This window comes from Peromyscus leucopus, chromosome 9, assembly GCF_004664715.2.
Source record: "Peromyscus leucopus breed LL Stock chromosome 9, UCI_PerLeu_2.1, whole genome shotgun sequence".
NCBI lineage: Eukaryota > Metazoa > Chordata > Mammalia > Rodentia > Cricetidae > Peromyscus > Peromyscus leucopus.
The window spans coordinates 61,950,859-62,236,699 of NC_051070.1; the positions used below are offsets into that span (position 1 = coordinate 61,950,859).

The following is a 285,841-nucleotide window of genomic DNA, read 5'->3' on the forward strand; positions in this document are numbered from 1 at the left end:
TGTGGAGCCCAGTCTTAATCGATAACATCGATGAAACACTCCTGTACCTAAGGCTCAGGGAACATGTGGAAGAGGGAACAGAAGGATTGAAAGAGTCAGAAGATGAGGGGAGATTGCTGTGAGTTTGTGTCCCCTAGTAATGTCAGAAGCTACCCCCCCTACACACACATTCTTACCAGCGTGACAGCCTAAACATGAGCTGAACAAGGACAACAGTAGACAGGCTAATACGTACACAAAGAACTACAGGCAACTAAGGATTGCTGAGAGCGGGAGACACAGCCTTCCCCAGGACAGAGCATGCCAATGGGTTATCCAATACCCAATGGTCAGCCCTGCAAACATACACACAAGCAACACTATACAGAGTGAGCAGGTCGCTTTTCTGTTTTCAGGAATATATATGTCTGTACATATACATACATGTATATAACAACAGTTAATGAAAAGGAGGTCAGGAATCGGAAAGAGAGCAAACAGGGTTATGGGAAGGTTTGGAGGGATGAAAAGGAAGGGGGAAATGATGTAATTAAATTATAATTTCAAAAAGTTAAGGAAATAATTAAAAGATGAATAAAGTTAATTTAAGAAAAGAAATTAGTAGATTAAATTAAAGCCTGTTAAAACACAGACAGATTGCTTCCATCTAAAATTACTTTTTCACTGCCCATAGCCATGTCCTTCTGGTGTGTTTGATTTTCAGGGCACCCTGGAACTTTCTCTGTGGAGGAAGGGAAGACGCCAGGGGAAGGGTCAAACTGAGCAGCAAGAGCCTCAAGCTCTCTGTGCATCCGTTTCCCAGGGGATCCTGCACCACCAAGGAAATTTCTCTCCTGTAACTCTGAGTTTAGAGAGAGGACTCTAAGAACTGGAGTTTCTATCTGGCAATGCTGCCTGGGGTCTGGAAATCGAGCCTCCTCTGCAAGAACAACAAACGTCCTAAACCACTGAGACATCTCTAGCTGGGTCTGAATTTGCAGGAAAGTTTGTTTTTTCTTTCTCCTGCTAGCTTTTATTGATTTTTAAATTTTATTTTATTTTATTTTATTTATTTATTTTACTATTTTCCTGGACATCGAATGCAAGGCTCATGTCATGCCAGGTAAGTGCTGTGGCTACTCTCTGCTTTGGTTGTTGTTTTCTACAAGGACTTGTTTTCTTTTGGATCCTGGGTATAATCTTTAAGTACCTTTCCTAGAAGACCATGTGTTTCTTGAGAGTGAATTTCCCAAAAGTTACCACAGTCTTGTGATAGGAAAACTGTATTCTGACTTTGCCAGTTAGGAGGTGTGTAGCATGAATCTTAAAAAGTTCTTATTAATAAGATCAAACCCGGACCAGGTATTGGGGTGAATTCTGGAAGATCAGAGAGACAGAACAAGCCACAGCTATCTCACCTTGCCAGTTCCTCAGCTGGTCTTGTTTCCTCAGACTGGAAGCCTCTGAGTCCTCATCCAGAATGAATCTCAGCTGAACTGCTGCTCGAAAGCCTGAAAGCTTAATCAGCCAAATGCTTAAACAGTCAAAAGCTTCTAGTTTCTGGTCTTCACACCTTATATACCTTTCTGCTTTCTACCACCACTTCCTGGGATTAAAGGCTCCCTTTCTGGAATTAAAGGCATGAGTCACCATGCCTGGCCATTTCCAATGTGGCCTTGGACTCACAGAGATCCAGAGGGATTTCTACCTCTGGAGTGCTAGGATTAAAGGTGTGAGTGCCACCATTTCCTAGCCTTTGTATCTAGTGGATGTTCTGTCTCTGACCCTAGATAAGTTTATTAGGGTGCACAATATTTTGGGGAACACAATACCACCACAGAGGTGAGAAACCCCAGACAAGTTGTTGAACCTCTCAGATCTTTATATGTACACCTGACAAACTTACGAACTGGGGCTTGGGACATAGTCCAGTTATTAAAGCGCTTGCTGCTTAAGTATGTGAGCCTGAGTTTGATACCCAGCACCCACTTCAAAGCAAGGCATGGCAGTATACATTTGTGTCTTTGGCACTTGAGAGGAAGAAACAGAAGGACCCCTGGAGATCATTGGCTGGCCAGCCTAGCCGAATCAACAAGTTCAAGGTTCATTGAGAAATTCTGTCTAAAAAAATAATAGGGTAGACATTACCAGATAGTAAGACCCTATTGCTAAAGCCACATTTTGGTTCCTGGACATAAAGAACTCAACCTGGAACTTCCCTGAAAACTTTTTGTCTGCTGGCCAGCTTCCGTGGTGTCAGAAGGTGTTACGCAGTCTGCTGGGGGAGAAAAGTTATCAATGTGTTACCCACAGTGGACCCTACACACCACAGTGCTAACTCACCAAGTGAGAGATGTCACTGGGGCAATAATGGCATTACTATTATAGGAGTAACCAACCACTTTCTGCTTGGACTTGAGGCCTGCTCTACAGGATGAAATTCATGCCTTGAACTTAGTGAAAAGCCCATGGCTGGGGTGGTCCTAACCCCAAGGGTGGGGAAATCTACTGTTGTTGTTGTGTTATCATGATCATAGCACTAAGCTATTTTCTAAATGTTTGTGTTTATAGACGTAGATGAGTGCAGCTCTCAATTTACGTCAGAAGAGCTTCCTTTTGTAGCAGCATAGTTAGTTCAGAGACTCATAACTGGTCAGAGTGCTAAAAATAAATGACTATGAGTCCTCATGCCTAAATAAGATATTTATATCGACCTTCCCCCCTCCAAAGGTTTAGAGAACATCAAAGAAGAGGGGTCAGAGAGGACAGATGAGATGTCAAGTGGGGAGGGTGCTGTCTGTGCAGCGTGTCTTCTGGATGTGATTTGACGGTCACGCTCCTGAACTCACGGCAGCTGTGCTTATCTAAAGAAGGCCAACCAGTCAAAATCCAACACTAGGTGACTGGGATGGGGGGCGGGGATCTCACAGGGCTCCTCTCCCAGCCGAGGAGCTATTGGCAGGTGACTGCCACTGTGGGAGGAAGAGTCATTTTTCTTTTGGACTGTGGCCATAAGTAGGTTGCCCATGCTCCCTTGGATGGCCCCACACCCAAGTGCATATGAACTGTACAAATTGAACACTGGGTTACAGGAAGAAGAAAAAAAAGAGGACATAAATTTGGACCATAAAGTTGGGGGAGGGTTAAGGGAAGGCAGAGGAGGAATTGGCGGTGAATATGATCAAATACTTTGTATACACATGAAATTCTTAAAGAATAACTACAAAATGTTAAATTAAAAGTGACGACGACAACGATGATGATGATGATGATGATGATGGTAATGATGATGATGTGGAGAGAAATTAAGGAAGTTACTTGATGTCATATACCACACAAACAGTTGCATATGCCACACACGTATGCACAAATGTATGTGTGGAGGAAGACTTAGAAGTAAAAAGAAGGTGCTGAGACTATCTCAGTTGCTAGAGGGTTTGCCTATCCTGTACCAATGCCTGGAGTCTATCTGCAGTATTGCATGCATTGGGTGTGATGGTGTATCCCTGTGATCTCAGTACTTAGGAGGCAGCGGCAGAAGAACCAGCAGCTCTGGATCATGATCAGATCCTCTGATCACAGTGCACTTGAGAACAGCCTGGCCTGTCTGAGATCTGATCTAAAAGATAATAAGGGTCGGGGAGATGGTTCAGTGGGCAAAGGCACTTGCTGCCATGCCATGTCACCTGGGTTTGATCCCCAGAATCACGTGACGGAAGGAAAGAACTGATTCTCAGAAGCTGTCCACTGGGTCCACCTGAGCACTGGCAGTGTGGTACACAAACGCCCACACGCACAATAAGTAAAATTAAAAATAATAAAATTAGGGTGGAGAGATGGCTCAGTGGATAGGAGCACTCCCTGTGAAAGCCAGAGAACCTGAGTTTAAATCCCCAACACCCACACAAAAAAAGGCCATGGTCATGGGTGCTTATAACCCCAGCATTGGGAAACAGAGACAGGAGAGTCCCTGAGGCTTGCTAATCAAGCAGTCTAGTTCAAATACAGAGTTTCAAGTTCAGTCAGATACCTTGTTTCAAAAAGTGAGGCAGTGGCTGGGCATGATAGTATCATGTACTCTGGAGGCAGAGGCAGGTGGATCTCTATGAGTTCAAGGTCAGCCTGATCTATACAATGAGTTTCCGGATAGCCAGGGTTTTGTAGAGAGATCCTGTCTAGAAAGCAATAAAACAAAATAAGTTGGAGAACAATGGAAGAAGATGCCTGATATATACTTCTGGCCTCTGCACATGTTCCAGTAGGTGTGTGGTAGCATACTCACACACAATTTAATAATAATGAGAAGAAGAAGGAGAATTAAAATAGAAAAAAAGACCCCTCTAGCTCACATGGTAAATGTAAGCTTTAAATTCGATAATATATGTAAACTACTATATTATCTGAGATAACATACATAAAACCATATACAACCATTGCTTCATAAAACAGGCTCAAAATTAAAAAAAAATACTGAAAGTGACATTTAAAATTGTCAATTTTTTTTCCTGCAAACCATCTTGAGAGGCCTTCCAGGGCCCTTCCCCTTTCCCTTAAGCTGCCTTATCTGATGGAGCTTCTGAATTCCTCCTACCTCTTTCCTCATGACTCAGGTTCTTGTTTTGAACCTGGGTGACTGCACTGTCCATGAACCCAGGATGACCTAATGCGGGGCTTTCCTGACATCTAGCCTCTTGTCCCTCTGCCCACTAGCATGCCCACAACCTCTGGTCACATGCCCATAATAGCACTTAACACATTGAAGCCAAGATATTTATCAAGCTCCTTTACCTGGCCCCCTTGGCCTGGCAGGACCAGGTTCCCGAGAATCTGCTGCAGAGTGACACTGTCTGGGTCCTACATGATGGCTGTGTAACCAGCACTTGGCATTTTATGCTTATTCATTCAGACAGACACGGGCATGTGTCCCCAGCTGAGTGCTAAAAGTGCTGATCTATTTTAGCTTTCCAAGACAGCCAAGGACAGAAACTGCATTCCTCCTTAGACCCGAGGATGAGTTTTAGTTACTGCAAGGTCAGGAAAGTATCCCCTTCCTGATGCAGTTTCAGCCCATTCTCTTTTCTTTTGGCCATTGATAGGGTTGTTCAGTTTGCTTTGATAGCAGAGTCATTGAGGCCAGGCAGCCTGTGTACAAGTACTTATCTACAACTTAATTGTACTGTGTATGTGTGTTTGCAGATGTGTGTGCACAAACATGTGGAGGCCAGATGTTGACACAACATGTCTCTTCTTAAATCACTCTCCACTTTATTTTTTTGAGACAGATTCTCTTACTGAACTTGGAGCTTGTCCATTCTAGTAGACTAGCTGTCCATCAAGCCCCAGGATCCCCTTTTTACCCCCTCAGTTCTGGGATTCCAGGTACATCACTGTGCCAGGCTTCTTTTTTTTAATTGCTTAATGTGGATTTTTGGGGGGGGGATCAAATTTGGGTCCAGCTGCTCAGAGTGTGTTAATGTCTTTTGTTTGTTTGTTTTTGTTTCTGTTTTTTAAAGACATGGTCTATGTAGCTTTGGCTGGCCTGGAAGTCTCTATGTAGATCAGGCTGGCCTCAACTCACAGAGATCCACCTTCCTTTTCTTCCTGAGTGCTGTGATTAAAGTCATGCACCACCATAGCCAGGCCTCCTCAGTATTTTAACACTGGGAAAGTCATTTCAAGTACTTCTGCCAGAAAAGTCTTGTGTCTGTGCTGCGATAATTCTCCACCTGATGGAATGTTCTAGTTCATCTCTGTTGCTATGATTAAAAAAAAAAATCTTGACAAGAAACCACATAAAGGAGGAAGGTTGCCTTGGCCATTTCATTGTTCTATTGCTGTGAAGAGACATCATGACCACAGCAACTCTTATAAAAGAAAGTATTTAATTGGGAGCCTGCTTACTTTCAAAGGGTGAGTCCACGATCATCATATCAGGGAGCACATGATCATCATGGTGGGGAGCATGGTGACACACAGGCTGGGGTGTTGCTGGAGAAGTAGCTGAGAGCTAGATCCTGATGCACTGGCAGCAGGCAGAGAGAGAGAGAGAGAGAGAGAGAGAGAGAGAGAGAGAGAGAGAGAGAGAGAGAGAAGGCCTGGCTAGGCCTTTGAACACAAAGCCACAGTTCCTAAGCCTTCCCAGACAGCTTACCAACTGGAGACCAAGCATACAAATATGGGAGCCTCTGGAGGCCAACCTCACACAAACCACCCCAGAGGGCTTATATGGCTCAAAATAACGCCTCCATTATTTTGGAGGCATTAAGGAAGGAACTTAAAGCCCCAGTCACATCACATCCATAGTCAACAGCAAAGCTAGAATAAATGCATCTTTTCTTGCTTGCTCTCAGCTGTCTTTATCATTTTTATATGGTTCAGGACCTCTGTCTATGGAATGGTACTACCCACTACCCACAATGGGTTGGGCCTTCCAACATCAATTATCAATCAAGACAATCTCCCCATAGACATGCCCATGGGCTAACCTGATCTAGACAATTCCTCATTAAGACTCTCTTCCCAGGTGACTCTAGGTTGTGTCAAGTTGACAGTTAAAACTCAGCAGCACACAGGCTGTGTGTGTGTGGAAATGGCAGTAAGGGCATCTCTGGGACTCCTCTTAGGAAGGAATGCTGGTATCCTCTGCTTTGATCTCACAGGGATGGGTGGCAGTGGCACACACCTTTAATCCCAGCACTCAAGAGGCAGAGTCAGGCAGATCACCATGAGTTCGAGGCCAGCCTGGTCTACAGGGTGAGATCCAGGACAGGCACCAAAACAATATAGAGAAACCTTGTCTCGAAAAAACCAAAAGGGGGGAAAATCTGCTTGATCTAACAGGGAGTACCTTCCTGAATAATACTTTTGGTTGCTATTGACCTAACCCCAAAGAGCATTTCTGAGTGGCATATGAACTTTTTTCTTGCAGAGTATAGAAGTGTGTAGCTGCTCCATGTGGTACAGACTGGAAGTTCATATTTATGTCTTGAATGTGGGTACCAAGATGGGGGTACTATCTTGGGGGAGTTATGAAAACTCTAGGATGTGGTCCCTAGCTGGCAGATATTTGCCACAAGGTGAAGTATAGTTGGTTATTTTTTACTCTTTGGTCTTTTGGGGGCCGGCCACCCTGCTCCCAAATAATCACACAGAGTCTTATTCTTTCTTACGAATGCCTGGCCTTAACTTTGCTTGTTTCTATCCAGCTTTTCTTAATTTAAATGATCCCATCTACCTTTTGCCTCTGGACTTTTACCTTTCTTTAGTTCTTACTCCATGGCTTGCTGTGTAGCTGGGTGGCTGTTCCCTGACATCCTCCTCTCCTCTTGCTCCCTGATCTCTCCTTCCCAGATTTCTCCTATTTATTCTCTCTGCCTGCCAGCCCTGCCTGTTTCTCTCTCCTGCCTTGTTATTGGCCACTCATTATTAGACCAATCAGGCATTTTAGACAGGCAAAGTAACACAGCTTTCCAGAGTTAAACAAATGCAACATAAAAGAATGCAACACATCTTTGCATCATTAAACAAATGTTCCACAGCATAAACGAATGTAACACATCTTCAACTAATATTCCACAACAGGGAAGGCTTTGGAAGGTTATACTTAGCCCCTGGATGTTATCTTGCTCTCTGCTTCCTGATGTACAGATATGTGAAGAGCTTCTGCCATAGACTCCCTCTGCTATGAACTAGGCTGCACCACCATGCCTTCTCTGCCAAGGTCAACTAAAACTCGTGAAACTGTGATCTCAAATCAGTCTTCTATCACACATTTGGTCACAGCGAGCAAAAGGGTCTAATATTATTCCCTTTCCAGTGGTCATCCTCTCTTCAACTTTCATCCTTGTGGCCAGGACCCAGAACTCTAGAACTGAAAAATGCCTTTATTACTATTATGGTATGAGCATGCAACTCAACCCTACTCAGCCCCAGCTGATGAATTTATATGTATAACTTTTACAATGTTCCTGGGAAAAGTTTTTCTTTCTGATGTTGGGAGAGGGAATAAGGAGACATGTTCCTTTTCCTACCATTAGATGTAGGTATATGTGGATGTAATTCTCACAGCTATGGCAATCTTATTGTGACTATGAGGGACAACTCTAAGGATAAGAACCAACTGGCTGGAGATGTACTTTTTTTTTTCCATCAGCTTGGCACAAGCTACAGTCATCTAGGAAGAAGGAATCTCAACTGAGGAATCAACTCCATCAATTGGCCCATAGGCAAGTCTGAGGCATTTTCTTAAGACTGATGTAGTAGACATAGGCCACCGATTCCTGCCTTGAGTTCCTGCCCTGACTTCCTTTCATGATAGATTAGGACCTGAGAGTTGTAAGCTGAAATAAACTCTTCCCTCCCAAGTTTTTGAATGTATATAAGTATGTGAATGCATGAGTGTGAGTGTGACTGGGTATATGTGAGTATGTATATGAGTGTGTGTGAGTGTATGAGTATGTGTATGAGTGTGAATATGTATATGAGTGTGTGAGAGTGTGTGAATATGTGTGAGTGTGTTAGTGTGTGTGTGTGTCTGTGAATGTGTATAGGAGTGTGTGTGTGTGTGATTGTATATGTGTGTGTGTTTCCAGAGCTGATTAGTTTTGACCTAATGAATGAATGAATGTTCTGACCTAATGAATGAATTTATCCTTTGATGAGTTTAGAGTATGATAGCATTATTGAGAGGTAGTGACAAGTAAGAGATTCTAGGGGTCAGAGGAAGCACATTCCCAGGGGCTGTACTTTGCCTTGTTACCTTCTTTCAGTCTTCCTTCCTTTCCTTCCTTCATTCCTCCCTCCCTCCTTCCCTTCCTCCCTCCTTCCTTCCTTCCTTCCTTCCTTCCTTCCTTCCTTCCTTCCTTCCTTCCTTCCTTTCTTCTGTCACTGAGAATCCTTGCTACCACACACCAATGCCATGATGTTATACCCAAGAACATGGGGCCAAGTGATCATGGACTGAGTCCTCTGACACTCTGAGCCAAATAATTCTTGGTCGGAGTCAGGTATTTTGTCCACAATGATGAGGAAGGTAACTAACACTCTTAATAAGTTTTTGGGGCTCACGAATTGTTTGGGGGACTAGAAAGTCTGACATTAACCAAACCTGGTGCCTGATGGAAAGAGAGAGCACCTGGGAACGCCTGCGCTTTGAGGTATGTAAGGATGAGAGTTATAGGCAGGGAAGTCGTGATGGTACTGTCTCATCACCATGACCATAGCTTCTGGTTCATAGCTGGACAAGAAGCGGAGTGAGTGTTCATGGTGGGACTGAACATGATGAGCCAGACCCAGTAGCTGGCTTTGAAGAGAAGACTGCGGATCCAGACTTAAAGAGGTGGAAATAATCAGACACTGACAGCAGCCTTAGCAGATGAGTGGTCGGTGTCTCCAGGGACAGGACATGAGGGTGGGTCTCCACCACTAGAGTGGAGGGTAAGTCTAGAGCTAGAATAGGCTCAACAGAACTCTGAGCTGCAGAGTGGATGCCTGAGCTCTGACTAGAAAAGGACTGGGCCAGATCCCAGGCTGGAACTGACTATCAACCTTGATCAGAAGGAAGTTGTGCTAAGATGGTATATTCATGTGTGAGAGTAATGTGTGCCTACATAGTAAATTCTCTCTGCCTCTGTTTCTAACTTTCTTTCTGTGCTGGCTAGTTTTATGTCAACTGGACACAAGCTAGAATTATCTAAAAGGAGGGAACCTCAAGTGAGAAAATGCCTCCTTAAGATCTGGCATTTTCTTAATTAGTAATTGATGGGAGAGGGCCCAGTCCATTTCTGGTGGTGCCATCCTTCGGCTGGTGGTCCTGGGTTCAATAAGAAAGAAGGCTGAGCAAGCCATAAGCAAGCCAGTAAGCAGCACCCCTCCATGGCCTCTGCATTCAGTCCTGCCTCTAGGTTCCTGCCCTGTTGGAATTCCTGTCTTGGTTTCCTTCAGTGATGGAGTACAAAGCAGAGATGCAAGACAAATAAACCCTCTCCACCCCAACTTGCGCTGGTCATGGTGTTTCATCACAGCAATGGTGACCCTAACTAAGACATTCTCTTTATGTGTGCACGTCTTGGTCCAGTCTTTGTTGCTGTAAGAAAATCCTTGAAGTCAGCATGGTGGCACACAACTTTAATCCCAGTGCTTGGGAGGCATTTCTTCAGTTGAGGTATCTTCTTCTGTGGCAAGTTGGCCATAAAAACTCACCTGGATGGTATGTGTCCACCTGCTGCTCTTTTGATCTTTCTACCATAAGGATTTTGTGTCCCGGATTTGGGGAGGAAATCCCCTTGTAGCCGCCTTGACTATGAAGACACACAGAAATAGAAGCAGTGCCCTCACTCCTCATTCGGGGATGGCAGACTGCCCAAGTGTGACTTTAATGGTTCCACGAGCTTCATATTATAGCTGTAGGCACGTTCCCTGTTTGTTTGTTGGAGGGTGGGGGCTATCCTGAGGGTTGATGAGAGCATCTGGACTTCTTTGTGAGCTGGCTGCTGGCATTCCTAACTAGAGTGTGCCTTCTTCAGGGGCTGCTCTCTGAGCACTTGGTCTAAAAGGCTCTACCCCTCCCTCTCAGCTTTTGATGCTGATCTAAAGGAATGGAGAAGCTGAGGTGTAACTTATATAGTTTTATTTCCAAGAGAAACTGGGGGACGGTGGCATGAGATTTTGTCTCAGGACTCTGAAAATCAAACCTAGACAGCTAACAGATTTCCTCTTTTGTGAGTACAGACATTTGTTAAACATGTTCCAGAATTAAATGTCAGGAATGATTTGGGAATCAAGAATCTTCTGGGTCAATTAATGGGCTTAAGCTTGAGAGCTAGTTTCTCTGAGACAATTCATTTTTCTCTGATAAAAGGAAGAAACAAAAACAAAACATGCAGATATTCTATTATCATTCAATTAGTCAACTTTTTAATTGTTTTAAAAGCAGTCTTGGTGTAGCCTGGCTCCAAACCCACGATCCTTCTGCCTCCCCACCAGAGTGCTAGGATGCAGGCATGTACCACCATGCTCAATTTGTATGACATTTTAAGTGTAGTTTAGTGTGTGTATGTCCAGCAGGGTTTACTGAGCACTGAGGGTCTCAAGGTAAAGTTCAGGTCTAATTTGAATCTCCAAAGTTTTAAATAGAATCCCTTTTATTTATTTATTTTAACAACTTCAAACATATAAACAATGTATCTTTATTGTAGCAACCTCCAACTCTCCCCTGGTAGTCCCTGCAGACACCTCCAACGCGTCCCTCATCCTGCCTCAAGTATTCTCTCTCTGTGTCTCTCTTTCCTTTCTTCCCTCTCTTTTAAAAACCCATTTAATCCTGCTAGTGTTTCCCTTTGGAATGGTGGCTCAATCTTGTGCAGGTCCCCACAGCTGAGGTGAGTTCATGGGGGTGACAGCTGTGTCACATCCAACAGACACACTGCACAGCCTTTCTCAACTTCTACTCACTCATTTCTGCTCCTGTATTGTCAGCATCCCATTTAGGCAGGAACACTCAACAGCCTCTTCTTCTTCATACTACTTGCTGAGCACTGGCAGCTTCTCTGGCCAAGGCTGAGGGCAGCCACTAATCTATGTGTATACACATACATATTTAGAAGGCAGCTGGACAACATGTTCATTTAGAGAGTCAACACTAGTAGTCTTCCCTCTAGGAAAGCCTTTGACCAGACTTACAGTACCAGGCACGGATTCTTTCCTCTGTAGCAGACCTCAAGTCCAATTCAAAGGTGGTTGGTTAGCCACCCCTAATATAACAGCCAGGCCACTATTGCCCCAGTGAACACACCTTTCCTGGCAGGTTGGCACTGTACCATGCAGGGCTCACCACTGGGTAAGACTACTGATGTTTTCTCTCTCCCGTTTTCCTGTGTAGCACCTTCTGGCACTATGAAAGCTAGCCAGTGAGGATGAAGTGTTCAGGACAGTTCCAGCTTGATTTTTTCCATGTCCTATAAACAGTGTGCTGTGCCTTCAGCAATAGGGTGTAATCATTTAATTCTGGGGGTAACCATGAGCAATGGAAATAGCCCATGTTGTTTTGAGGGCCCTTGGAAAAGTTTGAATTTCTGACCACTATTCATTAATACTTTATTAAGCAATTAAAAATGTGTTGGGCAATTATGCCAAACACTTCATGAATATTTGTATTTTTTTTTTTTTTTGCATTCTCCATGTTTATTTCCATCAGTATCATCTACTTCCAAAGAATAGCAAGGGGGGCAACAAGACGAGTCATCAGGGAGCGGGGCCTGCCACTGAGTCTGACAACCTGAGCTTAGTCCCTGGTACCCACATGGTGGAAAGAGAACAAATTCCCACACGCTGTCTTCTGAACTCCCAGACATGTGTATGGCATGTTTTCCCATCCCCCACACAATAAATATGTGTAATTTAAAAAAAAGCAAGAAACAATTCTACTTGCCCAGCCTAGTCTGTGGTCAGGGCTTCAGGTGAAATGAGAGGATCTCAGGAATACAGTGGCACTTGACCCACTCCACATCTGTCTGCTGCCTGCCATGCCCTGGGTGCCAGAAGGCTATCCATCTGGTCCATGCCCAGGAAGAACCAACCAAAGGCTGACAGGCCTGTTTAGGAACAGTCCCGTGACCCAGCTGTAGAAAACCCTGCAAGAGACTTGAGAAAGCACATCACAATCTCAGGGGTCTCTTAGCCATCAGTGAGTTTTCTGACAGCAGTCTAGAAATGTAAATGAAAAGAAGTTGCTTTCGTTAGCATTGAAAACTTACATTTAATAAAAGACTCACTTTGTATGAGGGATTTAGAATTCATAGAAACTCTGATTTGCAACCTTGAATTTTAAGTACAGACTTTACTGATCTAAGAGCACAGAACACTGACATTTCAACATCAAGGTATCTGCCACCATTTGGTATGGGATGCGGCCTATATCTCATTGTGTCCACAGCACTTGGAATGAAGAGGCAGGGGTGAGTCAGGGTGAGCAAGGGCTGAGGTAAGCTTGCACAGCAGCGGTGGGTGGAGGAGGGCAGTTTCAGTAGCAGGAAAGGAGGAAAAGTGCACAGGAGGGCTAGCTGAGGGGGACAGGAGACCGAGTCCCCAGCCCTCTGCAGACCACCCTGCTTCCATTAGGGAGCCTGCTTCCCAGTCTGGATGGAAAACTGGCAGAGTGGCAGAGTTAGAGATGCAGACCTGGAGGCAGAAGGGGAACAGCAGAGCCAGGGATTCCCTCTCCTAGACTGTCCTCTTCCCAATAAAGTATCTCTTCACTACACTGGGTCCCTGTACCTGAGGATGAAGCCTACTTGAAGCAGAATCATTGAAAAGCAAGAGGAACGCAAAGAAGAGCTGCATTCGACCATTCACAACGACAGAATTTATAGGCAGAAATGTAGGACTTAGTTCTGTTCAGTTGTTGTTTGTGGTAGACCTTATACTTTCTACGTAGGACAAGTACTCAGCAATAATCACTTCTTCATCCTCCAGAGTAGAGTCCAGGTAGTCTTCCTCATGCTCCGGAATGTCCTCCAGGATTTCGTTGACGGCCTCTGTCTCCATGTCTTCATCTGTTGAGGCACTAGAGGTCCCTGCAGAGTCTGATGGGGATGTGGACGGTGTGGAGGAGGAGGAGTCCTCTCCTGAGAACTGCAGGTCTGGAGGAAGGCTTCCTCCATGGTGCGCAAGGGTCTGAGTTGCCAGCTGGACATTGCCTCCAAACACCCTTAGCGCGGCTTCAGCCACCACTGTGTCGAATCCCATGTACACCAGTTGGTCGATGCTCTCTTGGGAAGGACTTGTTTGACGGCTGTTGTTTTCAGGGTCTAAATCCTGTAGCCACTCATGTGGTGGCTACAGGATTTAGACCCTGTATTTCTTTTTTATAGTTTGATTGAAACTTGGCAAGAGGGTCCATTGTTGAAAGTCTCAAGAAAATATGAAGGGGGGACTGAAGAGATGAAGTTCTTTTTGTCCTTATACCTGTGTTCTTTCTAGGGCAACCACAGAGCTTCTGTGAGAATGTTCAACACCTCTCTGCTGCCCAATATGGCAGATATAATATGGAGGCTAGTGAGCACTTGAAATGAAACTCATATCTTTGAGAAGATAATTTAATTTAAATTAATATAAATGTAACTAGCCATAGGTGGGTACTAGCTGCCATAGTGAACTGCACAGAACATGCCATTGCCGGGGTCATAAGTGATCTGACTATGGAGATCTTACTTGAGGCGCATCTTCTGAACAAAGAAGAACAGCGGGGGGGGGGGTAACATTTCATCCATGTCAAAGTCACTTAAACTGCATAATTTAAAGGGAGAGAGATCTCAAAGTTAGATGTCAGGTTGGCAAAACCTCTTCAGAAAAACCTTGATTGTCCATTTCACTCCGAGATTACCAATATGTTGGCAATATTGACTGCAGAGGCAGAGGACAGTGTTTGGAATAACAAAGTAAAGTGTGTACAGAACCTCACTGTTGGTGCCAGTTTTAGTTCTTTAGGAGGCCTCCCACCTGGGGGATTGTCAGTTCCCTCAAATAGTACAAAGGAAAAGAACATGTATATAACGAAGCTAGTCAAGCATCCTTTTTTATTTTCATATTTGAAATAAGCTAAGAAAACAAATACAGAGTAAAGAAACCGTGGGGGGCCCAAAGCAGCTTGACCACACAACTGCCATGACACATTTACTGGCAGGTACCACTTGGTTCCCAGAAAAAGTCGTAAGCTGACCCCACCCAGCATCTAAAGGGAAATACCCAACATTCCAAATGTTCTGTTCCAACCATTATAAGGTATCACCAGGTGTCCTTTAGCCCAAGTACATGCCATTTCCCTTTTACCCCTAGCCAATCAAGGTCCTGAACCCTAGAAATCCCCTCACCCCAACCTCTACTATGATAAAAAACCCCACCCTGCCTGGCTAGGGGCTCTCTGCTCTGACCTCTCACCGCTGTATCAGACAGAAGGAGAGTACAAGCTTGGGCTTGAATAAAGGTTCTCTGATTTTACACACAGGATTTGGTCTCCGTGGTGGCCTCCGTGAGGGTCTCCATGATTTGCACATAATGGAAATGTCATCAGGAGCTGTTTCAGGACAGTGAGGCAGGAGAGCAAAGGGGTCGTTAACAGTGAGAAACCCCACAACTGAGGCCATGGAAGTGGTTATTTTCCAGAGCTGAAGGATTCCAGACCTGTTAAGGGCTAGATGAAGTAAAAATCTGATGAAGTTAGGATGATGTGGGATACTGGAACCAGGGTACATAATGTGTGGATGCTGAAGTCACCAAGGATAATGACAAAGAGTGAAAATGAACAAGTTAAACCTGAGCAAGGAGGGACTCTGCTTCGGAATCTGCTTTTCTGTGACATTTGGTAGCAGCTCTCCCCATGGGCAAAGGAATTATATGGCACTAGATCAATCTTTGGCTTACCAGGGCCCTAGAATTCCATGCTCAAATAGTCCACCCTGTTCTTAGTTCTTAGTCTCTCTGGACAAGCCCTCACAGACACACTCGGAGGTGTGCCTCACCAATCTCCTAGGTGACTCTAACTCTAGGCTAGCTGACAAGATAAAATGCCCACAGGAAACACTATTTTCGAGCTGTTGACTGGGCCAGCATCCAGATCTACTGCAGTGGCATTCTGAAACAGAATATCAAGAAGTCAGGAAACTTAAACTCAGATTCTTAGATCATCATAAGGAGACACAATTGTCAGTTTCTGGAGTTATATTTTTATTTAAGTTTGTTAGCTTGCTTCATAGCTTTGAAGCATGTAAACATGGCTGCCACTTGCTAACTTGCTTGGAGACCCACACACATGAAGAGCCTGAGGAATCAGAGTGTTAGAAAGGTCACTTTCTGTGTGCCTTGAGCTCCTTTCTCAATGCCTGCCACCCTTCTGATGTCATCACTTGTTTTAGCATCTGTCTTTTCTGGCAAAGCGGAAGTGGGATGGAGGCAGTAAACATGCTACTTACCTGGGGATTCTAGCGTTAGTGCAACATCTGGCCCTTAGAAAGCATGCACTAAGCATGTCCTAGCTGTGTGACGCTAGGTAAAGAGAGATAGCAGAGAGGATAGAGTGATCTCACAAAGGAATACCTGGAAAATTATAAAGGAAACTGAGCTACAGTGAACATTTTTCTTCCAGTCAATTAAGAGTGGCAAACAAAAGTTTTACTACTGAAGATTGAGCCATTATTATTATTATTATTTTCCCCCCAGAGGCAGGGATTCTCTGTGTTGCTGTGGAACCTGTCCTGGAACTCACTTTGCAGACCAGGCTGGCTTGTAACTCAGAGACTCACCTGGCTCTGCCTCCCAAATGCTGGGATTAAAGGCGCGCACCACCATGCCTGGCTGGGCCATTATCTTTATGTTAAGTGATAGGTAAGTTTTTTCCCCCCTTTCTTTGTTTTGTTTTGTTTGTCTCCTTCAAATGAGTGGTCTGACCAGGCCCAAAGGCGACACATTGAGGGCTTGAAGTCCAGTGAAAAATGTGAATTAATTTATTTAAAAAAAGAGAGGGAAAAAGAAGGTGGGGTATAAGGGGGTGGGGGTACAATTAAAATAGTTTTTAAAAAACCCCAAAAATAGAGAAAAAAGGTGCAGCTTTTTGTTTTCCCTGAGAAAGCACTTCCGCATCAGTAGACCATACCCAGTGTAAGACCTTAACATGGGGTTGTAGTTATCAACTGACCACAACCAGCCACTCACAGAACAAATGCAGGTGACAGCTTGGCCACCAAAGGCCTTTCATTTCCCAACTCTTAGACCTCAGGTTCTCTCGGGTTCCTTTTCTTTTGAAGATTGCCTTAACTGAATTCTTTATGGTACATTTCTACATACTGACCTGCCTCATTTTGATCATATGTAGTATAACACTGCATAAGAGCTTATATCTGCAGAAAACTCTGAAACGTAATATTCTTATATATAAACTAAGTCCACCTGCTGAAAAAAAAAGCTGCTATTGTTTCAAATTTCTCTTTATTTCTTCCATGATGCTAAAGAGAGAAGGCACGCTGGAGTCTGCTGCCCCAGGGCCTGCTAACAGCCTAAAGGCTAGATTGTGTGTTGAGGAGGAAGAGGCTGGGGGCACAGGAAGGTAGAGCTGCCAAAGTAAAGATTGCCCAAGAATGCTTGGGAGAGATCAGGGGATGCTAGAACACCATTTTTTTCTTTTTTCCGATAAGAACTTGCTAGGTACTGTTTTGACCGTTCAGATTCTTGAGACCAACAAAGTCTCTGCTCTCACTGAGCTTAATAACGGTGCAGGAAGGGAAGCAAGGTATCACAAGCATAAACACACACACATCACACTCACATGTATCTGTGGAGGGGAAACAAGCATGCTATTTATAAAACCGAGGCAGAGCAAGAGAACAGGGTTTGAGGGTGGCTGCTATTTGAGGAGACCCCAAAGAAGCCAAAAGCGCAGAGCACGCGTGGCCGTTCTTTTTCTAATTTTCCAAGCAGTAGGGAGCAAGGTGCGCCCCCAGGAGTCCCGCCCCTCGTCCCCGATAGGCCGCAAGGTGCCATCTCCAGAGAAGCCCCGCCCACCGTCCCGCCCAGAGGTGGGGCTTCGAGCCCGCGCTCGGAAAGCGCCGCGCCGAAAGCGCGCGCACAGCCCTCCCGGCATGCTTCTCGTCCTCTCACGGCGTGGCTCAGGCCAGCGCCTGGCATGCTGGGAACTGTAGTTTCCGCCCGCCGCCCCGCGTCAGGGGTGGCGGCAAAAGCTGCTAGGTCGGGCTCCATTTCTAGCACATGACCAGCGGCGGTGGGGAGGCCCGGCGGTGGGGTGAGGGCAGGGTCACCGCGACAGCCAGCAGACCAGCGCCCCGGCCTCTCCCGGCGCGCGCCGCTCCTCAGCGCCGCCCCCGCGCCGCGGCCACCTCGCGCTCCGGGCGTCACGGAGCGCGCGCTCCTCCCCCTCCGTCCCCTCCCGCTCGACTCGCCGCCGCCGCTGCCGCCGCCGCCGCCGCCGCCGCAGGAGCAGCCGCTGCCGGAGCCGCGCGCAGTCATGGCCGAAAACCCCGGCTTGGAGAACCACCGCATCAAGAGCTTCAAGAACAAGGGCCGCGATGTGGAGGCGAGTGTGCTCCGCGTCTGGCCGGGCCGGGCGGCCGGAGGGGAGGGGCGGGGGCCCGTGGCCGCTGGCTCTCGCCGGCTGGCGGTCAGTCGGAGTTGGCCGCCGCCTCGGGGCGCCGCGGCCCGGGCTGCAGCCGCCTTCTGAGCGGCCAGCGGCGGGCACCGGGGACCGCTGGGCGCTCGGCCCCGCCGCGCGGGCGCGGCCTGCTGTCGGAGGGAAAAGGGATGTGGAGCCGAGGCGGGGTCCGCGGGCCGCGCGGAGGACGGACCGGGATGCTGCCGCCCCGCGTGCCGGCCACACCGCCGGGGCCCGGCCGCCGTTCGCGGCCGCAGCCGGTGCAGCCTCCCGCCCCGCCGCACATGGAGCCTTCGTCCCCGCGCCTACCTTGTGCGAGCCGGGCCCAGGCGGGCGGTGGCAGCCCTCAGAGGGGGGTGGGGACCAGCCGGGTAACTGACTTGTTTGAGGGTGGTGGATGGGGGAGGGTAGGATGCGCCAAGACCATTTTCTTATATTCCAGTGCTGTCCTTTGGACCAGTCTTCCCGAGCTGTTGCAGCTCATGCCCCTGTGACTGCTGGCATTTGGAGCGAGCTAAAGGTGGACAATAGTTTACCATCCATTGTGTTGAAGCTTTGGGAAGGAGGTTATGTAGACCTCTGATCCTGGGTTCCTTTTTTTTTTTTTCCCCCCTTTTTTTTTTAAAGCTCATCTTGGAGTGGGAGCGTGAACAGTAGGAAAATAATTTCTTTGACCTGTTTTGCCCAAATAAATTGGATATATGGATTCTTACGTCCTTGTGTATACCACATGCCACCAGGCTGGTAGATTTTCCAAGTGGTTGCAAAACTGTAAACATTCATTGTGGTCACTCAGTTCGCTGCTACTCAGCATGTTGCCATTGTCTCATTAAGGTGACATTAGCAGCTACTATTTGCAAACTCCGCTTATTGAGGTAGCGCTAGAGGTCTCTCTGCTCCTACTAAAACCAATGAAGTGTAATAGCACAAACTTCACTGGGACTGGACCTCTGGGTTTGATGGGGGAAATAGTTTTAAGCCCATACCCTCTTCTCTATTCTAATAGTAAGTAATGTGATTTGTGGAGTCCTGTAATTTTTGGTATGAGGCTAGTAAATACAGGGTTTGGTTTAGCAGAGAAGCAAATGAAGCTGGGGCGAAAATTTCTCAGAGCTACAAAATTAATTATGAATTGGGAAAAACCTGGGGGAATATCTGTGGAATTCCCATTTGAGTGAGAAGACTGCAGGTTCTCTATCTCTGTCCTGATCACGTTTAAGTTTCCTTTTTGAAAAAGACCTACTTCCAAACAAAAGTGAAACATAGCAACTGGAACAGCCGTCAGTCTCTCTCTCTCTCTCTCTCTCTCTCTTTTTTCGAGACAAGGTTTCTCTGTGTAGTTTTGGTGCCTGTCCTGGATCTCACTCTGTAGACCAGGCTGGACTCAAACTCACAGAGATCCTCCTGTCTCTGCCTCCCGAGTGCTGGGATTAAAGGCATGCACCACCACTGCCCGGCCAGTCTCTTATTTTTTAATGAGGCTTAGTTTTTATATTTTCCACCAGTAATTTCTCTCTGTGTGTGTATGTATGGTATGTTCCACTAGTGTTTTCTCTCGCTTTGTTGTTTGTTTTCTTTTTGAGACAGAGCCTCATTGCAGGGCAGGCTGGTCAAACACACAAAATAATCCTCCTGCCTCAGGCTTCCAAGGCTGGGATTGTAGGCATAGGCCACCATACCCAGTCCCACCAGTAATTTTTCTTGAAGCTGTCTTTTATTACTGTAAGCAAAACTTGCATAGGTTGTGTGGATGCTCATATTGCTTGAACATCCTTTCCTCTTCTGGATGTTGGTGTAAGTTTTGTCACCATTCATTTCTAGTATGGTGTCCTGTTTGTTTACTGATACCTAGTAAGGACTTTTGCATGGACTAGATCCACAGGAGAAACCTGCTGCTCATCAGAAGGTAACCAGTGGCTTGTGGATGCCTGAAAAAGGCAGTATAGTTGCCAAGCCATTCTGTCTGATTTTGTTTACAACAGTACATTTCCAAGGATATGTTAGTGAAACATGAAATAGCAGACATTCAAATGGTACTTTGGTGTTAGACGCTGTGCTATACCAAGAGCTTGATACCTCATTTAATCCTTGTAAGTTAGGTGTGACATTGTCCTTACTTGACTAGAGAAAGAATTACTTTGACACAGAATATCAGCATTTGTGTAATGTGCTGGTCATGTCTGAGCATTCGTTTGCTAAATGACTGTTAGGTGTCTGTAACGCTAGGCCTTGCTCATACAAAAGACCTGAGGTTCAGCCTGTGCCTTGAGCCCACAGTTAGTGCATGAGAAAACCTACACTGGGTCAGGGGAGTATGCTTCCAAACAGCGACGAGATCTGGCTGACTTCCTAACTGGTAAATGGGAATGAACTGACCCTGAAGAGTCAGAGAAGTCTAGGTGCACATGCAGTAATCCAGCTCTTGGGACTGGGAGTTCAAGGTCATCCTGGGCTACATGACACCCTACCTCAAAAAATAAGTGAATAAATGAAGTGAAAGGGGTTTACTATGGAATGGGAAGGGCAGGAGAAGGTAGAGGCATTTAGAATTTTAGAAGTACTAATTGAAAAGTCCCAGTTTATGCAGTCTACTGGTAAACAAGGAAAATAAGAAGGTAGCATTATGTGAGGGTTTATGAGTGAATGGACAGGGCTGTAGAGAGAAACCATATTGCAGACATTCCATCAAGAGTGACTTCGTAAGTGATTTGGAAAGAGAAAATGACAGGAAATATGTATCAAACTTGAGATGGGCAGATGAGAAATTAGTGAATAAAATCACCAGGTGAAAAAGAGATGTGATTACGTTAGGGCATGAACCTGAGAATTCTATATGGCCTCTGTTGGTCTGAGAATACATATGCCAGGTGTGTCCCTTGGAAGGTTTTGCTTAGTAGGGAGATTTAAGAAGTTTATTCAGCTCAAAGAGAGATGGTGCCCACCATGAGAGCAATGGAAAAAGATATTAACAACAATATGTAGAATTAGTCTGGTGGAATAGTGTTATAATCATGTCTGTAAGAAGAGATTTTCCAAAAATTGAGACTGGACATATGATTGGTTATACCTGAAATGAGATCTTGATCCTTGTTTTTTTTTTCTCTCCCTCTTAATCTTTCTCCTCTTCCTCATCCTTTTTTCATGTACAGTTCAGAGAAGAGGATAAGTGAGCCTGAGTGCACAGGTGGAGGTAGGGGAGGGCCTAATTATCGTTTGTTTTTTTTTAGTGACTTGAAGCTTGGCTGAGGGAGTCACATTTTTATAGCCAACCTAGAAAGGCAGTGAAGAGGAAATGGGTCTGAATTTCAGTACTAAACATTTTCATATATGGCATTGACCCTTAAGGTTTTTTGTTTGTTTTTTTATTTTTTAAGTTGTTTTTCCTTTTCAAATATAGAAAGGTGTGCAAAATAATTTTTTTCTGCTTAGTGAATGCTTCTAAAACAGACAACTGGAACTCAAGTTAACCTTGTCTTGTTAATGCACACCTCAGGGATATGACTTTTTGTTTATTCATCTATTTTTTTGTGCATGTGCCACAGCAAGCATACTTGTGGAAGTTAGAGGACAGCTTGAAGTAGTTAGTTCTTTTCTTCCATGGGTAAGGATCAGACTTAGGTTGCCAGGCTTGGTGGCAAGTGTCTTTACCCACTGAGCTGTTTGGATGGCATGAATATGACATTTTTGTCAGTAATAATAACAAATTAAGGAACTGGTGGTTTGAATGAGGCTCATGTTTGAATGGTTGGTCCCCAGTTAGTGGAACTGTTTAGGAAGGATTAGGAGGTGTGGCTTGTTGGAGGAGTGCCACTGGAGGGGGGCTTTGAGGTTTCTAAAGCCCACACCATACCTTGCTGCACTTTGTTCTTTCTGCCTGCAACTTGGGAATCGAATGTGAGCTCTAGCTATTGTTACAGTGTCCTGCCTGCCTCTGCACTCTGGGCCATGGTGATCATGGTTTAACCCCCAGAAACTGTAAGCAAGCCCCCAATTAAACGCTTTCTTTTATAAATTACTTTGCTCATGATATCTCCTCACAGCAATAGAACAGTAACTGAGTCATAAACCTTAATATTTACTGTGTGTTTCTGATGGTAAGTAATTCATATGGATCACTTATTTGGTCATGCCCATCCTATGAAGTAGGCAGTATTACAGTTCCTTTTGCTGGGGAGAAAACTTGAGGCCTGCAACTTTTCAGCAGCCCTAAGTCACAGCATGGTAAGGGACTGAGCCTGGACTGTGTTGGAGCACTGTGACTCTAAATCGGAAAGAAATTTTGCTTACTCTGCTGTCCTCCATTGGTGGGAACTACAGCTTGACATGAGTGAAGCATGCTTGAAGGTTATTAAGCCAGGAAAGTAGTGAAGAAGTGTTGACTCTATCATAAAATTCCTATTTTGATGTTTTAAACTTTGCTAATAAATCATATACAGTTTGTCATTGAATTTGTTTGCTTTTTTTCCCCTTCACTTTTGCAAGGTTTCATTCTTATTAGCAGGGAGTTTGTTTTACTAAGGAAATGATAACCCACATTCTTGGGTTAAACACTTGAACATTTATACTTTAGATTTAGTACCAAGGATAAAACACATTTTTAATTTGCAAATTCAATTAGCAATTCCAAGATTGTTTGTTTCTCTGTAGACATTCTATTGCTAAGTAATTCTCTGTGACTTCGTGCATGCAATTCTATTATATACTACCACTGGCTGTCTTTTGAGTTGGACTTGCTCTTGTAAGCTCTTCACTCAGACTCCTTCATCTACCTCTAGAATCAATAAGATTGAACAGACCCTTCAGAAGGTCCCCATAAAGTCTTTTGCTTACTGACATGTATCTGTACTATTGTTTGCTATTTTCTAGTGCTTTCCTAAGTACATTTCTTTTCACGTGTTTGGGATAGAGTGCTATGATGTTCAACAATCCCATCGAAGTGTACACAGTTTGAAAGTATGTGAGCTCTATCAAGATGCCTAGTGGGGTAGAGACCTTGCAGTGCCACTGGTCAGCTAGTGTTTGGTGGGTAAAGTGTCATACACAATGTTCGAGAAAAGGAACCAGATAGTATACTTTTTAAAACTTTGTATTTGGGGTGAAAGATACAATATTATAGTAAGATCTGTTATTAAAAGAGTTTTTAAAAAAATTAAAAAGATGGTATATATGCATGAGTGTGTATGTCTATGGCTATATGCACATAAGAATCCATAAGAGGGCATTGGATGCCCTGGAGTTAAGAGTTACAGGTACTTGTAGCTAGCTGCCTCCCATGGGTGCTGGAAACTGAACTCTCAGCCTCTGCCAGAACAGTAAGTGCTCTTACTTAAAGGAAGCAGACTCTTACTATAGGATACTAATACTTTCTTTTGGATCAAACTTAAATCTGTTCTGCTCTTGTAAGGTGAACAAAGTCATACTTGAATGTGAACTAGAAGAAAGACTAGTACAAAATTTGTACTAGTTCATAATTTATTTTTACTGGCACATTAATATTTAGCTTTCCTAAATAATAGCAATTGAACAGAGTGTTTTTGGTATTCACTCATTCTCCTTTTTAGCTCTGTTTAACCACATTCAATGCCTTGGAGGTGCTTAATTGCTCCAGCCTTTCTGATATTTCTTTCTCCTTTACTAAATTTGCAGCATGTGATGTTTTTCAGGAATCTGCCGTATGTCAGGGACCAATTTTCCTGAATTTCCTCTTGGAGAGTATGCTTTTCCTAGTCCCTCACTCTTGGATCCGTTTTGGCTTTGCCAGCCTCACTGCCTATCCATTGAGTGTGGGTATGTGCTGGGGTCTGCCTGTGAGTCTTCCTCTCGGAACAAGTTTTCTTGTTCACACCAGCAGTGCATTTAGTGTTAACCATCACTTCTCTAGGGTAGGGAGGGGGATGGCAAGAGCAGGAGGGAAATCTATTTTAGCCATCTGCTGGAGGGGTTCACACGGACACCTCAGCAGCTTCTCATGCTCCACGAGTGTAAATCTGTGTTCTGCCTTTGTGTTCTTATTGCCTTAGCTGTGACTGAGTTTGAAACCTGAGAGCCTTCTTGGACTCCTTCCTCAACTTCATCTTCAGTCAGATGCCAGTCAGTGTAGCTTCAATCTCTGGTGTCTGGATTTTAGCCTTGCCTATTTATCCTAACTCTGTTTTCCTGTACATGAGGCCTATTGCCTGTTACCTGGCAGTATAAAAATTTCTCAAAGTGGTGCCCTTCCTCTAGTTCACTGGGATCTGTCAGCAGCCGGATGCTTTTTCCCTCCCCACTACCCCTCCTCTCCCCCACCCCTTTAAGCTCTATAACACTGAACTTCTTATACGCTTATACATAATCTGGAATCCCATCCTCCCCTCTTTGCCAGGGCTGTTTCTATTCTCAGGGCTATTTTGCTGACTAAGATATCCTCCTCTGCCTCCTTGCTGATTGGCTAATTCCTACCTCTTAAATACTTTAGATCAAGGTACTTTTCTTTGCTCCTGAGAGAATTTGCATGTATCTTTGTTATTGTAGTAGTAGTAATATATTGAGTTGTGTTTTGTCTGTTCTCCCAATTGGATTGTGAGGTTTTTGAGGGTACCCACTCTAGATTTTCATTGTCTACTACATAATATGGTTGGCACAAAGCAAGTACTAAAACAATAATGAATACAACCATTCTAGATACCACTGGCACAGTCATTTCCCCAAAGTGTGTGTATGTATATATATTTAATTAATCTTTTGCATATGGGTGTTTTTCTTTTGTGTTGTCTGTGTACCAAGTGCATGCCTGGTGCTCAGGAGAGGGTGTTGGATCCCCTGAAACTGGAGTTTACAGACTTGTAGACTGCCATGTGGGTGCTGGATGTGAAACACAGGTCCTCTGCAAGAGGTCTTGCTCTTGACCACTGAGCAGTCTCAACAGCTCTGCAAAATATATGTGTGTATTTGTATGGTCTTCAGTTTTTTGGATTTTTTTTTTTTTAAATGTACAAAGACCAGCATGATCCCTTAGTGCATAGATGGTCTTAAATAATCCATTCCAGAAAGGTCACTTCGTAAAACCTAATGAAGCTTGTCATTTGTATGCTGATAGAACCAACCACTGCTGGCACATGTTCAGCCCTTATTTCCTTATCAGACCCTGGTGGGTTTGAGGAGACCTTAAGAATGAGAACCCTGGCGGAGCTCCCATGGGTGACTCTAGAGCTGCTAGTGACCATCTTGTCTTCAGATTGCCAACAAGGGGAAAAACACAGTATGTTTTTGAACTGAGACTTTTAATCCTATACCGTCTTTCCCTTCTACTTCAAAAATAAAATTTAAACATTTTAGTATGACAAATAAAGTGTTAGGAGATTAAAGCATGTACTTATTAAATTAAGGATTCAGACACAAGCCTTTGGATAATGGCTTATTTTCACTTTGCATAATGTTTTCCAGGTTCATCCATATTGTAGCATGTATAAAAATTTCCTTCCTTTATCATTCCATTGTATGTGTATACTGCATTTTTGCCTATCCCAGTGGTTCTCATCTTGGGGCTTGAACAACCTTTTCACAGGCATTACCTAAGGCCGTCAAAAAATGCAGATATTTACATTACAATTTTCAAGAGTAGCAAAATTACAGTTATGAGGTGGCAGTGAAAATAAATTTTATGTTTGGGGGGTCAAAGTTCTTTCTCAGCATTAGGAAAGTTGAGACCCATTGGTCTGTTCATTCTGTCAGTGAATACTTGGGTTACTTCGTACATTTTGGCTGTTGTCTGCTCACCATTTTGTTTATTTTGGCCTTTTTTGTTTTAGGTAGGGTCCTCCTGTATCTATCCAGGCTGGCCTTAATCATGTATACCCAAGGATGACCTTAACTCCTGATACTCCTGCATATACTACTATGTCCAGTTTATTTAGTGCTGGGGATCAAACCCAGGGCTTCCAGCATACTGGGCAAGTACTCTGCTGACTGTGCCACATCCTCAGCCTTACTGTTTTTGTTTTTTTTTGTTTGTTTGTTTTTTTCTTTTTGAGACAAAGCTTTGCTGCGTAGCCCAGGCTGGCCTAGAACTTTTACTGATGCTCCTGCCTCCTGGTAGTGGTGGATCCTTGTGTTTTCCACCATTTAAAAGTGTCATTAATTTGTTGGAAAAAGAAAAAAGGTCAAGTGTTCTTACATTGTGTTGCACCATGGGAAATTGTTTTATATGGCTGAGCCTAACAGAAGGTTTTTCTTTTTCTCGTGGTGTTTCTCCTTCTGCACCATCCTCAGGATTTTCTGTAAGCTGGAAGTTAAAGGGGTGGTCCCCTTCAGATGGTTTGTGACACTGTGTAGCTAAGGTTGGCCTTGAACTTCGATCCTCCTGTGCTTTCCTGAGTAGGATTGCAGGTGTTTTATTTATGCTAAAAATGTTTTTTTAAGCATTTTTTTAGTTAAAAAATTTAATTGATGCTATCTATGTGTTTTAGAATATATGGTGATAATATTTGATCAGAGGATTTTTATAATGAAGAATAGTTTAATGTCACAAATATGAAAGTTACTGTATTTGCTGAAATGAAATTTTTGTTATTTTGGTGAGTTGTGACGTTCTGGACAACACTTGAAGGAGAGACAAGTAACATGAACTTTTGCTATCAAGTGAAGAGGTTACAACGTGTATTCCAGAAAGCCTGGCTTCTGAGTCAGTGGTACTGTCTGTGTAAGCGGCACCATTCCTAAAGCGGCTTGATTTTGCTAGAACAAGGTTTGGCTGTAGCATCACTTCCAAGTCTGTTCTTCTATCCGGAAGGGAAGGGACAGTAAAACTGGAAGGCAAATGGTTTTGCCATAGCCTCTCCATGTCGATTATGATATGGAATTGTTCTGAAAGAATGATTTCAAAAATGAAAAAATGATTTTTTTCTGATCTAGTGAGTTTCAGTCAGGGATACTGATGCTGATCAGGGGTTTAGTGCACAGCTTTCCAGGCTCTAACAGTGGTCATTTGTTAAGTTCTGCCGGAGGAAGGAAAGGTAGTGAGTGGCTATCCAGACTTCTGGGCTCTAGAGTTCTTTACTTACCAATTTTTCTTTTCATTAGAATGCCATGTTTCTAAAAATGTCTTACACTGCTCTCTGTCCTTAGATAGCTGTTATGCATATGGACATTAAGGTTTCCTTTTTATAGATAATGCCTTCAGCTTCTTAGATAAGTTAAAATTGGATGTTTTTATTCTTACACCCGTGAAGTTTTTGTTCATCACATTTGAGGGGTTGAATCTACTATTTCTGATATTTTTGTAACTAGAGTTTTTCCTGCCTTGCCCACAGTCAGGACAAATCTTTGTCACCCGCCAGTCCCACAGCCGCTCAGACCCAACCAAGTAAACGCAGAGACTTATTTTGCTTACAAACTGTATGGCCGTGGCAGGCTTCTTGCTAACTGTTCTTATAGCTTAAATTAATCCATTTCCATAAATCTATACCTTGCCACGTGGCTCGTGGCTTACCAGCATCTTCACATGCTGTTTGTCCTGGCGGTGGCTGGCAGTGACTCCTTCCACCTTCCTGTTCTCTCAATTCTCTCTGTTAGTCCTGCCTATACTTCCTGCCTAGCCACTGGCCAGTGTTTTATTTATTGACCAATCAGAGTAATTTGACATACAGACCATTCCCCAGCACTATTGTCAGTATGTTTTCCTGTAGTAGCCTTCTCTTCCCATTTGATTTGATTCACAGACCCTCGTGATTATAAAACAGATTCAATAGCATTTGGTGTTTTCCTGTGTTCCAAGCAGAGTTTGGACATAAAGTTTATAAATAGGCGCGACTGGAGAGATGGCCAATAGTAAGGAGCACTGGCTGCCTTTCCAGAGGACCAGGATGTGATTCTCTGCACCTGGGGGACTGCTCACTGCCTTATATTTGTAACTTCAGTTCTAGGGAATTCAGTGCCCTCTTCTGGTCTCTGCAGGTACTGCATGCATGTGGTGCTCAGACATACATGTAGGAAAAACACTCGTACACATAAAATAAAAATGAGTTTTTTAGAAAGATTCCATGAAATATTTTTTCTGATGTAGGGAGTTTTAAGGGGAGACTCTTCCCTACCCTTATGTATAATAATTCAGTGTCGTGCCGGGCGGTGGTGGCACACGTCTTTAATCCCAGCAGAGCCAGGCAGATCTCTGTGAGTTCGAGGCCAGCCTGGTCTACAGAGCAAGGTCCAGGACAGGCACCAACACTACACAGAGAAACCCTGTCTCAAAAACAAATAAAAAATTCAGTGTCATGTGCTAAATTACCTGTAATTTGTAGCCTGCTGGTAGAGTGTAGACAAAGGCTGTGCTTGACCTACCTGAGGAAGTGGAGTGGGTCACAGGAAGACTGTACTTGAAGCAGCTCTGGAAGGACAGCCTTCAGGCCTGTCATTTGCAAGCAATGATGGTATATCTATTGAGCCATTTCAGTAACAGTGCTTTGATTTGGCCTTTGGAGGCTACTTTCCTGTCATTGGATACCTTGGATTTCTGTTTTGTGTTTTGAGAAGAAGGTCTTAGGTAGCTTTGGCTAAGCTTGAACTTCTGATCCTCTTGCCTGCACCTCCCACATGCTGGGATTATATGTGTTTACCACCATGACCAGTTTGCGTGGTGGGTTTTTTTCAATCTGAGTGCGCCTATCTCTTTTGCTTAAAGTGCCTCACCTTTTTCTGGCTAATACAAATTAGACCAATAACATTCTGTTCCCGGTGTTTTTTCTTTTTAAGAAAATTGAAAAGCTTTATTCAAGATAATGTGTTTATTTGCACACCATATGTTGAAAATACTGCACTGTAATCAATGCATTGTGTACACCTGACCTAGTGAATACCACTGGGCAGCAGTAAGGCACATGGAAAGACAGTTTGTAGGACTCTGTTCTCTTTTCACCACAGAGGGTCCTGGGATTGATCTTAGGTTGCCAGGCTTGGTGGCAAGTGTTTTTACCCACTGAACCACCTGGCTGGCTCTAGGCATTTACATCTTGAGTGGGACCTCCCTTGGAGGTCTCCTTAAGGAAGCTGTTCTTTAGATCCTGCCGTCTACATTTGTGGAAATTGCTTTCATCCCTGTGTTTTAATAGGAGTCTTCAGAGTATCTTAGTTTCTCTCTGTCTTTCTAGCATATTCCTGGCCTCCAATCCTTCCTCACGTCAGTGATATTGGTAACATAATTCTTAGGTGATGAACTGTCTGGGTTTGTGTGGATTTGAAGGACTTCCTAGGACACAGGACTGACTGTTTAGGAGGGTTTTAGGCAAACCTTAACAAGTCATTCCAGCTGAAACAGCTGAGTCTAAAGACAGTGAGTTCTGGAATCCAAATGTTCATATAGAAGTCTCAGAAGCTGAAAAGAATGTGTGCTGAAGAAGCTTCTTGTAGTTCTTCCATTTAGCAGTTAGCTATTTGAATTCTGAACTGAGTTTGAGGGATAAGACATTGGAGATAACAATAACCAGTAATTGTGGGGCACTTAACTGTGAGCAAAACACTTGGCTTTTAAAAATACTCTTAATTGTCACAAGTGTTCTGACGTGGATAGAGAGAGTGAGTTAGGTAAATTGATTAAAAACATGCAACTAGGAAGGGGCAAGACCCAGATTTCCAACTTTACAGCTCCACCCTTTAGTAATCTACCCACTCTGCCTCAGCGTTCTTCCTTGAAGAATGAGATTAGTACAGGAGCCATGGAAAGCAAAGAAATACTTTAATGGTAATGTGTTCTTAGTACAGTGGGTCCCTTAGGAAGTGGCCTAGGAGAGTCAGGGAAGGCTTTGTGAAGATGATTTTGCTTAAGTTCAAGGTAGGTAAACATGTAGGTGTATCAGTTGGTAGTAGTGTTGGGTGGGCCAGGAAGAGGCAACATGGTGTATTTAGGGAACTAAAATAATGGAGAATTTCTTAAATGTGGAGTGGTTAGAAAGTTGAGTAGGATAGCTAGATTGTGGAGACCCTCTCCTCCCAGGTGGTAAGTGGGGTGATTTGTGCATAGAGAACTGTTCTTTGTTCTTTGGTTGCAATGTAAGAGTGTGTTGGGGAGAGCAAAAAAACAAGTTGGGAGTAATATACTTAGAAATCTCATAGATGGTCTGAAATAGCATTGGCATTGGGACTTATAAGCAGGAAAAATTATTACAACTATTTATTTGGTGTATTTTACATTGTAGAACAGGTTGACAAGCTTTTCCTGTAAACAGTCATAATCTTTGAAGCCCAAATAATTTACATTTTGAAGAGCTATATTTCATCCATTGTGGCTACTCATCTCTGCCTTGAGCACAAAAGGAACAGTAGGCATGCTTATAAAATCAGGTGGTTATCAGATTTGGCTTTCAGGCTCTGTGGTCAGTAGTGAAACTTCAGAAATAGTTAAAGCAATAAGGAAAATGATTAGGATGTACAGTGGTTCTCAATCTGTGGGTTGTGACCTCTTTGGGGGCCACATGTCAGATTATTGTGTATTAGATATTTATATTAATTCATAACAGTAGCAAAATTAAGTTATGAAGTATCAACAAAATAATGTTAAGGTTGGGAGTCACCACAGCAGGAGGAACTGTATTGGGAAGATTGAGAACCACTGGCTTAACAGGTAAAAGCGTTATTGCTAACCCTGAAGACCTGAGTTCAGTTACCAGGGCCTCTATGGTAAATACATGGATGTAATTTTTTAAAAAGATGATAATGTTGATGAAGCCTTTAGTAATAATGAAGGAAAAGGAGCCAGGAAAGGAAAGAACCCTTAGGATATACCAATTGGAGGATTAAGGGAAAAATGTAGTTGAAGAATGGGTCTGTTGGAAACTTAGCTGTAATTCAGAGATTCAGAACATTAGGGGAAAGATACCCTGTAAGGGAGTAGTTGGAAGGCCACACTGCCTTGGAGAAGTCTGATGGTCATAAGAAATCGGAGCCGTTTGTTTGGCACTTACAGACCAGGGAGAAATGGAGAGCTGGGAGAGTGACCGTGGCTGGATGCTGCCATGCTGGGTAAGGAGTGAGCTAGAGTTGAGGAAGCTGAGCTCGTTTAGTTTGACCTTGATCTAAATAGTTGGTAGTAATGGAAAGGAACAGCTACAGTCAAGAGAGATGGAGAGTTTTCTTCTCGTTTGTTCAGAATGGCAGGCTAAACGGAAGAAATAAGCACAGAAAAGCAAGGACCTGGCTAGAAAAGGAATGAAAGAATCCTGTGGTCAGGAGCAGTTGTGAGCGGGACTTGAAGGGCTCAGATCCTAAAGGGGCCTCAGGTAGAAAGGATCTGGACAAATAAAGACATGAACACGCTCTGCAGCAGGGGAGCTAACAGGCTACTGAATCTGACGGCTTGCTTTTAGTTTCTGTCTTTGACAGTTATTTCTGGAGCAGGGCTTGTAAACTTTTCCTACACTGGATGTGTAGGTATATAAAATAGGTATACAAATAAAACATTTACTGATAGTCATAAAGAAATTTATTTTAAATCAGTTCTTTGGTATACATGTAATTTTACCGTATGTTAAAGACAAAGCAATTTTGCATAGTAATGAGGTGGATCATCAGTGCTGAGAATTATACTTCACATAAATATGTAGCATAAAATGGTGGAAGAATATTTAAAGCTATTCAGAAATTGTTGGAAATTCTGTACTAATCCCAAGCCCCAAATCATTTGATGGCTTTTTATGAAACTCAGATCAGTGGCTCATTCTGCAATTTAATTTAAAAAGTTTACATTTATTTAATTTGTGTGTGTGTGTATGTAGGTCAGAGGACAGCTTCCAGAAGTCAGTCCTGTCTTTCCATCGTGTGGGTCCTGGGATTGGACTGAGTGCTCAGGCTTGGCAGGAAATATCTTTACCTAGTGAGCTGTCTTACTGGCCCGGAGACACAAAGAGTTTTTCTTCTGGATTTCATTTTTTTTAAAGTGCTAAATACTCTTTATTTGATATTATACACAGACTACAAAAAGCACTTTTCAGTGGTAAAAGGCAGCTTTCTTTGACTTAAGGAATTGTAACTAAAATGACATCAAGTCAAGAGTAGACAGTTGCTGACTGACGTGTGGCCGTTGCCTGTAACAGGCCAGTGAATATAAACTGGATCACAGGTGAGTCTTCTCTTTCCTGAGATGACGGTAGATTTTCCCAGTGTTTAAACATATTCATATTCCCAGTTACACATTTAAGTATACAACCATTCAGTAGGTTTGAGGTGACAACCCTATCTCTGTGGAAAGTAGAATTAAGTCCATTCCTGTCTTGAGAAAGGGAGAGCAGTGATAGTATTTATGTGACTGAAATTGTTATTTAAAAATATATATATATATTCACTTTACAAGTCAGTTTTACTTAAATCAGGACTGTTCAATAAAAAACAGTTAGCCATTCATGATCTAAATTTTGGTGTATGAATTAAATTATGGTACACATTAAAAGCTATGAGACATTTGTTTTGTAATAAATAAGGCAGTGGAATTACTCATAAGTAGCCTTTTTAAGATAAGCTATTAGGTCTGCCCTTTCTCCCTTCTTCTTAATTCCAGTGAAGATCATTTTTGTTCCAGGAATATACTTTTTGGGATTCTCCAAATATTCCATCAGGGTGTTCTTTCCCCAGGTGATGCCTTTGTTCTTGCTGGCATCTGTGTACAAGCATCCAGCAGTCTGACCTGTCTTCCTCCCAAGCAGACCATGGAGATTTGGTCCAGTCTTATGCTTGCTTCCTTTTCCCACAGTGTGGCACTGGGCACACTTCTGAACAAAGATCTTCTTGCCTTTTTCAACATCACCCATTTTTATTTCGCTCCTGGGTGATCAGTCCCATTAAAAACTACGACCTGAAGATGAATGTCCTGGATGCTCTCTAGCCTGGATTTAACTTTTAATTCAAAAAAATTTTTATGGGTATAAATGTTTTGCCTGCATGTATGTTTGTGCACCATGTGTGTAGAGGCAAGAAGAGGGCATTGGACGCTTGGGACTGGAGTAATACATGATTGTGAGCTGCCATGTGGGTACTGGGTCCTCTGCAAGAGCAACAAGTGCTCTTAACCACTGATCCATTCCCTCAGCCCCCCATTATGTTTCTCTAGAAGAGCAGAAGACATGTATGAAGCTCTAAGTTTATAACATGTAATAGTCTAGAATCAGAGCCAGAGGTGTTTCAGGCATGTAATGGAGTGCAGTGCAAAGTGCACACATAATAGAACTTAGGCTGTAATAAACTCATGATTTGGCATGGCTGAGTAAGCCTAGAAACACCTTGGGCTTAGTAAAACATTTGTGGTTAATTTTTTTATTGTTGGACATTTGAAAATTTTTTATTATTGCTGTATTTCTTGTTACCCAAGAGAAATTCAGCTACAAGACCTCATATAGGGTCCTAGCCCACAGTGTAAGAAGCTAGGCTACATGTAGAGAATGTTTTAAAGGGGGTGATATTCGAAGAAAAGGTGCTTTGGGGAATACAGCATAGGACCTTTCCAGGAATGAGGGATTAGCTGAAGGAAACACAGATGTTCCTTGACTTGGATATTTCAGTTTTCTGATTTGTAGGTTTTCAACTTTCCCATGATTCGAAAATGATACATAGTTCAAATTTTAATCTTACCAACTGGTATGTGGCTGCCCTGCCATATGTACTGCCCTGGATTAGCTGTACTTAATGTATACTTGCACTGAGCTACTGTCACACATGATGGGTTTGCCCAGGTAACTGCAGTAGTTTGAGGAGCATTTGGACTGCTGTGTTATTTTGCTATATTTTTAGTTATGACAGTTATAGTTTATTTCACTTAGTTGTATCAGATTTAGCTAAAATATATTTTCTAGCATATAATTAGAATTGGTAAACTAAATTCAAAGTGTAGACTTCATATTTAGTTGAATTTTTTAAATGGATCTAGCAGAACATTGGTAGTTTAATGATTCCAATCTCTTCCTTTTGTCACAGAGGTGAAAACAGTTCTGACATACAAAGTTGTCACCCACTCACAGTTGGCAGTACTGTTCCTAGTTGCACAAAAGCAGAAGTCAGTTTTGTTTTTGAACTTTCAAAGAAATATAACGTAGAGAATAACAAGTTGAGCTTCTACGTACATTTAAAAACAATGATAGTTTATAAACTGTCTTATTTATAACTGTACCTACCTCATACACATCTCCCTGGGTGTTTCTGGGGCACCTTTAGCCTCTATTGCTGTGTATATCTAAAAGATATGAAAGCATGCATAAATAGTAGCAGTATCACAATTCAAAGTGCCCCTGAAGAATGAGTAACTAGAGTGTAGTGACCTGTGCAGTGGAACAGTGCATGTCAAGTGCTGTTGCAACATAGAGGAATTCCACAGTTACCAGGCTAGGCATGAGGAGATGGCTGTGCAGGCGTGAATGCCTGAGTTTGGATCCCCAGGACTCATGTGAGAAGCTAGGCTTACAGAATTGTGGAGACAGGCAGATCCTGAAACTCACTGGCTAGTCAGCCTAGCCAAGTTGGTAAACTAGAGTTTGAGTGAAAGACCTTGTCTCATACAGCAAATGCAGAGGTTAGTGAGTTGACTCAATGGTTACAGCGCTTGCCATTGCAAGTGTGGCAGCCTGAAACTATGTTCAGGTAGATGGAGACAACCTACTCCAAAGAGTTGTCCTCTGACCTCTACATATGTCCCCTCATTATACATACATGCACACACAACACTAACAAATGTTTAAAAATACTGAGTTTGTTATCTTATTGTTCTTTAAAAGGTTGAATTTTATGTTATATATTACATGTGAATAAAATTAGTTACTATGAAAAGGAAAAAGATAGTTAGGCCTAGTCGTACATACCTGGGATCTCAGTGCTCAGGAGGAAGCAGGAACGTGGGGAATTCAAGACCAGCCTGGACAACACAGATGTGCTGTCTAGTTTTATGTCAACTTGACACAAGTTAGAATCATCAGAGATGGAGGAGCCTCTACTGAGAAAATGCCTCCATAAGATGGAGCTGTAGGCAAGCCCCTATAGAGCACTTTCTTAATTAATGATTGAGGCGAAGGGCCCAGCCCATGGTGGGTGTTGCCATCCCTGGGCTGTGGTCCTGAGTTCTATAAAAAGGTGGCTGGGCAAGCCATGAGAAGCAAGCTAGTAAAGCAGCTCCCCTCCATGGCCTCTGCATCAGCTCCTGCTTCTAGGTTCTTGTCCTGTGGAAGATCCTGTCCTGATTTCCTTCAATGATGGAATGCAACGCAGAGGTGTAAGACAAATAAACCCTTTCCTCTCCAACTTGCTTTTTGGTCACCGTGTCACAGCAGTAGTAACCCTAACTGTAACAACAGATAATGAAGGCATTTCAGTTTCTGTAGTCAAAGTAGCATGTGGAGTTCTGAGTCAGTGATTATATAGTGCCTAAAGTTTCCATCCCTCATATAATAAGACTTGGATAAAATATATTTATTTAAAACATTTTAAAGCACTGGAGCATTAAAAAGCATGTTTAACCTTGAGTGGGTCCTATTCTTAAAAAATAAACAGCTATTTGGTGAAATTATAAGTTGGTGGGGTTTTGTCTAGGTATTCCTTAATTAATAATCCTTCTGCTTGGGGCAGAGTACATAGTATTACTGGCTTGAACTGTAAAAGTAGTTCTAGAGAGAGAACAGTGGAGATCCTGGAAAAGAGGTGCTGGAAAGGGAGCAAGTCCAGACATTTATGTATAAAATTTGACAAGTCCTGTCACTCTGTAGTACTGTGCGTGCAGTGGTATTGGGTAAGCGCGTGTGTACACAGCATGAATGCCAGGGCCTTTAGTGGTAGAATATTCCAAGTAGATTGAGTTGCAGATGGCAATCTTTAATGAGGAAACCTAATATGAAAAGCCAGCATAGGCACTTAGTGACTACTTCAGATATTTGATATATTTGATTACCCTAAAAGAAGACAAACAATAGAACATAAAAAATGCACAGCAGAATGTCTGTTTGGGCTGTGATTACTTTTCATATAACGAAGACAGGTGGTCAGACTATAAGAAGCAAATAAGAGCAGCACTTCTTAGTGCTGGGGTCTGAACCTAGGGCCTCATGCATGCAGGGCCAACCACTAACAATTAAGCTCTCTCTCCAGCCAAAGTCAGCATTTTTTTTTGTTTTTTATTTCTTTGCCTCTTTTGAGGCACAGTCTCACTGTATACTCTGGCTGACCTGGAAGGCACTTTGTAGACCAGGCTAGTTTTGAATTTTTAGAGATTCACCTGCCTATACCTCCTGAATGCTGGGATTAAAGGCATGTGCCACCACACCAGGCCCTCAGCATTTTCAATATAAGATGAAAGAGGTCTGAAAGTTGAAACAAATTAATTGTGGTGCACATTCTGGACCTTACTTCAGGTTTTTGCATGTAAGATACATATATTTGATGTTGGTATTCATGTTGTAATTGAGTAGAAGGATAATCAACAGTTGAATGGTCTGTATAGATACACCTAACTGTACAGTAAATAACAATTTTTTACAAGATGTTTACTTATTAAAGAGCTATTGGGAGGCTGGAGAGATGGCTCAACAGTCAAAAGAGTACTTAACTGCTCTTAGAGAAAGAAGACCAGGGCTTGGTTCCTGATACCCACATGGTGGCTCACAACTGCCTATAATTCTAGTTTCAGGGAATCCAGTGCCCTTTTCTGGGCTCTGCAGGCTTCTGCACACACATTGTACATATACATATACAATAAATGCTAATAAGAAGAGCTGTTAGGACAAGTACTTTACTGGCTCAAAGATAATGATTGTAGTATCCTTGTTTCTTAACTGAGTACTCTGGTCTAAGGTCACATAGCTATAGAGTGGTAGACCTACTCATGTCTTTTCACGTTGCATTGATCACCCTTGATATTAGCCACATTAAATATGTTAGTACTTAGAGCTGTATGTGGTCCACAGTGGAAGTTGAGCTAGGTCTGACTATGAAGACATTTGTCACATTTCAAATTCACCCCCCCCCAAAAAAAAAGACAGTATAAGTCTAGATTTAGTCCTAAACACCACCAGATTATAGCACTGGAAGCAACAGATACTGAGCCAGCAACAATTTTCAGACAAACTGGAGCAAAAGGCATTACTCTGCTGAACCTGGTATTGAACACCTGTAATCCAAGTTTGAGAGGCTGAGACAGGGAGGGTCACAGCATTTGAGGCCAGCCCAGGCTACATAGTGAGACCTTGCCTCAAAAACTGTACTCAGACCCCAAAGGAAAGTGCTTTCTTCTTGATACATTCTCAAACTTTTTACAAAAGGCTCAACTTGACAGTCATCAGGAGTCTATAAAAGTCTATGGATTCAAAGAAAGCATCACAGCAGACAGCTCTCATGATTTCCTGAGAGCTTTGGGTTTTAAAGGTACAGTTAGTAAATTCATTCATTACTTGAACACTCAGCTAAAGAATGATGTCACAAAGAATTGGTTAAGTCAGGAAGTCTCCAGAAATATACTATGGGTTACAGAAGGCCTTTGTGGCCTATTTTAGTGAGAATTTGCACCACTTATGCTCCTCACACCAGTCACCCGACTGTCACCATCTTCCTGCCCAGCTATGTCATTTGTCTACTGTCAGACTTCGATTCCTAAGAAAGTATATAGGTGTATATGAAACGTAATCCTAATTAGTCTTAATAAAAACCCGGAGTCAGATACCAGAGTAAAGCTGAAAGATCAGAGGAGCAGAGCAGGAGCCACTAGAGACTTCTATGAATCCTCAGACTGAATGAGCCCAAGATGCTGTCTCCACCCTCCGTATATTCCTGTCTTTACCTCCCAATTGTGCTTGGATTAACGGTGTGAGCCTCCCAAGTGCTGAGATTAAAGTTGTGAGCCACCACCGCCTGGTCTCTATGGTTAAGTAGTGGCTAACTGCAACCTCTGATCTCTAGGCACACTTTATTTGTCAGAACATAAACAAAATATCACACAGCATAGATATCCTAGTTAGAGTTTCTATTGCTGTGATGAAACAACATCACTAAAAGCAAAGTTGGGGAGGAGGAGTTTATTTGGCTTAAACTTCCACATCATAATCTGTCATTGAAGGAAGTCAAGATAGAAACTCAAACAGGGCAGGAACCTGGAGGCAAGAGCTGATGCAGAGACCACGGAGGGGAGCTGCTTACTGGCTTGCTTCTCATGGCTTGCTCAACCTGCTTTCTTATAGAACCCAGGACCACCAGACTAGTGGTAGCACCACCTACCATGGGCTGGGCCCTCCCCCATCAATCACTAATTAAGAAAATGCCTTACAGCAGGATCTTATGGAGGGAGGCATTTTCTTAACTGAGGTTCCCTCCTTTCAGACAACTCTTGCTTTTGTCAAGTTTACATGAAATTAGCCTGCACAGTATTTCACTAAGCTTCATTTTCAAGTAGCTTTATTGAAGGATAATTAACATAATGATAAACTGCATGTTGATAAACTGCATGTTTTGTCATCTGTGTACGTCATGAAACTGTCACCAAATCAAGATGACAAGAATAATCATAATTCCTTAATTTTTGTGTGTGGCAGGGGGAACGGTGGGTAGAGGGAGGCCAGAAATGGGAGTTAGATTTCATCCCTCATCTGAGGTTCAGGCAATTGTGAGCTACCTGATGTGGGTGCTGAGACTTGAACTCAAGTCCTCTGTGAGAACAGCAGGTGCTTTTATCACTGAGTCATCTCTGCACTTCCAATAATCACACTTTGTACTTGTTCTTTTGCTAATTTGATTAGCATTCTTCTTGAATTAAATTATTCTACAATGCTGCTCTAAGATTTTTAAATTCTTGAGACACAGAGTCCTGTATGAGACACAGACTGCCTGGTGCCCAAGTAGTTTAAAAAAGGTTGTCACATGCCCTGGGACTGGAGTTGCTGGTATGAGATGCCATGTTCTTAACTGATGAGACATTTCCCCACCCCTCAGATCTTTCTTATTAAAGGAATTCTATGCTCTCTCTCCCCCCCCTCCCTTCCTCTCTCTCTTTCTCTCTTGGTTCTCAGCTTTAGTTAGTTTCTAAGTAGTGATGCAGTGGAGTTATAGTAGATTGCAAATTTAAATAGTTTCAGGTTTCTGATGTGATATTATTAACTATTCATCACTGCTACATTTTTTATCTATAACAAATGGACCAAGGGACTTGATGGGAAAGGAGGCTTGAAGGCTCCTATTTGCTTCTTAATTTCTCATACTAGACAATACTTTTTGGATCAAAGTGATGCTTCTTTTCCAGAGATGACACTGTAATACCATTTTCTTTGAAAAAGGATAATGTTTAGTGTTGAGGAAGCACTAAATGCATGGAAGAGGATGACAGCTAATTGTTTTTCTCATTTTAACTGTGTGTGGTGGATAAGTGCATACAAATATTGTCCTAGTTAGGGTTACTATTCCTGTGATGAAACATGACCAAAAGCAAATTGGGGTGGGAAGGATTTACTTAGCTTACACTTCTACATTGTAATCTATCACTGAAAGAAGTCAGGACAGGAACTCAGACAGGGCTGGAAGCTGGAGGAAGGAGCTGATGGCAGAGGCCATGGGGTGTGTGTGTGTGTGTGTGTGTTGCTTACTGGCTTGCTTCTCATGGCTTTCTCAGCCTGCTTTCTTATACATCTCCGGTGGCCCCACTAACAATGGGCTGGGCCATCCCCCATCAATCACTGAATAAGAAAATGTTCTTCAGGGTTGCCCACAGCATGATCTTATGGAGGCATTTTCCAAATTGAGGTTCCCTCCTCTCCAGTGACTCCAGCTTGTGTCAGTTGGACATAAAACTAGCCAGCACAGGTATATTCAATAGTGAAAGTGTAGAATCCACTGTGTAGTTTCCACAGTTTCAGATTGGCTGTTCTAACTGTATGGAAGTAGATGAATAGACTGGTTGTGGCTGGTCACTTCATGATGTTTGTTTATTGTTTATTTGCAAGTTCTTTACAATAAAGTTTTAATAATAAAAACAATGACGACAATTTAGCATAATTAAGTTTAATGTATATACTGAATATCCAGTTGTGTTGCTTAACTGTAGGAACATGTTCTGAGAAATGCATTGGTAATATTGTCATTCTGTGAGCTAGATGGTGTGGCCAGTCACACAGTATGGCTTCTTGATGAGGTCAAGAAAGAGCTAGTAAACATGAAGTGTATGAGGCTGCTGCTGTTATGTAGAGCACACTCTGTTATAGTTGTTTTAGTCCGGGTTCTCTGCAGGAACAGAACCAAGGGGATTTATTTATGAAGTCGGCTTTAATGACAATAGAGAATCACACAGGAGAGGTTGAGAATCTGGTGGTTTCTCAGTCCATGAAGCTGGTGCCTCAGCCATCCCAGTCTGGCTTCTGAAGCTGGAAGGTTCTTAGAGAGCCACTAGTCCATGGTGAAAGCTTGGAAATGCCGGTGGGAGAGCAGGGAAGGGATCAGGGTGGGCCTTCCCGCAATCAGTCAAGGCGATCTGGATAGTTTTCGGGTGAGGAGTGAAAGTGTAAATAAAAGTACACTTAAAAAAAAGTATAGTAAAATAAAGTCATAGACTGGTAATGTACTTGTTTGCCATCACCAGTAAGTATCAGTGTACTTCACATAGTTGTATATACTATACTTTATCCACCTGGCAGGGTGCTAGGTTTATTTACACCAGCTAGCATCACTACAACCAAGTGAGTATACATTACATTGTGTCTTAGTTATGTTTACTGTTGCAGTGATAAAACACAGTGACCAAAAGCAACTTGGGGAGGAAAGGCTTCTACATCATAGATCATCATTAAAGTCAGGGCAGGAACTCAACCAGGGCAGGATCCCGGAGGCAGGAGCTAATGCAGGCAGAGGCCATGGAGGAGTGCTACCTACTAGCTTTCTCCTCATGGCTTGCTCAGTCTTTCTTAATGCAACCCAGGACCACCATCTCTGAGGTGGCACCAGCCACAATGGTCTAGGCCCTCCACATTAACCACTAATTACAAATATACCCAGTAGGCTTGCCTACAGCCAGATCTTAGTGAAGACATTTTCTCAACTGAGATTTCCTCCTCTCAACATGACTCTAGCTTGTGTTAAGGTGAAATAAAAACTAGTCAGCACCCACTGTGACATTAACATCACAGTAGCGACCTTGGCAGTAGATGATAGGAATTTTTTGTTTCCCCTATGTTATGGAGTGAACACCAGATATGTGATGTGTTGTATGGTGTATGATTATGTATCCAGATTATTAATGTATTTCGGTATTTAGGTTCTACATCATTTGCCTTTTGCTCTAATTACTATTAGAGGCTAAATGTTTCAAATTTTGTATAGTCTCACTAGCACAAGCAGAGAACACAGACGATTCCAAGCTCAAGTGTTGCACGAATCCTAAATGGTCTTTTTTTTTTTTTTTTTTTTTAATCTTGGTGTGATCGGACACTGGACGGCCTGGGAATTGAACCTGGGTCCTCTGGAACATCAGTCAGTGCTCTTAACCTCTGAGCCATCTCTCTCCTCTCAGGAGAGAGAGGGGTCATGTGTTTCCTTCTTCCTTTTTCCCACCCTCCCTAAATGGTCTTATAATAAAAACCAGGAGCCAGTTATCAGGGTGAAAGCTGAAAGGTCAGAAGCATAGCAAATCATAGCCACCACCTCTTACCTCACCAACTCCTCAGCCTGCAAGAGCCAGTTCCTATCTCCTCCCATCTGGTGAGGAGTTAGTGAGGTAAGAGGTGGTGGCTGTGGCTTGCTCTGCTTCTATGATCTTTCTGCTTTTACCCTAATATCTGGTTCCCGGTTTTTATTATAAGACCAATTAGGGTTTGTGCAACATGCAAGGAAATAAATATAAGTAGTATTCAGACACTGAAACTGAAATAGATCAGGCAGGTTTGCTAAAAAATAAAAATAAAACCACTAAGATTAAAAGCTTAATGGGCAAAAGAAATGGGGTCTAAAATTGGAAATCCAAGTTGCAGTCTGTGAAGAACAAAAAGGGAGTAAAAAGCATTGGTAATTACCTACTTTGTAAAAGTGGCAGGAGCTCTTATTAATGTTTAGCATTTCTCAGAAACACTTTTTAGGTAGTTTAACATCCCACTTTTGTTACAGATAGGGCAAAATAGATGAGATGAGAGGAAAATGTTGAGTTCGGTTTGGAATATCATGGGATTTGTGGTCATTTCTGGGTGGTGATCCAGAAGATACTGTAGCTCAGGTGAGAACTATTGGCCTAAATTCCTCAAGGTTGTTGGACTTGTGGAATACTCCCAAATCAACATAAATACAGCAGTTTACTTAAAGGAAGCTGCACTTGAAGGGGTGATTCAGGTCTGGATTTCAGGAGATCTGAAATCTTCTGTTCATATTCACCACCTAGAAAGTATGTGTGTGTGTGTGTGTGTGTGTGTGTGTGTGTGTGTGTGTGTGTGTGTGTGTATATATATATATATATATAAATAAAACTGCACAATTCAGAATTCATGAGGAAACACCCAGAATGTCCGTGGTTATTGAGATTGAAGGCATATATGATAACCTGGAATGGATTTTTAGGGCCTATGGGCTTTTGATAAACTTAGGGAAGAGAAACCTGGATGGATGGAGGAGGACGACCAAATGGGAAGAAAGTCAGGTACATGGTGTTATGGAAGTTAGGGAAATGAAATTAATGAGTGAATGATTTGAACAGAGCACTGCAGACATGCAACCCAAATAAGGATTGAGATCCTCAGTTGCAAGATTGCTGATGATCTTGGCAAGAATAGTGTTAATGGAATTTTGGATAGAGTGAAAGTGAAGGTAGTGTAGATGGCTTTATAAAGAATTTTGACTAAGGAGGACAGTGATCAGTAGAAAATTGGAGAGTAATTATGTTTTTAATGAAAGGAACTTGGGTATACTTATGATGTGGCTCTAGGTTAACAACAAAATACATAATACAATCATCACCAAATTACAGAGCATCAAAATCCTACTATTAGATAGTTATAGTTAGTTAAAGATTAAATAGTTATAATTATAGTTTTCCTTGTTAAGAATTTCAGAAAAGAAGCTCACTAAAGAGGTGTAAGTGTATAAATTTGAAAAACATTATAAGATAGTTCTGTTAGTAATATAAGTTAGAATAGAAAGTGAATCAGGTACATTTTGGACTTACCAAAATAGGATAATGGAATATTTTCTCTGAGTTTGTCAAATGCAAATGGACTAGACATTGTTTAAGTATTTATTGCTTGTATATATTGTATATAGTTATTGTACTTATTGTATATAGTTTTTCTTATTAGTTATAACTTTTTTCCTTTTTTCTTTTTATTAGAATAGAAGGGGGAAATATGGTGATATTTTATTTGTGCTGAAATGTGATTTTATTTGTATGTTAATAAATAAAGTTGCCTGGGGATCAGAGCTAAAAGCAAGCCATTTAGCAGAAGTCCAGCAGTGGTGGTACACGCCCTTAATCACATGGCAGGCAGAGTTTCTGTGTGTTCAAGGATACAGCCAAGTGGTGACCCGAACCTTTAATCCCAGTACCAACCATAGAGACCTGGAGGTCTGTATAGACAGGCAGTGACAAGGAAATCATGTGGTTGGGTTTAGAGCCAATGAGAAGGTATAACAGAAAGGCAATAAAAAGACAGGTCACACAGGAAAAGGCTTCTCTCTCGGGGAAGAGACGGCAGTGACTGGTAAGCTAAAGGTAGTCTTGGACTTCGCTAGTGCTCTGATCTTTAGGCTTTAACTCTGTATTTGGCTCTGCGTTTCTTATTTTACTAAGACTGTTTAGAATTTCATCTACATCTACTGAACAATTTTTCTCTAAGATAATTATAAACCAAATGAACTATTCAACATAGACTAAGTTTGTATGTACAAGACAAATACATTAGTGTACTGCCCTATGATGACATGTCTGCTCTGGAGTCAGTCTGGAGCTGTATCATTGATCCCCACATGTACAAGCTTTGATGTTTGGGGAATGCTCCTGGGGTGTCTCTGTCTCTCTATCTCTCCCTCTGTGTGTGTGTGTGTGTCCATCTGTCTATTTCTCTCTCCTCTCCCCGTTTCTTTTCTTTATGAGAGTACCTCATAAGGTTCCTAAGACCAATCAATCAAATTATAGCAAATGTTTCTAAATAGGAGCAGTGCCTGTGGCATGCTGAGGGCTCCCAATAAATATTAACTATAGTCATCACTGTAGTGGCCACAACTCAGGCTCCCAACATCATTCCAGCTGTGATGGCCAATGTCTCATCTATCTCCGTACACTTCAACACTATCTACCAACATCTTGTGTTCATTCTCATTTCTGATACCATTATATTCACTAAGGACTGGCAAGTGGCTCAGCTTAGTTTTCCTTTCCAATCAAAATCCTGATTGTATTACTGGTATCTTCAACAACTATTCAAACAGCCTGTTCAAAAGGCTGGCCAGACACAGACTTCTACTCTTCACCTTTAAGTTTTAATTTCTCCATAACTCAAGAGTCTGTGGCAACTTTTTCCCTCAAGAACCAACTACAGACTGGGCATGGTGGTGCGCGTGATATATTGTATACCCTAATAAACTTGCCTGAGGATCAGAGGACAGAGCCAGCCACTAGATTAGACATAGAAGTCAAGCAGTGGTGGCACATACCTTTAATCTTATTACTCGAGAGGCAGAGATCATTTGGATCTCTGAGTTCAAGGCCACATGGGGCTACATGAGATTGATCCAGTATAGAAGAGAAACAGCTAGCCAGTGGTGGTACACCTTTAATCACACACTTGAGATCTTATGCCTTTGCTTGGGAAGCACACCTGCCTTTAATCCCAGGAAATAATATGGCAGGGCAGAGAAAGGTATATAAGGTGTGAGGAAACAGGAACTCACTCTCTTTAGACTGAGGATTTCATAGAGGTAAGAACTAGTGGCTGGCTGTTCTGCTTCTCTGATCTTTCAGCTTTCACCCTGATATCTGGCTCTGTTTTGTTTTTTGTTTTTAAATTAAAAGACCATCTAAGATTCAAACAGCACTCCTTAGTTAGCAATATCAGTATCTTTAATTGAGATAGGTTTTTAAAAAAATTTTATTATTTTAAAATTTCATGAACTTTTTGATTAAAAATAAAAAACCTTGCAGATAAATAAAAACATCACATGGAAATTAACCAGACCAAAGTATGTACAACCCAGTGAACAATTAGAAAAGGCATTTATTTGCAGTGGAAACTGTGGAGTGTCACATTAAATTTTATACTTTCGGTATTGGATATATTTTATGTACTTATCTACTTGTTTTGGTTTGGTGTTGGTACTGAGATCTTTTTAAAACATAATGTTTTTATACTGCCCCAGACTTGGTGCTTGAGAAACACTCTGGATTGGAGCCAGTAGTCTGTTTTAATAAACTGTAGGATTCTGGGATACTAAAGTTTGAGAATCACTAATCCAAGCCAGGTGTAGCGTAGGAAGATGATGCCAGAGAAGTGTTAGTATTATCAGTGGGGGGTTTGTTGTTGTTATTTGTTTTTTTGTTGTTGTTGTTTATTTAGGCCTACACTCTGAATTGAATTATAATGGGTACCTATTACTATTACTTTGTATTTTGATGGCTGTAGCTTGTTGGTGTCACTGGACAAAAGCATCAATGGATCACAGTTTTTTATGCATCTTTTGAAGATCTTTTGGGTACTGGGTGTTGAACCTAGGGCAATTGCATGTGCTAAGTAAGTGCTCTCTCACTGAGCTTTTCCTCCAGCCTAGAGAACAAGTTTAATACAAGATGCATGGTAGTGTATTAGTAATGCTATTTCCCCTTAAACTCTTAAAAGCAATGTGATATTCCATATACAAAAATTGATCTCATAGACAGTAATTCTTGAAGCAATAATAAAATAGATTTCCATGAATCCAACACTTAATTTCAGGACTAGAACAAGTGAGCTAGCTCTATTTTTCTGTTACTATGACTACTAATTATTAAGTTGTGTCTCTAGATTTATCATATATACTTCTATACTGAAATATAATATTAATTTTTTTCATAAGCTAATGTGAAGAAAAGGTTCATTAATTTTTGTTAAATAATTGTATCACAGTTAATTAAATTCTGTTTTTATGTTTTGCTATTACATACCAGTGATGCCCTCAAACTGTTTATATATGTCTTGTGGCATATGTAGCAAGAGTTTAAATAGAGTAGACTGTCTTTTAGGCTGATTTTTAGTGTTACCAAATTTTACCAGCTTGTTGCTGGAAAGTGGTTGTACAGACAAATTTATCAGTTGCTCCACATCTTCGTGAATATTTGTAGATACTATACTTACTTGTTGATGTCTAATTCATACCGTATTAGTTTATAGAGTTTTAATTCACATACCGTTCAGTTCACTCATTGATTGTCTGCTGTTCAGTGGCTTTTGATGTATTCCAAGAGTTGTGAAAATGTCACAACTGAAGTTAAAATATTTTCACCATCACGGCAGATGGTGAAATCTTTTAGCCCTCACTGCTGTTTTCTGTCTCTCCTCCCTCATCCCCCACTCCCTATATCTAAGAAATATTCATCTTTCTGCCTGTAGATTGCCAGTTCTGGATATTTATAGAGATGGGATTATAGTATGGGGCTCAAAGTTCTTGGAGGTTAACTAGTGTGTATTGTATTCCTTTTTGTTGCTACATAGTTAATGAATAGAGTACAGTGTATTTGTTGATCAGTTTTACTTCCTCCTAGCCCTTTTATTTATTTATTTATTTATTTATTTATTTATTTATTTATTAATTTATTATTTATTTATTTATTTATTTGGTTTTTCGAGACAGGGTTTCTCTGTGTAGCTTTGCGCCTTTCCTGGAACTCGCTTTGTAGACCAGGCTGGCCTCGAACTCACAGAGATCCGCCTGCCTCTGCCTCCCGAGTGCTGGGATTAAAGGCGTGCGCCACCACCGCCCGGCTCTCCTAGCCCTTTTAATACATACCTGCTTTTTTTCTTTTTGTACTAGATAGCAAACACAGGACTGTGCACATGTTAGGCAAGTACTCTACCACTGAGCTGCAACACTGGATCTCCTTTTAAAAATTTAGCATCTCAGGTGATTTTCATGTGCATTTCTCTGATATGTTTACTGGTCATTGTCTCCCTTCTTTGGAGAAATGACTAGTTAGCAAATCTGGTGTGTTTTAATAGTGTCACTTGTCTTATTATATTACTAAGTGTTAGCTGTAAAGATCCATTGTTCTTCTATTAAATTTATACAGTCTAGGGGTGTGGGATGTACTTCTGTTGTGAGGTATATTGTGTCAGATTCTGTTTGTGATGTTAGAAATTACTGATAATCATTGCCTGGACCCATGAATTTATTTAATTGTGATGACATCTGAGTTCCGTCATTCCTTCACAATTCTGAGTTTGAAGGTAACATGTTCTTTTAGGAGGTTGATGTCTCATTGCTCTGTGGGTTTTATTGCTTTACTAGAAGTAGCTTTGTCATGAATACCATGAAACAAGAATGCTTACTTGGTGGCAGTCCTTAAAGGGTATCAGTACAAGATAACAGAGCAATCATTTTCTACGTGTCACTACTGGAGAAGGTAGTTTTGTATCCTTATACAGTCTGCAAAACCAGATTGAACCTGGAAATTATTTTGTCTTTCACCTTCCTTTCCTCAAGTAGAATTTAAACACTCCAGTTGCAATTCTTGGGAAACAGTTGATAGGACAAGGAACAAGTATAATGTGGCTGTTTATGTTTATTAAGGTACAGGTTTTATTCATACAACTCATGGATTGTAGTATGTAGGGTTTAATTTTGTTTTGCTTACAGGTATGTTATTCCTGCTCTGATCTGTACTTTTCTGAACTGGTTGATTTATTGTCAGTGTAGATTTTTAGGCTGGATTTGTCATCTGAGAGTCTATGCTAACAGTATGTTTTTAAGCTGATACTTTTTTTCTTTTTTTAGCCACTTTCTGTTAAGGGCTATTGTTTTTTAAAAGGTAAAATTTTTAATACACTAGTCCAATAAAATACAAAATTTATAAAGCCCACTTACAAGCAAATAAAATGACTGCTTTTTTGGATATAGTTTGTTTCACCCTGGCTCCTTTTAGGGTCCTTAACCTCTTGGTGCACTGCAGCCCGATGCTCTACCCATGTGCGTTTGGTTTTGTTTTTGCATTTGGAGTTTGTCAACTTTTTTTTGAATGCTTATCTTTTTGATTTTTCCAGACAGGGTTTCTCTGTGTAGCTTTGGCTGTCCTATAACTCACTCTGTAGACCAGGATGGCCTTGAACTCATAGAGATCTACCTGCATCTCCCTCCTGAGGGCTAGGATATTGACTTCTTGAATGTGGCTTTCTTTTTTCTTCTCTTCAGTTCTAAATTCTTAGTTGTTGTCTCTTTAAATGTTGCTTTTGTTCATTGCCTTTATCTCTTTGGATCTTGAGTAAACAGGATATTGTAACTTATTGGACCTGCTATTTCTTTCTTTTCTATATTTATCACTGTTTCTTTTATATTTACTAGTTGTTGCTCCCTTGTGAAGGCTCACAGAAGTTGTGGAGGCCCACAGAGGTTTCCTAGTGAGATCTGAACTTGCTCTACCCAGCAGGGCTGCATTAGAGGATTGCCTGACCACATGTGTGGTTACTAGGTGATTGGAAGGGTCTGTACTTGGCTGTGCTGGGGAGGTCTTTTGCTCCACCCCTTGGCGTTCCTATAAAAGGCCCTTAGAAGAGACAGAAGTGGCCGGTGGATAATGATCCAGGCCCTCCTGAGGCTATCCTGTGTTTCTATCTTTTTCTCTCCTCTCTGTCTTTCTATCTAAATATTTCTCCCTCCTCCCTCCTCAAGGGTACCCTTGTGAAAAAGTGGGAGTGGGCCACCCACAGAGAAATGGGTAGCCCCCCCACACTCCCTCCTTTCTTTCTCTTCTTTTCTCTTTCTGTTTATTCATTCTCTCTAATCTCCCTTCTCTTTTTTTCTCTCTCCTACCCCTCCCCACAGAACCTCAGTATATAACTCACATTGCACTTGAGTTTAGGATCCTCCTAATGCAGCTATCAGAGTCCTTGCATTACAGGCATGCTTCACTACATCAAACCCCTAATTGTTCCTTCTAACTTACTATTTTTTTTTTACTTTTATTTATTTTGTTTCAATGTAATCGCACCTTAAGCTTTATTGTGCACACAGGATTGTGTTACACAAGGAAACTTTCCCCTAAACTGTACTGTACTTAAATACTTAAATATGCCTAAGATAAACTGCCCAGTGTCAGACTCCAAAAGTTTGAACCAACACCAGCTACTAAGTAATGTTGAACCAGACTCATGTGGATCAATGCACTGCTGGCTATGGTGTTTGCTGAGACCCCTCACAAAGACTCACATGGAAGGAGAGAACCAACAACTCTCGAACAGTCTTCACCACACACACACACACACACACACACACACACACACACACACACACACACACAAATTATTAAGACAGTTTTACTTAAACTATAAGGTTTCTTAAAACTCCTTGCAGTGGCAGTGCCACACTTCCTTTTCTCCACACAGCCCCCTAAACCCTAACAGTTGTTCCTCTAGACTCTCATCTAGGCAGTGTGTGCTCAGGTTTCACTTGTCTAAAATGCCGTGTTTTCTAAGTTTGGAGAGTTTCCAAATGAGGTATATTGTAGTGTCTCTAGAGAGGCAGAACTGACAGAGATAAAGGTGAATACAACTGGGAGCAGATACACTAAGCTCATTGGCTTCATTTTGGAGGCCGAATAGTTCCACAGTGGCTGTTTGCAGGGTAGAGAATCAGGGAAGACTGAAGCTGTAGACCCATGAGAGGTGTGGCAAGGGAAAGGTAAGCATACTACTGTGAGTCCAGAGGATAGGGAGTGTGTTCAAAGGCAGAGACAAAGACACCCCAGACCCATGCTAAAAACTTGCCCATCCTTTCTGTTCTATGTGGACACCCAGTTTATTGGCTGGTGTCCACCTGTGTTGATGACAGACTTTTTAACTCAGCTTACCAACATAGATATACCACTGTCCTTTGACATCCTTACAGACATACCCTAGACAGCTGAGTTGAAGTATAAATGCTAAGAATGAACTCAGTGCCTACTGAAGCACTGAGAATAATTAGTGCTTTACCAGCTCCCTGACCCTGGCCATACCTTAGTCTAATAAATTGACAGCCAGATTTCACATCACAAGGATTGTACATGAGATTAATTGATAAGAGTTTAAAGTCTGTTTTTAAATCAGCTTTCCTATACCATGACAAAGTATATCAGATAATCAATTTCCAGGAGGAAAGGGTTATTTATTTAGCTTATGGTTTCAGAATTGGAATTCATGATCAGTTGGGCCTGTGGCCACACAGTACATTATGTTGGGAGTGTATGGTGGAGGAAGGTCTCTTTGTTCTTGGCAGCAGATAAGCAAAGAGTTGTTAGGGAGAGGCTACACCCCTAATGTCTTATTTTTCTCCCACTAGATTCTGCTTCTTAAAGACTTCTAACTTCCTAGTAATACCGTAGGCTAGGGTCCTTTGGGGGATATTTACCTAAATCATACCATTAGCCTGAAGCCCTTTAATCTCACTATCTGACTTTCTTATGTACTTGTTACTGACTTAGAACAATGTTCCACAGTATATAAATGTCACAGTTAAAGCGTGGAAAATACTTGGTTTGTTGTTGCTTTGTTGGTTTGGCTACTAGGAGTAAAGCTGTTGTAAACATAGAGTATAGGTTTCTTAGGAAAATAAGCTTCTTTCTACTGGAATAAATGCTTAGAAGTTCAGTGTCTGGGTCCTATGGTAGTTGCATGTTGAGTTTATGAATGTCAAATTGTTTTTGAATTATTGTTCTGTTTTATATTCCCCAACAATGTACAAAACTTCTTCATCTTGTCATCTGGTGTCATCACAAACTTTTCTGTCTGTCTGGCCATAGCACAATCTCAGGGATTTTTACCAGCTCCCTGGCCATACCTTAATCCAATAAATTGACAGCCAGATTTCATATCACAAGGATTGTACATGAGACTAATTGATAAGAGTTTGAAGTCTGTTTTTAAATTGTTCATCAACTTTTCTATACCATGACAAAGTGCTTTAGATATCAACTTCCAGGAAGAAAGGGTTATTTAGCTTATGGTTTTATAAACTTGTATTAGTATGGGAAGAATGGACTGTTTCACCAAGTTGTATCTACTAATATACATGAACATTATGTGCTTTTCTATTTATTTATATAATCATTGGCTTCATTTTAAAATTAAAAAAATTGGTGTGTATGTGGTGTGTGTGTGTGCGTGCTTGCGTGCTTGCATGTGTGCGTGCGTGCGTGCGTGCGTGCGTGTGTGTGTGTGTGTGTGTGTGTGTGTGTGTGTGTGTGTGATAGAGCAGGGGAGGGGGAAGGAATTTGCACAGGTTTGGAGGTCAGAGGACAACCTTGGGTATTGATCCTCACCTTCTACCTTGTTTGAGACAGTCCCTTTTTCTTCCTGATACATGTTCAGAATTCTGGGGATGCTCCTGTCTCTGCCTTCTGTTTTGCATAGGAGTGCTAGGATTACAGATGTGTACCTTACCTACCTAGGCTTTATGTAGATTCAAAGGTCCTGAACTCAGGTATGCCTGCTAACATGGTAAACACTATCCACCAAGCCATTTCCCCAGCTCCATTGACTTCTTTTATCAGTGTTGTGTAATTTCTTCATACAAGTCTTGTTTGTGTGCTGTTATATTATAGAAATCCGGCTTGATTTGACTACAGCCATCTTGCTAACTGCCCTCTTTCCCACCTTGTGGTCCTGTACCCCACTGGATGGAACAAAGGGAAGATAATAATCTGAGGTGCTTGGGAGATGGCTCATTTGGTGTACATGTAGGGTTTGTGTGTGTGCATGTGTATGTTTGTGTGCATGTGGGTAACTGTTCTAATGGAGGAGGAATGATTCTCTGCTATAGTTATTTGCAATATCCCTGTCTGTCACTGAACTTGGTAGATGCAGATTTTCAACTAGGCTGCTAGCTAGCAGGTGCCAAGGATCTTCCTGTCTTTACCACCCAACCCCCCAATGCTGAGGTTACAGATGGAGGGAGCCACTCCTGGCTTTATATGTGGGGGCTTCCTGCTACACAGCATACACTTGTATCTACTCAGGAATCTCCTCAGCATCTCTTTGGTTTTTCTTAACTAACATTGCACATGTATTTTTTTCTTTTCTTTTCTTTTTTCTTTTCTTTTTTTTTTTTTTTTTTTTTTTTTTGAGAAAGGTGCATGCCTGGTGTCTATGGCTCAACTTTGTCAGGCTTAGCATGTAAACATCTACCTTTGGATGCAGAAATCTATTTTTTTTATTGCCACTTAAAATGTGCTTCTGTCTGTGAGTCTTCAGTAAATTGTAGCTTGTATAACATTGGATATGTAAATTTTTCAAAGGTTAAAACTATTTTAAATTTCACTGTGTTTTCTTTGCTAATGTAGAGGTACAATTTTGTGTTTTAATTTTTTGTTTTATGACCTCATTGAACTTACTAGTTAGATCCAGGATTTTTTGTAGGTTCTTTGGGGTTTCCTGTATTGACAATCGTGATGTTGCAAATAAGGACTGTTGTGTTTGTTTTTTGTTTTGTTGTTGCATTCTGATCTATGTATGTTTACGTCCTTTTCTTACCTTATTTTACTGCCAAGAACTCCTGGCATTATAGTATTGAATAAGAACTGTGAAAGTAAAATCTTTGTCTTGTTCTCATTCTTTGGAAGAAAATATTCAGACTTGTGCTCTCAGGTATGTTAATAATAGTTTATGGGTTTTTTGTTTTTGTTTTTTGTAGTTCTTTGGTTTGTTTTGAATTTCCTCTTTTGCTATTTTTTTTTGAAGATTTTATTATGAATGGGTTTACTTTTTGTTGTTGTTTTATTTTGTTTGTTTTTTAGGCAGTGTTTTGGTATGTAGTCGTGGCTGGCCTGGAACTCCCAGAGAGCAGCCTGCCTCTGATCCTCTGAGTGTTGGGATTGAAGGTGTGTGCTACTATGCCCAGCTGGGTATAGAATTTTGTCAAATATTTTACTTTTTTGTTTGTTTGTTAATATGTTTCCGCACTGATTAGATTTCAAATACAGAACCAGTCTTGGATTCTGGAATAAAGTTCACTTTGTTATGGTGTATATTCTTTTTGTACAGTATGCATTATGTGTTCCCACTCCTCCCCAGTATCCTCAAGAACTATGTTCTAAGACCTTTACTGGTGCCTGAAACTATGGTATGGATAGTATTACACCTTGTATATAACTTACTTTCTCCCATATATAAAAATACTGATGATCTGAGTTTAAATGAAGAAATTAGGAACAGTAAGAGATTAACAGTAGTTAAACAGCTATAACAATATATTGTAATAACATTTACATGGTTTATCTCTCACCCAACATACTGTATCATATTGTATTTACTCCTGTGATGGTGATTTGAGGTGGTTCACTTCCTACATGATGAGATTAGGTGAAGTGAGGTGAAGTGAATGAAGGCAATTGGGCATTTTGATATAGCATTGGAATGCCACGTAAGGGTTACCTGAACACAATACAGTGCCACACAGTTAATGCGATAGCTAACATGGTGTTAAGTGATGACCAGACAGAACAAAGGGATGATTTTTGTATGATGGGCAAGAAGGTGACTTTTTATCATGCAACTCAGAATGTACAGAATAGTTTATTTTTGTAATTTTTCCATTGAATTTATGTGCATTATATGCATTTATGTACATATGTGTGTGCTTATTGGCCTATGAGCAGGAGCTAGAGGAGGACTTCTTAACATGTTCTGCTTTGTCACTGCCTGCTTTATTCCCTTGAAACAGAGTCTCTTATGGAACCTGTAACTGGTCATTTCAGTTAGGCTGGCTGTTGAGTTGCTGGGGCTACAGTACAGGCATCCATGGCCATGCCTAGGGTGTGTGTGTCTGTGTGTCAGGAGTGAGATCTGGTGTTTTCATTTCAAGTCCGCATGCTTGCGCAACCAACACTGACCCATCACCGCAGCCACTTAACACCACGTTAGCTATCGCATTACCCACTGACCCATCACCACAGCCCCTTTTAGTATTTTTAGACTGCAGTTGACAATGGGTAAAAACTTGGAAAGTAAAACTCCTGGTATGGAAAAACTACTACATATTGAATTTTATTTGGTAATTTTTTGCTTAAGAGTTTCCACATCTATATCCATAGGGAATATTGGCTTGCAGTATTCTTGTTAGTACCTTGTCATATTTTTGGAAAGAGGTGATGTTCTGATTTTTTTTTCCTCCAGACATTAGAAGATTTCTCCATTTAAGTCTTCTGAGCCTTGATAGGAACACATTTAAATTATGAATTTCATTATTGCCAGCTTCTTCTGTTGGTTAAGACGTAGTAGTTTGTTTTTCAGAAGCTCATCCAGTTCATCTAAATTAACAAATTTGCGTGTTTTCAGTTTATTCCTTATTCTTGTGATGTTACAGACTGTGTATCACTGCTATTTTGATTCCCAGTATAAGTAGTTTGTGTACTCCTTTCTTTTTACTTCTCTGGGTTTATTTTTTTTCCTATGTTTTGTCAGTTATACTGATTTTGCTTTCAGAGAGAGCTTCATTTCATTGTTCTGCTTTTTCTTTTTTTTTCAGTTTTATCAATTTTTATTTTTTGAAATTGTTTTTCATTTTATGTATGAGTGTTTTACCTGTATGTCTGTCTGTGTTCCACATGTGCACAGCGCCAACAGACGCCAGAAGAAGGCATTGGATCCACTGGGACTGGAGTTACAGACAGTTGTGAGCCCCCATTATGGGTGCTGGGAATCAAATCTGGGTCCTTTGCAAGAGCAACAAGTACTCCTAACCACTGAGCCATATCTCCGGCCCTTATAAATTTCTTTGCTTTGTTACTTCCTTTTTTTTTTTTTTTTTTTTTGGTCTGGTCCCCAACCCCTAGTCTAGCAGCTCTTGTTTTAAAATAAAAAAGTATTTTAAAACTCATCTTTGTCTTTAAATCCGAAGGAGTCATTCTGCCAACTTCTGACTTGTTTGGAAAGTTAAATAGTGACAAACTGAATTTAGAGTCACATAAGATTTAGGGGACATTTCATACTCAAGCCATAATATTCTGCTACTGGCTTCTCATAGACTTATGGTCAAATGCATTCAGCCCAACTTTGAAAGCCCCTATAGTCTACAGTTTAAGCTTTGTTAAAAAATCCAGCCTTTTCTGAGACTCAAGGTAATCAATCTCTTAACTGTGAGTCCCGGTAGAATTAAAAAGAAATTAATTTTCAGTCTACAGTGACACAGAATAAACACTCCTATTCCAAAGGGAGGAATGGAGAGCTACAATGGAAAGACCAAAAAAACTGAATCCAGAGGGTGAATGCCAAGCCCAGCAGCCCGTGTCTGGCATCTGAGCCTTTATATGAGTCCCACTGTGTGGGCTTTGGGTTGCCTCACTCTACAGCTCTACTCCTTGCACACATGGCCTCTTTTTTGGACCAGTTTCACTCAGTCGTTACAGTTTTCCTCTGTAGACATCCTGTAGTCCTGACATGTCTAGCATGCTGGGGTCATCATTGCAGTTTAGGCTTTACCTTAGCTTTACACAGTAGCCTCACAGGTTCTCCTTGCAGTGAATCTGACCCTGCCACACATTGCCTGATCTTTTCTGAAACATTGTCATAAGTCTTCATGACCCTTGAACTCTTATATTTTTCATGCCTGCAAAATTGGACACCGAGTTCTGCTGTGGCTGTAGTGGCTGCATGTCTTCATAGTTTAACCCAGGCAATATACTTCTCTAGGCAGCCATTTTTTGAGCAGAGAACTCTTACAGAGTTCTTGTTTTTTCAGGCACTCCACTGTCAGATAAAGTTTTTCAAAAAGATTTTCAGTTTTACAGTGCTGAGCCTTTGATGCAAGGGATATTGCTGTTAGGGCACCATAGATGTGTAATGTCTTCAGAAACCAGAAGAGGGTATTGTATTTCTTGGAGCTGGAGTTACAGGTGATTATGAACTGCCCAGTATGTGTGCTAGGAACCAAATTTTCATCCTCTCAAAAATTAGCAAACACTCTTAATCCATGAGCCAAGTGTTAAACCTGACAACCCATTTTTAGTGTGTGAGTACAGTGTGCAGTCTCTTCTTCACTATTCTGACCTCCTGAACATCTGTAGCAGCTCTGGCAAAGCTCTGTCACCACTTTTAAGGTTAACACTTCTCTCCTCATCAAACTGCACATTTTTACATTTTTCTGTTCAGAATTCTTGATATAAACCAGGCTAAAGGCATTGAGTGCCATCCATGCAATAGCCTTAATGCTAAGATGCCAGGACACAGGCAGAATGGAGCCAGATTCCCTCCAAATAACCTTTGGCCCAGTTCCTGTAGAAACTTGTTCCCTTATGGAGCTTCATGAACATAGTGTTTACTGTCTGTATTTCTAATTTCCCAGGCTCCTAACAGAATGGTTTCTCTGCATAGCCCTGGCTATCCTGGAACTCACTTTGTAGACTAGGCTGGCCTTGAACTCACAGATATCCACCTATCTCTGTGCGCCACCACTGCCTGGCATAAAGTCAGTTTTTTTGCTAATTACAATTCATGTTCAAAAAGAACTGGTCAAGTAGGTGCAGTGGCACATGCTTACTGTCTTGAGCTTGGAAGGAAGGCGAAGTAGGAGTTTGAATTCAAGACCAGCCTGGGCTATGTAGTGAGATCCCATATGAATAAACAAACAGATTAAATAAATAAATACATGGATTAGTTTTTAATTTTTAAGATTAAATTGGGGGGCTGAAGAGATGGCTCAGGTAAGAGCATTAACTGCTCTTCCAGAGGATCCAGGTTTAATTCCTGGCACCCACATGGTGGCTCACACCCTTTTGTAGTCCTAGGAAATCAGGGCTTTCTTCGTGCCTCTATAGGCACTGCATACATTCATATAAAATAAATAAACCCTCAAAAAATGGTTGAAAGAAGCTTAAGTTGGTTCTAAAAAGAGACACCAATTTGCATATTAGCAGTACTAATATTTTGATACTAATGTAATCTTTATTTTTCTTTTTAGACAATGCGAAGACACAGAAATGAAGTGACAGTTGAACTCCGGAAGGTAAGGAGGGGAGTGTGCATCTAAAGAAACCAGTTCAGAGACTGTTCTGGCTGGGCTATGACACTACTCCTGTGATCTCAACACTGGGAGGTAGAGGCAGGAAGACTGAGGGCAAGGGTCATCTACTACATATCAGATTTAAGGCCAGGGTAGGCTACATGAGACCCTGTCTCAAAAAACTGGTGCACAGAGCAAGGGGTGTTTTTTGTTTGTTTGTTTTTTCTGTGTTAAAATTGTGTGAGACTTGAATTATGAAAATACAGTGGTCAAACAGTTATCCCTAAAACCACCCAACATACGCCACACCAGGGTTACCAAGATGGCTTAATGTGTAGAGGCACTCTCTGTACAAGCTTTACAACTTGTGTTTGATCCTGAGAACCTAGGTAGGGTGGAAGGAGAACCCATACCACAAGTTGTCCTCTGATTTTCACACATGCTCCATTGTACACGTTCCCACACACGTCCATATACATACACAAGCATACAGTAATAATAGTAAATAAAAACTCATGATTAAATAGTTATAATTGTGTACAGTCACAATTATAGTATCCATTTTACTAAGGGTGCTAGGTATTTTGAGAAACACTTTGCCATCATTAAAATTCCACAACATTTTAGGAAATTACTATTTTCTTAATCCTCTCTTGTCTATGTGTGGTAGGTACCCTCCCTATTCCCATGTCTGCAATAGGAGAAACCTTATTTATTAATTACTAACTGAATGCAAGTGGTGTCAAGATTATTTTCTTTTATTTAATTTGAAAGAATTTAGAGTCACTTTGATGGTTTGAATAAGAATGGCCCCCATAGACTCATATTTTAATAGGGAGTGTCATTAGGAGGTGTAGCCTTGGTGGAGGAAATGTGTCACTGGGAGTGGGCTTTGGGGTTTCAAATGCCCAAGCCAGGCCCAGTGGCTCTCTCTTCCTGTTGCCTGCTGATCCAGATGTAGAACTCTCAGCTACCTCTCCAGCACCATGTCTGCCATGCTTCCTGCCATGATGATAATGAACTAAACCTCCAAACTGTAGGTTAGCCCCAGTTAAATGTTTTCCTTTGTAAGAGTTTCTTTGGTCATGGTGTCTCTTCACAGTAATAGAACTTTGACTAAGACACTTACCTTCATCAGAGTGTATTTTCATGTGAACTTATTTTATAGGAAACAAATAATTTAAATTGCCAATCAAGAAAATAAATACATTTGGAATTTACTTCAAATCTTGATATCTTGAATTATCCTTCTTCTGGTTTAACTCCTTTCTCTATTAAATTGCCATGGTGAAGCTTTTCAGTCTTAAAGAGAAAATGTGTCTATATGTACTGTTACCTGACCTCTAGCTTCTCTTATATGTGTAGATGTAACCAACCATCTTATTAAATAAGAAACACAGAACCAATGTAAAAGAGAAAGCTGAGAGGTCAGAGCTCAGAGCTAAAATCTCACCCCTCCTCCTGCGTGCTCCTAGCTTCCTGAAAGAGAGCTACTTCCTGTGTGTAGGTCTTTTCATAGTATTTTTGTTCTGCCTTCTCATTGGTTGTAAACCCAAACACGTGACTGCCTCGTCACTGTCTGTATGTACAGCCCTCTAGGTCTTAAAGGCATATGTCTCCAATGCTGGCTGTATCCCTGAACACACAGAGATCTATGGGATTAAAGGTGTGCGCCACTCCCGCCATACTCTATCTATGGCTCTAATAGCTCTGACCCCCGGGCAACTTTATTTATTAACATACAATTAAAATCACATTTCAGTACAATTAGAATACCACCACATTTCCCCTTTTCTATTTTAATAAAAAGAAAAAAAAGCAAAAGGTTATAACTAACATAAGAAAAGCTATATACAAAAGTACAATAGCTATATACAATATATACAAGTAATAAATACCTAAACAGGTATTTGACAAATCAGAGAAAATAATTCCATTATCTATCCTATTTTGGTAAATCCAAGATGTATCTAATGCACTTTCTATCCTAATTAATTTTCAACTACAACTAACTAATCTTCAACAATAACTAACTAATCTTCAACTCCCTCAGAGACCCAAGAAGGAAATATTAGCTAACAAAAATAAAACAGATTCCCGAAAGTTGCTTGCATCCATCTACCATTTCTTAGATACCATTATGTTCCTTCTCAGGTCTTTGATGTGGTTAAAGACTAGATAGTTGTAATTTTCTCAGTTATGATAAAAGATAAGTTAGATATAAAACCTTAAACTCACAAATATAAGATAGATAGGACATCTTTTTAAATATTGTAACTGTAATTCTTGCTCGATAATTGTTTTGTTATATGTAATTTTACCATGTTAAAGTTAAAACCTTCCTTTTTAAAAAAAAGAAGAAAAGGGGAAGTGCTGTGGATATCGCTCTATATAAAGAAAACACTGATGGCCAGTGACCAGACAGGAAGTATAGGCAGGACAAGGAGAGAGGAGAATTGGGGAAACAGGAAGAAGGAGGGAGAGACACTGCAGCCACCGCCAGGACAAGCAGCATGTAAAGACGCCGGTAAGCCACCAGCCAGGTGGCAAGGTATAGATTTATAGAAATGGGTTAATTTAAGATATAAGAACAGTTAGCAATAAACCTGCCATGGCCATACAGTTTGTAAGTAATCTAAGCGTCTGAGTTATTATTTTATATGATTGTGGGACTATGGGGCTTGGTGGAACCAGGAGAGAAGCCCTCCAGCAACATATATGAACCCTTGTTTCTATTTTATCTCTTTACTCTCTTCCTTCTCTATTAAGTCTGTGTGTAGATATTGTGCTAATGATCCTCAGACATCTGTACTTCTGGTTTCTGTCATATTGTGGACAGAGCTATATAGGAATTAAGTATTTCATCTAAAGTCACTAGCTGACAAATGACAAAGTTTTCAACCATTGTGCTGTAGTATATCTTAGTGTAAGTGTTCAAGGAATAATGCTTTATAAGTTGAGAATCAGTTTAAAGCTTGTTACTGGCTGGGGCTGGAGAGATGGCTCAGAGGTTAAGAGCACTGGCTGTTCTTCCAGAGGTCATGAGTTCAATTCCCAGCAACCATGTGGTGGCTTACAACCATCCATAATGAGATCTGGTGCCCTCTTCTGACCTGCAGGTGTATATGCAGACAGAACACTGTATACATAATAAATAAATAAATCTTTAAAAAAAAAAAAAAGCTTGTTATTGGTATTCCCTACTCCGACACATTAAATTAAACTTATAATGTTTGATCAGTCAGGTAAACTAAAAGTGAAACATGTTAAGGTCATTTGGCTGATCAGATTCAGTATTTATTTCAGTTTGTTGTTTGACTTTAAAATTTTTTTTTTTTTTTTTAAATACTCCCATGTTGTGGGCCAGTGAGGTGGCTCAGCAGGTAAGGGAACTTGCCACCAAACTTGACAACCTGAGTTTGATCCCCAGAACCCGTATGTGGAAGGAGAGAACTAGCTCTCTCAACCTGTCCTTTGACTTCCACCTGAGCACCATGGCATGCACACATACAAAATATTACATATTGTGTGTCCTCTACAAACAAAATATTACATATTGAACTGGGTGTGGTCGCTCACACCTATAATCCCAGTTGGGATTGGAAGGTGGGACAGAATTGCCATAAATTCAAGATAGCCTGAGTTTGTGGGACATCTGTCTTAGAAAACCCCTGAACAGAATAAAACAACTATCTTAGTCGGTGTTCTATTGTGAAGAGACATCATGACTGAGCATTTAATTGGGGCATGCTTACAGTTTCAGACATTTAGTACACTGTCAGAAATGTGACAAGAAGTCACATGACAAGAAGTGTGGGTGCACGCAGGCAGACATGGTGCTGGAGAGGCCAAAGAATGAAGTAGGAAGAAGAGAGTACCACTGGGTCTGGCTTGGGCTTCTGAAACCTCAAAGCCCACCCCCAGTGACACATTTCCTTCACCAAGACCACACCTACTCTAACAAGGCGGTATCTCCTAATCTTTTCAAATAGTGCCACTCCATAAGCATTAAAATATATGAGCCTATGTGGGACATTTTTATTTAAACCACCTCAACAACCTTACCCTGACCTTTCTCTATATTAGCAAAGTATACAAGAAAAACCATAAGGTTATATTAGTTTGGGCAAAGCATTTTACAAAATCTAATGCCCATTCCTGGTTAAATGACCAAACACATCAGGATTGAGAGGAGTTACCACATTTGATGAAGAACAACCACAAACTTTGTACTTAATGATAAAAGACTGAAAGCTTTCCCCCAAGATTTGGAGACAAGTCAAGAGGACCCATTCTCACTGTTGTTAACTGCTGGAAGTTCTACGGTGCCAAAAGAGAAGGAAGGATGGAGAAGGAAGGAAAAGATAGCTTTGCATATGACAGGACTGTCTGTGTGGAATATTCACTTTAAGGCTTCTGGGACTGAGAATGTAAATGAGTTGGTAGTAGAGTGCTTACTAGCATGTAAGAAGCCCCATGTTCTATCCCAGCACTACATAAACCAGTCATAGTGCATACCAGTAATCCTAGCACTTGTAGACAGGAGGATCAGGAATTCAAAGCCATCTTCAGCTACATAGCAAGTTTAAGGGTCAGCCTGGGAATATATGAGACCCTATCTGTAACTGGTCTTTTTTTGTACTGACAGCTCCTGAATAATGACACAGAAACTTTATGAAGTATGAAAGCTTGGCCTTAGCTTAGGCTTGTTCTCAACTATCTCTTAAAATTTAAATTAACCTATTTATATTAGTTTACATCTTGCCATGTGGCTAGTAACTTTCATCAGCACTGTGCATCTCACTTCCTCCGAATCTCACTGGTGAATCCCTGCCTCTCAGATTCTTTCTCAGAGTTCCTGTCTCTTCTCGGATGTCCCGCCTATCCTCTCCTGCATAGCTATTGGTAATTCAGTTCTTTACTAAATCAGTCAAAAGGTGCCTTAGGCAGGTGAAGTTAAACAGACACATCCGTAACACGGTGTACAAAAAGATTATCCCAACACAGATCTCAGAAAAAAAAAAGATACTAGAAGATCTAGACTGTAAATGAATTTGGTAAGCATAAAGTTCAGTTCATAAAAATCAAAATCATATATATTAGCAACATGCAGAAGCAGGATTTAAAAAAATACCATTTATAGTTACCCCAAAGAAAAGAAAATACTGAAAATATGGAAGATGGCAAGGCGTTTGTTGGCAAGTCTGAGGACCCAAGTTTGATTTTTCAGGACACACATGGTGAAAGGAGAGCACCAACTTCTGTGAATTATCCTCTGACCTCAATACCACACACACACACACACACACACACACTAAAAACATGTGCAAGTTCTGTATACTGAAAATTATGACATGCTAATGAAAGGAAGGAAGAGTTGTGTAAACAGTTAAATATACTGTGTTCATAGATTGGAAACCTCAACATAGTAAAGATGCCATCCCATATTGATCTATTGGTTTAATATATTATCTGTTAAAAAATCTTTGCAAGAATTCTTATAGACATAGAAAAGCTTATTTTAAAATGTACTCCTGGATAACTAACACAGTCTAGGCCAAAAACAAAAACAAAAAACAAACAAAAACACAGAAAAGAAAAGGAAAGAAGGAATTGGTTTGCTCAATATGGAAGCTTATAGTATATAGTGAATAGTAACCAATACTTTACTGTAGCTAGAGTTTTCCTGCCTTGCCCACAGTTAGGACAAATCTCTGTCACCCGCCAGTCCTACAGCTGCTCAGGCCCAACCAAGTAAATACAGAGACTTATATTGCTTACAAATTGTATGGCCGTGGCAGGCTTCTTGCTAACTGTTCTTATATCTTAAATTAATCCATTTCCATAAATCTATACCTTGCCACGTGGCTTGTGGCTTACCGGTGTCTTCACATGCTGCTGGTCATGGCGGCGGCTGGCAGTGTCTCTCTGCCTCAGCCTTCTGCTTCCCAGAATTCTCTCTCCTTGTCCCACCTACTTCCTGCCTGGCCACTGGCCAATCAATGTTTTATTTATTGACCACTGGCCAATCAATGTTTTATTTATTGACCAATCAGAGCAATTTGACATACAGACCATCCCACAGCACTTTACTGCTATCAGGACAGGTACACAGATCCATGGAATAGAGGTAAAACTCTGAAATATACCTAAATCCATTAGCAGGTCCCCAATAGATTGCTTGCTTGCTTATTTATGTATTTAATAGTTCTATGAATTAAACCTAGGTAGCACATGTTAAGTCTCTACCACCAAGCTATAACCTTAGTCCCCAGCTGATTTTTGGTAACAGTACAAAACCATTTCAGTGGACGAAGGATAACCTTCTCATCCAGGGGTTCCATGAACATCCATACAGCACTGCAGGAAGTTGGAGAGATGGTTCAGTGGTTAAGAGCACTGGCTGCTCTTAATAGAGGATCTTGAGTCTCAGCACCCACATTGTGGATCACAGCCATCTGTAACTCCACCCCCAGGGCATCAGATGGCCTCTGGGAACCAGGCACATACATGGTGCACAAACATACATGCAAGAAAAACATCTAAACACATAGTAATAATAAAATTTTAAAAACAACAAAAAAATATACCTCAACCCAGACATCACACTATATGCAAAAATTCAGACTCAGATAATATATTTAAATATGAAAGACAAGTATAAAACTTCTAGAAAAAAACATGAAGGAAATGTTAAGAATCTAGGGCCAGACTTAAGAATGGGGTATAGAAAACATAATCCTTAAAGAGATAAGCTGTGGGTGAGTCTCTCTGGCCTTTTCCATCCAGACCTTTCCCCTAACCCAACAGATCTAGCCCATTTCCCACATCCAGTATCCTAGCCTAGTCTGGCCACCCCAACTGTGCCTGAAGCACTTTCTAGGCTTCCAACTAAACATGTCCTACCTGCTACCACCCTCAAGTCCCTTCTGCACCAAATCCAACCACTTTACCTAGCCAGAACTCTTTTATTTCCTTTTCTAGGGTCTAGCCAATTGAGTCTCTCTGACCTCACGTGCCTGTGCCACACTGAACTCTAGGCTTCTTCCAGGACCCTCCCTAACTATTCCCTAACCCAATTCGGCCCTTTTCATACCACACCCAACCTTGCCGCCCACACTCTAGGCATGGACCAGGAAGCACATCTTGTACACCAACACAGGCCCCTCTGTCCATTTAACTTCATTCTACCTAAGCCATTTCTGACCTCAAAGCCAAACCTGCCCACACATCCTCTTTTCTGCCCCAACCTGCTCTTGTCCACGTTAGACTCAGAACAAACAAAAAAGGTCCACATGCCTATATCTCATTGCAAAAATACCAACAATATGACAGATCAATCCAATATTGTCTTTCCAGAACTTAACTAGTCACATAGAAATGTTTGCCAATGAGTATTACCTAGATGAACCCAGAACACAGACTTTAAAATTTATTAAAGAATTTGAGGAGTTTAAAAAATAATCAAAGAAATGGCTCAGTGAAATTAAGGCGAAAGAACTTAAGAAAAATAAATGACTGGTGCCCAAGAAAACACAAATTCAAGGCTGGTAGAAATGATAAAAACAATTCAGGACTGGAAAATGGAATTCAGTAAGGAGATAGAAATATTAAAGGTTCTCAAGCTGCGATGATGATGGAATTGAACAATGTAATAACTCTACTAGATAACTCAAGGAAAGACTTTTAAGTAAAATGAATCAAGTAGAAGAAAGAATATCAGGACCTGTAGAAGATAGAATACCAAGAATGGAAGATAAAGTAGAGGGTCCAGATCAAATAAGCAAGAAATTTGAAAAAAAATTTAAAAGAACAAAGGAAATGTTGGAACAGACAGGAAATGTAGGACAGTGTGGAAAACATTAAATCTTTGAATTAGAGTCATAGATGAAGGAGAAGAATCAATTCAAGGTCAGTGACAAAGAACAGAACTTCAACAAAATCATGGAAGAAAACTTCTCCAAACAAAGGAAAGACCCATCCATACCGACACCAAAAGCACACAGCACCCCAAGTAGATAAGATCAGCAATGAAAATCACTCTGGCATATCATACATATCATAGTTAAAACACTAAATTTGCAGAACAAAGAAAGTATATTGAAAGCTGAAAGAGAAAAACACACAAATCATACACAGTGAAAAACCCATCAGAATAATATAGCTGGTCTCTCAGTGGAACTTGGAAAATCGGAAGAGCCTGGAGCAGTGTATTTCAAGTCCAAAAAACTATGTTGACATCCCAGACTATTATAGGCAGCAAAACTATCTGCCATAGTTGAAGGCAAAAAATTTTTCCCATAATATAATCACCTAAAAACATTATATCCAACTAAATAAACCCAAGAAAATACAGGAAACAGTATTTGGGGCTGAAGAGAGGAATGAGCATAGCAGAGAGACTTGGAAAGATACAGAACCATATTATTAAAGCACAAAGTACTACTGAGAACAGAAACAAGTTATCAAAAATCAGCAACACAATGACTACAATTAACATACACATATTAATAATAACTTTACGTATTAATGGCCTCAAGTCTCTCATCAAAAGACATGGGCTGACTGGATAAAGAAACAGAATCCACCCATCTGTTTTTATACATCATAGCCTTAAAGATAGGCATCACCGTAGATTGAAAGGATGGACAAAAGTACTCTAATTAGATATGACCGGTAAGCAGGCAGATGTATCCTAATATCTGACAAAATAGACTTCAAATTAAAACTAATGAGGATATCAGGGATACTTAATTATAATTAAACAGTTAACCAAGAAGACATTATTATCCTTAACATATGTGCCAAACTCTGGTGAATTTTTTTCATTAAAAAAATCTATTGACAGCACACATTAAATGGACTTAACAGGTATCTACAGAATACTTCACACAAACAACAAGAATATGCATTCTGTTCAGCAGTGCACAGATGGTTTTTTTAGAGTAGACCACATCATGGAACAAGCAACAAATTTTACAAATTCAAAAAGATTGAAACTATCTGACCACAATGCAATAAAACTTGAAATACCTAGCAAACAGATCTCTGGTAAATGCACAGACTTACAGAGATTAAACAACTCATTATTGAATGATGAATGAATCAAAGAAGGAATCAAGGAAGAACTAATTTTTCATAACTAAATAGAAATGAAAACACAACACAAAAACCTCTGGGACAAATTGAAAGCAGTCCTAAGTTTCTACATTTAAAAATCAGAAAAAGCACAAATAAATGACATAATGATACAACTCAGATATGTGGAAAACAAGAACAAACCAAATCCAAAACTAGTCTGAAAATCAGCCAAAATTAATATATGTAATAGAAACAAAACAAAACAATCAATAAATCTAAGTTATTCTTTGAGAAGATGACAAGATTGACAGGCCCTTAGCTCAATTAACCAAAAGAATTCTTTTAATTGGCCCAGATTAACAGAATCAGAAAGGAACAAGGAAATACAACAGACACCAAAGAAATTCAGATTATAGTGAAATACCTGTATTTCATTAAGCTTGAAAACCTAAAAGACATGGTTAAATTTCAATTTCTAGATTCACCCGAACCACCAAAATTAAACCAAGAAGTCATCGATCTAAACAAACCCAAAAGAAATGAGATCGAAATAATAAAAAAACCTTCCAGGTTTAAAAAAAAAAAAGTCCAGGGCCAGATGGATTCACAGCTAACTTGATGTCAGTCTTACAAAGAATAATATCTCCAGCCAGTCTTTCTTAAGCCATTCAAAAGATTAGAAACAAAAGGAGCATTCCCAAACTCCTCAGAAGCCAATATCACTCTAATACTCATCCAAGTAAAGGCACAGCAAAAAAAGGAAACAACAGGCCAGTGTCCCTGGTCAACATAGGTTCAAAAATGTTGAACTCCGCTTTCCCATTCCATTCCCTGGGGACTCCTCAGATACTCATTCTGAGCTCTCCATTACCCCATCCCTTTGTGCAACCTCCAGTACTCACAGGCATCTTTGTCATGTTTTGTTTTTGTTTTTTGGGACAGGATTTCTCTGTGTTGCCCTGGCTTTGTTGGGACTCTCTCTAGACCAGGCTGGCCTTGAACTCACAGAGATCCGCCTGCCTCTGCCTCCTGAGTGCTGGGACTAAAGGCGTGCTGACCACTACCCTGCCCCAGAGGCATTCTTTATCTGGGAATCCTCTGGCCATACTGGCCTAGGAATCAGGTATGCAGTCTTCATTCTCCTTCCTATCTCCACTTTCCAACCCCCCAGTCTTATCCTCAGCCTTGTAGCAGACCATTTCCAGGGTCTTATGTTCCCCTGACTCCATTCCCTGGGGACTCTGTAGAACTCAACAGGAGACTCAGCTTTCTTCCCTCATCCTGTTCCTCTGTGTGAACCACCACTATCCAGAGGCTCTACCTGGGAACATGATGGCTATGTTGGCCTGTTGTGGGAATTTGTTTACTTTGTGAAGATATATTGCTGTGATTGGTTTAATAAAGAGCTGAATGGCCAAGAGCTAGGCAGGAAGAGGTATAGGCTGGACTTCCAGGCAGAGAGAGAACAACTCTGGGAAGAAGAAAGGTGGAGTTGCCAGCCAGACAAGGAGATTCGGAAGCAGGAGGTACAAGATGGAAGAGAGGTAACGCCACATGACAGAATGTAGATTAATATAAATGGGTTAATTTGTTATAAGAGCTAGTTCAAACAAACCTGAGCTAAGACTAAGACTTCATAATTATTAAGTCTCTGTGTCGTTATTTATGAGCTGGCCACCGACAGAGAAGCTTGCTATACTGGCCTGTAGATAGGGTGATATGCACTCCCCTTCTATCCATTGAAAAATTTTCAGTCTCATCCCCTAACACTATAGTAGATGGCTTGCAAGGGTGATTCCTCCCTCCTTGACTCCACTCCTACAGGACTCTACCAAACCTCGTGGCAGACCCAGCTTTCCTCCTCCAGGTGGACCCATTCCGCTCTCCTTCTGTCCCATCTTCATTCCTTCATTTCAGCTCCTAATCCCTAGAAGCAAGTTCTACCCAGGACCCCCAGTGGCCACCCCTGGCAGGGACTTTTATACTCCTTATCAGGCCACCACATGGTTCTAAGATCTAGAGAAGGAACCAATAATGGAACACCCACCCAACAAAGACAAGAACAGTTATAAACACCTGGAATCACAGTCATCCCGAACTCAGATGCCTAGACACCAGTGCAGAAACTCTAACATTAGTGGCCAAGAAAATATGCCTCCTCCAGAACACAGTAACTCTGTTACAGTAGGCCTTAAGAAATGCAATGTAACTGAAGCACAACACAAGGACTTCAAAATAACAATTAAGAACATGTTCAAGGATGTTAAAGAGGTGACTAAATTAATCAGTGAACTCTGTGAAAGCACAAACAGTGGAATGAAATAGTGAAAACAATTCGAGACATGAAAGTAGAAATGGAAACAATAAAGAAAAGTAAGGTAAAACCGGAAATGAAAAACTTAGGAAGCAAACAAAAACCTCAGAGGTAAGTCCCACCAATAGAGTGCAAGGCATGGAAGAGAGACTCTTAGGCATTGGAGATAGAAGAAATGACTACCTCAGTTGAAAAAAAATGTTAATTCTAAAAGCCTCCAAGAAATTTGGGACATCATAAACAGACCAAACCTACATGACAAAACAATAGTCATTTTATCCGTTGTGTGGCTTGAGAGTAGTTGGTTGCCTCTGGGCTCCCTTTCTCTTGGGTTAGTAATTAATGATCTAGCATCGTCTGTGTGTCAGTGTTGGCTGAGACCATGTTCTCCACATAGCCTCATCCTCCACTGTTCAGTGCTCACATAGTGGTTTCAGAGATAACAGCAGGAGAGGACAGTCTCCAACATCTAAGTATTTTCAAGCTTTCTTGTTTAATGTCCCATTGCCAAGGCAAGTTGCACAGCTTGGCCTCTGGTCAGCCCAGACACAGACCTGGAAATGGGAAGGGAGATTTTGTAGTTTAACAACTAACTGCTTACACTTCGGTGAAATAGAAGTTTGAGTGTGGATTACCCCTCCTGATTCAGAAAAATAAGAAAAATCTGATAAGGTCTAAAAACAAATTAATCAGTAGCTAAAAACTGTCATTTTTCCCATCTTTTATTTTTTCCAAAACAAAAGTAGTATTATAGGTGAGCACCAACAGACATTCAAAGAAACAGGTAATTCCAGTTTGTTAAATGGTTTCAGATTAAGAAAGAGGACTCCCAGCTCCTTTTATGAAACAAGAAAAACTATCACCTGAGCACCAATGAGAAAGTTCCAGAAAATATGCTTGTTAGCCAGTTCCACTTGGTAGAGGAAGAATAATTCTAAATGAAATCTTAATAAACTGAGTCCTAGATTTAAAAGGGTAGTCTAACATTGAAAAATGGACTATTTCACATTTGCAGAGGAAAAGGGGAAATTGATACAAAAGTAACATGATTTAATGAAATTAAATATCCATTCATAATTGAAAAGAAAGGTAACACTTTAGGTATAAAAGATTCTTTCTGTCCAGTGTGGTGGTGTACACCTTTATTCTAGCATTTGGAAGGCAGAAGAAGTCATATCTCTCTGAGTCTGAGGCCAGTTTGATAGGGATAGCAAGTTCCAGGCCAGTCCGGGCTGACTAGCAAGATACTGTCCCCCCAAACAGGAAAATATCAGGAAGGTTCTTCCTATCTAGATACGGGTACACCTACCAAAGCAGACACATTGTTATCTATAATGACAAGTGCTGTCCCAAAAATGAGGAATCTATGTGTAGACCTGAAAGAGTAGGAGTGATGGATGGATTCCCAAAAGGCTTTGGGAGCTTAACTTTTCAGGTGATGAGAAGCTGGAGTAACCAGGATGGAAATAGAAGGGATCAGAGTTGAAATAGTTTGGGGAATAGAAATTTCTTAATGTTTCTAAACACCATGACCAAAGCAACTTTGGGGAAAGAGGGTCCATTTCAGCTTCTAGTCTGTAGAGGGTCATGTAGGGAAATAGGCAGGAACTGAAGCAGAGGCCATGGAGGAGTGCTGCTTACTTACTGGCTTGCCCCTCATGGCTCGTTCATCCTGTTTTCTTAGAGCACCCAGGACCACCAGCCCAGGGGTAGCATTGCTAGCAGTGATCTGGACTCTCCTAAATCAACCATCAATGAAGACAATGCCCCACAGACTTGCCTCCAGATAAATCTTATGGGAGTATTTTCTTAACTGAGAGTTTTTCCAGCTTATGTCAAGTTGACAAAAAACTAGCCAGGGTGATAGTTGTGCTGGAAATTAATTTGTTTAAACTTTTAAGTGGAATTAATTTTCGTTGTTAACTTGTGGAAAACAAATTTCAGATTTGTAGTTTGAAACTTAAAATTGCAAGAATAATTAAAAAAAACCACTCTACACCCTGTGGCACCTAGCTTCCTTGGATTATTAGCACTTTTCCATATTTGCTTTATTTTTTCTTTAATTATATATTAGACATACATTTTTTCTTTGAACCAGCTGCAAATAATAGCAAGATTTCCTATTACCTTTAGTATATCTGCTCATATTCCATAGAAAGAGACTTTTCTATGTGACAGTACATTTATCAGATTAACATAGGATTACATTATCTAATCAATAGAGTCAATTCAGAATTTGCAAATTGTAAGTCAAAAAGCCTATCCAAGATCAGGCACAGCATTTTGTTGTGGGACTGGTCCCCAGTCTCTCTCATCTTTAGTGACTGAATCTTTGAAGCATATAGGCTTTTTTTATTCAATGATAGATTAGGGTTTGTCTGATTTTTCACAAATTGTTTAGTTTGATCAGGAATAATGCCAAAGGGATATTGTTTCTTTTCCCTGCACCAGACCAGAGAGCACACAAGAGTTAATTTGTCCTTTACGGCTGGTAGCACATTTTGTCACCTGGCCAAGAATGCCATCTAGGGCTACATGTATGGCTTAGTGGTGGAGTGCTTGGCTAACATGTGTAAAGCCCTGGGTTCAGTCCCTAGTAACCGCCTCACACAAAACAAAACAAAACAAAAACCAAAGGGCACCATCTACTATTGTTTCACTATATGTTAATATATATTGTGTGAAGCCACTTGAGATGTATAAATATCAGTGGCTTTGTCATCTGTGAGGTACTGTAGCTTAAGAGATAACTAATATTGGTTATTTGTGTAGTTACTAAGGAAGAATGATGTTATAAAAGTGGGATTGAGCTAGTGACTATATAGATACCATTGTGTTTAAATGTGCTGGCTTGTACACAGAACAAAAGTTGGTGTTATGTGCATGTATGTAGTTTTCATTTTCTGTTCGATTTTTGCCATGAATACTAACGCTTTTTAAATAACTTTCTGTTGTAATCAAATACATACAAAAATATAGGGCACCTGGCATATATTCAAATTTTAAGTTGAAAATTTTGTCACTGTTAAATTAATTATTGAAATAGTGTAGTTAACATTCTAAACAATTAACCAGGCAGTGGTGGCACACACCTTTAATCCCAGCTCTCGGGAGGCAGAGGCAGACGAATCTCTGTGAGTTTGAGGCCACAGAGTGAGTTCCATGAAAGGCACCAAAGCTACACGGAGAAACCCTATCTCAAAAACCAAAAAAAAAAAAAAAAAATATCCAAACAATTTACATGCCATAAAATGTAGGATGGGATTCTTTCTCATTTGTAAAATTCAGGTAGCAAGCGTTTAATCTGGGCTGGTAAGATGGCCAGTCAGTAAAAGTATTGGCGGCACAAGCCTGATCACCTTCATTCAATTCTTGGATTCCAAAAGAGGAGAAGAGAGAACCGAATCCCAAGTGTTCTCTTATTTCTTCGATACATGCACTGTGGCTCATGCCCCTAGTAATAATGATTCTAATGATAGTAGAAGTAGTAATAGATAGTAAAAGTTTAGTCTGAACTGGTGCTAATTCATGTGACATTTAATAAATTCCTATTCCTTTTAATATTTATTCTTAAGATCTTGTCTTTTTAATAAATTGCTTCAGGCAGCTGTTAGCAGTAGGTAGAGGAAAACTGATACATAGTACTGTACCCCAAGTCCTTTCACAGTGTTGGTCAGAACACTTGATGCTTCATGAACTGGGGGTAGGGATGATACACAAGCAGTGGGATTAAACCAGTTCCTTGTTATTCTGGCACCAAAGACAGTTTCATTCACAGCAGCCTCCATGGACTCTTAAACACTTATTTATTACCTTTCAGAACAAAAGAGACGAGCACTTACTGAAAAAGAGAAATGTTCCCCAAGAAGAAAGCTTAGAAGATTCAGATGTTGATGCTGATTTTAAAGCAGTAAGTTACCCTCGTTTTTATAATGTGCCTGTAAATATTTTTGTCATAGCCAGGGGACATTATTTTAAATTTAAGAAAAATTAGATAATGATAATTACAAGGCATATTAATTCATAACCAGGTAGACTAATAAATAATTTTGTTAATATTCTCTGCTGAACTATCTTTCTTTCTTTTTAAGCAAAATGTAACACTAGAAGCTATATTGCAGGTATGTTATTAATTTAATACTACCATCCTGAAGTGATTTAAAATAGTTTTTTTTTTTTTTTTTTTTAATCTCTGAAATACACACTTGTTGTTGCAGAATGCCACAAGTGATAACCCTGTAGTCCAGTTGAGTGCTGTCCAGGCGGCAAGGTAAGAGCTGGTCCGTACTTTCCTCCCTCGGCTGTTGTAGCTGACCATGCACAAGTGGGGTGGCATAGTATATTTATGTTCACAGTTTGAGAGCCACAGCAATTAATTTCTTATATTTATTTTTATAGGAAACTGTTATCCAGTGACAGAAATCCACCAATTGATGACCTAATAAAATCTGGGATTTTACCGATTCTAGTCAAATGTCTAGAAAGGGATGATAAGTAAGTCTGAATCCGTCTACTCACTTTTTTCAGTTAACTTAAAATTTAAAATTGCTATTTTACCGAAGGGTTCAGTGGTGATTTGTTTTCACTAAGCTTGGATTTACTTTTATTTTGAGGTACTATAGACAAAATTAAGGCCTTGATCATTTAAAGCAGGTACTCTGCCACTGAGCTGTATCCTAGCCCTATGTTTTTTAAATTGTCATACATTTCCATGTAATTTTCTTACTCTCTGATGGTATTTAAACATCACAAATAGTATTTGAGTCACCGTTTGCTTATGAGTCTATATATAGATTAGCCTCATGACTAGTCAGCATGAATGGTTTCCAGAACCATGTGGCTGTTCTTTACTCTGGGAACAGTCTCACTGATCACTGATCCTCTGAGTAATCTTTAATACCACTCCAGCCATGGTTAGTTGTCCTGTATCATGGGAGGGCACTCTTCTTACCCAGAAGAGAAGGGAGAGTAGTCCTTGGCATCTTAGAAACTTCTGTCCCCATTTCCATTTGTGTATAGACATTTCTCAGGGATGTGCATTAAACGCCATCAGTTTGAATTAACTTGGTTTGAACTCCAGAATTCTTTAAAACAAATACTATTTTTGCCTCTAGAACATACGGCCTAAAACAAAGATATTTTGCTAAATGTCCAAAAAATTTTTAGTTGATTCAATAAAAATAGTGATATATAAGTGCTGCCACTAAGGGCTTTTTGTATGTAAGAACACCTTGTGTTTCCACAGTAGCTGCCCTACTCCCTCTACCTCTAGGACCTTAACTGTGTCTGTTAATGCATTTGAGATAACCTCGGTAAACACTAAAATGCATTGATGGTGCAAGAAGGAGTGAAAAACATAGCCACTTCCTTTTAAATTAATTTGACAAAGAGTAAGCCCAAATTTGAATTTTCATTATTCTCCTTGTGTCTTCCATCTGTATGTACACTGTGGTTACTGGCCTATCTGTAATCTGTCTGTTGTATGGGTCTGAATCTGCTCCTGTCCTTGTGTCTGTCCCTAACAAAGGGCTTTTACTCTATATTGGTCAGCACAGTAAACATGGCATTGGGAAAGGGATGAGGAATTCAACAGACCCAGGCAAACAGTACTGCAAACACATGATCAAGCTGTATTCACAGGTTGTTTTTAACATTTATGATGAATATTTGTGTGTGTAAGGTTGGTTGCTTCTAACCTCGTCAATATTTTCAGCAAGTGATTACCACCACCACACACACACACACACACTCAAATTCTGGGTCAGGAGTGTGGAAGAGTACATAACTTAAGATTAAAGCTTTACATTAGCTTAGGTTCTAAAAGCTGATTGCATGAACAATCCAAGGCATTGTAAGGTTGGTTACATCATTCTCTTAAAGGCAAATTAAATTTAAAGAGGCAAAACTCCTAGGGGCTAGCAGGCTAAGTACACGTCTCAAGTGATCTCAAGGGGAATTATCAGTGGAGCTGTGAGGTCTGGAAAGTCTCAGTCTCTTTGGGGTCAAGGGATACTTTGATTAAGATGTGTCCTATACTTATCACCTTAAAAAATTGCTATGTGTTTTCCAGAGCAGAGTTTGAAGAAAGATTAATTTTATTCCAGCTGTTTAAAAAATGAAATTCCATCTTACATCTACCACTTAGGCTCCTTTTTGTTCTTGGTTCCCAGCTCTGGGCCTCCCACTCGTGTCTGTTAGTTCCAGCCTTTGGCATAGGTTTGTGTGGGTATGTCTAGGAAACAAACAGGAAAATAGGACAAAATGTAAACAACCTAATGAATAATTGCAGAGCCATCGCCCAAGGTATGAATAGAAAATCGTCAGTGCTTTAGGTAATGACTTTATGGTTTCTCATGGAAAGCTGTGTTACCGTGTAAAAGATCATGGTAGACTTCAGAGTCATATAGACCCTGGTCTAAATCTAGATTTGGTGTTGAACCCAACCAGAACTTCAGGCATCCCATATGTAAAAATTAGGTGGTTGTGAAGAAATGTACATAATTTATACAAAATATTCTGCATTGTTTACTTGCTTCATTCAGCTGTTTCTATATCATTATCTCTTTTTTTTCACAGACCCTTTAGAAGTCTTTCCTTGGCCTTGCAATTTTATTTTTTGTATCTTCCCATTTTCCCATTCATGGTCCCCATTTCCAGCGTTTTCTTAGGAGTCCTTAACAGCTCTTTTCACTTCCAGTTTGGAGTAGTAGTATTATTTGTTGCTTCCTGTCTCATTGTCCTGTTAACGTTCCCTAACTCTCAGTCTGCCTTTCATACGTTCTCATCCCCTGCCTTCTGTCAGAATTGATCATGTTAGCTCTTGTCCATTCCATTTTCTATTTGCTCCTTCTGACATACAGTATTTTCCCCCTGCACTGCTGCTATATCTGATCATTTGTTTTCCTTACTTCATCAGTGTTTGTATAGAGATTTTTCTTTTCATTCCCTAGTGTTTGGCTCATTTGGGTTTTTTTTTTCTTTTCTTTTTTTTTTGTCTATATGCCTGCCCACTCCAGTGTTTTTTTTCTGACATTATATTCTTCTGTCCATCTGTGTTATTTCTTTTTAATAGATCTCTCCTATACCAGCCTTTAACCTCTTTTATCCATTTTAAATGCTGTTGACTCTGACTCTAACCCCCACCCTCCCACCCCTCTACTGGATCCTCATACAGGGCAGGCAGTACTCCACCATTGGACTATATCTCCGGCCATTGCTTCTCTTTTAGCTTTTTGTTCATTGACCTGGGTGGGCCACTTTGAATTGGCTCTGTAGGCCAGGCAATCTGTAACTTATCATCATTCTCTTCCCCCCACTTGCTTCTATCTAAAATCGCAGGCCTGTACCTGGCTTTACTCCCCTGCCCCCTTTCTTTCCCATTACCTTACCCTTTCTTCTGTCTATCTCCTCGCTCCTCTCTTTTTGAGACAGGGTCTTCACTGTGTAGCCCTGGCTAGCTTGGAACTCACTATGTAGACCAGGCTAGCCTCCAATTCACAAAGATGCACTTGCCTCCCAAATGCTGGGATAAAGATGTGTGTGACTATGCCTGTTTTTACTTCTTTTCTCAGTAGAATAAATTCCAAGTTCTGAAGCCTAAAATTTGAGGTACAGACCGTACTTCTTTCCCCCAGCATTCACATATACACAGTTTCATTTTTGTGCATCCTTAACTTTAGCTTTCTTGATCTGTTTCTTATCATCCGTACATATTAACACCCCACCTTTTTAGTGTCAATTGTCAGTGCCTGCTGTTTAAAATCCAATTTAGGAGAGTGAATTTGAGTTTTGCTTTTTTTGTTGGGTCTTCCTTGACTGTCTCGGTTATAATACTTTAACTGCAGAATTATGCAGGCTTATAAATAGCTGTAGTTGGTAATGTAACCCAAATGGTATAGTGTACTCAGGTGGGGGTCCCAGATTTAAGACTAGTCTGGAGGCTACAGCTGTACTGAAGTGATGTGAAAACTTTGGCTCATACAGTGATCATGGGTTTCTCTGTCTATACAAGGAATATTCGAGAGGTAAAGTTGTCATGGCCCATTCATTAGATGTTTTTGAGAAAGGAGGAGTCAAGAGACATAATTGGCTAAGTGCTGCAACTATTGGTGGACATAAAGAAGGCAGATGTGTAGTGACTGTTTGAGAAGCAGTCAGATGCTTAGGTAGATAGAGATGGGCAGCTGGTGATGAATGTAACAACGTGAAATTGAAAGACCACATAAGATGGTTGTGTAGATTTGAGGCTTGTAAGTTAAGGTGGTAGTTCCATGTCTAAAAGGATTATTTTTATTTTATTTTTAACAGTCCTTCATTACAGTTTGAAGCTGCTTGGGCACTAACTAATATAGCATCAGGAACTTCGGCACAGACTCAAGCTGTTGTACAGTCTAGTAAGTCAAATCTTTCTTTTTAATGGTGACAGTGGGTTTTATACTAATGACTGAATTTCATCTTAGAATATTTTAAAGTTACAGTATACGTTTTTAATGTTACTTTAATGATTTTTTTTTTATCTTTTCCATAAGTATTATTAAACTGTCATAATTGTTGTTTTGGACCGAGAAAGAGAGTAGACTTTCAGGGTAGAGACCATCCCCTAATAACAGGATTGAAATGTCTTATTTTTAATACCTTCTAAGTATGCTGAATAGCTTAGGCCTTTCATGTTACAGCATATACTTGTTTTGGGGTGTGGGGCAGGGCGGGGCAGGGCAGGGTCTTGGTGTGTAGCTGGGTCTGTCTTTGAGCTTTTTGTGTAGTTCCCACCTGATCTTAAATTCAGGGTCCTCCTGCTTCAGCGTTCTGAGTGCTAGGATTACAGGTGTCACACCTGGCTCACATACCCTGGTTCATTTTTCTTTTTTTAATTGTGAGACAGGTCCTCACTGTGTATCCCTGGCTGACCTGAAACTTGAAACTCACAGAAATCAGCCTGCCTCTGCCTCCTAAGTCCTGGGATTAGAGGTGTGTGCCACCATATGTGGTGCATTGGTAAACTTGCAAACTACTGTGATTTTTGTGGCTGAAATTAACATAACTTAGAAACTTTTCTAATTTGATGCTAGTTGTCGTGAGTAAGTTTTTAATAGAAACTAGGAGGTAAGGTTAACTACAGAGTTTAACTTTGATTATAAACTGAATTTATCAGTGGTGGAAATATAAATGCTTTGAATATTAGGGTTTTTTTTTTCTTACAAAAAGCTACTCATGGAGTTTGCCGTGTGTCCCCAGTTCTTCACCTAGATGAAATGAGGAGAGAAAGCTTGCATACAGTGACTTGTACACACATGTTCACAGCAGCATCAGTCATAGTTACTCAGAAATCCACTATTAATGGATCAGTAAAATATATGCAACAGGATATTATTTAACAGTCTAGAGGAATAAAGCATTGGTACCTGTGACATCATAGGTGAACTGCAAAGTCACGGAGTGAGAGAAATCAAACATAAAAATGTGATTTCTTTGAAATGTCCAGAATTGACAACTGAGTAAATAGAAAAGGCAGCTGTTTAATGAGTGCCCGGTTCTAGGTGCTGACTACTAGAAGAGTAAGTAGTTAGTGGTTGCTAGTGATAGGAGAGCTCTTTGAGGAGTGACGGACCTGTAGTTCTGCAGAAGTGCTAGTAATTAGCATATACTTACAGTGGTACATTCTTCTAAAGTATAAGTTATTTTTAATCAAAAGGCCAAGGACATTATCTAAGTAGTGTAGAAGTAAAGCTAAATATCCTAGAGCTAGCACAAGAGTAGAAAGTTTAAGAAAAAGTGAACTTATTTTGAGGTTGGTTATAATTATAATGTGTAGGGTATAATAGAGTAAGAAATTTAGGGAGTAGAGAGATTTCTCCACAGTTAAGAACACTGACTACTTTCCCAGGGGATTCAGGTTCCATTCCCAGCGCGTGTACATGCACGCATGTACACACACACACACACACACACACACACACACACACACACACACACACACCAGCTTACAGCCATCTGTAACTCCAGTTCTAGAGGCACCCTCCTCTGGCTCCACAGACACTTGTAGTGCACAGATACACATGTAGGCCAAACACCCATACATATAAAAAATAAAGATAGATAGCTGGGCGGTGGTGGCGCACGCCTTTAATCCTAGCACTCGGGAGGCAGAGCCAGGCGGATCTCTGTGAGTTCGAGGCCAGCCTGGGCTACCAAGTGAGTTCCAGGAAAGGCGCAAAGCTACACAGAGAAACCCTGTCTCGGAAAACCAAAAATAAATAAATAAATAAATAAATAAATAAAGAAAGAAAGAAAGAAAGAAAGAAAGAAAGAAAGAAAGAAAGAATAAGAAATGTGAGTATTTTAAATTATTTGGTAAATATGGTTAATAGGTTTTGATTAATCATATATTAGGCATTAGAATTATATTGAAAATAAGTATGATTTCAGGATACTTGTTTGGGATGGGATCTTTTAAAAATTGTAAGATTTCGTGTATTTTTTTTAGTTTGATGGCATAGTAGCATGCTTTGGGCTCTGTTGGGTGCTTTATTGCTCAAGTATTAGCAGGTTAAAAGTACTGAAATTAGTTATTTTTTTGTATCCTTGCCACATTTGTGCACCAAACTGTGAATATTTTATTAAGCTACTTGGGTTGGAATCTGTGAACACAGTAGATAACCCAGTTTTTCTTATGTACAGATGCAGTGCCACTTTTTCTGCGACTCCTCCACTCCCCACATCAGAATGTTTGTGAACAAGCGGTGTGGGCTTTGGGAAACATTATAGGTAAGCTGAATTTAGGTTTGAAAAGGCTTGACTTGAGAATCTTAAATTAACTTTTTTCCTACATTGGCATAGCCATTATACACTATGTTTCCTCTGAATTTCGTGTGAGTTGACTGTATTCATAAACATTTGTAAGGTGTAAAAGGAATATGTAATTTGTGTCAGTAGTGGTTAAATTTGTGTTCCTCAAATCAAAATCGTGGAAAGCAACGCTTGATGTCTGACTAATGGTGAGGAAACATAGAGCATCAGTGTCCCAACATGAGCCATTGCACACATTTCAGACTTCTCATCCTGACTGTAATTTTTTTTTAAATACAATTTTCATTTCTGTAGGTGATGGTCCTCAATGTAGAGATTATGTCATATCACTGGGAGTTGTCAAACCTCTTCTGTCCTTCATCAACCCCTCCATTCCCATCACCTTCCTTCGGAACGTCACATGGGTCATTGTCAATCTCTGCAGGAATAAGGACCCCCCACCGCCTATGGAGACAGTTCAGGAGGTAAATGCAGAATTGTAAAGGCGAGATGGTTTATTTCCCTGTTTAAGCTTTATTCATACACAGGGACTATAATGAGCATATGCTGATTTCATTGAAAGCATGAAGGTTCTTTTGTTTTTAAGTATAACATACCGTATGTCAGGTTGAGTGTTGCACAAAAACAAAAAGAATGTCAGTCCATTTTAATGCATATTTTTTCATGAAGAGAAAACATTAATTCAGTGGGGGAGGGGGGAAGCCAATTTTGCTGTATTGCCTTATGGATGTAATGCTAAGAAATATGCAAATAATTTGAGTGAATTTGCATTTAATCCATTGATTTCTGACAAAATTGATGTTCTTAGAAATGTGGTCTACTTTAAATTTTAAAAATCCTATAAAACCTTTAATCTAGCTCGACTGTATAGAGAGTTGGTGACTCTGTATCTTTATAGTCTGTGTCTGTACCATTTGTTAAGACACTGTTCTTAGCGTGAGTCCCTAGCAGCCATTTTCAGTTGCTCTAGACCTGTAAAAGAGCTCTTAGACTCAGGTCAGCAAACAGACTTTCTATCTTGTACCGGTTGTCATTTTCTTGACGAAAGCTATTGTTCTACTCAAGCAGCTTATTGAATAAAAATTGAGACGATAACTGTGGAAAGTAATTTCTCTTGACTATTACTGTATACTAACATCTCCATTCTTCTCACCTGACATTTTATGTCATAAATAAGGTCTCTGGAAATAATAGACTTTCTTTTAAAGGAGTATTAATCTTGATCAGATTTATTTGGATCTTTTAATTAGACATTTGAAATATGCTTTTGTATTTTTCAGATTGAATTTATTAAAATAGATATTCAAACAAATTTCACATTGTTTTTAAGTAGTTACTGCTTTTTGTGTCACAGTTTGTTTTTATAAAGACATGTCCATCAACTAGTGTTACTATTTATCTTCTTTCCTCAGATTTTGCCAGCTTTGTGTGTCCTCATATACCATACGGACATAAATGTGAGTAAAGTGGTGTTGTCAGTGTGGGATTTGTCTCTTGATGGGACCAAAAGCGGTTTTTAAATGAGTGCTAGAGGATAGTCTGTCTGTCCGTGTGTCCGTGTGTGTGTGTGTGTGTGCCTGTCTGTTTGTCTGTCTGTCTCTCTCTCTCTGTGGTTTTGGAGAATGAGAGTAAGTTTAAATCAGACTGATAAAATTTTTGTTTTTAATCTTTCTGTCAGCAAATGTGCTGATTTGTTGATCTGTGAAGTGATTAAAGACAGAGGTCTCTCATTCTGTGTGTTCACTTTCCAAAGTTTCAGTCTTAAAATGTTAAATGAAAAACTTCAGAATAAATTATTAACATATTTTAATAATTTAATAATTTTATAGTATATGGCTATCATTGCTCTATTTTATCATGAATTGTTAATTTCTTTATCTGCCTCATTTGCTAATTAAACTATCTGATATGTATGTATAAGAAAACACATACACATCTATCTATGTATATGTATAGATACGCTGTGCTGTCTCGGGCATCCATGTAGGGTATTATAACTTGTCCCCACAAATTGGGGGGGGGCTGCTATAGTATTTCTTTTAAAGTACAAATATTTATAAAATGGTAAAATTTTATGAACCACTATGGTCATACAAAACTAATTGCCATGACCTCAGAAGTAAAGCCAGATCCATGGCCTATACCATGATCTCACAAACATGCAACGTGATGTAAAAACAAACAAGAAAGTATAATAGAGAAATAACCAAAGTGCTGACTATGGAAGTCCATTTAATTTTATTTGGCAAATTCAAAAATAACACCAAGGAAGTAACATTTAAATGAATATTATAAGAGCCAGATGTGATGGTATATACCTATAATCCTAGCACTTGGGAGGCAGAGGAGAAGGATCAGGAGTTCAAAGCCACCCTGAGTTACATGAGATCTTGTCAAAAGAAAACAAAACAAAGTACTTATAGCATTATAAATACAAGGAAACTGTGGCAAGAATGGTCACCATGACATCTATCTTTGGTTTAAAATGTGTGGATCACTGTTTTATACACTCGCCATATGTCAATCCGTTTAGTTTATAAAAAGTCCTGTGACACGATATTTCTGTCTGAAGTCATAGAGTTAGCTTGAGTAGTTTGTTGTTTTTGTTTGTTTGTTGTTGTTTTGTCAGTTTGAGCCTTGTTTCAGGAACACAGGAAGTGAATACACTGAGGTTTTAGAGAGTACAATAGACAGTGAGTGACTCAAGCTTGAAGTGGAGTTCATCTGCAATCTTGAGTCCTATGTTAAAAAACTTTGGGCTTTGCTTTGTAATGAGTGAGGCCTGTAGAAGGTTTTCTGATAGATAAGTGAAACATTTATATGTGTAACAGCCAGCTGAGAAAACGTATGATTTTTAGCAGGGAAATTTTACGAAGGCAGAGTTACTTACTTATAATAATTTGAAGTTGATGAAAGCGTGAACAGTAGTAGTAATAGGCACAGCTAAGGAAAGTGACCAGAATCATAGAACTTTTTCTGTGAGAGTATTTTCTAGCATAGATTGAAGATTGCAGATTATGAGGGACTGATGAAAACATGGGCATTGAGTAAGATTTCATAGGTGAGGCTGTATTTTACAAAGTGCTAAAATTCAGCCTGAAGGAGTTCCTTGTGTTTGAAGTTTTGAAGCAAGGAAGGAGAACTGACAAAGCAGTGTAAGTGTAACAGATGTTAAGATCACAGACCCTGTGGCCCGTGCTCTCCCCCCCCCCCAAAATCAGGTCACATCCCTCTGCTGTCCACCCCTTAGAACAAAGGACTGAAGGACTGACAGACATCTGCTGTGTCTCAGGCTAGGCAGGAAAGCAAGTCCTCTACACCCCCTATCCACTACCCCAGGGGAAAAGTTGGTAAGAAAGCAATCTGCTGTGGCCTTAGCACCCCTCACTAGCAGCTGCAAGAGAAGCTTATGGTCCTACCTAGTGCCTGCCTCTGTGCACAGGCCCCACCAAACTGGGTCATATGATAGGAAGTCTGCCTTGCCCCTCTGGCAACCTATAAGAATCAGAAACTCCCTTTGTTCTGAGGATTTTCTAAGGCTCTTTGCTTTGGTACCCTTGTCATACTTTTTATGTCCTTTAACTCTCCTGCTGAGACTCCTTTGGGAATTGAAGGTTTGGGAATTGAAGGGGAGGCTGTCGTTGTTCAAGGTCCCATCATGATTGCCCATGCTCTGTCTCTTCTAATATATTCCCACTTCAAGGCCCGGGCATGCACACACCCCACCCCCATTTGTTGTTGTGAGGCTTTCTTGTTCTTTCCTAATTAGTGAAACTCATTCTGAAAGGTAGTCTTATGTTGACTCCTTTCATGAACCCATTATTTCTTTTTTTCCTTTTAAGTCAGAGCAATAGATATATAAGATTTGAATTGGGTAAGGCAGTGATCAAACAGATTGTAGATCATACAGGGTCTTGGATAAAATAATAAAGCTCACATAGCCTTTTTATATTGGTGATAGCAAAGTTAGGAATAAGTGGTTGAAATTATATTCTGTATTCCTAACTCATACTTTGTAAGGAAAGTAGATTTTAGGGGGGATGATAAAGTTAATAAGGCAGATTGGTAGTACATTTTTGGTAGACACAGGAGAAAATTAGCCAGTGCTAGAGCTAAGGATTAGGAAATAAGAAAGTGTGGACGACTTTAGATATGCTTAGGTTGAAAGTTTGCTGGATTTGACATGCCTTTCATCCCAGCACTCGGGAGGTAGAAGCAGGCGGATCTCTGAGTTCGAGGCCAGCCTGGACTACAGAGAGAGTTCTAGGACATCCACAGTGGTTAGACAGAAAACCCTGTCTTTAGAAGCAAAACAAAAAACAAAAAAAAACAAAAAACAAAACAAAAAAAAAAAACAAATAAACAAAGCAGGACCAGAACAAACCTCTCCTGCTGTTAGTTTTTTGAGATATTTTTCTTGTATATTATCTATTTTATAATGGCAATTGCAGTGTTATTTGGTGACTAGATGTTTGTAACTATTGCATCTTCATTAATTTAATGTCATAAAGTGTCTTTTGCATTTGTTTTCAGCTAAATTCTACTGTTCTCTTAAGAGAATTGCAACCTCTACTTTCTTTTTCTTGTTTATTTGGTGGTTTAAAAACTATTTTAGATATACCTTGTATAGATTGTAGTTAGTTTTCATTTAAAAAGCTAATTGAGGGCTCTACGCAGGATGTCGTTGCACAGTGGTAAAGTGCTTGCTTTGTATATACAAGGCTCTGTTTAACCCCAACACAACAAAGAAGAGTTTAATTTTATATAATTTATGCTTTGTTCTAGTAGCCATCTGTATACTTCCTTCTTTTTAAACACCTTTGCTTTGTACTCCTTTACCTGTGCAGTGATTGTTGGGCTTATTCTCTTTGCTTCATCTCCGTCTTTGCATCTGTAGACTGCAGTCATTTGCATGTTTGGGGGTATTTTCCACCATTATGCATGTTTTTCTTCAATTCTACTCTTTTTTAATAAGTAGCTTAAGTATTTTATTTGTCTGCAACTAAGTTGTTAACCCTTTATTAATGAAAATATACAAAGAATAGTGTTGCAGTTTTGGGTTAGATTTAAGTCAGACATTCATTAATAAGGAATCTTCAAATGTGAATACCCCAGAAATGTTTGTAAGCCATCTGGTCTCAATAACTGTCTCTGAATATCACTTTACTTTGGAAGGTTTGGCAAACATTTGAATTAAAACTCAAGAGTTTTCCAAAATAAAGCCATAATTAATAAAACTATTCTATATTAAACTAAAACAATTTTAATTAAACTGCCTTTTCAAAACAATAGTAAAGGAAACAAGGCATTTTGTAAATGTGGTGCTGAACAAGTCACAGTAAAAATAAATGTGTACTTAACTTCTACCTCCTCAACAGAGGCTGCTCTCTGCTCACAGCCTCGGAACCAAGGCAAACAACAGCCAATAATACCAGGCAGGGTGGTGCCAAAATCAGGCTCTCACAGTTGAACACCTTAGTATAGTTTGGGGGAACTTGGTCAAAGGATCCAGATTCTTTGTTGCAATGGATGAGAAGGTAAAGTGGCTCCTCCCAAGGAGCAGTGCTGCAAGGCCCGGCCCAGCCCTGCTCTCCCTGTGTTCACCCTGATGTTCAGATCCATTCCAGGGGGAACTTTTCCCTGTAGAAGCTCACTGTCGAGGGAGCTCCAAGACTGTATGAATGAGGTGAGCACAGACTCCACAGGGCATTTTAAGGCTGTATTTTTTAGCACAGCTAGGCAGAGTCTGTGTGTTGATGGCCCGTCTCCAGTTTGTTCTAATCTCTCACCATGTATTAGCAGCTTCAGGACTGCAGACCTTCCCTACATCATCATCATCATCATGTCTACTGTCCATCCTAACTTATGATTCAATTTCTCTGTCTGGAAACAATCCCTGTATTTAACAATAATACCTACACATAAAACAGTCTACTGTTACAACTTATATGGTCGTCAAACATTAATGATCTTCCGTAGACCAAGAAAATGTTTCTCACTGTAATAGTTGTGCATCATATTTGCACTCAGACTCCCCAAGATCAAAAAGTTTTGCTCAATACAAATAATAACTTCACACACAGACACGCTTGCACACACACTCTTCTCACAGAGCTGTGCTTTAGTAAACTCCACGTGTTGAATGCCACTGAAGGCATTCTTTACTGAACTGCTGCTCCAGGTACTTTTGTTTGGAAGACCTATCACCATGCGGCACAACTGTTTTCAACTTGACTTATTCCTGGGACTCTGGATGACACAGTTGTCAGCTGTGTTGTTCTGCTGCAAGTTCCTAGGCTTTGTTCCTTTCAGTCTTTTTATTGTTATTGTTATTCAATGTCTTAGTCATTGTTCTACTGCTGTGAAGAGACACCACAACCATAGCAACTCTTACAAAGGAAAACATTTAATTGGGGTTACTTACAGTTTCAAAGGTTCAGTCCATTGTCAGCATGCTGGGAGCATGGTGGCATGCAGGCAGACATGGTGCTGGAGAAGTAGCTGAGAGTTCTACATCCCCGAATCCTCAGTAGCAGTATAAGAGAGATACTGAGCCTGGCTTAGGCTTTTGAAACCCCAAAGCCCACCCTCAGTGACATGGTTCCTCCAGTAAGGCCACACCCACTCCAACAGGTCCATACTATCTAAGCCTTGGAAACTATTGCCACTCCCTGATGACTAAGCATTCAAATATATGAGCTTATTGGAGGGGAGGGCATTCTTATTCAAACCATCACAGTCCACTCTCTGGCTCCCATAGGCTTATAGCCATATCATAATGTGAAAATGCGTTCAATCCAGCTTCAAAAGTCCCATAGTTTATAACAATCTCAACACTGTTTAAAAGTCAAAAGTTCAGATATGCAGTGATGGTGCACGCCTTTAATCCCAGCACTCGGGAGGCAGAGGCAGGTGGAGCTCTGAGTTCGAAGCTAGCTTGGTCTACAGAGCTAGTTCCAGGACAGCCAGGGCAACACAACACAGAGAAACCCTGTCTTGAAAACCAAAAAAAAAGGGGGGGGGGTGTCGAGGGGGTGCAGATCCCATACTTACAACATGCAATGGCACAGAATATACATTACTTTTCCAAAAGGGAGGAAAGGGAGCCTAGTGAAGAAATACTGTACCAAAATAAGAATGAAAACCAGCAGAGCAAACTCCAAATTCTGCATTTCTGTGTCTGATGTCAAAGTGCTCTTCAGATCTCCAACTCCTTCCAGCTTTGTTGACTATAACATTCTTTCTTTCCCTTGGGCTGGTTCCACACCCAGTCCGCAGCTTTCCTTGGCATGTATCCCATGGCTCTGACATCTCCAACATCTCGGTCTCCAAGGTAAACCAGGCTTCACCTTCATAGCTTCACACAATGGCCTCCATGCAGGAATACCTTTGACACACACTTGGCTTTAGCAGCTTTCCTTAGTCAGGGAGGGAGATTCCACAACCCATCTTTTGCATCCTTAAAGCCAGAACCACATGGCCAAAGCTGCCAAGTTCTGCTGCTTGTTGGGGCTGAAGCTTGGCCCCCTTGTCCAGTTACATTTGCATCAGCTTTCTGTTTTCAGTGGTTTCCTTCACTTCTTAAGGTTTTCTTTAATTCCTTGTACAAGTTGGAAGCTTAGCTGGATAGTGTCTTGCCCCATTCCCTTTATGTCATTTAGAATCGGACTTTGAACTTTTTATCTCCTTGAGCACAGGACTTAGCTCCATTACATTTCCTTGTTTCTCTTTTTTCTTCAAATTGCACATTTTTTATTTCTCCTTGTTAAGTTTGCTTGTTCATCATAGATCTGCATAAGAATGACCACTAATAACCACACAACACAATCAATACTAGCCTGTCTTGAAAATACCTCTGCTAATGCCATTAATAGAAAACTCATCAGTTCACTGTCAGGCAGATTGGGGGAAGGGTAGCAAGAGCAGGAAACAGCCACATTCTACAGGAAGACAGAGAAGTAGTAAAAGATTCTGATATTAACTTCATTGAATGATAGTTTCTTGGACGACCTTTTAACATTTTAACATGCACATATATTCTACGTAGTTATGTGTGAATATGCATACACGTCAAAATATCACAAGAATGGTCTCAAGGCCGCTTACTAATATTCTTCTCTTCTGAAACCTCTTGAGCCAGGCTGTCATAATCTACATTGCTTTTAATACCACTGTCTTTCATGATCTTACTAGTTTGGCCTATTAAGCCCCGCTTAAAGTATTCAATTGCTTTCCTAACCCAAAGTCCACATTCTGCCAACAAGCTGCATGTCTGGCCTGTCACAGCAATACCCCAGTTCCTGGTACTAATTTCTGTGTTAATCACTGTTCCATTGCTGTGAAGAGACGCCTTGAGCACAGAAACTCTTATAAAAGAAAGCATTTAATTAGGGCTTGCTTACAGTTTTGAGGTTTAGTCCATTGTCAGCATGGTGGGAGCATGGTGTTGTGCAGGCAGACATGGTACTGGAGAAGTAGCTGAGAGCTTGTATCTTGATCCACATACATGAGACAAAGAGAAGAGAGAGACACAGGGCCTGGCTTGGGCTTTTGAAACTTCAGCACCCACCCCCAAAGACATACTTCTTCCAGCAAGGTCACACCTACTCCAACAAAGCCGTACCTCCTAATCTTTCTAAAGTAGTGTCACTCCCTGATGAGTAAACATTCAAATACATAAACCAATGAGGGGTCATTCTATTTCAATAACCACACTTAGATTGCATCGTTTCTTTTGATATAGCTCTTGAGTTCCTTCTGATTTTCATCTCTGTAATGCCTTCCCTGACAGTTTTCTATTTCAAACATGTACATAATAGCTCCCCTCTTCTCCCCTCTCACTCTTTCCTCTTTTCATCTCATACAGGCTTGGAATAAGTGCAGATCCAAATTAGTATTGAAGTGTTTTCTTCTTATAGGTAATTTGAAATTGTGTTCTCATGATTCTTAGTAATGCTAAAGGTATAGATTATGTGTGGTTTTATCTGCTCCTCTGACTTGTATGTATGCCTTCTTGAAGGATATGTGAATTCAGGTAGCTGCTTTTAAAAACTTAAGGCAACAAGATGTCTTTAATTGAGACCCTTAGTAGAAAGGCCTCTGGAAGAGCGGCGCTTTGGCTACTGTGAAGACACCAGGGAGAACCACACACTAGCTCTGTGTCCTGAATCAGTTCACCAGATCTCGGAGGCCGTTACCTTGTTTGGTTTTGTTCTCGTAGTTGAAAACTTCAGATGGATGAGGATGTGGCTTCATTTGGGTTTTGGGGTCTGGTGCAGCCTAGGCTGCTCACACTCCCTGTATAGCTGAGGGTGGCTTTTCCTCCTGTTCCATTTCTCAAGTATTGCCATCACAGCCGTGTGCCGTTACAGTCTTCAATTGTGCTTCAAGCTTTTCATCTGAGGACCTGCGTCAAGGTTCAAGTGCTTGAATCATTCCTTAACCTGTTCACTTTAGTAGTCTGAAAGATGGTATTGCTGAACATACTTAAAAACCAGTAAAATGGATATATGATTATTTTGAGGTTCTTCTAGACTTGAAGCAACACTGTGTTTTGGCCTTATACTTGTACATGAATAATAGATCACAATTATTTTTGGACTCAGGGAGAATTTTCTGCTTGTCTAACAATTTTTATGTGTTTTATGTCTATGTGTTATGTGTATGTATGAGCGCTGCACCTGTGTGGAGGTCAACTTTGTCTACTTGGTTCTCTCCTTCCACCTTTATGTGGCTTTCAGGGATCAAACTCAGGTCACCAGGCTAGCTTGCAAGCTCTTTGCTTGCTAAGTTTTCTTGCAAGTTTTCTATTTTTATCTATCTGATACATAAAGTCAGAAACTGGAAAACAAGCATCCTAGACTTCTATCTTGTGTTTATGAAGGGTGATCACAGGTAAGCCCTGAGAAAAAGATCAAATTTGTACCTGTCATTTACAAGGGCCTTTGCCACCAAGATAAAATAGAAAAGTCTTTATTTTTCTATTACAACTCCTGGAATACCTTTTTCCTGTTTGTACTTCTTGTAGATCCTTGTAGACACTGTTTGGGCTCTATCATACTTGACAGATGGAGGAAATGAGCAGATACAGATGGTTATCGATTCAGGGGTTGTACCCTTCCTTGTGCCCCTTCTGAGCCACCAGGAAGTGAAAGTTCAAGTAAGTATTTTCATTTTTTTTTCTCATAAGATTTTTCTTTTTATGACCAACCTTTCTACAACCAACCTTCAGTTAAGTCCAACAGCATGCACCTCAAGATTGCCCTAGCTCATTTTCTGAACCCAAATTTGTTCATTTGCTTAATTTTTCAGGTTTTCAGTTACATACGCCATTAAACATAGATCTGCATGCATTCCATTGTCCTTTCCACCAGATAGAAATGAAACTGCTGGTCTCCACAAATTGCTTTTCTTCTAATGTACTGTTGGGAGACAGCATGGTACTTGTCTGATGCCTACATTCTCCTTCATCCCCTGTGTTGAATCCCTGGGTTCTCATCTCCTTTTGGATGCTTAGGCTCTTCCTTCATCCACTTCTGTCACAGGATGTTTTTCTTCTCACTTAAGCTTTCACTCTGCCTCTCCTTAACTCTTCTGTCTCTGGGATGGTTTCAGTAGCCTTTCAACTGCATTCCCTCTGACTCTGCTCTGATGAGGGGTAGGTGTTGTTAAGTCTGCTCACCTGCTTCTCTGCCAAAGTGATTTTCTAACTACAAATACATACTGACCCAGGAAAACATTAAATATAGGAAAAACAGGACTGTATTAAGTGATAAACACAAATGTGTGCTGATTCAGGACCATATTAAAATCTGTGGTGCCAGTTTGATAAGAATAACTGTTTTAAAAATAGGACTTTATGATTTTTTATTGTTTTATTTTTGTGTGTTTTGGGGGAAGGGAATTGGGGTTTTTTCTTGTTTTGTTTTTGTTTTATTTTGTTTTTTGAGAAAGGGTTTCCTCTGTGTAGTCCTGGCTGTTTTTGAACTTGCTCTGTAGCCCAGGCTGGTCTCCAAATCACAGAGATCAGCTGCCTCTGCTTCCCAAGTGCTGGGATTAAAGGTGTGTGCCACTACTGCAAGGCCTAAAAAGCTTTTTTCTAACCAATTTTCACCTAATTTTTCTGTGGAGTTCCTATTTCCACAAGAGATGGTTTAGATGTCATTGCTTAGCTTAGTTATGGCTTTGTTGTAGGGATGAAATAAATGTTAATCATTTGCTCCTCACATTCCTCAGAGTTATGAAAAATAGAGAAATGGCAATTTCATTATAAACGTACTTGAAACATTTTGTCCCTACTCTAGACTGCAGCCCTCAGAGCAGTGGGGAACATAGTGACTGGCACTGACGAGCAGACCCAGGTGGTGCTCAACTGCGATGTCCTGTCCCACTTCCCCAACCTCTTGTCACACCCGAAAGAGAAAATCAATAAGGTAAAGGACACACTGTTCCTCCTGCTGTCGGTGACAGTTTCCTTGTTGCTGTTACCATGTGTTTTCTCATTGAGAGAATGGTTGTAAGTGAATCTTAATCTTTATAATTGTTTTAGATTCTGTTTCCTTTAGTCCTACTATCATCACAGAATAAAAAATATTTTGGACTGTTTACGTGTTTTATAGGTTGAGCAGTATCATTAAATTAGTAACCAGTATGCAAAAAAAAAAAAAAAACCCATAAAATCTCCAACTAAATTAACTGGCATTAAAAAACAAAAAACAGATAATTTACTCCCTTACAGAATTGGAATAGACTTTAGGGTGTCATACCTTCTTTCATAGATCATAAAAATTTGTTCTCTTAAGAGTTTTAAATTTATTTAAATTTATTTTTAATTGTATAGCAGATAATCAAGTATTTAAGTAGTTTTTATGGCTTGTTTCACATAGCACGTTTTTTAAGTTCATTTAATAGACTGTATTAGAGCTGTGTGTATATCCAAAGTCAACATCAGGTATCTTCCTCAGTTACTTTCTACATGTAGTTTTAAAAATTACTTTTATTATTTTTATTTCTGTGTCTTTCTCTTGTGTGTGGGTGGGTGGGCATGTGCATGAGGTCAGGGGCCAGGGGAGGCCAAAGGCATCAGCTCTCCCTGGAGCTGGAGGCCCCCAGTATGGTTACTAGGAGCTGAGTTCTGCTTCTGGAGAAGAGCAGTCCACGCTCTTTACATGGAGCTCACCCTCCAACTCTCCCACCTTGCATTTTGAAGCACGGTCTCTCGTTGGACCTGAGCCCTACAGATCCTTTTGTCTCTGCCTCACCAGTGCTTCAGGTACAGCGAGATGCCACGTGCCATGCACCCAGCTTTTACCTGGCTGTGGAGAGCGAGTCAGGGGCTTGTGCTTGCACAGCAAGCATTTTACCAACCCAGCCACCTCCCAGCCCCTGACTTGATTTGCTTCCATGCCTGAATAAGTCATTCCCTTGTATGTATAGACCACATTTTTCTCATTTGCTATTGATTGACACTGAGGTGGTTTTCACCTCGTGGCTCTTATGAAGAATGCTGCAGAAAACACTGACACATCAGTGACTGTTTAAGTCCTTGATTGAATTTCCTTTCTGACATAGCTAGAAGTTGCTGAGTCATGGTAATTATGTGGTAGCTTTTTGAGGACCCTTCACACTATTTTCATTAATGGCTGTACTTGACAGTATATAGAGTTTTGCTTTCTCTGCAGCTGTGTGTACAGATGCTTGTCACCATGCATCTCAACATAGGTACTGAGCACCAGTATCTAGGTCCTCATGCCTTCTCCCCCACCTCATGCTTTAAATAAAGGAAAGCTTAGTAGAAGTAGTTTTGACAAGTATTGGAAATTCCATTTTTCAGGCCTGCCTTTCAAAAGGAGCTAACGTACCTCCATGGAGAAAGGCTCAAGTCTGTTTTATTTGCTGCTGTATCACCACTGCTATGGTAGCTTATAGTAGGCTTACAGATATTAAATAAATACTGGGTTAAGTGGACACAGTATTAGAGATGGAAGCTTCCTCTTTAAATGTGAGGTTTGAACTGGCTAAGTCACAGGTAAAAATTCTTGCCATGTGAACCTGACAGCCTGAATTGGATCTCTGGAACCACATGATGGAGGGAGAGAACCAAATCTCCAAAGTTTGAAGTTTTCTGACCTGCACATGGGTACCATGGCATGCATGTGCACATTTGTTTACTTGTATACAAACACCAGAGTTTTTTTTTTTTTAAAGGGAGGTCTTAACACAACTTGTCACGTTTTAGACACAGTTACTTTAACACTACTCAAGAGATTTTTGTTATCAAGTATTTAAAACGTTAAAGAGGAAAAAACATTAAAGGTAGTTTTTCCAATAAAGTGGCCCATATTTTGCTCATTACAGGAAGCAGTGTGGTTCCTTTCCAATATAACCGCAGGCAATCAGCAGCAAGTTCAGGCTGTGATAGATGCTGGGTTAATCCCCATGATTATTCATCAGCTCGCGAAGGTCAGTCATATCATGAATTCATTATTTATCATAATTTGTTACAACCAATACTTTTGGATAAAGAATTTACTTTGTGAATCTGTTTTTACTCTTAAGGGGGACTTCGGAACACAAAAGGAAGCTGCTTGGGCAATTAGCAACTTAACGATAAGTGGCAGAAAAGATCAAGTGAGTTTGAAAATTTAACTGGTCACTATTACTTATTCCAGCAAGGGCACGTCTTTCTTATTTTTAAAAGTTACTGAATGTTTTCTTCTCTGTACTGCAGTTTTTAGAGGGAAAAGAGAATTACATTCATAAAATCTTTCTTTTGTGTTATCTAGGTTGAGTACCTTGTACAGCAGAATGTAATCCCACCCTTCTGTAACTTACTGTCAGTAAAAGACTCTCAAGTGGTTCAGGTGGTTCTGGATGGTCTAAAGAACATCCTGATAATGGCTGGTGATGAAGCAAGCACAATAGCCGAAATAATAGAAGAGTGTGGAGGTAAGCAGTTGAACATCGGAGTTCTAAAATACTAGTTCCTCCAAGCTTAGTATATTAAAAATTACTGAAAGCACATTGTTACTAAGTGAGCACTATTTTGCTGGTCTTATTCACCATATTAGCATTACTAAAATATTTTCACAAAAATACAGTAGTGAGAAATACTGGTTGGGAAGTCACCTTTCCTGGAGATTGATGGATTTTTAGGAAATATATACTGGTTTGTTTTCCACTGCCATATCAAAGATATCTGAGATTGAGTGCTTATTTAAAAAAAGATGTATTTAGCTCGGGACTTTGGAAAGTGAAAGTGTAAGACAGAATGGTTGTTCCAATTTGTGTATAATGTATGAGTGCTCATGCCTCTAGCAAAGTCCTCAGGACTGGGGGCAACAGGACAGAACACGTGGGAGAGAATAAAAGAGAGATCGGGGACAGATTCAGTGTTTTGCAATAACTTACTACTGTAAGATGAAACTAAGGATGGTTTTGCAAAAGCTTTACTAACTCGTCTAAGGGCCAGATCCCAGCACTGAACCTTCAGTAGGCCCCATCTCTTAATGGTTCTTAAAGTCCTCCCAACAACTCAATACTGAGGACCAAACCACAGCATTCCTCTTGAAGTCACAGTGTATAGAAGCATGTTAAAAACCTGGTGGACCACTCAAGTAGGTAAAAGCTTTGTTTAATCCATTTCTCAAACTCTAGACAAAGTAAACACGTTTTTATGTTATACATATTATCATGTGTCTGGGTGGACCCTTCTTTGGGAAATGATTGCCCAATTGTGTGTCTTGTTCAAATTCTGTAAGTTAGAGAGGCTTTTAGGATTGTTAGAAAAGTGTGTTGAAGTTAATAGGACTGAAGTCATTAAGTATTGTCATTTCTGGTAAGGACATAGTGAAACATGTATTTAAAAATTCTGTTCTTAAAAGGTGCCTGTTCATTATGTACTAAAATATGCAGACATTAAAAAGTTTCTTTACTGTAGTTTAATGATTTGTTTGTTTACATTTTTGTTAACTATAATGGATAGTATACCCAGCTTATGATTTAGAGAAAATAAATAAAATAGCATCATAGGTCAGTGAAAACAAAAGGGTGTGTGAGAGTTTTGTCCCAGATTATATAAATAGTATTGATGTGGAGGTCATCTAACTAGTCATGCTCATGCTTGTCGTAAGATGTTTTATTTTTAAGATAAAAATTATCTTCATAGTCAATTTCATAACCAGGAAAGTTTGAATAACTTAGAGAATTCTATTTAGTGTTAAAGCTGTATTTGTTTTTATTTGAGTACTAATCACAATATAGAATGTAGTCTCATAAAGCCTTTTTCATTTACTACTGTCGACACCCTTTCTCCATTTTCTGTATATTATGTTTTAAAAGTAAACTATTTCAATGTGTTTAAAAAAAAAAAAGGTTCTCCAGGATGAATACTAAGGTTTTAAATTTATAAACTCGTGCATCTGGTACATGAAGTCTATGCATGGTACACTGGAAATAGAAAAGATATTCTCAATTAAGTAGGTGTGCACACCTATGTGCAGCACTTGATAGAACCAGAGGATCTCAGGTTCAAGTCCAGACTTTACTACTCATAAAACCTGGAAAGGAGATCAGTGCTTAGTGTTCTGAAAACTTCCTTTTTCTGTTTCTTATACCCGTAGAACATAACCTATTCCCTCCTTTTTTTTTCTGAGACAAGGTTTCTCCATATAGCCCTGGCTCTGTGCTAGAACTCACTCTGCAGACCAGACTGGCCTCAAACTCACAAAGATCAGCCTGTCTCTGCCTCACGAGTGCTGGCATTAAAGGCGTGCGCCACCACTGCCCTTAGTCACTTTTTAAAATGCAGTGTTTTTGATGTAAAACTTCCACCAATTAAGTTCTAAAAACTTAAATTCAAAAAACAGTGGAAGACAAAAGATGTTATAGGAGATATCATGATTATACTGAAACATTTTGGGAGATTTTTCAGATCTTGTATTAGCATTAACTTGCCACGGAACCATAAACAAACTCCCATCACATCTTTGTCAGATGCAATGTTTTGGTGGTTTTTTTTTTATTATTTATTTATTTATTTATTTATTTATTTATTTATTTATTTATTTATTTATTTATTTTATTTTTTCCCCCAAATGGGTGCCTCAGAGACCAGGGAATCTCAAATATTTTTAAGGAGAAAGGGATTAATGGGCTGATGGTTAAGTTCTTGCTTGTTATTTTAGACTGTTTTAAGATTTATTTTATGTATCTGCATGCACACCTCTATTCCAGAAGAGGTCATCAGATGGCACTATAGATGGTTGTGCACACCATGTGGTTGCTGGGAATTGAACCCAGGTCCTCTAAAACAACAGCCAGCGCTCTTAACTGCTGAACCATCCATCATCTCTCCAGCCCCTAGACTGTCATCTTTGAGTGGTGATAAGGCATATTCTGAGGTTCATAGTGTTTTTCTATAGAGTATGCAGATTAGCATGACTTTAATTATTTATATATTCTTTTCCAGGTTTGGAGAAAATTGAAGTTTTGCAGCAACATGAAAATGAAGACATATATAAATTAGCATTTGAAATCATAGATCAATATTTCTCTGGTGATGATGTAAGTATATATTAAAATACAGATGTGTGCATGTAGATTGAAATTTTTATATATAATGGCCATTTACTTAGAATTTTTCTCTTATTAATGTACATAAAATTTGTGATGTTTTCTGTTAGATACTCACTCCATTAATCACTTAAATACTTTATCCAAAACTTCACTATAAGGTAACATTAAAAAAGCATTTCTTGTTACAGTTTATCTGTTAACTGGAAATAATTCTAGAAATAACATTCAGATAAGTGAAGTACATCTGCAGATACAAGAACTTAAGCCAGGCACTTTTGAAAAATGCATATTCAATTATATTTGTTTAATTTCTTAATAAAATTGTTACTAATTTACCTTGGTATTTTTAGGCAGTTAAAATATTCATTTGGCGTTTCTGCTTTATTTTTATAGATTGATGAAGATCCTAGCCTCATTCCTGAAGCAACACAAGGAGGTACTTACAACTTTGACCCAACAGCCAACCTTCAAACAAAAGAATTTAATTTCTAAGGTCAATTAAGTGCAGCATCTTTCATTCAATACAAAACACCACCAGAAGGCCACCAAGCGATAAGACAGCGAGCAGCAGAAGGCTCCCAGCACTCTTGCCTCTTCGTTTTGATGCTTCTAAAGCAAGCCATGTCTCAGTCACTTTGCAGTTGCCAAAAGTCACTCTCACATGGACTGTAAATGCATATGCATGATTTCCTAAACTGTTTTAGAATTCTCCCTAACAATCTCAACTACCCTGTTTTTCCATGTCCCCTGGTGCCACATGCTGACAACTGCGGTCTCCAGTTAGAATATTCCATAGTGGTGGTGTATCAGCTGCCGGCTGATGCTCCTTTGGAAAAAGGTGCGCTGTGGATCAAGACACTTTGGTATGATGCATATTCATGTTGGAAGACTACAGAGGTGCAGTGATCTGAGCCTCCATCATTGTCCTCCACAACATATTTTCATATTCTTATGTGAAGAATTAAAGTACAAGCCAAATGATTTTCATTGGTGGAACTGACACACAAAAAAGTAATAACTTCAAAACAAGAAACTTGGTTATTGATTAAAAAGATAAGTTTTTTAAAACTGTACTTCACCTACCATTAATTGATGTGTTTATTATCTGCCTCAGAAGCCAGGGTTGGAGCAAGAGCTTTAGATATCAGTGGTAATGCTTTCGCCATTATACCTAATTGTTGAGAACAGCAAACCCTATTTGACCACTCTCTTCAGCCTGTGTGTTCCTGCTGTTTTGAATAATCAAATGCTGTGCATGGTCTCTACCTGAGCTGCAACCTGTTACAGACTTGAACTTCTGTTAAGTTGAAAGCAAGAGTCCCTGACTACAAAAAATACGTAAATAAATAAATAAGTCAAAACAAGAATGGAAAAGGTCTAAAATATTCATTGGTGATGTTTTAAGATAGTCTTGCTTTCAGCTTCCAGGAGTTAATTTTTTTTTGATTTAATTTGATAATTGGATATGGTTGATTTATATTGGGTTTAAACTGTGGAGCTTTCATGTTTACTGTAATTTAGTCTTAAAACATTTTTTACTTAGTAACCAGTACTTTTGATAATGTGGTGGCAACAAACCAGCAACTATTTAGAAGTGTTACAAGACTTCATTTTTGAGTATTGGGGAGCTCATTCCGATCCCACTCAAAGCATCCGCACATGTTAAAGAGAAACCAAGGATCTGTGTAGAGGACTGATCTGCAGTTATTTAACTCAGCCTGATTTGCAGTGATCTTTAACTCTGCAAAGTCTGGTATTACTATGTAAAGTCATTGCTTTTGGTAAATTGTCTGACCCAGTTATTAATGAATGAATATGGATTTGAAATTTTTTAAACTAAATAATTTGTGCTGTCACAGAAATGGTTTTGTTGCTCTTGTTCACTGGGTATAATTTCCCAATGCATTGATGTGAAGGGATAGAAATCTAAACTAAGTTAGTTTTCAGATGGGGGGGTGTGTTTACTGTGATGAAGAGGAGACGGATGCCATCAGAGCTTTGTGAATCAGCTGGGGTGTTTTCACTGATAAACAACACATAGCAGGTGTGCTTCATTACAAATATATGTATCTGCCAAGGTGGAGCCACTTTAAAGAGTTTTGTCTTGTATCTAAAATGGATACAAGCGTATGTTTAAACTGCAAGATTTTTACTTGCTAGAGAATCTGTTTTAATATAGTGGTTTGGCCTCTGATTATTTATAGGTTTTATAAATTTTAGAATCAATTTCTCTTTAAGGTGGCTCAGATTTTTCAACTCTTGTGCACATAAAATTGAGTTGAAGTTCATTGTGCCTTTTTTCTTTACCCAAATTTTGAGTTAAAGCTTCATATGGTAACTGCATCCTGTTCAAACACTTGTCTAAATTTTGAAACTGTATAGTGTTCACAAAAGTAGGAATAACAAAGTCAGAGTGAATTAAGGTCACAAACTTTGGTGAAACCCTTAAAGTCCAAATCTTCTTGGTATTGTGAGTTTTCCCTTCCAGTTGAGTTTCTTCTGGACTCTCCCTACTGAACTGACAGTTACCTTTTCAGATTTGCACACATTGAGATGAATTAAAATCGGGCCTCTACTGTGATGATTCCTATTTCCTCTCGCGTCTTAAGTGCAAACTAACCTTGAAGTAACATTAGCATCAAGTAGTGCAGACTTGTGTGCTCTGCTTGATTCCGTTTGCTGTGACCTTACCAGTTTTGAATTGGAATCACACCATTTCGTAGATAAAGGAAACTGAGTGTATTGCTGCACTTTTAAGTTTTCAAAACAGTGTTTTAAAATTGCATTGTTTTTATTTTTTTTTAAACTCAGTTTAAAAACGACTAAAATGTTCTTTCAAAAGAGGCATCTAAACGTGTTCCTAATTTTGTATATGGGCTTAGGTTTTGTAACCAATAAAAAAGCTGCTATCAAATATGATAAACATTGAAAGATTTATTTCTGAAAATAATTGTTTAGCTTTGTTTTCTGTGTGGTTAAATTTAAATTTGGGATTATCTTCAAGTGCCAGCCACAGTAATGGTAAAGCATGAGTAACTGTCATATTGATGTCTCCTTTCTACCATAACAGTGACCAATCAATAGCTACTCTAGAGAATATTTTGTAACACATTTGTAACACATCAGAAGTACTAACATGTGTATAATTTCCTAAGCTGTGAAAACACAGAACCAGCGAACCAGGGGCTTCAAACCACAGGAGGTGGTGCAGTTCTGGCGTCGAGAAGTCGAGTCGAGGTGCTGTCTGTGCCGGGCTCTCTTCCACTCTGAGCCTGCAAAGAGTTCCTTCCTGGCTTCTGGTGGTGACTGGCAATCCTTGGATCATAGGTTCATCACTCCATTTGCCGCCAATCTGTGTGTATGGAAACACTGTAATTTGGGGGTGGGGGGGGCCTAATTATTTGAAAAGATGGTGTGGTTATGATTTTGGTGAAACGAACCAACCATTCAGACTAAGTCTGCCTAACCTTTGAAGGCATGTAATTGTAAAGAGTAGTAATTGAAGTAACCCTGAAAAGCATTCCCTTTCGAGGTAGAAGGGTAGCTCTGAATGGAATCTTAGATTAATTAGAAGAACAAAGGAGCAGCCAGACTTTGGGGAATAGAAATATTCTTCTGTATACTGCCATTTCGAACTACTTTTAAAAGAAGTCAGTGTTTAAGTAAATCAGTGTGATACTGTGATCTTTCCATCATTTCCTTCAGAGGTGCATCCTTTTTAGGACATTCATTATTACTGGTACACCAACAACACTTGGCTTTCAGATAGTTTTTCTGTGATAATTTTTTAACACTCTTTTTGACCTATGGTTTTTAAACCCCCTGGAAAACTTAATTAACTCTTAGGGGGGTGTAATTTCTATTTGTTAAGCTGATTCTTAAGTCAGCTGACCCAAAGAGTACTCATGGACACACCTTGAAGCTTAAAAGGAAACTTTTCATGTAAGAGCAAAAGGCTGGGACAGGAAGACTCTCAGAAATGTATATAGAGACCAGTTATCCAGAAGGGGTGTTCAGGGCCTGGCGGTGGTGGCGCATGTCTTTGATCCTAGCACTTGGGAGGCAGAGGCAGGTGGATTTCTGAGTTCAAGGCCAGCCTGGTCTACAAAGTGAGTTCTTGGATAGCCAGTGGTATTACACAGAGAAACTCTGTCTTGAAAAACCAAAAAAAAAAAAAAAAAAAAAGGAGGGGGGTGTTTGGGGAAATGGGTGCTTGGCTCAACAGATACCTCAGCTCATTTCAGTCCATTTTAAGGTGTTGAGTAATTGATGGTTCTGAAGACGTTTCCTGTCCACTATGAGATGATTGTAGTCTGAATTCTACTCACTAGGTTGCAGTAGCACTTCATCCTCTTCCAGTACAGACCGCTGAACATAGACATTACTAAATGTCTCCAGGGGCCCAAACATCCATCCTTGTACACTGTTGGTCAAAGTCAACTCCTGTAGAAAAGGCCCAGCTGAAACAGTGCATAGCTGTCTGTGTTGTATGAACAATAGGCTTTTCTCAGTGGTGGTCAGCAATTTTAGTGTGTTGGCCCCAGAAGTCAGCATAGTTTGAAAACAATGTTTCATGTTCATCACTTCCTAAGGCATCAAGAAATTCGTTCCCTCAGGAAGCTTACAAGTTTATTAAGTAATGCAGGGGAGAAGGAGAGAGCTTGAGTGGCATGCTCTAGGTCCTGAGTACAAATCCCAGAACCATTAAACAAGTAAAACTGGGGTACCATGACTAAGAAATGGTATCGAGAAGTCCCTGCAGGGAATTTCTTTTGCAGTGCCCCCGCCTTACCAGAAACATGACCATCTCTACCTCTCGAAAGACTGGTTCCTTTCCAGTGATGGTGTCCAAAGACAAGACCTAATTAAAGCTGTAAGATAAATAACAATGTCTTCATAGAGTAGCACTTTTACCAGTCTTCTGTAATGTAAACCTTGCTGCGTGTTACAGAGCATACACTTCCATGCACTTACATTTATGTGATAGCTTAGAGATAAAAATCAGATTTTTGAGGCAGCCATTTAATGAGATAGGATTGAGAAGTAATGACTCACTGCAATGGAGCTTAGTCTGCATGTTGGCTGCTGTTGCTGTGGAGCTCCCTTCCATCCCTAACAAACGCACTTCTCTTAAATGTCCATCATTACAAGTGGGATTGGAACTACATGTTTGATTTTTCCAGAGAGCAGAGGGGACTGGGCTGTTCTTACAAGAGCCCCCCTCCCACCCAAGAGCACCCATGCGTTGGCCCCCTCCTGGTTGTAAAGGCCTTATTGAGCCTGGTTCCTGTCAACCTAAACAGGCCATGGACCCCAGTATTGAGTAGTGTGACTAGTTTCTGGTTATAGTGGAATGACAGCATTCCATCCTCCTGATGCTTAATTCAAATGTTGGAAGAGAGTTTCAATTATTTCCAGCTCTATCTTACACTTGGAATTAACAGCCTAAACTTTCTTTATCCTATCACATAGGCATCTGTCTGTCTGAGATTAAAATTTCATGCTATCTCGGTTCAATTTTTCTTAACGATATTATTTTAACTCTTACCTGTGCCTTGTCAGTGTCCTTGTTTTTTCTTTTTTCTTTTTGAATGAATGGTTTTGACTAAGCCTTTAGAAACATTAAAGTATTAATTGAGTATCTTCTGCCATGCCAGGTACTGTGCTAGGGCATAGGAGAAACATGTTAGGAATAGGCCTGGTCCCAAAGGTCGTAGCTGGTGTGTTTCCTACAGGTCAGCTGTGCTTTTGATTCAGTGCAGTCCTCTTGACCTGGGGCAGAAGAAGCTCAATTCAGTGGTATTTCTCCAAACTGTGAAGCTGATTGTGCTGCAAAAGCAGGGGTTGATCGGGCAGGTTGTCCGAAAAATCTGGAGGTGGGAAAAGTGTACACAGGCATGTGGGAAGCATAAGAGGGCGTGAAAGATTGTGATCAACGACCAATAGAAGGATTTATAGGGCCTGGGAGAGGCTGATAGCTTGGGGCGGACAGCACAGCCTGGTGGTCATCTGTAGGATTTCAGCACTGAGCAGTGGGGATTTGGCACTAGAGGAATGGACAAGAGAAGATGGTGTGTGGGGCTACAGAGAGGGCTCGGTAGTTATGAGCACTTGTTGCTCTTACAGGAGATCCGGGTTTAGCTGCCAGCACTTGCATGGCAGTTTACGGCTGTCTGTAACTCCCATGTCCAGTGTGTCCAGTGCCCTCTTCTGGCCTCCATGAGTGGCAGACACAGATACCTAACCCTAACCCACTTTCATAGCAAAAAGATGAATGTTTCATGAGGACGGCTAGTTGGTAACAGTCTTGTGTCTAGTGATTTTGAGATGATTGGTCACATTAGTGAGGGTGAAAGCAGGTAGAAGATGAAGTGCATGGGTCAGAAGGGGCCTGGCAGCTATATACACTGGGGTGGTGATGCCTGGGATGTGCAGTCTGGGTAGAGGAAGTGCCAGGATGATTCTTGATTTCTGGATGGTTCTAGATCTGAGGGGATGGAATTAACTTGAGACACAGAAAAGAATCAGACCTTGATATGCAGAGTGAACTAAGTTGATTTGAAACTTTGCAAGGTCTGATCAGGAAGTTACCGTTCAGAGGGAGCTGTTGCAGTGTGGTAGTGAAGACAGAAACCACTAAGATTGAAGAGCAGGCGTGGACTATGACGACTCTTAAGTCAAGCTTTTACAATTTTCATGTTTCTTAAGCTATGTGTACATGTATATGTGAGTGCTATGCTGCAGAGCCCAGAAGAGGTCGTTGGATCCCCTGGAGCAGGAGTTACAGGTAGTTGATGAGGTGGGAACTGAACTCAGACTGAAAGGGCAGGAGCCATCGTCTCCAGCCCCTTAATCTAAGCATTTCCACCTAGTGGAAGACCGGTTAGTTACCAGGTGTATTGCTTTTCTTGCTGCTGTGATAGAAATATACGGACAGGAGCAATCTAGAGAAAAGGGGTTTACTTTGGCCCCCTGTCTGTGGGTACAGTCCATCACGGCAGGGAAATCATGGTGCAGGAGCTAGAGGCAGCTAATGACGTGTATCCACAGGAGGCAGCATGAAGCATGCCAGTGCCTTGCTTCTCTTTGCTCAGTTCAGAAGCCACCCTGTGGACTAGTGTCTTCCCACCATCACTAACCTAACCTAGAGAATTTTTCATAGGCATGCTAATCTCCCAGTTGATCTTAGAGCCTGTCAAATTCATAACTAAACATCACAAAAAGAATGTGAGAAAATTGATGGGAAATGTGGTTGGGAAATTGACCATACCAAAGAATGATTAGTTTTCTGTTACTGGACTGGCAGGATGGGCTCTGTACCCTCCGTCAGCAGTTCTTGGATTGGACAGCTGGTGTAAGTATCCCACACCAGACAGGCGAGTCACAGCCCCTGCTCTTACGGAGTTCGTGTTGTAGTGCAAGGGAGTAGTAATAAGGAGCGAAGGGATCGCTTCTGCAGATGTTATCTGTCACAGCACGTGACTGGGGCGGGGGTGAGGGTGGGGGGGTTTCTTGAACTTGTCCCAGCAATCTTTTCCATAGTGGTAAGGTGTACCTAACAAAATTCACCCTCCAAGCTCAGCAGTGCTCAGTGTGTCCACACAGCTGTGTAGGCAACCTGCAGAAGTGTCCTCTGTTGCAAAGTTGAGATCAATTCCATTACACAACTGCCTGCCCCTTTCCCAGAATCTACCCCCACCCCCGAAACCTAGGAATCTTGTGGGCGCTAGGCAAATGCTATATTGCTGAGGACGTCCCCAGAGGAGGCATACAGCATTTGACTTTTGAGGGTTAAATATTAGAAATAGGGTCAGTCAATTAATTGCATAGGATTTAAAAGCCCTGAGGAGTGCGGGGCAGGGGAGGGGGAGGGGCGGCATGGTGATGCCCACCTGTGGTCACTGCTCTCAGGAGGTCAAGGCAGGGGGATAACCTCGAGTTCCACCAGCCTGGGCTGCTGCATACTGATTTCCATTTTAACCTGAGCTACGTAGCTAGACTGTCTCAAACACAAACGAAACTATGCTTCAAAGGCCGATAATAACTGAAAAGATCTTTGCTTGGGCCTCTGGCAAGACTTGCTAGGCCTCTTCAGAACCTTTTGTCTCAAGATTTACAGTCTCCGGGCAAAATCCCCACTGTCTGGACTTCACTTTGTGACTTAACCTTTTGAACCCTGTTAGACGTCAGACTTCGTATATCTTGTGGAGGCGGTTTAGCATGTAAAGCATGAGCCTGGGTCCAGGAACTATCAGGACAGAATTGGGCTGCACGGGAGGGCCAAGCTGGCTTTTCAGGCCAGGTCCCTCGGAGGCCCGGAGGCCCGTCCACGAGAAGCTCCGCCTGCAGGAGCCCGCCCACGAAAGCCCCGCCCACGGGCGTCTAGCTCACCCGCTCCCAGGCTCACCCTGCGTTCGGGAAGTGCTGCGGACCCATGGGTGAGGACTGGGTGCTGGGCCCGGCGGCGGGCTCCTCCTTGCTGCTGTGCTCGGTGTTGCTGGCCGCGGGGTGCGCTCTGGGCCTGCGCCTGGGCCACGGGCGGAGCGCGGTGGAGCGTGGGGTGCTGGCCTGGCTCTGCTATGATGCCCTGGTGCACTTCGTGCTGGTAAGCGTCGCTTTGTCGCCACCGGCCTCGGGTTCCGCCCGGGGAAGGAGGGCTGGGAACATGCGGGCTGGATTTCCCGGGAAGCTGGAGGGCGCCCCCTTTGCCGAGGCTGATTCTCCGGTTCAAACCATGCCCTACTTACCAGGTGCTGCCTGGTCTCCTATCAAACGTATCCCCCTGGGACTTGCTAGAGAAATTTCTCCCCCCACCCTCACCCCTCATCTTGGTTTATCTTTTGAGGGTCAGATATATCTAGAAATCCATTTCTTGTAGCTTACCTAATTTTGTAGAATATAGGTTTTTAAAGTATGTCCATACGAATTTCTGAATTTCTCTGATGTCTGTTAAGGTATCTTCCTTTTCATCCCTAATTTTATTAATTTAGGTCTTCTGTCTTTTGGTTAGTTTGCCTAAGGGTTTGTCAATCTTGTTAATCTTTTCAAAGAATCAGCTTTCTGTTTTATTGATTTTTTAAAAAAATTTTTGCTCTTTTTCATTTTATTAATTTCTGCCCTGGTTTTAATTATTTCTCCCAATCTACTGTTTTGGAGTTTGATTTTTTTCCTGTTTTTCAAACTCTTGAGGTGCATCATTAAGTTATTTATTCGAACTTTCTGTTTTTTGTTTTTTTTTTTAAATGTAGGCACTAAGAACTATAACTTTCCTTCTTAGGACTGCTTTTATTTCATTCCACAAGCTTTGAGTATTTTATATTTTCATTTTTATTTAATTCTGAGATCATTTTTAAAAAATTTCCTTCTTGACTTCCTTCAACTACTCACTCATCATTCAGTAATCTGTTGTTTAATCTTTTGTGTGTGCATTTCTGGTCTAATGTACTCAAGACACAGCCAGGAAGCATTCCGATTCCATGTCAGGATGAACGACCTCTAGCTAGGTTTCCTGTAGAGGCCTTATTCCCCTCTGGTCTCTCATAAGCCAGGTTTCCACTGTCCTCCTACCTCTCAGTAGTCTGGTCTTCCAAACTTTTGCCGGACTGGCCTGTTACACTTTGCTTAGAGCATTCTACGGCTTTTCTAGCTCAAACTTTCAAACCGTTCACATTCTTCGTACAGTTCAGTTCCTAAGGCCTGAGAACCACATGGTCAGGTGGACCAAGTTTCTGTATGAGTTACTTGGGTTACTCCTGACAAGGGCCATGTAAGGGGGTGAGGGTTAGTTCTGACTCACAGGTAGGGGCTGTCGTCCACTGTGGCGGGGACAGTGGCAAGCGCAGGAGGCAGCTGTGCACATAGGTCCACAGCCCACGGCCCCAGCTGACGGAATGCTACCATCCACATGTGCAGTGGGTCTTGTCATCTCACTTAACCTAGTATAGATAATCCCTGACAGGGACTTGTTTCCATGGTGATTCCAGATCCCATCAAGATGACAGGTAACTGTCAAGATTAACCATAATGTGGCCTTAAAATTCACCTAAAATAAAATGAATAATTTTATTTTATTCATGTATTTTTTGGATGGGGGCAGGGCATGCACCTGGCATAGCATTGCATATAGAGAGCATTGGGCAACTTGAAAAAAATCAGTTCTGTCTTTCCCACTACTGGGTTTTGGGGGTCAAACTCAGGGTCCCAAAGTTGGCTGAAGGGCCTTTATCCATTGAGCCATCTCCCAGGTCCCTTACCCCACTTTATAAATAGCCAGTGGGACTGTACATAGGCACTTCTACTGGAGTCTACTCCCTCCCCAAGTTTTTAAAATATAATCTTAAATACCTTTTTTAAAAAAAATAAAATCAAATAAAATCTGACCTACCCTTAAGCTAATGTGAAGCTAAAGTCTTGAAATAAAAAGAAAACATCGTGTTTGGCAATGGTTTATGTCTGTGGGTATTGCCAGTTAAATGTGCCAATGCCAGATGTTTGCACAAAGGCGAAATTCCTTCTTTGCCAATAATTTCCTAATAATTATGTGTAGAGACTAGAGCAAGGTTCTTTCCTGCAAAGCCTTTGTTTAAAGAATCGATTTTAAGCTACACAATCTCCCAGAGAAGAAGAGTAGTAAAATAGGTCCAGTGTGTGCATCTGTCCCCCCAGCGCTTGGGAGGGAGGCAGAAAGATGAGAAATTCAAAGTCCTCTTTGGTTCCACAGTAAGTTCAAGGCCAACTTGGACTACCTGAGATCCTGTCTCAAAAACAAACAAAACAAAAAAACCAGGTCCCACTTAAAGGGAAATACATAGCTATAACATAACATTCCAGCAATATAAAAAGGTGTAAAGAGTCTCAAAAAAAATGTATTTGTATGTCCACCACTCAGTTTAAGTTGACTTTTCAAGCACAGATTCAGGTAACATGGCACCTGCCTCCATTCATGGTACTTCGAGGTCTGGTCTGATGTGTGGAATTGGTCTGTTCCCCCTGCTCCAGATATAAAGGAAATGCCCCCTAAAGAGCCTTTGATGGCTTGCTGTGAAGGACTCCTTTGTGATTGCCCTGCCTTAGTTTTTCCCACCTAAGGTATTCTTTCCTCCACCTAGGGAAGTGACCCCGACAAACACCATAAGCCATTTGGTTGAGATTGAGACACAGCTTACAAAGTCTAATAAGCCCACATTATCGGACATTCTGCAGTTGCCAACAGTGCTTTCACCAGTGTCTTTGAACACCAACCTCGGAGAGCAGTGGAATTAGCAGTGAGGCCAATAAGGAATGTACTTGCCTGGATTAGCTTTGGTTAACAGTTTGCTGCAAGGGCATCCAAAAATACGGGATGAGTTGATACTACAAAGTAGAGCCTTGAGAACCGAAAGCCCCGCCCCCTCGGTGCTTGAGCTGCCTTCATTACCTCTTAAACCTCCCAAAACCAAACTCAGAGCTTGCCTCTGGGACAGAGGTTCAAGCCATGCATCCCACAGGCAGTTCACCTCAAGCATCCAACCAGAGTGTACTGAGTAATCATGACCATCAACCTGCTGGGTTCAGAAGTACCTGAAGCCGAGTAGGGCTCACCTCTGTAAGGGAGCTGGGATGACAGGTAATAAGCATGGCTATTAAGTAGTAGGAAGGATTTGAACAAGGACACAGGTGACTGATATTACAACATAGCATGTTTGGGGTTTGGCCATTTTTTCAGGTTTATAACTCCCATGGCTCTTACTATTTCCTAATAACTGGAGCAGTCAGGTCCATTTGGGCTTTTGCTTTGTTCCCAGAGCAGCTTGGGGACAGCTTCAGAGCAATAAAGATAAAGATGACCGAGCAGAGAAATTATCATAGTGTCTCTCTGACCTTCTGCTCTCCTTTCACAGACTTCTTTTTCTCTCCAAGGCAGGCTGTAGCAACTGAAAAATTCTCCTCTCCAAGGTGGGTCACAGAAGCAGAATGAGCATGCATGCCCTTGCTCTGTCTGTCTGTCTCTGTCTTGAGAGGACTATAAAGCACAGGTCTGGCCTCCAAGGAGGGAGCAAGAGAGTTCAGGAGGAATCTGCAGACAGGCCTTGCTGGGTGTCCCCCACTGCTGTCACAGGTGTCCGGGCTTCATTGTCACCTGTGCAATGATATCCTCATGAACCAGAGACTCTGTTCGTAGAGTGCTTGCCTATCATGCGTGAAGCCTTGAGTTCATCCCCATACCACATGCAAACCAGATGTGTTAGTGTATGCCTGGAATCCCAGCACTGGGGAGCCGGAGGCAGGATGATTGCAACAAGTTTAAGGCCAGACTCTTCTACATAGTGAGTTCTAGGCCAGTCTAGGTACAGAGACTCTGTTCGTGTGAATGTCCCCCTTCACAAAACCTAGAATCACAGGGGAGAGGGACCTCTGGCCATGAATGTAAGGAATTGTCTTGATTGCACAGATTGCTGTAGGGAGTTTGATGTGGACAGACAGGTCTTACCTGTGGGCATGACCTGGGCTGTATAAGTGCTGAGGGTAGGATTGAATGGTGAGGTAGGATTGAGGGGTGTCTTAGTTAGGGTTGCTGTTGCTATGAGGAGACACCAATACCATGGCAACACTTATATGGAAGGAAAACATTTAATTGAGGCAGTGGCTTATAGCGTCAGAGGTTCAGTCCATCATCATCCTGGCAGGGGCATGGTAGTGTGCAGGCAGACGTCATGCTGGCTACATCTTAATCAGAAAGCAGCAGGAAGTTGACTGAGATAATGGGTGGTATCCTGAGCATAGGAAACCTCAAAGCCTGCCCCCACAGTGACACACTACCTCTAACAGGGCCATACTTATTCCAAAAAGGTACAGCTGCTAATAGTGCCACTCCCTTGGGGGGCATTTTCTTTCAAACTACTACAAGGGGTAAGGTGAAATTGAGGCATGAGGTGGGGTTGAGGCATGAGGTGGAATTGAGGAGTGTCTTAGTTATGGTTTTAATTGCTGTGAAGAGATACCATGACCACAGCAACTTTTATCAAGAAAAGCATTTAACTGGGGTTACTTACAGTTTCAGAGGTTTAGTCCGTTATCATCATGGTGGGAAACATGGTGTCATGCAGGCAGACGTGGTGCTGGAGAAGGAACTGAGAGTTCTACATCTTGATCCACAGGCAACAGGAAGTGAACTGTGACAGTGGGTGTAGCTTGAGTATAGGAGAACTCAAAGCCCACCTCCACAGTGACACTCTTCCTCTAATGTGGTATACCAGCCCCCACACTTATTTACCCCAGGAACTCTTGAGGATTGAGGGTTAAGAGACTTAGTTAGAAATAGGAGAGAGAAACAGAGAGAAAACACGGGATAGACTCGGGTGGGCCTGAATCCTTATCTACCAGCCCAGAACTTTATTCCAGAGTCTATTTTTAACAATGTCAAGGGGTGGAGCAAAAGACCTCCCCCTTGCTAGTTACAGTCACCTGGTACCCAGGCCCGTGGTCCAATCAACCTCTTATGCAGTCCTGCTGGGCGCAGCCACTAGGAAACCTAGTGGGCTCCAACACTCCCACAAGGCCAACCCACTCCAACAAGGCCGCATCTCCTAAGAGTGCCACTCCCTTTGGGGGCCTTTGCCTTTCAACCACCACAAGGGGTGAGGTGGGACTGTGGGGTGAGGTAGAATTGAGGGGTGACAGTGGGATTGAGTCACCAGTGAGGTGGGATTGAGGGGTGAGGGTGAGAGGCAGCAGAAGCAAAAGCAGGCTGGTGGGGAGAAGAGCAGCAGAGTGTGGGAGGAGGAGGAGAGGGAGGGCGAGCAGTGAGCGAGAAGCCTGTTCAGACAGAAGGCGGCGGAGTTTTGTGAAGTTGGGAGGTGTGAGCAGGAAGGTCAGGGAGGGATGGGAAAAGTGCACAGTGGGAACAATCGTGCTGGGTGCTGGGTGCCCGGCCACCCTGGGGACTAACTCGAATCTGATGTCTTGGCCTTTGATCAGCCTCCTTGGTGTTTCTTATTAGTATACGTGTTCCTGCGAGCGCTCTGTTTAGACTTGTTACTCAGGATCAAGGGCAGTTGTCCCGGGGAGCCTGGGTTTCATTTGCAGTGTGCGTGCTCCTTAAACTCCGGGTGTGTCTGTGTTTAGGTGTTACCGATTTCCAGTTACCATCACCAGCTGCCCCTCCACCATCCACCGCTGTTCCCCACCGCTGCTAGAACGTTAGGTAGTCTCTGACTCTCGGGACTAAAAGTTCTTCCTCTACCCACTGATAAATCATTGGCTTCTTAAGTTGCCTTTTGACTCATTCTGCCACGGGCCTCTGTCTTCCCTGTCATTTTCTGGTTCCGCCACCTTCGCCACCTTTGATAACAAGGTCTAGTAAATGCATGTTTGCCTCATGGGATGGGGCAGCCTGGTGAGTGCAGGGCTTTGGCTGTAAAGCCCGGCTGCTAAGTTGTCGGTCCTGAGGAAAGCGTTCAGTGGTTCATGTTGCTGGAGGGCTTCTCTCCAGGTTCCCCAAGCCCCGCAGTCCCACAATCCACTTATAAAATAATCACTCAGACGCTTATATCACTTATAAACTGTATGGCCGTGGCAGGCTTCTTGCTAACTGCTCTTTTATCTTAAATTAACCCATTTCTATAAATCTATACCTTGCCACGTGGCTGGTGGCTTACCAGAGTCTCTACATGATGCTTGTCCTGGCGGTGGCTGCAGTCTCACCCCTCCTTCTTCCTGTTTCCCCAATTCTCCTCTCTCTTTGTCCCGCCTATACTTCCTGCCTGGTCACTGGCCATCAGTGTTTATTTATATAGAGTGATATCCACAGCACTTCCCCTTTCTTCTTTTTTTAAAAAGGAAGGTTTTAACTTTAACATGGTAAAATTACATATAACAAAACAATTACCGAGCAAGAATTATAGTTACAATATTAAAGAAGATGTCCTATCTATCTTATATTTGTGAGTTTAAGGTTTTATAGCTAACTTATCTTTTATCATAACTGAGGAAATTACGACTATCTAGTCTTCAACCACGTCAAAGACCTGAGAAGGAACATAATGGTACCTGAGAAATGGTAGATGGATGCAAGCAACTTTCGGGAATCTTGCAAGAGTAGACCAAGACAGCTGGCAGCCTGGACAGTCACTTAATGTTTCTCAGCATTGTTGGTGCATTCAAATTGGCTACAGGCCTAGAGTATCTGACAGACCATTTTCAGAAGCAGAATTTTTAAGAGACCATCTTACCCTGTCTTGGCAGAGTACAGTGGTCGCTTTTCTTGTGTCCCGCTTGTCCAGAAAGGACAGCATTGCATTTGTACTGTCAGCCATCAAGGCAATGGCAGTTCTTTGCCCAGTAGGCCATTTTGTGCCAAAAAGACAAACTTCCAAATGGAAATGTCTTAGAAGCCCAACATTCTCTCGGGATCAAATTGGTGCAGCCAGGAGCAATTGTGTCTCACGTCAACAGAATTCTAAGTTATTTAAATGCCATATTCTCCAGGTCTGTGAAGTGTTTGAAGATTACCTATCTATCTGAAATATATCTATGCATATCTAGAAGACTTAACTAACATGGCTACAGATATGATTATCATAGATGACTAATTATTAATCTATTTTTTAATTATCCATTACAATTTTAAATGAGTTATATAAACATAATACCTCAAACAAGAATAGAAATATATATATATAGAGAGAGTATAACAAAATTAACTTCAAGTTTGTATCAATGAACTAAAATTTATACCAATGTAAAACATTTTAAACATAAACTAAAATCTATACCAATGTAAAACATTTTAAACAAGTTATTCTTTAAAAGTAGGTTCATTAATCTACCCTTTTATCTTATCATCTCCATATCCTCCTATATATCATATCCCCTTTTCTTTTTTAGAAAGAGATCACATTTATAATCAACCTGTTTTAAATAAAAATATTGGTTTTTCTCTGTCCCACACCAGAGGGCTCTTCTGATTTGGGACACAAGAATCCCTTAACCATTTTTTTTTTTTAAAGCAATATGTCTGGGTTTAGAGGGGGAGTGAGCCAATTCCACCTCTAAAGCCAGCTTGGTATATTTGGGAATTTGGGCGTAGCATGTCTTACTACTTCCTGCTGGAGGGGGGCGCTGTATCTTATGGGGATGCAAAGAAAATTTTAGACCTATGGGGTAGTCCATGAGGCTGTATTGTTTGAACCAGTTGCCTTGAAACTGCTCTGGATGTTGGATCATCTGGGCCACGGTGTCATCGGAGACCTTTCAGGGGGTCTTGGCTGGTGAAACCTGATGTATCTTAATCTGGAACAAATCCATAGCCTCTGGCTTTCTGTGGAAACAAAAGCAGAACCTCTTTTCCAAAGCAACATATCCTTAAATCCAAATTTTGAAGTCAAGTTACCTTTAAAATATACATATTGGTTTAATTCAACATCTTTTTTGATCAAATGTTTTTTTGCAGTTAAAAATCCCAAAGACAACACAATCCAGATTGTCTGTGTAATATTCATCTTTACGTGTCTTTTTACATTAATTTTTTGTCTCTTTCAAGCCTACGTATATTTTACACACATTGTAAACGATGTTATCTGAATCAGTCTTTTTGTGAGCCTATTGCTTTAAACTGCATCCTTCTAAGCCTGAAACAGCGCTGTGGCTGCTGGCTCCGCCCACTTCAGCTTCCCAACATGGCAGTGGTACGTTTTCCGCCAGCTCTGGGAGTCATCAAGTCTCAGAAATAGTGGGTCTAAGCTTTTATCAAAGCAGCATGTAGCCCAGAAACCTTTTTTTAAAAAAAATACTAGTAAAGACTAAATCTACTACACACCATAATGTGCCTCTGGCAGACCCCTCATTCCTGCCATACTGCCTGTCAAACGCACTCGCCAGGAACCCGCCAGTGTTCAAACCTGCGTTTTGCGGCGTCTAGCTGCTCGAATGAGATAAGAAGCAGGAACCTGGTTTTGGCTCTGTTTAGAATTGGTTATTAAATATTCTCAGGTTTAAGGTGGAAACTCGAGCCGTTGGGCGCCATTTGTTGCTGGAGGGCTTCTCTCCAGGTTCCCCAAGCCCCGCAGTCCCACAATCCACTTATAAAATAATCACTCAGACGCTTATATCACTTATAAACTGTATGGCCGTGGCGGGCTTCTTGCTAACTGCTCTTTTATCTTAAATTAACCCATTTCTATAAATCTATACCTTGCCACGTGGCTGGTGGCTTACCAGAGTCTCTACATGATGCTTGTCCTGGCGGTGGCTGCAGTCTTACCCCTCCTTCTTCCTGTTTCCCCAATTCTCCTCTCTCTTTGTCCCGCCTATACTTCCTGCCTGGTCACTGGCCATCAGTGTTTATTTATATAGAGTGATATCCACAGCAGGTTCAGTCCATTTTTATTGTCTAGATGGGCAGCCTTTTGGCTAACCAGAATTAAGTTGTCTCTAATGTCATGAACAAGACCGTGTCACCCAGCAGGAGCAATGGCTGTCTGCAGCTGAGTGTCAGGATGCTGTCCTTTTCCGTGCACACATATTTGAAAGGCACTTTGGATGCCACATGCTGTCCTAGGCAGGCACAGTGTGTGGCCCTTGTCCTCTTAGAGCTTGTGGAGTGGAAGTCAGAGGACAGTTGGCAAGCGCTGGTTCTCCTCTTCTACCATGGAAGTCCTGGGGAGCAAGCTAGTCAGGCTTGGCAGCAAACGCCTTTATCCACTGAGCCACCTTCCTGGAGTCCCATGACTTCTTCCCTCTCTCAGTCTGTACCACAGAGGGTGAAGATGTCATTGACTAGCTAATCCTTACAGGGGACTGCTTCCCGACAGCAGCCAGTCAGGGAGTTACCTCCTCTAGAGGTATCCTCATCTCGGGTTCAGTCACCTGTAGTCAGAGTGTGGCTTCTCATCGCTGTTATGGTGGTTTGGATGAGAATGCCCTCCATAGGCTCATGGCCTGGAGTATTTGGTTCACAGTTGGTGGAACTGTTTGGGAAGGATGAGGAGATTTATTAAGAGATACGGCCTTGTTGGAGGTGTGTCACTGGAGTCTTTGAGGTTTCAAGAGCCCACATCAGTACCAGTTAGCTCTCCAATTTGCCTTATGCCTATGGATCCATATGTAATCTCTCAGCTACGGCTCCATGCCTACCTGCTGCCATGCTTCCCATGATGGTGGACATGGACTAACCCTCTGGAACCCTGAGTCCTCAAATTCAGTTTCTCTTATAAGTTGCCTTGGTTGTGGTGTCTGTCATGGCAATAGAACAGTAACTAATAAGGATGTCGTTCTGCAAGCTGGGTGGGCCCAGGTCAGGCACAGCACACACCACATAGATGTGTCCTAGGAGCACCAGGTGCTGGGACAGACGGTGAGAGCAGAGGGGTGGCGAGATGTCTTAGCTGGTAAAGACACTTTTCCACCAAGCTTGAAGAACCAAGTTAATTCCCAGAAACCACGTGCTAGAGGAAGAAAACAGACTTCCACAGATTGTCCTCTGACCTCCATCCACATGTGTCCTGTGTCACAATTCCACACAAGAAATAAGATGTGATAAGTGTTGTAAGTAATAAATGAATGTAATGAAGGAAGGCGGCAGCGGCTGGTATAAAGAATATAGTCTCCAGTTCCTAGTGGTCCCATTGGGCCCAGGACCAGGATCTTCCTGACACACCATATGGGCACAGGGTCCCCTCCGTTTATTTGAGACCTTTTAGTCAGCACCACCTCCCCTAGCTGGAACACCACCTCTCCTAGCTGGAGCACCACCTCTCCTAGCTGGAGCACACCTCCCCTAGCTGGAGCACACCTCCCCTAGCTGGAGCACCACCTCCCCTAGCTGGAGCACCACCTCCCCTAGCTGGAGCACCACCTCCCCTAGCTAGAGCACCCTTCCCCTAGCTGGAGCACACCTCCCCTAGCTGGAGCACCCTCCCCTAGCTGGAGCACCACTTCCCCTAGCTGGAGCACCACCTCCCCTAGCTAGAGCACCCTTCCCCTAGCTGGAGCACCACTTCCCCTAGCTGGAGCACCCTCCCCTAGCTGGAGCACCACCTCCCCTAGCTGGAGCACCACCTCCCCTAGCTGGAGCACCACCTCCCCTAGCTGGAGCATCACCTCCCCTAGCTGGAGCACTTCCCCTAGCTGGAGCACCACCTCTCCTAGCTGGAGCACCACTTCCCCTAGCTGGAGCACTTCCCCTAGCTGGAGCACCACCTCCCCTAGCTGGAGCACTTCCCCTAGCTGGAGCACCACCTCTCCTAGCTGGAGCACCCTCCCCTAGCTGGAGCACTTCCCCTAGCTGGAGCACCACCTCCCCTAGCTGGAGCACCACCTCCCCTAGCTGGAGCATCACCTCCCCTAGCTGGAGCACTTCCCCTAGCTGGAGCACACCTCCCCTAGCTGGAGCACCACTTCCCCTAGCTGGAGCAGCCCTGTTTACAGAAGTCCTTCTGATGTGCAGTTGAAATTGGCCTCTGATGGCTTCTCTTCACCAGGTCCAGCCTAGCATGCGTTTATAATAAAGGGTAGTGAGGTCCTGTTCCCACAGGTTGCTCCCCCATTCCTTCAGGTTCCTCCTTAAACAAAGGGTCAGGTGGGTATAGTGGCGCACACCTTTAGTTCCAGCACTCGGGAGGCAGAGGCAGGCGGATCTCTGTGAGTTCAAGGCCAGGCTGGGCTACAGAGTGAGTTCCAGGACAGCCAGGACTATATAGTGAGATGCTGTCTTGAAAAAAAAAAAAAAAAAAAAAAAAAAAAAAAGGAGTAAGATAAACCCAGGGTCAGTTACTAACTATTCTTTGACTGTTTGGTTGGGCAGGCTCTGGGGGTGGAGGGAAGAATATGAGATGTGGGGTACAACCGATGTGCACTTGAGCCCACTGTCCTCTGTCTGGGAAGGCACCGGCAGGACCCTCCCACAGGAAGCTCCTCCAGTAATGAGGAAGAGAAGGGAGGGAACATGGGAACGCCCCTTCTCAGTTTCCTTACCCATCAACCTCGTTTGCTTTCTGTTGCGGTGACACTCTGACCGGAAGCAGAGGGGAGGGAAGGTTTCATTCACCTTCTGCCTCCAGTCCATGACTGAGGGAAGTCAGGCAGGAACTCAAGCTAGGAGCCATGGCGGAAGGCTGCTGTGCTAGCTCACATGCTGGAACGTGGTCAGCTAGCTTTCTTATACATCCCCTCGCCAGCCTGGCAGGATGGTGCCTTCTGCGGTAAGCTGGGCTTTCCCACATCAGTCATCAAGACGATCCCTTACAGGCATGGCCAGAGGCCAGTCTGGTCTGGGCAGGCAGTTCCTCTACTGAAGCGCCTTCAGAGGACTATGGGTTTTGTCATCCTGGCAGCTGAAGCTGACGAGCACATCCTTCAACCATGGAAACAAATGTTCTCTCCAAAGGGTTGCTGTAAACCCAGGAGGTGTGCCTCACTCTCAAGATCTCAGTGCTTGACTGAGACAAGAGGATTTGGAGATGGAGGCTGGCCCAAGCCACAAATTGAGACCCTGCCTCAAAACAAACAAACAAAAAACCTGTTGTAAGGATTAAATACCATTGTGATTTCAAGCAGTGTTTCTCCAACTTGATCGTGTACACAAGTCACCCTGGGATTGGCTGAGATTCTGCAACTGGTACAAACTTGCAGATGATTCCAAGATCTGGGATTCTTGGACCAGGGCTGCAAGAACATAGACACTTCCCCAACCTCGAAGGTCGCAGTTCCCTCTGCCTGCGTCCCTCAGCGATTCCCCTCTGCCCACTTCATCCTGTTCGTGTGTGCCAGACAGCCATAATCCCCATGTCCAGTCACAGTGAGCCTCAAGGCTTCCCGTCTGGTCCTTAACATCAGAACAGCTGTCTCAGCAGAAATGGGGATTCCCTCGAGAGGACAGATGTTCTCATGTCCTAAATCCAACACTAAGCCCAGTATCATGGATGCAGCAGAACTAGTGTGCCCGGCCCCAAGGTTCCACAGGCACCATCACTGTCCACTGGTAATGTCAGGTGTCAGCTGTCTGCTGGGTCTGGGAGAGACTACATCAGAGGAGAGCAGTCATTTCAGTGGGAGGATGGCAGCTGGCCGTGGACATATCTAAAGTCAGTAAAGCCTGGGACGGGAGCTGCTGCAGCTGGTCCTCCTGTGCATGAATGGTGATGAAGGCTGTTGCCATGACAACCCCAGTGTGATTAGGCTGAGACCCTTGGTCAGATCTGAAAGTCCTAATGTGTGTCAACAGGGCTCACGTGGGTACCACTCTCTACCTCATGCTCCCCTCTTAATGCTGAGTGCTACATTGATTTCTGAGTCTTCATTCAAACACTTTTAAAGCAAAAAACTCCAAAATGCGTTTACATACAAGTTAGCCTCATTTTGTATTTTTGTTTTTTAATTTCTGTAAGGCCATTTTATCTTCTGCGGAATGTCTCTTTCAGGACTGAGATGAGTGCATGCACCATTTCTTATAAAACTGTTATTTAATCCTAGATCACAGTTGTTCAGCCAGACAAGACACTGGCTTCCTTTTGTCCTTGACTCCCAATTTCTAGAAATCTATAAAATACATTGTTACAAGCCCCAAGTCTGGCAATACCTCAGGAGAAAAAGGAGGTGAGACTTTGTTAATTTCATCTGCCATGGTACATGGTCGTTTTTTAAAGGGACTTTGCTAGCTGCTCAGTTAGATGGCCTTAGCTCACCCCTGTCTTAACCTTGTGTAGGAAATACCCCATTTTTTAGGCCAAATATCTTGATATCCATAACCTTAATCTTTTTTTGTTTTAATAAGCAAACTTGGGATAAGTGCTCATCGTCTGCCACCTAGAGCCTGAGCCAGCAGGACGAGCATTTTGATGCCTGACCACTTACCAGACGGGCATGTGTGGGGAGCAGAGGAACACCTGAGCGGATGTGTATTAGTGACATGGCTGTGTGTCATGTGTCACACATGACAGCCATGTGTCCAGGACCCCAATGCCTCGGACCCATGGAAATGGCAAAGCCTTCCTCGGCCAGGCTCAGGGCCTGTGCCCACTTATTTGTATTTCTCCTAAGTTCTTTCAGGGTCAGAAAAGGCCAGGCTCAAGTCACAGAACCTTCCAGAGATACCATCTGAAAGAGGTGACATTTAATGGGAAGGTCTTAGGTCATTGAGGGATATGATATCCCTCATAGGACCCCTTGTAAGTTCACACAAGGGGATTGCTGTAAAAAGACCAAGCCTGGTTTGAGATGTGGTTTCTTCTCCACATACACCCCACCATTCTCCATCCCCCCATAGGCCAGGCAGGCCATCTAGATCCTCAGCCCCTGAAATGGTGAGCTGAATAACTGTTTTTTCTCTGAAGTTAGCCCTTCTCGGGTGTGCTGCTGTGGAAATGAAGGGCTGGCTAATGGGTTGAGGGGCAGGTATGTGGTTGCTAAAGGTTTATCAGTCCTCAGAGTTGCTTTTCGGGAAGAGAGAGGGCTTCTCAGCCCTTAATATTACTTTGAGGGAAGGATCTCACAGGTGCTAACAGTTGAATGCTTTTCCCCTTGGCCTCAGTGGCAACCTTGTGAGATGACAGTGTACTATCACAAGTGGGTATAGGTTCATGCAGTCTGCTAATCTTTGGTTTGAGACAAACTCTCATGCATCCCAGGCTAGCCTAAAACTCACCACGTAGCTGAGGCTAGCCTTGCTGCCCTGATCCTCTTGCCTCTACCTCCTAATGTAGTGATTCTCAACCTTCCTAATGCTGCGAGCTTTTAATATAATTCCTTATGTTGTGGTGACCCCCAGCCATGAAATTATTTTCATTGCTACTTCATAACTGCAGTTTTGCTACTGCTATGAATTGTAATGTAAATATCCATGTTTTCTGTTGGTCTTAGGCGACCCCTGTGAAAGGGTCGTTCAACCCCCAAAGGGATTGAAACTCACAGGCTGAGAAACAATGTGCTAATGTATTTACTACCATATACCATACCCAGATAGTCTACTGATCATATCCAGGTCTCTCAGTTTTACGTATGTGTGTGTGTGTGTGTGTGTGTGTGTGTGTGTGTGTGTGTGTGTGTGTGTGTGTTCAACTGGGTAGGTCTCTTGCCCAGTCTAGTAACCAAGAATGCAAGAACACATTCTGTGCTTACAGAGGACTCAAGCTAGGTTCCTAGCAACCACCTAAACAAACCTTCAGCTCCAGGTGGATGGAATACTCTCTTCTGGCCACCGCAGGCACCTGTACTCACTTGCACTCAGAGGCACACAGACAGACAATTAAAAATACCTCTTAAGCCGGGCGGTGGTGGTGCATGCCTTTAATCCCAGCACTCGGGAGGCAGAGCCAGGTGGATCTCTGTGAGTTCGAGGCCAGCCTGGACTACCAAATGAGTTCCAGGAAAAGGCGCAAAGCTACACAGAGAAACCCTGTCTCGAAAAACAAAAAACAAAAATCTTAAAATCCTTTAACTGCTCTTGGGTTTGCTAGGTGTTGGGGATAGAACGTAGGGCCCTCGTGCATGCCAGGCAAGTGATCTACCATTGCGCTACAGCCTCAGCCTAAACACTTTAGATTCTGTCTTTTCTTTTTCCTTTCTTTCCTCACTTCTTTCTCCCTTTCTTCCATTCTTGCTCTCCTTCCCCACCCCGTATTCTTTTCTTTCACCTCCGGCTGGCCCAGAACTCACAGTACAGCCTACACTGACATCGGACTTGTGTACAAGTATTTGCCGCCATGCCTGGCCTAAATCTCCTGCAAAGAAAATGCATTTTAGATGGGCTCAGACAAAGCACATTTACTAATTAGGTGACCCAGAAAGAGTGTCAGGAAAAGATAGCATAAACCAGCTGCCAAGCCTGTGTTAACAGAGATTAGGGTGGGTAAGAGGCTGATTGACATTCATGAGATAGCATGGAAGTCAGAGACAGACAGTCACAAACTGGGTGGGGGATGGACAGAAATCTCTCACTAGTAAGTCCTAGCCCACATAGGAAGCAAACTAATCCAGTGGTTTTGAGACATTCAGGTGGGGAAGGACCTTCCATCTATAATTGTTATCACTAAGTAACACGGGTCAAGATACTGGACTAGTAAAGAAAAAACAAAAAAGTCCGAGGTCCACTGCAGTGAACACTACCTCTATAAGCATGGTGGGAATGGCTTGAGTCACTTTTCCAGTTTTAGAATCCAGTCACAGATAAAACAGAGGAGGCAGATAAATATGCTTGCAGAACCAGAATGGGGATTTAATCTGTCTGCAGGGTCTTCTGTTAGCAAGCAAAGTGGGCACAAGTTGGCCTTTGGAAGCTGGAATGAGAGAGGAAGCAGGATGTGTGTGTGGTAGGGGTGGGGACTCTTGGGCTCTCAGCAGGGAGCCTACACTACACTGAGGAATGAGTGGACAGGCGCTCCGTCCATTACTAAAGTCACAAATTTGGGTAATTAATGGAAGAATGCTATGCCTATGCATAATAAGTGTCATTTGGGTTTTTGTTTTCAGTAACTGGCATTATAAAATCAGAGACGTGTTCTTATATAGAAAAGAAGTAAGTGAAGTTTCTGCACAAGAAGAGAGCTTCATTGTTGTGTGAACTAGAGTAAACCCCAGACTGACTGCTGGGAGGACGGGGATGGGGGACTGGTGTAAATGAGAACATTACAGGGTGAACAGTCTGAAGAAGTAGGGAGCCCGCGGAGGTGGTAAACCATGGTACCAAAGGTAGAAGAGGGGAGGCGGAGAGGTTTAATGTCACGTGAAGCTGTTAGGGGTGGTGGCAGTGGTGAGGAAAAGCCATTGACCCGCAGTAAGAATTAGTCAAGGGAGCCGATGTGACATCAGCTCTCCCGGGGAGTTCTAGCTGTTGGATTTTTTGGAAGCTTAGGCAAAGAAACAGACAATGGGGGAATGCTAAGATACCTGCGGACATTGTCATCACTGAAAGTCAGAAGAACGCTGCTGCGTGTTGAAAGCCTTCCTGAATTTGCCCTGTGTAGTGAAGGAAGGGGTTCAGCTCTGCTGTAGAGACTTGCTGGCCACATGCCTTTTATTTTTAAGGTTAAAAAAAGAAGTGAGAGTCTTCTCCATGATTTAGGATCTTTGGAATATTCTCAAGCTAATTTCTATTTTGTACCACAGTCAGGCACTCTCCTTGAAATTTTCACTTTTTTTTTTTCTACACAAGAACACACCTCTGATTTTATAATGCCAGTCATTAAAAGGTAACATTTATTATTAGGTTTGGCTACGTTCATTTCCCAGTCTGGTTAGCCTCCAGAGATGGTGTGGTCCTCCAGGCTGCTGGCCAAGCTGTGGACACCTTACAGAGGGGAAGGGGATGGAATGCCATGTGTCTTCTGTGCCGCCCTGTGGTGGTAAGGCTAAACACAGCCTGTCTCCCTTTTCTCCCCTCTAGGAAGGCGCTTTTGTCTACTTGTCTGTAGTAGGAAATGTTGCAGATTCCCAAGGCTTGATTGCATCTTTATGTAAGTAATTAAAAACATTTGCATTTGAAATGTTTGAGGGGATTAATTGCAAGAACGGCTGTCGATGAACTGAATGTCTGTATCACATATTGTATGATTCCATTTACATGTCCTGTCCAGAATAGGTGAATCTGTAGTGACAGATAACAAATTAGTGGTTGCCGGGACTAGGGATGAGAGAGGATGTGGAAGGGAAAGTGGGTGACTGCTGATGGGGGCGGCTTTCTCGTTTGGAATGTTCAGCTAGATTGTGTCTATTCAAATCTGTGAATGTACTAAAATTGGAATTGTGTGCCATGAGAATTACATCTCAGCAAAGCTATAGAGTAAACAGAGTGCAGACAGCTGCGGTGTGCCTCGGTGGTGGAGCACTGGCCTAACGTGTGAGCCCCTGCACAACACTGGAAGACAAAGAAAGGACACCAGAAAGCCTGCAGTATTTATGCTCGGTGCTTCCCCATATATGCGCTGTATACATTTACTTTGTAAAACTTGATTTTCATTTCTGTGTGTGTGTGTGTGTGTGTGTGTGTGTGTCTGTGTCTGTGTCTGTGTCTATATATGTGTGAGTTTGTGCATGTGAGCAGTGTCCTCAGAGGCCAGAAGAGGGCGTCAGTTCCCCTGGAGCTGGGGTTTCAGGCCGCTGGGAGCTGCCCAGTGTGGATGCTGGTATTGAACTCAGGTCTTCTGGCAAAGCATACACACCCTTAACGGCCAAGCCACCTCTCCAGCTCCAGTTTGCTTTTGATTGTACGTCTGTACCTGTCTTCTAAATAATTCTCCAAACTCCTCCTGCCCCGTAGAGCTATCAAGTACTTTCCCCCATCTTCTTAACACTCAGTGTAAATCAGCCAACACTTAGTCGACTGATACTGACTTCCCAGAATGCTCTATACCAGGGGGGCTAAGTCGGCGAGTCAGGTGCCTGCCTCTCGTGCTTGCTTTCAGGTTTGGCATCTGCCGTTCTGCATTGTCTACTGCGTGTCTTTCCTTTTCCTTATTTTCTTTATTATTTTACTCTGCTTTTATCTTCATTTATTTATTAAGCGTCTGTGTGTATGGTATATGCAAGTATATGTGGGTGTGTTTCACGTTCTTATTTCTTTTATGCTTTTTATTTTTAATTCATTTATTTATTTATTCTGTGTGTGTGTATGTGTGTGTGTGTGTGTGTGTGTGTGTGTGTGTGTACACATGCATGCATGTAGAGGACAGTTTTGGGGAAGTGGTTCTCCCTTTCCGCCGGGTGGTTTCCTAATAATCAAACTCAGGTTGTCGGGCTTGGTGGCAGGTGCCTTTACCAGCTGAGCCAGCTCACCAGTCCTAATTTATCATTGTATTTTATTATCTTTGGTACTGAGGATGGAGTATGGCCTTGCTCATGCTAAGCACATGCTGTGTTAGTGAGTTGTGTCAGCCCTCACCCTATTGTATTTCTGTCCTGTCCTGAAGTCACATGCTCACACCGAGGTCTTTGTGGACACTCTCATTCATGATTAGTGTTAGGAAATGTCCAGAGAACCGAACTGTCTCATTTCAGTCAGTGCTTCTGAGAACAAAATGTGTCGTCTTTGGTCCCTCCGGTCCTGTGCTGTGTTCAGGCAGGGATCCGAGCCCCTTTGCCACAGCCCTGCTGCTGTAGCTCCAGGCGGGGCCCAACCTCTCTGTGTTAAACTTGGCTTGAGGTTGTCTGCAAAGTCATGAGGCTGGAGGTCCCCGCCTGAAGCACCATCCTGCCCTCGTGTGTGTTCCTGGGCTCCCCTTTGTCAGGAGGGCTGCTGCAGCTTCGACGCTGGCTGCCCTGTTTTCGCATCAGTGACTAGTCCAGATGTGGCCCAGGTCCACGGAACGTGAACGGTTGACAGCGTCTTTTTGTGTCTCCATCTTTAGGTGAACTGCCCTTTTATTTTGAAAGCAAATGCTCTAGAGCAGCTGCTGATCCAGAGGGTCCAGGCCAGGACCTCCCGGAGGCTGGCCATGGCTTCAGGCTGCAGGCCACCCTCGTCCCCTCCGGATGGCAGAGCATGCAGCAGTGGTGGGGTGCAAAGACTCCCCCCTCAGCCATGGCCTTGCCCCTTCTCCCTCTGAACCGCCGACTCCTGCGGTTGTCAGTCACAAAATGAATGGAATTGATCACACCATCGTGGTTTGTAACCCTGGTGTTGGACCCTTGGTTGTTCAGATTTAGCAAGGTGGGCAGTGGGTAGAGTTCAGCAGCAAAGGACATACCAGAGGTTCCCATGTGATCTGGTGGACAGCAGGGCCGCCATCAGGCCATCCGTCCGCCTTCTCTGCCATCTCCAGACATTCCTCGGCTTTTCTCACTTACCTCCAGCTGCAGACATTCTGCTTCCAGACCTGGGGCGTTTGCACATGCTCTGCTCTGGAGCACCCCATTCTTTACCCAGTCATTCCTGTGACATGAGGCCTGCCAGGACTCAGAGTTCAGTATTCTGTTTGCCACCAAGTGGGGTGGGACACACCTCTAATCACAGTACTTGGGGTGGTGCGGGTAAGGCGGGAAGATTGCTAGTTGGAGGCCAGTCTGGTCTACATAATAAGACTATCTGAAAAAAGCAAAGGGCCGGGGTATGGCTCACTGGTTGCGTGTTGGCCCAGCATGCACAAAGCAGTGGGTTTGGTCCCAGATCAAACCATAACCGTGATGATAAAAATAAGAAGTGAATTTAAAAATCATACGCCTTGACATTACAGTAAAATCTGGAAGACACCCCAATATTTCCATAGCTAAGAGTCACTAGCAATCAGCTCTACTGATTGTGGAGACCAGACACTGTGCTGGTTCCTATGGAGTGGGCCAGATGAACCCGTCACGTTCTCTTAAGGGACCAGCCCCACCAGCATGGCCCTGCAAGTTCACTGTCTTCCCAGCTGCAGCTCTCATAGGGCCCTGCGCGATGCAGTGGCCTCCTCCCTGGGATGTGAGCGGATGTCACAGTGGCTGGTCCAGTCAAGCGCCTTTCTGACAGAGCACGATGAAGAGGTGGATCACTAGGGAATCTTCCTGGGTCTCATTTTTCAATCTAAGCACCACATTTACTTTTGTCCTTCCTAGCAGGAGCCACTTGCTTACAGACCTTATGGCTACATTCTCAAGGCCCAGCAGAGACAACCCCTCTATGCTCAGAAAATGCTGTTGACTAAGTGGCTTGAGAGATGCTTTGGTCTGGGTCAGTTCTTAGCACCCCCGTGGTGGCTCACAGCCATCTGTAACTCCAGTCCCAGGGCATCTGAACCTTCTCCTGTTCTCCACAAGCACCAGGCATGTACAGGGTGCACTCACATATATGCAGACAAAACACCCATACACATAAGATAGATAATCTTTAAAAAGAATGAATAGGAATAGTGGTTTGGGGTTAGTTCTGTTTTAATGTCTAAGCATTCACTATTCTCTTCCCTCCTAAAGAATTGACATTTTATGCAAATGATTCTCCTAGATTTTGGATACTTCAATTGGTTTGTTTTACTTCTTATTTATACATTTATATCTAGGGAAATTTTACCTTTTCAATATTGCCTTGCTTTCCGGTTAAGACAGTTATTTCTGAACATGGCAGATGCTCCACCAAGGTTGAGTGATGATAGTATGTGTGGCCCTGCATGGAGACTCTTCACCTGTGTGGTCCTTCTCTCAGGATGGTCTTTCTTGAGAGATCTCACTAAATGGTCCCAAGGGATCCTTTCTCTGGCCACTATGAGAGGAGAGCTCCCTCCTGCGTTGTCCAGTCATATATCAGAGTTCATTTCTAACCAGTTACACCTTCTCAGTGTAACATGAGAGCATGTTTGAAAGGAGAGTGAGCTAGAGATGACCACTCTTGACTCCGATCATCTGAGAGTTTGAGATCAGCATGTACTGCTATTACCAGTTAGAAAAATAATCAGGGTGCTCACTTTGGCAGCGCATAAACTAAAATAGAAACCATACAGAGAAGATTAGCCTGGCCACTGTTCAGGGATCACATGCAAATTCCTGAAGCAGTCCATAAAAGTCAGTAAAATAATTAGGGGTTGGAGGGATGACTCAGTGGTTAAGAGCACTTGCTGCTCTTACAGAGGACCCGAAGTTCAGTTCCCAGCACTCATACTGGGCAGTTCACAACCACCTATGTAACTCCAGTTCCAGGGTACCCAGCAGCCTCTTTTGGGCATCCATATACACATGCATGTACACACATGCACACAAACACACACACATATTCCACATATTCATTCTCTCTCTCTCTCTCTCTCTCTCTCTCTCTCTCTCTCTCTCTCTCTCTCTCTCTCTCTCTGTAAATCTTTTTAAAATACTAGTAACAATTAAAGCAGGAATAAATATGGCCTCTAAAGTGCTGGTCTAAAAAGATTCTTGAATATACTACTTTCCAGTTATTACCTGGAAGGGTGGGGTGGCTGTGGCTGCTAAACACTGTCCATTTGGGGTTCTCTCTGAAGTTCAGGCTACATCCTCCTAGACCCTCAGCACTCACTTGTCTTCTGTTAGCAAATATATTGAGTGCTTTCAGAACTTGAACTATATCAAATTCAAGGCAGTACTGATGCTCAGCTTGCTCTCCCAACTGTCATACAGTCCAGGATTCCCTGCCCAGGGAGTGGTACCACCAACAGTGGGCATGTCTTGCCACCTCAGTTAATGATATCACAACAGCCCCAACCTCCACCCTAGAAGCCCGTCTCCCGTGTGATCCTAGGCTGTGTCAAGTAGCAGTTGACACTACTGTTCCAGGCTTTCTTTTGGGCCACTGACCAGCTCCCAAATCATGACACAGACTTCTTAATGGTTGTGGATGTTCAGCCTTATCTTAGCTCTTATTTTAATGTTTCTTTACGTTTTTGCCTTGGGGCTTTTTACCTTTCTTTCTGTCTATCTTACTTTCCTGCTCTCTGTCTGTCCTTCTGGCAGCTGCCTGGCTCCTGGCCCTGGGCATGCCTCCCTCTTCTCGTTTTCTTCTTTCTTCTCTCCTCTCAAACCTAGATTTCTCCTATTCTCTCTGCGTGCCAGCCTCGCCCATCCCTCTTCTGCCCAGCTATTGGCCATTCAGCTTTTTATTAGACCAATCAGGTGCCTTAGGTAGGTCCCCTGGAACTGGAGTTACAGATAGCTGTGAACCACCATGTGGGTGATGGGAATTGAACTCAGATCCTCTGGAAGAACCATATTTTTTTAAGTAATGAGAACTTTTAAAGTTGAAGTTTCTTTGAAAAATTGAAAACACGTTTTGGTTGCCTTGGGTGGTTCTTGAATATTTAATGCCTCTGGTGTGGATTATTTTGTTCTTTCAAGTTTGTTCTGTCCAGACGCCCAGATCAGTTAAATACCAGGAGAGTGGTGAGTGCAGAATAACCCCAGGCTTCTGTCCGTTCATCACCGCGGACTCTGTGGCCATGAATCAGTTAAGCAAATGCTCGCCTGTCAGTTCAGCAAGCCCGTGATAGATTTAAGCCTTAGCTTCTGATAACACATATGACTTATTCTTTACATAATTAAACAAATGCAGCTTAGCCAAATGTAACACATCTTTACATCATTAACAAAGGCAGAAGAAACAAATGTAACACACCTTTATACAGTTAAAGTAATATTCTGCAGCATAAACAAATGTAACACATCTTTGCTCAGTTAAAATAATATTCCACAACACTACCATCTGTAGTGTGTGTAAGCACGTGTGTGTGTGTGTGTGTGTGTGTGTGTGTGTGTGTGTGTGTGTGTGTAGATTAGAGGACACCCTCAGGTATCCTCAAGAATGGCATCTACCTCCTGTCACACAAGGTCTCTCATTGGCCTGGAACTCACCGATTAGGCTCATTGCTAATTGCTGGCCCTGATTCAGCAAGCTTCATATGTCCTCCTGTTTCTGTCTTACCAGGGCTGAGATGGCAAGTGTGAGTCGCCTGCCTGACATTTTTACGTGGGTGCTGGGAATTGAACTCAGGTTCTCATGCTTGCAAGGCCAGAGCTTTACCAACTGAGTTACCTCCCCAGGCTTAAAACCATTGTTATTAAATACCGTGTTTGCAAAATTTGACTGTGTTGAATTACTTTAAAATCCTGCAAACTGTAGTGAAGAGGGCCAAGGGTAGACTGCACATGCATGAATGTGCTTGGAAACTGTATTTTACAAGTAGAGCAGCTCCTCTGTCTTATGTCAAGGGTGAGGGACACAGGGGTCCAGACTTCCCTTGCCCTCCGCAAGCATTGTGAAGGTTGTAAGACAGTGGCCATTTTCACTAACTGGCATAAAAAGGCTTACTAGTTGTAGATCAATAGGCAAGAATAGAGGACCCAGAAACAAACCCTTGCAACATCACAGCCCCCAGATGTTGGGCAAAGTGACAAAAACATACATTGGGAAAAAAGACGGCAACCTCTTCAACAATGGTGTGAGGAGCACTGGAAACCCCATTAGGAAGAGTGGAGCTAGCTCCTCTCCCACCCTGTGTAAAAACCAACTCCAAAGGGATCCAGGACCTTAATGTAAGGCCTGAAATGCTAAACTGCTAGAGAGAAATGTAGGGAAAACACTTCAAGACATAGGCGCAGGCGAGGATTTCCTGAACAGAAATCCAGTACCACGGAGAGTAATGGCAAGAATTGGCAAATGGGATTGTGTAAAGTTTAAAATTCCTACTCAGTAAAGGAATGAGGAGCGCCCACAGAAGGAAAGATAATATTTACCAACTGTACCTCTGGCACAGATTAATATCTATAATCTAAAAGAACTAAAAAAAAAAAAAAAATTACCAGGACATCCAGGCCTACACAAGTAGAAACCCTGTCTCAAAAAAGCAAAGCAAAACAAAACAAAACAAAACAACAACAACAACAAAAAAGCAAAAAAAATTAAGGGGCAAAATCAAATCATCCAATCAATTAATGGGCAGGTACCACATTTCTGCAAATCTAAACTAAAAGCTATATATGGCATGGAAGTAGAGAGTTACTGTTTAGGGGAGAAAGGAGATCAGCAGAGAGGATAATCGGGTGGTGAGCATGAATGGAATAAACTGATGTGATTGTCTGCCTTTGTCATAATGGAGCCCATTTGTACCCTGCCTAAAAATTAACCACAAAAAATGTGTGCCGGTTAGAGACTAAACGCAGGCATTTTGCCTTTAGGGAAAGAATATGGCAAGGCTGATGGAAGATGGCTGTACTCTGACCCAACCATTGTGTCTCTGGAAATTCTGACTGTTGTCTTGGATGGGTTTCTGGCATTGGTTCTCATTTACGCCATAGTCAAGGAGAAATATTACAGGTAAGTTCACTCCCGTCCAGTGGGAAGGGAGAGACGTTAGCTGTCCAGTGCCCAAGTGACATATTTATCCACAAGACAAAAGCTTTCTGTAAGACTTCAGGACACGATGTAAAACTTTATCCTGAAATCTCAGACATGAAAAAGTCCTCTCAGCTTTTAATCCCCTCTCCCACCACTTTTACAGATAACTAGCAGTCATTTTTCTTGATTCCTTTAACATTGTTTTGGCTCCATGACCACACTTGCAGACAGATTACAAATTTACATGTGCACTGTCTCAAACATTAATAGTATTTGCATGATTGTGTGTCGGTCACGGGTAATGAAAACCCTTTATCTACATATTTCATTGACTTTGGAGGAAGGATAATAGGCATCTTTTACAACAGATGAAACTGGCTGATGTCAAGATTCATCTCCAGGTCTCTGGGAGGGTCAGCGGTGACCTCACTAAGTCCCCCTGAGAACAGTGCAGGGTACTCAAGTGTCCTTAGAACTCTAAGCACCGTTAGAACAATGCTGGGAAGGGCAGCTTCTCCAAGCAAAGGTGGCGTCTTCACTATCTAGGCTGATCTGGCCCATCCAAGGAGCACCACACAGAACCCCACAAATTTCAGTAGTAGAGACTGCTGGTGCTCCCCTACATAAAGGACGCCCTAATTCAGAGTGCCAGGTTGTACCTGCTTCACTTCGTGTCTTCTCTCCACAGGCACTTCATACAGATCACCTTGTGCGTGTGTGAACTCTACGGTGGCTGGATGACCTTCTTCCCTGAGTGGCTTGTGGGGAGCCCCAACCTCAACACCAAGAGCTGGCTCTACTTTTGGGTCTATTTGGTGTTTTTTAATGGCCTGTGGGTTCTGATCCCAGGACTGCTGCTGTGGCAGTCATGGAGGGAACTAAAGGAGACACATTTCCAAGGGGCCAATTTAGAGAAAAAGTACGAGTGAAGTCTGGAAACGTTGCGCTCTGATGTTCTGCTGTATGAGTCGGGATTGACCGGACATTCCAGTCAATACTTCCTTTTTACAGTGTTGTTCCCAGACAGCTGTGACAGGTGGATGGGAGGGCCACAAACGTGGCTGTTTGTGTCCTTTGATTAAATGACAATATAAAGAAAGGAGGTCCTGGGGTGGGGTGCTCGCCTAGCATCCCCAAGGCCCTGAGCTGCGCTCTCAACACTACAAAGGGGCGGTGGGTAAGTTTTCACTTGTAATAAGATCATATTTAATTAGATGCTCTTGTGACTTGCATAAGTGTTATGCCATGTTAGAAAATGAGCATTGCAGAATACTGTAAAGAGCAGGATAAATTTGTATTCCAAAAGAACCATTTTGCTCCAGCTTTTTTCTTCTCAGTGGTCTCTTTGGGTTAATGGTGTGAACCTAGAAGTAAAAGGGATGATTCTGTTTTACACTTTTTCAAATTTGTGCACCCAGTGGGAAACAGTACCAGTACCTGGAGTGGTGGTGGAGTGGTGGTGTACTTGGCAAGCTGAGGAGGATCATGGGTTTGAGGCCAGTCTGGGTGACATAGCATATGTCCTATCTCAATAAAAAAGAAAGTGGGGGGCGGGGTTTGAGAAATGGTTTCTCTGTGTAACCCTGCCTGTCCTGGAACTCACTCTATAGCCCAGGCTGGTCTTGAATTCACAGAGATCCACCTGCCTCTGCCTCCTGAGTGCTGGGATTCAAGGTGTGCGCCAACACGACCAGCTGGTAAAATTTTAACAATATAACCATAACATAAATTCTAAAAGGTTTCAAGTGCAGTTTGTGCCCTAACAGTCTGGGTGATGGAGAGGAGTAGAGCACGAGCTTGGTGTCTGTGCTCTGTACCACGACGAGGCAGGGCCATGTCGTGTCTCAGCTTGCTGGAATCAGTTCTCTCTGGGTCCTAGGTATTGAACCCAGGTCGTCAGGCACCTTCGTCCTCTGAGCCATTTCACTGACTCCTCCAATGTGGCTTTATGCTCCATGAGCTTCCCTGCTTTGGGGGGCAGTTGTGGAGGGGGAAGCCAAAGAGAGACCAAGAAGGGGGCAGCCCTAGTGGTGGCCTGTTGGTCGTGCTGCACCTCTCTTGGTAGAGTCCCCTCTGTGGTTTGGAAGTCATCCCCAGAAGTTGTACCTTGTAACTCAGAGATTCGACCCCAGATACAGACCTCGCAGAATGTCTGATAGGGGCACCAGACATGGCGGGTATTTTTCACTACAAATGTTTGGGAATAGATGTTCACTCTATGATGAGTACACACAGTGCACTAAAAACAAAGAGAGTGGAACTGATACTCACAACATCACAGAAGGTGGAAAGACCATGCCAGGAGAATGCAGAGTGTACGGTTTTGTTTGTAAATTCCACAAACACGATAGAAGTTGAGTATCCCTGACCAGAAATGCTTAGTGACAGAACTCTTCCCTAGCTGGTGGAATATGTGTGTGAACTGTGTAGGGTTTGATTCCCAGCATCCACATGGTGGCTTACAACTGTCTGTAACTCCAGTCTCAGGCAAACCCAATGCCCTCTTCAGACGCCAGGCACACATGTTACATAGACATGCACACAGGCTTTAAACATTCAGACATGCTGTGGGATGGTCTGTATGTCAAATGTGTTGCTCTGATTGGTCAATAAATAAAACACGGATTGGCCAGTGGCTAGGCAGGAAGTCTAGGTGGGACTAACAGAGAGGAGAATTGAGAGAACAGGAAGGCAGAGGGAGACACTGCCAGCTGCCGCCATAACAAGCAGCATGTGAAGATGCCGGTAAGCCACCAGCCACATGGCAAGGTATAGATTTATAAAAATGGATTAATTTAAGATGTAAGAACTAGATAGCTAGAAGCCTGCCACGGCCGTACAGTTTTTAAATAATATAAGCATCTGTGTGTTTATTTTATAAGTGGGCTGTCGGACTGCCGGGACTTGGCGGGGCCCGGAGAGAAAACTACTACACACAGAGAGAAAACAGCTACACAGACACATAAAATGAATAAATAAATAAACTATTTTAAGTCTAAATTTTGCTTGGAACCATAGGAACCAGTTGCCCTGTGCTTGACTTCTCATATCCGTTGTGTGGATGCCAAAGAAACTGGGAAACATAGGGTTGGAAGAGCGATCTTGAGGTTGTGGGAGAGGGAGGGGGTGATTAGATTATGTGGGACATGAAGGCTGGTGGTCCTGGGTTCTATAAAACAGCAAGATGACCAAGCCATGAGGAATAGGCCAGTAAGCAACACCCCTCCATGGCCTCTGCATCAGCTCCTGCCTCCAGGTTCCTGCCCTGTTCTTGTCCTGACTTCCTTTAATGATGAACTGTGATATGGAAATGTAAGCCAAATAAACTTTTTCCTCCCTGACTTGCTTTTGGTCATGGTGTTTCACCTAGCATGTACCAAGTCCTGGATCTAATCCCCAGTGCTGCATGGTTGGGCGTGGTGGCACACACCTGCAATCTCAGCTCTCAGGAGGTTGAAGCAGGAAGTTCAGAAGTTCAAAGTCATCCCCAGCTGCATACATAGTTCAAGGGCAGCCTGGGAGACAGGAAGGAGGGGGGAGCAGTGATGTGTTTTGTCCACCCCCACCTGCTGTTATTAGTGCTCTAAGTTTCTCTTGCAAACCCCTTCATTCCAGAAAAGCATTGAGCTGATGTCTTCATAATCCATCTGAGAAGAGTCCAGGTGATGCATACTATGTCCTTGTGATTTGTCTTGGCTCCGCTAATCCTGAATGGTGACACCCGACTTCTAAGAACAGGCTACATGTTGAGGTGTGAAAATTATAAAGCCGTGCCAAAGAGAGACCGAGAGACCAAAATACAAACAAAAGGTTTATTATGATTGGTTGAATGTCAACTTGCCCCAAATTAGAATCACCTGGGTAGGGAGCCGCCCCTGAAGAACTGTCCTGATTGCCTCGCTGATGTGGGAAGGCCCACCCCTGAATGCGGGCAGCACTTTCTGGCAGAGAGACAATCCCTGGCCTTTGGGCTTGGCTTTTTGCCTACGCTGGCTGATTTATTTACTCTGTTGCTGCTGCTGATTCTTCACTATTGGAACCAGTAGTTCCAGGCTTCCATCACTGACTAAACACCAGTGGCTCTCCAGGAATCTTGTAGGTTTGCAGGGCCAGATTGGGTCTGCTGAGGGACCCAGTCTCGAGGATCAAGTGTTGTTACTATTTTAACACTAGCTGATTTGTTAAATTACTTAATATATACGTATAGATGCTAGGTGAACAGATTTATTGATTGATTGACCCTGTTGGTCCTTTGCTCACGAGAGCCCTGACTAATGCAAGGTTTAGAAAAGAACCCCGTGTTTTTCTTTATAATTTACAAATTATAGCTATGGTGTAGTGTGCACACCTGTAATCTCAGCTCTTCGGAAGCAGAAAGGAGTATCTCTGGAAGTGTAGGGTCAGCCTGTGCTACAGTGTGCAAACACAGCTTCAAAAACAGCAAAAATCATCGTAAAAATACATGTGCCTGCTTTGGGTTTGTTATAAGGGCTCTAATTTGGGTCTAAGGAGAAATCGTCTATAAAGAGAATAATTGGGCAAAGGCTCCAACAAGCAGGTTAGCTGCCATACTCCCTTAACTTTAAATGCCCTGAAGTACTAGTCAGCGCCTGCCAGGTGTAGGCGGACAAGTGCACCAGCCTCCTCCACCCACTCTTTATTTGGAGACTGCATCGTCTTCATGAAGCACACCTGGACATCGCTGCCCATCCCAGATTTAATCTGTCTCCCACCTCTGCTTCCCTGTAGGAAACAATCACGTCCATTGGTTAACCCTAAGAAGTTAATAGTCGAGGCAATCTGATACGTTACGCTTCCTGGATGGATTTCCTTCAAAACTTGCTTTATTACAAGGGCTTGGCCGTAGTGATAGAGCACAGCGCTAGAGTGCCTGACACCCTGAGTTCCAGCCCTACAGCGCAACAACTCAGAACTAGAATTGGTAGATGTGCAATGCTGAGAACGGAAAATTGGAAGAGCAAAGGAAAAATCAATCTGGGTATTGGTAATGTGTGTCTTTGTGTTCAGCTACTCCAGAGGCTGGGGCAGAAGGATCTTTGGAGGCCAGTAGTTTGAGACCAGTTGGATAACATAGTAAGACCCTGTCGCAATGGAGAAAGAAGCGGGGTGGAGGGAGAAAGTATGTCTCTGACCAGAGAGGATCAGTATGACACACTTGGGTTCAGTTTCCTAAAGATTTTCCTGGGCGTGTATTAACTTCTGGGACTTTACCATCCTCTCTCCTTTGTGGTCAACTTTCCATTTTGCAGGCTGCAGCTCTCTGTGTTATATGAAATGTAACTGTGGGTAGTATGAAAAGGCCTTCACTTTTGAGAAATGTGTGCGCACAGCAGAGGCCGGTTGGCGGCGATCATCCTTAACTTGTGAAGCATGTTTCCTCAGATGCTTATGTGATGTGGGGCAAGTAGACGGTACTTTAAAGTATTCAGGGGGCTGCTTTTCAGCTCTGCAAGAGAGGCTCCAGTATGCCCATCATGCTGCAAATTTAGGTCCTGGTTCCATCCCTTCTCTCCCGGAAGCCTTATCTTGTCCACTTCTCCCAGCCCGTCTCTGTCACTTTTGTGGCCCTGGGTATCATTCAATAGTAATTTTTGTACACTCACTTCTTCAACTACACAGGAGCCATCTAAGGCCATACATGGAATCCTAGATTTGTGTTGCTTAAAGGGGTCTTTTTAAAAAAAATTACTGTTTATGCACAGGGAAACTGAGGCACACAAGAATTAGAGCACCAGTGGACTAGGTCAAAGTCCACTTAAAAGTGCTCCGTGCAGCAAGATGTGGTAGAATTCTATGTAATTAGATCCTCAGGTGCCTGAGGCAGAAAAAGCTCCAGTTCAGAACCAGCTGGGCTACAGGATAGGACTTTGCCCCCCAAAACAACAAGAGCAGCAACTACAGCCTGGTCTTTCTACCCTAACAATGAGCCTTACACAGAATACTAGACATGCTCCCAAGAGCATAGAAGGTCTGAAAATCTCTCAGAGTGGAGGCATGATGCACTAAAAATAAATAAATGAATAAACAAATAAATAAAAAACCTGTGTGTCTTAGTTACTTTTCTATTGCCGTGACAAAACACCATGACGAAGGCAATTATAAAAGGAAGCATTTAACTGGGGGCTCGTGGTCCATGACCATCGTGGTGGGAGACATGGCGGCAGCCAGGCAGGCAGGTATGGTGCTGGAGCAGTAGCTGAGAGCTTGTGTCATGATCCACCCAAGACAGAGAGAAGAGAGAGAATATTGAGAATGGCCAGAATGGCCTGGACTTTTGAAAGCTTAAAGCCAGCCCCCAGTGGCACATTGCCAATGAGGTCACACCTCCTCATCCTTCCCAAATAGTTCACCAACTGTGGACCAAGCATTCAAACATATGAGCCCATGGGGGCCATTTTCATTCAAAACCACCACACTAAGTAGTTTCTGGTCACGTGGGTCTACTATTACACTTGAATAGCCCTTCATTTCATCACTTGGCTTGGTGCTTAAGTACTGTCCTGTTTTTTATATTTCACTGATTGGACATGCAATTGAGTGACAGTACTTACTGTTACTTGTCCTTTTGTTGTTGTTTGAGACACGGTTTCTTTGTGGAGCCTTGGAACTCTCTCTGTAGACGGGACTGGCCTCAAACTCAGGGATCTGCCTGTCTCTGCCTCTAGAGTGCTGGGATCAAAGGCATGAGCCACAATGCCTGGCTGTCTAGAAGAGCCCCGGAGACGCTCACATTTTCAAATATAATCTTCATTTGCTGTGTCATATGCCCACAAGTGTCTTTGTTGACGAAGTCTTTTGCTGAAAAGTCCATCAAAATTTCCCTCTTTGCCTCTCATTTCTTGTCTGTGGTCCTGTGTTAAGGATGAAAGTGAGTTGACCTTTGACATTTCTTGGTTGTGTTTTGGTTCAGGGTTGTGCGAGTGGATTTAATTAGAACTGGAAGCAGTTAGCAATTTTCTCCCATGTGCCGCTGAGTGCCCAGGGCAAGCAAGAGCTGTCTCCTCCATTAATTCACTTCCTGTCTGGGATGGCACCACAGACAATTGTGTGCCTTGTTAATAGTGACATCTGGTGGCTGCAGGTTAACAAGACAGCCCGGAGTGACAATTTGTGGTTGTGCCGACTTCATTCTAGCACAGTGAAGCAGTTGCTTCTTGTGGCCTCATCCTTGCCTTCTCCTGGAGCCTCTTCCGTAGCAGCCCTCTGCCAGACTGCCACACACCCACTTGACACCTTGGCTCCAGAAAGTTGAAGCTGGTCCTGCTGGCTCTGGGCATTGCCCTCCTTGCCTCTAGCCTCCTCCTAGGCAGTGGGGGAAAGCTGCTGGTAGCAGCCTGGGTGGGCACCCCATGGGTTTGTGCCCTCAGCCACATTGAACCAGGTCTGGCTGGGATTCTGGAGTTAGAAGGCCAGTGATTTACTGTCTCCCTGGGCAGCAGGTGGCCAGGGTATTTTTAGCATCTGGAGTCTTTAGGGCAAGGCTGGGGGAGGGTAGACAGGCAGTGAGATCCAAGGACATTGGTTCTTCCAAGGTCTGAGTTCAAAAATCTCCGGAGACTGGGCGTTTTCCCCAACACCTTGTGGGCTCCTGGGTTCTGGGTGTAGGGTACCCACTATAAAAGCCATGCTCATCTATTCATCTGCCGTTTCCATGTCTTAGGCAGTTAGTAAGTGGGGGCGGGAAATGGGATGCCACACTGGCAGGTATCCAAAGAAAGACGGACTGTTGTTAGCGCCCAGGCACAGAGCTATTCCTCTTCAAAGCGCTTCTATTCACTGTATTGTCCAGCCCTCGTTAATCCTGTGAACCCCAAGGACGATTATCTTATCCTATCAAAGAACTTGGCAGGGAAAGCTGAGGTGCCCACCTGATGCCACAGGCACAGGAGGTGGAGTCTGAAACGCCAGCCACGGCCACAGAGCTAGAGCCTGGCTTTGCTCTCGGTGGGACCATGTTGGAGTTGCTCTGCCAGGGAGACCCTGCAAGAAGTGTGCTTCCCCGGCTCTCAGCCTTCTCCAGAATGGTTGGTACAGTGCTTTGCATGTGCTCCTGTGAGAATCGGCACATCAAAGCCCCTCGCGGCACTGGGCTTTCCCGTTCCGGCTCATGCAGTTCTTTGACCTCCCGTCAGCCCACGGAACAGGCCCTATACGCCATCATCACTGTCTTTTTGTGGGGGGGGGGGCAACTCAGAACAACTGTAAAGGGGAGAGGAGTCAGTGGCTCCCCAATCCAGCCAGCGGAGGACCCGGGGACACCCTTAAGTCTGGAGGAGAGAATCCCTAACTGGGAGAGCCTCCTTCCCTGGCCCTGGCTCTTCTGAGTTCCCTCAGCTGGGTCCCCCCAACATAACCATATCTGAAAAACCGCTGGCCACACTGTTCCTGAAAGCTGGCAGTGATGGGACCAGGAGGGGGACCCATCTCCTGGAGACTTTACGGTGTTCTGGCCCAAGGGAGTCACCTTCATCATCACTTCCGTGGGCACCAAGAGACAGAAGCTGTGCCCAGGCAGGTGGCCCCCATTCCTGCTGTGCGGCCCTGAAGAACAGACACCAGCAAGACTGGGGAGTTTCCGGTGCCTTCCCGGGTATTCAAAGCTGGCTTCTCAGAGCCCAGAGTACAGCACAGATGGGCTGGACATACTTGTCAAATTAGGTTCCTACATCAAGAATTGAAACCCGACACTCAGAGATAATCTAGAGAGACTCCTGAAGACCTTGAAGGTTTCAGAGACTTACTTGACACTTACTTCCTCTCAGAAGAAGTGGACAAGGCCAGCCCCGAAGTTGAGGGCACCTCTCAAAGGAATTCTGGGTGACAAATCTGCTTATCCTGTTGCCAAAATGTCACATAGTATAAGCAGGGGCCTCAATGCTGGAAGAGCTTCCTTTTCCTGTTCAGGTCATAGGGAGATAGAGCTGGCCCACGGTCATGTGTTAAAAGCCCCGAAGGGTCTCAGTGATTCCCTTGCTTACTTTGTGTTCCCCACAAAGTACCTGGGTGGCGTCTACGTCTCTATCTAATGGATATCCAAAGTGGCCAGTGGGCCTGGATCTTGGGATCCCGTGCAGGGCTAGAAAGCTGAGATTGAGGGAAAATATGGGGATAAGGGTAAGATGTTTACCGTGGGATAAGGTCAGTAGGACATTGCATTTCAGTAACATGGACTGGAAGCGTGCAGGGTTTGCAGGGTGAGGACAGAAGTTGCCAGAACCACTGTTGGGAAGCCAGCACTTCAGAGAAAGGCACGCCAGAGAGCAGAAAATGGGAATGGAGAAGTCCGTGTATCAGGACTGAAGAGATGCTCGGCTGTTAAGAGCGCATGCAGCTTCAGTTAAGCATGGCCGCTGTGTGTGCTGGGGATCCACACTCAGGTCCTTATGCTTCTGGGACAGGCACTTTATCCACTGAGCCGTCTTGCCAGGCTTCCATGTTAGCGTCTTAAGGAGTGTGTCCTTGCTTCAGGCGAGTGGTACTTCCTCAGCTGGGTGGAGAAGTGTCCGGTCCAGGACACCCCACTAGACGCCATAGAACCTGGAAACTGAAGTGAAAGCCCCTGGGGAGAGTGAACGCAAGACAGACAGTCCCCCCCTGCATTTCACACAGCTCCTTCTGCAGCTCTCCCTGTCATTCCCAGGCTGGCGAAGGGCTAGTGTGGGTGTGATCTTAGTTTTGTGCAAGTCTGTGAGCACCATAGTTCTGTGAGGTCCCTGGAGCCCATCTCCCTGCTGGATGACTACAGATTTCACAGATGCCACTGTTTGTAGTTCTATATTCTTTCCCTCATCTTGTCTCAAGCCTCAAATCATTTGTCTGTTGGCCTTGACGTCTGAATTGGACCCAGTCAGTTTGATAGAGCCTTGGTAATTGTCAGTGAAGGTCTCAAAGTACAGGAGCCTGATCTGGGGATGCAGCTCAACGTCAATGGCTGGCTCAGCGGGTCATGATCAACACCGCCTCATTTCCCGTCTTACATTGGCTATGGTGATCCTCATACCAAAAGCTCTGCTATATCCTGCACTGGAAAAATCTGTTTCATGTCAGCCAACCCAGCCAGATCTCCCAAGCTTGTTGGAGGCTGGAACTCGCTTTCAAAGTCACTTCACATTGACCAGCACTACTCCTTCACGGGTTTCACAGAACCGCCTCAGGATGGCAGCTGCTTTGACTTGAGACTGCACTCTGCCCCAGATGGCATGGAGTTGGACTGACTCCTGCCGACATGGAACTTGAGCCCATCTCTTCCTGAGCCAGCCGGGTCTGGCCCATCTACTCAGCCTGTGCCCACTCCACACTGGCTGCCATTCAGTCCCAACTGGTTTGCTGTGGCTGCAGGGACTCTGAATCCCTTGGGTGTTCATGTTCACAGCCATCCTCACGGTCATTCCACAGAACTACTCACTGAGGCCCTGTTCACCTTCCAGCTGAGACCCCCGGGGACAGACTCCTCACTCCTCACCCGGAAAGACAAGAGTTAACTTTCATTCCTCCTCTAACACAAACTTCCCTCCTTCCCTTCTCCCAAAATAGGCATTTGGTTAAATGAATACTTAGTGTTTACATTCTTATGACTACGCAAATGTTGTTTACAACTGAGCTATTTAGGGTAGTGGGGTTATATTTCTTTTTAATGCAATTCTCTCCCCTCAGGTTACCTCTCTCTCTCTCTCTCTCTCTCTCTCTCTCTCTCTCTCTCTCTGTTAGTTTTCTACATGCTTATCCACAATTCAGCGCCCTATCAAAACTGAAAACTTGTGCTGAGCAATAAGGCATGTATAAGGGTCCTGGGTTCATTTCCAGGATTGAAAAAAAAAAAAGTCACCTAAACTGGTGGATTTATAATCATACTTATAATCCCAGCTCTTAGATACTGAGGCAGGATGGTCTATAGATTGAGACCCTGTCTCAAAAGTAGGGTTAGAGAGATGGCTCAGTGGTTAAGAGGACTGGCTACTCATCTTGCTCAGGATCCATGTTCGGTTCCTAGCACCCACATGGCAGCTCACAACCATATGTAACTCCAGTTCCAAGGGTCCTGATACCCTCTTCTAGCCTCTGTGGACACAAGTCATGTGGTAGACATTCATACACGCAAGCAAACAAGCATTTTAAAATAAAAAAAATCAAACTGAAAATTTTTACTGGTATAATTAAATAAGTAGGTGTTTGGTAGGTTAGAAGCCTTCTAGGAAACACTAGTTCTCCTGTTCCCATCCACACTGGTTGCTCTGGGGCCCCTGCATCGCATTGTTCCAGAAACACATTGACTTTCTCTAGTGTTTGTAGTGATATTTTATTTGGGCACCCCAATAAAGCTTATCTGAGGAAAAAGCCAGCCACTATATTAAACATAGAGGTCAGTCAATGGTAGCACAGGCCTTGAATACTAGCGTTCAGGAGGCAGAGATTCATCTGGATCTCTATGAGTTCAAGCCCACACTGGGAACAGAGTCAGGCATGGTGGCACACACCTTTAATCCCAGCACTAGTTAACCATAGAGGTCTGGAGGTCTGTACAGATAAACAGGAAGTGATGTAACTGGGGGGAAAGGGGAGTAAGAAGGCAGGGCACAGAAGGGCATATAGGTGTGAGTATACAGGAAGTAGCTCTCTCTCTCTCTGGAGGCTGAGGAGTTGGTAAGGTGAGGTTGGCTGTGGCTTGTCCTATTCCATGATCTCTCAGTTTTCACCCCAATATCTGGCTCCAGGCTTTTTTTTTTATTAATAAGACCTTTTAGCAATTTGTCTTACAAGTGTTGATTTCAGTGTTACATGAATTGCTGTCTTCACCTTGATTTATTCTTTTGAGGAAGGGAGCATGTGACCTTTCGTGTCTGAAAACTGTCATTGGTCTGTCATCACAGTGAATTCATAGTTTTATTGGGTATAAAATTATAGGCTGGAAATAATTCTCCATAGGCTTTGTGTGTGTGTGTGTGTGTGTGTGTGTGTGTGTGTTCTTATTTTTAAGTGATTTTAGACTCACAGAGAAGCAACCAAGTTGTGTAGAGATCTACCCAATGGCTTTACCCAGCTCCCCTTCATGCTGACATCTCACACAGCCACAGTACAGTTGTCTAAAGCAGGAAATTAACTTTCATGCACTGTGCTTTCCTGCTCTACAAGCTAGGTTGCATCAATATCTCCAAAAATGTCATCCTGTTTTTCCAGGATTCTGTGTTGCATGTACTTGTTGAGTCCTCTAGTCTGGGCTGGGTCCTCAATCTTTGTTTCCCACAACCTTGATGTTCTTTAGAATGCCATTGAGTTTGGATTTGTCTGAGGCTTTCCTCATGATTACAGTGAGTTTTGGACTTGGGGTAAGGACACGGGCCAAGGCAGGATGCCTTTTTCCGTGCATCAAATCAGGGAGTATGAAGCCCATTGGACTTGTTACTGGAGTGAGTGAGAATTCCTGGATAGAAGTTGTGTCTACAAAGGCCAATTGACTGATTAAAACTTCAGTGATGTGGAGAGTTGGCAAGTTGCAGGTCCAGAACCTAACTACAGTTTCTCTTGGGCCATCTATAACTGTCTAAATAGCCATTCCTTACCCTGCTTTGTATCAGATTTATCATCCCATGACTAACAGATAAAGCCAGACCTAATACCTGACAAACAGATAAAGACCTTTAGAATGTACTGGCAAAAGCTTAGTTTACCACCAATTGAAGGGTTAAGCATGTGGTCAGACAGAATCCAAGACCTATAACAGTTTTCCCAGCTTGCTATAACCCACCTACTTGATATACCCATCATATATTTGAAAACTGTCCTTATGTATGGCTGTGTCCTGTTATCATAAAAAGTTCATGAAATTGCTACCTTACTGGATCATGGTATATTTGATTCCAGAATAAACTGTCTTTCATTCCTTTGAGTTGAGAGCTGTTCTTTGTTTGTTTGTTTGTTTGTTATTGATGCTGGTGATGCTGACCTTGATTACATGGCTAAAGTGTTTTCTGTATTTTCCCACTGTAACACTGTGACAGGGCAAGACAGTGCACAGATTCCTCTTTCTTGTGTTTTTGCTAAGACAACTTTAGGTTCTGAAATTTTATCTCCTTGGTTCAGAAGCCCGTGGAATACTACTCAGTTCTATTCTAGGAACCTAAGGTCAAGATGCCCCAACTAACTTATCTTAGCTTCGGTTAAACTGCTTGCTGGTCCAGACCTCCCCCTCTAGCTAACTGCTTATCTTAGCTTCTGTTAAATTGCTTGCTTGTCTAGCTCCCCCTGTAGCTGCAGAATGAGATACCAGGATATGGCTTTTGCCTTTAAAAAACCGTTTACCCTAAACACTTGGCACTATATTTGGGTCCTGAATACCAGAGTATAGTCCAGACGGCTGGAATAGACTTTCAGTGGACTATAAACTGTGTCTGAGTGGTCATCTCTGGTGGGCTTCCCATAACAAACTTTCTTTTTAGTTTAGTTTGTTTGTTTGTTTTTGAGATGGGCCTCATGTAGCCCAAGCTAGCCTCAAGCATGCTATGTAGCCAAGGATGGTCTTGGAACCCCTCATCCTTACACTTCCTCCTCCCAAATGATGAGACTGTGGTAGTGTACCACCATACCTGGCTTAAATTATTTCTGCAAACAGTAGGAATTATTGAACAGACTTTGGATTATACAAATATCCAGTTTATCTACAAACTTTCACCATATAATTTAAATATTCATTAATGAAGCTTGCCTATAGCAGTTATTGCTAGAATATTCTAGGGTGATTTTCTGTTCTTTTCCTTCCTTTTGTACTTATGAGTTGGCATTCATTTGTACGGTAGAGCTGTGCTTTCCCCTTCATGGACTTGGCCATTCAATTATTGACATTCCAGCATTGACTCAGAATGTATCTGCATTTTATTTTATGGATTATAATATAGGCTTGCTGTTTACATTGTCCCTAGAATTCTGAAGGCCTTCTTATATCATCCTTTGGGGTTCAGTGTTATTGAGAAGTTTTGTGTTATTTTGATATTTACGTACTTTTCTGTATGGAAAATGAAAGCGGGGAAAGGGGAAAGTACTGTGTGAACTCTGTGGATATGGCCAGAGCTTGTCATCTGGGGACTTTCTGCTGGTCAGCATCTCAGTTCTGGTGTGGGGTATGTGCACTTTCCGTCACACACTAGAACTAAGTGAGGAAGGTCCGGCACCCTCTGCTCATTCACTCACTTCCTCCCACTCCTCCAGTTTCTTGTGTGTTTCCCTTGTATGTCTTGCTCATCTGGGCAAGGTCACCAGAGGAGAAATCAGTGACGTCCTGCTCAGCAACGGAGGGGCATCTGCTGTCGGCGTGAAAGGAGAGGACGGTCTGAGGTCACTCTCCACCTAGATTCTCCACCGGTTCTTGTTTTGACCACACTTTGGTCCTTCCTGTGGCAAGTCCTGAGACCTCCTGATTCAGGAGCCTAAGTTCTGTGTCCCCGGAGAGTGTGTGGTCTCTGGAGACATGCCTCTGGAGCTCAAGTCATGTGTGGGACTCACTCAAGTTGCTGAATGTCTCTGTGCCCTGCCTGTCTCTAGAAGAGAGTAGAGACTTCTCACATGGGTTAATGCTGCCTCCTCTTAGACTGGTGTGTGGTGCAGAGGAGGTCTGCTGAGCTGCACATACCCACGCAGTGCCCACACCTGGGACATCTGAATGTTGGCTCTCTGTCCTGTGAACTGTTTCCACATGCCATGGTTTCACTGTTCGCCTCAAACCTGCAACTCTCTCTTCTGCTTTTTGGCTCTTGTGAAATTTTGTTTCTTTTCTTTTTCTTTCATTCTTCTTTCCTTTTCCTTCTTTTAATTCCCCTCTTGCCTGTCTGATGAGGTTTGGGGAGACCATGCAATTAAATGTGTGTATGCATGCCACTACTTAGGCTAATGACTCAATGGCATTCATTCTTTGGCTTCCCTGAAGACACCCCACCCCTACCTCCAAATTAGGTTAGGCACTAATAACTACGTGCTTGTCTTGCCAGAGGCATGGCAGCCTCAGAATCAGATCTGGTGTTATCTACATGCTGATTGCAAAGGTCCAGAGGTGGACCTGCAAGGGAATGACCCTGAGGTCCTCCCAAAGCTGCTTAGTCATCCCTGACTTACAGGACACCAGGCCCAAGTGGAGGCCGCACACTTGTGTAAGAGTCTTGTGACCTAGCTGTGGCTGAACAAATAACCAGCAGACTGCCTCCAGCGATCATCATCTGACTGCTCTGGAGAATTTGACCCCATCTTGCCCTAACAGGAGGGGTCTGTGGGTGTGCCCATTCTTTAGCCTGGGTCATGGCAGGAAGACAGGAAGAACAGGGAAATTCAGAGGGTCTGAGAAGGCAAAGATCTTGTTTGCCGTTCAGGCTGACTGAGAGTCTAGAAACTTTGACTCAACTGATAAAACAAAAATTGCCTTTAGAGACCATGTGCCATTCCCTAACGATAGCCCCAATCAAAGATACTAAAAATGACAAATGCTGGCTGCACATCAGGTTTGAGGCCAGCCTGAGCTACATGAGACTCTGTTTGACAAAATAAAACAAAAGAAAAACCCCTCTGCTTACATGGAGCTGAAGTGTTTGTAACCTTGAGTTTTATGGGAGTAACACTTCTCCTTTCCCTTCAGAAAAGGGCAGGCCTCCCAGGGATGTTGACCAAACATGGCATATCAAGTTGCAATAAGACTAGGCACATCCCCTCATCTTAATACTGGATGAAGCACCCAGTAAGAGGAAAAGGGTTCTAAAAGCAAGCAAAAGAGTCAGAGACAGCCCCCACACCCACTGCTAGTAGTCCCACAAGAACACCAAGCTACATGACCATAAAATATATGCTGAGGACCTAGGCGGTTCAGCCTCGGTGAGCCCTTATGAGCCCTGGTTAGTTGATTCTATGAGCTGTTTTTTTGTGGTGTCCTTGACCCCTCTGGCTCTTACAACCCTTCCTTGCCCTCTTCTGCAGGATTCCATGAGCTCTTCCTAATATTTGGCTGTGGATCTCTGCATCTGCTCCATCAGTTGCTGGATGAAGCCTCTAAAAGAGGTTTTTGTTTGTTTTGTTTCTTTTTTCTTTTTTCTTTTTTTGGTTTTTTGAGACAGGGTTTCTCTGTGTAGCTTTGCGCCTTTCCTGGGACTCACTTGGTAGCCCAGGCTGGCCTCGAACTCACAGAGATCGGCCTGGCTCTGCCTCCCAAGTGCTGGGATTAAAGGCGTGCACCACCACCGCCCAGCAGTTTTGTTTCTTTTTAAGATACATTTTTTAAAATGTATACAAGTATGTATGTATATGGACCATACATGTGCCTGGTGCCCAAAGAGGCCAGAAGGGAGTGTCAGCTCACCTGGATCTGGAGTTACAGGTGATTGGGAGCCTGCCAATGGGGATGCAGAGCAGCAAACATGGGTGAGCATCCCCGCTCAGCATCTTTCAGCCTTTGGGGAGATTTTTAAATCATACATTCTGTTGCAGCAGAGCCCAAGGTCCTTGATGGTGAACATCTTAGAGGAGTGAAAATCAAGACAATTCGGTGACAATCATACACTCTCTGCCCCCTAAGGTTGTTGTGATTTTCTCTGAGTGTCTGCATTTATGAGCCTTATAGAAAGAGACTCCAGGCCTTCACAACCTGTGAAAGCCTTCCTTGGCTGAGCTCAGGGGCAGTCACGAATTCACTGTTGCGGTCCTGCTGATCGCAACTGAACATGCTCTGTCTTCCTAATTCAGGGCCCTTCAAAGCCTTCCTTTGTTCCCTAGGACACACTGTGGCCTTGCACCCTTCTTTCCCATGTGAGTGAAAGGAAAATCTCACTGGATCCTGGCATCTGTTGATAATGAGAATAAGACTCCTGCTGAGCAAGACGATTCCCTAGTCTGAGCAAGCGTTCATCTAGGCTCTGGCACATTGCAGACAGTCCTCCCAGAGTTAGCAAGGGTGGACAAGAAGACACAGCCTTTCCATGTGTCCCCCAGGCAATGATGTCAGTCCCCAAGCAAAAGGGCCTGGTGAAAACCATTTGTCACTCTGAGTTCACCCTGGACTCACCTAGCAAATGAGGTCACCACCTCTTAAAGGAAAACAAACTTCTATCTTCAGGACAGTGATGGTTTGCGTTTGAGGCCTAAGTCAGGCTCCCTCTCCTCCATGGAAACTGGGGGAAAGGTCCCTGTCTCACTTGATTACATCTCTACACCCAAAGCTCCACAGGCTACTGTGACAAGTCACTGAGGTCTAATACTATTTTATTAAGGGGTGCAATGGGGATACAGACTCGTGGATACAGGACAAGGTAGATGTTGCCGCTGATCCAGTTGCTGAGTCCTCTTGCTCTGTCCAGGGGAGATGGGAACCAACCACAAGCTGCTTCATGCCACCTGACCGAGTCCTCACCACTCAAGAGAGCCAGCACATACCCCCTCCTCAGTTTTAACCAGTCAAGCACCCAGAGAAAACCACGCCCATCGCGTCAGACCCTCCAAAAGTCATTGGCTGAATGGATTGAACACCTACAACAACAGGCTTACCCAGATAACTTTTAAAAAGGTGGATCTCTGTGAGTTCGAGGCCAGCCTGGGCTACAGAGTGAGTTCCAGGAAAGGCTCAAAGCTACACAGAGAAACCCTGTCTCAAAAAACAAAAACAAAAAACAAAACAAAACAAAAAAAACCCAAACCAAACCAAACAAAAAAGATTCATATAAATACCAAAGAGACTAAAGAAAGAACTTAAAATGACAAACCTCCTTCAATAAATGTTATACAAACAGTAAGGATAATGAGAGGAGTGATGTGGGCAGAAGTTTTTGTCCTACCCGTCAACTCCCAAATAACTACACAAAGACTTGTTATTAATTATACATGCTCAGCCAATAGCTTAGGTTTGTTACTAACTAGATCTTGCAACTTAAATAAAACCATATGTCTAACCTACACTCTACCTCATGGTGGAACCTTTTTCAGCATGGCATGTTTGTCTTGCTTCTCTCTGTGTCTGCCTGGTGACTCCCAGTGACCCCAGCCCTTCTTCTTCCCAGCATCCTCTCAGTTTGGCTCTCCCGCCTAACCTCTTCCTGCCTAGCTATTGGCCAGTTAGCCCTTTATTAAACCAATAGAACAACAAATATTCACAGTGTACAAAAAAATTGTTCCACAGCAGAGTGATGAATCTTATATTCAAGAGGAACAATCAACCCTCTCCCCACAACTCTCTCCCCATTTTTTTATGGGGAAGATATAAAAACAGTTTTAGAGATTGAACCTAGACCTTGTGCCCTGCTCTAAATAACTCCATACTGTGTGAAACAGTGGCTTCAGGCCATGCCTTGCCCTGGGTGACTCCATTTACAAGCGGCTGTAGGCTCCATTTTGAGTGCAGATAGAGAAACAAGCACCTTCTACACATTCAAAGGGAATCAAGATCTTATGGGTTGGTTGTGGTGGCCATTAATCTCAGTACTCATGAGGCAGAGGCGGGCATATTTCTCTGAGTTCAAGGCTAGCCTGATCTCCATAGTGAATTCCATGCCAATCAGGGCTATGTAGTAAATCTGTCTTGAACAAACAGACAACATGAAAATTGAGACCATATGAGCACATGAGATTTTAAACCATATCAGAAAAGCCAGGCTCAAGAACTTACTGCACACACCAGATCAAGGGAGAGCAAAAGTCACTCACCCGATGCTACAGGGGATCACCTAATATGTGCACTAGAGGACCAACAGACAGAATTGCCAACTGCCCCTGGGCTTCAGCTCAGCATGGTTCCTCAGGGCCTTAGTTCATCAATCCAGCCCAACTGCTGTCTGGTCCACAGGTCTGCCCTAAGCTCCTGTGCCTTGCCTCAAACCGTTACATCTGGGTGCCTTAATATCTCACTTGATTGTCTACAGGAACTCCTTCTGTCCTATCCCCCCTCTGCCTCTGCCTTCTGAAAGACCTCTTTTGTAGTGGTGCTGTATGCATGTAAGTGTGTGTGTGTGTGTGTGTGTGTGTGTGTGTGTGTGTGTGATGTGTTGCTGGGCTGGGAGGGGTTAACTCAGAACAAGAAACCATGTCGAATGTATGGATGTCCTGCTGCTAATAACACGCACACACAGATTCCTTTTCACAATATGGGGTACAGATGTGTCTTTATAATACACAACAATACAGCAGCGGCACATCTGTCCCTGATCCCTGGGTTGTAGTGAGAGAACTGTTGCCGTCACCAGGATTCAGATCACAGCTCACCCGTAACTCCTGGTGCACAGGCTGCCGTGGTTTGCTGGGTGGGTTTTGTTGCTTTGCTTGTTTCGCCCTTCCTCAATCTTTTCTTTGTCTTTTCTTTCTCTTCCTTCCTTCCTTCCTTCCTTCCTTCCTTCCTTCCTTCCTTCCTTCCTCCCTCCCTCCCTCCCTCCTCCCTCCCTCCCTTCTTGATTTATTTGCCCTGCCCTCTTTTCCCAGGATCTGACTATGTAGACTCCCTGCTCCCAGGGCTGTGTGGCCACCACACCAGGGGAGATTGTTTGTTTTGGCCACAAATGAAACAACTCTCACCCTTTACACATTCATTAAAATCAACCCATCTGATCTATTTTACTAGAATTATTGTTTTACTTTGCAGCCCCTGCTCGACTTCAACTTGTAGTCCTCCTCATATTTCTGGCCCCCAGACACTGGGATTATGGGCAGGCACCATTGACCTCTACACTTCCTGCACCCCTAATCCAATGCTGGAGATAGAACCCGAAATTCTGTACGTGCATTCAAGGCACTGTGCTACATCCCAAGCTTGTTCTGATTGAGAACACTTTTTAAAAATATGTGCTTATTTGGAGGATGGGAGACACATGCTTGCCATTGTGTGTGTGTGTGTGTGTGTGTGTGTGTGTGTGTGTGTGTGTGCATGTATATGCATGCATGTGCCACAGCACATGTGTGGAGGTCAAAGGACAATTTGCAGGAATCATTTTTCTCTTTCCACCCTGTGGGTTTTGGGGGGACCAAACCCAGGTCATTAGGCTCAGCATCAAGTGCCATTACCTGCTAAGTCACCTTCCAGCCCCCGATCTTCTCATATGTAGGGAAAGACATGTGCTAGCAAGAAAGTAAAAGGCACAAGAAGAGAGAGAGTACACGTGGAGTTTTGTTTTATTTTTTTACAACATAGGGTGGAGGGCAGAGAGGAGTTCATCCGAGTTGGAGGGCAGGGTAAAATTGTGGGAGCTGAACGGCCCCTCTCTGCTGCCAGCCCGGCGAACTGGAGGGAGAGAGACAGTGGCTGTGCCCAGAGGCAGCAGGAAGAATTGCTCCCCATGACAGTAGTTCCAGGTGACACTCAGATGCAGTTTTGAGACTTCCTCTCGTTCGTGAACTTGGTTCTCAGTTATTGTCGCCAACTTTGTCGCATTCACACTTGGTATTTTGAGGATTTTTATATCCACCCCCCGGCTATTATTATTAAAAAAAAAAAAAAAAAAACAGTTGGTTTTCATTCAGCACAAGTGCCACCAAGAACACGTCCTGAGAAGAAAATGTCCTGTCCAAGAGTAAAAGCATTTCTTGTGTGGTAAACTGAGCCGCAGTTTTTCAAGAACCAGCTGGCCCTTCCTGTTCATAGAAGCCAGGATAAGCTGTTCTGCCTGCTCAGGGGGTCCGGCTGGTCCTGATTCCTGTCCTGCTCCAGCCTCGAGGAGTCACAGGTTACTGCACTTCAGCAGGATCTCAGCAAGTGCAGCAGGCTCTGCAGGGCTTCCGGTAGCCCCTGGCCTGTGAGAGCGCTGCAGGCCCGGAGCTCCCAGCAGCGGTCTTGGAACCTTTCCAGGCCCAGCCTGTTTCTGATTTCAAGCAATGGAAGAGCATCGGGGGCCTCCTGCTTGTTGGCCAGTACCAAGAAAGGGACACCGGCCATGTTGGGGTCTTCCAGGACTTCCTCAAGCTCAGCCACCGCCTCAGGCAAGCGGGCTTCATCTGTGCTGTCCAGCACATATACAAGGATGCTAGTGCCTTCCAGATAGTCCTTCCAGGTGGCCCTGAGCTGGCTCTGTCCCCCAATGTCCCAGAGAATCAATGACACATGTCCGGGAGCTTCAAGAGGCTCTACATTGAAACCCACCGTGGGTAAGGTCTCTACCAGTGGATTCCCTTTCAGTTTGTACAGGATCGTGGTCTTGCCAGCAGAGTCCAGGCCCATCATTACCACCTGGGCTTCTCCCTTGTGGCCTCTGGAATTCACAGAGCCCATGGCGGTCACGGATAAATGCAGCTGCAGGAAGGCTGGGGGTTCACATCAGCTGTTCTTTTTTTATGGAGAAATGCAAGCCGGTGCAGACACACTGAGCGTCTACCCTAGAACAGAATAAGTCATTTCAGGGAAGGGTTTCAGACCCAGGCTGGACCTTTGAAAGGTCCAGGGTGTGAGGAAGTGTGACTCACCGGCAGCTGACCCGTCTCTGGCGCTGCTCAAGGACTGCCTGAAGAGACAGAACTCGGGTGTCCTTCCCAGGCAGCGAAAGCAAAGGGGAGATGAGGCTCCAGTCAGACCCTATTCAGTAGCGGCGGCAGAAAGGGGTTTTCAATTCAGCACAGTCTGTGGCCTCTAACCCTTCTGTTTTCCTCCCTAAACCCAGAAGTGGCAGCACACTGCATTCCAGACTGAGCAGAGAAGCCAGGTCACCGAGCGCTGACTTCTTGGAACTCCTCCCAGGACCAGCACACTGGCCTCTCCAATATCTATTGACAACCGCCGCGGACTCAAGCACATTTGAGTCAGAGCCAAGAAGTGTTCTACACCATCTAAAAAGGCCTCTAGAACACCCCACACGGTTTTTAAGAAACCCTGATCTTTAAGGCCTACGAATTGACTACAACTTAGGAAAAACTGGGGGGAGGTAAGAGAAGGAACACAGCACCCCTGGGAGTGTGCCCCCAGGAGCCTTATTCACTCCCACAAGCATTGAGGTTACCTCTGTGGTGTGCCTGGACCCGGGCAGGCGTCCCTCCACTAAGGCACTCCACCACCAAGCTGCTTTCTGCTGGTCGCCACGTCCTAAGAGGGAGGCCTGAAGGAAGTACAGTGGCTGTTGCAACTTGTTCTCTGTGTACTTCCTCTCAAGTGGCTAGGGCAGACAGCCTCCTAGATTGGGGATGTGCCTCGGAGACATCTCAGCTCTCCGGTTGTCGGAGGAACCCAGCTCAGCACCAAGTCTCATTTACAGCAGCAGAGTCCCCGGGGTCTGTGGGCAGTCCAGCACCAAGTCCCATTTATAGCCGCCGAGTCTCCGGGGTCTCTGGGGACTACACAGGCGCAAAGGAGTGCCACCTTTAGCTGCTTTCTGTTGTCCTGTCCTTGATTGCCGTGACCTCCCTGGGAATTCCTCCCTGGGAATTCTGAAACACAGGCGATTTGGCACGACATGCATGAATGCTTTTCTGGTGCCTGGAGAGGCTTTGATTTGCCAAACTGTAAAGCTTGTAGGAATCAAAACGGACTCACTTGTCAAGCCCTAACAAAAAAGGAGGCAGAAATATTGAATTAATTAATAATAAATTAGTAAACAAAGGAGGGGATCTTGTGCATGCATGACTGATAAGAATATCCATAAAATACTCTACTAGGACCACAACCTTACACACACGCTCACATGCACACACTGGTTATATACAAAGGTGTCTGCCCAACAACTGTTTAATCTTGGAATAGCACTACCCTTTTTTGTCTTTCTTTGTAGCCTAAGATGCTTTCAAAATAGTTATGCAATCCTCTTACTGGGTGCATGTACATGTGTGTATATGTGTGTGGCGTTTGAGCATGTTTGTGTGAGTGTATCCACATGCACGAACATGTGCATGCTTGTGGTGGCCATAGGTCATTGTCAGGTTTCCTCTTCAGTTACTCACCACCTTGCTCTCTGAGACAGGGTCTCTCACTGACCCCCAAGGCCCTGGTGTCTATCTGTATACCTGGACCTCAACCTTTCCCTAAGACACCCTACTGTGGAGCTCACTGACTTGGCTAGACTGGCTGGCCAGCAAGCTTCAGGGGTCTTCTTGTCTCTGGCCCCCAGTGCTGGGGTGACAGGTGAATGTCACTGTGTCCACATGGGTGTTGTACTCAGGTCCTCATAGTGTATGGCAAGTGCTTTATTAACTGAGCCATCTCTACATCTCCTTCCTCCTCAGTTTGTCCTTCAAAAACTTCATTTGCCCCAACTGTCCTTGAATGAACACACAGTTTCCCTGGGTACATGGACCCACGTTGATGGGTTCTGTTGTCCCAAATAAATAGCATTAGACTTCAGAGAGTCCCTCTGGTTAATCAGACAGAAACCTATGTGTGTTAAAATGTAGAGTGTGATTCTAAACAAAAACTCCTCCGAAAGTGTGTGTGCATATAGATACACACACACACACACACACACACACACACATTCAAATACACACATATATGTCAAGGTAAATCTAAATAACTGTTAATGTAGTGGATCTATGGGAGGAAGGACTGTGGTGGTCTCTCTCTATAGCAACTGCTCTTGATCTAGTCTCCTGAGAACCAGAACTACGGAAAAGCAACATTAGCCATTGGTGACGGTGGTACTACAGCGGATGCTTCCCCTCTCACAGACCTCCACCTCTCTGTGGTCCACCACTGTCAGGTGCTATTGCCTCATGTAGGTTCCATATACTCATGCCTGAGCACTTTATATGCAGACTTGTCTACCATTTCATCATGTTGCTTTTCTTTCCTTTAGGCCTTTGTTGATTTTATTTCAAGATCATGCTGGTGGGTAGTCCTGTGTAGAACAAGAGTCAGGCTGAGCCTGGGCCAAAAGCTCATCACAGTTGGACTTGTTGGCTGTTTACCTTTCCTCACTGGAGGAGGGGGCAGGGAGGGTAGAGCCACCCTAACTAGCTACAATTCTTCCCTAGTTGCATGTGACCTTGGGTCTTGGGGGAGGGACTACAGGATGCCGGTGGGGAAGGATGAAGGGAAGAGGCTTCATCTACACAGCCATGGAGAAGCCACCATCCCTCCTGGGAGCAGACCTTCTAGAGTAGCTGGTTAAGGTCGCCTGGAAGCCTCCCCCATTGGCCTGATACATTCATTGGTTCCCAGTGAACTCTGGAGGAATAAACTGTGGTTTATCACTGGGACCTGAGGGGGCGGGTTCATGTTATTTTTGTCTCTCCCACGGAAAGGGTTTTGGCAATGCACTGTTATTTACAATTTCCATTCCTAGATCTTCAAAATGGCCACTGTAAAATAGGTTACATAAAAACGAGGGGCTTCCTTTGTGTTAGAGCCCAACTGTAGAGAGGAGCATAGCTAGAGGAAGACACCCACGAGTCGGGGTCTGAAGAAGTAGGGGGCAGGAGGAGGCCCTGAATCAGAAGTCCTCTGAGGTGACTGTCCTGAGTGAGTGGGCTGTTTCTTCAGGGCAGCACATGGACTTATTCCTGTGTGCAACATGCTTCTTTCCGCCTGTATCCCGTGGGCCAGGTGGGGACGTGGGTGACAGTGTGAGCATGGTGGCAGAGAAGTCAGATAATGCAATTTTCATGAAAAAGTGAGGTTCACAACCTGCATGGTAACAAGGCATCACCCAGTATTTGGGAAGTGGAGGCAGGAAAATCAGAAGTTCAAGCACAACCTTGACTATGTAATGAGGATGGGCTGGGTTGCCAGGCTAGAGACCTTGTTTCAAAAATAGAGAATATTGATGTATGACTATAGAAAGATATAGAATATCAGCCATAGGGCTCAGTAGACAGAAAATGCAAAGAACATTTCCTTACAATTAGAGACTGTATTAATACCTATGTATCTACTTTCAAATACTTTTTAAAATTAAGTATTTATTTATAGGGGCATGTGGGTTCTGGGGATTGAATTCAAGTCGTCAGACTCGGAGGCAAGCTCCTTTACCGGTTGAACCATCTCAAAGGCCCCTTTACATGCGTATGAACACGTATTTGTGAGTGTCGTCTTGCATGTTTCCTAGATGGCTGATCTCACGGGACATGGCTGCTCTACTGTCCCCTGCAGCCTCCCAAGGAGGGCATAGATCTGCCTGTTCATACGTTCTAGGACTGACCACAGGCACAGCATCCACCAAAGCTGCAGATCGGCAGCAAACATTCTGGAAGGAATATTTATCCAAGCAGTGGCACCTGGAAGCTGTGCTGTGTTCCCTCAGGGCCAGACGCCTAGTGCTCCTTGAATTATGGGGCTTGTGTCCTGATATGGGCTTCCACAGTGGAGCGCTGGGTGCTGCGTGGAATATGCAGGTCTCCTATACCTCCTATACCTTCTCCTATACCTGGCAATTCAGCTCTGCACTTGGCTGCCTGGGCTATTTTGACGATCTTGGTGGGGAGGAGTGATGGATGCCCTTTATAGCATTCAAAGTTAGCACTGTGGTCTTTTCTTTCTTTACTTTCCTGCCTAAGCAGTTTCGTGAATCTACAACACTCTCCATGCCTGCTTTCAGCTGGGTGCATATTTAACAACCTGTTTGCCAATTACAGTCCAGGCTAATTATAGCCATGTTCCCCGAGGTTGTAATGAGAGGATGTATACACACACTCTTGGATTCTGTTTTTTTTTTCCCCATTTAAGATTGTATTGAAAATTACACGGTCTCACTCTAGTCTCCAGCAGAAGCAGTGTGGTATCTTCATAATTATACTGTCCAGGAGAGTGTGGACCACTGTCCTCTGAGCACAGTAGGGTTACATTCTTAGTCCAGGTAGCTGGGCTCACTTACAGGCCATCCTCAAAATGGGATCTGTTGACAGTCCTTCATACTAGGGCTAGGGAGAACTTGTGATTCCAGCCACTGCGTCCTGTGTCCCCCGATTTCTACCACAGCTTTCCACGACCGGGGCAATGCTAGAGTATACTGAGCATAGAGGTGGCTAAGAGGGGCACTCCATCAGTGCCACCATGGGGGAAGTCTTCATCATGCTGAGGTAGGAGTTGGTGATGGTGCCCTTTTGGGGACACTCACCCTCCTGTTAATAATTCCTTATGCATGTGACTGTAAGTAAGAAAAAACTCCGTGGTTCACTGAGCCACACTTGGACAGAATTATTACTCGGTCTGTGTTGATACAGACCTGAGATGAACAGGCATTTTGTTCATTTCCACAGGAAAAGTCCATGCAGCAATGCCATTTATTCCTGAAGTCTGCCACAACAAAACCAAACTAAGCCAACAACCCTCCCCTTCTCCCTAAAAACACAAACCACAGAGCTCCTTCATCGGCTAGATTGCAGGGTTGTGGCTTCCGGGACAGAAGAAATGAACAATACCTGTTGCTTAGAGCTTTGACGTATAGGATGCTGTAGTACTAATTCTGCTTTGATTTTACATGTTGTTTATTGCTCAATCCCCCCCTTTGTGTTATAGGTTAGACCTATAACCTATAACACGGAACTGGGTTAGTGCCCAGTTCTGTGACATCTATGACTGAGATCTTTAGCAGTGGCAAGGGGCAGTGGCTGGGGATATTATCCCAGAGCACTGTGGGAAGGTGGCAGGCAGAGAGAGAGAGAGAGAGAGAGAGAGAGAGAGAGAGAGAGAGAGAGAGAGAGAGAGGAGAGAATGTTTTGGAGGCCAAAGACACTATTGCTACACCCTCCCCTCCCCCACGGGCCCTGCTAGTGTTTCTTTGCACAAGGCAATGCTGTCTTCCAAAGCCATTGGCCTTTGACCTGTGGTAACCGTATGTACAGCTGTTTGTGTGTGTATAAATATGTGCGTGCACATGTGTATGTGAAGTTGTGGCTTTTCAGTTCTTGTCCCTGCTGTAGCATCATGAGCAAATTTTAAAAAATCACAACTGGGTGGTGGTGGTGGTGGTGGTGGTGGTGGTGGTGGTGGTGGTGGCGCACACCTTTAATCCCAGCCCCCAGGAGGCAGAGGCAGGTGGATCTCTGAGTTTGAGGCCAGCCCCTCCCCCCAAATATCAAAGGGAGGGTATTCCTTGCTTGGCTCCCTCCCACTTTTGGGAATTCTTTTCTCACCCTTCCTTGATAAATCTATATTTGCTTTGTTTAAAACAAGCAATCAAACGAGTAATTTTAGAAACAGCCAAAGAAGATGAGTGAGCATGATGGCAATTAGCTATAACTTCAGGACCTAGTAGACCATATTAGGAGGATTGTGAGTTCAAGGACAGCCAGGACTACGTGGTAAGACCCTGTCTCAGCGAATGGAGGGATTCTGTGGCACTCTTGGGTGCTGTCTGGCAGAAGCTATGGCACTGGGCAGCATGGTTGGATTAGTGAGGCCACATTGTAAACCAGGAAGAACATAATGGCAGAGTGGGAGCTGGATTCCAGCCCCACACCCCCTTCCCGCTTCACCTGGTATCAGCTTTATGTTGCCGTCATAGAGCACTGTCGAGTGAGTAGTTTATAAAGAAAAAATATATTTGGTTCAAGTCCTGGAGTTTGGGAAGACCCAAAAACACGATGCCAGTTCTGGTGAGGATGCCTGCCCTGTGCCATTCCGTAGTGGAAGGGGATGAGGCAGGAGGAGCAAGATGGGATAAACTCAGTCTTCAGAATCAGACTGTGTTGTCTGTACAAAATGATGGGCTTTATCTTTCGTACTTGTGTGAAATGTTGTTTGATCATTCCACCACCCCCTTTTTTTTTGTCTCTCTCCCCCACCCCGGTGTCCTAGAGTCCCTGTCGTCTACCTTTATGGCATTTATAAAAACAACAACAACAACTACATTCCACATTAAAAAAATGCAGTATCTGTCTGTATGAGTCTGATTTATTTTGTTTAATATGATGATCTCTGCCCATTTTCCTGGAAATAACTATTTAGTTCCGTGTGTATGTGTGTGTGTGTGTTACTTTATTTTCTGTTGCTATGACAAAATGCCCCAACAAGAGCAAATCAAGAGAGAAACATTTCTTCAGCCCCCTGCTCAGGAGTATAGTCCATCATAGCAGGGAAGTCCAAGTGTCAGGGACGTCTGTTCCGAGAAGAGAGACAGACACAGCATCCCCCGCATCTTCGCCACCCTCACCACCTACGCACAAAGGAACATCCTCATCAATAAAATCAGAAACGTAAGTAGCAAGAAGATTCTAGAAGGATTCTGGTTTGCCAGATCCCTGACTGCCATGCTCATGGATTTCCAAGCTTTGCTTAGACCTGTTACATCCCATAGTCCTTCTGCAGAAACCACAACGCTCTGTGCCTGGAAGGCTTCTGTATCTTAGAAGAGGTAGATGGACCTTGATTTACTCTCTCTACTTATGTACACATAGAAAGGAATTCTATTATTGATCAATACACACACACACACACACACAAGCCCTGAATCCAGATCATATGTCCTATTATTGTCCTACTTACACTTCTACAAAGCACCAAGAGATAGTATTTGTGCTGTGGTCACGCTGAGGAATGAATACGTGCCCTCACATGTGACAAGAGGACCCAGGCACTAAGCTCTTAACTAAGTCTGAGAGATAAGGTTTATTATTATTATTATTATTATTATTATTATTATTATTATTATTATTATTTTGAGACAAGGTCTGGAGTTGGCCTGGAACTCACAAGGCTAACCAGCTGCTTCAGACTTTCTGCACTCCCCTCCCCCAGCCTACTGAGTCTTGTGTTCATAACCGTGTACAGTAGTCACACCTGGCTTGAGATTTAAAAATAATTTTTAACAGATGCTAAGGAGAGTAGGTAGCTTGTTGAACCCTCGTTTATTTATTTATTCTTTCCTCCACCGTATATCACATCATTTGGTCTGGAGAGATGGGTTAGGGAGTAAGAACACTTGCTGCTCTTTCAGAGGATCCCATCTTGTTTCCATCATCCTCATCAGAGGGCATGTACCGCCACCTTGCTGGGATGTGATGCCCTCTTCTGGCCATAGCAGGAGTGGCATCTTCTTTTTCTGAAAATGCCTCTTGCTTCCAAAGAGGCTGAAGTTTTGTTTGTTTGTTTGAAACAGGGTTTCTCTGTGTAGCTTGGCGCCTTTCCTGGATGGAACTCACTCTGTAGACCAGGCTGGCCTTGAACTCACAGAGATCTGCCTGCCTCTGCCTCCTGAGTGCTGGGATCAAAGGCGTGTGCCACCAAGAGGCTGAAGTTTTAACAGACCTTGTAACCAAGTTAGTAGTGTTGACTTTTTTATTTTAATTTTTTATGTGTATGTGTGTGTGTTGGTATATGCTCTATGTGTGCAAGTGCCTATGGAGGCCAGAAGAGCATCAGGTCTCTGGGAACTGGAGTTACAGGTGGCTGTGAGCCACCATGTCCCTGCAGGGAACTGCACTTAGGTCCTCTGGGAGAGCAGTGAGTGTCCTAACCACTGAGCCATCTCTCTGTGGCAGGTTGTTGGTTTAATTATTCTTCAAAGAATCAACGCTTGAATTTGATAGTTGTCTAAGTTGTTCTGAGTTTCCATTCTTCTTTCTAGTATCTTAATTATCCTATCTACTTTATATTTAGTTTTTCCTTTCTCTCTCTCTACATATATATAAAAAATATATTTTTTCTTTCTCTGTCTCTCTGTCTCTGTGTCTCTGTCTCTGTCTGTCTCTCTATAAAAATACATATATATATACATACATATACACACATATATATACATATGTATGTAAACATATATATCATATTTAACACAAGATCTCTCTGTGCCACCCTGACTGGTGTGGCACACACTATGTAGACCAGGCTGGTCTCAAATTCACATAGAACACCTACCTTTGCTCCCTGAGGTCTGGAATTAAAGGTGTGTGCCACCACAGCTGGCCCTTTATCATCTTAAGGACACTGATTTCACATTTTCTGCTTTTCTAATCCAAACACGTAGCTAAATAAATTCACGCCAAGCAGTGCTTTTACTACAACCAACAACTCTAATTTGTTGCACTCACACTACCGTAGTCTTCCTTGTTGTTTCCTCTGTGATCTGCGAGGTATTTAGAAGCATATTTTTAATTCAAGTAGTCTGAGACTTCTTCAGACATCTTGCTGTTATTTATTTCTACTTTTATTCCACATGGCCGCACAGAGGTCATACTCTACATGATCATAATTCTTTGATAACTGTTGGTGTTTGTTTAGGTCAGCATGGAATCTAGGCTGCTGAGTGTTTGCTGTGTCTGTTTTAGGACCTGGCTAGAAATGGACTGGCAGATCTGTACTAAGAGATAGACCACATGCTACTTTGAAGGTGATTCAAAGAATAAAACAAACCCTTGCCCTCCCTGTATGTTTTCTGACTCAATTCACTTATTATCACACTGGTTCGATGGATCCTCAGGTGCTAAAACAGCATAAGGAAGCTATTTTGTTTTCTTTTTTGCCATCTGGTGATTGAGCCTGGGGCCTTCTGCATGCTAGCCCAGTGTTCTATATACTTAGCCCAAAGATTTTTTTTTAATTTAGTGAATTGACCCGAATGCCCCCTCCCTGAGGACCAGCTTTCATGGGACCAGTTGTCCATCAACTGATGAATAAATAATGAAAGTATAGTACTTTTACACAATAATATATTATTCAACTGTTAAGAAAAACAAAATTATGAAATTTGAAGGAAAATGATGAACCTAGACAAATTCATCCCAGTAACCTAGACCCGGAAAGACAAACATGGCATGTTCTCTCTGTGTGGACTTTAGCTTCTGGGCTTTGGGTATGTGTGCTTCAATATAAATAATCCCAGAGGTTAGGAGGAGAGGAAGGGACCAGGGCAGAGGGTGGGATCTTTCAAGGGAGAATAGAACATAGTGTTATAAAGAAATGAAGGGAAAACTAGGAGCATTAAATCGGGAAGGGGAAAGGTGGGGAAAGGAGGGAACATGGGGAGGTACAGCTAACACTGAAGGCCTTTTGAAAAGCCGTATGGAAACCTACTACTGTTGAAATTCCTAATATATATATTCTATATATGAATGAAAGAAATTGAAATGGGGTTACCAAATAGTGAGGGAGACAATGCCTGAATTAGACATCTTATGCTACCAATTAAAACCCCGTAGTAGAAATGGGTTATATCTTGTTAAGTCATTGGTCAAAGGGATCTCATAGACAGCCCCCAACATTACAAGCTACTGCCATTGGTTGTTCTCCAAAAACTGTCAATAAGACCCTATTGCTGGAGACACTTATTACTTATATCATTGAACTTAGAGAAACTGAGCTGGTAGTGCCCAACCAGGAGCTTCACCCCTACTGACTAGTGATGTCCATGATGCTGGAAGGTACCATGCACACTACTGGAGGAGAAAAGAAGTCACCAATATCACCCAGCTCTGAGCCCTAAGATCTACAATAGTGACCTGCCTGCAGTATATACTGGTGCAATCTTCTCCAAATGGAGTGACCCTGGGTATATCCCCCACAGGCCAGGGGTAGCTGCAAACATATAGCAGATTCTCTATATGTTTTGTCTGGGTATTCGTTTGTTTTGATTTTTCTTTGGAGAGAGAGAAAGAATATGAAGTCAGGTGAGGAAGATCAAGGATGAGTTGGAGAAGGGCAAATACTATGATCAAAACATATTGTATGAAAAAAATGAAAGCCAATAAATAAAAATACTTAAAAAATATTTCACTTGCAATGAACCTAGTTGAATAATAAAGCATTGCTAGGAATGTATTGAGTGTGGTCTAACTTATTGTACTTCAGTGTGAGTAGACAATTGAGGTCAATTATATAAGATATTTCATGGTCCTTTTATATTTTTGGTTGTGAGCCTAGCCTTTAACAGCTGAGCCATCTCTCCAGCCCTTCATGGTCCTTTTAAATTGAAATGTGAACTTACTAATTGTCATTATGTTTGCCCTGGCCATTTCTGATAAAAAGGAAAAAAAAAAACATTGAAATTTTCAACTAGAATGGTTTTGGATGAATGGGCACACACAATTCTCGTTTCCTCCTTAAATATTGACATTTTAAATCATACAATACTTTGTTTTTTATTTTTATTCCTGACATGTTTCCTTGCTTTGAAATCTGTTCAATTTGTTCCCATTTTTATTACAAATGAAATATTTCCATCTTTGCAGAGCCCATGCTTTGTTGTTTAGTGCATCGATGGCTTTCTCTACTACAGGCTGCTTGTGAAGTTCAACTTCCCATCTGTAGTTCCGCTTTGTAGACCATGGTTTCATGACCATGGGGGCTCACTTAGGGAGGAGGCAAGAGTTCAGTATGAGAAGGAAGTCTTTAGGGAGGAAGCAAGATCTGTGCTGAATAATTTGGACCTGAGCTGAAATCGTGCCCCAGCAGATTGCTTCCTGATTAATCCTCATTCATGGTGTAGAGATGCCAAGACCAAATGGCATCTGAAGTATAGTGGTGTTGAAGGAGAAAACCTATGCAAACCTGAGACACGCCCTATCCAATACTCCAATAGAATTCTATTAACAAGAAGAAAACACATAGAAACCTCCCAAGTACGAGTAGCTCATAGAGGGCCGGGCCACATCTATTCTGTTGAAGCCCTGGAACGGAGGAAAATTTCTAGAGCCTGATGGACAACGGTTACAAGTTTCAAGATGAAAGAGAGTCTATTAAAGAATTCACTCAGAGGACTGAATAACAGGAAATTATCAACTTTTTCTTTTAAGGCTTTTAGGATATGATTATGTTTTGTTTGTTTGGGTTTGTGTTGTGCTTTTCTCAAATTCCTGGTGTGATAATATACCCTTCCCCACCATAGTGGCTCTTGTCCTTGCTCATATTGTTTCTTAAAATTGATTTTTGATTTTTTTCCATTATCATTGATTTATTTAGTTTTATTATTGTTATTGGAAATGTGGACATGGTATTGAAGCAAAATAGATTTGATTAAATAAGCATTTATTAACATGGTGGTTCAGGGTCTGCTTATGGGTGCAGAATCACTTTGTTGTCCTAAGATTATGGCTCAGTTATTTGCTTAGCATGGAACCATGACCTGTGAGCCTCACCATCACCATGCTTCATATTTACCCCCACCCCCTTAAGTGAGTGAGACAAAGATGCAAATGTTAGATTTGAGGAGATTCAAAGAAGCAATAGTTTCATATGGCATCCACTCACCTTTCATGAAGCAGATGTTAAACTCATGGTCAACTTGTAATAGAATTATCCCTGAAGAATGGAGAAATTTGATTACAGCAGTCTTAGAGGCTGGTCCCCAATTACAATGGAGGACCTTGTGGAAGGATGAGGCTAAGACCATTGAACAACAAAGTAGAGCTAGAGGTGTGGAAGTTTTGCAAGATCAACTTCTTGGAATTGTATATTATGCTGATACACAAAGACAATCTTTATATGATGACCACACCCTAGCTTTATGCCACATGGCAGCCTTGAATGCTTGAGACAGAACTCAAGAAGTAGGAAAGAAAACTGAGTCATTTACAAAAGTTATACAGGGCCCAAAAGAAACCTTCACTGATTTCTTATAAAGACTGATTTCAGCAGTAAATAGAACGATACCAAAATCAGAAGCTAGACAAATAATAATTGAATCTCTGGCTTTTGAAAATACTAATTCACAATGCAAAAGGGTAATTAGGCTGTTAAAGGCAAGATCAGCACCCTTGGAGGAATGAATCCAAGATACAATTAATATTAAATTTCATGACCATGATGATACTTGGATAGGAGAGATGATTTCCAGAGGTTTGGAGAAAAATAGTAATGCCAAATGTTTCAATTGCAGTAAACAAGGTCACTAAAAAGGCACTCTAAACAGGGCATTCCTAGAAATGTTTTCTCAAGGAATAATCCCAACAGAGCACCCCTCCCTTCTGGATATGCAGAAAGTGTGGCAAAGGCAGACATTGGACTAATGAATTATATCAGCAAGAGACAGACAAAGTAATCCTTTGCCTTTGCCTTTGAGAAACACCCTGAGAGGCCTCTCACAGGCCCCCATGTCAAATTCTGTTCAGTTCTTTTCTGTCATCATGGAAGAAACTCCTTCCCAGAGCAATTAAAGAGCCTAATACCTATTGTAAAAAAGCATACTGCTCTGAATGCTAGAACAGCTATAGAAGAGAGAACAAAAAATTTAGGAGAAACCATAAATCAAAATTGATTTGATTTGGAACCTCCCCAAAGTTAGGGTTGGGGAAGGTTCTTTTTTTTTTTTTTTTTTTGTCTTTCAGGAGAATGAAGGCTAAGGAATCTGAAGAACACTAGACAAATGAGACATCTAAAGAGAAAGAATGAATCATCCAGAAAAATTATCTCACGAAAAAAATTTCTTCAGTGAACCATGACCATACCTTAACAGCAACTCTGAAGTCTCCAAAAAGATGATGGGACCCCACAATGATGATTCTATCAGGACAATAATAACACCATTAAGCTGACAAACACCACCCAAAGATTGGCTTTGGACTCCAAACTGCTCAGGACAATATCGAGATAGTTAGCTCAGATGATACAGCCTTATAGACTACTCCAATCAGGACTTGACCATAATCCTAAATTTTCTTTGTGTTCCCATAAGACTACCAAGGCCCCCAATCAGCAGGAAGTAGCCTAGAAAATATTTCACATTCCCAAAAAATGGATTACAGATGTTTGTCTTTATTTAGGCATTGGTTAAAAATTGTTATTGGTCATAGTCAATATCTTCCTAAAAGAAGAAAGGGGGACATGATACAGAAATGTATTAATATAGAAATGATAGGATAAAAGGGTAGACAACTATGGCAATAACTTAGTATTAAGAAGTTGTCTACATTGTTAGGAGGTTTACAGGGCACCATCAGATATGCCATCTACAGCTGAGTGATGTGGCATGTTACACTTCACTGTGTAAGCTAAAGGCAGGGCCAGGTACAAAAGATGATGGGGAGGGCAGCTTGGGCGGAGCTGAGGGGGAAGGAGGGCTCAGACTGGGACCAGCTGATAAACAGGCCCAGATTTGTCTTTGGACTCTTCTCTCCTCTCATTGGCTACCTCCTTCACAGTTAGGGGCTTGGGGTTTCTTGCCAGCATCCTTCCTCCAAAAGAGGAAGCAGGCTTTCTCACATGATGATGGATCTACAACTGTACCTGACTGATGGTCTCTTGATGAATGCAGGGAGGAAACAGAAAATCGCTGTGATAGGCAGTCTATCTTAACATGGTCCACAGGCTCCGAACGACAATCCTCAATAGCATAAGTAAGGAAACTTGCGAAATTGAAATTAATCAGCAAACCTGAAGTCACGGACTGCTTCACCACAGAAGTCCTCTCCCGTTCTGATCCTCTCTTCACTCTCTGTCTTCATTCTGGGAATAGCCAGTGAATCAGATTTCATCTGATGAAACCTAACTGAATGAATTCAAGTTTTTGCTACAGGTTCACTCCTGTTCTGATTCCTAAAGTGATAGAAACCAGATTGAGGGGCATCTAAATGAGTCTCTGTCAACTCTTTCTGTAAGTCTTTGTGAGAAGTGTGAAGAGTCCCACAGAAATGCCATTGACCTCATCATCATCTCATTCCCCGCCGCCCCGAAAGTGTCTTATGACATGTCTGTCCCATGAACCTCAGGTAAGGACACGAGCCTTAAAGGACTCTTGGGGGATGGGAGTGGGGAGAAAAAATAGACCATTGCTGCCGGTCACTCATGTGTTTTGAATGACAGCCAAGACTAAGGTGAATGTGAAGCTTTTAACAGTTGGGTCCTATTTGATAATGGGACAACAATTTGAATACATATTGTAGTACTATATATATGTTCACACATCTCACCTGCTACAACACCAACAAATGCTAGGAATTTCAAGAGAGTATTTCAAGGGAAATGTTCACTTTTTTCTAATTATAATAGAAAAGATGGAGTGGTTTACTTGGGCTGAGCAAATGACCTAGCCCAGAGGGCAGTAAGTTAGAAAATCTGAAATAACATATATATGATCAGAAATTAATGAAACAAAGTCTATGAATTAATTGCAGAGAGTCAACAAAACTAGAAGTTTTTTTTTCTTTTAAGGGGAAAGGATAAACTTCTGGAAAGATGCAGAAAAGTAAAAGCCCAAATAAAAATACTACTAAAAAATCAAAAGAGAAGAGCTCAGATGTGGCAGGGATAAGGGTGTAAAGGACTCCCATGGACAGACTGGTGAAGAGTGTGTGACAGTTTAGGTGAAGCACACCATGCCTAGAAATCATAGCTGATATTGATTTCATGAGCAATGCAAATGAGTGCAGAAAGACCTAGAACTATTGATTAAACCGAGTATTTTACTTAAATGTCCACCTTCTTATTTTACTAGAGAATTCTAGATGTTCAAGGTACAGATATTTGCATCTTCATACAAATTTGTAGGAGAATAGGAGGCAAGGCTTTCCACATTAACTTACATTACCATTCTAACCTGAATACCAGAATCAGGAAGTCTTGGGGCCAGTCTCCTCCAGGGATGCACTAATTTCATGAGACACCAGCAAATCCACCCGAGAATGCACTGATAGAAAACTCTACCAAATTCTCTCAGGGCTTAGCTTCCCATTTCCATTCTTTTTAGGAACCACAGAGTGTTTCTTTAGGCCACTGCTGTAAGCTGGCCTGGAGAGAGACAAAGATGGCAGCCTGTCCCCCTCCAGGGACATGATCCTCAGACTGCCTGTCTTGTGAGCTATTTAGTCTGACACTGGGTACTCAACCTCCTTTCACCATTTTAAAACTTTTGTTATAGCCGGGTGGTGGTGATGGTGGTGGTGGTGGTGGCAGTGGCAGCGGCGCATGCCTTTAATCCCAGCACTTGGGAGGCAGAGCCAGGCGCATCTCTGTGAGTTCAAGGCCAGCCTGGTCTAGAGAGCGAGTTCCAGGATAGGCCCAAAACTACACAGAGAAACCCTGTCTCGAAACCACCACCCTCCAAAAAAAAACCAAACAAAAACTTTTGTTATTTATTTATTTACTTATTTGTTTATTTGGTATTTATTATCTTTGATATTACTATCTTTCCCTTTTCATTCCTTTCTGACTGATTTGAAGATTAATTGTGCTGAATTTTATTCTAATGATTTCAACAATGTTTGTACATGTATTTTCCTTTATACACACACACCTGTGTCTGTTATATGTACACACACACACATATATATCAGAAGCATTAGGTTTGGAATTATGCACACAAAAGCTGGAATGAACAATACAGTACCCCCTCTCCCCATAAATTGAATCTGTTCTTGTCATCAGATTTCATCAGCCTTATTGCCAAGTTATTACTGTTTATACATGATCTTTCTCCTCAGATAGTGTCTTGGTATTTTGCCATGTTTAAACCAATTATATAGCCTCCATATCATACTGTCTTTCCTGACATACTTGGTCTTGTTGCAGGACTGACAGATGAGACCACCTTGTAGAAGGATGAGGAAATTCCATAAGAGCTGAGCATTTTGTGGAGCATCTATCTGAGCCATGGAGTGCTACAGGACACCATGCAAACAGTTTTCTGACTGCATTCCACCTGTTCCAGCCTGAGTCAATGCTGGTCCACAGGACGTTGTGCAGACCCTGGGAAGCATAGTCCAGCTACCTGTTCCTGATAAACAATCCTGCCTGTTTGAGTTTGCCTTTCCCAGGGCTCCCGAGATGTTGGTAAGTCAAATATTGTCTATTTTATTACCTGCACCAGTTTTGGCAATTCTGAGAAATGTCTCCAGGACTGATGTATTAGTCAGCATTCTCTAGAGGAACATATATAATAGAATGAATACATACATGTAATTTAATAAATTCATATGTGTGCAATGCACATATATACATACACATGCAAATTTATTAAACCAGCTTATGTTAAGATAGGAACAAGAAGCCGGGCGGTGGTGGCGCACGCCTTTAATCCCAGCACTCGGGAGGCAGAGGCAGGCGGATCTCTGTGAGTTCGAGGCCAGCCTGGTCTACCAAGTGAGTTCCAGGAAAGGTGCAAAGCTACACAAAGAAACCCTGTCTAGAAAAAAACAAAAACAAAACAAAACAAAAAAAGATAGGAACAAGAGCAGAATCACACCAGAATCTCAGAGAGGCTGAGAATCTGGTGGTTTCTCGATCCTTGAGGCTGGTGCCTCAGCAGTCAGTAGTCCCACAATAGCTGTCTCACTGGGAGGGGTGGGGACAGCCGCTCAGTCCACGAGGCTGGTGTCTCAATTGTGGTGATATATTGTGTACCCTAATAAACTTGCTTGAGGATCAGAGGACAGAGACAGCCACTAGATTAGACATAGAGGTCAGGCAGTGGTGGCACACATCTTTAATCCCAGCACTTGAGATCTCATGCCTTTGCTTGGGAAGAACACACACCTTTAATCACAGGGAGTAATATAGCAGGGCAGAGAAAGGTATATAAGGCATGAGGAAATAGGAACTAACTCTTTGGGCTGGGGATTTTGTAGAGTTAAGAACTAGTGGGTGGCGGTTCTGCTTCTCTGATCTTTTAGCTTTCACCCTGATCTCTGGCTCTGGATTTTTTTTTTTTTTTATTAAAAGACCAACTAAGATTTGAACATCCAACTTGTGGGGCACAAATTCATGAAAAGCCGCTTGCCTGTGGCCTTGTAGGCCCCGGCTCAGGCCCGCGCTGCATCTACCGGAGTCTCCACCCTATGTGGGCTGGAGTCCCTAACTCTGTAGGTTTTTTGGGCTCCCAAAACCATAGGAATTAGCCACTTTCTCCAGTTCCCTCATGCAGACTGCTGGTTCTTTGGCTTTTTCTTTCCTGATGGATTGTAGGGTCTCCCTGGATCCCCATCTTGGGCTGCTACCACACTAGGTAGCTGCTTTGAAATCCACTAGGGATTCTAGTGTTCTATGCAGAAGCAGTCAGCCTCACATCTGAATCGTTACTGTCAGCAGATTTGATGAGACAACTGGGATTTCTTATATTTTTGGTTGTGAGCCTAGCCTTTAACGGCTAAGCCATCTCTCCAGCCCTACAACTGGGATTTCTTAAAGGGAGAAACATTATTAAATATATTCTTAAGCAAATTTGTAAATCTATTGTTTCCATTAAGCTAAGTCACTAAAATATTATTCAAATTGTTGAAAGATAGAGGAATGTAGAGATTATTTTGTAACCTGCTTTTTTTTAAAACTTACTAAGAACACAAGTACACTTTAATCACATATTTTGCATTTAGTTAGCATGCATTCATATGCATGTGTGCACATGTGCGTACATGCATGTGTGCATGTGCATATATAGCTGTGTGTAGAGGTCGGAGGACAGTGGTTGGTGGGAGTCAGTTCTCTCCATCCATCGCATGCATCCCAGGGATGGGACTCAGGTCCCCAGGCTTGGCAGAAAGCATCTTTACCCACTAGGTCATCTTGACAGCCTTCTTTCCGCTTTTAATATACCCCTTTAGTTGAATTAATTTCAGCAAATGTCAAAATTTCTTAAATAAAAGTCTCTGTGTGGTATGAGATTGGTCCTCTCCCCAGTGTTATAAAATGATGAAAAGCATCCCTACCCACTCAACTGTAATATAAATCCTCATACATCTCTGCAAGATGTATGATATTTCAAAAAAAAAGTGCCAACATACACCCACTAAAACTGTATAAAAGCATTGGCCATTTTAGTATCTAATACTGGCCACAATATAAATACTTAGAAGTATTTCATGTATTTTTATGTTTTGTCAATTTGGGAAAAAAATCATCAGCTACAATGGCATAACAGAGACTCGAGTTATTATAGGAACAAACCCCGGACACCAATAGTCACAAATATTGATGGGCATGCTGGAGTCGGCACAGACACATTTTCACAGCATACATAAAAAGATAAAAATAATCTACTAACTTAACTATGACTCAGAGTAAAGTTCAATATTTAAAGGAATAAAATAGTATAGTCAGCTATCATTTGCTATTATTGTTTTCTGTTACTATGATGAAGTACCTGAGGCTGGAACTTTAAAAAGAAAAGTGGTTTATTTAGCATGTAATTTTGAAAGGTAAGAGGCTAACTAGTGAAGATAGTTAACTAGTGAAGGTTTGGTGAAGATCCAGGGTAATCAACAAACGGAAAGCAGAAGAAACATGAGGAAACACAAAAAACCACATCCTAACATTTAGGAGAAAGGTCCACTAAATAAACAGATGCATCTATGTGCCTATGCCATGCCTATCTCTTTATCCATCCACATATCTGTATGTCTTTTCTTCAAATCTGTAGCTACTTTTCTATTGTGATAAGACAATAACCAAGGCAACTTATAAAAGAAAGCATTTTATTTGAGACTCATGGTTTCAGAGGGGTAGAGTCCACGATCATCATGGTGAGGAGCATGGAAGCAGTGAGGCAGGCATGGTACTGGATCAGTAGCTGAGAGATTATTTGGTGAGACAACATCTATGAAGGAGAGAGAGAGAGAGAGAGAGAGAGAGAGAGAGAGAGAGAGAGAGAGAGAGAATTGTGCAAGTCTTTGGAAACCTCAAAGTCCACCCCTGGGTGATACACCTTCTCCAAGGCCACACCTCCAAATCCTTCCAGTTTCACCAACTGGGGACCAAGTATTCAAATACATGAGCCTCTGTAGGGGTGGGGCAGCATTCTCATTCAAAACATTACATTGTGCATTACATTGTGTGCCCATTAACACTCCATACCAATACAGTGGTATGGCATTCTTAATATAATTATATAGAGAGTCAGTTTAAAAATCTATACTTGGTAAAATTATTTTTAAAAGTGAAAGTGAAGAAACACATTTACAACACATAGAAGCTGAGAGCATTCATCAGAGATGAGCACAACAAGAGGTCAAAACACATAGGTTTTGGGCAGAGGGCAAAAAGACTAAATGAAGTTCTGAACTTATAGAAAGAAAAGAGAGCTCTAGAAATGGCAATCATGTGATAAATCTAGTGTGTGTGTGTGTGTGTGTGTGTGTGTGTGTGTGTTTGGAGTTGTCTTAGTCCATGTTCTATTGCTATGAAGAGACACCATGACCACAGCAACTCTTATAAAAGAAGGTATTTTATTGGAGCTGGCTTACAGTTTCAGAGGTTTGGTCCATTATCATGGTAAGAAGCATGGAGGCAGACATGGTGCTGGAGAAGTAGCTGTGAGTTCTACATCTGGATCCCCAGGAGTAAACCACTGGGCCCAGCTTGGGCTTTTGAAACCTCAAAGCCCACCACCAATGACACTCTTCCTCCAACAAGGCCACACCTACTCCAACAAAGACACACCTCCTAATCCTTTGAAAGTAGTGCTACTTTCTGATGATCAAGCATTCAAATATATGAGCCTGTGGGGGCCATTCTCATTCAAACCACCATAAGAATCCTTTAAATGATAATTGGGAGGCTGGAGAGATGGCTCAGTAGTTAAGAACACTTGTTGCTTTTCCAGAGGACCTGGGGGTTTAGTTCCCAGCTCTCAAAAGGCAGCTGACAATCATCTATAACTCCAGTTCCTGAGGATCTCATGTCCTCTTCTTGTCTCTGTGGGGGCATTGCACATACATGGTGCACAGACATTGATGCAGTAAAAACATACAAATAAAAATAAAAGTAAAAATAAATCTCTTAAAAATGACAATTGGCTGTTAAAGTCACTATATATTTTTAATATATATGTGAAGTCTTTGGTAATAATGAAGTATTGATAGAAGCAGAAAATGGAATTACTATGAATATTCAAATAATCCAAGGAAGCCAAGGAAAAGAGAGGGAAAGGAACGAAGGTCACTGGGCAAATACAATGTACCTGGATGGTGACATTTAACCAGATCAGAGTGATGAGACACTGTCACTGACCACAATCAATTAATGAGAATTTATAAATAGTCCATAAGTCAAGGGAGTCACAAGGAGAGATTGTTCCAGGAGACTTTAGGACAACTGAAGTATGGGACCATCTTTTCCATCGCTGTGGTTTTCTTGGGGCTCTTATTGTTTACATGATGGAAGGACAATTAGGCCGCACCAGCCCCTTTGGCTTTCCCATTTCAACTATGGGTCCTTCACTGACCTTTGGGTGAGGTGGGAGCCGGCTTTACAGCGGGTGAAGTCTGGTCTTCACGTGGCTCACACGGGAAGCAGAGACTGGAGTAATTTTTGAAGAGTTGCCCACCAGAAACCTGGTTTCATCAGTCAGGCCCCATGTCCTCAAGGCTCAGAGTCTGTACGATAGTGCCCCCATTGGGAGAAAAGGTGTCCAAATCGTTAGTCCATGGGAGAGCATTTCAGATTCAAACTACAGCAGCAAGAAGTACTCAGAACACCAAGGAGAAGTAAGTACTCAGAAGTCTGCTTCATGACATCACATTCAGAATACAGGGAAGAGGGAAAACATGCAAAGGGAGCCAGAGGCAAGCAAACCCACAAGCTTACTCAGTGGACAAAAAGAATGACAGCTACATTGAATTTCTCATTAACAGCGTGCGGGCAAAACTCCAGGTAGAACTCTGACCCTCACTCTCTGCAGAGACACCGGCTCGGAAACAAGACATGGGCAAAAGGCACGGAGTTTCTGAAATCTCAGAAACCAGTCACGCAACTGCAGTGCCCAAGGTGAGCTCAAGCACTACAAAGCTATGTGGGAAACTTAGGCATCATTTCACTTTTCCGGCGGGTCCCCTCTCCCTAGCGTGTGGACGGTAGCTCAGTATGTTTTATTCTGGCTTTCCATAAGGATTCCCAGATTTCCATAAGGTGACCCTGTCTGTCTTGTCCACTCAGGCCACTGTTGTTGTTGTCGTCGTCATACTTGTTAGAGTTCTGCTGTGGGGCGGGGGTGGGTGGGGTGGGGGTGGGGGCAGAGAATGCTCAGCACTAAGGAGGCCAGTTCATCTTGGAGCAAGTGAGAGGGAGCCTGGTTCAGTCTTCCTTGGGGAATAGAAGGAGGAGACTGCATTCTGATATTGTTCATTCACCTTTTCTTTTCTTTTTGGTCTCTAAGGTTTCTTCTGATAATAAATTCAGTATAATGCAAACTCCTAACCAGAATGCATCTGGCATTCTGACTTGCAGGGGGTCTCAAAGGACTGGCATATGTCATTTTACTTGGCCTTATTTGGATGCCTTTAGCAAGAGAAGAACCTGCAGAGCCACACAGAGACACCAGAGGGCAGCAGAGACTCCGAGCTGAAAAACAAACCAACAGACCCCTGGTTGAGACATAAACTGCACAAGCCAGAGAAACTGAGATGTCACCCTAAAGGGCTTCAAGGGACCCGAGAATGGCCCCTGTGCTGGCCTGAAGAGATTTTCAGTTAATACAAGAGTGCTGAAGAGAACTCACAGCCAGAACTTTCTATAGTCACTTCCGTGGCTACGGAAAAAGCAACAGCTAACACGATGAAAATCTAGCTCCTTGTCTAATAGACAGCCACACGCTTTTCTGAAACACACGAGTCTGTGTGTCTCCAGGTGTGAGCAGGTCCCCCGAAGGCCAGGAGAGGGTGTCCTGTGCTTTAAAGCTTGAGTTACAGGTAGGTGTGAGCCGCTGACATGGGTCCGCTGGTAGATCAGCTCTCTTAACCCCAGGACCAGGTGTCCAGCCCAAGAAAAGTGGTTTTTAAAAACAGCTACCCATAACCTGTAGAAACTACAGAGAAAAGGGACGGCTTTTTCAGCCTTTAACAACTAGTTGTTAGTGCGCAACCCTCAATGTCAGCGGGTGAATTACTCAGTAGAGATCGCGGGCACCCAGAAACACTGTGAGGTTCATGCCTGAGTTTCTCTTTCCCCAACTACTCAGAATTATGATTAAGCTACTTACAAGCATCCTATTACAGTCAGAAGGCAGATGCAAGCTGAATTTCTTGTGTCTATTGTTGTAAAGGTTGAGAATATGTAATCCAAAAAAAAAAAAAAAACTCATTGACGCAAGCATGACACCAGTGAGGAGTGGAAAATTCCACGCAGGCCTTGTGTGACAGCACATGAGTACCTTCAGACTGAGCGTAGAAACTGTGGACGAAACAAATGCATTTTCTGTTTAGGTGGAGGCGTATCCCCCGGTTCTCACATTATGTATATGCAAATATTCCCCTTAGCTCCCCTGACTTAAAACATTGATGGGTGCAAGCGTGTTGAGTAGAGGAGACTTGTCTGCCCTGTGTGCTGGGTCATTGCCTCCTGTGGCCCCACCCTCCCCACAGTTATTTCCAATCTCACTTCCTTACTGTCTTCTGACACTCAAAGGTAGGATGTACTATTAAGCTTCAAGCCAGTAGTGATGCTAATAACACCCGACAAGTGTGTCTTTCCCTCCAACCATGGCTTTCCTACTGCCAAGGCACACAGGCTAAATATGGGTATTTACTGGATACTCAGGCCTTTTCTCCAAAGTTTATGTTGTTTAGCACAGGTAAGCCGCTCCGGTCACCTCCATCTTACAGACGCGTGAGCTGAGGGCCTGGGAGGTGAAGATCGTGGCCTTGTCAGGATGGAAGGAAGCCACCCTGGAGTCTGGCTTGAAGGACCCAGCCGCTCTTTGTGTATTCAGGTCCTGTCTGCCTAAAGAGGGAGGTTGAGGGCTTTCCCCAACTCCAAACCACAGAGTCCCTAGAGCCTGTGTCCCTTGTAAAACAGGCAGGCAACCAGATTCAACCTCACCATGGCCTTTGCTCCCTTGCTTATGGTAAACAGGGGTGATTTTTTTCTCATATGCAAAGCAGAAAAATGTTAACTTCCTGTTGCTTGCTTTGAGATGGAAAGTATCAGAAGCTAATGACTGAGATCAAGCCTGGGCTACACAGCAAATCACCCACAACCACCACCACCCCAAAAGGGAAAGAAAAATGAAAGACCCCCACTCCATTATGAGGACATGGGGCGTTGGGCCGATGAAATGCCCCCCCCCCCCCCCCCCCCCCCCCCCGGTCCCAGTAACTTAGCCTAAGAAACGCCATTCTGAAGGAACCAGAAAAACAGGAGTTCACAGCTGTGGCCGGCCATCCGGCCTTGAGAGAGAGATAACTGTGGCCGACAATCCGGCCTTGAGAGAGATAACTATGGCCGGCCATCCGGCCTTGAGAGAGAGATAACTATGGTCGGCCACCGACCTTGGGAGAAAAACCGTTGAGTCAAATCAGGATATTTATGGTTGGCCCCCTGGCCTTAAGGAATAAGCAGCTGGGCTGGAAAACCACCCACTATACCCTGGGCAAGGCCAAGTCAGCCACACACATCAAATTTCTGAGAATTAAAATATGTCCCCAAGTTCACCCTGGCCTTCTTTGAAACAACCAATAGGAACCCTGTAACTATGCATCTGGCTTCTGTAACCGCGCCTCTGCCCCTGGGATCCTATAAAAAGTCCCCCTTGCCCTGGGAAGGCGCGCAAGTCCTCCGAGAGACTTCGCCCCAGGTACCTGTGTATCTGAATAAACCCTCTTGCTGTTTGCATCTGATCTGTGGTTTCGGTGTGTTCCTTGGGTTTGGGGTCTCTCCTGAAGGAAGATCTCCCCTGGGGGTCTTTCAAAAGAAAATACCAACACAGCAGTAGTGGTTTAAAAAACAAAAACAGAAACAAAAAAGGCCTCCAAAGGCAGTGGCACTGTTAGGAGGTGTGGCCTTGTTGGAGTAGGTGTGGCCTTGTTGGAGGAAATGTGTCACTGTGTGAGGTGGGCTTCGAGGTCTCTTACATGCTCAAGCTATTGCCCAGTGAAGGAGACCACTTCCTGTTGCCTGTTAGCTGTGGAACTCTCAGCTACTCCTCCAGCACCGTGTCTCTGCACACTGCTGATGGCCTGAACCTCTGGACTGTGAATGAGCCGCCACAATGAAATACTTTTCTTGCTAAGAGTTGCCGGGTCGTTCGTGGTTTCCCTTCACAGCAATAGAAACACTAACTGAGACAGCGGCCCACTTGAGACATGTTACAAACACACCCCACATGCACAGCTCCGCACTGAAGGCAAGGCTCTCTCAAACCACTAAGGATGCGGAAGCTCCTTCTGAAGCTCTTCTTCTTCCTCAATGCCTAACTTCTCTGAACTCGAAAATAGCGTGGTGAATGATTTCCCTCCTCGCCAGGTAAAAACTAGAAAATATTGATTGGGTTTGGCACGTTATTGGGGATAATTTCAATGGAGTAGTGAGAAACAGATGGAGACTCCAGACCGAAGAACTACACAAGAGGGAACCTCTGCTTCCGGTTTGTAAGAGATGGAGGAAAAAATAGCTCTGCGCCACCTGGAAGCTGAAGAAACAGATCGGAGGCCGGAGGCCAAGCACTCCACCACTCAGGTGCAATTAAGCACGAGTGGGAGAAAGCAGAACGTTAAGACCCATCCTCTGACAGAAACTCGCACACGGGGAGGGGGCAGCCATGAGGCTCACTCGCATGTGCTGAGGCCGTCCTCACCTAGACTACGGCAGGCTGTGAGGTGGCCATGGGCTGAGGTCATCTCCACCCAGAGACCTCATTTTTCCTGTGACCCCACCAGGACTTGAGAAATACTCATTAATTTTAGTGGCTTGCATTGGTGGGTTTTGACAGAAATACGAACTCCAAATGAAGCATTCTGAAAGAATTGCTGGGGAAGGTAGGCCAAGGCTGTTTGTTTCCACACAGAGAAGAGCCAAGGAGAAAGGGCTACTAACAAAATGATGTCAGTTAAGGTCCCTAGTATTTGTGGTTTGACAATCTGCTTTAAAACGGTTTGGAATTTGTCGGGTACATTCCAAAACAGTTTTAGACTCTCTACATGTCCTATGCAGGCCTATGACATTGCTGCCGTTGGCTATGATTTTTGTGCCTATGTCTTTTTACTTAACTGTGATTAATTGAGGAAGCACTTGGTCAGTCCACTCAAAGTCATACCTCAGATAAGCATATGCCAAAGAACTCCAAGGAAATCACAATTGAAAAGCATCCCCTTTTAACAGTAGACACAGAAGTGTGTCAGGATTTTCAGAGATACCTCACTGGTGGCCAGAACTTTCGGTATCTCTTTGAAAGTGAAAGTAACACTCTAAATGTCTGAGTATATTATGGTCAGACATCCAATGCAGCTTAATTAAATAGTGAAGCAATCTGCGCCTGAAAGGAAGGCAGGCTAATTTGATGTGGCTGTTTCCAAGAACAGCCTGGACAGAGGACTCTTCAGTATGCAGAGAATCCGTAACCACAGTCTGACATCTTCACTTGGTGATAGCGGAACCGAAGCCCTGCTCGGCAAAAAGCAAATGATGAACCTTCGCTTGACTCAGATGGCTTATAGGCTATGCCATACACTCTCATTATACTGAGGAACTTTGCAGGTTACACAGGAGTTGGTTTTCACATATGCAGACTTAACAGAAACCCAACACGTTGCCATTACAGCCCACGATGAACACCAAAATTTTGTCTCTCGATCAATATGTTTTGATTTATAATGAATGCTATCTTGTCAGTTGTGAAACTAGATGGCAATAAAGGTGAAGGGATTGAGTATAGATCAGGGAATCATCAGCATCCCAGGTTTCTGAGCCAGGAAGTGAGCTGGGTTCCCCATAGATGACAATGGGGCCGATAACCATTCACAGAATAGTTACAGTGAGCTCCCAGGAGCTTGCTTGTCCTTCGCTTGAGAAAATGGAACTAAGCAGAACTCTTTCCTCATCCCACCCTTACTCTGTCCCCTGCACTCTGTTTTCCTCCTGAGACCGAGAAAGAAGTCTCTTTAGTCCTGTCAAAACCCAATTTTCCTATCTCTCCTGCATCCATTTTTTGGATCATCCCCAGCTGCTGCCGTGCCCATCTGTTACCTCTCAATTCTGAAGAGCATTTCTTTACTCATCTATTGTCGTGTGGCCATTATTACTTTATGTCTCTATTCTTTTCCATATGAAAGTCTCCTAAGTCAAGATCTTCCCACCCCTCCTTCACCCTCTTACCTGCTCCCTTCCGGCCTCCTCTCCCGTCTTCAGCCTCTCACCTGCTCCCTTCCGGCCTCTTCTCTAGTCTTCAGCCTCTCACCTGCTCCCTTCCGGCCTCTTCTCCAGTCTGGCTCTTGTGCAAGCTGCCTTGAACCCTATCTAGCCAAGTGCAGTGAGTGCCTCTCACCTCATTTCACCTGACCTCCATTCCTCAACTAGTGCTTAACCAAAAAGATCCCCTTAATATAATCACCACAAACATGAAAATAAAATCTGCCGTGTTGGTGGGTTAGTGTCAAAGGTAGCCCTTCATGTAGATCCCCTAGTCATGAGGACCAAGATGACAGGGTTGAAGGAGATCCCTTAACTCAGAGGGATACCAGCTTCTGATACTTAAATGCAGTTTTATTATAATTTATTTACTTATGTAAATATATATATATTAATTATTATTATTATTAAAGCTAAAATACCAAATAAAGACCTTTCTATAGTAGGAGAAGTATCAAGAAAAATAGAAATATTATAGGAAATACAAAAGCAGGGAAGCCTTTCTAGGGAGGCTATACCTTTCAGAACCCCAAATGTTGACTGTTCCTGTTCATGATGATAAAATATTCAGTCCCTGAAAGTCACCATCAGAAACACGGGTTTATCCTTGGGTAGCCCGCACCACATTGCTACACAGTCAGACCGTTATGAGCACAGCTTTACCTCTGCTGTTCACTGTGAGAGTACATTCACCTTGTCTCAAAGACAGACATGTTGGATGCCATCAGTCTGATGAGAGTGTTAGTGTAATATGTTAGTCCTGATGATCTTCTCTGCTCCACAGGCTCTGAATCTTGACATCTAGAGACAGAGGAGAGGGCACATAATCATGGTGCAGCTCCCTGAGGCAAACAGCTATGTCTTCACAGGGAGCCGTTTTACCTGCTTATAAAAGATAGGTATATGCCGGGCGGTGGTGGCGCACGCCTTTAATCCCAGCACTCGGGAGGCAGAGCCAGGCGGATCTCTGTGAGTTCGAGGCCAGCCTGGTCTACCAAGTGAGTTCCAGGAAAGGTGCAAAGCTACACAAAGAAACCCTGTCTCGAAAAACCAAAAAAAAAAAAACAAAAAAAAAAAAAACAAACAAACAAAAAAAAAAAAGATAGGTATAGGTATGGATGCACATCTCTGTGATGCACTCAAGAAGCTGGGGCAGGAGGATTATGAGTTTGAGGTTAGCCTGGGTTAAAGAGCAAGACTGTCTCTAAAAAGTGGTTAAACATTTATGATTTCCATCAAGCACAGACACATGGCTTCCCTTCTGCTTGGAGCATACGGGATTTTCCTTTTCCGTGTATCCCACCTTGCCAGCCACGCCCACCTGCACTCTAAATTATGGTTCACAGGCTGTTTGGCCCAGACACGAAGAGTCCTTGGTGACTCTTTGGAAATATTGTATGTCTAATGACTCTATTCTTACCTAAATGTCAGCCGATACCATGTATTGTCCCTGCCGATGTCTCTGAATGCGCACAGATCAGAGGAAGTAATGATAGAAAATGAAAAGCAGGAAGCAGGCAGAGTGGGGTGAGAGTTGGAACTCGGCAGGCAACCTGCAAGACCTTCTCTGGGAAGGTGTTTAAAGAAAGGCTGTAGTTAAGTGTGTAGGAGTGTTGTGTAACCGCGAAAGAGCCACAGCAGGTGCAAAGGCCCTGGGGAAGCAAAAGCCGGGATAGTGGTTCCGCCCAGCAGCCAGCAGAGAGGAAGCACACAGAGGGTGAGGTGGTGCGGCACATGTCCTGGTAAAAACGCAGAGGTTCTGAGTTCAGTTCCCAGCAACCACAGAGTGGTTCACGTTCATCTGTAATGAGATATGGCGCCCTCTTCTGGCATACAGGCATATACGCAGACAGAACACTATACATAATAAATAAATTTTTAAAAAACGCTCATTCTCTGTGTGATGTTGAGCTATGTGCATGATGTGAGTACAGGAATGGGACAGTCTTGTTAAGGTTTTAAAGGGTCACAGAAGCTGCCACATTGTCAACAGTCCAGAAAGGGACAAAGCCACAACAACAGAGAGGAGGCAGTTTTGACAATCCCAGCAAAGGGGGACAAGGAGCTTTCTAACAGTGAGAGACAGGGAGAAAAAGCAGAGTGCAGGGGTGCAGGGCAGAGCGCAGGGGTGCAGGGCAGAGCACAGGGGTGCAGGGCAGAGTGCAGGGGTGCAGGGCAGAGTGCAGGGGTGCAGGCTGAGAAGAGGACACAATGTGATGACAGAATGTGGGTCCTGGTGAGCGCTAGGATTTGTAACTCTGGGGCATTGTTTTGTTTGTGAAATGACCGGAAAGATTGAGAACTGGAACCATATGATGAGATAGAAGGCAGAACCAATCATTAGATGTGTTAACTTGTTATACTATCGTGTTAATTCAGTGGATAAAAACGGAGGAGAGCTTTGTGAAATGTTCTGGTGAGGTCGAGAAACACAACACTGCCCCACCCCTGGGGACTTCTCTACCACGGGAAGAGAGCGGGGAGACAAGGTCTCAAATTCATTCTTGCATCAAGGGGAGAAAATCTGGTGCCATACGAGACAACTGCTGAACAAAACCACCCCTACCCACCCCCTGCGATGAAGTCATGTGCTGACGTTGCATATTAAGTGGGAAGGTGAGATGCCCTCGCCTGGAGCCAGTCCGGATGCTACACCAGGGTCGCCGACATCACCCCAGTCCCCCAGCAGCTAGGCCAGTGACTTTGGATGCCAAGAGATGAGCTGAGAAAATAGCTCCATTAAAAAAAAAAATACCCTCATCCTGAAGCTTCAGTAGAGAGAACTCGCAAACACAGAAGAGGATGTGGATTAAGTCGGTTTCAAACAGTTGCTGTCTTTCTGAACGCAGTCGCTGTTCGGATTGGTGGGGGAGGGGAGCCCATAGCTCCAAAGCAGCTTGTTACCGGTGTGCTGCATCCTTGTTTTGGGAATCTTAATCTGTTAAGATTTGAGCCCCGTGGGAAAAAAAAATCGTGTTTTATTGTGAATCATTTGTTTCTGGTCTGATTTTTTTTTTTTTTTTTAACTTAGCTGCTGTAGACAGTCCTGTTTTCAGAAATATGTACACATTTCTTCTAGGTGTATTTGTTACTTCCTCAATGCTATGCCTAATTATCCAGAAAAAGCAGCTTACAGGGGAGGTATTTCTTTGCGCTCACGGTGTGGGAAAGGAAGGCACAGCGTGGGGTGGAGCCCTGGGGTGGCAGGATCTTGCATCAAGGATCTTGCTCACCTCTCAGTGAGAAGCAGAGAGACTATGTATAACCCCCATAAGGCCTGTCCAGCAACCCCCTTCCTCCGGCCGGGTACTCACATCTAAAAGTTCCACAGGCATTCCAAAACAGCGCTGCCAGGAACCGAGTTGAAGCACATGAGCCCACAGAGGACATTATGTTTATTTTTACATGTAAGTCTTAACACTAGTGTATACACTTAGCTACGCATGCAGCTTTCACCCTCATCTGAGTTGAGTGATTAATATGTGGGTTGGGTAAATAGTTTGCATTTTTATTTCCCTCCCATGGCTTAATTTGACTTACTATAAAACTGGATGAGATCTCAATAGAAAGAATAAAAAGAACAAGATGAAATAAAACTCGTAAGTTTTCTCCATAAAAATGTTTATTATGTAGAAAGTTGAAAGTGTTCATCAACTAAAGATTGGCTTATTTATTTTTGTTTTGTTTTGTTTTGAGACAGAGTTTCTCTCTGTAACAGCCTTGGCTATCCTGGAACTCGCTCTGTAGACCAAGCTTGCCTTGGATTCACAGAAATCCACCTGCCTCTGCCTTCCAAGTGCTGGGATTAAAGGCGTGCACCACCACCACCCAGCTCTTTTTTATACTTTAAGATAGGGTCTCAATTTGCACTTTAGACTGGTTTGGAATTCAAAGCGGTCCCCCTGTCCAGGCTACAGGGTTGCAGGACGGCATCACCATACCCAACCTTAGTGAGGCTTTGCGTAAATAGGAATTCCGAGTACTTCTTGCCTGTAAGAAAGGAAAACGTAAATACTGAGGGTACTAGAGTGGCTCCTTTGCCTTGTGTCAAAAGCACCACATGTTTGGCAGAAAAACTTGGCACTGGCTGGCTGTAGTCTGGCTGTTAATCCACTAGCAAGGGGGAGGTGGAAAACCTCCTTCCCCTTCCCGAGCCTGCAAATTGAGATTCTTCCAGGGGATGTGGCAAGCACTGTGTGTAGGTGATGGCTGCAGATGGCTGTGATTAGATAGAGCATGTGGTTATTATAAATGTTTCTGTATGGATATTGAAAGAGTGTGGACGGCTCTGGCCAAAAGCTTTTGGGTAAGGAATGTCTTCTTTGGAGCTAAGCTGTCTCCATCATAGTTTGCTAATTCCACGGGAAGGAGGGTGTTCATTAAGGCCCCAGTCCCTCCTCTCTGCTCCCAGAGGGAAGGTGGTAGGGATGCACTAATTGTTTTCCCTACCAGAGGACTTTTCTGTCACCACAAATGTGAGTCAAAGCCTTCAGGCGGATGAATGGTTGTCTGCTGAGCTGTGCACAGTGGCAGGTGGGGTGTCCCTTTCTGGAGGCCACCATATCCACTCTCTCCCACTGCCTCACCATGGTGTCTACCTCTGCATTGCTGTGGGCTGACCTGAAAGTGTGTGTCCCCTTTACCCTGTCTGATTTTCTTCTGGGCATTTCTCACTATAAGAGATTTGTTCAGAGCTTCTTTAGTTGTCTGTCTCCAACATCTCAGAAGCGGTTACAGAAGAACATGGAGGGTCTTACTCTCTGGGTCCTCAAGGTATTTCTAGAATCATCCCTGATGGTAGGGACGTCTCATACCTTTTGCCTGTGAGTGCTATAATCAAGCATGAGACTACATGACTGTTTATGATTAAGACAGGGATTGTCTTAGTTATAGAAACACTAGTGGTTTATGAGGCAATACCAGCCTTGGTGAGGTCGATAGTCTCACTCCTCAAGCTTATCTCCTAGGATTGACACATTTGGAGCCTCTGAGTTGAAGTCACTCTCAAAATCTCTTCCTGTGTCTTCTTCAAATCATTAACACAGCCCAAGTCCCAAAACAACTTCAAGGGGCTTGGCTAAGAGGAAGAGAGAAGCTGGCTTTGTTTTATGGCCTGTGGTAGGAGATGTGTAGGGTCAGAAAATCACCTTCTAAACCCCTCCTGTAGCCCACAGCGATTTGACTACACAGAGAGGAGGATCATTTACTAGATTTTCAGTACCAGCAATTCCTCATCAAACTCCAGCAGAAGGTTCCTATTCCAAGTAGGGGCTGCATGACCCTGGCTGGAGCACACTGGCTTGCAGCACACTGGCTTGCTCTGGAGTTTACACCACACACCTCCCTCCTCACATTCTAAGTATTTTGGGGAATCGCCAAGACTCTTTCATGTTCTCACAGCACAGAATCCACTCCAAGTGAATCTTTCATCCCTCTGTATGGATGCAGGGATGTTTAGGCTCCATTGCTTGGCAGGACATGAACCCCAGATAACGGGGGATGTGACCACCGGGTGAATGAAGTCTATTTCCCAAAAGAGGTATTTGCTGCTGCAGACCCTGACGTTCCTTGTTAGAAGCCACCATAGCATTAACAGCCACAGGGACACACAAATGAAAGGGGATAGGAAGAAGCACAAACATCTCTCTGGCTCAAGCCATCTGGAGTGGTTTAAATAGGAATGGCCCCCATAGGCTTATATATTCAAATACTCGGTCCCCAGTTGGTGCACTGTTTAGGAAGGATTAGGAGGTGTGGACTTGTTAGAGGAGACGTGTTGCTATGATGTGGGCTTTGACACTTCAAAAGCCCAATGCCAGGCTCAGTCTCACTGTCTCTCTGCCTCAGGCTTGTGGATCAGGATGTAGCTGTCTGTGACTTGACTAGCCAATGCCTGCCTTTCTGCCTGTGTTCACACTCCCCTCCATTGTGGGGCGTTTACCCACCACCCCCACAGTTCCCCAGAGTTTTCTTGAGTGTGAGCAGCAAGAAATATTAGATAGAAGGATTTATAGTGGAGAATCTTGCGGAGATAAACAGATAGAAAATAAAGGACAGCCTCGAGAGGGCCTGGAACCTATTCCAACGGCCCCGACTGTCTCTGCCCTAGGGTTTCTATAGAGACGCCAAGGTGTGGAGCAAAAGACCTCCTCCCCCAGCACAGCCAAGTGCAGACCATCTCAGACACCTGCACTCAGGCCCGTGGTCCTGATCATCCTCTATGCGGACCTGCTGGGTAAAGCCACCAGGAACCCTAGAGCCGGCTCCCCACACTCCATGATGAACATGGACTAACCGTCTGAAACTGTAAGCAAGCCCCCAATTAAATGCTTTTTTCCCTATAAGTTGCCTTGGTCATGGTGTTTCCTCACAACAGTAGAGAATAACTAAGAATATCTTGTAGTTTTTCTTCATCTGAGAGAACGATAGTGATGGGATTAAAATAGAATTTAATTTACTAATTGTTTCTTAATTGAGATATTTTCTTTTCTTTTCTTCACCTGCCTTTGAAAAGGTCATAAATATGGCTCAAAGGCATGAAGCTGACTGTGTGCACTCATGGAGTCTCCCCAGAGCACACACCTACAGTTGCATCTCCAGCTGACAGAGACACCCCCTATGAAACACCTGTGCAGCGTCTGTGGCATGATGAGGTGCCAGCACCCAGCGGGTGCAGCTATCTGATCTGGCTGCAGCTACCATGTCACCCAGGCCCAGGTGGCTTCCCAGACAGAGCTGCAGTCTCCTCAGCGTCTGTTGACAAGATTACTGTTTCCGGGCATGTCCAGCCACCACTCGGAATCTGAGGCTTGACAAGTCACATTTGCTCACTGTCTGGACTGGCATGCAGCCTTTCTGCTCCAGGAGTGCCTTTCTGTGGAGGAGATATATAATGAAAAGGAACTGCTACAAGAAAAACTGGATCCTCTCAGTGATGCCAGCATGGCTATGGCTGTGTACGAAAACCTTTATATCAGTGGTTCTCACCCTGTGAGCGGAGATCTCATTGGGAGTCAAATGATCCTTTTACAGAAGTCACCCAAGACCATCAGAAAACACAGGTATTTCCATTACAATTCAAAACAGTAGCAAAATTACAGTTATGAAGTAGCAACAAAAGTGATTTTATATTCGGGGTATCACCACAACACGAGGAACTGTGTTCAATGGTTGCAGCATTAGGAAGGTTGAGAATCACTGCTCTATGTGCTGTTCCTCATACTTAGAGAGAAAAAAGAACTGTTGCACAACTCCAACAACTTCAGGCAACAACGGACCCACTTGTGAAGATGTTTGAAGATACAGAAGCCACAGGGCAGACGCCGTCCGCCAGGGATGGCCAGACACTGTTTGCCTACGTTGCAGACAAGTACCAGCTTAGGCAAGGGTGTTTAGATGCACGCGGCCGATCTGAATGATGCGAGTGGAAATTACTATCTTTACTTCTTCAGGGTTTTGGTTTCAGTGACAAATACTGTAATTCACAAATACTGTGGAAAACTGGCCTCTAAAATCTCCATGCAGCACTGGCTGCAGCCATGGAAGCTCTTACATGTCTTTGGAAGGACTGGATGGCCAAGCCAGGGCCCTAACAGGCTCCCCTAGCAGCCCTGGCATGGACCAGGCCTTAGTTTCGGTTCACTAGATCGGGCTGGAGCTGAGCAAGCAATTCTCAGGCAAACCACACCTTAGGGGCAACCAATCAGCAGGTGCCCTCCAGACTCCTGCCGGCTCATCAGGTCCCCCAGTCCCTTCTACTGGCTCAGCAGATGTCCCCCCAGACTTCGGCCAGCTAAAGATAGCTTTCCCTACCCTCTTGTCAACAAGCCCTTAGACACTAGACCCCTCCCCCCACCACCAAAGGGTCTCTAACCACTACAGCCTCCCACCAATCAACTCCCAGACTAATCTTTCCTCCACCAATCAGCACCAGATTAATCCTTCCTCTCTGGAATTCCCCTAACTCTGCTTAAAAGGAGCTTGCAACCCCCCCCCCCTTTGGGGTCGCTACTTGCCACCCCCACCATGCTGGAAATAAATGTTCTTGCTAAATTGCTTACGTGACTGTTGGTCTTTCTTGGGGGCTTCTCTTGGACCCCAACAGTCTTCAGCAGTGAACACGGCTTATTCATTGGTCTCTGTTCATTTTTTCCACCACCCCAAAGGGTGGGATAATATTCTTGATCTCTGTTACCAGCCACAGTACCTTACACAGTTCAGACAATGTGCCAACGTATTTTTCACTGTTCGATCTCTGCTGTCATAACAAAGATGTCCAGTATTGCCCTCGGGTACTGGAATTACTAGTAAAAGTTCCTCAGCAGATGTCTTACACATGTACAGAACCAGTTACAGAACTTGTTCAACGCTTGTATGGTAACCTTGATTTTGACAGGGCTCAGGAAAAGCTGAAAGTAAATCAGTGCTTGTGAATGACTTCTGGGTGGCCTGTCACCCAGACTTCATTGAAAATGCCTGTCTCACCATATTTGAGACGTTTATTGCATCTACCAGTGTACCAGCATTAATGTGTTGACAGATAAACTGAACATGGCCCCAGAAGAAGCTGAAAGATAGACTATGACTTTGATTAGGGACTCAAGGTCAGACGCTAAGATTGATTCTACACTAGACCATGTGGTCACGGGTGACAGCCTGCTCTCACCCTAACAAGAGACTGATAAGATCAAAAGTCTTCCTTTTATAAGCTAGTGTTGGTCATTAGTATTGGAAAGAAACTTAATCAGAAGAGTAGGTCAGAGGTTCTTAACTGGGCAACCCAGTATTAAAGAACTATAAAGAAAAGCGAGTGAAGAAGGAATAAAAGAAAGATGTAATAACCATTATATGAAGGGTGACATGCATTTTAGAAGCAATATGCATGTTTGGTATACATTTTGGAGAACTAGAATAAAATTGGATGTGATTTTTTTTTTAAAATAAGGAGTCATTAAGCCTGCTTTCTTTATTAGTAATCATGGAGATAAACTATGTGTTCGGCGCAGGGGGTCTTGGGGATGGGGGCTCTCAGGAAGACCTGCCACTGCCCTATAAGAAGCACTCAGGCACTCCTGAGTTCTCCCAGGAAGAAAAGCTGGGACAGCCATGGTGGTGACGAGCGAGGCAGGCGGACACTGGTTGCATGGGCAGTTCTCCGTGCTGCCGGTCAATGCTGGCATTCTCTGAAGACCTCTGCTGAACTTTAGCTTTGCTTCTGAAAACCCTCCCCTCAGCCAACGACACTGTGCTGGGAACAACAGATTCGTCTATAAGTTGCAGGGCACTCAGAGAGTGAAGACTTAGTGGGAAGGATTGCTGAGATGTGTCCTAGACAGGAGAACACAGAGGAGGCCACACTGGAAAAGGTTTCATAGTCAAGAACAATGAACTATGGAGATGGAAGCTTTCGATGGAATTTGGTTGAATAGACTTCACAATCCAACAATTGTGGCTAAGCAGAAATTAGTTTTTATAGGACAGTAGCTACTATAGATCATGTTGATATACAGTATTTAACTATTGTGCCACGTTGAGAGATAGCCTCAGCTATTTTTCATGGTGTAGCTGTATTGAAGCAGCCTCTCCAAGGCCTCCCTGGTAAGAGCAAGCAGTAGGCTACTGACCCTTTTTTTTCAGCACAATGCTATGCTAACAGGTCTATGAAATGATCTTGAGTAAATAAAGAGCACGTGCAGTCAACACAGAAGACCGGGAAGCAGGTAGCCTCCCTGGCCTCCAGCTTCATGTTCTAGCCTGGCCACAGTTGAAGGAGAAAGCATCGCCCTCCTACTGGGACAGACACTCAGGGGCAGGCCTTATGCCTTCTCAAGTCTATTCTAAACCTGGAGATTATTCCCTGGCCTAAATTACACTTTCATGAGGATAAGAACCATGGTTAATATGGTGATATTTTATTTGTGCTGAAATGTGATTTTATTTGTATGTTAATAAATAAAAATGCCTGGGGGTCAGAGCTAATAACAAGCCATTTAACAAAAGTCTGGCAGTGGTAACACACACCCTTAATCCTGATCACATGGCAGGTAGATCTCTGGGTGTTCAAGGACACCACCAGCATGGAAACACATGCCTTTAATCTCAATACCAACCATAAAGACATGGAGGTCTGTATAGACAGGCAATGATGAGGAGGTCATGTGGTAGGGTTTATAACCAATGAGAAGGCAGAACAGAAAGTCAATAAAAAGACAGACACACAGGAAGTAGGTCTCTTTCTCAGGGGAAGGATGGCAGTGGCAGCGGGTGGTAAGAAGGAGGTCTTAGTCTCAGCTCTTAGCTACTGCTCTGACCTCTTGGGCTTTTAACTCTGCATTTGGCTCTGTGTTTCTTATTTAATAAGACTGTTTAGAATTACATCTACAGTTATCCGTTTTTCTACCACAGAATCTGATACACAGTCGTTCTTCAATTAAGATTTGCAAATGAGTAAATTATATACACAGTCATTCACAATTTGATAACTGAGTAATCCTTACATCAAAGTATTTTCATACAAAACTGACTGACAGATATATAAATGTGTGGAAATGATCCAAGGTTAGTAAGACTGGCTTGAAGAAACTTAATTTGTTTGATAATGAACTATATAACATATAGTAATTATGAGTTTATACATATAATTAGGCATGTATGGACACATCGATATATCTGGTGTAAATGCAGATAATACGGACTTTGGTATCGGTAAGAATAACTTGGCGACATCTAGACTTCATTGGTAGTGGAGGAAATTGTTAAAATACCTGCAAGATAACTGCAATACTGATAGCATTTATTAAAGAAAGCAAGGGCATCTTGTTCAATATATTTTGATGTAACATATGTAAACCTTGGGACAATGATTAGGACACAGAATGTGTTAATTGTTGGAAGATGGTGATAAAGAAAATATTATCAAGTAAGTTGAGACCTTGAAAAAGTTGAAATTTTGAAAACTTACAATTTGAAGTTCTAACTAAATGAAAACAGTATCTATTTACCAATCTCCTGTGATATGACAATTCTCTATGTGACACTGGAAACCAAGAGCTGAGGAAAACTTGGATTCTGATCTCTGTGTTCTGAGTCATCATGTATCATAGTATGTAGCCCGCATGGCGCTAGAAGTGAAGCGTATTCAGAGCCACCTGGAACACAGCTACAGGCTCTGCCTAGAAGAGACATGAGTCCTGCACAGTGACCTTGACGCTGGATCACAGAGCACTTGGAAAGCACACAAGAGAAGAACTTTCCCAAGCAAGGAAGATGTTCAGATAGCTGGAGCTGGACAAGAAAAGTGGATCCAAATCAGTTCTATCTAGACCACATGAGACCATAGTTTTGGTCAGACTAAAAAGATAGGTTATATCAGGTTGTCAAAGGCACTATGGCATTAGGGTTTTTCTAGCAGGTATTGTTGAGCCACCAAATGTGTGATCAAAGCATGGCCTAAGTGTAACATTTAAAAATAATATTCCATTAAATTTATTGAGAACTTATGGGAGCTGATTTCTATGGAGAAACGATACAGGGGGTGTGGACAGTACACTGTTTCAGAAGCCGGCTCTGGCTTCACTTGCCTGGCCCTCCCTGGGAGGCAGCAAGCTGAACTGTTATCTGTGCAGTTACACACCAGTGAACTTAAAGAATTTAATTAGGAAAGAAGCTGGCTCATTGTCCATCCCCAAGGTCATTAAGCTATTTTTGTATATATTCCTACAAAACTGGGATAAGTCCCAATATGTCATACATTTCAATGTTCCATATCACAATTGTACATGATCGAGGCATGAGAGAAGCCAAGGAGTGCCAAGGCATTGATGAGAACCATGAAGGAAGCTTCTGGCCTCTTCTGGTAATGTTCTATGAAAACCTGAATTGACACCTGTGATGGCCATTATTCATGAATCTTTCTCTTTGAAAATGGAAGTGCCTCCTAGACATTTAGAAGTTCTGGCCACTATGAATATAAATGGGATTTCAAGTGCAGCAAACTTCAAATGATTTCATATTCTATGTGATAAGAAATGAGAGCTCCTAAGACCACAATTTTCAAAGGCAAGTTTTATACATCTCACACCCCTCGTGACATTTTATTAAGGGAAGCCATCTCTTTGGAATAATTGAGTTTATCCCTTCCATTCTGTAGGGCGCTGTTTCCAGGCGTCATTTTCAATGGACCTTTATTACTATATATTTTCATGGCATCTGCTCAAGCGCATTTTAGTTTTGCTCTGTGATGTCTAAATCTGGTGACTCATGGTCAGAGCACTGAGTAGGATTCCCTTCTTCCTTGCGCATGTTTTGATGACTCTTCAATGTCAAGATCAAAAACAAATTCCCCTTACCCTCCCCAGTGTTAACAATTGTGGCTGATTAGAGTCGTCTGAAATTTTATTTTCATTTCAAGGTCCACTACTTACCCCAAATCTACTCTACCCCTGAGACAGCGGTTTGAAAACAGGAAAAGCATCACATGGCAAATTGAAGCCTGAGGTTACAGAGAGGCGGCCATGTTTATACCCATAAAGGAAAAAACTGCAGATCTTTTTAGAAGCTCAGAAGCCTGGGGTGGCAATTAAATAGCTAATTCAAGGTCACACACACACTCCGGACATCAATGCTAACACTTTCTGCTCTCTGTTCAAATCTGTATTGACCAGCTGATGTTTCAACATGGCCATTCTGCACACCTGGACTAGGGTAGATGAGCCTGAGATTGTTGCCTTTTCAAGGCTTCATCATTCACAACTGTTCTATCAAGTTCTGGATGCTGGGCCCTTTGTTTGCAACGACAACCTGCATTCTTGGCTAAATTAGAAATGAAATGTCATGAATTAAGTAATATACAAGAGCCTGGGGAGATGGTCATACAAACACAGGACCTGAGTTTGGATCATTGGCACCCACCAAAAAAGCCAGATGTGGCAGCACGTGCAACTTGTTACCTCACTGCACAGGGCGTGGAGACAGGAGGATCACTGGAGCTCACAGGCCAAATAACCAGGCCAACATCTGAGCTCCAGGTTCAGTGAGAGACGACATCAAAAACTGAGCTGGAGTGATCCAGAAGACACTCAGTATTAACACACACACACACACACACACACACACACACACACACACACCACGTACATGTGTACTCTCATGCACACAGCAACACAAATATGTATGTATACCATATATGTGTGTATACACGTGAGCACTCCCCCACAGGCACACACATACACATACACACATGCATGAGCACCCACATGCCCACACCAACACAAATACATCCTTATATACCACACAGGTGCACACATACAGATGCACACACTCCCCCAAAACAAAGAAAGCAAAGCACCATTTCATGCTGTAAGCCCTTAAAAGGAATGTGGAGGAGCAGAGGGGAGGAAACAGAAACTCTCTTCTCTTGGGCTGGATAGATGGCTCAGTGGTTAAGAGCACTAGCTACTCTTCATGAGGATCTGGGTTCAATTCTCAGTACCCACATGGCAGCTCCCAACTGTCTATAACACCGGTTCGAGGCAAAACACCAGTGCACATAAAATAGAAATAAATTAGTTAAAAAACCAAAACTCTCCTCTTTCAAAAAGTGCAGTGGTGGGTGAGCAGGAGGGCACATCTGTGTGAGAAGTGGGTGGGTGAGCAGGAGGGCACAGCTGTGTGAGAAGTGGGTGGGTGAGCAGGAGGGCACAGCTGTGTGAGAAGTAAGTAGACAGATGTGTCCAGCAAGAACAGGCATTAGGAAAATTCTGTCTTCCCCATTTTTAACTTAAGTCGTAGAGTTAGCTTCAGGTCCCGGATCTTCATCTCTCTTTTATATATAATTCTGTCCACAGCTCTCCAATCAAGCCCTGCTTTCCAATCCTGTCTTAAGCATTCTTTCCAAAGCTACCCAGCCTCACGATGCAGAACAAGCGTGGGCTAGAGCCTGGACCCAGGCCTCTGGTCTTCCCGTTGGTTTTAGTTAGGGTTTTTATTGCTGTGAAAAGACACCGTGACCACAGCAACTCTTCCAAAGAAAACATTTCACTGAGGTGGTGACTTACAGTTTCAGAGGTTCGGTCCATTACCATCATAATGGAGAGCATGGCAGTGTGCAGGCAGACATGGAGCTGGCTACATCTCCCTTCTTGAAATTATACACTTGATCATGATGTTTTCATTTTCAAAAGTTTTTTTAATTAAAAAATTGAAAAAAGTGATTTTAAATTAATTAAAAATTGAAATTAAAATATAATTACATGATTTTCCCCTTTCCTCCCTCCAACCACTCCCATGGAACCCCTTCTTTTTCTGTCTCCAACTAATGGTCTCTGGTCATATTTCTAAATATTTCAAAAGTTTTTAATAGCTCCCTCTGACCCAAATAATGACTTGAAAGCTACTTTCGCAACTCACCTCACTGTCTGCAGGAAAACCTTAGAGTGAGAAGTTCCAGTGACCAGGACAAATGGAAATGTATTTTACTCCCTGAATCCCCCCTAACCCTGAGGGTCACGAGGACCTGGGAAACAGTTTAGAACTGCAGGGAATTGAGCTGCACACTATACATTGCCATAACAGACAGCCTTGGTAATAAGTGTCTCAGATTGGCCAGTGAGCAGCTATTGTGGGGACATGTTAGAACTGCAGAGTCTCAGACCTGCCCCCACAGGCTGAATGGAACAGAGAGGCCTGCACGGACCCCTCAAAGCACACTTGCATCTGACCACAGATGTCTTCACGCAGGTTAATAGCCAGAGACTACCTATGGCTCTAGTTCTGTTCTGAGCCACTTCCCTAAGGCCATATCCTGTCCATTCCTGTCTGTGTTAATTTATCATCTATGCTCACCTGCAGGTCCCATGTCTGGTCCCCTCTCTGCTGATTGGAGAGAACCCAGCATTTCTAAACACAGCACCAGGGCTCCTCCCCGACCCTGCTGATCCCTCAATCAGATGCCATCTGTCGTCATCTTGAGACACCTAGAGCATCAGGGGCCACTCTGCTGCATCTTCTGCTTTGGGGCTGTTTGATCCTCATCTTCTCTCCCGTCAGTTTGAAAGCTTTCAGGGCTCTACGTTAGACAGACCAGCACACATGTGTTTCTGGAATGGAACAGAGAGCAGAAGTGGATAGAAGTAAGCTAAAGTGAAATGGCCTAGGCTCTAATCCTAGCCCTCCCAAAGCCTTGTCATTTAATCAAGCCATGTAAAGCCATGGCATTCAAGTCCCGTTTTCATCAAACGAGAAGGTGTGGGAACCCTTCTCTATATCCAGTCATTAGAAGCAGGGGTCGAGGCTGGGATTGAGGATGCCCTGTGACCCAGAGGGATTGTCTTGAGGACAGAGTTTCACCTGTGGGACTCTAGGTTATCTCTAGATAGACATTGTCAGAGTTAAACTGAGACCCAGCTTCTGTTCCCTCCAGAATTCATTCCAGGGTCAGATTTATACTGCATTCAAGGGCACCCAGCCGGTGCTCCCAGAGGAACCCGTCACTTGCTTGGTGTTGGGGGAACCCCCCCACACCTGCTGTCAGAAGAAGCTTGGTTGGTGAAAGGATAGAAGAAACTGAGTTTGCATTGGACTTTCTCTTCTATCCCTCCAGAAAAGTGTTTACAACGAAATACTTATATTACAATCAAATATAAAACGAAGAAAAATAAAAAATTAGAATATGATAGGAAGGAGGGAAGGAGGTCAATCAGGAAGGTGACTTTTTATTAAGACATTGCCTCCCACTCCTAAAGGAGAAGCGGGCAATGGAGATGCCAAAGCGATTCTGTACTAAGCTTTTGCTGCTCTACCTAGGAAGAACCCAGGCAAACTCCAGTTCATCAGCATCCCAAGGGAAACACAAAGCAATGGCTGAGACAAACAGTACTTCCCAAGGTCTTCAGAAAAAGAACACAGATCTGTAAGGAACAGTGCTCTCAGAGATGATAAACTGGAAACAGTAATGGATTTCCAGAGGGGATGTATAATAATCATCTCACAGTCTGAGCATCAGGGTGTTTTTTATTTCAATAAATCCAAAATTCTACAAAAGCCAATACAGAACAGAGAGTGAGCTCTTGAGCTGACATGGACAAGAAGGTGTGTTAGAATAGCTTTCAGGTACCTGGGTCATGTCACTCCTACAACCCATCAACATTGATGACTATGGACATATTTTCCCATTGAGTATTTGAGAGGCACTCACTGTTGAATAAGACCTGTGTCTGGAGAGATGATGCCGCTGGAGGTGAGAAGCTCCTTCTGTGAAAGTCAGACATTTCATTAACAGTAACTTGCCTGTATCTGTTGGCTTTCCATTACTACAACAAACTATCTAAGACAAACAACTTCTAAGGAGGGAGAATTTATTTTGGATCACGGTTCTGGAGGTCTTGTTCCGTGGTCAGGAGACCCACTGCTTTCGGAGCTGTGGTGAGGCGGCACAGCGCGGCAGGAGCACAGGACACAGGAAAAAGCTGTCAGCTCGCTGCAGTCAGTCAGTCAGGAAGACAAGGAGAGACAGGAAGGGGCGGGGCCTCCATATCCCTGCAAGGACATACCCTAATATTCTAACTTCCTCCCACCAGGCTTCAGTTCCCACAGGTTCGACTATCTCCCAATATCTCCCCAGGATGGCCACCAGACTCTTACTACATCAACTCCTAGGGGACACTCCAGGCCAAAGATAGGGCATTACTCAAAGATAAAGGCATGCTTCATTAAGACAATTGCTTTGCATATTTTCTAAGTCACATATGGACACTCCCCAAAGTTAATATTCATCTATGACACTGCTAATTTTTAAAAAACATTTATTTATTTAATGTGTGTGTGCATGTGTGTTTGTGTGTGTGCATGAATGTGTGTATGCTCACATGCATGCAGGCATGTAGGTGCTAAGGTACATATATGGCAGTCAGGACAGCTCTCTGCAGTCAGTTCTCTCCTGTCACCTCTGGAGAACGGACTCAGGTTGTCACACTCATGCACAGAGCCTTTACCTGCTGAATCATCTTGCTGGCTCCAACTCCAATAATTTTAAAATACACATTTTTAAAGCAGGAATAATGCAAAAGAATCCTATCTGGCACCCAGACTTAATTTTATTTGGAGGAGTGAGGTGAGACAAGGTCAACTTGGACTTAATTTTAATATTCTCTAATGTTGGTCCTTTTATTGACAGCATTTACATTGTATTAGGTATCATAAGTCATCTAGAGCTAAAGTGTGTGGGAGGGTGTATTTAGATTCTATGCAAATACATCACCATTTGAAACAAAGGACTTCACCATCAATGCTGAGGGGTCTGAATTCCACAAGGTTTTCTTGAGTTACCTCCCTGTAGGAGGGACTGAGGCAGGGTGAGCTGTGCAGAAATGCACCTTTTACCCCAATGTCATGTCCATACTAACAAACTCTTCCCACAAAACATTATTCCACTCATATGCACCCGTCAATTCTTGGAAGTTCCTACTTCTCAGCACATAAACTTTGGGGACACGGTTAAACCATAGTAGACCCTACCGTTTGTGACCTTGTTTATCCTTCATAACCTCTTCAAAGGATCCAACTTCAAAGTCACACTGGGACTCAAGATTTCTTCAACATACCAGGTTGGGAGGAAACCTAATAGGATATCTGATACAATGCAAATGCTATCAATAAAAGGACCAACATTACTTTAGAGAATATTAAAATTAAGCCCAAACTGACCTTGTCTCATCCCCCTCCTCCAAATAAAACTAATCAAATCATTCAAGTGCTTTATCTCACTCAGTCACAGCACTACACCCGTGTGTCCTCCTGGCTTTGGGGGTGAGCAAACTGACTCTCTTGCTGGTTTTAGAGCCCCAAGAATTCTCCTATAACCTATTAATAGTTTCCCCTCACTTTTACACATCCCTTGGGTCTTTACCCACAGACCATTTCTCCATGACACCTCACTCCCTACTTGACCTTCACAAATCCCAACTCCAACCAACCAGTTCAACACCCCTACTTCCCATCACCACTATCAATGTTGGACATAAGATGTATCTTATCTACTTGCCATCTGTACTGGGCTTCCTGCTGGCCGGGGTTGTTTGTTTTGTTCAGAGTTGGTCTTCATCATTTCAATACACACTTTCCCAGTGAGGTGATAGAAACTCATGGCTGTTTTCAAAGGTGTGCTGCTGATGGGATATTAACTATGGCACACTGGGTCTGGTCTGAACCAACAGTGACTTCTACTTTCTCTACTAAGTAAACTTACTGTCCGCACACGTCTTTCTGACTGCTGACTTCACACTGTTTCTCAGAATCCATTATTTCTTGTCTCTTTCTTGTGTGCTTAAAACATGCTGAAGTCAGCTACATTCAAATTCATAAATTTAGACCTCAAGGGCCTTTTCTGTGAAAGCCCAAGGTTTATTGAAGTGGCAGCATAAATAGCAATACTGCACATAGTTAGAAACTTTGCATTAAAGAGAAACTGATTGAGTGCCTGCTATGCGGGTACTTCAGGACTGCTGAGTTTCATTCAACTTTTACCATAAGCTCATGTTTCATTAGGGGTCTTAGTGAGTCTTAGGTCTTCTGATGATGTCCTTCCACTCAGAAGCCTACACTGTTCCTTTAACAAAATCTACATGTTTTTCTTCCAGTATACTGTTAATGTGCATGTATAAATGTTAAGAATTTTACATAACAACATGCTTATCATCTCAAGGCTGATAATGTTCCCTGTCTGGACAACACCTCTGACTTCTCATACTTGCCCACTTGAACACAGTCTTGGGCCTGACTGGGACCAGAAAGGGACAGACCTATATGTGATATGATCTAGCAGTCTCTGTAGCAAAAGTCTGTAGATGACATTCTCCAAGAGGACTACTCAAGGGTCCTCAGTAATTCTCAAAAACGAGTATAACAGAATTATTGAGCATGTGGACTCCCGAGTTCAAACCCCAGCTCTCACATTTAGTGTCTACAAGCAAAGACACTATTTATCTGCAAAATGGGGTGACAAAATGTATTGGTTAGTTTTTGTCAACTTGACACACAATAGAGCCATCTAAGAGGAGAGAATTTCAGTTGAGAAAAATGCCTTTTGGGATCAGCCTATAGGCAGGTCTGTGGGGGCATTTTCTTGATTGATGATTTGTAGTCTGCATATAATATTCCTACACTGTTCTGCTGTGTGAACCCTGTTCCTGTAGAGCTTTGTTTACTCCCCTGGGAGGACCACCTCTCATCATGCTGTGGGTAAGATATCTCACCCCAAACAATGAAGCTTAGAGCACTCAAGGACATCATATGAACAGCCTCCACTGGGCCATGGGACCTTCTGTGTCCTGAGCACATCTAGTGATAGTGATGAGAACTGCTTTGTATGTTTTTTGGTGTGTTTCTGTTCCTCCTTTGAACTCTTGAGTTATCCAGAAATAATCACAGAATGCCAGTAAAGGTTCCCGTGAACAGCATGGCCTCTAGTTCCCTAGTTCTGGTGAATCTCCTATTTGACTTCAATTCCTCAACAATGGATCACTAGATCATAATAATAACTGATGTTGGAGGACCTAGCCCATGGTGGGTAGTGCTATTCCTGGGGCCACGGTCTTGGGGCATATAAGAAAGCAAGCTGAGCAAGCCATGGAGAGCAAACCAGTAAGCAGCATTCCTCCATGGGTTCCAATTCAGTTCCTGCCTCGAATTCCTGCCCTGGCTTCCCTAAGTGATGGAGTGTGACCTGAGAGTTCTAAAAGGAAACAAACACTTTCCTCCCCAAGTTGCTTTTGGTCATGATGTTTTATCGAAGCAACAGAAACCCTTAACTAAGACAACAATGATGTCAATTATGATGATGATGATGATGATGGTAATGTTGCTTAGAGAGGTTCTATGCACATTAAAAGGAATTAATACAGGGAACAACTTATAATTGACCCTAACTCCATAAGACAATTCAACCAGTGCAGTTCATTAATGCCACAGTTGCTTTTTCATTTGAACAAAGGGGTCACACATCCTTCCCTTTAGGTGACAGATAAATTTTTAGTTGTTCTCTGCTCTCTCAACCTGATGAGCATCATCAAGATGACCATGAACACTCTTGTATAAGTGCCAACAGATGGATGAATTATTCTAGAGCAGTGGTTCTCAACCTTCCTAATGCTGTGACCCTTTAATATAGTTCCTCATGTTGTGGTGACCCCCAACCATAAAATTATTTGCATTGCTATTTTATAATTGCAATTTATTTTGAGACAGGGTTTTTCTGTATAACAGTCCTGGCTGTCCTGGAACTCACTCTGTAGACCAGGCTGGCCTAGAATTTGCAGAGCTCCACCTGCTGCTGCCGCCCCCTCCCCACCGCCCGGTAGTGCTGGGATTAAAGGTGTGCACCACCACCGCCTGGCCATGACTGTAATTTTATAGAGGAATAGTGTCTCAGTTCCTAAGACCATTGGAAATACGTGTTTTCTATTGGTTTCAACCCACAGATTGAGAACCACCATTCTACTGTGTTTATACAACAGGATTTTCTTTTATACTTGGTTATTTATTTTTGAGATTATAATATAATTATATTTCTCACTTCCCTTTCCACCCTTAAAGCCCTCCCACATACTTCTCCCTTCTTTTAAATTCATGGCCATTTTTTCATTGCTATGGCATGCATATATGTATATACATACATATTCCTAAATATAACCTGCTCAGTTTTTACAGTGCTACTTGTATGCATGTTTTCAGGGTTGGTCATTTGATATTAGATAAGCAATTAGTGTCTCTTCCCTGAGGGAGACGATTTCTCCTGCTCCCAGCTTTCCCAGTTGTCTGTAGATCTTTGCATAGGGTAGAGACCTTGTGGGCTTTTCCCTGTCCACTTGGGCGTGTCCACTTGTGTCATCCTTGTTCAGCTGTCACTTAGGCAAACAAATTGGGAAGAGTTCATGGGTGTAACTTATGACATTACTAGCGGACACAATCGCACATTAAACTCTCTGTTCCTATGGCTCTTACAATCCATCCCCTCTTTCACAATGTTCTCTGAGCCTTAGGTGCAGAAGTATTTTGTAGATGTATTCATGGGGACTGGACTCCATAACTCTGTATTTTGATTGATTATAGTATTCTGTCGGGGGTCTCCGTCTGTTGCAAAGAGAAGGTTACTTGATGAGGGTTGAAGACTACACTTATCTGTAACTGTAAGGACAAATGCTTAGGTTGTTGTTAAGGATTATGCTGGTTTAATAAAGTAGTGGTTGTAGATTCATCTCTGATATACATGACTTCACTAGCACTGAGTAGTTGGCTGGGTTTCTGGAACCGGGCATGGTTTCCCTCTTGTTGAGAGGGTTTCAAGTCTATTTAGGGAGCTGCTGGTTACCAGTAAGATATGTGTCCTTTGAGGGGCAGGCAAGGAAGGTCAGACTAATTGGCACACTATTTGTCAGACCCAGGTCAGATCTGGGGGGTTGAGGAAAAAAGCATTGATGGAGAGGTCAGGGGAACTCACCTGCTTAGACCCTGCAGGAGGACAATGGGAAATCTGGGTACCACATGGGGTGGTTGAAGCTGCACAGAAGGGAACTTTTAGTGGTTGCAGGTAGGGGCAGGTCCTGGTAGAAGGCTAGAGGTTGGCTGTGGGACATGCAAGGGCAATCAGACTAGGCTTGGGCATGAAGGTAGTGTGGGTCCTGGTAAAGCCTAGAGCTTGGCTGTGGCCTAGATGAGGGAGGCCCAACTAAGTTGGGGAACTGATTGTGGGACCCAGGCTAGATCTGGCAGATTAAGGAAAAGATGTGTTTGGGAAGGTCAGGGGTACTCACCAGGCTAGACCCTGGAGGAGGAATTGGGAAGTTTGAGTAATTAGTGGGTTGCTGTAGGTGGCACAGAGGACCAGAACTTAATTTTCATTTGAAGAACATTCACCTTGATTTTGGTTGGCTGTTCAAAACTCATTCTCTGATGTGCTTGTGTCAAGTTGTATTGATCCCAGCAGTGTATGACACGCTCTCCACCACTGGGATAACAGCAGGATAACTTTATTTAAGGATGTGTGTGACTGAGCCTCGTCGGGTGTCTCTTTTTTCACTCCCTTGATTATCTATTAACTTGAGCACCTTTCTACCTTATGGTCCTTCCAGATTTCTTTTTCTGAGAGTTGCATATTCATTAGCATTTTACTAGTGAAAACATTTCATAAAACCAGCCAGGGTTTGAGGAGAGGGCAAACAGTTCAGTCTGAAATGGCTAGAGCAGCATGCAGATGCAGAGGGCTGGCGGGCACTGGGGGCATCCAGGCCACAGGCCCGTTTCTTACTGTAACTGTTTCTCTTGTTATTTTAAACAACTGCGTTAAATTATACAACTGCACCTTCCAATGATAATCCTTTGTAATTTATGCAATACAAGTCTTATTTCCCAGCATGAAACCTCATCGCGTTTTAATGTCTTTTGATTCATAGACTTTTTCAGTGTTAATTTAGTCACAATTACTGCTATTGTCTCTCCTAAACTAGCTTTGTGTCTCATTTAAGGATATCTTTGCTAATTTAAAGTCATGAAACTTGTCCTTTTCTTACAGATGCTTTACATTTTGTATGCATATTTGGATCATGAACCATTTGGTGTTTATTTTAGTGCATAATTAAAAACTATTTTAGCAAAAAAACAAAACAAAACAAAACAAAAAGAACTATTTTAGCTTGTTTTTACACAGCAAGCCAGTTGTCCCAACACAATCTGGTGGTGAATTCAAAGTCCACCAGTGACTTGTAATGTCCCTTTTTAGAAGTTTCCATGTATTTAGGGATCCTTATTGTCTCTCTAGCTATCAGTAAACAGTGTTTTGAAAACCACGGACTTAAAGTAAGTTGCACATGTGCTGGGAGGAGCACGTGCTTACCTACATGTGCATGTGTGGGGAGTATGGATGTCATATGTGAGCACGCGGGGGCCCGAGGTCGATGTTGGGTTCTTCCTTGATCACTATCTGCCTTACTTTTGAGACAGGGTCTCCTATGAGCTCACTGATTAGCTAAGCCCCCAATGTCTTCCCATCTCCCCTTCCCAGCACGCACTGACACACCTGGCTTTTATGAGAGTCCTGGGGACCTGAACTCAGGGGCTCATGCTTCCCCAGCAAGCATTTTACCTACCAGACCGTCACCTGACACCCTAAACAAGTCTTAATATTTTGTTGGAGAGTCTCCTCTTGTCTTGATTTTCTGTGGTTCTTTACCATTCAAAGTAGAATCTATCTGTCAAATTCCAATTATTGATATTTTGTTGCTATTGTATAAAACTTAAAAATTTAATTGTATTTTGTGTAATGCCAGTAAAAATCCTACCAAGCATATCCCTCCCTCCCTCCTTTCTGAAATTGATGAGCAGATTCTAAACTGAACATGAAACAGGTAGGAGGGACAGATGTGGGAAATGGGAGGAGGAGGAGGAGGAGGAAGAGAAGGAGGAGCAGGAGGAGGAGGAGCAGGAGGAGGGGGAAGGCCCTCACCCCAGAGGCTGCTCTAAGTTTCTCACCAGATGAGAGTCAAGACTTTCATCACAGTTAACGAAGTTCTCTGTGAAAGTTACAACACATAGAGACAACACTCCTTCCATTTAGAGGTATTTCAAACAGTAATATTAAATGATAAGAAGCTGCCCTTAAGACCCGAGTATGTTTGGCCTTCCTTACTCTTTGCCTAGATGTGAACCTGTGAGGTCCTGGGAAACTCATACATTTCCCTTAGAGTTAAACAAGTTTCAATCCCCTGTGTGCTCCGATGCCTCTAACTTATGACAGGCTGTCTTACTCTCTGCCTCTTCCTCACGCCCTCCGCTTCCATGGTCCAGATGCCCATGAACTGCATGTGACAGTTCTCTCTCTCATCACTTTAAGCTAGCCCTCTTGATGTTCTCATAAAGCCTCGAACACTCTGCGTTTTCTTCCTATATATCTTTTATAAAGCCCATTCATGGTTTCCATGACTCTATCTTAGTGTTCTATTGCTGTGAAGAGACACCACCACCACAGCAATTCTTATAAAAGAAAGCATTCAATTGGGGTTTGCTTACAATCTTGGAGGTTAAGTCCATTATCATCATGGCAGGGAGCATGGCAGCACTCAGGCAGACATGGTACTCATGATCAGCTGAGAGTTCTACATCTGGATCTGCAGGCATCAGGCAGAGATTGAGAGAGAGCCACTGGGCCTGGCTGGGGCTTTGAAACCCCAAAGCCCACCCCAGTGACACACTTCCTCCAACAAGCCACACCCACTCCAACAAGGCCACACTTCCTAATCCCTCTCAAGTAGCACCACTCCCTAAAAATGAAACATTCAAATATAGGAGCCTATAGGGGCCATTCCTATTCGAACCACCATATACTCCATGCTTTTTTTTCTTAAGTAAGTCCTTGTTCTAATAGACACCATTAGATATAAAACATCTAATTTAAATGGGTCTGAACAGTTCACTTATGCTCATGAATTTCATTATGTTCAGTGAAGCAAATAAAATCTGTTGTTATGAAAAAGACTTCTGACAGCTCATAATTACATAAAAATAAACACATCAGCAGCAAAGAAGGACAAAATTAAGATGTCAGCGTTGGAAGATCTCATAACTAAAAACCATGAGAAGCACTTGAAAACTCAGGAAGTGTCAGCAAGATGGCTCAACCAACAAAGGCTCCTTCCACCAAGCCCTCTGATTCTAGTTCCGACTCCAGGACCATGGCGCTGAAGAAGCCAACTGACCCTGGCAAGTTGTCCTCTGCCTCCGCATGTCCATCGTGACGCATGTGCCAGTGTGCTCCAGGCTCATTGGGTAAATAAATACATAAGATTTGAAAACTGTAGCAATGTTTGCTGTTCTGTGTAGTTATATTAAAACGGTAATGATGCATTTTGCAGTGACTTGAGAGTAATTGATAATTCTTAGCACATCACGAAGTTAATATTTAGAAAGGACAGACTGGCACACATTGTGCTAAGTCTGCTTAGTGAAGGCATGACAGACAGATGTCAATTTTAATGGGAGCTCCATTTGCCTTGAAGCTTAGACTCAGTTCCCAGGTTGTCAGTCAGTAAATGGCTCCATCCTCACAAGTCAGGGATCACAGCATCAGAATGAAAAGTGCCACTCTGTAAGTTAATTAGTATATCACAAAGGTGGAAATGATCCCATCCAGCTAGCTTTTGAGTGATGCAAACAAGTTTGGATTGTGTGTGTATATATATATATATATATATATATAGAGAGAGAGAGAGAGAGAGAGAGAGAGAGAGAGAGACTTGGAGTTTTAATGTAGTCATTTAAATCCTTCAGCTAAAGAGTAAGAGAACAGAGGTAACTCTCCAGGCTGCTTCATATGCTCTGACTCCTTTGTTCACACTGACTCTATGAAATCAAAACCCATTGACTTTGAGCCTAAAGTCCACATTTTGATGTGACAGTCCCTGCTATGTTTTCTTTGCCACTCAGCAAGGTCTCCTCTTCTTTCCCAGGCCTTCCCCACCCCTCACAGTGCCATAGCCTCTCTTCCCCACCTCCACACCCCCCCACAGTGCCATAGCCCCTCTTCCCCACCTCCACGCCCCACCTCTCACAGTGCCATAGCCCCTCTTCCCCACCTCCACGCCCCACCCCTCACAGTGCCATTCCTCTGAAGGAATGGACATTTCTAGGACAACTTATCAAAAAAGAAACCTGTGTGAGGTCAGGGATGTGGCTCAGTAGGTAGAGTGTTGCTGCACACGTGTAAGGCCCAGAGTCTGGATCCACAGGACCCACATAAAAGCTGTAGCATGTGTCCACAGCCCCAGCTCTGGAGGAGAGACAGTGGATCCCCAGGGCTCGCTGGCCAGTGCCAGCCTAGTCAATTGGTAAGCTCTAGGCTCTCTGAGAGACCCCGACTCAAAAGGCACTGGACAATAGAGGAAAACACCCGACATTGACCTCTGGCCTCAGACGTGCATATGCACTCTCATACATACATGCACGGACATACAAATATGTCCACACAAAAGAAAAAGAAGCCTATGCTGAGTTTTCACATCTTGGAAAGCAAAGCCCACCTTCTATAAGATGACTCCAAACCATGAACCTTTTTATAATTATATGTTTCTCCAACAAATCCATAAACTTGTTCAGGATTAGATTAGGTTATTTGTGCATATAAATTTCAAGTGCGTATTCTCTCTCTAATCTTTCAATGACATTATCATTGGTGCTTTCTACAGACAGTAATGAAGGTGTATTTTTCCTACTAGTCTCCAATTATGTCATGTTTATTGGGTTTCTTTAAAAATAAGTGATGTGTTCCCAGTTCAAGGAGCAACAGAGGGTGACACAGAGATGGGGACACTGTGAGTCCTCCTGTTACCACAGATCTGGGGCAGGGGAGTCAGTGGGCTTTGCCTCAAAGCCAGCCTCAGTTCAGGAGCTGCCACATAGGCCACCGTCTGATGGACACAAGCCAGGCCTAGCGTTAGACAGGGCCAAGGTTCTCTCTTACTTTAGCTACTTTATAAACTGTAGATGAAACCTGATCAGAGACTTTAATTATAGTTTTCCTCCAATAGAGGCAGGTTCTATATCTTTGGATTTAACCCATCACATGTTAAAAAAAAAAAAAAACACCAAACTATTATATCTGTTCTGATCAGTGCCATCATTTTCCACACTCCTCAGACAACATAACAAAGCAGCTATTTGCACACCATTCACACCATGTTGGGATTGTAGATAACCTGGATGTGGATTAAAGCAGGGCACTGTGCGCAGATTCTGTGCAGTGTTACACCCTGTTATTGGAGGGACTGCTGCATACTTGGGTGTTGGTACCCTGGGTCTTGGAAGCAGCAAGGCATCTTATATTCAGTGTGATGCTCTGAGTTCATTGAACGCAGGCATCCTGGATAAAGATGCAGATGTAACCCCAAGTGCAGTTCACAACTCAAGAAAGACCATGAGAGAAGCTCTCCTGTTCCTTACATCTGCTGAAAGCTGAAAAGGCATAAAACATAGTATTGATATAGAAATAGCTAAGTTGATTTACATATTGAAAATGGTCAAGGTTGGAACCAAATTTTACTTTGAAAACAAACAAAAAGGCTCTTCAGATGAAAACATTCTCAGAAGTAGTTTACAATTTGAACACTGACTAGACAGCATACTGGTTGGTTTTTGCTAACTATACATAAAGTAGAGTAATCTAGGAAGAGGGAAGCTCAACAGAGCAAATGCCTCCATCAGACTGGCAAATCTGTGGTGGCATTTTCTCGATGAATGATTGATGTGGGAAGCTCAGCCACTGTGGATGGTGTCTTCCCAGAGCACAGCTTTAGCTGCATACAACAGGGCTTTGTTGTTGTTGTTTTGTTGGGGTTTTTGTTTGTTTGTTTGTTTGTTTGTCTTTGGGACAGGGTTTCTCTGTATAGTCCTGGCTCTCCCAGAACTCACTATGTAGACCAGGCTGGCCTCAAACTCAGAGATCCACCTGTCTCTGCCTCCTTGATGCTGGGACTAAAGCGTGTGCCACCACCACCTGGCAACAGGATATTATATATTCTCTGTCCACTTGTCTCTAAGTAGTCATCTCTTCGTGCTGATATCAAACACATTACACTTCTGTTCATCTTCAGTCAATAGCACACTTACAGGTTCACTGCTTTATGCAACTGAACTATAAGTCATCTATGGGGGGAGTGAGAAGGTGCTGGATTCCACGGCCTTTCTAGTCACTGGATAATTAACTGCTGCTGGTGTGCGGGGTGTGTATGCTCACTTCATCCTGAAGCCAGAGAGTGACCTTGGGTGGGGAACCGCAGCTCTGCCAGCTCTTGTTCATTGTGGAAGACCTCACTTTCATTCCAGAAAACGGATTTCTCAGAATAAAAGAGTCTGGGTTAGCAAAGCGTCGTCGCTCCTTTCTGCGCCGTTACCAGGTCAACCTGCCGGCATCTGGCGGCAGGAGGTCAGTCTTCCCGGAGTGCCGCGTAGGTCTTGCTGCTTTCGAGATTTGTCTTTTTATGTGACCTTCAGTATTTTAATCACGCTGTGTCCTGTGTGCATCGGTGCCTATCCTGTGCCTATCCTGTGCCCATCCTGTGCTTTTTGTATAGGTAGATAAATGCTTCTTTAAAAACAACAACAAACCCATCAAAGAGTTTTAGCCATTAAAAAAAAATATTCCTGCCCTGCTTTCTGTGTCTACACTGCTGTTAAGTGTGGGCTTAACTGGTTAATGGTACCCTGCACTTCTCTGAGATTTTATTCATCCTTTCCACCACCCCTCCCTCCATCCCTTTCTTCCTTTCTCTATTCCAGTGGTTGGGATTAAACCAGGACCGCCCAGGCTAGCACTCTGCACCGTGTGTGTGTGTGTGTGTGTGTGTGTGTGTGTGTGTGTGTGTGTTCCTGTTGAGTTCATCTTCGCATTCATTTATTCTTTTTTCTTCTATTTTTCCTAAATATAATTATTTTTGCAATGTACTTTTCTTATTTGTAACTTTTGTTCTTTCACACTTTTATACATGTACACTATATATTCTGGTTCCTCTCTCTGCCACTCCCCTCCCCATTTCCTTCCATCCCTACTACCCTCCTCCATCTCTGTTCCCCATTTATTAATTCTGGTTTTGTTTAGTGTCCGACTGAGTTTAACTAGGGCCATCTGTGTGGCCTTGAGTTTTGAGCTAACAATCGGAGCATGGCAGGACCCTGTGAGTTGATTCCCTCTCCGTAGCTGTTAGGAAAGCCCGACTTCTGTGACCCCCTTGGCAGTCTGCACAGCCACTGTTGAGTTTGTGCTTCCCGTGTGTGGATGATGCTTAGGCTCTCTCCCCACTCTGCCCCGCCCACATCCTTCCTCCCTCTTCTTTCACAGTGTTCCCTGAGGCTTAAGACGCAATATGAATGTCTAGTCTAGGGCCAGGCCCACACCCACCTTTTCTTCTCAGCACCTTGCACAGCCAGGGGTCTTTGCCTTTTTTCTGTTCATTGCAAGAAGAGGGTTCTCTGTTTAAAACCTTTGTTTGTGGATATAAGCATAGATATTTGGTGAGTGGTTTGATGGTCTATCCGTTCAGCTAAGCAGCTTTTTGAGGTCCCTGTGCCCCCAATCCTGGAGAGTAATACCTCTTCAGTAATGGCTTAGGTCAGATTTACAGTATCAGGCATAGATACCCCCTTGTAGAGCCAGCCACAAACCTAACTGTAAAGTGGTTGGTTACCCCTGTAACAGCCACAAACCTAACTATAAAGTGGTTGGTTACCCCTATTACAGCTGTGTCTCCATTGTACTAATGTGCACATCTGGCCTGGCAGATTGATGCTCTAGTTCATAACTGGCTTAAACCACCTCTAATTTTATCCCACAGAAGCGTGTGTATCACCTGGCACCATGAGAGCCATCCAGCAGGGAGGAATCTCCCAGCCTAGTTCCAGCTTGGTTTATCTATATCTTGCATGCAAAGTGTGTCGTGACCACAGCAGTAGCTCTGGTGTAACCAGGAGGAATGACAAGACCCTGTATTGTCTGAGGGACTCTGTGGCCTCCCTGACTGGTGACTCCCACAGTTGGCACTGGGGCTTTCATTTGCTCCAAAGATTGCCACTGTCTAATCATGCAAGGCTATCTGCCTTCAAACTTCCTTTCACGTTTTTAATTGGTGACCCACCAGACAGTAGAAGGTTACTGAGTGGCTTTCTTACGTCACCTTCATTTTGGCTAACACCAGCCCTGTTCCCTCATCTCTCTATCATTTCAGTTTTATTGTATGTGCTGCTCACGGAGTACCCGAATATATCATTGAGCATCTCTGGCCAGTTTTCCATTTTGGTTACTGTATATATCAGTAGCAGCACTTCCACTTGACTGTGTTTCTTCTTTCCTACTGCTTTTCTGGTATGACAGAGCTGCCAACCCTTCCTGGGTGGCTTCCCTCTTTGATTCTTTAAGCATATCTGCAGTGGCAACTTTGATGTCCTCAGGTACTTGGCCCTCATCCTGACAGGGTTTTGATTGCATGCTTTTTCTCCTGACCCATGGATAGGAGAAAGAGTCCCTCCTCTTGGTTTGGTTTGATTTTAGTTTAGAATTTTTGTTGCAAACTAGACATTTTGAAGAATTACAACAACTCTGAATTATCATCCCCTAATCAACTTCAAAACTGTAGTCTGCTCATTTGTTTAATCAGCTGTGTGTGTGTCTGTACATGTATATTTCTGTGTATATATGTGGTATATGTGTATAGTGTTTCCACATGTGTGTTTGTGTTTTATATAGGATCCCTTGTATCCCAGGATGGCCTCACACATGCTGTATAGCTGAAGGTGGCCTTAAGCTTCTCATTCTCCTGCATCCACCATCCAAGACTCGGGTACAGGTATGTACCAGCATGTCTGGTGTTATGTGGAGCTGGGGATGGAACCCTGGGCCTCAGGCATGCTAGGCAAGCACTATACTGACTGAGCTACATCCCTAGATCATGTGTTTGTTTCAGGGCGTATTTGTTGTCATTCGCTGGTCACAGTGAGGGCAGTCCATTCCCTCCTCTGTATAGTCTATGATGTGCATACCTCTTACGGTGCCGCCTGGGCATGCCCACACTCTCCCTTAGTGCCTGCTCCTCAGATAACTGTGCTTTGCTAATGTCTCCTTGGCTCTTACCTAACCACCATGTGCCTGGGTCTACCTATTTTATGATCACACCCAATTCTGGATTGGTAAGGGATGAAGAGATAGTATGGTCTTGGCCACACCCACTCAACACAGCTTCTATGTCACTGAACTGGGAGTTGGAGGAATCAGTAGGTCTTGGTTCAAATATTACAAACTCACTCTTCATAGCAAGACTTAGAATAATTTCATGGATAAATATTCTCCCATTTGCTGTGCCCCAGACACTCTAAATGGATTTTCATTAGTTTCACCAGGTGCAGCTGTCCACTTTTCAGAGTCTCTGCAGGGCCTTCTATATTATTCTAGTCCTTTCCCGACCAGAGGTACTTCTGTCTTTCCTTTTGAAATGTCTGTTTTACAATATAAACAATGGCTTCATAATATAGACACACCATGCTCGTGGATTCCTATCACTTAGTATACATGGGCTGGGTTGCTCAGGATCCCTTTTACTGGTGAAGTATTCCATCCAAACAGTTGGGCAAACTCACAGTTTGCACATCTGCCTGCTTTTCAGGATCCTTAGAGTGCTGGATCTCAGGGCTTTCACCATCTGGGGACAAAGCTGTTACCAATTATTTCTGTCTGAGCCAACAGAAGCATAACTGTCTCTGAGACCATGCTCATTCTCATATACATTAATAATTAGTAAATTAGTTAACAGAATCATATTAGCTACAACCTTCACAGGTGTGCAGGTTAGTTTGTGTCAAATTGACACAAATTAGAATCGTTGGCAAGAGAGAATCTCAATACATAATGCCCCCAAGAGACTAGCCTGTGGGCAAATCTGTAGGGCATTTTCTTTCAATGACTGAGGTAGGAGGACCCAGCCCACTGTGGGCAGTGCCATCCTTGGGCAGGTAGTCCTGGGATATCTAAGAAAACAAGCTGAGCTAGACATGGACAACAAGCCAGGAAGCAGCGCTTCTCCATGGCCTCTGCCACAGTCTCTGCCTCTAGTCTCTTGCCTTGAGTTCCTGCCCTGACATGATGGACTGTAAGCTGTAAGGTGAAGTAAATTCTTTTCTCCCCCAAGCTTCTTGTCACAGTGCTTAGCACAGCAATAGAAACCAAACCAGTACAACATAGGTATATTTGGAGTGTTAATTCACATTTATTGTCTTTACATTGACTGTGAAATATGTAGAACATCATTAATATGTCCTCAATAATACATTAAGAGCAATATTTTATATTTTTTAAGGTTTTATTTATTTTGGGGTTTTTCTTACGTGTATGTCTGTACATCACTCAGGTACCTGGTACCCTTGAGGCCAGAAGAGGGCATCCGATTCCCAGGAACTGTAGTTAGAGACAGTTTGAGCAACCATGTGGGTGCCGGGACTCAAACCTGGGTCCTCTGGAACATCAGTCTGCTCCGGCCCCAAGAGCAAGTATTTAAAAGAACAGTCATCACAACCATGTGTTTGGTACAGTTGTAAGGATGAAGCAGTCCACTGGACTTTTCCAGCAAACTGACTGGATTTCTTAACTGTGATCTAAAAATTGTAAACATTTGGGCTGCAAACTGTAGATGCTTCCGTTTTATTACAAGAGAAACATTTCAAATGCCTCCAGGAGCCTTGTTACCTGGTTACTCTAGACAGCATTTTTCCTTGTTTAAAATCATAAAGCTCCCTAGCATGCCTCTTTCAGGAACTGTGAGATGATCAGTATCTGCGGAACATTCACGAAACATCTTCCCATACCCAGGCTAGCCGCAGGAAACTGCTAACAGCAAGAGTCTCTCCCGTGGTGCTTCCGAACATGTGTGCATCATGGGTAAATAAACAACACAGTCAGGTACTAATCACAGCTCACAGCATCCCTTCCCGCCTTGAGAAAATTACAATAAGCTAGCTTCTTCCAACTACTGAATGAGCAGCCAAGCCTCTGCCACTGTCGCCTCTCAAGCCCGAGGGCGTCTCCTGGTGGCCGGTCTCCGGACCTCGCTGAAGACCGACCTCGCTGAAGGATCATAAACTGCACTGTGCTGATGATGGATGTGGAGTTCTAGAGAGACTCGCTTGAGGAAAGACTGCAAAAGAAGACGCTCCGGCCCCTGGGCCCCTTAAGACCCAGATAACCCGAGGGTTTGTGCAACCGATCCTTGCCCTGGGCCGAGATGGGACCACCGATGGCTCAGCGTCCTCGCTGCAAGTCCTCAAGTTGAGCTGCCGCGGGGACCTAAGCTAAGAGTCTGGTAGTAGACTGCCTGATGTTCCCATACTAGGAGCTGAGGCCAGGCAGCGCGACTCAGAGAGGAGAGTCAGTGCACAGCCTGGGAACCCACGAGGGCAATGCGGGGAGTGGGGAGAGTGTCAGGGTCCCCGGGTGCTGGAGTTCCCGGCCTGGGTACAAGGAGTGCACTCGCTGGAGAGAGGCGCCCTGGTATACTTGGAGACGGCACTTGGACTCTTCGGGTAGGGGGAGCGCGGGAACATCTGCAAGGGCCACGCGCGCAGGTGGGGTCTTGTGCAGTGCGGGGACTTAGAGGAGCGTGGAGATAGGGAAGGACTCGTGATGTGGGCTGGGTTCCCAGGCTGTGCAGTGACCCCCACCTCCCCGCCCTGGGGCAGCAGCTCCTAGAACCTGAGGGATGTGCGCCGCCTGCATGGGGGACGCCCAGCCGAGAGCAGAGTTGTAAACTCGGATGTTGGGCAGAGAGGAGCCAGCCAAGATCCAGGTTGTTCGGGAGCAAGAAAGAGTCTGTGTCTGGAATGCACGGGAATCCGGGGCTGTTTGCACCCCAGACCCTCCAAAGCACAACAGCATAAAGAAGGATCGTCACCATCCACCGCTCAGCACAAACAGCCCTCTTCTCCAACCTCCTAACCAAGGCCACCAAGGTAAGGGTCCCAGTCTGACTTTAGCCTTCCCGAAGACCTCCCACCACTTCGGGCTCCACCTCCCCCATCCCATCTCTGTGCGGCTCCTCTGCTGAGCCCTGGGAGGGCTGGGGATAGTCCTTCAGTGAAGTTTAGGTTGGGCTTGCTTTGCCTAAAAGACTGCTGTTTGTCTGACATGCGCTCTGAGACAAGACTCAACTCCGAGTGAGTGCCGTGTAGTGAGAGAGAATGAAGGTGAATCTGTTCTCGGTGTGTGGATTTTTACACAGAAGCCGGCAGGTAACTTTCAGTACGCAGAATCTGCACTAAGTGCAAAGGTCCAAGACGTTTGCTTTGGGGTCTTGGAAAGAAGCCAAAGCCCCCAGAGCGCTGGTGGCTACTGTCTTCTAAGGTTCAATAACCTCTCTCCCAGCCGTGTTCCGTTACCTCCGAAGTTTGGGTTTATGTATTTGCATGCTCCAAAAGGAAGACGCTGTTTTAAAAATCCTATTGGATAGACATCCCGATGGTTACAAACATTCCTGTGATCTGTTTATCAGAGAAATGACCACTCCTCAAGCAATATTGCAAAGTAGATTCCATAGTTAGGACTGTGCTCGCAGGCTCAGTGTCCTTCTTGATGTTCCTAAAAGGAGATAAACCTTTGTGTTTCTGGCAGGCTGTGTGGACGACTCTTCCCGAATATGCTGTAATGAAACTATCAATAATGCTGCACGCTGTTACTCCAAAGAAACATACTCATGCTGAGGTCGTGAGTTGGGAGAGCTTACCAAAATGCCCAGTCAGGCATGGGAGTTTCCTTTTTACAACAATGTACCTTTAAATCAGTGGTTCTCAACCTCTGCGTTGAGACCCCTTTAAGCATCGAATGACCCTTTCACAGGGGTCACCTAAAACCACCACGAAACACGTATCTACATTATGATTCATAACAGTAGCAAAATTACACTTATGAAGTAGCAATGAAAATAATTTCATGGCTGGGGTCCCCACAGCATGAGGAACTGTATTAAAGGGTCGCAGCATTAGGAAGGTTGAGAACCAATGCTCTAAATGGTGTGACTGGCTGAGAGACACGCCCTCCACAGGTGTAAGGACACCTATAAACTTTGAAAACACAGCGTTTTGTTACCTTGGGAATTTCTTTAATTTACCAGAGCACGTGTAGATATCAACCATGTCCTGTCCTGTAGGTAAGTGAAATGGATGTGGTTTTAATGAAATGAAAAAGGTAAACTGTAGTAGGTAGCCATTCCAGTTTTGATCTGGAAGTTCCAACCCCCATTGAGACTTTGGCAACTGTCACGCTGGCCCATCCAGATCTGGGGTCTCCAGGCACCACCCCTGGCCCCCGCCTCGTAGGCATAACAGTTGCCAAAGTCTCAATGGGGGTTGGAACTTCCAGATCAAAGCTGGAATGGCTACCCACTACATCAAACAATTCTGTTGCTTTTTCTGGAATTGCATTCGTAGAACATGACCCGTATAGATATGGTAATGTAGTGATCTAAACAGTCTATAATCTGAAGATGAGTACAAAAGCTGCGTCTTAAATTGCCCATCCTCTGCAGGTGAATTTATGGGATGTGGACCCATCAGGATGTGTGTTGGTGGTGGTACAAAGCATGTTTTCTCTTCCAGCATCCCCAATTTGAAGTACTTCAAAATGTCACTTTCCCGGACCAGACACCTAAATTAGGAAACAAAATTATTGCATTCCGACTTGTGTTTTATCTTGTCTTTTTGTTGTATGTGAGGGAAATATCCCACTGAAGTAGGAGATAGAGGGAAAAACAGGAATACAAACTCAATGCTTCTTAATTACTTAAGGTCACAGGCCCCCTTTCAAATCCATGGCACTCACAGATCTGCTTTCTGCCCCCACAAAGGAAAGCCTGGACTTAATACTTAATTTGGAAACCACCATACCTGGCTGACCCCTTTTCTAAGATTAATAATTCATTTACAGTAATCAGTGACCTGAGAAAAGAGAAAACAGCAAATATGAAAAGTGTGCAGAAACCATGCCTGTCCACATGCTGGGGTTTAAATTGGGGTGTCTCGGTCCTGAGCAGCCCTCTGGGAGCTGAAGCCAAATTAAACATTCACTTAATTGAAAACAGCTAAAAGGACTACAGAGTACTCCCATCCTCCTGCTGGGCCAGGCTCTCCTGACCAGTGGGGGGCACACTTTAGGGCCTTCTCAGGGGTTCCTGTGAGACTCCTGACTCAAGTTTCTTTTTAAATATTTATTACGATGTGTATGTGACCCACATGTGGACGAGGAAGTGTGCGTGTGTAGCATAAAACTTAAAAGTTCTTATTAATAAAATCAAACCTGAGGCTAGTTATTGGGGTGAAAATGGAAGGTCAGAGAGACAGAACAAGCCACAGCTATCTCACCTCACCAGTTCCTCAGCTGGTCCTGTTTCCTCAGACTGGAAGCCTCTGAGTCCTCATCCAGAATGAATCTCAGCTGAACTGTGCTGCTTCAAAGCCTGAAAGCTTAACCAGCCACATGCTTAACCAGCCACATGCTTAACCAGCCAAATGCTTCTAGTTTCTGGTCCTCACGCCTTATATACCTTTCTGCTTTCTACCATCACTCCCTAGGATTAAAGGCTTGCTTCCTGGGATTAAAGGCATGAGTCACCATGCCTGGCTGTTTCCAATGTGGCCTTGAACTCACAGAGATCCCAGATGGATTTCTGCCTCTGGAATGCTAGGATTAAAGGCGTGTGCTATCACTGCCTAACTAGTGGCTTTTCTGTTCTCTGACCCCAGATAAGTTTATTAAGGTACACAATATTTTGGGGAACATAATACCACCACATTTCCTCTCTTTTTTGTCTAAAATTAAAGAAAGCTTATAACTAATACAAGAAAAACTATCCAATAAGTATATACAATATATACAGCCAAAAATTACATTAATGATGTCTAGTCCATTAACATTTGACAGATTCAGATAAAACCTCCATTATATATATTAACAATGTCCAGTCCAGTAACGTCTGATAAACTCAGACCAAAAAATTTTCATTACTTATCTTATTTAAAACAAGTAGTTCCTTTTTAAAAGTAGATTCCATAATCTCCCTTTTTATCTTATCATATCCATATTCTCTCTTTTTTCCTTTTCATAATACATTCAGTAGTCTACCTTTTGTCATTTGTATATCTTCCCCTTTTTCTTCAGTGTAGATTCAATGATCTACCTATTTATCCTATTATTTCTTTATCTTTTTTCTCAGAGTAGATTCAATGATCTATCTCATATCTTATTCTCTTTTTCTTTTTGCTTTCTAGGGGTGAAGATTTTTTTTTAAGGTTTATTTATTATGTATACAGCATATATGACTGCAGGCCATAAGAGGGTGCCAGATCTCCTTACAGGTGGCTGTGAGCCACCATGTGGTTGCTGGGAATTGAACTCAGGACCTTTGGAAGAACAGTCAGTGCTCTTAACCTCTGAGCCATCTCTCCAGCCCCGGGTGAAGATATCTTTAGGGAATCTTGAAAAGAAAATTTTTGGGTTAATTGTCAAGTCCTGTATCATTTGTCCAGTCCCTGCATAAAAGGAAAGTTCAGGGCTTGATTCAAGTCATTGTTCAAGTAGTCTGTCAGGCTGGATCATCTCAGCTAGACATCCCAAAATTGTCCTAAGTAGTTTGTAGTCCAAAGCAGATCTTTCCGTGGTGTTAATCAGCTTAGTGGCTTTACCATAGTTCTTTTGAAGATTTCAAAGTTGCTGTTAGGTGTGCCTCCTCTGTGGTTTGGAGCAATCACAGTCTGATAAATGTCTGTCTCTCGGAACCATGAACATTCTTCCCGAGAACAAAAAATCTTCACAACAATTTCTCCCCACCATTTGTCTTGCCAAACTTTTCCAAACTGACCTTTGCCGATGCTTTCTTGTAACACGATGGCCCTGGCAATTCTTCTCTGAACCAGCAGCAGTAAACCCTTCGTCCCAGGTAGAAGCATCACCACAGTAACCAACACGATGAGAAGGAGCTGGCAACGTGGAGCAGTAGCCACTGCTTCCATGGTCCCACCACTGTTTGTGGTTCAGTCCGGGCCAAAGCTTCTCCCAAGCCTCCTAGGCCGGCCTCAAACTCGGGATCCTACTGCCTCTGTCTCCTTCAGCAAATCCTACCTGCGTGTGCCACCATAACCAGCCGAGTGTAGCTCGGGCCTGAGCTGGGGCCCACAAGTAGCTTTTTCATGAATTTGTAACATGAACGTTGGGCGCCAGATATAGCATGAAACTTAAAAGTTCTTATTAATAAAATCAAACCCGAGGTCAGTCATTGGGGTGAACACTGGAAGGTCAGAGAGACAGAACAAGCCACAGCTATCTCACCTCCCCAGTTCCTGCATGCCCTGTGTACACATGGAAGTTAGAGAACAACTTTCAGGAGTCAGTTCTCTAGTTCACCTTCGGTTTGGGGGATCAACTTCGGGTAGTCAGGCTCATACAGCAAGCACTTTACCTACAGATTATCTTACTGGCCCCTTCACTCTTTCTTACAAACCTCCCTGGGTCCAAATGACCCAATGTAAATGTCCAATCAATTAATTCTCAGATGACTTCACATGTGTGTGTGCAGAGAAGCTTCATGCCTCTGCCTCCATGAGCCCCCACATTCTCTGGAAGGAAAGATGCTATGTAGATCACATTGCTCCAGCTTCTGCTTGAAGCCAGGTACTCTGGCTATTTCATTTCATCCACCTGCACCTGTACCCTTAGCTTTGGATCCCAGCATAATACACAGGAGGCTGTGCCAGAGCCTGGGGTAAGTTTCAGAGCTGGTACCAAACAGTCCTTCCTGTTATGGTACAGCATCCTGGACAAATGTCATTCTTCCTGTCATTCTTATGCACTGTGCTGCATTATATCATCCAGTGCAGACTGTCACAAATGAGTGCTACTAATCCATCTGAATCAAGAGAAGGGAAGGCCTCACATTTCCGGTGGGCAGCAGGCGGAAGGGGTGGCTCAGGGGAGAAGGAGCTTGCAGCCGATCTGATGGCCAGTGTTTGATCCCCGGGATCTACATAGTAGAAGGAAGAAACTTACTCCTGGAAGCTGTCCTCTGACCGCCACACACCCGCCATGACAGGAGTGTATTTGTAAACACACACACACACACACCCACTACATAAATAATAAAGTGTCAAGAAATGTTAGCATGTCAAACATAGAGAATGGAAACCAGTAACCTAAGGTCCCTCTAAGCAAAGCTGGACATGATGGTGCAAGTCTGTCATCTTAGCACCGGGGAGGTGGAGAAAGGATGATTTGGAGCTCACTGGCCAGCTAGTCTTTCCAAATCAATAAGCTTCAGGTTTAGTGAGAGACCCTGCCTCAAAAATAAGGTTGAGAGTGATTGAGAAAAACACCTGAAGTTGACCTCTGGTTTCCATACACAGTGCACATGTGCACACACACACATACACAGGCATACAGACATGTTACATACAAATGCATATGGCACACACATTTTTAATAAACTACAGGTAATTTATAAAAATTAAAATTAACACAAAGAGATAAATGCTATTCTTTTTAGAAAATATTTTCATAGAATCATCTGTGTGAATGTTTTATGCACTGTGCTGTATTATATCATCCTTCAATTATATCATCCAACAAAATTGTATAATAACTTAAAAAGTAGGAAGTTACAGATATGCATAATCTGTATTTCAAATGTGTCAATTGTATTGCTCTATTAGTAACCATAGTAATTTGCACAGATATTATTTTATAATTTCATTGCTGCTTCATTAGTTAAATGAAGTGGGCAAAAAGGTTCTTTAAGAAGAATAAACAATTTATGTCCATGAGCTAGAAGTAAGGTGAAAACATATGAGTTTATAAAATGTGCTTCTCATGATTGGTGAAAGATTTTGCAGTTTGACTAAACTAAATAGTCTTAGTCTCAAAGACTGAATACTTTCCTCTGTTGCCCAAATCTAAAGCCCTTAACTGCATATTTAAGGATTAATGGTATATTTTCTACCCTTTAAACAGTATATACTTTTCAAACTCATAGATTCTGGTTATTTGTAGGTGTCCCCCCCCTTTAAGTAGAATAAACAGCCTAGACTAAGGAGAGCCTTCTTAGGCTATACTTGTTAAGACTGTTCCCATGGAGAAAAACGCTTTTCAGCAGCCTAACTTCTTTACCGTTTTTTGCGTTTTGTGACAGGGTCTCATTGTGAAGTCCAGGCTGGCTCTCAAATTCATAGCAGCCTTCCTACCTTTGTGGGACTACAGACATGCATCATCTAAATGTTTTTATTAGATGTAGAAAGCGAATCTGAGGTAGAGGTGCTGTCCTGTTGTTCACGGGATGGAGGTAGGAAGATGAAGACGTGTTTACCATGAGCATCATGAAGAGGCAGACTCAGGGTCTGGTCAGAATCTGAAGTTTGATAGACAAGGGGTTTCACAAACCTTGAGTCAAGGAAGTAACATTAAACCCTAAAAGCTGAGCACAGTAAAAACATTTCATTACTATAATAATTTGACACAATTTCTACGCTGTTTCTGAGATATGGCTCACATTTGTTAATCCCAGCCTCTGTAAAACAAACAGAAAACTCCAAAAAAAAGAAGGCTAGACTTTTCATTGTCATTATATGTGCCACATAGTCGTGTTCTTAAGATTTCCAGCCTTAATGCCAAGTTATCTGCTCCCATCTCCACCCAACAGTTCAGCCCAATCTATGCCCTGTCTATCCACAATGGACTGTGACATCATTTATTCCAAATCATCCCTGCCCTGGGTGGTTAATGCTGCTGTTCTTTCCATTGTTATTCACTCGGACCCAGGATTAAAATCTTGTCTGTATACATTTCCTCTGTGCTACAGGTTGGACCTTGAATGTTCCCCTAAAGACCCATGTGTTGAGAGTTTGATTATAAAGACAATGGGAAGTGGTGGAAACCATTAGGAGGTGGATCCCAATGAGAGGAAGTTAGCCTAGCAAGGACATGCCCTTAAAAGAATATTGAGACCCCAGAGCACCTTCTATTTATGAATTAGTTCAGGATTAGGTGTATAGTGAGAACCTCATAAAAGAAAGATTTATTGGGAGAAATGGTCTCTAGATAAGTGACTAGATTACTGAAGACAGAAAATAGAAAGATTGCTACAGATTGGATATCCCCTGTCTGCAGGGATTGGGACAGGATTGTTTCAGGTTCTTTCTAGAAGGTGCGATCAGAATATTTGCATACACACAGAGATGTCTTGAGGATGAGACCCAAGCCTAGATGTAAAATTCATTTACATTTCACTCACATATACACAGCCTACAGGGAACGTCATACAATACTTTAAATTACTTTGCGCATGAATTCAAGTGTGTGTACTGTGTTGCTCAGCTTCGCATCACTGTAACAAAATACTTGAGATAACATATAGTAAGGTGAAGCAGGCTTTCTTGAACCTCCAGCCTCCAAATCATGACATAAAGATTTATTATTAATTACGAATGCTTGACCTTAGCTTAGGCTTGTTTCTAGTTAGCTTTTTTATCCATTTCTATTAATCTATGTGCTGCCCTGAGGCTCATTTACCTCCTCTATGTACTGTCCATTCTGCTTTTCTGTTTCCTTTCCACCTGGCTAGTTGGCCCCCGGCTGGCTGGCCTGCTCCCCTTTTATCTCTGTCTGCCAGCCCTGCCTATTCCTTCTCTGCCTAGCTATTGTCCATTCAGCTTTTTATTAGACCAATCAGGTGCCTTAGACAGGCAAGGTAAGACAGCAACACATCTTTACATAGTTAAACAAATGCAACATAAACAAATGCAACATCTTTACATAGTTGAACAAATGCCCCATTAACAAATGCAATACATCTTTACATAGTTAAACAATCATTCTATTTCACAACGGTAAGGAAAGGTTTGTTTTGGCTCAGAGTTTCAGACTGTGTTCTGGCAAAGAATGTGTGACAGGAAGCTGCTCAGTTTGTGGTGGCTGAGAAGCAAAAGGGGAGGAAGTGGTCGGGGTCCCAATATTCCTTTCAGGGGCATGTCAACAATGACCTACCTTCTCCCATACAGGCTCAGTCACCTAAAAGTTCTGCCATCGCCCCACAGCATCAAGCTAAGGACCAAGCTTGTAACTCGTGGGTCCCAGGGGACCCTCCAGATGCAAGCTATAGCATGCATGATGTCCAGGAAGCTCCAGACTTCTGGCATTATATTGACACTAAGAAGTTTTGGATTTTGGAGCATCACAGATTTCAGATGGTTGGATTATGGATGCTCAACCCCACGATGGACAGCTTAAGTCAGTCTGTTTGGGACCATTTTGATGTGCATTTGCTTTAAAATAATAATAAACATATTTTAGTATACTACTGAAACATTTCAGCAAGAACACTTTAAGCCAAGTTTTGAAAAGTGAAAGGGCATAAACAAAGGAATATTGTCCACAAGCCAGTTGTTGAGCAAATAGCAAGTGCCTAGATCTTCTGGGGAAAAATATCGAGATGGAGAACAGAACCAAACTAAGATTGTTGATGAGTATTGAGCTTTTAAAGCAAAAATGATTTTCCTTTTCAAAAGCATACCTTTCAATAACAGGCAGATTTTTACTTTTAGTTATGATATAAACAGAAAAATACTTGGAATTATAATCCTGCTGGTGTATTGGTGGATCCCAATAACTGACTGTGTTCTGGAAGTCTGCTGGAGAGTCTGAAAACATCTCCTCAGAAACCAGCCACAGCCGTGTGTGTTCTAAGGATGTTTGGGGACAGTTTGACCCTAGCATAGCTGAGCAACCCAACATGCTCTCATGTCCCACCAAACGCAGACATTGTCCACGGTACCATTTCTGTTCATAATGCCAAGAATATGTCAAGACGTGTCATGCTCCTATTTGGCCCAGAGAATAAGGACTCTTTCCTGAGAAACACAACAGAGATGAATGAGGCCAAAGAAAGAAAATGTGTGTAGTCTGGGGGAGAGAAGACAGCCACACCGGTCTAGGGGATGGCCTCCTAGAACTTTCACCCTCCCCCCCCCCAAATAAAGAGAAATTCTACTGTATTTTTTGAAACCACCTGTTGCAAGACACTTGCGCAGTGCAGCTTAGGTGTGTTTTTTAAAAAAGAAACATTTCTTTGAAATATGCCCTAAAGGTGTCACCTTGGGAACTTAGAAACAACACTATATTCTACTGGTTGAAACCAAAGTCAAAATTGACAAAGTCTTCAGCCACACTCCTGGGCATAAAAGAGAAACTGAAGATAATTGCTTCATTGCCAAGAAAGCAATCCGTTGTCCATCACCAAAGGCAGAAGGAATTGGTGTCCTGAAGTTCTGGTGTCCAGGGATATAATGCTCATCTTCGTTTTCACTCTTAATTCCATGCTTCGCTTGAACTTTCCCTGAGGTGAATTCATTGTTTCTGTACATTGAAACCAATGCTTATGCTTCCCCCAAATGCGTGTGTTGAAACCCTACTCCTTCCTTCACATGGTACAGTTGGGTGGTTGGAACTTTAGCTGGTACTTAGGTCATGAGCACAGACTCCTCTTGAATAAGAGTGCCCCGATTAAAGGAACTAGATGAAGCCCCTTCGACCTTTTGCTCTGTCTCAAGAAGCAATGAGAACCCACCTTTCTAATCTAGAACCTGTCCATGTTGACATCTTGTTCTCAGCTACCAGGACCATAAGAAAGAAACTGGTTGTTGCTAGATCACCCAGACTCAGACATCTAAGTATGTGAAAAAAACAAAACAAAACAAAACCCAGATTCCCTCCAGGAGAAAGGATCCAGAAAAGAGCACACAGAATGGCTGGCTGTAAATAGGCAAACACCTAGCGGCCCCAAATACCCCTGTGATGAAACATGGGATGGCAGGCTTCCAGCAAAGACCCACGATGTGGAATTATTTACACACTCACTTCCAGAAACCATTCAAAAGCAACAGGAAAAACAAATTCAAAATGGATACAGACTGTCCAAGGAGAGTCGAAAGTCCTGTTGCAGGTTCCAAAGACGGCATCGGATGCCCTTCACAGGGAAAGGGCACATCCTGCCCAGTGTGGAGTCTGAATGGCTATCTGTGACACAGAACTGAGCATGAGATTCAAGAGCTGACAGCTGCATGCCGAGGAGGTGGCAAACGAGGAGCCACACTGAGACTCCATCTGTCCACAGGGCACTCTAGCTGCAGCAGGACTACACCCGTCAAAGAAGAAGGGAAACAGCCAATAGAGGAGTGAAAGTTGGCACATGCCAAACATCAGGCCATGCGGAAAATTCCACTCAGACCATAACATATTCATCCCTGGCATAAAACTAAAAATAGCTGCCGGCAGGGAGCCACTCTCGAGGAAAGGGAGTCCTAGGAAGGATGAACAGCTTTCCCAGGCAGAGGTAGTCCTTTTGCTGTGTTACCTCAGGTGGTCTCTGGGATGAAGCCTTCTCTTTCGCATAGACAGCATTTCACATAGAATGTTTCACGGCAGTGGCGGATGACCCTGGCTGACCCTGAGACCAACTAGGAAGACTTCAAAGAATACGGACTGCATCAATGGGAAACAACAGAATGTCTAGTGAAATTGCAGGCAGAGCTTTTGATGCATCTCCAAGGGTGATCCCAGCATTCTTCACGACTCAGCTTCCAGCTCCCTCTGCCCTCCTTCGACTGCCCCCTCTCCGTGTTACAATCTGTCTTGGTGGGTAAGCATTCTTGACCCTGAACTCTCACCTCCTGCCTGAATCACTCCTTGCTTGTCCAGATCTTTTCTCAAGACAGTACATTTTAGAGCAGTTTGGGGCTCACAGCTCTGTGGCCTGAAGACAGACACAGAGATCTCCTGTACACCCCCTTCTTTAGATATGCACAGCCTTCCCCACTGTCCACATCTTCACTAGAGCACCACATACCTCATGCGTCTCAGTCCATGAACCTGGGTTGGCACATCACCCACAGTCCACAGTGCACACTGGAGTTCCTCCCTTCTGTTGTACATGCTATGGGTTTTGAAAAACACCAAGTAACATGTATAACTGTAGCAGGAATCTTAAAAGTTCTTATTAATAAAATCAAACCTGAGGCGAGTTATTGGGGTCCATGCTGGTAGATCAGAGAGACAGAACAAGCCACAGCTATCTCACCTCGCCGGATCCTCAGCTGGTCTTGTCTCCTCAGACTGGAGGCCTCTGAGTCCTCATCCGGAATGGGTCTCAGCTGAATTACTGCTTAAAAGCCTGAATGCTTAACCAGCCAAAATCTTCTAGTTTCTGGTCCTCACGCCTTATATATCTTTTTGCTACCACCACTCCCTGGGATTAAAGGCGTGTGTCACCATGCTTGGCTATTTCCAGTGTGGCCTTGAACTCACAGAGATCCAGAGGGATTTCTATCTCTGGAATGCTAGGATTAAAGGTGTGAGTGCCACCATTTTCTAGCCTTTGTATCTAGTGGCTGTCTGTTCTCTGACCCCAGATAAATTTATTAGAGTACACAATATTTTGGGGAACAAATACCACCACATATAACATAAACAAAAGTTTCAAGGCCCTAGCAGTCTTCTGGGCTCCCCTCCTGTCTGCCTGCCCCCCATTGAAGTTTTGCTTGATTAGAACTGGGATTCCACACCACAGAGCCTCTTCGGATCAGCTTCTCTCACTTAACAATGTGCACTGACGTCCTCTACTCCTGCAACTCCTTTGATGGATAATCTTCGGTGTCAACTTGGCAGGATCTAAAATGTACTAAGACATCAGTGAGTCTCCTTGTTGGGTGTGTCTGTAAGGATGTTTCCAGACAGTGCTAACTGAGGGAAGAAAACTGGGGTCCCAGCCTGAATAAAAAGGAAAGTGAGAAATCCAGCTGAGCACTGGAATCCCTATTTTCTCTATTACCTGATCTGTCTAGATGTGAGCAAGCTCCTACCACCTCAAGCTCTTCCCACCTGCCAGCATGCCTTCCTGGACAGAACAGACTGTATCCCCTCAAACTGTGAGCTACAAGAAATTTTACTTTTTTGTGTGCTTTCTGTGAGATTATTTTTAGGGGCACAGTCTTAAGAAAAGTAAGTAATATAGCTTCATAGTGCCTGCCTTTTTAGTGCTGAGTAATATTCCATTGTCTGTACATACCACAGTTTGTATACTCGCCCATAGAAGGAATATTGATTGCTTCCAAGTTTTGGTGATTATGAAAAACCTATCATGGATAAATATTCATGTGCAAGTATTGATGTAGATGTAAGTTTTCAACTCTTCAAGGTAAATAGTAAGGAGTATAGGTGCTAGGTTGTATTGTATAAAACAGTGTTTAATTTTGTAGGAATCTGGTAAACTGTCTTCCAAGGTGGCTGTACTATTTTGCATTTCTACTCCATGAACAGGATACTCCTGTTGCTGTACATGCTGGCCAGCGTTTGGTGCTGTCCATGTTCTGACTTGGTTCTTCCTAACGTGTTGCTCTGACTTGTGTTTAAGGTATGATGCAGTGTATCCTTTCATGTGCTTAGTCATTTTCTGTATATCTTATCTTCAGAGGTTCTGTTACAATCTCTGGCCCAATTTTCAGTGTGTGTTTCTTACTGTTGAGTGTTTAGAGTTATAGGTGGGCTTTGTGCAGATTCTTATCAACCATCTGCAGATATTTTCTACAATGGGCTCACCTATTTTTCATCCTGTCAGCTACCTTTTGTGAAAGGAGATGAAAATCTAAGTTTTGATGATGTTCTGCTTATGTGCCTTTAATGTTATGTCTGGAAATTCACCGTCAAACCCAAGGCCATCTAGATTTTCTCCCATGTTATCTTCTAGGATTTTTATAGCTTTGCATCTTACAGTTATATTTATGATCTATTTTGAGTTAATTTTGTGAAGAATATAAAGTCTGTGACTAAATTCTTTTTTTCCCATGCAGATGTTCAGTTGTCTCAGTGTCTTTGCTGAAAAGACAAACTTAGCTCCATTGTGTTGTCTTTGCCCTTCGTAAAAGTTCTGCAGACTGGCTTTATGTGGGTTTATTTCTGGTCTTTCTAGTTCTCTCTCTCTCTCTCTCTCTCTCTCTCTCTCTCTCTCTCTCTCTCTCTCTCAGTTTTAGAGGTTTCTATTGAGATGTACTCACAGTCAAAGATCCTTTCCTCAGCCATGTCCTGTCTATGAAGAAATCTATCACATCATTCTTCATGCCGGTTCCAGTTCTTTTGCCTCTAGTATTTCTTTTGTTACTGTTATTTCTCTGAGTTTTCATCTCTGCTCACATTGCCTGCCTGTCTTGCATGCTATCTGTCTTTTGTTTGTTATATCCCGTAATATACCATACTAGTCAGGGTTCTCCAGAGAAACAGAACTGATACACCACTCTCTCTCTCTCTCTCTCTCTCTCTCTCTCTCTCTCTCTCTCTCTCACACACACACACACACACACAGTGGCTTACAAGCTATGGTCTATCTACTCTAACAATGTTGTCTTTGACAAAATGTCTAAGAATCCAACAGCTGTTAGGTCTATGAGGTTGGATGTCTCAGAGGATCTTCATTGTATGTCAGAATCTGCTAGGAAAGAGGGGGGAAAGCTTGAAGAAAGTCAGAGAGGTGATGAAAATATATAGAGTCTATGAATTGGTGACTGAGGCTTGCAGGATCACAGACAGGAGGTTCTAAAGCCACTCTGATGCTTCCTCTCAGTTTCTCATTGCCACCCATCACTGTCCCCCCTCCTCATGTCAGAGCATCCTCATACTATCCTCATCTTTGAGGCACCACACTTCCATAGTTATGATACTTCTAGTACCCAAGTTCAGTGGGAAAAGATATTTGAGAAAACAAATTTTGGGTTAAGGGGATGGGGTGAGAGGCGCTCAGGAGGCAACATAAGTGGAACACTGTTAGTCACACTAGACTGCGTGGGAATCCTAGCGCCTCTTAAAAGGAGACAATGGCTGCTGGGTGAAAATGACCACGAGCTAAACTGACAGATCATGTCTACGGTTAGGACAGACACTCAGCAATATAGGTCTTTAAAGGTTGGGGATGGAGAGAGGACAGCTCAGTGGTTAAGGGCACTGGCTGCCCTTGGAGAGGACCCACATACAGTATGTCCAAATGGCGGCTCATAACCATTCCTGACTCTGATTCCAGGGGATCCAACACCCTCTTCTGGCCCCCATGGGCACTGTATACATGTGGTGCACACATATTCACACAGACAAAACACTCATGCACATAAGAAGAAAAACAAATCTTTCTTAAAGGGTCTTTTAAAAGTTAGAGTTAAACATGGAAAGGGGGAGCTAAGTCAGCTCAGAGAGAGGAAGAGGAAGTGGACGGGCAGAGGAGGCGCCAAGGATTTTAGATGCTTGTTTGTTCATGAACCGTTCTGATCAACTTCTTCCTTAACCTGCTGTGTGTATTTGGCTTTGATGGTTACCCTCATTGCTTCTTCTGAGATTCTGACTGCCAGAAATAAGAATTGCTGCCCACCAAGTCAATTAATAGAGTTCTAAAATCTGTTCCCTGTGAATGATGCAAAGTCACACCTTCATTGAATAACAGTCAGAACATTATACTCTTTCAGGGTCAGTCACGGAACTTTAACATTTCAGGAGAGGTTCTATTTTCTCTTCTGAAATTGAAGTTTTCTTTTTCTCTTAGTCTTTTTCATACCTCTTACATCATCAACATCCCAAAGATCCCTCATTTATTACATGTGTATTTTTACTCTGTCTGCCCTGACTGTACCGAATTACGCTTTGTCCCTAAACCTTATTTCCCAACTTCCTCCAAAAGAGCATGATAAATACAAAGTATTTGCATTTAGTAATCCAATAATCAATCTAATTTTTGTTGATATGTCAATTCTGGACAGAATCTGAATTCTGAGCTGAGGAGGTAGCTTACATGGTAGAGATTTTGCTTAGCATGAAAAAAAATCCGAGTTTGATCCTTAGCTTCCCCTGCTCCCAATAAACTAGACATGATTGCTTAGAATAGCACTGGAAAGTAGAGGTAGGAGGCTCAGAAGTTCAAGGCCTTCTTGGGAAACATGAGACTCTGTTTCAAAAAAACAAATTAGAGAAACTGGAAAAGAATTAGCCAGGATCTTGCTGTATAATCTAGGTCATCTTCAACTTTGTAGCAATCCTCCTGACACAATTGTCTCTGGTCATTGTCTTGAGAATATTTTCTTTCACAATGGTCTCTGTGATGGTTGGCTTCATTTGTTAATTGGACACAATTTAGAATCTCTAGGGAAGAGAGTCTCAATGAGTTGTTCACAATGTGTTGGCCTGTGAACATGTTTCTGGGGCATTGTCTTATTAGTTGATGTGGGAAGACCCAGCCTACTGTGGGTGCAACCATTCCCTAGGCAGGAGGTCCTGAACCATATTAGAGTAGAGAAATTTAGCTGAGCCCAAGCAAGTGAACAGGTATGTGTTTATTTCTCTCTGCCCTTGACTGTAGCTCTACTGTGACTGGCTGCTTTGACTATTCCACAATAATAGCCAGTCAATGGAAATCATGAGCTAAAATAAACTCTTTCTCACCTAAGTTGCTTTTTGTCAGGACATCTAATCAAAGCAACGGAAATGAAACGGGAATAGTCCCTTGGTCATTGTTTATTCTCACTCTGGAGACTTCCAAGGTTATGACTCCACTATCTGCCCACTACACTCTATGATTTGGATGATTTCATTTAACAAAGATCACATGGTCCAGTGAACCGGGAAGATGTTGGCATGAGATCTAGGTAACACTGAGGAATGCATGCGTCTCAGAAAGCCAGTACCATATCTTAAAGGCCCTCTGAAAGCTTTAAACAAATAAGTGATGTGGGATGGATCATTGGTTCGGTGAGAAGCCCTTTCACCGCTCTAGTGGTGATGCGACCTGGGGGAATGGGGCTGATAAATGAGACAGATTAAAGTCTTATGCAATAGCCAACTTTTTCAGAGCATCAACTTATACTCTGAGAGTTAAGAAGAATAACATGAGTAAAGTATACAATCACAAGGACAAACCGCATGTGGCAAAAACATTGTTTTCCATAGAGGCATAAACATTTAATTGAATAACACCATCAAGCAATAATTAGTAATCTGAAGTCAACTCACTCCTATCCAATACATCTGGGAGGAGCATGAAAAAAACATTCCAAGAACAATTTTGTGTTTTGAAGAAACTAAGGTTACAAGACTCTTTTTTTTTTTGTTTGTTTTTTAGAGTTCTCTCACACACACTCAGAATTCTCCTCACAAGGTTCCATTCCTGGACCATGTTCTGACAAATCCCTATCTGAGAGATAGATATAGACAGACAGAGACAGAGACAAAGGGACACACAGAGAGACACAGAGAGTGACTAAGAAAGACCCCTGAAATCAACCTCTGGCTTCCACATACATGTGCATACATGTGCATGTACATCCATCAGCACACACACACACACACACACACACACACACACACATATATATATATATATATATATACAGGATTATATACATAGTATACACACACAGCAACACACAAAAATGCATTGCAGGGTGTGATATTTTCAACTTACGATAGGTTGTCCATCCACAATGGGGTAGCATCACATCTCCATTTCAGTCTATTGCAAAGTCAGGTTGCAGGGTCAGAGTTGAGATGTAGACTTGTGTTCAGCTATTGAGGAGAAAGGGCGGGACTGGGTCCACGTGAACTAACAGGTGGGTGGTGAACACCATGTGGACAGAAGAAAATTCCAGTAAGCCACATCATTCGTGGGAACTAAACCAAGATGACCCGGAACCGTTGGGAGTTCTCTGCGTGTTGCTCATCAATGCACACACCTAGTGGCACAATGACAGTCCAGCAGGGGCCATCACGGTGGTGATGCTGGATGTCTTCTTCTTGATGGAACCAGGATGAAAGTGTTGGACCTTTTCTTCAGCCTGATGTGTCTTGTAAGTCCTCAGACCTACTTTTTTTTTCTGATATGATTTTAATATGCGGTGTGTTCCTACCGTCTAAATTCACCCTGGTAAATTGATGGGTGGCACCCTCTCTACTTCCAGAAATCAGTCTGCATTGCACCATCCTCTATCCTCAAAACAAACCCAATGCTTCTCTTGGGGGCAAGAAATAATTTAGGGCAGTGCACAGCCTGCTCTCAATATACCTCCAACTCCATTTGTCCAGATTGTAAGACAGACAGACAGACAGATAGATGTTACTCTCCTAAAAGTCAAAAGATAGTACCTTGTATATTTAGCAATGAGAATTGGGGCTGTGTAAGTAGTGCCCTGTACACTTAGCAAGAAGAAATGGGGCTGTGTGTATGCTTGGACATATGAAAACCATATCAGGAAACCAGGCCCAAGAACCTGTTGAACACAGCACACTAAGGAAAGGGTACAACACTTTCCCCTGGACCTCACAAGAGGAGGATCTCTAACACTGTGATGCTGATGGCCCCAGTGACCTGTCATCTGACCACAGGCTGTGTGCATCAAAAGACCAACAGGCAGAGAACTTCCCACTGTCCCGGGGACTTGAGCTCGGCTGAGTGCTTGATCTGTTGACCCAGGCTACTGGGATTGCCACATGTCTGTCACCCCATATGTTCATCTGGATCTAGACCTGTCCACTGCCTCTTCAGCACACACACACACACACACACACACACACACACACACACACACACACACACACACACTTTACTTCTGCTTGCTATGATCAATTCTTGAGTCTGGGCTCAACTCTTACCAGTTGCCTCAGTATCTCCAGAAGATGGGAGAGCTTGTTACCTAGGGAGAGCTAGTTACCTGACAGCAGCAGAGCCTTCTTCCCCATCCTATCAGCTCCCAGTTCTGCCTCCAGTCCTCTTGGAAGATCCTTGACAATGCAGTGGCCTTTTAAACACTTTGTGGCCATTGTGTGTGTGTGTGTGTGTGTGTGTGTGTGTGTGTGTGTGTGTGTGTGTGTGTGTTTACTGTGTGGTACATGAGGTGTGGTCCGAGAATTAACACTAATAGTTAAGACAAGAAAACAGAAGCTGTGTTTGCCTCAGCAGGCTGTCAAGGAAATAGAGATTATTCGGCAAATTGAAGCCAACGAAACTGCCTTATCTAATTTATTGTTAGTCAATAAATTCTGATACTATGGAAAGGCACAGACATGTTCGCCTGTTTCTGACATAGCATATTTATGACATAGATCCATTTTCATTGATCAATTTGTGCCTTGATTTCTTTTAGGATGTGGCAAGTGTTTGAATCTAAATTAACCCTGGGACATTACTACCCAAACCTCTGGTTTCACTAGGGCTGTCCACACTGAGAAAACTTGAAAGACAGGGACCAGGACAAAGGTTGTAGCCCTCTAGGCACCGCAGTATCATGCTAGAAAAAGAGAATAAGATGACACCAGGCTAGACCACAGAAGTGTGATGGCCATGCATGGATGCCATGGGTGTACTGAACAGGTATGGAAGCCAAGCCAGCTTTCTGGTCCTTTCTACTCGTGTCTCATTAGCCATGGAACCTTGAACACATTACTTGGTCGTAGAGTTACTTATGGTCTCTTCTGTACATCTTTAAAATGCTATAATTCCATTGAAAACATATCATGTGTGAGTTTCAGACTTAAGCTAGACCTACATTAGAAACATAAAAATCTTAATAATTTCAACTGACCTATAAAATCAGACACATCTTTGAGTCCTTCTCACCTGGAGTACTGGATGTAGACATTGATAACATGAAATTACCTAAGTGTGAGTGGAAAATATACATAATGCTTGACTGACATAAAAAAAAAAAAAAAAAAAAAAAAACCATCCCCAATGACAAGTGCCTGGTTACAAATCCAGTTGACCTACCAATGAAAAGGGCAACATTGAAGCCTTCGACTGTGTCCCATTTCAATCAGAACATAGTTAGGACTTTCAAACTTCTATTTTTCCACCAGTGTGTGTATGAAAGGTGAAGGTGGCATCCTTGGCAAATGGGTGAAGTATTTGTATTAAGAATTGATAGTTGTGCTCTGGTTTTCAATTTGAATTGTCACAGCAGACAAAATTGTGTGTAGAGGATCCATGAAAGAGTTCTAAGTGCCCTATAAATATAAGATGATTTGAAACTGTCCTGGTTTAATTTAAGGCCTGCAGCTGTTCCTGTGGAGAAGCATCAAGTTTCAGAGTTACAAAGACACAATGCAAATAAACAGAGAAGGAGTGTCTGTCTCCCAAGGGGAAAGTAGGATTAACCCTGTGCGTCCTTGTGGCCCTACTCCTTCTACGCAAGGTCTGCTGCTAAGACATAAATCTCAAAGCATGTCATTTAGTCTGCTTTAATTCACGTTGCCAGGCAGCATACAAATAACTCAAAATATAAGATTAAGATGATTCAAAAGGTTGATATATTTATGCCTGATAAAAATTAAATGATCTAAATTTTTTTAAAATAAAGACATTTAGCATCAGATGGTTACATTCACATAATTTGTTAAATGGATGTATTACCTTGCTTGAAAAGAACTGTCATCATTTTAAATGTAAAGCTGATTTACCTTCTGTTTCTTACAGTAATCGTGATGTAAATGTCTTTCTCAAATAATAAAGTTTTTTCACTTACAGTGGGACTTAAGGAAAGTGTTTTTCAAAGACAGACTGTTTGTTATTGGATAGTTTCCTCGTCTCTGGGTAAGAAATGGAACCCTTAAAGCAGGGAAGCCCAAAGTCTGAGCTGTGAGCTACTGCAATGTGACTGTGGTAAGGCTTGACGTCAGAGTTCCCCAAAGAGGCCTGCTTACTCTTTCTCCTTCAAGAGAATGGTTCTTTTCCGAAAGTGGAGCAGGGTTTACATGTCAGGGTGCTGGCTTTGCAGAAATGGTTGGGATTCTGTGTGGCCCTGGCTTGGGTTTGGCACACCCGAAGGTATGGGCTGGAAGTGGTTCCCAGTTTTAGGAGAGTCTGAGCCATTGAAGTCACCGGGTAAAATTAGATTTGCCTGTTGCTGCAGGAGGGGCAGAAATCTGAGCTGAGGGAGCCTTTTCTCGGGGCAGAGCCAGTGAAGTCAGTGTCCGCCTCGTCCTACACAAATGGGAATTTAAATCTTTCCACCCCCGCAGAGCTCGGTCTCAAATCTGGAATCAGTTCATCAGTGTGGTTTCTGAGTCGCTAAGGTAAGCAAACAGCTTGGATTTTATATGATTAATGTGTAGTTTATAAATCAAATAGGTACAAGGTTCCTTACTCCCCCCGCCCCCAGTAGCATAATGGTTAATAATCTGAAATAATGCTGAATGAATTCTCTCAATTGTATTTTAATTATTAACACAGTCCAGTTCCCCCTCACTTCACCTGAGTTAGCCGTCCCAGCAGTTTCTGTGCTATGCAGTCAGCCTGGCTGTGTGGCTGACATTATACACTTGTCATAACGATGTGTCTGTGTCTCGGGATGTGGACTCTGACAGTCAAACAGAGAAGGCATACGCTTTAAAATCATCTTCAACTCCACCCAAGCCTTTCTGGTAGACTGAGTCTGACGATACAGACTTTCTGGGTGGTTTTCTTAGAGACACTAATAGGTGAAAATGGGACAAAGGTCAAGGTGCTTTGAGAATGAGTAACACTAGAGCGAAATGTCAAGTCAGGTCCGGAACTGTTCCCGGACTGTTTCCCTCACTAGATTTGGAAAAAATGAAAGTGTTATACACAAACAAAAGCCATCCTGCAGGGTAACTATAAAGAGGAACGTGCTTTTGACTGCTCAAATTAGGGTTGTTTCTTGTGTTACTAAGTTACTACGTGGTGATTGGAAAATGTGAGTTACTTTTAAAGGAATGAAGGAAACCAGGGAAGAACAACTGGGCTGGTTGAAAGATTAGCTCCAGGACGTTGAGTCTGGGTTCACAGGAGCTATAAAAACCTGCCCTGTTTGATTTTTGCCTCTTTTCTTGGAAATATCTAGATACAAGGAGGTCAACTTTGGGAGTTTCAAAACTAGTGGTTCAAGAGAAGTTAATTTTGTGAGTTCTAGAATGGCTTGAGATTTTCTTTTAAAGCCAAAGAGACAGTAGTGTCTCAGACTGGTTAGATCTGTCATTCTGAAGACCGTCAGGTTCCCAAGTGACCTTGACAAAGATGGCAGTTAAATACTGTAAATAACACTCTTCCATCTTGTCCTATAAAAATACATTTCCTGGGGCTTGAGGTATAGTTCTGTGATCCAGTGCTTGCCTAGCATGGGTGAAGTCCTGGGTTCACAAGTAGTTAGATGATGATGATGATGATAGATAGATAGATAGATAGATAGATAGATAGATAGATAGATAGATGGGACAATGATCTTCCAGTCATTAAACTAAATGCAATTAACTGCTATTAAATGCAATATGAAAACTAACACAGACTGTAGACTACAGTGGCGCCAAATCCATTCAGTGCTGTGTGGTAGGTGTTCTGTTTCAGTACTTCCCTTCCCTCTGGCCAACCAAGACCCCTTGCTGCTTGCCAGCCATACCCAACTTCCCTGTGGCTTCCTAAAGAAAAGGGACAGAGCTCTGAGACTAAGTCTGCCACTTCTGTATTCCTTCAGGCCACGCCTTCTTTCTACCTCCCCTCTTAGATCAGTATCTATGTAGCTCTAACCTTGTCTGGCCCCATGACAAAGCCCTATAGTTCAACTCTTGAGTCTGGGTTCAACTCTTACCAGTTACATCAGTCTCCAGCAGACCTCTGGGAGAGCTAGGCACCTGACCGCTGCAGAGCTTTTTTCCTCATCCTATCAGCTCCCAGTTCTGCTTCCCAGTCCTCTTGGAAGATCCTTGACAATGCAGTGGCCTTTTTAACACTTTGTAGCCATTCTGGTGTGTGTGTGTGTGTGTGTGTGTGTGTGTGTGTGTGTGTGTGTGTGTGTGCGCGCGCATAAGGTGTGGTCTGAGAATTATCATAAGTAGTTAAGACTGGAAAAAAGAAGCTGTGTTTGCCTCAGTTGGCTGTCAGGGAAATTGAGGTTATTTGACAAAGTGAAGCTAATGAAATTGCCTTACCTTCAGCTCTACAGCCTTCTTATAACAACTGTAAAACCTGCCCCATCCTTTCCTATTTCTTTCCCTATAAACACTTTTTAATTTTGTCTTGTTGTCACGTAGGGAATTTTCTAGGGAAGTCTATACAGGAGTATTTTGTATTTTGTAAGGAGTAAGTAAAGTCCTGAGTGAATATGTATTGTTTGATAAGGGCCAGCCATATCAAGGACCCTAATGCCTTAGATCCATGGGAAATGGCAGGGCCTTTCCAGGGCGAGGCTCCGAGGAATTGCAAAGCCTTGCCCCAATGGTCTCTGGGTAGGTGTTGATGCTGTGTGAAGAAGACATCCACCACAGCTTTCTCTGCCTGCCTGGCTGTTCCTACAGAGGGACTCCCTTTTCAGCTGTGTAGGACAACTTCTTGTTTATCTGTGTGTAATAGCCCTGCCTCACTGTCTATCTGTATGCAATAACCCCACCCCTATGCAACTATAGATCATAAACATACTGAGCTTCTCCATCAGAGAGCCCAGCCCACCCAATACCAGCTTCCCTGTGCCCATGTGTCTGTCCTTTCTTCATTCCCCCATTGACCCAAGTCAGGGTTCTGGGACCTAAGCTGTGCAAGGACAAGGCAGTAATTGGTGGCTTTCATAGAGCATTTCAGACTTCTCTCAATCTCCCTCAAAACACCCAAGTCAGCTGGACTTTAGGGTGACTGGTGTGCATGCAGCACAGATAAAAAAAGAAAAAACTATTTATTAAGTATATATTATGAGGAATTGATAGTGAAAATCATTTTTATGTGATCACTATTTAAAATATTTTAGTGTGAATATAATGTAGAAAGCATATTAATAAGTAAGATCTCTTATTTAATCACTTTAGTAAATTGGCATTGGAAAGACTTTTGATTAATACATTGTAAAATAGTTACAAGGTAGGGTGTAATATTGCAATATGTCTATGCATGAAATCAGGCCAATTAGTATATCTATTATCTTAAATACATATTGATTCTTTCTGGTGATAACACTCCAGATCCTAGATTCTGGTTATTTTGAAACACATGATGTATTTTTAAAACTACAGGTAATAATTGGCTTGTTGCCCTGACAAAATATCAGGCCAAATGCAACTCAAGAAAGGAAGGGTTTATTTCCACCCACAGTTTGAAGCAGTATAGTGTGGGAGAACAGCTCCCACCTTTTGAATGTTCTTATGAAAGAGGGATAAGAAAATATTAGATAGAAAGAGAGCCCTAGTCGGTGAGAAGAAAGACAGAAACACAGGATAGCTTCAGGAGGGCCTGGATCACTACCCAATAGCCTTTTCCATTTATTCAAAAGGGCTTTTTATAACAATGCCAAGGGGTGGGGCAAAAGACCTCCCCCTTGCTAGACCAAAGCACATGGCACAGCCAAGTGTAGACCCTTCCAAATACCTGGTAACCAAGTTCTCACTAGGAAACCTCTGTGGGTTGCTGCAGTATAGTCCATCATTGTGGAGAAGGCATGGCAGTAGGAACAGAGACAGCTGGTCAACCTCTGTGGTGATATTTTGTTGTAATCTAATAAAACTTGCCTGAAGATCAGAAGACAGAGGCAGCTACAGAGTTAGCCACAGAGGTCAGGTAGTGGTGGCACATGCCTTTAATCTTAGCACTCTGGAGGCAGAGATCCGTCTGGATATCTGTGAGTTCAAAGCCACTCGGGACTACACAAGATTAATCCAGTTTGAAAGAGAAACAGCCGGGCAGTGGTGGAACACATCTTTAATTCCACCACTTGGTTTCACACACCTTTAATCCCAGCACTAAGAAGGCTGAGACAGGAAATGATATGGCTGGGCAGAGAAAGGAATATAAGGCGTGAGGAGACAGGAATTAGGCTCTTTCCAGCTGAGGACTCAGAGGCATTCCGTCTGAGGATTCGTGGAGACAGGATCTTTTCTTTTCGGCTGAGGAATTGGCAAGGTGAGAAGTGGCTGTGGTTTGTTTCCTCTGATCTTTCAGCATTTACTCCAATATCTGGCTCCAAGTTTTAATTAAAAGACCATTTAGGATTCGTGCAACAAACCTCCATACTTGCATTCAGGAGTTAGAGAAGGCGAGAGATGAATGCTGGTGTTTAGTTGGTCCTCTCTCTTCTTTATTCAGTCCAAGATACAAGTTCATGGGATGCTCTCATCTTCATTCAGAGTGGATATTCTCTCAGCTAAACTTCTCTAGAAACACCCTCACCCAAAGGTGTATCTCCTAGGTAGTTCTAAATCCAGTCAAGTTGACAATGAAGGTTATTTTTAACCTACTGTGAGATAGACCACAAGATGCTATTTTTCCTAACTATAATCTAGCACCTGTGGATCAATCTTTTTCATCCCTCCCTATCTCGACGTTCCCAGCCTCTGGAAACCAACATTCCACTCTCAACTTCTATGAAAAGTCATTTATTCATTATTTATTTATTTACTTACTTACTTATTTATTAATTATTTTTGGAGACAGGGTCTTACTATGTAGCTCTGGCTGTTCTGGAACTAACAATGTAGACCAAGCTGGCCTCAGACTCACAGAGATCCACCTGCCTCTGCTCCTGAGTGCTGGGATCGAAGAGTCTAGCACTATGCCCACCTTCGCTTGGTTTTCCATGCCTGGCTTATCTCACTTAACATTTCCATGCCCAATACCACCCATGCTGTCACCAGCAACAGGATTTTGCCATTTTCGTGGCTGAAGAACATTCCATTGTATTTATATACACTGCACTGTCTCTGTCCACTCAGCGGAAGCTGCATGCCTTCTGTTGATTTTGTACTTTGATTTTTCTAACACTCAGTAGACATGGGATGCTGGAGTCGCCTCAGCACACAGATCTTGGTTCCCGAGAATACGGACCCTATAGTGGGATTGCAGGATGACATGGATGTTCTGCTTTTAGCTTTCTGAGGAAACACATACTTTTAACTGTAATGTCCGTACTAATTTACATTCCACACATACTACGAAAGAGCTCCAGTTTCTCCACACTTTCACCAACATTTGGGATTCTTCATCTTTCTACAATAGCCATTCTAATAGATACGATGCTACCATTATAGGTTTGAATAGTGATTGCAGCTTTTGTCAACTTGACAAACTAGAGTCGCCTGAGGTGACGCCTCAACTGAGGAATTGCTTCTATTGGGTTAGCCTGTGGGCATGCCTGAGGAACATTTTCTTTATTGATGGTTTGTGTGGGAGGGCTCAGATTACTGTGGGTGGTGCTACCCCAGGATGGTAGTCCTGGATGGTATAAGAAAGCAGGCTGAGTAAGTCGTGAGGAGCAAGCCAGTAAACAGGTTTCCTCTATGACCTCCGCTTGAGTTCCTGCCCTGACTTCCTTTGATGATGGAGTGTGATCAGTGTCCATCAGTTTCCCTTTGGGCATCTGCATCGCTTTTATAACATTTGGGACATAGTGGCTGGCTTGGATATCATGCCTTCCCAGTTGTAGTCTCTATATCTTGACTGATAATATCACCCTGTGTTACACAACCTTGATATTGGAAACGGGCTCACACAGCTGAGCGCAGGATCACAGCCACAAGAAGCTGAAGTAGTCTTCCTCATGCAGACAAGAAAACAGTAGGTGCCCAAGCATCCTATACAGAAGTAGACATTCACAGAATACAGTAGGCACTGACTGTAATACGATGCAGAAGAAAACACTGGGAACCCCCTGTAACATGTTAAGAAGAAAACAGTAGGTGCTTTCTATAATCTCACCCAGAAGAAAACCATAGGCGCCTACCTTGCATTCACAGAAAAAACAGTGAAAGTGTCAGATCTTTCAACCACTGTGGGAGCCCACAGAGGTTTCCTGGTGAGATCTGAGCTTGCTTTACCCAGCAGGGGTATGGATATGCATAAGAGGATGGATTGATCACATGCATGGTTACCAGGTGTTTCGAAGGGTCTGCACTTGGCTAGGGGCGGTCTTTTGCTCCACCCCTTGGCATTCCTTTAAAAAGCCCTTTAGAAGAGACAGAAGGTGGATAAAGACCCAGGCCCTCTGGAGGCTATCCTGTGTTTTTGTCCCTCTCCCCTCTATATTTCTATCTAAATCTCTTATTCCTCACTCTGACAAAAAAAAAAAAAAAAGTGGGAGCGGGTCCCCCACAAACCACCACACTCGGATTCCTGTTTTCAGATATACTTCATATAGTACTAACCCAATAACTATGAGGTACTCACGAAAACACAAAGAAAACAGAAGGTGCCCACTGTCATGTGATACAGGAAAATTAGGCATCCTCTACAATGACTCAGAGAAAACAGAACAGCAGGCATTCACTATCACATGACAGAGGGAGGCACCCAGTAGTCAGTGTCCACTATCGCCTGACGCAGAAGTGCTGTGTCCAAGCCCTCAGCAGTTGCTCATAGCATTTTGTTACCACTGTTGCAGCCACTTACAACTTTCCTGTCCCCGCATGATGTATGTGCAGTAACTCAGGGACCGATGCTTCGCATGCTGAGAATGAAGTCAGGTTGGTAGTGAGTAACACCAGGTCGTGTTTAAGGCTAAGGAGGCCGAGTGACACCATTTTCCTTACGGCCCTTTAACACATGCACGTTGAGGTGACTTAAGTACCGTTCTTACCCGGTGGCTGTGCCGAATGGAAACGTGTGTCATTTGCGACAGTTCAGCCTCCTGTTGCTGATGACTCCCACGGTCAAGCACTATGTGCTTACACGGTAAAAGTGTCCGGTTTCTGAGTGCGCTGACTAAAAACCAGGACAAAACACCAAGGGAAGTAGAGAATGGAGTTGCTTACTGTTGGAAACACAACACTGTTCTGAAATGAGCCTGTGGCTGAAGTGAACAAAGCCAGACCACAGCGTTGTAAGCTAAAAAAAACGGTAGGGCAGTCAGCTGGGCCTTTGCCCTTCCCTTCTGTCCTTTCTAAAAAGACATCCATTTGGGTTTGTCAGGGTCTGAGTGCTGTGTTCTGGTGGCTTGGTATACTTCTTGAGTACCTTTTTAAAAAAACTGCCATTTTAAAAGCCAATCCCGCTATAAAAGAGCAAGAACAATTTTATGACCATTTAATGTGGATGTGTTTGTGAGCACATCTACATGGTGCCCTTGCATGCATGTATTATAGGGCTATCTATGTGCTATTCTGATCATCGGACTGCTTGGAGAGAGTCCAGAATTATGACCCAGCAGCTTCTCTGTGTTGAGGTAAATCAGATAGAGTGACTTGGGCAAAAATGAAGCAGAACTATCCCTAAAACTATTTGGTCATTGAAATGTGGTCATGAATTTGGGACAATGATGAAAATGGAGTCATATTATTCATTTTACTATGAGAAGGACTACTACATATATGTAGATGCACGTGCATATTTATAACCCAGTCATGTAAATCCATGCAGAGGTACATATTCATATTTCAGTCCTGTGTGGATGGAGCAATAGAGGTCAGAGAAAAGTGATATTTTTAGACAAGCTCAGACTAACTTCAAACTCACCATTCTCTTGCCCAGACCTGCCCGAGCTTTTATGCTCTGCTTCTGTGTATTTTCTGAGCTCTACCTTCCAATATATGCATTTTATTTCCAGCTTGTCCTAGTTTGCTTTCGTGGTGGTCTGAATGAGAATGGCCCCACAGGCTCATATAATTAATTGAATGCTTGCCAACAGTTGAACTGTTTAGGAAGGATTAGGAGGTGTGGCTTGTTGGAGGAGGTGTGTCACTGTGGGTGGGCTTTGAGGTTTCAAAAGCCCATGCCATTCCCAGTCTCTCTCTCTGCCCCGTGCTTGTGTCTCAAGATGTAAGCTCTCAGTTCCTGCCTCAGTGCATGGCTGCATGCCTACTGCCATGCTCCCAGCCATCATGGACTCTAATCCTCTGAAACTGTAAACCCCAAATGGACTCTTTCTCCTTTAAGTGGCCTCGGTCATGGTGTGTTATCACAGCAACAGAAAAAGTAGTAAGACATTTTTTTATTGCTGTGATACAACACGAAAAGTGTTTATTTGGCTGAGAGGTCCTAATCACAGTCCATCACTGAGGGAAGTCAGGGCAGGAACTCAAGGCAGGAACCTGGAGACAAGAAGGGAAACATGGAGGAGTGTTGGTTACTGGCTCACCCCCAGGCTCAGGTCCAGCCTATTTCTTCCCAGAGGTGGCCCATCCACAGTTAGCTAAACCCTCTCCCACATCAATCATTAGGCAAGAAAATTCCCCATAAACTTGCCTATAGGACAATCTGATGAGGCCTTTTCTCAACCGAGAGTACTTCTTCCCAGATGACCCTAGTTTGTTTCAAGTTGATTAAAACAAAACAAAAACCCTTATCACTACACAGCTATGTATACCCTGTCAGATGCGTGGGACTCAGTATACTCTGAAATTGTAAACTACACAACTCACTCTTTGAGTTCTCAGACAGAACTGAATTTGTAGATTTTCAAGATTGACTAGATTTTTTAACACACCCACCCCCCTTATGAAATCTTGGTGTTTTGTTTGTTTATTTGCTGTTTTGTTTGTTTGAAAGTCTGGCCACAGAACTGAGGCTGGCCTTGAACTCAAGTCCCTGCTGTCTGAAGTGTAATAGGACTGTAAGCAGGCACCCCCACACCTGGCTCCCTCTTAAAGTGAGATGCTATTAACTCCTTTTGAGCATGATTCATATGTTAGTCATCTTGGTGTGCCCAGCTCCTGGAAGTGTCTTGTCTAGAGCAGACATGTAAGCAAGGGCTGCTTGAAATACAGACTGTCATTGACCATCCTTTACTTAGTAAGACAGAATAGACAATTCATTCAACCATTTGCCGGTATAACAGGAATCAAAGGTGGACCAGAGTGATGGCTCAGTGCTTAAGAACATTTGTGGCTCTTCTAGAGATCTGGGTTCAATTCCCAGCATCCACATGGGGGCTCACCAGCATCTGTAACTCCAGTTCTAGAGGATCCAGCAACCTCTGGTCTCCATGGGCATTGAGTGTACATGGTGTGCAGACATGCATGCAGGCAAGACACTCATACATACAAAATAAAATAATTTCTTAAAAAAAGAGTCCACGAACATGTTAGATAGAATACTCATCTGTAAGACTGTTTTGCTTAAATAACAGAGAGCTATGGATTAAAAATATGGCAAATCTGATGTTTTTGTAAAAACACTAATGACTTATATCTAGTGAGTGAGCTATAAAAATATTGATATTTACATTTGAGCCATGCATTTAAAGTCAATAATAATTAGTCATAATACCAATATATTTAGAAGGATGGTTAACAGGGAACACAATTTTTAATGCTAACATAAATTATTTAAAACTAGTTTATAAAATGATTATTTTTTCAATATATATAAATTAGAGTGCAGAATTATTCCATGTCATTGAGTACAAGTCTGAAGTTCCAGAATATTCACTCTGTCCATTGCTGTTGTACAAGGTTATAAATAGATCACAGAATGCTCTGTGTTTTCAGGTCAGTACAATCTCTTGTCAGCATGAGCTCCACTTTGTATGACCTCAAAGCACTAGGGAATGGCTATCTTGCCCAGTGCTGATTAGAATAAATATCTGAAAGGCACTAGCTGAACTTCCGGGGTCCCTTTCCACAGGCATTTGGTGTCAGTACCAACAACAAAATCGGCTCTTTAGGAAGACTATATTGTACGCTACCTGGACATCAACTCACGCTTATCCGGAGAAAGGCCTTTTTAATACAATGCAGCTGATATCAGCAGGTAACAGTTCAGGCAGAAACATTAGAGAGGCATTCATCAAACATGAGAACAAGGCACAGTGGCTCATGCCTGTGCTCCCAGCACTCAGGAGACAGAAGTCAAAGGACTGCCGTGAATTTGAGACCAACCCAGGCCAGAGTGAGTTCTAGGCCAGCCTGGGCCACAGAGTGAGATCTTGTTTGTTTGTTTGTTTGTTTTTAAGTAAATAAGTAATACTGGTATAAATTGAACAGCAGGCGTGCTCAACAGCAAATGGAAACGGTTGAGGTAAACACAGCTCAAACGAGGGAGAATCAGGAAGCGGCCCCAAGCTCCTGACAGCACATGGGCTGGACTCAGGAAGTGGGCCTAGCCCCTCACTCATGGGAGAGATACAGTTGCCAAGGTGAGGGTGACCATAACCCAGGGACGGCTCGTGCCCAGCTTCCTCTTTCCAGGGAGAAGTGCCCGTGAGTGCAGGGAACCCATGGAGCCGCCTCACCACCTCTGCACACGCAAATGAGAAAATTCAGACCCCTCATGTTTCATTGTTCAATATCCAGTTTCAATTGAAACAAAATGCTCTGGGCGCTTGATCACATAATGTATTCAGCTGATTCAGCAAGTATTTACTGAGCTCATCCACTATGGCAGATGCTGTTCAGCTGCCGGGACACAACAAAGTGGCCAAACAGTTGGGGACCCGACCTGCTTGGGGCTCCTATGTGCTGACTGAAGCACATACAGAAAAACACCCGGATAAAGTCCACAGTGTCGCCTGCAGGGCTGAGTGTTATGGGGCGAACTTAAGCAGGAAGGAGCATAGCGCCATCTCAGCTGGGTGACGGAGCAGGGACCGCCGGGAGGTGCCAGGTGCCAGGAAGTTACTTGGGAGAACTGTATAGGGGACAGCAGCTGTCGGGCAGGAATCACACTTGGGGCACACACACATTCACACCTACAACCTGTGCGGCTGAAACTCAGGGCATGAGAGGATGCTGCTGAAAAGGAGTTATGTAAAATGAGGTGCCTGTGGATCTGTGGATATTGGGATCCTGGGTTCAAAGTAAGCCCAGGCTAGGAACGAAAGTGTGTGTGTGTGTGTGTGTGTGTGTGTGTGTGTGTGTGTGTGTGTGTGTGTAGTGTGTGCATGTATGCATGTATAAGCATGTGTGTGTATGGGATCCCTTCCCTTATACATGCATGCACATTAGTAAAAACGCTTCTGAAAGTGGAGTCCAAGGTCTGGGCCTCAATAAGGAGTCTGGGTGAAGTGGACAAAGAGAGAGCACAGAGTATCAGTTGCTGTGAGAAGAAAGCCAAGTGAGTTTCCAGAAGCCAAGTAGGAAAACATCAGGAAGGAAGTGATGATGATCCTGGGCCACCGGGCTGTATTTTGTTTAACAGAGAGGAAATCACCAGTGACAGGCCAAAGGAGTGATGGATTCTAGAGAGCATAGAAGACACAGACTTCAATGACACCAGGGCCAGTCACCTGGCTGCAGAGTAGACATACCCCTTAGGCCTGGCTGCTTATCAGGATGGCAATGGAACTCAGTCACATCCCTCTGAGGGCTGTAAGTCATGGCTTCCGCTGCCTAAGGCTGCTTCTCCAGCCTTGTACATCATACAGTCATGGGTAGTCTGTCCACACTTAAAATACTAGACAGTTTGAGTTTCCCAGCCCTTCATTTCTTTTTATTATATATATACATATGTATATATATATAAATCAGGCTTGGTGTCAGGTGCCAGTGCTCCAACATTTCATTTCTAAAGCATTCTAAAATCACTTTAACATAGAAACATATCTATTTTATCCATGGTCTGCAGAAGATTCTGGGTGAACTTGTCACCATTGTTGAAGATGAGGTCACAAAGAGTCAAATCCCTTCTTAATTAAGGGGCTCAGCAGTTCATAAAGTATAGAACACCTCACTCATGTCGCACCTCACTAGTGACTACATCGTCCTGTCCTACCTCAGTCAACATTGGTTGTTTTTTTAAATGTGTATATTCAGCATGGACCAGAGTTTATGTATGTATGCCATGTGTGTGCACCAGGTAGGTCCTCTGGAACTGGAGATATAGGCAACTGTGAGCCATACAGCGTGGGTTTGAGGAATCAAACCCAGGTCCTCAATAAGTGTTCTCAGCTGCTGATCCCCTCTCAGTTTTATATCACGAACTTTGTAGTATTTTATGGTAGATAGATTAATGACCTCCAGAGGTGTCTACACCTAACACTCCAAACATGGGAATTTCTCAACCTTCCGTGGGAAGGAAGAGGAGCTCGTCATGCGTGATAGTGCCGGCTCTTGAGGTGGAACCATGGTCCTGAGTTTTCTGGGGAGTCCAAAGCAAATAAGGTGGCGTGTAGGGGTTGGGCAGGGATGGCCAAGTCAGAGATGTGCAGATGGAAACAGCCTGGAGGCCAGAGCTTGGGGCAGATTCTCAGCTATATCCTCCAGAAGAATGCAGCCTGGCCACACTGAGTTTTGGTGCTGCGGGTGCGTTTTCTGAACTTCTGACTGCGAGAAACAGCATGTCTATATATAAGCCACTCAGCTTGGGATAGTTTGTTCTGTCAGGGTTGGGAATGAATGGCAGAGACTTTCTAACATAAGGAAGACTGAAGGAGATCTCAGAGCTGAGAGAATAACCCCTGTGAAGCCACTGACACTAGGTGTCCCACAGCACGCAGGGTCAGCCCTGAAGACTTGGAAGCTCTTTGTGATAGAAACACACTTTTACATTGTCACAATGTAGGGGAAGCGCCCGTCGCTAAACTGAAAATAGACAAAGAATTATCTGGGCAATGGTTCATCATCTGTATGGCTACCTCCAAATCACCCCTAAAAATGAATGTACACCCTATGCCTGAGGTATCTGAGAGGAGACCCTCTTGGATGCTGTGTGCATGTGCTGTTTCCAGTCAGAGTCCTGATCCTTTATGACTTCCACTGACAGGGAGGAACATTTCCTTTTATACTTGGTGCAAAAGTAAAATAAAGGATTTATTTGTAACCAGAACTCCTTTGTTCACAAAAACGATATTTGTAAACATTTACTTACACACATATTGTAATCTATCTTAAAGGAAGTCAGTAGTTGGATAAAGATGGGTGTAGTAGGCATCTTGTTTAAAAAATCCTCGATAATTCTGAATAATTTAGCTAAAGGAAGACATAATTTAACCACTCAGAGTCAAACTGAGTAATTAGGTTAAAAAATATATACCAGCTTGATTTTCTGCCTATTTGATAACTTGACTTAAAGATTGATTCTTCAATGTCAAATTCAGTTCTGCAGAATTCTGAAAGTCATAGGTGTGTGAATGTGTGTGTGTGTGTGTGTGTGTGTAATTATGTGTGTGCAATATTGATTAAAATCTGAAAATATGGTCATTAGATTTTAAGTGAATTGGTCACATCCAAATTATTTTAAATGACAAGTTAAATATCCTCCTGTGGTTGAAACAGTATGACATGTTCAAAAGTAATAGTATACCTATTTCTCTCTCTCTCTCTCTCTCTCTCTCTCTCTCTCTCTCTCTCTCTCTCTCTCTCTCTCTCTCTCTCGTTCTTCTTTTGAGATAGGGCTTTATGCAGTTGGTCTTGAGCTCACTATGTAACCAGGAATTCCTCTGAACTCTCCTCTCCCCCCTGGAGCATGTCATACTCAGCTTCTGATCTCTTTTTTAAAATTATTACTTCTAGAAATTTAGGCCTGGGGTAAATGTGTTTTCTAGACTCATAAATCAGTACTGACAACTAAGTTCTCTCTCCTCCCTCCGTCCCCTCTCTTGTCTCTCTGCCTCCTTTACTCCCCAAAGATGGTACGAGAACAGTACACCACAGTCACGGAGGGTACCCACATCGAGCGGCCTGAGAACCAGCATGTCTACAAGATCGGGATTTATGGCTGGAGGAAACGCTGCCTCTACCTCTTTGTTCTTCTCCTGCTCGCCACCCTGGTTGTGAATCTCGCTCTCACGATCTGGATTCTGAAAGTGATGTGGTTTTCTCCAGTGAGTATTGCCTTTTCCTGAGCATGCTCCAGATGTGCTGGATTACTGTCTTAATAGTGCGTGGATAGAGGTTTCCTGTCTTCATCAGGGTTTTCAGGAGATAATGGCATCATTCTCTGACTCATTGTAAACTATAGTGTGTTGATTTTTTTTTTTTTTTGGTCCTTATTGCATTGTATTTTTCATTAATCATTATCTCTATAGGGTAGAAAAATTCTAATCTTGAATTTGTGGTTGATTGTGTCAAGGTATCTTAATGGTCACTTGTAGAATATAGTCTATAGGACTATATAAATCAGTTTCCTAACGTTGTCAATCCTATATGTTTAGCATTTGTATACTTGCTCTCATCTAATTAAATTACTGGAATGAAATATCTAAGGCAGGTATATGTTTGCTTTTAAAGAAGAGAATTTTTGCATTTTATTTAGTTTTTTTTATTTATTTTTTCCTTTATTCTTGGTAATTTTATGCATGTGTACATTAAAATATGATCGTGTTTACCCCCATTTCCCCCTTCAATTTTCCCCATATCTCTCTTAACAGATCCAACTCCCAATTTTATGTCATTCTTTTTAATAACTAATTCCAATGAGTGCTGTGCGCATGTGCCAGGGTGTGGGGCTATCCACCAGAGCATGGGAAATCTAGCTACCAGCGGCCGCATCCTAAGAAGAGTGATTCTCTCTCCCTCTGCAGTTATCCACTGCCATAGCTCCCCAGTAAGGGCTGTGGCCCAGAGTTCATCTACCCATCCATGCCAGAATTTAGACTGGCTTGATCTTAGGCAGGCAACGACAGCTGCTGGGATGTCCTGAGTGCACCCACCACATCATGCCCCAAAGAACTTTCACGGTTCTCCCCCCCCCCAAACCCAGCTCTTACATTCTTCCTGCCACCCGTTCCCTGAAGGTCCCCAAGCCTTTTGGGGAGGGACTTTATAAAGATGGTCCATTTGGAGCTGATTGACTCCAATATAAAAAAAAAAGTGGTTTGTTTGGCTTACACGTTTGGAGGGTTAAGGACTCAGGTTCAGCTCTGATGGGGACCTCAAGGTGCCTGCTGGGAATGCAAGAATTCATGTGTCGGGAAGAATCACAGCAGCAGGGCAAAAGCCAGCCAGACCAAGTGGGACCCAGCTGGGGCATTTATCACCCCTCTCCTATGAGAGCTAACCAGGGCCTCCAGACAAATATTGCAGGTACAGGTTGCCATTGACCCAAGGGCCTTCCATGTGGACCCACCCCTTAAAAGTCCAAAAAGCTGCCACCCCAAGTGTTAAGCTGCCAACACAGGAGCCCTTGGAGCAGTGGTTCTCAACTTTCCTAATCCTGCGACCCTTTAATATAGTTTCTTATGTTGTGGCGACCCCCATCCATAAAACTACTTTTTTTTTTTGCTACTTCATAACTAATTTTTCTACTGTTATGAATCTTACTGTAAATATCTGATATTTCTGATGGTCTTAGGTGACCCTTGTGAAAGGGTTGTTCAAGCCCCAAGTGGTTGCAATCCACAGGTTGAGAACCACTTTCCTGGAGGGACACACTTAAACCACGCCCAAGCCAGAGCAATGCAACATTTGCATGTTTTAAACACTCTGATCTGATATGTGGGAAAACACTTCAATATTCACAACAGAGTTAGTAAATAAAATACCATTAGTCTTAAAGAATTTATTCTATCCTGAACATTTGCATATGTTAAAAAATAATTGCATGATGTTATTTGCCTTGATAGTTTATGTACACTTTGTTTATTTTGTGGTGCTGGGAATAGAACACAGGGCCTTTTGCATGTTGGGCAAGTGCTCTACTATTAAGCTATGTCCCAAGAAGTCCTTGTTTTGTGCATTTGGGGATGGGGTTCTAAAATTAATGTAGAATACATTAATTCGGCAAGAGAGATCCAATGAGATAAAAATACTATTGCCAGGAACTTCCCAGTTTAGTCGTTATGTTTTTCCCAGGCAGCTGAGGGTGTGATTTGTGCCCAGGCTCTTTCTAAGAATGATAGCTATAGTCTGAGGTTCAGTGTGAAATGCACTCAACGAACCCTGCATTTTCTGTGTCCTTATTTCTGGCCCGCCATGGTTCCCAATACCATTACTCTCGTCATATAATAAACATTTGTATTTCCACATATTCTGGTAAAATACTCATAAAATTAAAATTATAGCTTGAAAAACACTATTGAATAATTTAGTATAGAATACTATAAGTGTATTTACTATAAATATACTGTAAATTATTACTATAAATAATATGTAAGTAGAGGTTACAAATATGAATGTGTTTAACATTAGGCAATATAAAATATAATTTCTGGGTCAGAATTTATAATGATAATATTTCTGTAGCAGTATGATGGTACTGGTACCAATGCCCAGCATTTCTTAATGAAGATAGGACATTGGACATATATTAGTTTCTTTTCTGTTACTGGGATAAGACACCATGACCAAGGCGACTTATGGAAGAGTCGTAGCCACAGTCTAACTTCAGCTGGCCACGGAACACTGAAGGTTGCTTTAAATGCTACCGTACACAGCAAAGCCTACACCAGATGCACAATATCATGTCACAGTCATGCAGTTTATAGAATTCATTTGTACAGATTTCTAAGACAACGCAATCTCAGACAAAGAAGACAGCAGTGACTGCAGGTCCCCCTCATGCAAGGCACAGCCTACACTCTCAGCCACAGTTGATGCACGAGACGGTTTTCCTCCTTCAGGAATTTGTTACTGACAGTGTGTGCAGGCTCTCTAGTGCTGGTCTTACTGACAGTGTGTGTGCAGGCTCTTTAGCGATGATCTTACTGACAGTGTGTGTGCAGGCTCTCTAGTGCTGATCTTACTGACAGTGTGTGCAGGCTCTCTAGTGCTGGTCTTACTGACAGTGTGTGCAGGTTCTTTAGTGATGATCTTACTGACAGTGTGTGTGCAGGCTCTCTAGCGCTGATCTTAACAGAATGAGACATTCTACCATTCACATTTGTGACCTCAAAAGGCAAGAAATACAAGTCCTAATCCACAAAAGGTGATGGGCCCTAACCCAGAGGTGTTGAGTATCACCTGGCCTTTGTACCTGCAGTAGAGTAACATTCACCACACAGCTTGTATGGGTGTAAGCTTGAGGTCTTTCTTTGAAAACATCATAGCTTTGAGACTACAAATTGTTTTCTAATTTATGCTTTATTTTTTTCTGTTTTGAAAAATCTTAACATATAGTATTTCTGCTTTTAAATTTTATTTGGTTGTGGTAAGAAATATCAGATCTACTCATGAAATTTGTAGGTGCAAAATAGAGTATCATTAACAATAGATTCAGCACCTCTGTAGGCTTTATTCATGTTGCCAACCTGAAAATTTATGGAGATTTATTAATCAGTTCATTTCCAAGTCCTCAGCCCCTGTAAGGACAATTCCAATGCTGAATCTCTTGAGTGTGTCTGTACAGAGATCTCATTTATATGTGATGGTCATACCACATGTGTCCTTTTGTGTCTCCTGGATATATAGTTTGTTTCTACATCTTTGCCTCTCTGAGTGTTGCTAAAACTAACATGAGTGCACAAATAACACCCCACATCCTAAGTTCTATTCTTTTTTAAAAAATGACAACCTACCTGAAAAAGAAATCAGAAAACAATCTTATTTCCAGTAGCATCAGAAAGAATAAAATATCCAGTGAAAAACCAAGGAGGTAAAAACTTGTTCACCACAATTGTAAAACATCGATGAAAGAAAATTTAAAAGATACAAACAGATAGGAGGAAATCATAGATCACATTCACAACTTAAATGATTTAATACACATGGGGCCTGGAATGTTGGCGAGCACCTATAATCTGATCACCAGAAAGTGGAGGCAATGCAGGGAAACCCGAGCATCCCCATTCACAAGAATGAAAAGGAACCCATGCTTTACACCACACACACAGAAATCACCACACACACATTAAAGACTTAAGACTAAGGCTTGTAACTGTCAAACTCCTCAGTGTGTGTGTGGGGGGGGGGAATTAATAGGAAAGACTGATGGCTGCCTTAACAATGATTCCTTGTGTATGATCCTGAAAACATTTAAAAAAAAAAACTGCCGGGCGTTGGTGGCACACGCCTTTAAGCCCAGCACTCAGGAGGCAGAGCCAGGCGGATCTCTGAGTTCGAGGCCAGCCTGGGCTACCAAGTGAGCTCCAGGAAAGGTGCAAAGCTACACAGAGAAACCCTGTCTCGAAAAACCAAAAAAAAAAAAAAACAATAATAGACAAATAGAACTGTATCAATTTAAAAGCTTTTGCATAGTAAAGAGAAAGTCAACCGAGTAGCAAGACAACCCACAGACTGGAGAAAAATATTTACATCCATACATACGATAAAGATAAAGATAAATTCTAAAATATCTGAATGACTCTGGCAACTTGACAACAGAAGTATTAACAAACCAGTTTTGAGAATGGGCACAGGCCATGACAGATAATTCTCCAAAGAAGCTACAAATGGCTAGTAGTTTATATGAAAAGTTTCTCAATCACTAATTGACAGAAAAACACCAATTAAAACCACAGTAAGAGAACACTTCACATCTATCAGGGTGACTATTGTCCTGATACAAAACAAAGAACAATTTTGTCCAGATTTAAAAAAAAAAAAAGAACGAACTTTCTTTTGGCAAGAGTATGGAGAAATTGGAATCCTGAAACATGGTTGGTGGGTGTGTAAACTGGTGCAGGCACTCTGGCAAGCGTTTGACAGGCCATTAAGAGTTACAAACCTAACCACCACATGACCCAGCAGTCATGTGGTAGTTTGCTCAAGTGAATGGAAATTTACCCAAACGAATGGAAATTTCTTTTTATTATTATTATTATTTTATCCATACATAGGCCAATGTCCTTTCCTTATTAGGGTGATTGGTTCATTCCCAGCATCATTTGGGTAGGTACTCCCTCTACCCCTGCCCAGGAATTCTCTTTATTAAATTCTATTTCTTATCTTAACTTCCTTGTTTTCCTCACCTCTTGGTTTTGTTCTCTAGGAGTATATTCATGTTCCTTGAGTTGTTTGGGCATATTCATGATCATCCTCTTGAATTCTTTGTCTGGAAGTTCTTCCAGGTCATTCTCATTGGCTCTATTATTGTGGGATTAGTTATTTTTGAAGGAGACGCATGATCTTGGATTTTCATGGTTCCCTGTGCTGGGACTTGCACACCTGGAGTTGGTTGGGTAGAAGTGCGTGTGGAGAAAGAGGTGATGACAGTCTGGGGACCGCTTGCCTGTCAGAATCTGGAGCTAGGGGAACTACAAAAGTATGAGCCAGGGTCCCAGGACAGGAGGCTTCTTGTCCACACCAGAGACTAGGAGCTGGAAGGTGTCGGAAGTTTGGGCTGTGGCTGAAGGTCTGGAGAACCCCTGCCTGTGAGCACCAGGAGCTGTGGAGGCAGCAGGTTGAGCTGAGTGGTCAGGGTCTAGACACTATTGGTGAAATTATTAAGGCCACTCCACTTAGTTAAAAGGGAGGTTTATTTTGTGGGGCAACTTACAAGTGAAGGGATAGGTAACAGGGTCTGGGAAAGGTGTGGCGCAGTCCGGCGGTGTTCTCTGGAGAACTCTGCTCGGTCTAACTCTAGTATCCAGGCTCCAGGAACCAAGGGAGCCCATGCATCCTGATCTCGGGTCTTCAGGGTCCTCTCTTGGCCCCGCCTTGTAGGCATGACAGTTACCAAAGCCTCAATGGAGGTTGGAATTTCCAGGTCAAAGCTGGAATGGCTACCCACTACAAGGCACCACTTACTTAGCAGTGCTAGGAGCAAGGGAGGGGTGGAAATTTGGGGTTTGGGGACCCCTTACCTGTTGGTACCAGGAATGAGTAGACACCAAAAGTTTGGGCTTTAATATCCCTTCTTGAATTCATATGTGCCAAGGAAGTATTGTGACTTGTACAAGCTTTGGCTATAAAATGATAAATGATAGTGCATTCACCATTTGCAGAGAATTGTAGAAGCTTGATCATATACCAACCAGTGTAGAATTCTCCACCTAAATCCACCACAGTAACCTCTAGTGTAGAATTCCCCACCTAAACTCACTATAGTAGTCTATAACCCACATAGCTGTTAGTCAGAATACAAAGAAAAACATAAATTTCCAAATTAGTAAAGTGACTCTTTTTGATTTGATCAGTATAGTAGTGATTTGTTAATTATTCAGTTATCAACTTACTGTCTTTACCTCATGGTGATTTAAGACTCCATCAGAGGAAAAAGAGGGTAAGTTAATGAATAGTAATTAAGGGATGGCTGGGCCATAACTCAAAAGTAAAGCATTACCTGATGTGTTCAAAGGCCTGATTGATCCCCAGCAAAGCACACGCGCGCACGTGCGCGCGCACGCGCGCGCGCACACACACACACACACCACAGCTAGAGATCTTTTGAGGAAGGGGGTGCAGGTTAATAATCCTAGGGCTGCAAGCCTGGAGGGTCAAGAATTCAAGACAAGCCAGAGCTACAGAATGAGACTACTAAAGAAAAAAAAAAAAATCCATAGTACCAAGACAAAATCAAAGAGAAATCAAAAGGAAGTCTGTCTTAGTGAGGCTTTATTGCTGTGATAAAACACCATGACTGAAAGCAACTTGGGAAGAAAGGTTTTGATTCATCTTAAAACTCACAGGTCACACTCCATCACTGAGGGAAGTCAGGGCAGGAAGTCAAGGCAGGAACCAAGAGGCAGGAGCTGAGGCAGAGGCCACGGAGGAGGGCTGCCAACTGGCTTGCTCCCCATGGTTTCTTCAGTCTGTCTTCTTATACCAACCAGGGCCACCTTCCAGAGCTGGCACCGCCCACAATGGGTGGGACCTCCCATATCAATCACTGATTAAGAAAATGCCCCACAGGCTTGCCTACAGCCCAATCTTGTGGAGGTAGATTCTCAGTTGAGGCTTCCTCCTCTCAGACAACTCTAGCTTGTGTCAAGGTGATAAGAAACTAACCAGAATGAGGTCATAAATTGAAAACAGAATAATAAAGAGCAATGGAGGTTGAAAAAGACAAAAAGTCTAGGAGAGATGAACACAGTAGCAGTGAGAAGTGAATGGGATCTAGTGAGGACGAGCCAGTTTCTGCCTAGCTTCGATTATGAAGGACCCAAATCACAGCATCTAACACGTTCAATTCTTAGAATTAAAACTTCATGCTGGGCGGTGGTGGCGCACACCTTTAATCCCAGCACGCGGAAGGCAGAGGCAGGCAGATCTCTGTGAGTTCAAGGCCAGCCTGGGCTATGGAGTGTGAGTTCCAGGAAAAGTGCCAAAGCTATGCAGAGAAACCCTGTCTCGAAAAACAAAAACAAACAAACAAAAAACAAAGCAACAAAAAAAAAACAAAAAACAAAAAACTTCATATAAGACCAATGCACACAATTACTGTTGGCTGTAAATACTTGGGAAATTCTAACAACTAATGTTGTTGAGCATTGAGATTCTGGATATATTTATATATATATATATATATATATATATATATATATATATATATCATGGTAATTAATATAAAAGATAAACCAATTAGAAAAATGGGGATTAAAAAATAAATCAGTGTGTGCCCAGGGTTGCAGCTCAGTGGTACTGTGCTTGCCTAGCTGAGTTCAGCCCTCATGCCCATCCCCTCACTACAAACACACACACACACACACACACACACACACACACACACACTAGTGTAAGACAATGTCTTCTTACAGCAGAAACCTTTAAAATTTTATAATTATTGATATTTTCCCACACATGATTATTTTACAGCATTCAGTGACTATAACTATAGCAAAATAAGATTAATGATACTGCTAGCTATATTAACCTTGAAAATTAAATCCAGGGAGCAATTTTATTTGGGAAAGGGGTACAAGTAAAACAGAATTTATAATGGCAAGTGTGGTTAAGTTTATATTTCTATAAAATACTCTGTTGGCTAGTTGTGTTTGTTATTTATTGTTGTAATAGTTGGCACTACCCTTTCTAAGAGGCTGAGAACTCCATTCTTACATGGATTTGAAGCTAATTTCCATTAGTATGCAGAAGTTGAAGATCTGCTACCAAGGACCATGCAATTAAGAATTTATCATTGGGCAGTTGAGTGCAGAGTTTTTAGAGGCCTCTGTGGGCATTTCCTTAGATAAGTGTTTGTTGTTAAGTAGTTGGTGATTCTTCATTGGGTTTGAGGGAATGGAAATAGATAACAACTTGATGATTTTTATTTTAATCTGAGGTGCTATCACTTGGAAAGAATTAAAAAACTCAGAAAAGGATGTAGATATACAGTTGACCTTTGGCTCTTGATGAATGCATGGTGATCCTGGGAGGGCATCCAGATACTACATCTGAGCCAGGCATGGTGGTGCACATGCTTAATCCTAGAACCCAGCTGGGAGAGGCAGGAGGATGTGGAGCTCAAAGTAATCCTTGGGTGTATAGTGAGTTCAAGGACACCATCAACTACATAAGACTGTCTCAAAAAGCCGAAATGTCTGTGTTTGTCATGGGAGTCCAGCTCAGTGAAGAGCACGAATCCAACATGCATGAAACCTGAAGTCAATGCCCAGCACCCACACCCCCAATCACCTCTGTGTTTTTTTTCCCTAAAATCCCATGCACAACTTTCAAAATCTCCTTTAAATTAAAATCTTTTGCCTCAGTGCTACAATATCACGAACTGGTCTAAAGCAGTATCCTTTCCCACCCCTGGATAACTCAGATCCTATACCCCAACATGGATGCCATCATAAGTTCCCTGATGGACTTGGTTTTAATGATGCTATTTGCTGAGTCAAAGCAATTGAAATTATAAAGGAGCTCCATATTATTTCCTTCAAGACTTAGCTCATCTTCCTGAGCTTGAGACCCAGAATAAGCAAAACTGCTCCAGAAACCCAAGATGCATTTTTCACCCTAGATATTTCGATTGAGACCCATTCTCTTCAATGAGCATGCTGGTGGGAAACATGTGATGGAGCCCAGTGCAGAGCCTGAATCATGTTCTCCAAGACTGCCACAGTAGGAGGCAGCCTGGTCCTTCCATGTCTGCAAAACATGTCAAGCCAGAGCCTCTTCTATGTTGGTATTATCATAATAGTCACTAAATACCTTTGTATTGTTACAAATGTTTTCTTCTAAATGCCTTTATTTCCTTCTTAATAACCTACTTGACAGAATTCTAAGATGTCTCCATGATGTCCACCCACTGGGTTACAGTCCCTGTAGCCCCGCCCTTGAGTGTAGGCTGGTCTATGGTTTCCTCCATCCAATAAGAGATGGTGAAGGTGATGGAGCAGCATTCCTTCAGTTACCTGAAAAATATACCATGGAGGAGTCTGCAGGTGTAATTAGGGCTTCAAATCAGATGATTTTGAATTCATGGAAAGGACTATTCTAGGTGGGTTTGTAAGAACTTTTACCCCTGTTGTAGGGATTCCTGTAAGGCAGCAGTTCTCAAACTGTGAATCTCCACCCCTTTGAGCATCAAGTAACCCTTTTACAGGGTCACATATCAGACATCCTGCATATCAGATATTTACATTATGGCTCATAGCAGTAGTGAAATTATAGCAATGAAGTAACAAAGAAATAACTTTATGGTTGGGGGTCACCACAACATGAGGGACTGTATTAAAGGGCTGCAGCATTAGAAAGGTTGAGACCCACTGTGGTAAGGTGTTCTCCAATCGGCCTTGTGTTACTGTGCTTAGAAGGTTCCTGGAGCAACTTGGCAGCTTCCTCTGTTCCCCACACAAAGGGACTTGCTACTAAGCCTGGCAAGTTGTATTGGATTCCTGGGACTCACAAGGCCAAGGGAGAGAACCAATTCCTGAAAGTTGTCCTCTAACCTCTACACAGACACTGTGGTATATATGTGCCTACATGCAGTCCATCAATCAATGTCTTTAAAATAAAAGAAATTCAGTAATAACAAGATTTTATATGGGCATGGGGTCTTAGATGTTTATTATAAAATGATTTGTTAAATCTTATATGCCTCTCCCAAATAGACCTTTGTACTTTCAAAATGTTTTTTAAATGAATATTAAATATAAATACTTAAAGTTTCAGGTAGACATTTAAGAGAAATACAGAAAAATGAAAGGAATATATGGAGATTCATGTGTAATTTTAGTTAATCCAAGAGAAGCAAAAAATAAAACAATGGGAAATTTCATGTCTCTTTTTCTTTAACAGATAGGAATGGGTCATTTGCATGTAACACAAGATGGACTTCGCCTGGAAGGGGAATCTGAGTTTTTATTTCCACTGTATGTCAAAGAAATACGCTCCAGAGTGGTAAGAAGGCTGTGTGTCACATGATTTGTGAAAAATAAGTAACGGTTAAGCACAGCAATTCATGGTATGTCCTATCTAACACATCCATGGTATATCCTATGTAACACATTCATGCTATGTCCTATGTAACACATTCATGATATGTTCTATCTAACACATTCGTGGTACATCCTATGTAACACATTTGTGGCATGTCCTATGTAACAATTCATGGTATATCCTATGTAACACATTCATGCTATGTCCTATCTACACATTTATGGTAGGTCCTATCTAATACATTCATGGTATGTCCTATCTAACGATGTGTTCCTGGGCAGTAGACCTTACTTTACAGAATATGTGCTATGAAGATTTTATTCTTTAATGCTTCAGCTCTGAGTTTAGTAGCCTCAGCAATTTTACTCCATAGAAAAAAACATAATTCATAATTAAAAATCTTAACTCAGAACAATTGACTATCATTGATGTTGTAGAATATTTGTTTAACTAAGTAAAGATGTGTTACATTTGTTTAATTACGTAAAGATGTGTTGCTGTTTCACCTTGCCTGCCTAAGGCACCTGATTGGTCTAATAAAAAGCTGAATGGCCAATAGCTAGGCAGTAGAGGGATGGGCAGGAATGGCAGGCAGAGAGAACAAGGAGGAAGAGGAATCTGGGCTGGGCAAGAGAGAAGAGAACAAGGGAGAAAGAGAGGGAGACATCTGGGGCCAGTCAGCCAATCATCTACCAGCCAGCAAGACACGGAGTAGGATATACAGAAGGGAAGAAAGATAAAAAGCCCCAAGGCAAACACTGATGAAGAGAAACAGGTTAAAATAAGTTATAAGAACTAGCAAGAAATGAGCCTAAGCTAAGGCCAAGCATTCATAACTAATCATAAGTCTCTATGTCATGATTTGGGAGCTGGTGGTGGCCCAAAAGAAAGCCTGTTACACATTGGTGCAAGCAGCTTAAACAGACTTGATTCAGAGCAGTCAGAGCTCTCTGGGGGGCTCTGGAGAAATTCCTGTCATAGAGACATTCTGCCTTACTTGTCCTAGAGATTTGTGAGACTGAGATTCATCATAAGCAGAACCAAATCAGTCACTATGAAATAATCATGAACTTGAAAAGCAAACCGAGACTTGCCTTGCCTCGCCTCCATGGAACTTAAGAAAAGGATCACAGAGACTGACGTATAGATATCCTAAAGGAACCATCAGGACGTTCACCAGGGTCTCCTACCAGCAGCAGAATGACTCAGCAGGAGAGTCCCAGTCCTGACACAAAGGGAGGTCCTAAGGAGGACAGAGCAAAGGGGAAGTCTCACCATGGTTGTGTTGTATTGTTTCTAGAAATCTTGCTGGCAGAAGGGGCATTCAGATGAGCTGTAATTCAGACTGATTCATGCATGGGCCAGATGTGAAGTTTTTCCGGCAGTACACTTGCATTAACCCTAGTGGCATTTACAAGTGTTATGGACACTGTTGTGTGAGGACAAGGAAAGTTAGCACAAGTTTTTGTTAGTGAGAAAGTCAGGCATGAATAAATTAAAATATGAGATCTTATTCTCCCCAAGTCATGTTGGTCTATCCCTCCCTGTATTTAGGGAGACAACAGACAGTAGGACCTGGTGACTAAAGCCAGGGAAATAGATCATAGCCAATGGGACCTTCCAGAATGAACGGCTTTCAGTCATATTTTACCAGGCTGTCATTTCCAGAATGCTTTAAGAAGAACAGGGAGTACAATTAGAAAGAAAGCCAGACAACCGGTCACACATTAAAGGTTCACAATGTGACATCAATGTCAATCAGGACATAGAACTATAGGAACCATGAAGTGAACAGAGCTCTGCAGCAGTTTGTAACAAATATGACTTCCCAACAGAAACGTGTGCAGAACAGATCTCCCCTGAGAAACCTGTGTGTGCCTATTATGGTAGTTCTGCTTTTCTGGGGAGCAGTTCTCTATAATATCCTAGCGAGTGAGCTACGTCATCCATCTGAAGAGTTTGCCATTCAACAGTGATCTGCAGTGCTGAGCTGAAAGAATGTCTTCTCACGAATGTAATTCAGCGTGTGCTCTTGCCTCTGACTCTGGCTGTGTAGCACCCTCAAGAGTAATGGGGCTCGGGGATGGCTCAGTTGGTAAAGTGCCAACTTCACAAGCTTGAGGAATTGAGTTTGCACAGTTTGCGCGCGCTCACACAGAAGACAACTTTTGAAAGTTGTTTCTCTCCCTCTGTGATGGGATACAAGGATTGAAGTCAAGTCATCAGGCTTACATGACAAGCTTTTATCTACTGAGATATCTTACCCACCCAAAACTTACATATTAATGAGTACCCTGGGATGTTCCAATGCATACATATATTGGGTAATGTTTAAATGAGGTCAAACATATTTCCTCCAAAGTTTAGCCTTTCTTTACTGAGGAAACATTAAAAGCGATGTCTTCTAGCCTTTGAAATATGCAGTGCATCACTGTTAACGATGGTCCCTGCTGCTTCCTAGGACTCCCCAGCATCTTCCTGTCCCTGATGAACTGTAACTCATACCCACTAATGACCTCCTCAACCCTCTCACCCCACCTTCAGCCTCCTCCATCCTCCCTACCTTCTAAGTGACTGGCTTCTTCAGACCACACAGCTGAGGAGTCCTACAAGATTTGCCTTTTTCTGTGTTAGGCTTTTTCTTTTTATTGGGAAAAACCTTCACATTTTGAAAATAAGCAGTGTGGTGTTTCTTGTAGAATAGCTAACCATTCTCTGATTTATACCCCTCAAATGCCTTGAACATAAATAACAATGACAACAAAGACTGTGAATGTCTTGGCAAAGATAAAACACTAATTAGAACCTATTTTCCTTGAGAACTAATCAACATGTTAAGAGCAGTATTTTCAAACATCATAAACTCAAAGGATTATTATAATCTTTTCTTAAAAGCCAGTGCATTTATATCCTAAACATAATATAGTTCTGGTTACTTAAATGTTTTTGCTGCAAGTGTATAGGATCTAATGTAGAAAATATAAATGTAAATTATATACAAACATAAAGGTATACTTTGCTAATTTTGAAAATCCTTTCCAGGACTCATCTCTGCTTCTGCAGTCAACTCAGAATGTGACAGTCAGTGCTCGCAACTCAGAAGGGGATGTCACAGGCAGGGTGAAAGTGGGTGAGTCCAACAATCTTATATCAAGTTCACGGAGGGTGGTGACCAGAGGGAGTTTCTTCTAAAGAATTGCAAGCTTATTTATAAGTAATAAAACATGAACTTTCTACCTTTCACATTGTGCATAGAGAACAGTTAGCACTGAGAGGCAGAGGGGCGGTGTGAAGGTTTGTATGTGGAGAGGGGATAGTGTTAAACCTGAAAATAGTGAGGAGAAAGACCAAATCCACAGTTATCTCATTAAAGCATCTTTATTAAACACTGGCCAGGACGATGGACACTGGCCAGGTCCATACCCAGGATTCCCAGAGAATGGGGCTGAATTAGGCTAGTAGGGTGCAAAAATCCACAAGGTTTTGTACTTCCCACCTTCATCCAGCAGGGGGCAAGCATACATCCTGCCCTACTTCCGGCCTACATACCTCTCACCTATGTGTGTAGTTGGGCAACCAAACTTGTTTACAAAAGTGAAAACACATGCCATATTATTTTACATGAACAAGAAGTTATCTGTCCTTGGGCAAGTGGAGTTTACAGGTTAGAGGCATTTTTGTTTTACAGATCCCTTAAGTATAGTAATTTAAACTTGAAACATAACTTGAGCGCTCACATTTTCCCCTTGTGTTGTATCATGAGTCAAATCCTTGACTCTGTAGTGGGTACCTATACATACTGAGATCTAATAACTATCAGTTTAATAGCACCCAACTGGAAACTTATGTATCTAGTTAAGGCATTAATGAGCAAAGGCCAAAAGTAATTAGCAGAACCAGGAGGGCCAAAGGCTCTGTGATGGTCGACATCAGAGCTGCTGTGAGAATGGACACTAGTCATTTTTCATCTTGGGTCCCCCCCCTTTTTTTGCAAGGTTCCTGAGTGATTTGCATAGAAACAACAATTTCTGTTAAAGTCACATAATACCTCCTTGTTCTACATAGAGCAGGCCAAGTACCCTATCATATTGCAGAACTATTTCAGCTGATTATTCTATCTGTTGCTATATCTGGGTCTACTTGGTTTTAACAGGTATCTTTCCTGATATGCCAATAGGCACTATAGGTAGCCATTTTGTTTCCTATGACAAGGAGTTTCCTTTTGGCACAGGGGCCACCTAAGATCATCAGAAAACATACATATTTACATTATGATTCATAATAGTAGCAAGATTACAGTTATGAAGTAGCAATGAAAATAATTTTTATGGTTGGGGGTCACTACAACATGAGGAACTGTGTTAAAGGTCGCAGCCTTAGGAAGTCTCATTGGAAAAAGTGGGTCACTGTGGGTGGGACTTGGGATTTTACAGCTAAGCCCCACTTCCTGTTCACTCTCTACTTCCTGCCCACTGAGGCGATGTGACCATTGGCTCTTGCTCCTGCCCCAGACCTTTCCTGCCACAATCTCCTAGAACCAGAAACCGGAACAAACCCTTCCTCAGATGGCTTCTGTCAAGGCATTTTGTCTCAGCAACAAGACAAATAACCAATGCCCTTTCCAAGACTGGCCCATGGGAAAACACGCCAGCACATGATGGCACCTGCTAGAACTTGGAGCCCACTCTTCTGAGCACCAAATCCCAGAGGTCACAGAACAAATTCTGAGACTAAACTACTGAGGCTTTTGTAGAAGGGAGAGTGCCAAACATGGAGAATGGGATGCTAAGCATTGCATCACGGAAGGGGAAATTCTGGAATCTGAGAAAGGCGGAGAATGATGAGCGTACCAGTGCTGGGGCAGGGTGGGAGGCTCCAGTGGATCTGTGGAGATGCCTCATTCTTCCACGGAGAAGCAAGAGCTTGCCGAGAGGCTGGCCAGCACCCTCCCAGACGGACCACCGTCCTCAGCCCCAGGAGAAGTCTAACCCAGGAAGGGTTCCAGAAACTACCTTATAAAAAGGGGACAAATTCAGTGCTGCTCAGTAAGCCCCACACGGAAATGCCCACATTGCAGGGCGTACCACAGATGGACCAGGAAACCAGTCAGGTACCTTCACCCAAGAATTCCAGGTTTGACAGGAAGACGAGACTAGCAATGTTCAGAAAGATCGGCTAAAGAGGGTCTGTGGGGAAGAAAAGAAAAATGAGTCTATTTTCACTCTCACAAATAAGGAGAAGAATATTCTCACTCCACATTGTCTCCAGAATCCAGGTGCAAGGAATGTTATGGGAGGAAAACCACTGAGGCCATGATGCATGCTTTTAGGAAAAACAAAACAAAAAACAGAGCTAATGGAACGACATAATAGATGAGTGTGTTTCTCATTCCTGGGATCATGCGGGCGATGATCCTTTATGTTTAAACCTTGAAAGGGAGCTGGAGAACAGCTCAGTGCCTAAGAGCACTTGCTGCTCCTGCAGAGGACGTGTGTTTGGTTGCCAGCATCTGTATCAAGTGGCTCACAACTGCTTGCAACTCCAGCCCCAGGGCATCCTATTCTCTTGTCTGGCCTCTTTGGGAACTCACACACATGGTGTGTATGCACAGGCACACACACACACACACACACACACACACACACACACACACACACACACCTTTTTAAAGCTGAAAGGCAACACATTTTGGAAAGCAGTAAAAATGATCCACAGGAATTTAAAATGAAGGAGAACTTAATTTCTCAATGGATGTATGTAAGGATGGAGTATGCACCATGTTGCTGTGACTTGCAGAGACACCTCAGAACAAACATGGTTCTGGTCCTGTGATGGCTAACTTCATGTTTAAGAGTGTAAAACTACTGTGCTTAAGAGAACTATAAAGCAAAATTGAATTTCCAGACATTAAGGGCTGTTAAGGGTCGATTTTTGTAATTGCCCGGTCTTGTACAATTTTAACAAAACTATTGTTTATACAAGGTTATAGGTCACAAGGTCAACCGCTGTTCCTGCTGCTATAAAGGAAAGCTTGTTTGGCTCAACAGAACCATAACTTAGTGGCCTTTGCCATTACAAATCCCTGACTGACGTGGCTGACTTGGCTGGTGGAGCATATGGGGATTCTTAGTCCTGGTTGTAGGCCTGGTGCCAGTATATACAGGAAAGCCTCCTCTTTGTTAAAATGTATTCATGGTCAGACTGGTGGGTCTCTGAATGACCCTGGACCCCTAACAGTCACTGTAGCTTCTTCCTCAGCCTCTGCTCCGTTCCCCCTTTTCATTGCCTGTGGGGAGCCGGGAGTCCCTTGACCCTCGTTCTCACCCGATGACCCTCCATCTTACCCGACTTTGTTTTCATGGAAGTGAGTGGACCATGTGCAAGGCCTTCCCTCTATCTTTCCATAATTTTTTCATCACAAAATGCCACATTTCATTCAATAAGAGTCAATATTAATATAACATATATATGAGATGCTAGTGACCCTGGATCTCTGGGTAGAAATATATATATTTATATAATATATATATATATATATATATATATATATATAATTATCTAAAAGAAAAACTGCCTTTTCATAAGAAAAAGAAAATTTAACAAACTGAGGGCTTTAATTCCTAACTACATCAGCCACCCAAACCATTTCTTCAAGTTTATGTATATTATTGTGGTAGGGGTGGGGAGATGCATGCCATAGTGTGCCTGTGGAAGCCAGTCATATCCCGTGGTTCGGTAGTGACCCAGCAGTTGTGAAAACAGGGAATCCACGCTGCTTACAGTAAATGTCTAATACCCTGTGCTGATTGGCCCTTCAGGTGCCGAAATGGTAGAAGTCCAGAACCAGCGCTTTCAGATCAGCTCTGAGAACGGCAAGCCGCTGTTCACCGCCGAGGAGCAGGGTGTGGTGGTCGGCACGGGCAGACTGCGAGTCACGGGTACGTGGGGACAGCCCGCGCAGCGCATCCATAGCTCTGCTCTGCACTCGGCTAAGGAACAGTATCTGGCTGTTGATTCACCTTCCTGCCATTTTCTTTGACATTCTGTTTGCGTCTGAAGGAGATGCCTTCCTCACACAGCTTTGCCCACCTTCGTCTTTCTCCTTTATCTCTTTTCTAGTCACTGTAGCCAACAGCTTTGACCTCTCTGTGTAGTTTACATATCTGTTTTGTCCCCATGATGCCAGATACTTGAATACCCCATGTGTCTACAAAACATCCACTTTTCCTCTGGCTGATTCAAAAGTGGATTCGAACTCTCATCAGTTTCACCTTCAGTATAAAAAAAAATCTATGAAAAACATTTTCAGAACCTGTTGTAAACTTGCTTGCTATGTTTCTGGAAGTCTAGAGGTACAAGGAGACAGGTGTGTTTAAGCCACTTCTGGAATTTTTCTGCACTAATCAAAAGACGCACAGTGTTGCCAGAAAATAGGCTCAACCCCTGATATACAATTTTATGTGATTTGTGCATTACTTCCAAGCATGCTCGAAAGTGGTGACCTAATGTTGCAGACTATGCCAAGGAAGCAGCAGCTTCCTTTCTTTCTAAAAGACACTAGGAAAGCCAAGATAAGAAATTGAAGGGGGGGGGGGGAGCATGTGCCTGCAGTCCAAACATCAGGAGACAGAGGCTGAAGATCATGAATTCAAGATGTGGGCTAAATGGTGAGACCTGTTTCCTCTCTCTCTCTGTCTCTCTCTCTCTGTCTCTCTCTCTCTCTCTCTGTCTCTCTCTCTCTCTCTCTCTGTCTCTCTGTCTCTCTCTCTCTCTCTCTCTCTCTCTCTCTCTCTCTCTCTCTCTCTCTCTTACTGCTTAGTAAGTAAAAAAGCAAGTAGTTAAGTATCTGACATAGAATCCACTGGCTCAAAGTACATATGGTCTCTGACTTGTGATGGTTTACCTCATCTGCCTTGTAATGATGGAGACACAACACGCATTAGTAGGCACCAACTGGAATTTTTAATGTGCTTACTTTCTTGGACTACCATTACATCATCCCATCCTCATGGCTGGACAGCTACAGTGGCCAATACTACACCTCCTACTCAATCCTTGGATCACATACAATTGAACCGCCTCACTCTACAGTGGGCTGTGCTGCTGAGATGGCATGGTTGATAGTCAGGTAGATGTTATCTTCCACTTGGGATATTATCAGTTTATGACATGGTTATAGAAACATACCACCATTATGAGTTGAGGGCCACCTGTATAGGACACGTTGGCTTTCTTGACCTTAATGCTCTTTCTGTACTCACTGCATGCAAGTTGTCAGTAGGTCTGTCTCCTGATGTGCAAGAGCAAGTTGGTACCACTAATCTGTTCCTGATGGTGGATCAAATTAATGTGTGCAAAGTCAGCATAGCCCTTGGGAAAGTACCATTGTGTTGCAGGGTGTAGAGAAAAGAGTATAAACAGAAACTTGGATTCCATCAAACCCAAGCCATCCATCACAGAGGATGAACCATTCCCTAGCCCGGGGTTTCTTTCAGATTATGGCATTATAAGGGAAGCAGATGAGAAACCTGATGAGCAGTTGCAGTATAAGTTACCCGTGTGCATCAGAACCACCTCGGAGGGGGTGGTTGTTATGTCCGTATTTATTGTATTCAACCTTAGAGTCTCTGGCTGGGTAGTGCATGGGTTACTTTTCTTGTCCCTGTGACAAAAACGGAGGAAAGGCTTGTCTGGGCTCACAATTTAGGAGATGTGGACCATTGTGGGAGAGAAGGCGTGGAGGCTGAACATGCTTGCTGTGCGAAGAGAGAGCTGATGGACCGACTTTACACATCCCAGAGGGTCAGCAAACAGAGAGAACTCAGACCAGAGATTAGACGAGCAATAATCGTCAAGGTCTGCCCTGGTAACCTACCTTCTCCTGCTGGGCCAACCTCCTAAGAATCCACAACCTCTCCAAGCTGTGCCTGGGAAATGCATGAGCCTGGGAGGGCATCTCACATCCAAACCATCAACAAGTAGGCTTGGCATAAGACTGAAGGTTTCATTTCTAACCAATTCCTAGGGGATGCCAGGGGCCACATTGAGAACCTCGTCCCCATAGTAACCTGACCAGAGTCACAGTCTGGTCAATCACATACAAATGCATTCTCCAGCACAACCTTCAAGCTATCCTCTTGAGGCAATCTGTGCCCATGCTTTCATCTCAGGCACTAATTTCTCCCAAACTCCTCCTTGTCTCCAGTGATGCTAACTAGGATATGTGAACCTCACCTCTAACAGCTGCGTTCCTTCCCTGTCATTACAATATCGAGGTTCTTGTTGCCATAGTAACCATGAGTGGGGAGTTAATGACCAGACCTGAGCTTGTTGAGCTTTCTAATGTGTCCTCGGCTTTACCCAACTCTGACAAATTGTAGAAAATTCCACAATTCTGGCATTTCTCCTCTGGGTGTCTCTCTATATTTATTGTCTAGTTCAGAATTCCTCAACCTTAGTACTATTACCATTTGAGGTGGGTAGTGTTGGAGTATAGATGGGCTGTACACAGGAAAACTAAATAAAACTGTCATGCAATTATAAGCATGCTGAGAAGGTTTTCACCAAAAGTCAAAACTTGATTTCATCTCCATTTCTTTTCTATTCATAGTGACTATAGTTATGACCATGTTTTGTTAAATAGAAAATTTAGTAGGATATTTTCATAAACCTTAACTTTTCAAGACAAATTCTCATGGCAGCTTTTCTCTACTACTTCCTGTGAAAGTCCAGGGTTCACTAAAAAAAATATGAAAACAGATGTGTCTGGATCACCATGCCCATCAGGTCCATATCCAAAGGCACAGACACTTGGTGGTATGGCTGACAGCGGACCAGCCACAGGCACAGGCAGTCGTCTTTCTGCTGAAAGGAATAAGGACTCCCCTGCAGTGGCTTAGGACTCACGGACACACAGATGTCACATGGGAAGCTGGAGGGTGCACCTCCAGGTTGACTCACACTGACGCCAGCTTTTCCTGAGTGCCGGAGCTCTGACGTTTGCCTTTGGGTGCACCCTGCCCTTCTGGGTGACTTTCTCTGCAAACATCTACGTAAGGGGCCCTGGCACTGCCAGTTAAGCAGACTAGGCTCTGCCATAGTCTCCTCATCTTATTTATTTTTATTTAGTTTGGCAATTGCTCTGTTTGGGCTTCCCCGTGTCACAGCAACTTCACGGCTGCTCTGTTTGCATCATTTTGTGTTTTTGTGTCAGGTAGTGTATGATGAGAGAGAAAGAACACAATCACATACTCCATACTGGCTGCAGTGAGGATCTCTCTTCGGTGCAATGCAAAGATGTTGAATTTCCTGGACGGTGGTGTGCCTTGACTCATGTTGTAGAACTCTGACCTCTGGGTACCACTGAAATTAGAACAGCTACAGTCACCCACGAGAGAGACCCACAAGATTGGGCGGATTAATGATTTACAGTTGTTAGAAAGAGAGACTCCTTAGTGGGGTAACTGTCGATGAGTCAACCATGCTCCTGTAACTAACCCTTTATCCATACTCCTGTAAATAGCTTCAGGAGACTCAGTGGTTCACCAAGCTAGACTTGGATGGAATGATTTCTTTGATATGTCATTGGGACAGAGAGAAATGTAGCTCCCAAGAAAAGTCACAACAAATCCATCATACATTTTAAGGCCAGTCTCATCATTATAGGGAAAATAGATTGTTTAGAGGCAAGAATCAAAGCATAGAGCCAAGTAGGATGGTGGCCTGCCGAGATGGTGGCAGTGTTCTGGAGGAAGTGGGTCACTCCCAATTAAGGTCTGAGATAAGACGCTCTGTCAGGGTTCAAGTGGGTGGCAAGCATCTGGGGAAAGAATCAAAGGAGATGCTTGTTGGGTGGGTAACAATGTTGTTCTGTGGATGATGGAGAAACCCAGGGCAAGAGAAAACACCACACAGCAGAGGCAGCCCGCAGATAATTCTTATGTTGAGGATCAGCCATGAGGATGTCACCTCAGCTATTGACTGTGCATCCATGGACACTCGGAACAGAAGCCTTGAGTGAGCACATGTGAGCATCACACGCCATCTGAGCTATGAGAATGCCCGTGAGGCCCCAAGTGGGAGAGTGGAGAGACAGCGTGGGGGCAGGATTATATCAGTAGCCATTTTCCTGGTGCCGGAAGAGCTGATGTTCCAGAATTTGAGTCCGGGAAATTTTCCTTGGACATCATCATGGAGGTTACTACTATCTTAGAAAGAGCATTTTCAAGGGGGTAGTGAGGGATTCAAGGCAAGAAGCAATTTGAATTGTTCGCATTGTGAATAGAGTGGGAGGATGTACAGATGCCATGCAGTGTGGCCGTGATGGGAACAATGGCATTATTTTACATCATCTGAAAAGCCTGTGACAGTCCACAAATGCTCAATGAATATATGGAATTGACCTTAGTAAATATTGGGCAGCAAAGATGCAGTAATTTAACAAGTGTCTGTGTGTGCACATCCACTATTCAATTAGAACTGTTAACATTGAATTCTGTGTATTGGAGGAGTCTAAAAGGAACCTGACAGGAAGAATGGAGCCACTTGAAGCCACCCAGTACTGGGCTCTGTCTATGAACTCCATGGTTATTGGACTCTACTCCAAGAACCATCTCCCACCTTCACCACTGTAATCAGTCTAGTGCTCAAAGCTTACTGCAGACCCTCCCATGACTATCATTCATTAAAACATAGGTGGGCACATAGGTATGTCCTCAGGCAGGTTTTTCTGTCTCTCCTACCAGCTCCCAAGTCATGACACAGAGACTCATTGTTTTACATCATGAAAGCTCAACAGATAGCTTAGGCTTGTTTCTAACTAGCTCTTACAGCTTAAATTAACCCATTTCTATTAATTTGCTTCCTGCCTTGTGGCTTTATTGCCTTTATTCTGCACTGCCCATGTTGTTTTCTCTTTGTCTGGCAGCTCCTTGCGACTCTGCCCTTCTTCCCAGTGTCCTCTCTGCCCTGAAAATTCTGGCTAGCTATTGCCTATTCAGCTTTTTATTAAACCAATCTGATTGACAAATCTTGACAGTGTACACAAAGATTATTCCACAACATATGTGGAATATAGGACATTTACTTGATGTGGGAGGACCCAGCCCACCATGGCAGTACCACTCCTGGACAGATGATTCTGGATTGTGTAAGAAAACAGGCTGAGTAGACCATGGAAAGCAAGTCAGTAGACAGCTTTCTTCCACGGTCTCTCCTTCAGTTCCTGCCTCCAGGTTCCTGGCTGTGATGGACCTGGAACTGTAAGCTAAGGAAACCCTTTCCTTCCATGTTGCTTTTGGTCACGGCATTTATCAAAGCAATAGGAAACAAGCCAGGGCAGAAACTGGTACCAGGGTGTGCCCTAGGCATGGGGTATGCCTACACTGAGGGTGGGGCCTGGTGATAGGTGAGGTCCAGGCAGGGGTGTGTCCTAAACCTGGGATGGGCCCAGTCGGGGTGGAGTCTCAGCATGAATGGTACCTAGGCAGGAATAAGCTTTGGCCTGGCAGAACCTAGGCCAGGCAAAAGCCCTGGATAAATCTTAGGGGGTGTAATAGATGAAGTGCTACTGCTAAACTCTATGCATAAGCCCATAAAACTTAAGGTAAGCAATACCTTGAATATAGCCTGAATGATGGATTTGTGTTGCCTCTGTGCCCAGTGCAGCGGTTACCCATTTGTTCTCACGTGCTCAGTGCCTGTGGTCCTGCTGCTCCTTACCTGCAAACTTCAAACTTCACAAATGACTTTATCACAAGGTGGATAAGGAGCCGTGCTTTAACCACAGCAAGACTTTCCAGCCAACGTTGCTCGTTTACTTAGGTAATGAAGCCCCACAGCATGCAGATTTAAAACGTGAATGCTGGTCTCAAATGATAGCTAATGTAGGATATGACAAACAGTGTGTCGCCAGCTCCATGTATCGCTGCACCCTGGGCACATTCTTGCCTGAGATCAATTCTTTGATAAATGGACTGAGAGAGATATGCTAGTTCCAGACACACAAGGGGGCTATTTCAGATTTTTAGAATTTTTTTTTTTTTTTTTTTTTGGTTTTTTGAGACAGGGTTTCTCTGTGTAGCTTTGGGCCTTTCCTGGAACTCACTTGGTAGCCCAGGCTGGCCTCGAACTCACAGAGATCCGCCTGGCTCTGCCTCCCGAGTGCTGGGATTAAAGGCGTGCGCCACCACTGCCCGGCTAGAATTCTTTTAAACTGTTCTACTGGGCCTTAGAAACCAATGACACAAGACACAGCTGTTTTACACACACACACACACACACACACACACACACACCAACTTAGTATTACTGAAAAAAAAAGATGGATTCAATGTCAATGTGAGTTATTTCTTTTTTCATTTTGATGACTAATATCATTCTCTAGTTTTAAAATCAGCCTGTTAGTTTGCAATAACGTGGGTCAAAAAAATCACTTATAACTTAAATTAACCCACTCTGTTGATAAGCTGTTGTGGTGGCCTCAACATGTACAGGAACTCTTGTGCCCCTCTTCCCTGAATTTTGAACCCATGAACAAATGTGGCAAAAAAGGAACACAGACAACAGGTTGAGCATCCGTTACCAAATGCTTGGGATCCAGAGTGTTTGAGGTCCCAGACGTCTTAGATTAGGAACATCTGCCTGTGCACAGACACCGGAGGGATGAGACTTCCCTTGGGCTGTAGCTTGGAGGTAATCATTTATATTAGAATGGGTTTCATGAGCTTGCGTTGTGACTGCAGCCCATCACATGGGGTCAGGGTTGGAACTTTCTACTCTCGATGGTTAAGCCAATCCTCAAAAACTCTGAATTCTGGGATTAGGGATGCTCAGCCTCTTGGCTGGACTGGCTGTTTAATTTGGCTGATTCCACTCCTTGTATTTTGTTCTGATGTATCTCTGGGCTTTGTTTAGGGCCGGAAGGAGCTCTTTTTGAACACTCAGTGGAGACACCCCTCGTCAGAGCTGACCCATTTGAAGACCTTAGGTAAGGAGTTTGCTTCCAACATAAACACACTTTCTCATGGCAAACACCGAGGTGTGCCTGTAGACGGATGCTCCGTGTCCCCGCATCACTTCTTTACTTCCAAGGCTTTCAGCACATAACTAACTGGTTATTACTGAGGCAAGTCCAAAGCCCTGTTGGGTCTAAACTTTGTTGTGGTTTCATGGTTCTTCCTCTCGTCTCCACTGCCTCTGTTCAGGCTCCGTAGGACAGTAGGGGTCTACTCATCACACTCAGTCAGAAGGACACTGCTCTTGGGACACTGTTTAAAATGTTCTGCTGCTTCTGCATCAGCCATGGGATGACCGGTGTGTGCTCAGGGCACCCATGGGTAAGGCTGTGCCTGGCAGTCCTCTCCCTCACAGGCCTCCCCGACTTGAGCATCTACTACCCCTTTCCACCCCAGGCTTTTGAACAAACTCTTCCCTCTGAGGGGGGTACCTTCTGTGACATTATCCGTCCCTACCCACCTAAAACAAATGAAAGCCTCATGGAAGAGGACAGTGCCCTACATAGACTTTGAAACTGGAAATCAGCATTCTTGAAAGTGTCCATATACTCAAGTAGTAAGTGCCCTCCTCCATATGTGTGTGTGTGTGTGTGTGTGTGTGTGTGTGTGTGTGTGTGTGTGTGTATTATTCATTGAGGAAAGAATGTTATAAATGCAAGCACAGGATAAATTCATATTTGCAAAAAAATGTTAGAAAGCTTTGGTATCTATGGTAAAAATTCACATTGTGTATAATTTACCCTCTCAGTCATTTTTAGTGTGTAGCTCAGTGGTGTTAAGTACTTTTTGAACCATTGCCACAGTCCATCTCCAAAGCCTTTTCCTCTTTGAACTGAAATTCCATCCCCCTTAAGGAGGTCTTCATCCTCCCCTCCCCACCTCAGCCCTGGTATCTACCACACTACTTTCTACTTCAGTGAACTTGACTGTCCTACGCACCTCATGTAAGAGGAATACACTGTGATTCTCCTGTTGTGACTGTTTCCCTGGGTATAAGGCCCTCAGCCTTTGATGGATTTATGCATGATGACTGAATAGTTTTGTACATAAGTTTCCTCTTATGGAAGTCTATTTGTAATGACTGTTGGCTATAATGTATCCACTGTTAATTCCACTAATACTTTTTATGCCAACGGCCAAATAAAATTTTTGAAATAAATGGTCTATTATAGTAAGGATGTAGAATGTCCCCCACAGGTCCAAGTACCTCTGTGGTGTGCTGACAGGATCCTTTGGGTATATATATACTCCAGCATGGTATAGCTGGATCATGTGGCCACTCTACTTTCAGGAACCTCCATACTAATTTCCGGTGACTGGACTATTTTACATTTCTGCCAGCACTGTATGTGTTTTCCTCTTTCTGTGTATCTTCACCATCGTTTTCTTTTCTTTCCCCCCCACAAGGTCTGATCATTTATTTGTTGCTACTTAAGACTTGCATTTTTGACTGGACTCAGATGTAGACGCTCTCAGCAAGGACAGTCCAGGTCTTTTGGCAACCTGTTCCTGGAGCATTTCTCTGGCTTCCTTCATTTTCTTGGTCAAAAGTTTAGCATATTCTGCAGCCCCCTCTTCATTTTTCTTAATGTGTTGTTTCTTCAGAGCAACATGTGGGCATCTGTGTTGCAGGACATGTAGAGTAACAAGACACTGAGTCTTGGGTGCCTTGGTCTTGGACTTCTTACCTTCTTTATTTAAAGGCTTTCAGACAACATGTCGGCAGACATCATCATCTTAAGAGAGATCGAAAAGTTTTCAGATTCTGCTATCTTTTTTTGGGCCTCAACTGCTGGTGTCCCGGGAGGAGATACTCAGCTTCATCTTGGCACAGTGGACCACCGAGGAAGCACCATGGAAAGGGGACTTTGTTTTCCTTGATCACTGTTCTGGTTGGGCTCATATGTAGTCATGATGCTATTTTAATGTGCATTTCTCTTTGGGGGTTGCCTTAGTTTCTTTTCTTGTTTCTGTGATAGACTATCCAGACAAAACCAGCTCAGGGAAGAATAGGTTTATTTCAGCTCATAGTTTGGGAAGTCGGGGTCACAGATGCCTCTGATTGCACCCACCCACAATTAAGAAGTGGAGAGGAACAGATGCCTTTGCTCAGCTTCCTTGATTCTTTTTGTACTGCCTAGGATCCACCCCAGGAAATAATGTCACCCTAGGATCCACCCCAGGAAATGATGTCACGCTCAGTGAGCAGGTCTCCCCACCTCAATTAACCTAATCAAGATAATCCCACAGGCATGCTCACAAGGAAACCATACACATGGCAAACAGACAGACAAATAGGCATGCATCACCCTCCCCCTGCAGCAAGCTAATCAAGCAGGGTTGCACAAGGGGAACACATAGGATCTCAAGAATGTCACAGGTGGAGCACACAGCAGCCTGGAATTGATAACTCCGGTCTCTTCAGGGAGAAAGGCCAAGTTCCCAGGAACGGAAACTTTAACTCCTTAGAGACCCTGGCCCCAGCCCCAGAGCAGACCTTGGCAAGTCTGCCCCTTGGCAAGGACACAGAACTAGGTTCCCTTCATCTTTCATGGGGGCTCTGAGAACACCTGGGATCTGCCTTGAAGGTCTCAGCCGGAGACCTTCTTCAGTTCCAGGGGCCCTGCTCCTTTGGTGATTCTGGAGAATCCAGAGCCCCTGGTTCTCAGTGTTTGCCATCCTTGTTCTCTGGAGGTGCCAAGTCCTTTGCTTCTGCCCTCAGACTCCTTGGGAGATCGGGAATAGGATTCTGTTTGTCAGTGAACGTGGCTGGAAAAAGCGTCCTTCATTTTCATGGATCTTCAGCTGGAGTTCCACATACCCTTTAGGTGGGAATTACAGCCACAATCCTCGGTGGCCTCACCAATAGGAGTCACAGGTATTTCATTTGAAAATTGTGGCGGGTGTCTCAATATACTGCCTGGCCTCTGCATCAGAATTTTAATTCTCACGAACCCACTGATGAACGTTACCAAACGCATAGCTCAGTGAGCTCTCAAATCACCGTGTCATGATTTTGAAAATCTCATTCTTGCACTTGAAAGTTTGCAAAGTCCTCTGCAATTCTGTTTTATTGTATGTATGGAAAGTATTAAATCCGTGGACTTCACTAGAATGTCAAAGACTCCATGCCACACTGGCACCATTGCAGAGCCTTCCCCTAAAGCCACCCCACTCCTCACCCCACCCCACCCTGCCCTGCATCCCTGACATTTTAATGTTTTGGAACATGCCTTATCTGCATTTAGTAACCAATCTGAGGGAACAGACCCATCTTCACCTCTTCACTAAGGCTGTCAAGGTCACGTGGGATTTGCCTGAAATGCAGCAGGCTTATAGGAGCTGCTTCTGGGTTTCTCCTTCCAGACAAGAAAAATGTAGGTCACAGCAGAGCACCAGCGACCCAGATGCATGGACAAGCAGAGAGAGTAAGCAGGAGAAGATCCACCAGCACTCACACAAATGAAACCAAACCTAATTAGACCAATCAGCTCCATAGATGTCCTTTAGGGGTATGCTCACATTCAAAGCAAGATTTCAACATATGCAGGACTCGGATTTTACATGCTCTGATAACTGAACAAAAGTGAAATTTTGTCTTGTGTTATCCACAGTGATGGGGAGGGCAGGGTGCTGGAAAAGGGCAATGGGAGATGAATATGATCAGAGCACATCTAAGTGTGCAAAACGTCATCACAAAACCCACTACTTTGTGCAATTAAGACGTGCTAATTAAATGTAGGAATAAAAAAAAAACGACAGAAATTTCCAATCTAACATGTATCCATCTGATTTAAAAGTCTCTCCAGGGCTGGGGGAAAAGGTTCAAAGGTCAAGTGCTTGCTCACTGTGCATGAGGTCCTGGGTTTCACCCCAGCACTGAAAAAAACACCACCAAATCCATTCCTAGGGCCTTTCTAAAGCTATGCCACACCTTCCTAACCCTCCCATGGTCAGTGCTACCCCACAGCCGGCACCGTCCCTGAAGGGCACAGCTTACCCTGACTGCTGTCCCTCTGACTGGTCTGAGTTGAGAGGTTTCTGTGAAATCAGGTTTGTAGCTGTGCAGCTGGACTGTCCGTCAACAACTGCATTGTGCCCCCTGGTGGAATCCATCCTTTTCCAGGTGGAGGCAAGCAAGACATACTTTCTGGCACATATATTTATGGTTTGTTCTTAAGTTTGGTCCAACCCTAGGAGAGCCTGATCCACCGTACTGAAGCTAAGTCAGGTGGGACCAACAGGCATCCTGTCTCCTGACTTCATCACTTCAGCGTTTTCAAAAAAAATAATCTTCCCATTTACCCTCGGATCTGGCTGAACTTAAAGAGACTTTGAAAGGGGAGGCTGGGGAGACAGCTGTCAGTAAAGCGCTTGCCAGGAGGCAAGACGACTTGAGTTCAATCCCTAAAACTGCATAAAAGAATCGGGCACAGTGACCTGTGTGCCTGTAACCGTGGTGATGAGGAACATCCAAGGCATGTTCCCTAATCAGTGAGCTCCAGACCAATGAGAGGTCACGTCTCAGAAAAATGAAAAGTGAACTGTTCCTAAGGACCAACATCAAAGGTTGTCGGCTGGTCACCACCTACAGGTGCACACATGCTACCTACTGTGTGTTAAGAGTGTGCCATCATGAGAGTATACGCATGTGCAGGTACACACACACACACACACACACACACACACACACACACATCCACACTAAACAAACAAATAAGCAATTTCAAAAGATTTTATTTTTTAAGAAGTGAAAGCTAGGCCAAACATTTTCTGCTCTCATGGGAACATGTGGCAAATATTTGTCCCTAAATCTCCCTTTCCTTTCCCTGTGCATTTGTCCATTAACTAAATATTATCATTGTTTAAGCTGTTCACCAATGGCAGTTCCTTCTGCAGGGCCGTCTGCACAAGATTACAGCCGTCTGCCGACTGTACCCGTGGACAGAGCACACTAAGTTCATAGGCTGTCACTAGTTGGATGCTCATTTCTCTGCTACTCACTGTGTAGGTTAGTTGTTGTCAACCTGACACCAACTAGAGTCACCTGGGAAGAGGGACCCTCAATGGAGGAACTGCCTTCATCGGACAGACCTGTGAACAGTTTTGTGGGGCATTTTCTTGATTGATGATTGATTCGGGAAGACCCAGCCCACTGTGGGCATGCCATCCCTGGGCAGATGGCCTTGGGCTATGCAAGAAGGCAGGCTGAGCAAGCCATGGAGAGCGAGCCGGTGAGCAGCCTTTCTTCATGGGCTCTGCTTGTGTCCCTGCCTTGAGTTCCTGCCCTGGCTTCCCTCAGTGATAGACTGTAAGCTGAAATTAACCCTTTCCTCCCCTAGTTGCTTGTGGTCAGTGTTTCATCAGAGCTATAGAGAACAAGCTAGAGCACTCATTATTTCCGGATGTGTGAGTATAGAGCACGTCAACATTCATGAGTGGCATCAAGTTTCTTGGAGAGTCTGCATCCCTTGTTAGCTACCCTTTCTATATTAAGCCACGTGCTGAAGGTTTGTGTGGTAGTTTATTTTCCTCCTTCAGTCTGTTGGTCCTCCCTGGCCCAGACTGCTCACCTGGAGCCATCCTCCCACCTCAGGCTTCTGAGTAGCTTGGGCTCAGAAGCCTCTTAACTGCTGTGCCCCATTCAAGGGTGGCTTTTAACATTTTTTTTTCCTCATTTCAGGTTAGAATCCCCAACCCGGAGTCTAAGCATGGATGCCCCGAGGGGGGTTCACATTAAAGCTCCCACTGGGAAAATGGAGGCCCTTTCTCAAATGGACATCGTCTTGCAGAGTAGTGATGGACTGGTGAGTACAGTGATAGAGTTCTTACTGTATGTGCTGGGGAGGCACCTGAGTGCTGCATCCGCCAGGGCATCAGGATTTGAGCCTTCGGCTGGCTTGTACTAAAACATGATGAAAGGCACAGCATGGCCATGTGAGAAGGACTGAGTTCAGGTAAGGGCACAGAAGATTAGATTCACTCCATAGTGATCTTACTTTCGTACACTGGCATCTGCAGCACCAAGTCACTAATTATTTTATGCTGTGAAAAAGTGCTGCAGACTTTCGGGACATGCAGACACCAATTTGTTGCTGGAGTTTTTTTCCAGTCCCACCCGGGCCCACAGTCACTCAGACCCAAATAAACACACAGATGCTTATATTATTTAAACTGTTTGGCCTAATGGCTTAGGCTTCTTGTTATCTAGTTCTTATATCTTAAATTAACCCATTTTTCTTAATCTATAAGTTGCCACATGGCTCATGGCTTACTGGTATTTTACACCTTGCTTCTCATGGCGGCATCTCTTGACTCAGCCCTCCTGTTCCCAGAATCCTCCTCTCTCTTTGTCCTACCTATACTTCCTGCCTGGCTACTGGCCAATTGGCACTTTACTTATTAACCAATCAGAGCAACACATTCACAGCATACAGAAAGACATCCCCAGCACCAATTTTTGCATTTCCTGGTGACTCAGTGTTTCAGAGCATGGCTATGATTGGGGATATGCACAAATGACAACTATCCCCTGTTGTTGCCCAGAGCACTATGCTTGCTTGCACAGAATTTAGTGCAAAATAAAATGAACGGAGAAAAACAAGTATTTTTCCAAAGGTCAGCTACAGTAAGGTTCCTTTCTGGGGCTCAAGTCCAGAATGACAGTATAGCAGATCTACCCTACACCATGATTTGTAGAACTTTCTTTATTAATAATAGAAGGTGAAAGCTCAGCTTCAGTCAGTGGGGAAACCAGGCATTCCAGGCTACCTAACGAGTCCACAGTGAGGTGACAGGTTAGAGCAGAAGCTGACTGTAGTCATTAGAGTGCATATTGCACAGTTTGAGAGCTTGCTTCTATGTTCAAATAATGCATAGGTTCAGAAAATCTCTTTATCAGCCCTGTCATAATGTCCTTTTGATGTGTAGCTAGAGCTGTGTGCTCTTGTGCTCCTGCTTCCTGGGTGTGTGTGTGTGTGGAGTGTTGTCCTAAGTCACTAGCACAGTCAGAGTGCATGGTTAGGTGCTCTCTCCCCAGCTCTGGCCCAGGCTTACCCCAGGGACAGCCAGCAGAAACTGTAAAACACAGTACAAGGAGTGCAGGGCACAGGACAACCCTGAAGCCTGGGCCCTGTGGGTCACCAGTCCTCCAGTTCAAATAGGGATTTGAGTTTTGGAAAGTTTGCTGGCCCTCTGTGCCTGTCTCCTCATTAGACAAATGGGGGAACTGTTCACTTAATCGTGTCTTGTGGTCTGAAGGCACTAGTGTGGCATTTTGAAATGACGTTCATTTAAGAGGAACAGGAAAATGTAGTTAGGATGCACCTAAAGACAGTCATGAGAAGCCACTCTGGGCATATGGACAGAAGCCAGTCAATGATCACCCACAGGGAAGACATGAAAGTCTTCTACAAACTGAAACTTAGAAGCTTATGAGACCCAGAGCTGGCAAAGTCAGAGTGAGTCAGGGATTTTGAAATCTTAATATGGCGACGTGGTGTCACCACACACTGCACAAGGCTTCAGTTGCTATGGAGACACAGTGTCACCACACACTGCACAAGGCTTCAGTTACTATGGAGACACAGTGTCACCACACACTGCACAAGGCTTCAGTTGCTATGGAGACACAGTGTCACCACACACTGCACAAAGCTTCAGTTACTATGGAGACACAGTGTCACCACACACTGCATAAAGGTTCAGTTTTTTTTTTTTTTTTTTTTTTTTTTTTTTTTGGTTTTTCGAGACAGGGTTTCTCTGTGTAGCTTTGTGCCTTTCCTGGAACTCACCTGGTAGTCCAGGCTGGCCTCGAACTCACAGAGATCCACCTGGATCTGCCTCCCGAGTGTTGGGATTAAAGGCATGCGCCACCACCGCCCGGCTTAAAGGTTCAGTTTTTCAATGGTCATATTTCCTTCTGTGAATCAGGCAGCATTTTTTGCAGGCAGCACACAGTGGGACCGCTAATTCCAGTTGCTGTTCCCCATGAGTAGAAGCTGGACAGAGGGAGGACAGATGTCTGGACTCCAGCCTAACATGGCGAACAGAGAAACAGTGTGGGGCTGTCAGTGGAGGAAAAGAAACGACTGGACAAATTAACCTCCTAACTACAAGACAGGAGAGGGCCGAGAGGCCGGGGTAACAGCCTCCCGGGAAGAGTAAGCCCTCAAAGATCCCCTGGCATGGCCCGGTGGCCGCTGGGATGCCTCTGCTCTGCTGCTCTGCAAGGCCGCACAGTGCAAGGCGTCTATCATGCAGCTAGCAGTGCTCTGACAGCCCATTAGGAGACGGGAATTCATGGACGAGAGCTATAGGAATCAAAGGGAGCGCTAAGCTGGCTGACAATGAAGACACTATGCCAACCTACAAAGCCCTGAAACTTCTTTTTAACAAGTGAGTGTGGGGAGGAAGGGGCAAGCTGCTCAGGGCGACTGTTCTCATGTCCTCAGCAGAGTGGTTCCCCTGCCCCATCAATGGCTCTTTCTTAGGCTCCTATTTAACAAACCCGCTGGTTTCCATGGTGCTTGCCCTGGCTTCAGTCTTCAGGTCTACTGCATTCATCACTTGGTAGAAGACAGAAAGGTTTCAAACAATGGTAAGAGTTTAGGGAAATGGTTGGCAGCTAGTAAGGTGAATTCAGTGGTCTCTCCTAGGAAAACAACTCACAGATAAAGTCAGGATAAAGTCGGACATCCACAAGCAAAAATAAAGATGATCCCATTTCTGTGGACTGTTTGTTATCCCAATGGGAAGGAGATGATTTAGCATAAGCTCCACGAGATCACAGTATGAACTGGCATAACAATTCTGTCAGTTTTGTCAGATAAGTTCAAAAGCCATTTTTTTTTAGGAGTGTGTAGTTGGTTGTTTTTACTCTTTGCTCTTGGGGGCCCTCCACCCAGCTCCCAAATAAATACACGGAATCTTATTCTTACTTATGAATACCTGGCCTTAATTTGGCTTGTTTCTAGCCAGCTTTTCTTAAATTATCCCATCTGCCTTTTGGTTCTGGGCTTTTATCTTTATCTATTCTATATACCTTTCTTTACTTCTTACTCTGTGACTGGCTGTATAGCTGGGTGGCTGGCCTCTAATGTCTTCCTCCTCCTCCTCCTCCTCCTCCTCCTCCTCTCGCTCCTCATCTTCTCTTCCCAGATTTCTCCTCTTATTTATTCTCTTCATCTGCCAGCCCTGCACATCCTTTCTCCTGCCCAGCTATTGGCCATTCAGCTCTTCATTAGACCATCAGGTGTTTTAGACACAGTATCACAGCTTTACAGAGTTATGCAACGTACAAGAATGGAACACATCTTTGCATCATTAAACAATTATTGCACAACATCAATGAGTATATCTTCAATTATATTCCACAACAGGAGGGAAGCGACCCAGAATTGAAAAGCAATGTAGTTTGCTGAACCAATTATAAAACAACTGGTCAGTTTTCCCAGCTGGGGAGTAGAAGAAAAGTTGGCCTCTCTCCACATTGGAGGAGCATGTCAGCCCAGCCTGCACAAAGAATGGAAGAGATCATTTTGAGAGGACTCAAGTACAGGCAGGACCCAGCTGCTCGGTACCCAGCCTGCTTTCAACAGGAGGAAACTATCTTTCTTAGAATACGCTGGGAATTTCCCTTGGTGAGGTCTGTTCCTCCTTCCTCATGTCTCACTTTCTCCCAAACAGCTGGTGCTTGATGCTGAAACTGTGGCTTTGCCCAAGCTGAAGCAGGGGACACCGGGTCCCTCTGTCACCTCTACGGGGTCCTTTGAGATTTGTGTGTGTCCTGATGGGAAGCTGTACCTGTCTACGGCTGGGGAGGCCACCACCTGCGAGGAACAGAGCCACATCTGTCTCTGACCGCCACCTCTTCTGCAGAGCACAATGTCGTCTTGATGAGCCGAGAGCTGTGGCCTCAGCCTTCGTGTCCATGGCAGCTGGATGGGAGCTGGAGGCTCATTGCTAAAGCACTTAGATGCATGAAGGGGATGGGGGGGTGTGCCGACGGAACTGTTGGGCCCAAACTGCCTGGTTTCAGAATGGCACAAAGAAATGTCAAGAACTTACTCACTGGATTTTCGTCTTTCTAGCCTCCCTCCACGTCTCCCATGTTGAACTGCTGTCTGGAAGCAGCAGTTTATAGTGCTCAGCTATCTCTTCACATACATACAGCTGGCTGGTGGATTCTAAAGTGCCCCAACTCTGCCCAGCCCTTCCTTAACCTTAAACCTCAAGTGCTCCCTTCAGCCAAGTATAGTGTGGGAGGTTTTACCAAGAGATCTCCAGGGTTTGAAGGGAATTTGAGGTTGATGGATTTTCAATAGATAGTTAAGGAAAGACACCACACAAAATTAGTCATGCTTTTTATATACATACCTGTGAGCAATAAAAATGACATTTTTTTCAGACCAGAGTTTAAAAGTGTCTTACTTTCTTTAATCTCACAACTCTTGGTAGGTATTAATTATCCTCAAATTGTTTGTGACAAAGACTAAGGCCAGTCAGTCATAAGGTAACTTATAAGTCCCAGGGTTCTAGGTAACTACTGAGATTAACTCAAAATGTGACCCTAAATTTGTATGGCCATTTTCACTTGGAGAACTGATATACTCACTCCACCCAAAACACCAACTAGGGCGGTTGTATGCATAGATGTATAATGCTAATTTGACAGATTTAGAAGGTGCCAAGGACTTTTGTCTCCAGGATCAATGGGAGTGGTGAGCCTCTGCCTTCCAGGTCTAGTGCTGACTTCCACAAACAGGGGAGGCTGGATGCAGCAGCATGGGAGCCATCATGCAACTTCTACAAAGGAGGCTGGGCACAGCAGCATGGAAGCAGTCATGCAGTGTGTGAATGCATGCAGTGCCCATTGCTGCATAGGTTGATAAAAACAAAAAACACAGTACATCCCTAGGTTTTTGTGGAGGCCATTCACTGACAATGACAATGTCCATCATGGGACCTGAGAAATGGCTCAGTGGTTAAAAGCACACACTCCTCTTGCAGAGGACCAAGTTTATAGAAAGCGGTTCACAACAGCCTGTGACTGCAGGTCCAGGGGTACCTGCCATCTCTGGCCCCCACCAGCACCCACTCACATGCTCATACTTCAACACAGACACATCCAAGTACATATAATTTAAAAAGTGTTAAGGTCTTTTTAAAATGTCCACCATTAAAAAAAAACCAAACAAACAAACAAAACCAAGGTGACGGAAGTTGCTTGCTTGTTTTTAACAGTCTTAGAAGAATCTTTGACAGTTTAAGCTGGTCTGAGACCAGCTGTCCTACAGCTTCCTGACCACAGATCTGTAACACTAACACAGGCCAAATGTGCCTTCTCATTTCAGAGTAGGAGAAAGAAAAAACAGAACTCTTTTTAATGCTGTTTTAATAAGGTGTTCATCTAATGAATGCCTTATTAAAACAGCATTAAATCCCTTTTTAAGGGCTAGCATATATCACACAGGAAACATCAAAGTAAAAATACAGTGCTTCCTAGGAAGTTGGGAGCAAACACCTGCATGCACAGTGCTCCTGGATCACAGGGGTGGGCATTTTCATTTGGGTTAAATCTTGATTTTTTTTAAACCTCTGATTTCTGTGGCATATCTCTTGTCAAGGTCAATCAGTCAGCTATTCTGTTGTTATTTACTCTGCTGTCCCATGTCCCATGCTTCTGCCTAACCAATGTCTCCAAGCCCACATGACCTAATTTATAAGTGAACTTTTCTCTATACAAGTCCATAAAGGCTCCAGTGGTAAAGTGAGGTAGAAGAGAAAGCAAGAGGATGGAAGATAGATCTGGGGAGGTGGCTCAGAGGACTGGACTCCAGATTCCCAGAACTCACTAAATGACAGGTGGATGCAGCCATCCACCTGTAACACCAGCCTTAGAATGCAGAGGTGGAATGCCCAGAAGCCGGCTAGTGAGACTAACCCTACCAGCGAGCTCGGGGGTTAACTGAGAGACCCTGCCTCAAAAAATACAACGGCAGAACAATCAAGGAAGATTCTTGACATTAAAACCTCGAGCCTCTACAGGCAGATGCACATGTACTTGTCAACACACACACACACACACACACACACACACACACACACACACACACACACACACACACACACTAAAAGGTATGAATAAAATGTTGAATTTTTTGTGTGCCTTGGCTTTGTAGACTCATTGGAAGATCCTGTGCATAGAGTCCATTCTCCAGAGTGATAAGTACTTTATCCTTTGTTAGGATAAAATAAATTAGATAGACCCTAATATAAAATTATAGATACATGTAATTTACAAATTTCTCACATTCAAGAACATACCTATGCTTATAGGCCTAATACTTGCTCCTGGGTTTGTTTCTTTTTTTCAACTTGACACAAGATAGTATTACTTTAGAAGAAAGTATCAGACCTGAGAAAATCCTTTCATAAGATTGGCCTGGGAGCAGAAAGATTGTAAGTGCCAGAGATCAGGGAGTTTGCTATGAGACTGAAAGAAAGTATGAGTTTGAGATAGCAAGGAGGGGTATTGTGAGGGTTCCTAGGGAGGAGAGGGAAGGGAGAAATGATGTAATTATAATCTCAAAATTAAAAGAAAAAATACTGACTTGTAGCAAGCCTGTAGGGCATTTTTACATTAGTGGCTGATATGGGAGGTCTCAGGCCATCATGGGTGTTGCTCTTCCTTTTATTTACCAGTGGTCCTAGGTTGTAAGAAAGAAATCTGAGAAGCTATGGAAGGCAAACCAATAAGCAGTATTCCTCCATGGTCTCTGCATCAGCTCCTGCTTCCGGGTTCCTGCCTTGAGTTCCTGCCCTGACTTCCCTTCATGATAGGTTATGATGGGGAAATGTAAACTGAAATAAACCTTTTCCTCCACGAATTGCTTTTGGTCATGGTGTTTCATCACTACATTAGAAACTGGGACAGAAATTGGTACCAGAAAGTGGGCTATTTTTGTGATAGGCCAGACATGTGTTCTGGGAAGAGACGTGAAAGGACTCTGGAATTTAGGACTGGAAAAGCCTCTGAGTGCTCAGAGCTTAATGAGCTGCGGTGGGAACTTGGAAGCTGACACTGAGTGCAGTGCAGACGATGGAGGCCTGGCTTGTGAGGCTTCAGAGGGAGCCTGAGAGGCCCTTAAAGACCCTATCAGGGATTACCATGTGATTTTTAAATTAAGAACCACTAAAATGAAAACTGCTTTGCTGGGACAATTGATACTGGTCACCTGGGACTGAAGAATCAGCTGTGACTAAGAAGAGACCAGCATCACTGAGGCAAAATCTGGAAGAACCTTGCTCTGCTCCAGATCACAGCTTCTGTGTGTGCTAACACTGAGGAAACATTTCCTGGAAGATTTTGTGTCAAGTGTGCCTCTCTGTCTCTGTTTCTATTTCTGTCTCTGCCTCTGTCTCTTTCTTAAACCAAGGCCAGCAAACAGAGGCTGTGATCCAGAGGGGGCCAGGCTGTACCTGTGCTGGCAGCTGAACTTGGTAATGGGTAAGAGTCTCCCAGGTCTCTTCTCCAAGGCATGAGGAGGATACAGAGAACAGATGCGGCTTGGTACCAGGAGAGGCCATTGGTGAAGGTGCATCCTCGATTGCAGTAGAAGTCTTAGTATTACAGGGGTCAAAGAGAGAAGTTGAGGTTTGGCAATATGTGACAGGGGCAGGGTCCCTGAGGAGAGCCCAGCAGAGGCTACTGATAAAGGTACAGTTCAATTGCAGCAGAGACCCCAGAATTTTGGAGATGCCAGTACCATGAGACAGCCACCACGGACAGCAGCATATGTGGAGTGGAGCCAGGCTGAGCCTAGAAGACAAGTCACATGTGCCGTGGATGGCAGAGCTGAGAAGATGGTTACACAGGCAGTGGTTTTGCAGCCCAATGAACACAACAGAATTCAGGCTCTACCTCCCATAGCATCCTGTGTAACAGGCACTATGGAGGTTTGAATAAGAATGGCCCCCATAGGCTCATACATTTGAATGCTTGGTCATCAGAGAGAGGCACTACCTGACAGGGATTAGGAAGTGTGGCCTTGCTAGAGGAAGTGTGTCTCCAGGGGTGGGCTCTGGGCCTCAAATGCCCAAGCTAGGCCCAGTGGCTCTCTTCCTGCTTCCTGTGGATACAGATGTAGAATTCAGGTACTTCTTCTGTATCATGTCTGCCTGCATGCTGCCAACTTCCTGTCATGATGAGAATGGACTAAACCTCTGAAACTGTAAGCCAGCCCCAGTTAAATGTTCTCCTTTATAAGAGTGGCTATGGTCATGGTGTCTCTTCACAGCAATAGAACCCTAAGACAGAAGTCATTGACTAAGACAGACAGTTTTCTGCAAGCTGCCAAGTTCTTATGATAGTGCAGAGCTATGCTGGCTGAGCCCTCCTTCAAGTCACCTGTCGCTGTCTTAGGGAACAGCAAATGAAGGCAGAATGCCCGAAATATGGTTTTCAGTGTATCTGTTTTGTGTGGGTTTTGTCCCTTCCCTGACTTAAAATAACATTGGGTCTAGACTGGCTTCAGTCACCCCCTACATGTTTTAAATTCACTATCTATACTCTTATAGCTTGGAACCCAATGAACTTTGCACCAGGTATAAGCCAATAATTTAAATAGTGTGGGCACTGTGTATAAAAAGCACACTGTTAACAGAGTAGAGCACAAGTTCATTCCAGGCTTCTTAGAAGCTATGGCTTGTGGTATCCTCTTTTCCCTCACAGTCCACTGGCCACCAGTCCACAAGGACAAAGGGGCAGAAGGGGCAAAAAAGAGCTTTGTATGGACTGAACATGGGTGGAAATAGCCTTCTAGGAGATAGCTTCAGGGAGACAGTTCAACTTTATTCCAGAGTGAGGGGATATAAAAAGATGGGGACAGAGGCTGGGGCATCACCTAATTTGCATTAAACAGCAAGTTCCTATCAAGAGGCTCCTAGCTCATGTCTAATTTCCTTATGGGCATCACGGGGAAAGCTTCTGCAGGGACTGTGTCCAGGGTCACACTAGAGATAAGTCAGGCATCCAGGCCTAGAGACATTCTCCAGATAAGGTCAGGTAGAGCGCAGGAAGGCCCCCACCCAGGATGGAGAGTGCAGGAAGCCCCCCCCCACCAGGAGTGGAGAGAGTCCCCCAGTTGATGAGCTTGGAGAGCTGCCAGGCCATGGTAGACTGCAACCTCTAACCAGCAGGGCCTCCCAACCATGGCTTTGTCTTCAGAGGTAAGAGAGGGCATTTCCTGAACCCTGTTCCACTATTCCCTACTTACACTCATGATCTTTATAAAAGTTAACTAATTTGGCTTAAGAAAGTATGCAGATTAGTTTTATCATGTTGCTAGGTAAATCATACCAGGCTTTGGTCTGACTGAGACAAACGGGCTGGAATGCCCTCACCATATCCTCAGATCTAACACAGGGTACGCCTACGATGTGCTCAGAGGGTCTGTGTGATAGCTAATCTTGGTTGTCAACTTGATTACATCTGGAAGCAACTGAAACCCAAGCAGCTGGGTACACCATGGGGGATTTTTCTTGGCTTATTTGAGGCGGAAGACCCACCCTAAATCTACCATATCTTCCGGTGGTAGCCCACATAAAAGGACACAGGAGGAAGCTTGTATTTTGTCTGCTTACCCTCACTCTCACTGGAATGCTCGTCTATCCTGACCCATTGTGTTAGAATCTACTTCTTTAGGATTCCAATGTGGACTGAAAACTGGCAGCTCTCTAGGACCCCCCAGGGACTCCAGTATCAGATTGGGACTGCTAAGACATGCAGTCTTAGGACTGAACAACTACTGGATCACTGGCCTTTCCATAGGAGGTAGCCATTGTTGGACTACTCAGACCACAGCCTGTAAGGCACTCTGATAAATCCCTAATATACAGGTATATATTAGTTCATTCTATCAGTTCTGTTCCTTGGAGAACCCTAATATACTTCTTTTAAATAAATGAAATAGAACCTTAAGTCATGTTAAGACAAATGGGCAACAAGTTTAGAAATCAAAGTGTTGAGAAATTCTATCTGGGGAATGTGCCTCAGCTTCTACTCAGCCCTACCAGCCCTTAGGTGGACCACTGGATTCTAGACTTCTGCCCAGTTACCAGGCACTGCCAGGCAGTGAATCTCCTCACATACACCCTACTGGTTCTGACTAACACATGACAACTAAAACCTAGCATGACTTCCATTTTTCTCCTGGAACTAGAGCTGTATCATGGGGTTGTATAAGATTTCGAGAGCACAGCTTACCAGCGGTGTTGAAGGAATAAACGTCATCCATCCCCAAGTCAACTAAACATCTTACTGGAATAACTCTTAGGCTCAACATGCTTGCTCTCCTCTCTGCTGTACTGACTGCAGTGCACAGACTTGCCTGGTACAGCCAGGACACCCATCCTTGCTGGGTGCCTTGTCTAATCCTGAGAGAAGGCCTTACTTCTACCCCATCTTAACCAAGAACTACTCAGGAGCACCTGCTTCAGGCATTCAGTTTCCATTATCATACAGAAAAAAAGAAAAGAAAGAAAAGGAAAAGAAGCAAATAGGTATTTAAAAGCTTAAACTAGTAAAATACACAATTTTATTCAGGGCAGAAATTCTTTATTCTCAAACTCTAAAAATATCCAGGGGGAAAGACATTTCAAATATGCTTGCTGCTGCTGTCAAGTTAGTGTTGAAAGCTGATCTCAATTCTGCAAGGCTATTTATGAAAACTTCATAGTCAAGTTAGGTTGGATATTCACAGGCTTACTGCAGAGGACATGCAGGTCAAACCCCATGAAGATGTTTCATTAAAAGCATACATGATCTCACAGACCTAGAAAGATGGCTCAGAAGTTAAGAGGCCTGGCTGCTCTTCTAGAAGACCCGGGTTCAATTCCCAGTACCCACATGGTGGCTCATAACCACCTATAACTCCAGTTCCATGGGATCCTATTATTCTGGCCTGCATGGGCACTGCACATACGTACATGCACAAACAGACATGCAAGTAAAACACCCAGACACATAAAATAGTAAAATAAAATAAATTAAAAATAAATCTAAAAAATTAAACAACCAACCAACCTAACATGCTCTCAGATTAGCTCACTGAAGTGAAAATCTGAAACACATCTGAACCCAATACTTCATATAAGGGATTATTAACCTGAGTTGTTTGGTTTGTTTTCAACTAGATCAACTATCACAAAGGCCAGAGTTTTCTGTGTAATTTTAGCATTGAAAGTTCTAAGTGCTGAATCTCAGCATCAAAATAACACACACTTTTTAAGTAAAGCAGAATTGCGTAGGACCACAACTGAATGTTTAGCCCTCAATCACTTACCTTCAGAAGTCTGGTGCCATTTCCCAAAAGTTAGGGCTCAGATGTGAAGCAGCCCCAAACACAGGGCTGTCCTGAAACACAGGAACTGTCAAGAGATGCTAGATATGGTGCCGTTATTTTCAAACCTACCCCAACAGATGTATCAACTAATTCTGTTCCTTACAGAGGTGAAGCAAGCTCTTAACTAAATCAGTGAACACCTAGCAAGGCT

The 285,841-nt window shown here is 43.1% G+C and overlaps 5 protein-coding genes, 1 non-coding gene and 1 pseudogene across 11 annotated transcripts; 5 read left to right on the plus strand and 2 right to left on the minus strand.

Annotated features, from left to right (window-relative positions):
• Nucleotides 1–17,822: 17,822 nt before the first annotated feature.
• On the plus strand, nucleotides 17,823–98,931 carry Kpna3 (karyopherin subunit alpha 3). Of its 3 annotated transcripts, none has more exons than XM_028870349.2 (17): nucleotides 17,823–18,058; nucleotides 57,191–57,235; nucleotides 72,448–72,537; nucleotides 72,719–72,748; nucleotides 72,845–72,897; nucleotides 73,026–73,121; nucleotides 76,935–77,020; nucleotides 79,305–79,391; nucleotides 79,728–79,897; nucleotides 80,846–80,890; nucleotides 89,461–89,592; nucleotides 90,737–90,865; nucleotides 92,790–92,894; nucleotides 92,991–93,062; nucleotides 93,218–93,380; nucleotides 95,902–95,996; nucleotides 96,402–98,931. In XM_028870349.2, the coding sequence occupies exons 1-17, from the start codon at nucleotides 17,990–17,992 to the stop codon at nucleotides 96,498–96,500; spliced, it is 1,566 nt and encodes a 521-aa protein (XP_028726182.1). In that variant the 5' UTR covers nucleotides 17,823–17,989; the 3' UTR covers nucleotides 96,501–98,931. The 3 variants fall into 3 exon arrangements, with proteins under 3 accessions (XP_028726182.1, XP_028726183.1, XP_037064370.1); XM_028870350.2 differs by having other exon boundaries at nucleotides 17,905–18,058; nucleotides 72,719–72,742; nucleotides 72,839–72,897; XM_037208475.1 differs by lacking the exon at nucleotides 72,719–72,748 and having other exon boundaries at nucleotides 17,906–18,058.
• LOC114693819 (cytochrome c, somatic-like) lies at nucleotides 32,232–32,907 on the minus strand. Its single transcript, XM_037208476.1, has one exon. It carries the CDS (start codon nucleotides 32,902–32,904, stop codon nucleotides 32,587–32,589), a length of 318 nt encoding a protein of 105 aa, XP_037064371.1. The 5' UTR covers nucleotides 32,905–32,907; the 3' UTR covers nucleotides 32,232–32,586.
• Nucleotides 98,932–104,381: 5,450 nt separating the features above from the next.
• On the plus strand, nucleotides 104,382–130,060 carry Ebpl (EBP like). Its single transcript, XM_028870351.2, has 4 exons — nucleotides 104,382–104,613; nucleotides 121,363–121,432; nucleotides 128,580–128,718; nucleotides 129,428–130,060. The coding sequence occupies exons 1-4, from the start codon at nucleotides 104,443–104,445 to the stop codon at nucleotides 129,666–129,668; spliced, it is 621 nt and encodes a 206-aa protein (XP_028726184.1). The 5' UTR covers nucleotides 104,382–104,442; the 3' UTR covers nucleotides 129,669–130,060.
• LOC114693906 lies at nucleotides 125,343–125,449 on the plus strand. The gene has a single exon (XR_003734620.1). It is a non-coding gene; the product is annotated as a U6 spliceosomal RNA (small nuclear RNA).
• Nucleotides 130,061–148,857: 18,797 nt separating the features above from the next.
• Nucleotides 148,858–151,234, minus strand: Arl11 (ADP ribosylation factor like GTPase 11). 3 transcript variants are annotated; one of them, XM_037208478.1, is made up of 2 exons: nucleotides 150,690–151,234; nucleotides 148,858–150,072 (listed from the first exon to the last, which is right to left on the minus strand). In XM_037208478.1, the coding sequence occupies exon 2, from the start codon at nucleotides 149,966–149,968 to the stop codon at nucleotides 149,438–149,440; it is 531 nt and encodes a 176-aa protein (XP_037064373.1). In that variant the 5' UTR covers nucleotides 149,969–150,072; nucleotides 150,690–151,234; the 3' UTR covers nucleotides 148,858–149,437. The 3 variants fall into 3 exon arrangements, with proteins under 3 accessions (XP_037064373.1, XP_037064372.1, XP_028726185.1); XM_037208477.1 differs by having other exon boundaries at nucleotides 148,858–150,268; XM_028870352.2 differs by having other exon boundaries at nucleotides 150,160–151,234.
• A 4,809-nt stretch (nucleotides 151,235–156,043) lies between these two features.
• LOC114693875 lies at nucleotides 156,044–185,379 on the plus strand (annotated as a pseudogene).
• Nucleotides 185,380–209,705: 24,326 nt separating this feature from the next.
• Nucleotides 209,706–278,699, plus strand: Sgcg (sarcoglycan gamma). 2 transcript variants are annotated; one of them, XM_037208479.1, is made up of 8 exons: nucleotides 209,706–210,112; nucleotides 243,698–243,892; nucleotides 254,130–254,231; nucleotides 257,313–257,400; nucleotides 261,089–261,208; nucleotides 268,185–268,257; nucleotides 273,969–274,092; nucleotides 277,973–278,699. In XM_037208479.1, exons 2-8 carry the CDS (start codon nucleotides 243,698–243,700, stop codon nucleotides 278,144–278,146), a joined length of 876 nt encoding a protein of 291 aa, XP_037064374.1. In that variant the 5' UTR covers nucleotides 209,706–210,112; the 3' UTR covers nucleotides 278,147–278,699. The 2 variants fall into 2 exon arrangements, with proteins under 2 accessions (XP_037064374.1, XP_028726186.1); XM_028870353.2 differs by lacking the exon at nucleotides 209,706–210,112 and adding an exon at nucleotides 229,973–230,282.
• The last annotated feature ends 7,142 nt before the right edge of the window (nucleotides 278,700–285,841 follow it).

Excerpts from the sequence above, each read along its gene's own strand:
- Kpna3 (XM_028870349.2), top strand. The coding sequence starts at position 17,990 with ATGGCCGAAAACCCCGGCTTGGAGAACCACCGCATCAAGAGCTTCAAG. Across the intron at positions 72,749-72,844 it reads CACTAGAAGCTATATTGCAG|AATGCCACAAGTGATAACCC; the intron begins GTATGTTATTAA and ends TTGTTGTTGCAG. Across the intron at positions 90,866-92,789 it reads CGAAAGAGAAAATCAATAAG|GAAGCAGTGTGGTTCCTTTC; the intron begins GTAAAGGACACA and ends TGCTCATTACAG.
- LOC114693819 (XM_037208476.1), bottom strand. The coding sequence starts at position 32,904 with ATGGGTGATGTTGAAAAAGGCAAGAAGATCTTTGTTCAGAAGTGTGCC.
- Ebpl (XM_028870351.2), top strand. The coding sequence starts at position 104,443 with ATGGGTGAGGACTGGGTGCTGGGCCCGGCGGCGGGCTCCTCCTTGCTG. Across the intron at positions 104,614-121,362 it reads CCCTGGTGCACTTCGTGCTG|GAAGGCGCTTTTGTCTACTT; the intron begins GTAAGCGTCGCT and ends TCTCCCCTCTAG. Across the intron at positions 128,719-129,427 it reads GTCAAGGAGAAATATTACAG|GCACTTCATACAGATCACCT; the intron begins GTAAGTTCACTC and ends TTCTCTCCACAG.
- Arl11 (XM_037208478.1), bottom strand. The coding sequence starts at position 149,968 with ATGGGCTCTGTGAATTCCAGAGGCCACAAGGGAGAAGCCCAGGTGGTA.
- Sgcg (XM_037208479.1), top strand. The coding sequence starts at position 243,698 with ATGGTACGAGAACAGTACACCACAGTCACGGAGGGTACCCACATCGAG. Across the intron at positions 261,209-268,184 it reads GGGCAGACTGCGAGTCACGG|GGCCGGAAGGAGCTCTTTTT; the intron begins GTACGTGGGGAC and ends GGCTTTGTTTAG. Across the intron at positions 268,258-273,968 it reads GACCCATTTGAAGACCTTAG|GTTAGAATCCCCAACCCGGA; the intron begins GTAAGGAGTTTG and ends TCCTCATTTCAG.